At 33.2% G+C, this 288,358-nt stretch overlaps 16 protein-coding genes and 1 long non-coding RNA gene across 38 annotated transcripts; 8 read left to right on the forward strand and 9 right to left on the reverse strand.

Annotated features, from left to right (window-relative positions):
* Positions 1 to 219: 219 nt before the first annotated feature.
* Positions 220 to 5,360, reverse strand: LOC125057878 (RING finger and transmembrane domain-containing protein 2). Its single transcript, XM_047661806.1, has 6 exons — positions 5,000 to 5,360; positions 4,569 to 4,895; positions 4,122 to 4,276; positions 3,666 to 3,936; positions 2,722 to 2,937; positions 220 to 2,452 (listed from the first exon to the last, which is right to left on the reverse strand). The coding sequence occupies exons 1-6, from the start codon at positions 5,183 to 5,185 to the stop codon at positions 2,219 to 2,221; spliced, it is 1,389 nt and encodes a 462-aa protein (XP_047517762.1). The 5' UTR covers positions 5,186 to 5,360; the 3' UTR covers positions 220 to 2,218.
* A 1,655-nt stretch (positions 5,361 to 7,015) lies between these two features.
* On the reverse strand, positions 7,016 to 9,694 carry LOC125057791. The gene is made up of 3 exons (XM_047661688.1): positions 9,337 to 9,694; positions 8,748 to 9,030; positions 7,016 to 8,142 (listed from the first exon to the last, which is right to left on the reverse strand). The coding sequence occupies exons 1-3, from the start codon at positions 9,493 to 9,495 to the stop codon at positions 7,349 to 7,351; spliced, it is 1,236 nt and encodes a 411-aa protein (XP_047517644.1). The 5' UTR covers positions 9,496 to 9,694; the 3' UTR covers positions 7,016 to 7,348.
* A 1,455-nt stretch (positions 9,695 to 11,149) lies between these two features.
* On the forward strand, positions 11,150 to 12,295 carry LOC125057792 (ADP-ribosylation factor-like protein 6-interacting protein 4). Its single transcript, XM_047661689.1, has 3 exons — positions 11,150 to 11,542; positions 11,708 to 11,813; positions 12,041 to 12,295. Exons 1-3 carry the CDS (start codon positions 11,278 to 11,280, stop codon positions 12,174 to 12,176), a joined length of 507 nt encoding a protein of 168 aa, XP_047517645.1. The 5' UTR covers positions 11,150 to 11,277; the 3' UTR covers positions 12,177 to 12,295.
* A 214-nt stretch (positions 12,296 to 12,509) lies between these two features.
* On the reverse strand, positions 12,510 to 15,075 carry LOC125057790 (thioredoxin domain-containing protein 5 homolog). The gene is made up of 8 exons (XM_047661687.1): positions 14,778 to 15,075; positions 14,565 to 14,701; positions 14,280 to 14,398; positions 14,012 to 14,149; positions 13,756 to 13,911; positions 13,426 to 13,619; positions 13,034 to 13,160; positions 12,510 to 12,858 (listed from the first exon to the last, which is right to left on the reverse strand). Exons 1-8 carry the CDS (start codon positions 14,933 to 14,935, stop codon positions 12,553 to 12,555), a joined length of 1,335 nt encoding a protein of 444 aa, XP_047517643.1. The 5' UTR covers positions 14,936 to 15,075; the 3' UTR covers positions 12,510 to 12,552.
* A 432-nt stretch (positions 15,076 to 15,507) lies between these two features.
* Positions 15,508 to 23,821, forward strand: LOC125058026 (serine/threonine-protein kinase Warts). The gene is made up of 5 exons (XM_047662026.1): positions 15,508 to 15,806; positions 16,327 to 16,781; positions 17,722 to 19,801; positions 19,949 to 20,235; positions 21,209 to 23,821. The coding sequence occupies exons 2-5, from the start codon at positions 16,527 to 16,529 to the stop codon at positions 21,629 to 21,631; spliced, it is 3,045 nt and encodes a 1,014-aa protein (XP_047517982.1). The 5' UTR covers positions 15,508 to 15,806; positions 16,327 to 16,526; the 3' UTR covers positions 21,632 to 23,821.
* Positions 23,822 to 24,712: 891 nt separating this feature from the next.
* LOC125058028 (valacyclovir hydrolase) lies at positions 24,713 to 27,150 on the reverse strand. Of its 2 annotated transcripts, none has more exons than XM_047662029.1 (5): positions 26,916 to 27,150; positions 26,323 to 26,580; positions 25,944 to 26,097; positions 25,169 to 25,424; positions 24,713 to 24,868 (listed from the first exon to the last, which is right to left on the reverse strand). In XM_047662029.1, exons 1-5 carry the CDS (start codon positions 27,006 to 27,008, stop codon positions 24,775 to 24,777), a joined length of 855 nt encoding a protein of 284 aa, XP_047517985.1. In that variant the 5' UTR covers positions 27,009 to 27,150; the 3' UTR covers positions 24,713 to 24,774. The 2 variants fall into 2 exon arrangements, with proteins under 2 accessions (XP_047517985.1, XP_047517986.1); XM_047662030.1 differs by lacking the exon at positions 26,916 to 27,150 and adding an exon at positions 26,760 to 26,906.
* Positions 27,151 to 28,532: 1,382 nt separating this feature from the next.
* On the reverse strand, positions 28,533 to 35,906 carry LOC125058027 (T-complex protein 1 subunit alpha). Its single transcript, XM_047662027.1, has 10 exons — positions 35,740 to 35,906; positions 35,106 to 35,229; positions 34,748 to 34,865; positions 34,045 to 34,226; positions 33,345 to 33,609; positions 32,136 to 32,388; positions 31,592 to 31,682; positions 30,346 to 30,538; positions 29,298 to 29,438; positions 28,533 to 28,824 (listed from the first exon to the last, which is right to left on the reverse strand). Exons 1-10 carry the CDS (start codon positions 35,810 to 35,812, stop codon positions 28,597 to 28,599), a joined length of 1,668 nt encoding a protein of 555 aa, XP_047517983.1. The 5' UTR covers positions 35,813 to 35,906; the 3' UTR covers positions 28,533 to 28,596.
* A 4,376-nt stretch (positions 35,907 to 40,282) lies between these two features.
* Positions 40,283 to 97,468, forward strand: LOC125057874 (tolloid-like protein 2). 4 transcript variants are annotated; one of them, XM_047661800.1, is made up of 19 exons: positions 40,283 to 40,431; positions 45,257 to 45,312; positions 46,978 to 47,073; positions 81,095 to 81,166; positions 85,730 to 85,904; positions 86,506 to 86,532; positions 87,065 to 87,276; positions 87,909 to 88,116; positions 88,488 to 88,696; positions 89,323 to 89,458; positions 90,036 to 90,131; positions 90,435 to 90,646; positions 91,649 to 91,877; positions 92,736 to 92,934; positions 93,337 to 93,541; positions 94,061 to 94,190; positions 94,470 to 94,642; positions 96,425 to 96,516; positions 97,254 to 97,468. In XM_047661800.1, exons 3-18 carry the CDS (start codon positions 46,986 to 46,988, stop codon positions 96,499 to 96,501), a joined length of 2,448 nt encoding a protein of 815 aa, XP_047517756.1. In that variant the 5' UTR covers positions 40,283 to 40,431; positions 45,257 to 45,312; positions 46,978 to 46,985; the 3' UTR covers positions 96,502 to 96,516; positions 97,254 to 97,468. The 4 variants fall into 4 exon arrangements, with proteins under 4 accessions (XP_047517756.1, XP_047517754.1, XP_047517755.1 ...); XM_047661798.1 differs by lacking the exon at positions 96,425 to 96,516; XM_047661799.1 differs by lacking the exons at positions 81,095 to 81,166; positions 96,425 to 96,516.
* A 1,429-nt stretch (positions 97,469 to 98,897) lies between these two features.
* Positions 98,898 to 116,589, reverse strand: LOC125057773 (heterogeneous nuclear ribonucleoprotein R). 14 transcript variants are annotated; one of them, XM_047661643.1, is made up of 16 exons: positions 116,271 to 116,589; positions 115,679 to 115,722; positions 115,307 to 115,418; positions 113,244 to 113,437; positions 111,808 to 111,935; positions 110,339 to 110,580; positions 107,911 to 108,046; positions 106,885 to 107,018; positions 106,664 to 106,735; positions 106,083 to 106,232; positions 105,795 to 105,940; positions 105,035 to 105,129; positions 103,014 to 103,156; positions 102,150 to 102,206; positions 101,000 to 101,144; positions 98,898 to 99,870 (listed from the first exon to the last, which is right to left on the reverse strand). In XM_047661643.1, the coding sequence occupies exons 3-16, from the start codon at positions 115,415 to 115,417 to the stop codon at positions 99,743 to 99,745; spliced, it is 1,881 nt and encodes a 626-aa protein (XP_047517599.1). In that variant the 5' UTR covers position 115,418; positions 115,679 to 115,722; positions 116,271 to 116,589; the 3' UTR covers positions 98,898 to 99,742. The 14 variants fall into 14 exon arrangements, with proteins under 14 accessions (XP_047517599.1, XP_047517597.1, XP_047517601.1 ...); XM_047661641.1 differs by lacking the exon at positions 107,911 to 108,046 and adding an exon at positions 107,528 to 107,663 and having other exon boundaries at positions 115,679 to 115,869; XM_047661645.1 differs by having other exon boundaries at positions 105,035 to 105,114; positions 115,679 to 115,869.
* A 20,890-nt stretch (positions 116,590 to 137,479) lies between these two features.
* LOC125057904 (ER membrane protein complex subunit 1) lies at positions 137,480 to 151,140 on the forward strand. Of its 2 annotated transcripts, XM_047661856.1 has the most exons (17): positions 137,480 to 137,636; positions 137,715 to 137,830; positions 137,976 to 138,113; positions 138,988 to 139,186; positions 139,415 to 139,748; positions 140,393 to 140,585; positions 140,668 to 140,784; positions 141,717 to 141,731; positions 142,541 to 142,710; positions 143,644 to 143,790; positions 145,324 to 145,491; positions 145,892 to 145,996; positions 146,433 to 146,628; positions 147,889 to 148,041; positions 148,239 to 148,415; positions 149,277 to 149,510; positions 150,123 to 151,140. In XM_047661856.1, the coding sequence occupies exons 1-17, from the start codon at positions 137,494 to 137,496 to the stop codon at positions 150,281 to 150,283; spliced, it is 2,766 nt and encodes a 921-aa protein (XP_047517812.1). In that variant the 5' UTR covers positions 137,480 to 137,493; the 3' UTR covers positions 150,284 to 151,140. The 2 variants fall into 2 exon arrangements, with proteins under 2 accessions (XP_047517812.1, XP_047517814.1); XM_047661858.1 differs by lacking the exon at positions 141,717 to 141,731.
* Positions 151,141 to 157,081: 5,941 nt separating this feature from the next.
* LOC125057640 (TELO2-interacting protein 1 homolog) lies at positions 157,082 to 172,061 on the reverse strand. 2 transcript variants are annotated; one of them, XM_047661415.1, is made up of 17 exons: positions 171,609 to 172,061; positions 171,197 to 171,339; positions 170,757 to 170,931; positions 170,279 to 170,471; positions 169,641 to 169,776; positions 168,528 to 168,693; positions 167,488 to 167,696; positions 166,636 to 166,824; positions 165,672 to 165,875; positions 164,540 to 164,707; positions 163,025 to 163,246; positions 162,104 to 162,246; positions 161,494 to 161,589; positions 160,575 to 160,869; positions 159,251 to 159,548; positions 157,964 to 158,192; positions 157,082 to 157,303 (listed from the first exon to the last, which is right to left on the reverse strand). In XM_047661415.1, exons 1-17 carry the CDS (start codon positions 171,806 to 171,808, stop codon positions 157,100 to 157,102), a joined length of 3,270 nt encoding a protein of 1,089 aa, XP_047517371.1. In that variant the 5' UTR covers positions 171,809 to 172,061; the 3' UTR covers positions 157,082 to 157,099. The 2 variants fall into 2 exon arrangements, with proteins under 2 accessions (XP_047517371.1, XP_047517372.1); XM_047661416.1 differs by having other exon boundaries at positions 171,618 to 172,060.
* Positions 172,062 to 172,137: 76 nt separating this feature from the next.
* Positions 172,138 to 173,463, forward strand: LOC125057643. The gene has a single exon (XM_047661418.1). The coding sequence runs from the start codon at positions 172,267 to 172,269 to the stop codon at positions 173,374 to 173,376; it is 1,110 nt and encodes a 369-aa protein (XP_047517374.1). The 5' UTR covers positions 172,138 to 172,266; the 3' UTR covers positions 173,377 to 173,463.
* A 1,252-nt stretch (positions 173,464 to 174,715) lies between these two features.
* Positions 174,716 to 176,523, forward strand: LOC125057641. The gene has a single exon (XM_047661417.1). It carries the CDS (start codon positions 174,761 to 174,763, stop codon positions 176,228 to 176,230), a length of 1,470 nt encoding a protein of 489 aa, XP_047517373.1. The 5' UTR covers positions 174,716 to 174,760; the 3' UTR covers positions 176,231 to 176,523.
* A 7,899-nt stretch (positions 176,524 to 184,422) lies between these two features.
* LOC125057934 (rootletin) lies at positions 184,423 to 230,055 on the forward strand. 2 transcript variants are annotated; one of them, XM_047661894.1, is made up of 39 exons: positions 184,423 to 184,446; positions 196,627 to 196,722; positions 196,859 to 197,044; positions 197,791 to 198,005; positions 198,176 to 198,341; positions 198,566 to 198,778; positions 199,364 to 199,522; positions 200,093 to 200,226; positions 200,734 to 200,848; positions 201,259 to 201,364; positions 201,946 to 202,076; positions 203,024 to 203,175; positions 204,414 to 204,559; positions 205,475 to 205,605; positions 206,343 to 206,539; positions 207,418 to 207,583; positions 208,126 to 208,315; positions 208,967 to 209,136; positions 210,742 to 210,934; positions 212,357 to 212,540; positions 213,138 to 213,313; positions 213,675 to 213,860; positions 214,824 to 215,004; positions 216,084 to 216,249; positions 216,841 to 216,954; positions 217,901 to 218,108; positions 219,045 to 219,154; positions 219,774 to 219,837; positions 219,932 to 220,044; positions 221,085 to 221,192; positions 221,333 to 221,417; positions 221,661 to 221,755; positions 222,604 to 222,832; positions 223,329 to 223,473; positions 224,310 to 224,554; positions 225,829 to 225,989; positions 227,054 to 227,218; positions 228,044 to 228,178; positions 229,225 to 230,055. In XM_047661894.1, the coding sequence occupies exons 1-39, from the start codon at positions 184,441 to 184,443 to the stop codon at positions 229,327 to 229,329; spliced, it is 5,847 nt and encodes a 1,948-aa protein (XP_047517850.1). In that variant the 5' UTR covers positions 184,423 to 184,440; the 3' UTR covers positions 229,330 to 230,055. The 2 variants fall into 2 exon arrangements, with proteins under 2 accessions (XP_047517850.1, XP_047517851.1); XM_047661895.1 differs by having other exon boundaries at positions 184,426 to 184,446; positions 196,862 to 197,044.
* Positions 189,727 to 190,200, forward strand: LOC125057935. The gene is made up of 2 exons (XR_007118290.1): positions 189,727 to 189,870; positions 190,026 to 190,200. It is a non-coding gene; the product is annotated as an uncharacterized LOC125057935 (long non-coding RNA).
* Positions 230,056 to 233,080: 3,025 nt separating the features above from the next.
* LOC125057675 (ras-related protein Rap1) lies at positions 233,081 to 235,561 on the reverse strand. The gene has a single exon (XM_047661470.1). The coding sequence runs from the start codon at positions 235,382 to 235,384 to the stop codon at positions 234,827 to 234,829; it is 558 nt and encodes a 185-aa protein (XP_047517426.1). The 5' UTR covers positions 235,385 to 235,561; the 3' UTR covers positions 233,081 to 234,826.
* A 25,251-nt stretch (positions 235,562 to 260,812) lies between these two features.
* On the reverse strand, positions 260,813 to 265,794 carry LOC125058133 (cysteine proteinase B-like). 2 transcript variants are annotated; one of them, XM_047662184.1, is made up of 5 exons: positions 265,523 to 265,620; positions 265,266 to 265,389; positions 263,267 to 263,454; positions 262,351 to 262,488; positions 260,813 to 261,021 (listed from the first exon to the last, which is right to left on the reverse strand). In XM_047662184.1, exons 1-5 carry the CDS (start codon positions 265,590 to 265,592, stop codon positions 260,861 to 260,863), a joined length of 681 nt encoding a protein of 226 aa, XP_047518140.1. In that variant the 5' UTR covers positions 265,593 to 265,620; the 3' UTR covers positions 260,813 to 260,860. The 2 variants fall into 2 exon arrangements, with proteins under 2 accessions (XP_047518140.1, XP_047518139.1); XM_047662183.1 differs by having other exon boundaries at positions 260,814 to 261,021; positions 265,596 to 265,794.
* Positions 265,795 to 288,358: the final 22,564 nt, after the last annotated feature.

The following is a 288,358-nucleotide window of genomic DNA, read 5'->3' on the forward strand; positions in this document are numbered from 1 at the left end:
CTTTCGTCACTCCAGTGAGCTTTCGTCCCAACCTTTAGGCAAGTGTCCAACCCACAAGCCGTAATCCAAGTCTCGCAGACGCCCTTACGCTAGTACCATTTAGAACCCATTTTCAGGCAGAGCTTCGCTCGCTAAGACAGCCCGAGCTGTACTGTCAAGCCCATTCAGGTCAGCGAGATTCTATTAAAAAAACGGGCACAAAAAAATTAAAACAATAAATACTTAAATATCACCGTTTCTTTTTTATTATATCACATCTTTCTTAAATAATCTAAGGTAATTAACACTTACTTTAAATATAACGAATAATACATATATTTAGTGGAATTATAACATTTTTTATTCTTAAATATAATATTTTATATATTTGGCATCTTAATTCGCAAGTGAATTAATGCTTCATAGTTTATTATGAGTTTATCTATCTTACATAGTACATATTATTGTTTACTAGGAGAAAATCTTTATTATTGCAAAGCGAATTAGCGACAGTAGTTATGTTTAGGGATTGTCTTTTATAATATTTAAAATTAACTTAACTATAGAGAGGCCGAAAATTAAATAATACATAACAAAATCAGAAATATTTAGTACGAACGAATTCTTTCGGTTATTGGAAACAATGCTAGAATTTTGAAAAATACACTAAATTAACGCATAAAAAATCTATCAGCGCTTCTGGTGGTGTAAACACGAAAAACTACGTTTCATACAAATATTAAGCAGTGTTTGCCAAACTCATATTAGAGCTATAACAACCGACAACATATTTACACATTAAACCATTCTCTACTGATTTATATGCACATAATTTAACAAAAAAAATATTATGAAATATTTACATATACACATTCTATACTACACAATACATAAGCTTGCAAACGACTACATCATCCAGTGCCACTAACTCGCATTGGATTAATAGTACAACTGGAGAGATACATTTATAAAATTAAATCATATAAGTAATTAAGAATAAAACTCCCAGTTAGAAAAATGCTTAATATCTCTGAAAAGGCTCAGTACCGATTTCGATGTACCTTGGACTGTTCAAGTTGGAATAGACCTGATTCAAATAGATATATGCTCGTGGACTTACATTCAGTAAGTACATCTGCTTACAAATTATCCATTTTTTTTAATACATACAATTCAACTTAAAAACTAGAAGTTGGCAATTAAAAATGATAAACATTGTTTTTTTAAGATGTAAATAAAATATGTAAAATAAAAAATAGTATTTATATAAAAATATAATTAGGTACATCACTAAAAGTTAATGTTAAATGTTAAGTTAATTTACCATCTCATTCGGTTTAAGGTTACAGAAATTTCACCATACACAAAAACTATCACAAATATTAATTTTCTTTCGTGTCTTACTCTCAATACGACTAGGATTTATTTTCTTTTTAATAGAACGGAAAACGTTGCTAAAAAATTATGATTAATAAACGGCCCCTTAAAATTTAGAATATGGACCTCAGATCAAATCTAAACTGGTGAAACCAGTATAAGGATTTTTTGTATTTTATATGAAAATTACGACTAGGGAATTAAAAAGTTTGCCATGTAAATAATTTCGAATTTACGAATAGCGGATGCATTCAAAGCAAGTTTAAACATAAACCTAGACAATTTTCTATAATATTAATAAAAATTTTGAAGTACGTAAACTCTATGAGTGTTTTATCAATAATTTTTATAGCTGCCTTCCACTTTGAAACCATTCGTTTCATAAGGCATCAGCCGCTTTTTATACGCCATGCGTTCGTTGACTTGGCGCCATGGGTACTAAGATTGGTAATAATGTCCTTATATTAGATATAATTAGTTACCATAATATCCATATATGCACAAGGAATTGGGACATCTGATATGCCCGATAAATAAAATCACCAGCTGGAGAGTATCCTAAATAATGATGACTAAATTCTTTACGCATAAGGAACTTTATTAAGCAAACCTTCATTTAAGAGTGACTGTAGTCACATTACGCCGTCTTCTTAATGAATATTTCCTCATATAAGACTATTCTTACTCTTTTGGAACTCGAAGTAATTTTGTTTCTTTTGTATATATAACCCGGTCAAACAACAAAACACACCAACTTCATTTTTATCTTCCAAACAAAAAATAGAATCTGTAAGAAATATTATATGTACCAGTTCTCAGTAATAATGAATTTTATATTGCTATAATGTTACCGAAGAATTCTCTAATACAATTGAAGCTCATATGTAGTGGAGCCATCTCTCCAAGTAGGTTCATCGGCCACCTTGGCCCTGCAGAGTGGACAAGTATGTTCCCTATCCAACCAGGCCGCTATACAAAGCTCACAGAATATGTGACTGCAACCTAATCGCACAGGGGTGGTGTAGTCATCGTGACATATCGGACATGAGTCTCCTGCTGATATTAGCTGCTCCACTGTTGGTTTCGTACCCAGGTTCTACAATATTAAAATAAATTTTACTTCTAAACTAGCAGAGAACAATGTTTCTACGCATCAGCCTCAAATGGATACTTTTCACTAAAAGTCGGCCTTAAGTACTTGCTGTACTTCATTTTGAGTATGCAATACTCCTAAAACAGTGATTACACTATATGTTATAACAATACTACTGTCAGGTATAACATTTAATATAATTCAATGAATAGAATAAACAGTCAAAAATGTTTAAAATAGGCCATTAGATATTAGTTTCTGTTTCAACTCACCACACTTTGCAGCAATGTCCATGTGGCATTCTTAAACAGCCTTAGCCGGACGATTATCTCCACAACTTTAGCGAATACATATGCAGATGTAAGAAACATTCCCACCATCTTCTCTGAGCCTTCATAGGACTGCATTAAGAAGAATATCCATGGCTGAATAGTAATCAAGGCACGGTATAACTGAGACACTGCTTCGGTGAAAAGGTATACCTTACCCTGAAATTTATTTAAATATCTTAATTTTGTAAACATGTGATTCTATATACACTACACCAATTTTAAAATGTTGACTCCTAGCCCCGTTTCGACCTCCTCCGTGGTATGTGAAGCTAAAAAGCATTTCTAGTCCAATCACAAACACGACACTTCCTTGACATTCATTCAAAACGCGCTATTGTTTCACTTTGCACTTTATATTATCACCTACAGTAATCACGGAGTGAGAAGAAATATCGAAAGAGGAAAGGATTGTGCAAAGGGTGCATTGTGGTTGGCCAAAAGCATCTCTAAGAATACTTGACAAAATTATTTTTATTTTCATGAGGGCAAAACCTAGTTTCTTAGAATATACAGACTTTCATTAACATCATAAAAGCGTAAAATAATTTTATAAAATGAACCCATGTGTAATAGATAATGTATTTACGTAGCCAGTTTAGAATAGAATACTAGTCTTATCCAATATGTAACCGCTGTCCATAGCAAAAACATGCCTATTATGAGACATAATTTCTTTTCAGTTTTAATATCACACTTTAATAATATTTTTGTTACATAACTAATTTCTTTCAATATGTGGCTAAATGCTATTGGACAGAAGTCGGGTTAAAAAAAAATCTGTCTACTCCACTTCTTTGGGATTCACTTTCTTACAAGAAAAGTTTTAAAAGTTTTAAAAAAAATAGCCACATATTACATTTAGTTGTGCAACTACTGTTACTCACCCGTTTCTGATAAGGCAATATAAACGATGGCATCATTGTTACAAAAATTTTTGTATTCACAGTTATAATCTTAACAATTAGGTCGGTCAGTACAACCAACCACATAAGTTCCCATACATCTATTGGTTCTGTGTATCCAGGGAACATAATAACATTTGGTAAGAGTCTTCCATGGCCAAAGAGAAAGTGGACTATTACTATACAGCTTGATGAGAAAAGTAATTCACTCAGCAGAGCTAAGAAGCTGCGGTTCATTTGTTTACCATGTTCTCTGAAAGTAGAATTGATAATTTAGTACTAATGAAAAGCCATTGATGGTGGTCAAATATGCATATGATTAAACTAGAACAATATGTTTATACATTAATTAGTTCAATAGCAACTATCAAAACAAAGTTGCATATTGCTTAACCACTTAAGTCGAGTTAACTGATACTCAATTAAGTAAGTACCTACCTTCTAACAAGGCTATCACTATGACAGAACATGAAAAATAATAGTATAAATGTGAAAATAGCTTCTCTACTGTCATATAAATACTTTATGAAGAGAATGAAGTAAAATGGAGCATATCTTATTAAAAGATTTAGTGTTCCACGTACATCCACAACCTGAAATAATTTTTAATATTAATATACAGTTTATAAAATAATAATAAAATTCATTAATAAAGGTTATTATAAACTCCTACTCCTAACCTCTTTAAATAATACTGAAAGCAAAATTAACCTATTTTTTAAAGGATTTTAAAATTATTATTATTATGTATAAAAACACACTAGCAGCTTAATAGGCTGATGCGCATGTATTTTGAGATTTGAAGAAACTATCCAATCTATTTTTAAAGGATAATAAAATAAAAAATTATCATAGTTATAAATATGTTTTGGAAATGACTTATACCTGCTGTGTACCATCATCACTTTGACTATCATCAGCATTATCATTTATATTATTGTTATTGGCGGGATTCACTGAAATATTGATATCCTCTGCTTGTTCAGATATGTTGGAATCATTAGAGACACTTGTATTTAACCCATGACTTGTTTGTGCCCTTGCATTTGAAGGTGGTGTTACTCTGTCAGTAACCACGTATGCTTGAGCAGCAGGTCCCAGATTTACATGCGCTATAGAGCTTTGGGGCCTTTGGGGACCTTCACCCAGTTGATGTGTATTTGGTGGATTCCGAGGTAACCAGGTTGGTAATGATAGTCTAGCATTGTTACCCTAAAATTAATGTTAAAAACATAATCTTATTTAATATACAAAGAACTTATGAGTGATAATTAAAGTAAATAAGTTAAACACTGCAATAAAATTTTGATAAATACCATTCGCGCATGTTCGACCAGCGGCCGTATTTCTCTGAACATAATATTCAGTCTGTCTCCTAGACCCACATTACTCCTATTTGGTGCTACAGGCCTAGCAACGGAGTCCATTCGGTTAATTCGAGGCTGATTCTGATCAACATCCTCATCACCCATATCCAGGTTTACTTGATTAGTTTGAGCCATTGTTTAGATTATTTGTTTAAATGTTGTTTATATAATTAAACTTTATTTTGGTAACACATTTCATAGAATTGTCACTTTATTAATGATTATAATCATAAAACTCGAAGGTCAAGTACATGTACAGTCAAGTAATAAATTGAAATTTGATTAATAATAACATAATTCTCAAGTAAAGTGTTACCTACTATGAAAAATATTTATGTATAATTTTATTATTCATGATTAAATTCAACCTCCAAACATTTATAATAATAAAAATGTACGTCAAAGTGTATGGGTGCTTTTGAAAAATTTATTTAACCCCATTAAGCGGAAACACTTATATAAAAATGTAGTTAAAAATAATTGTAAAATAACGACTACTTCTATTTTGATACTACCATTAATAGTAATAAACTATCTTCGATTGATAAGAAGGATAGAGGGTAATCACGAGATCTATTGTTATAAATAAAATTCTCTAAAATTATCCCATCTTACTTTTAACCTCCTAAATTGGGGGGGGGGAGAACTTTACGTTGGTAACCCTGTACAAAGAATAAATGCAAATCCTTACACAAAACTTGCGCAAAATCACAAAATCAATTTAGAATACATTTGAAGTTGACAAACGATTTGATATTTGACAGATTTACAGATAACGATTCCGATGTATATACATAAGGCGAATCGTACAGAGTCTCCTAGATGTACTATAAGTATGGCTAATGAAAGAAGATAGATTAGTATGATTTATTGTCTTGATACTTCATGCAATTACTCATTTTTATTTCTATTATATATTTTTCCGAATAGTTAACAGGTACAATAGCCTAAACTTTGTTTTATTTGATGGAATATTTCGTTTCTTTCGCAGGCAATCTGGAGGACATAGAAGGAGTCGATGCAACAGTGAGAACTATTGGTAAGCTCACAGATTTAGAGCAGAAAAATAGAATAGAATCCCAGAACCAGTACTTAAAAGAAATCGATGATTATAATATTAATGATTATTCCGAATAAAGTTGTGTTTTATAATAAAAATAGTTTTAGTTTTCCATGCAATGCTAGTCATTTTATGTATCAATAGTAAAAGACTAAATACGTAAAGTATTTAATTTCATAGAAATACAGTTACTATCAATGTAAAAAATAATAAAATAAAATCAAGTAAGTTTAAGCCACAAAATATATCAAACTTTTAGGGATACCATACTAAATTTTTTTGAATTTGCCGCGCTTTTTCGTTATCTTTTTTCATTAGCCAGACTCTTAACTTAGTTCTTATATTATTATATACCTTTTTGGTAGTCAAGAAAATAGTAATATTAAGTAACAAGTATATCTGTGGTATCAAGATGATTACTATACCGAACTAAATGTGCGTTTTCCAATTACAGCACTAGAGCGCATTATGCGGCATAATGCTCAACGTTGAATGTTTAAACTACAGCAACGCTTCGCACAATTGAGCACTCTCAAAACTAAACTAATGACGTAACAGTACAGTCAACATAACAAAAAAGGTAATTTGCTGTGACCTGCAATTTTCAAATACAACGATGGTTATCCACAAAGAGTCTATGGAGGCTCAGAATTAATAACAAACATTACATTCTAAGACCACAGTCAATTAAAAACTTTTGGTAAATTCATATTTATTCGACTTTTTACTCTTTAGACTTTTTGCTTTAGACAAAGAAAAAATGTCTTTATAGTTTAAAGAGCTTCACCACAGATAAGAAATAATATACGGGGAGTCATTTATTATATTTCGCGCAATCTCATATTTTGTAAATCTTACTCTACAACTTCACAACTATATTATGAGGGTTAATAAAGTAGAAAACATAACTTTTACAGTAATATAGATACGTTTAATAAATAAATTCAAAATAATAGCCGAAAAACTGATAGTAATATTATGAGCAATGTTCATCGATAAATATTGCTTTAAATTAAATTGAATACGCAATAGCTGTCTTGTGGTAGTTTCAGTCTTGGTTTAGGCTTGCTATTGCTGTTTGGCAATAGATATTCATTATAAATATCGTTGTCCCTTGACAAGTGTAGTTAAAGTACGCTTATATTTTTAACCCACACACAATTAATTATGACTATACCCAAATAAATACGTACATACAGAATATACATAAAAATTAAAAGCTATTGGCACTTAATCACTCATGATTCTGAGTCCGATTTTAAATCGAGAACTCCCTGAGCATACAGGTCTCTAACTGCTTCTAAAAGTCGCTGTTCAGCCCGAGGCTCTCCCAAAGCCACATCAACACTCCCAGCGCATAGAAGAAGAGCTCTCAACGCCGCGCGGGGCCAGTCTTGTTTCAAACTTCTTCTCACAGTTACTCCAGCTGCTGAAGTTCCTAATCTAGCACATTCTGCCTCTAAACGGTCACCATAATCCTCAATCAATGTATCCCCGACCGACCTTCTCAACTCCGGCGTTAATGAAGAAAGAAGCAACAGGGCTACATCATCCATCGGTCTACCTAGTGATACCATTTGCCAATCTAGTGCTACACATTCGCTTATACCATCTCTCTCTCGAAAGAGAAGATTTCCGCTCCAGAAATCTGCGTGTGCTAAAGGAGCTGGTTCTGCGGGTCTGAGTAGAGTGCCGAGAAGAGAAGGTGCTCGAGCACTTAGGGCGGATACGGCGGCAGCTTCATCTACGCAGTCGGTTCGCCCGCGTAGGAATGCTTCAAGTTGCGGTAAGCCTCTTCGAACTAAACGAAGGTATCCAGCAGCGGCTCTTTCGCAAGGGAAGAGGAAGTCGAACCGCTGATCAAGCGGTCCTTCTCTATCACGTAACGCTAGAGAGAGTGCATGTAATCTTGCTGCGGCGAATAAGGCTGCTCTTGCTCGGTCTACTGTCAAACCTTCGGCGAAATCAGCAGATTCGAAACCTTCCGCCGTCACATCTTCTAATACAAGCTCGCTGTCACCACCAATTTCATCTGAAAAGAAAGAATAGAAAAATAAAAAAAATTCTTTTAAGATACGACTGAACTTTACAAGAGAAATTTATGCACTTGTGTAGGTATACTAAAACTAAGTATATGATAATTTAAGGCTATGATTTTTTGGCATATTTCCGAACGAACAAAGTTAGTGTTACCTATGTAAAATTTGTTACTTTGAATAAGTATATCAAATGAAAGAGAGCAGCAGCAGAGAACAGGGAATCTTAGAGAACTCATAATTTTTTTACATTTTCATTGTTTTATTAAGCGTAATAAAGTATTTCTTTATTGAACAATAAATATATATATATACCTGTTTTATTGCATATTAATGTATAAATTGAGGCATTATGCAAGAAATCACAAAAAATGCACGATAATCCAGCATTATTTACGTCATACCTAATAAATTTTTATATCAAATACGAAATATGTTAAGATTTAGTTCCCTGCGTAACCGAAAGTATTAATAATACTATTGTAAGATTTTTAAGTTGATTTACAAAAATCGCCCAAGCTCTTAGCGATTTATAAATGAATTAGTGACAGTAGAAGCAAGGACGCTGCCTGATATAATATTATAATTGCAAGATTCTCACCTGGTAATCTCGCCTTCACACATCGCGGTATTGGTAAACCCTCATCAGGGCCAATAGCCTCCTGAGCCAATTTATTTAATGCCGGAGCTAATTCCGTGTAAAAAAGTATCTCTCTGGTGTCAAATTGCGCTTCGGCTACAAAGAGGCGGCCGAATGGATCCCGTGGTGGAAGTTTTACGACCAGAGGTAGTGAATGTCTCTCTCCATCGTTTTCATAACGAATTGTTACAGCTAATACTCTGCTTAAAGCTCCAGCCACACCAGCTCTTGATTCTACACGAATCTAGAAAAAATTATAAATGTCTAAAAGTTATATTTTAATACAATTTTGACTGAATCAAAAATAAAAATTATGTACAGTACTAATATTTAGGTATTTTTTAGTTACTTAGTTTTTTTTAAGCAAGATACTATAAACAAAATAATATATTAAAACGGAATATTTTATTCTCACAGAAGTTTTATATTTTGTATGAAAGTATAATTATTTCATTTATTCGGGTTATATAATACCAACAATTAAAAATCCTCGAAGGAATGTTAAAGTGCCTAGATTTCATTGAAATGAAGATATAAATTAACCACCAACCTCTTGTGGTTCGACCACGCCCGAGTCAATAAGAAGCTCTCGCGCCCATTCTTCAGTCAAAGAGGCCTCTTCGGTCTCTGGACCAAATTCACAATCAGAATCCTCGCTCCCACTACTTGGGGCCTCTGAGACCGCGGTGCTATCCGGGCCCGCTTGCATTGTATTTAACGAATCATTATATTTATTGAACAGCTAAGCCGTATTTTTCAGAGACGATTGAGCACGCCAGCTTCGCGCATGCGTGTTCCTCCCTCAATTATTCACAGGGACTCCCGTCGCTCAATGCAACGTACTCATATTATATGTAGAGATATATGTGTGTCGCATACCTCTTGGCGACACTGCAAACCACACTATTACCTATTCATAGGTAAATACTGACTTGCATTGAATTGGTATGAAGCGAAACAAAGCTTTCAATATGAAATTTATGTTGACTTATGACTATGTAGTGATACTTTTTGATTTATTTTATTTATGATTTAGTAAAACTTGGTCGTGTAATTATTATTTTAAAGTTACTTATAAAACAATATCAAGTAAATCAAACTATATAAATATTAAAAAGGTTTTAATTAACCTTAATTTATGAATATTGATGACAAGTATGTAATTTTTTTATATATGAACATATTTTAGTAATTCTTTCTAAAGATAACTTCCGGCGTTTTCTTTACTCTTATTATTTGTGCAATAAAGTTTAAATACCTAAACATACATAATATTATGATGATATGTACAGCATCGTATATTTGCCATTGCTAATTGTATATTTTGCTAGTATTATTTGCGTCTTTGATCTAAAATGACCTGGTACGTTGAATTGCTGCTTCACAAGAGCAATTTACAACTGGCCCAGTTTTTGTGTCAAGTATCTACCTTGAAGTGGAAGAGCACAAAGGGTGGCTTGTACCTATAAAAATGAAGGAAGTATGCATTACTATAATACCTAAGTCAAAAAATTAGAAAACTAAACGTGTAAAATTTAAAATTAGATTTTAACTGGCGTATTTAACATAACTTAATTAAACTAAAGAGTCTCCTCTAACATCCACTTCAATCCTTTTGGAGAGGCATGAGGTACAAGTTATAATAGTCTAAGTAAAAACTTAAGTCAGTGTTTCGTACACAGAAGATAGTGCTGATGCTACACTGTTACAGCATCGCAATGCACCGAGAAAATGGCGCAACATTATGCGTACTTTTTCTGTTTTTTTGTAATTACATATTTCTTTTTATACAAGTTTTTATTATTTAGCTCGGAATTCGTGTAAATGCCAGTAGCAGTACTAGTGAAGCAGGGTAACTCCTACTTAGTAGAATATTAGAGTCCAGACGAGCCACGAGGCCATTAATACATTGTTTAACATTCTAGTTATCATGACGGCATGTCCACTCATGATAATCAAGCAATAAATTTTTAACTTTTTTAAAATAAAATAAAGTTGTGATTTTGGCAGGAGGAGATCTGTTAAAATTAATTTATTACATCATTAGCTAAATTTAATTGACTCCAAAAGTTAACATTTCTATTTCGAATGTGACAAATGACAATGTCAAGATTTTACTTTTCATACCTATATACAGAGACAATATCGAATAATAGCTAAAAAGGTCTAAAGCATTATCAGCTACCAACAAGGTCACACTCGTTATTAGGTTTTAAGATTTGCCACGTTATTTACTAAGTAAACTCGTAGACTCAAGCCTAAATACTGATTAACTATTCAGCATTTACTGAATCTAATGCATACTAGACTCTCAAGAGTTTTGAGAGTCTAGTATAGTATGATATATTTACCTATTTGCAAATTGTCAAAACTAAAGAAAACTTAAAATGTCAAATTGACAAAAATTCATAACTTGCAAATGCATGTAAATAAACGTTTTTTTTCTTGGTAATTCGTTATCGAAATCCAAAACGTACAACTTTTAATAAAAATGGGAAAAGAGAAATCTAAATCTAAAAAGAAACGGAGATCTTCTGATGATAGTTCTGGTAGTACATCTAGCAGCTCGGATTCAAGTCAGGAAAAGAAGAAACTTCGGAAGCTCAAAAAGAAATTAAAGAGAGAAAAAAAGAAAACCGAAAAGGCTTTAAAAAAGAAGTTGAAGGAAGAGATAAAAAAATTAAAGAAAACTCGTCGGAGCTCTAGTCGAAGTATTGATGGCGGTAAAGATGAAGTTTCCAGTGATATTCCTATTGGTAATAATTTTAGTAATCCTACAAACTCCAACAAATTTTGTTTATGAATGACAGCCGAAACTATCATTACATTTTCAATATACACGGGAGAACGATATGCGATTGAAATATTTTCAATAATTTACATGGTGCATTACACCTTAATTTTATTTAAAAATGTTATAGAATTAATGGAGAAATCTAAGGCAATGGCACCAATGACAAAGGAAGAATGGGAGAAGAAACAGAGTGTTGTAAGAAGAGTGCTAGATGAAGAAACTGGACGTTACAGGTTATTCTATCTTTCTTATTTGAATATTCATTCTATTATGATACACATAACTTATTAAATTTATTTTATTAAAAAGAGTAGATACTCTCAGCAACTTTTAATTTTTAAGACTACGTTGTTATATGTTTCTAAATAATTCACTTGTTTATCATATTGATAAATAATTGCATTCTAAATATAAAATCCTGTAATAATTTTGTTATCTCTCAGTTCTGTCTTGCTTTCAGATTAATAAAAGGAGATGGAGAGGTATTAGAAGAAATTGTATCAAGAGATCGGCATAAACAGATAAATCGGGAAGCTACTGCTGCTGATGGAAATTTCTTTCAGAAGCAAACAGTTGATAAACAATTCTTTAAATAGTCTACAATTGAATGCTGTAAATTGTTAAAGAATAAAAATACCCATGTTTTTAAAAGTTAAGTCTACAAATTCTAGATATGTTTTTGTTGCACAAAACATCTATTAAAGAATTGAATTTAGAGCCCTTTTTTTCTTACTCATTTAATTATATGAGTTTTTAATAATAAATGCATTTATTTCAAAATGAGACTCAGTATACTGTGTCTAGTATGAAACTGCTTGTTTTGAATCAAGTCTTAACTCTTTAAACCTTTTTTTTGCTTATTATGGAGCGCAGTCTTAATACTGTATCAATTTATGTTATTAGGTAATTTAAAAACTGAAATACTAACATGGTTAATAAATATTATTTAATTATGTGCTAATATTAATATGCTTATAGTTCATCTTTGGTATTTTCATCTTTTACAATAACTTTATCTTCAGTCAATTCATTTTGTATTATAATTTCATCTGAAACACTTATTTCATTCTCTGAAGAGCTATCTTCTAAATCTGGTTTTGTTTTGTCAGTTACATCTTTTTTCAATGTTCCAACTTCACTTTGCGAGTCTTTCTCATCTTCTTTGACGTCTAAATGTTCATTTACAAGTGTTACAAGGCTTTCAAATGGTCGTCCACCATTTTCCAAACTCACAATTTCCTTATTTTTGTACAATATAAGTGTTGGTAATCCATTTATCTAAAAATAATGTTGATTAAATAATAAAATGAATGAATGTTACTGTATTAATATCTATGCCATATGGTATACAAGATATTAAGATTAATCAAGAAATTAAACAAGACAGCCCTGTCTCCTCATTTATTCATGTAACAGCTCCTTTTGGAGTAGTGCTGATACTACTGCAACTTACCTTTTCCATTTCACAAACTGTTTTTGATCTGGCACAGTCTACATCTGCAATCAGAACTCTAGATTCATTTTGAAATTTCTCTCCTAACTTCAACCAAAGGGGACTTAACTGCATACAATGTGCACACCTAAAAAACAAGTTATATATGTATGGTGAACATGTCAGCTACATATAATGAAACATACAATAATGAACATGTAATGAACATGTCATCAAAAGAAATGGCATCTAACACCGTTATATAAATTTTACAATTAATATTAATTGTCATTGTTTATAATAAAAACTCAAAAAATATTCAATGTTGCTACACTATATAGATCTATCTTGTACATTGTTAAACCTGATTTATAATATATTATATTATTATATAGTATAGGATCTGAACTTACCAAGGTGCAAAATAATTTACAAACACTAGATCCTTTTGCAGAAATGTTTCAAATGTTTCCTCAGTTATCCTAGCTACGGGCAACACTTTCTTTTTCTTCATAAATTTCTGAGGATCATGATTCTCAGCTAACAACATTTTTTGAACATATTCTTTAAGTTCATCTAAAGTGTACATTTCTACTGCTACCCCCATCTGCAAAAATAATATTTGTGAATTATTCAACTTGCAATTTTAAAACTTTTAGTTTATTATTTTATACATTCAATTAATTTATTGATAAGATATATTTCTAGGTATTTGAGTTTCATACACTCATCATTAAACTTACAATTCTTCCATTCACTATCCACAATAAGTAGGGATATTGCTTAATATCAAAATTTTTGCATGTCATTTCACTTAGCATACAATTAACCTGGCCAATTTGAATGTATTCATTCTGTGCATATTGTACAGCTAATTCAGCCCAAATAGGTGCCAATTTCTGAAATAAAATATTGATATGTAAAGCTAAAAGTACAATTTTATTATTGAAGTTACATTTAAAGTTTTAATTAGACTTTTTATAGCGTAAATCTACTAACCTGTGAGGCCCCACACCAAGGAGCATAAAACATAATAAAGTGCTGTCCACTTGATATAAATTTCTCTATGTTATGGTCATTTAAGTGTGCCATTCCACTGTATACTTTTACTTCTTTATCTGGCTTTTCTTGATTGATCTAAAATTAATAAAATAATTCATTCTAAAACTGTAGAATTCAAACTTTAGCTAAACAGCAGATTTCATAATGAAAATATGACAAAAAGTGCCTTTATAGACATGTACAATGATTTGAATATACAATTTACCTCTTCTTTCATTGTGAATACTTCACTTAAAAATAAAGTTAAGGAAGGGAGGTCTCTAGTGCCCTTGTATTCAATTGGAGTAAAAGAGTTCTTGTGGTAGTACAGCAATGTGGGATATCCTTAAAGAGAGAAATCATTTGTATAAGTATATTGAATATGTTTATAGAATGTAACAGTTATGTTTGTAAGTATTTATACCTTCTATCAATATTATAAGATATTATTGGATTAAATTGTATAAATCTAGTATAGCTGCAAAATTAGGGTCACAACTAGATTACAAACCTGTAATATCATTATCATGACATAGTTTGTTATATTTTGTACAATCCACTTGAGCGATAGCAAATTGTGAGTCTTTTGTGTTGATTAACTCTCCTAATTCGATCCAAATAGGCTCAAATTCTGTACAATGTCGGCACCTGCAAATAGCTAAAAAGTGTTAGAGAAAAATATATTTTCAAGTAAATATAATAACATTGCAATATCTTTAATTACCAAGGCGCGTAAAACATTATGAAATTTCCATCTAACTCCTTTATTTGTAATTTAAAAACGTCTGGATCGTATTCATAAGTGGAACCTGCTACAGGAGCGACATTTTCAGGTAGGCTAATGAAAAAGAATGAAACCAATAACAATGTCCAGGACCCCATTATTAGATGGTATTTGTAAAATTTCACGTAAATTAAAACAAATTATCTAAGGTTATCAAGTAAATAGAAGTTTAAAATTTAATTTTTGCTGCGGGTTTGCTGCTGTTTTGATTCAGATTTCTGACTCTCACAGATTATGATATTAATACACAGATCAGAAAAGCAGAGACAAAATAACGGATAAACTATTGAGCGTTGACTGAGTACGTGTGACTTGATTATGTATATTGATTAATTAAATTTTCTCTTTAGGGATAAATTAATATCATCATGATAAATTAAATGTAAGTTTGAAGGACAATAGTATAAAGTGTAACTTATAGTAAATAATCTGTAGTTTATATTTGATCTTTTAACACCGATTATCCAGCAACGCTATATTATATATACAAGGTTCAATTTAAGTAATAAAATAGTTACCCACCCTACCTGGAGTTTTAATGTATATTCAATAATAAATAAATGGACTTTAATAACAATTTAATTATGTAATGATTAGTTTTCTTAAAATATAAAAATCGGTAAAATGGACAATATTTATCGTAAATGTCACTTTGGCGTATCTTTGGCAAGACACTATGGAATGTGGTAATTCTTCAAAATGGTCGCTTTGTATGGTTTGCCAACTTGCATGTCTGTGTTTTAGAGTTCTTTGTTTTCGTAATTGGATTTATTCAAAAGCATAATAAAACGGTTAATTGTTATATTTACCAGTGTAAGATGTACATGTGAACATACTCTAGAATTGTTATTTGGTGGTATAAAAAAGAAGTCATCGGTAATGTGAGAGCACTCTAATATAATTTTTATTTTATGGTATTATGACGTCTAGGATTCCTATTTGGATTCACAGGAACTAAACAAACTAAAGGTATAAAATGCTCATCTTTTATTAGCAAGTTACTGCAAGTCAAATAAGTAAAAGTAAACCGACTTATTTTTGGCATTCCAAAGCATTCTGTCAGTTCGTTTCATACCTAATGAATATTCTAAAAATTGTGCCTGCGCCTGGTAACTAGTCACTGAAGGGTATTTGTAACTTTTGTACCGACTTTTGTTATTAATTATTTGTTTGTAAATAGAGCAAATTACTGTTGGAATATTTGTGTTTGTTAAATGAGAGTTGTAAATCGCGATTTGTAACCAATCAAAACTTCTTGACGATAACCCATTGGACATATTGATAATATTGCTATCTGGTGCCTAATTTGTATAGAAACGAAGTAATTGAGATGGAAGTATAAGTAATGTTTCCATCTTTGAGATGGTATTTATCAGAAGCTACAAGCATGAAAACATAACAAACAAACTTGCCCATTTATTTTGTAAATTTAAATAAGTGAGTGCTAACAATATGCATGTATGTTTTAATTTGTGTTTTTAATTTTCAGATACTTCCGTGATGCACTTTACCATGTTAAACTAGTGTAACATTGGCAAGGAAGTGTAATTGTGTTGGAACTATCTTGTATTGCAGATATCTAAAAAAGACAATTAAAGTTAGAATGCGAACAGTGAATGTTTATGTGCGAGAGGTGTTCATGTGATGGGAGGGGTGGGGTGAGAGGTGAGGCGCTCGGGCGCGGGCGCCATGAACCCGCCGGCGCCCGGCAAGCCGGCTACGCGCACCTCAGGGTACAACCAAAAAGCGCTTGCCGAGATAAGAAACTCATTACTCCCGTTTGCTAATATTGGGAGCTTAGAGCCACCTGGCTCATCCGCAGCTAGCACTGTAAGCTCAGGAGTGAGCTCTGGATTCAGTTCCTCCTCAGGCAATGGGCTAGATAAGGATTTGAATGTATTGCCTCAGTCACTTAATCAGCTCATTGCTTTGGGTTATGATGAGGTATGTTTTCTATTTTATTGACTTTTGTATATGCATAGTTTGGTTCTTGTGTTTTTATGATTTAGCTTATATGTTATATTGTCTAAAAGGGATAATAATTGTATTGGGTTGAAGGTTTGTTGTTACCAATTCTGTGCATTTTGTTTCTATAGCTTTTGAAAAATTTACTTTTTCTTGTTTTTAGTATTAAAAAATTAAATATTTCAGAATAGTTACATAAAGGTATTAATCATAGTGCTAGTTTAAATCCAATTAAAAAATCATCAGGTAATTAGCATTTATTTAATTATTATAAATAAACAAACACATTATATGCAGTTATAAGTAGTTTTAGGTTTAACTAATGTGATTTAGGTACCACAGTAATTACACATTTTAAACTGCTCCATAATTGTTATTTTGTTAATAAAGTATTGTGGACTATGTTTAAGACAACTTAAATATAATATGAGACATTTATATACCTTCCTAATATTTATTAAAATAATTATTTTTTTCACGCAAATGGAATAGATATATTTTGTTTATTATTTAATTATATAATATCCTCATAAGGAGCATAGTAATAACAATTTGCTACTAACTAACTAATTTTAATTTTAAGGCTCACCTTTAAGTATGCTTAAAGGTGAGCCTTAAAATTAAAATTGTGAAAAATAAATGTTGCTTTTTTGCTTATAATTTTCCACTTTTATAATTTTTGTATGGTTGCCAGTTTTAAGAATTAAATCACATGTGAAATAGTAAGAAAACAGATTACGGATTAAACCAGTAGTATTTTATTTAAATTTAAAACGAATAGTTTGTTTTTTTAAATAATATATTACTTTCTGCTAATCCATCCAAATCCAAACCACCAAAATATGAATAAAATATCTGTAGTAAAACTTAGTGTATGTTTTCCTGTTGACTGCCATAATTAATAAATTTTTTTTTTCAGGACCCAGCTGTTAAAGCATTAAAATATGCTGGTGGACGGTTTGATGCAGCCCTTGATTATTTATCAAAAAAGCAGGAACCCCTTAATGGTGTCTTAAAGTCGTCAAACTTAAGTGCTTTAAGTACTAAGCTTATAAGGAAACCTAGTTTGGAGAGAGAAATTAATCTTCATAGAGGCAGTCCTGCATTAGATTCAGGAGCGGGAAGTTCTCGGTCTGATAGTCCAAGACAGTCAGATGGACCGCCTTTGCCTCATGAAAAGTTAAGCAGGCAGTATTCGCCGTCAGGATTCTCAGAACCTCCGCCTCCGCCGCCACCAAGATGTCCGTCGACACCGCCAGTACCGCCGGCGGTACATCAGTACATGAAGCGAATATCACCTGCTCCACCTTTGCCTCCCGCCAGAGGCACAAGCCCTGTAGCCTCAGGGGCACCGACACCCTCTGCGCGGCAGCCAATGATAGTTCAAAATGGTCCACAAGTCCAACAACAGTTGTCCCAACAAATACAAGCTTTAAGTATTTATCAAACTACTACAGAACTGCCACCTCCGTACCCTTTAACGGGCGTTCCCCCGCCGCCTCCCTACTCAGTATCTATGCAAAACAGGCAGAGCCCTACACAATCTCAAGATTACCGAAAGAGTCCGTCGTCAGGAATATATTCAGGAGGTACGTCAGCTGGCTCGCCGAGTCCGATTACGGTCACGCAATCGACCGGTTCAGCGTCGGGCATGACTCGCCCTACGCCTATCCAGGCGTGGACAGCGAGACAAGCCGTCCAACCCCCTATTATAATGCAATCCGTAAAGAGTACGCAAGTACAAAAACCAGTTCTTCAGACTGCCATTGCCCCGGTAGCCCCACCCCCTGTGGCCAGCTCTGTCGTCCAACCCCCGCCGCCGTCATATGCTAGCTCTATACAGCAAAAACAATCGCAAACTCCTCCTAGTTATCCGTTAGCTCCAAAGCCATCTTCACCTGGCTCCACACCTCCAATACCAACCGCTACTACTCCCACTATACCAACGACTGAACCGCCGAGCTACGCTATAACGATGCAAGCCCTAGCCGTACAAAGAGGAATGAACCCAGTTCCGCCACCTCCTTATGGCAACCAAATTGATAATACAGCAACTGTCAATTCCCACCACTCACCATTACACAAGAAATTTTCGAACAATGAGCAAATGGAACTCAAGTGTCCCAATCAAACATGTAATCTATTAAAAGATAGCGCTTGCGGCTCAGATAAAAGCGCAAATGGTTCGACCAACCGTCGATCAAAGGATCCGGAAAAGATTCGTCATCATTCACCTATTCCAGAAAGAAAGAATATCAGCAAAGAAAAGGAAGATGAAAGAAGAGATTGTAAAGTTAGAAATTATTCTCCTCAAGCATTCAAATTCTTTATGGAGCAGCATGTTGAAAACATTCTCAAGTCATATAAACAAAGGACATATCGAAAAATGCAATTGGAAAAGGAAATGACCAAAATAGGTCTCAGTGCTGAAGCTCAGGATCAAATGAGGAAGATGCTATCTCAAAAAGAGTCTAATTACATTCGGTTGAAGCGTGCGAAGATGGATAAGTCCATGTTTACTAAAATAAAGCATATTGGTGTGGGGGCATTTGGTGAAGTGACTTTGGTTAGAAAGATTGATACTAGTCATCTGTATGCCATGAAGACCCTTCGGAAAGCTGATGTCTTGAAAAGAAATCAAGTAGCGCACGTGAAAGCTGAACGTGATATACTGGCTGAGGCAGATAATGAATGGGTTGTGAAGCTTTATTACAGTTTTCAAGATAAGGATAATCTATATTTTGTGATGGATTACATCCCAGGTGGGGATCTAATGTCACTTCTAATAAAATTGGGTATATTTGAAGCAAATCTGGCGAGATTTTATATTGCGGAACTGACTTGTGCAGTAGAGAGTGTACACAAGATGGGATTTATTCATCGAGATATAAAGCCAGACAATATTCTGATTGACCGTGATGGACATATCAAGCTAACAGACTTCGGTTTGTGCACGGGGTTTCGGTGGACGCATAATTCGAAATATTATCAACGAAATGGTAAGTTATTTTTATTGTATATAAAATTGCTAATCTGACAGATCTCGAAAAAGATAAAAGAACTTCCTTAGATTTTTGACGATTGATAATGATTTTTGAATGTTTTCTCTATTATTGTTTGCCTATACTTAGAATTTATTTTGACAGACCACGGCCGACAGGACTCCATGGATCCAGTGGATGGAGAATGGGGTGCAATGGGTGAATGTCGTTGTCATCAGCTTAAGCCATTAGAGAGGCGACGTAAGAGGGAACATCAGCGATGTTTAGCGCACTCTTTAGTGGGGACACCAAATTATATAGCACCCGAGGTGCTACAGAGAACCGGGTATACGCAGCTTTGCGATTGGTGGTCAGTGGGAGTAATCCTGTATGAGATGTTAGTTGGGTCACCACCCTTTCTAGCTGCTACTCCGGCTGAAACACAACTCAAGGTACATTTACTTTTATAGTATTTTTAATATGACTTGTACGGTTCCTGGGTCATCAGGGGTTCGAAATAATAGAATAATTTGAACTTACTCTATATTTATCACTCGCGTTATACAATAGAATATGAGCGGAATAATAACTATTATGTTAATTGCTATATAATAAGTGCAATCTAACAAACAGAGAGAGTGCCTACGTCTGGCTATGCTCCCGGGGTGAAACTCCTATGACTTAGTTAATTACGAATGACTGCATAGTAACAGTCGAAGAGAGTGCCTGCGTCGGGCTATACTCTCGGGGCGTGACTCCGACGATGTAGGAAATCGTCATGCTTATAAGTGATCAAACTGTACAGCCAGGACACGTACTTACATAAGACAAACATCACGCTCGTGGATGATTGGAATGTACGAGCCCTGGCACGTACTTACATAGGAAATCATCACGGTTGTAGATGATCGGAATGTACGAGCCCTGGCACGTACTTACATAGGAAATCATCACGGTTGTAGATGATCGGAATGTACGAGCCCTGGCACGTACTTACATAGGAAATCATCACGGTTGTAGATGATCGGAATGTACGAGCCCTGGCACGTACTTACATAGGAAATCATCACGGTTGTAGATGATCGGAATGTACGAGCCCTGACACGTACTTACATAGGGAATAATTAAGCTTATAAAACTAAGGAAGCCTGAGCGAGTAAAATGTACAGCCTTGGCTCGTACATACTCCCCCAGGCAAAAGAGCAAAATGTACAGCCTTGGCTCGTACATGACTATTAATGAAAAATTATATTGACACAATTTTTTTTAGTCTCATATACAAAATATTATTTATTACAATGCTATAATACATCCCTGTTCAGTTTTTACAAAAGTTGTTTACTTTTCTATATTGACAATAGAAATTAAATAAATTTACGATTTCCAGTTTTCACTGTTGTTATGCTGTTTTAAAATTAATTTCAGGTGATTAATTGGGAAAGTACCCTCCATATACCGGACGCGGCAAATCTTTGTCGCGAAAGCAAGGATTTGATCCTCAAATTATGTTCTGGACAGGAAAAGAGGCTGGGCAAAGATGCCATAGAGGTTAAAAACCATCCCTTTTTAAAGGGAATCGATTTCGACAAGGGATTAAGAAGGCAAGTAGCGCCCTACATCCCTAGAATAGACTATCCCACAGATACGTCAAACTTTGATCCGATTGATCCAGAAAAGTTGCGGAACTCTGGCAGTTCCGACTCCAATAAATCTGACAGTGAACTTTTGGACAATGGTAAGACCTTCCACGGATTCTTCGAGTTTACGTTTAGGAGGTTCTTTGATGATGGATATACGAACAAAATAAATCTCGATGATAACGATAATCAGGGGCCGGTGTATGTTTAGTGAAAGACTTATAACTTGAACTCTAATGCGCGTCTCCAAATGTTTTTTCCCATTGAAGGTTTTGTAATGTTGGAGATGAAGGTAGTGTCAAAAAATTCGACGTTCGTAACGTATTTTGAAGTAATTTTAAACCCGTATTGTTAATAATCCCGGTGATATGTTGTAATATTGTATCGTTATGTATTTGTAAGAGTAGTATTGTAATATATGTAACGGATGGATCACAGTAGTACATAGAGTAACTATGGTGCTGTTAGCGTTCTATGGGATAGACTGAATGCAAATCGGGATAGATTTTAGCTGTAACACAAGTTGACAAAATATTTTTTAATTGATAATTACCATTCAAATTTCGTGAAATTGGCTTATTTATGCCTTGCATAATCAAATCGTGCAAAGATAAATTTGAAAGAATATAAAAAAAATATTAATATATTAGTTTGCTTTAGCTAAGTTATTTTATAATTCTTTAATTGGGCGAATGTTCATGACATAATACACACTTTGCAAATAAATTTACAATAACGTAAAGTTTTCTATTAATAATTTTCATAAATTATCCCGACGTGTAAACAGTTTATTCTTTGTATACTATTTTTGTAACTAGAGAAATTATTTATGAGATAAGAACAAGCTTATGTGAAGATTGTTTCACTATATTTTCTTATGTATTTATCGAAGTAGTTCGCTTGTGTGTTTGTTTATATTATAGTCCAATTAATATAAATGTTAAATAATGTTAATATTTCGGAAAATATGGAACGAAATTTAAGCTTAAAAATTATACCTGAAATATTTAAAATAAAGAAAACTGAACTCTAAATACAAATGTTATTAATGAAAAATACAATTCTTAAACAATACTGAACTTCTTATGGAAAATAAAATATATAACATTACATGTAATACTTAAATTCCTAAAGAGCAAAATGCATACATTATTTCATATTTATATTTGTTGTGACAAACAAAAACATAAGGTGTGCCATTTAGGAAAATGGCATCCCATATATTTTTGTTACTTGTAACATTAACTTATGAAGTCATTAATTTAGCTGTCAATGTTAGGCATACATTTTGTGCTTCCTTTGTCTACAAGACTAGCTCATACTGTGTGCCTTATTGGTGTAGTCCAAGAAACGGGAGATTTAATGGTATTATTAACTTTGTAAAAATAGCATACTTTATGCTCATTAATTATTAGTACTCATTAATGTCGTTGAGAGATTCAAAATGAGGGTACGTAAAATAAGCTACCCTCAAAATATTTTTACTGACCCACCTTTTTCTAATAAACATATCAAACTAATAATATCGCGTTTCTGGGATTACATCTTATTCAGTGTAAACGTTTTTTACTCTTAGGATATTTTCAACGTAGAAGTACTAAAATGTAGATCCGTTTTTAACAGGGCACTACGGCGTGCAATAAATATTTATTAACCCAAAAATGAAACTCATTGTTGCTTAATTTGACGTTGAAATTGACTTTGTTTTGGATTTAATAATACAATTTTGTAGAGGGAGAGGGCAATAGTATTTAAACCTTTTTTTGTCAATTTTTGTTTCGTAATAGAATTTCAATCAGGAAGATTGTCTGCAGAAAAAAAAAATAAAAAAAATTACAGGAGTCTGGTTTAGAAATATACACAGCATCAAGTTATTACAAGTTATAATGATTTTTTTATGTTATGACAACAAAGATTTTAATAGCTTTAGCAAACATAACTGGTTATTATGAGTAATAAATAAGTCGTGACATTTACTTCAAAAATGCAATACATAAAAGTTTGTTATAATTCTACAATTACTAGCTATTACAAACACAACAAATTGGTAGGTTCAATTAAGATCATAAAACATTTAGATTTGAGTCATGATTTATTTCTAAGGTTTTCTCCCTCTATGATGAAGATGAATCTCAAATATCGTTTTTCATATGACTGAACAAGATGGATGTCCTGACTCTAAATTAATATTATGTCGTAAAAATGAGTCAATGTTTTACAACTTTTTTAACTAACAAATTGTAGTTTCAAAGTAATTTTAGAAGAGTGACTTGCAGCAAAACTTCATGGTGTCGATTTGTACAGAAAACGAGTCATTTCAACTTTTAAATTATATGTTTGTACATTGTTTTTATGAAACATGCTTATAAGAAGTAAATGAAAATTAAAATATGGGAATTTTCTTGGTTTTTATCTTACCTACCGAATTTATAGTTTAGTTAATGTTCTCTTTTCGATTTCGAAGACGTCATAGATCATATGACTTGGTTAGCCATTGATAAATATTAAATTAACAAATGCACCAATATTATAGTTTATTTTTTTACATATGTCTTATCCAGATCGTAGACTTAATCATGTCATGAAATTGTTGATAATACAATTAGACCAGTACCTACTGCCTAGTGCAGGTCAAAATAATAAAATATTTCGGGTAAAAATTATTATCCTTTGATTGGATGTATGGTGAACTTTTAATCTTACTAAATTACTAAAGATTAGGGTTTTATTATAAACTATTGTGATATGCAGTACTTATCTAATATATAAAATTCTCGTGTCACAATGTTCGTTCCCATACTCCTCCAAAACGGCTCGACCGATTCTTATGAATTTTTTAATGCATATTCAGTAAGCCTGAGAATCGGCTACTATCTATTTTTCAAACCTCTAAGTGATAAGGGGTGTCCACCCCAAATTTTCATTCCGGAAAACCGAACAGTCTCTGTTCGGTTCTTACCATACCATACCAATACCAACAGGGAACAGTCTGTGGAATGTTCCATGTTGGTATTGTACTAAAAATGTAGGCTAGGCATTAAGGAGAAACGAAGTTCGCGGGGGCAGCTAGTATAAAATAAAAAGTTCCGTTATATTTTTGGATAGTGTCAAAAAAGGTTTTTAACATACCTAATTCAAGAGTTTCTAAATATAAATTATATAATTTTTTTGCGCGTATGCGTTGTTTTCGCGCGTATTGTTTTCTTTACAGTAAACAACTAAACATATACGTTTTAACAAATACCTAATAGAACATAATATTTAAAATCGTTAGAAGAATAAAAAATCCATAAAAAAGAGAAAATTGTATATTTTCATTTGTAAAAAAATATATTTTCCTTAACTATTACAATTTCACTTTAAAAGTAAAAATTCTTGCACCAGTCTATTAAAATCATCTGCATAACGAATGTGTATATTATGCTTTCCTTCTGGATATAAATGTATCCTGAAAAAAAAAAAATTTTACATTCAAAAATACCACTCATGTAGTTGGGTGGTTAACACTCATCACTTTGGATTTGTGACACAGAACACCTCAGAGGTTACTGAACATCGAAAACAGACAAGATCATCATCTTTTTTGTGTCTCCCATGCCTTCTAAGTCTTTTCTTTCAGATTTCTTACGAGGCTTAAAATTACAGTCTTACCACTTTGTTTACTAGAGAAGAGATGATAAACAAATTCTTTCTAAGAGAATAATTATATTGGTTATCAAATTGAATGTATAAAATAATTTAATCTTACCTAGATCCAGTTATATGGGTATGCAAATGAGACACATGTACTCCTTCCACTAATGGGTCTTTTTCACCATGTAAAATGAATGTTGGACATTTGATATCTTTTAGTAGATCAGAGCAAATGTTGCCATCTTTTGCTTTAAACAATGCCTCCATGGTGTCCACCCATTCAGCCCAATATGACTTAAATCTTTCTTCCCCATACAATTCGATCATTGGCTCTCTCATTTTTGTAGACCAGGTGCTGACATCCTTTATCTCTGGATTAGTAAAATACTCTTAAATTACTTTCCTCATAATGCTTATGTAAGTTACTTAACTTCGCCTCTAGTGTTGTGTTTGCTTAACAGGCACAAATAGGATTGAAAAAGGTAATTCTAAGACTTTTTGTTCCTTCTTAAAACATCAATCATGCTTGAGCAACTTTCAAATACCACTTCCTCCTACTTAAGTTGTAGGCTACAAATAATTTTTTGAACAAAAAAAATAAATGCACATAGTTTTTACTATACAACCAATCCTCTTGTGATATCCTACGACCCTACACTGCTTTTTAGAACCTCACATGATTAATGGATGAAACCTCTTGAACACATTATGTATATTTTCAAATGGATTTACTCTCTGTTCAAATATCCTCCATTAATTATTTAAGCAAATGTTTCACTAATTATTATGGTACTAATAAGAATTATGTTGACCTTATCTATGTACACCTTAACAATAAAATGCTGAAATAAATATTCATAGTTCATACTTTCACTTTAATATGTACATACTTTTATATGCTTCTATTTCTTTGGGCAATATAAATGAATTGGCTCCCCAGATAACTAATTTCTGCACAACATCAGGGAATTTAGCAGCTAAAATCATACTAGTAATTCCACCATCACTCCAGCCCAGCAGTGAATATTTAGGAATATTCAATTCCTTGAAAACAAAAATAATGACGACATTATTATTTTTTCTAATATTACATGTATAATTATAATAGTACAGAACATAGTCTTATTTGTAAACATTTCATAAGCCTGTCAAATAAAAACACACAAAACAGGCAGAAGTCAATGCTAATAACCTTTTCCAGGCAACCCAGTTTTAACACAGTAATACAAGGAGTTTATATAGACTAGACCTATTTATTATAAGATAAACCTTCATAAATTGATGAGCAATGTCAGCATCTCTATGGTAAAAGTCGATAGTGAATTCTCTTTCTGGAGGTCTGCTTTTGCCAAAGCCAGGTGGGTCCCATGCAACTACACTAAACTTTTCATAGTCAATGCCATTTACTTGATATCTAAAGTCAGTCCAAATTGAGCCTAAAGCACCAGGAGCACAGAGAATATTGTGAGGTCCATTCCCAACTCTCACATAATTAATAGAATATTTGCCAACTTGTATAATATCTTCCTAAAATAGATTTGAAATCATTACTTTGGAAACATGTTAAAATAATTTTATAAAATACTTGTCATCAGTATGTTTCCTCCTTTTTAGAGATACTTGCTACTGCCGCTGCTTGCTGCTGAACAAATTTTGTTGAATTTTGGCATATTCTACGAAGAGGCCGTGTATTCAAAATGACTTACCACTTCGTAACGTGTAATCAGTTCAGATATACAATTAGGAATATATCTTTATATTATTCTTTCAGTTTTACTTATTCGTATATAAAACGAACCATTTGTGCTAAGATAATCTCTTTTGTTTGTATATTTTAAGGTAAAATCTTAAATGTTGATTACCTTTGGAGCTATTATCGAAGAAAGTAAAGCTCGCGAACCGCGATGTTGTTTATTTTTAATTGATAAAGCAAGTAAATTTCTTAAAGCTAACATTTGTAACCGATTTTAATTTATATAAAATATTAACCTACTTTATATTTTTATTTAAATGAAAGCGTAAACATAGAAATTGCTTTAAACAATATAGTAAGTAATATTTAAAATATTTCTTATCACTAGGTTCAAGTCAAGGTTGTTATCATAACATTTGACAATCGACGCGTCATAAAAATAGTGACGGATTATCAGCTGACTCCTGACAGTGACATTTTTAAGCTGATACCCGATTTGTTGTTGCTTTCTTAAGCTAAAGCTTAGGTTTCCTAGAAAAGCGGTGCCGTTAACTAACGGCCGTCATTTTAGGGTTGTTAATAACGGCCGTCATTAATTTTTAACATAATGCAAAAAACAATCATTTTCGCTCGTCCAAGTCACGTTTCCACTCATTGTATTAATAATTAAATATGGGCACCGCTACACGCGAAAAACGTTGAACTAATGTTTATGACCGCTATCACTGCTATGACGGCCGTCATGCAAATGACAACACCACTATTTGACGTTACGGTGACACTCAACGTTCTCTAGAAAACCTACTCCGATGTTATTTATAGACAACGTATGGGTGACGTCACCAAACGTTAGATTACGGCCGTTAGTTAACGGCACCGCTTTTCTAGGAAACCTAAACTTTAGTTTGACTAGTTAACTCTGGTCAGATTTCAGTTTTGCGCATATATTGTACTAAATGTGTAATTTATATTGCTAAAAGAGGAGTATAAATAAAATGCTATAAAATGGCTTCCATTACAATAGAAAAAAAAACACAGAAAAATAGTAATTTATTTTATTACTGCCAGAAATAGGCCCTAGCGAACTAAGGAAGTTTAAACTAATGTTAAAAGCAAACTTAATCATATTCGGGAATTAAATATTAAGTTTTTAGTATATTAAGAAAATAATAAAGATACCAGTTATATAATAAGATAAGACGCAATAAATTGTTTACAATATTTCGGAACATACAAAATTTCCCAACTATTGGGTTTTAGCGTAAACCAATAATATATTGGTTCTATCACCTTGTGAAATAGGCCTCCAAAAATTTCATGTTCAACCTAGCATATATTGTGCAAATTACATAAAAAAGTTAATAATACTTTAGTTTGTGATATGAAACATGTTCATAATATTTAAACAATATATTCACTGGAAACAACAAATTATTAATTTAATTTGGTATATGAGGAGCAATTTAGCATAAAATAGCAACACAAAATTATTCTTTGTAAAAATTGTAAAAATGCAATGCTGACGCGTACAAATTTAATAAAATAGTTGAAGTCAAAACTTAGGATCAGCATTCCAAGACAGATTTAAGTAACTAATTAACTATTGGTGATATGACTGTACAAGCCATTTGTACCACTGCCTGACTTTCCTTAGGCAGAGAAGAATAGATAAGATTAAATTTAGCTTTACTAATAAATGGACTTTATTTTGTTTACATACAAAGTCACATTGTTAAGAACCAAACATTCAATAGTTTATAATATAATATGACTGATTGTTGTTTTGTTAAGCATATTTATCTGTATGGAATACGATCCTATATCTTGACTAACACTTTAATTTTTATAATCTAGTCCAATTCTCCGGCGTTGCACGCGTCCTCGTACGACTTTCCTTTCTGTTCCGGGTCCAATTTAATCATGTCATCAATACGTAAAATGGTGATCGCTGCTTCTGTGGCGAATTTTAGGGATTTTATTTTTGATATCGCGGGTTCAAGGACTCCAGCCGCTAAGTTATCACGTAAAGTGCCTTCAGTGAGATCTAGACCCACCCATTTCAGGTTTGCATGTTCCACCTAGAAAAATGTTTATTAATAAATATTATCTTTATATTATAAAGAAAATAATGAAACACACCAAAATATATTCAGAGTAAAATTCTATGGGCCCAACATAATAATAAAAACTAAAATAACTTAGCAGCAAATTATAAAAAATTGTACTTCAATATTGCAAATGGCAAAGTTTTTAAAAAGATAATGATGTTCTAATAATGTCTAGTTTCCTATGATTTTTTTAGAAGCAATGTCTTTTTAGTTATAAAAAATTTAACTAAATTTAACAATTGCTAAATTTTAACTATACTTTATATATAGCTTGAGAATTGAATAGCTACTTAAGCTATAGAGCTTAATTAGCTGAGCTCAATTAACATCCTAGCCTTTTAACTAAACGGCCTGAAAGATGTTCAGCCAGTTGATTAAACAGCTAGGCAAATGATTGCGACATGTACCAGCAAAATAAATATTTTCTATATTATAAATTGTACCTTAGTCTGTGAGGAGTTGTGATAGGCCCGCAGTTTAGCAACAAGGTCTGTGGCGTCCCGCGCCGCATTTACTGCTAACGTTTTCGGTATTACCAGCAAGGATTGGGCAAACGCAGCTATCGCTAATTGTTCGCGAGAACTCTAAAAAATAATAAAATAAATATTACATTATTTGTGGTAAAGTTTTGTAAATATTTTGTTTTTTACTTGTTAGGTTTCTTCTAGATACACTTTATGTCATATTGTAATCACAAATTAAACATTATGAAAAAGAAAGGACTGTAGCTAGGGAGGGCTACAGTCCTTTCTTTTTATATACATAAAAAGAAATATACATCGGCCACCAAGTTGTTCTAGCTATAATTAGCTATCGCTACAATGATGTTAACATGATTGCTGCAGAAGAAACATTTATCTTAAATACAATTTAATCAATTGGAATGATTAAACATGTCTTGATTAGAGTATTTTCTTTTAAATGTGTAATCAAGATAAAAACACAATAGAAACATGAGTGCCTTTCTATTGTGACTAATAAAAGATAATGCAATTAATAAATGCAAAACCAATTGAAGGCCCTAAAAATATATTTATTAAAAAATAAATCAATGACGCTACAACCTATTTATGTCTGGGCCTCAGATTTCTGTATCTGTTTCATGATCATTTGTCAATCTAATAGGCAAGTAGGTGATCAACCTCCTGTGTCTGACACACGCCGTTGACTTTTTGGATTTAAGGCAACCGGTTTCCTCACGATTGTTTTCCTTCACCGTTCGAGAGAATGTTAAATGCGCACATAGAAAGTCCAATGGTGCACAGCCGGGGATCGAACCTACGACCTCAGGGATGAAGGTCTCACGCTAAAGCTACTAAGCCAACACTGCTCTTATTATGGACATTATTAAATTTTCTAGATGTGATATAGTTCTTACTGTGTAGGCATTTACTTGTAGACTCACAAAAATACGTTATATAGAAAAATCTCTAAACATAACAAAACTCATTAAAAACGGAGAGAAGCGAAACTGGACCAGTTTATACTAACCAGTGTTGTAGCAAAGTTATCCAAATATATGGACAGGGCTGCCTCTACCGCTCCACCACCAGGTACCAGTTTTCCAGACTCCAAGACACGTCTCACCGCACATAACGCGTCGTGGGCGGAACGCTCCATCTCGTCACAGTAAGCGTCAGTTGGTCCACGGAGGATTATTGAAGCTGCTGTACGAGCTACGGGACTGTAACAAAATCATGTCAAGGATCTAGGCATATTCATGCCGAATATTGGATATATATAACTTACTAGCAGACCGGCCAAGCGTTGCTGTGGCTAAGGTTTTTGTTATATTACATAATAGCAAACTAATCAAGGGAAACGGTAGGAGAACACCAATCATGGGGACCACCATGCTTTATGGTGGTTATGCCATTAAATTGTAGCTTATGTGAAACGTTGGTACTTTCAACACAGCGCCATCTGTTAGAATTGTGACTATCAAATAATAAACAAATATTTTGCAATAAAATAATATTGCGGCTATAAATTGAGATGTAAGCTATCCTATCTTTTAAGTTGGATCAAACTACACACGGTGTGCAAATTTGATTGATATCGGTTCGGTAGTTTAGGAGTCCATCGCGGACAAACAACGTGACACGTAATTTATATTATATATTAAGATATTAAGAATAATTTTAACCAGAGGACAACCTTAAATTGATTTTGACGATAGATTGCATATATTTCTTTGTCGATTTAATTTTATCAACAAGAAGATAATTAGGCACCTGTGCCTGACACGTGTCGATTTTTGCATTCATTTTCTCTGTTCGTACATTCATCAAAACATTTTCTATGTGCTTTGAATAGCAATAAAATCGCAAATTTTTATTGCTATTCCCGTGCTTCACTATTTTTGAATTATATACAAATACAAAGATTTGTTCCCGTAGTGGGTGTGATAAGCCTGTTTTTAAATTATTTTGTTAGCATTTACATATTTAATTACTATTACTAATGTAATCCTGTCGACAATAAAATAAATCATTGATATTTTGTTAGAGTAATTTTTCATTTGATTATTAATTAGTATTTCAACGTAATACGAGTGAAATAAATCTTATTCACATAAATTACACTCCATACCCATGTCTAGAATTTCAAGTCAAAAACACTATCCACGGTTTGTACATAATAAACTAGAATATTTTTCTACAGTTTAAATTACAATATGCAGATATTTTCGCAGGTGCGTCGCCGACCTTCTAAGATATTATAAAAGTAGACATACCCCTTGATTAAGATGAGTTGATCATCACAAATCTGTTCCTGAATAACTTCCGCAGCTTCCCCGATCATACTGGCGTCGAATACTTCCTCACCTTTGGAATTGGTAAATATATATTAATATAATTAAAATGGAGGCTATTACTACGATGCCGGGTACTAAATATATATTTTTTTTTGTATCTATTAGGAAGGCGGTTAAATGTTTTCAAATGATTTTTTTTAGACAAGTTCAAACAAGAAAAACATAGCATAGATTCCTATATCTATAGATGTTAAATTTAATTGCAAAAATGTTGGATCTCTCTTAGAGTGTTATTTTGTTTAAAAGATCTATTAAATTTGATAAATTATCATTACATTTTATTAGGTCATTTAATATCTAAAAAACACAAAAAATTAAGCTTATAAACATATAATAATGCAATAGACGTCAGACGAAATACATCAGACGTCAAGGGGCGGTCGAACGACATATGTAATGGGTTCACTGTCATTGAATGTAAAAATAATAAAATTCAAATATCTTTTTAAATTGTAATAGTTACCATCCATATTCGTCAGCGAAGTCAAATAAGCGGCTCCGGTAGCTTTAGCTATCCTCTTAAGATCCGCCTTCTTGCATCTTCTCACTCCCATTGCTCCAGCTTCAACGAAATACTTGAGGCAAAGGTCATCAATACCACCGCTGCAAAGTATGACATTTACTCCGGTAGACAAGATTTTTTGGAGACGTTCCTTGGTGATATCTAGTTCACGAGCTCGGATAGCTTCAAGTTTTTCTGGGTCTGATACAAGTACCTGAAACGTTTGACTATGTATGAAGTCACTTCGGTCACAAAATAAAAATTAGAAAGTTTTTTACTTTAAACATAGAAAATACTTCAGTGGTTAACAAAACAATATTTTTTTTTTAAATTATAAAGTTCACAAAAAAGAGTGCGACTTTACATGAATTACAATCTAGCTATATATATACTTCGATCGATTGTATTATATATATATGTCACCGTAAAATTGTAAAAACCGTTAGATTGTAATCTATCTCGCGAGATTGTAAACTGTCGAAAGATTGTCAACTCAACATACTGCTTGCAATTTAACGTATTATTATTCGGTAGTTATATGAAATTGTTGGGAAGTAAAATTAATCTGTAATTGACCAAAGAAGTTTGAATGATAACTAAGTTAGTGTAGTACAATCTACCGAATACCGATAACCGATAACCGATAGATTACAATCTAACGGTTTTTACAATTTTACGTTAACATATATATACAATCGATTTAAGATACGAAAACAAACGAATTAACAAACAAATATGGTAGCGCGGGGCATATTCCGTTCAACCAATCAGCGCACGAGGTGAGATCCGTTTCACAATTTTACGGTTTCACTTCGACAGATTACAATCTACTGAATAATAATACGTTAAATTGTAAGCAGTACGATGAGTTCACAATCTCGCGAGATAGATTACAATCTAACGGTGTTTACAATTTTACGGTGACATATACAAATTATGGCTAATAGGTAATATTATGTTGTTACTATACTAATAAATAGCTTAAACTAAGGTAATGTTCATTAACAGCTAATGTTCTATAATGATTAGACACTGTATTTGTATGTCCGGGATACCACTCTTGCACTTTCTCTACACTAGGTTTTTGAACACAAAAGGTTTAGTTCTCTTTAGGCGTTTTATTCTTGTTTTGGTTTCAGTAAAAATTATAAAAAAAAAAAAAAAAATTACCTGAACACCCATTTTCATCTTGGTTTTTTGCAGTGAGAAGTCCAAACAGGCGATTTTGGCATTCAAAATCTTCTTGGGCATGGCTTGAGAGGCCACAGTGCAATTAAGAGCATATCCTTTAACTAGGACACTCTCCCGGGCACTTCGCCCATGGGCCTTTAGGATATTAACAGCTTTGATTGGATACATGGGGTTTCCTTTAGGGTCGAGGGTCTTGACGGCTTGAGCAGCATCAACTACGATTTCTGAGAAGAAATCTGCGTCACTGATAAAGTGTTAAGGTTTCGTTATTTACGTGTAAGAATTATTATAATTTTTTTTGGAAAATATGTATTCATATATGTATAGTTAATGGATGTCCATTAAACTGTAATTTTACAGGTTTTTTTTAAATGGGTGTCCATGACTGCCCTTTTTAGGCGTCCCGTAGCCCAATTTGCCCCATATTATATTATGATTTTGAGGTAGTACTCTTTATTTAAGAATAAAAAATAATTAATATTCTAAAAGTATTGAGAACAAAAAAATTTCATTACTCAACACTAATCGCCCATACGTGAACACAAATAACAGAAAACAAATATGTATCTAAAAATATTTTGAGGAAGGAAACGGAAGCTTCTAGCAAAATACAAATTTTTTTTGGGAGCCGGAGGAAAGTTGTCAAGTTATAATGCACATGTTTTTATTAAAAGGATACGCTCCAATAAGCTTTGACGACATTGTAGTCTTGGCTGCATTAATGAGAGATGGCCGGCCAAGTGACTCGACAGTCACTGTGAGGTTGTCCTGAATGTACTTTACTGCTTCTTTGCAAGCCAGACGGTACCCAGAGATTATGCTTGTGGGATGAATCTTGTTTTTTACAAGTTCATCTGCATTCTGAAAGTATAATTTAAAACATTAATAAATTGAACACAAACTTAAGTTCTATAACCAATGTGTGTGCTTGAATGAATAAAAAGAAATGAAAAGGAAAACTAATATTTAAAGTGCTGACTCTAGTAAGATGTAGATAGAACTTTAATTGTGTTTAAAAAAAATTAATCTATAGATGTTAAAAAACCAATGGAACCATAGAGATAGAAGTCATATCTGATACATAGTGAAGTTCTTCAATTGTCTGGCTATGGAATGTATGGTTAAGTTAACATGGTAGGTTTGTAGTTTTACTTATTCTGTTACGCAACAAAAGGGCTTTTAAATTATTGTGTTGGTCTAACTCTTATCTTTACACTTAGGAGTTAATTTAAAAAGCTCTTTATTAAGTTATTAGGTAAATTTATAAAAAGCAGATACCACTATTAGAAAAAAGGAGGACAGTTTCAGCACTATAAAAAGTAAAATTATTAAAATAGATTTTTGAGGTCAAAATAATAGTAATATTACATATAAAAAATTACCTTTAGTAATTCAGCAGCAATAATAACAACTGAAGTGGTACCATCTCCTACTTCTTCATCTTGCAACTGTGCTAACTCTACTAATACTCTAGCGGCAGGGTGTTCAACTTCTAACATCCTACAAAACAATTAACATATGTACCACAACTTATATGCAGGTTGCTCATTAAATGTACTATTTTAATAAAGTAATATTGATTAACAACTGTGTTTTATAGATATATAAAAGTAATCAGTATATTATAAGTAATCAAAGAATATACTTGAAATTGTTAAGAAAATCACAAATGTGTTTCTTTAACAAAAAGCTTAATATTATAACTTAGTAATAATTTAATTATTTGAGTTATAAACATACTTTAGAATAGTGGCACCATCATTAGTAACTGTCACATCTCCAATGTCATCCACAAGCATTTTGTCTAATCCTACTGGACCAAGAGAGCTTTTTACTATGTTAGCAATTGCTGCTGCCGCCATAACTGGAATTATGTAAAAAATATTAGATTTGTGTATTTTTTTTCATTATATTAAATTACTTTCAAAATTATGTTGTACAATTTCTTGTGTTATATTAGGCACAAGGATACCAATACTTATTTTATGACTCTTTATATCATTTTAAAAGAGCTACTTTATAAGTTAGAAAACATCCTTAGGTATAAAACAAATGTCTGGACTGAGGACATTTGATGAAATAACTTCAATATTAAAAGTCTAATCTAATTATAACACAGGATCCCTAATTGAAATGTTTTAATGTTTGGTTTGAAAAAAAATTATTTAGGTTAACATTTGAGACATAATTAAAAGAAAATTTTTTTACAATTGGAGTATTAAAATATATATTTTTTCACTTTTTATAAGTAGTAATGCTGAAAAAAGGATACATTAAAAAGAGTTTCTAAGATAAATGTTGAAAATCAAAACCATAAGTAAGGATGCATGTGATCCACCGGGTATTGTTTAGAGTAGTGTATACATTCACCTACCATTTTGGGTTCGTACTGGAGCTCCGGAATGTCTCGTTCCAGCAACTGATAAAGGGGCTGCTAATGTCGACATTTCTAACAAATTCTGTAATTCTTCAACAAATAAATCAACCACACTTTATTCTCGAAGCGACAAGAAAATGTTGCTATTTTATATTTGAAAAAAGAAGGCTCATGCCTTTGACGCTCCACAGTTTATATATGTAAAGAGGGTCAGGCATAGATAATAAATTTAAGTACCGTTAGTTATCTTTTTGTCTGCACCGAACTTAGTACGGTGTTTAAATATTAGAATGATCTCTCAAAAAAAATTTCAATCACTTTGATAAAGCTTACTGCTTATCGAAGTGGCCAATGACCACGCAATAGCGTGGTCATTGGTTTCATTCATATACCCTAACTTAATTTTCTTGCTACTGCCAGTTTCCATTGTTTAATGTTTAGCTCTCAGTCCCGCGATTTGCTGCTTTTATTTTTTTTAGATACTAATGTATATAATACGCTCATTCATATCTTAACAATAATTATGTTAACTAAAAGAGTTTTCAGGTTTATAATATAAATTTTAAATAGACAAGTAGGTCATCAGTCTTTGTTCCACTGTGTAAAGCCATGTGATTCTAACAAACGACCTCAAGGTTTAGAGTCGCTAAACTTTGAGGTCGTTATTTTAGATAAAAACTTCGTACCCGCTAAATCAATGTCGTGTTACAGATTAGCTGAACTTAATTTATGATTTTATGAAAGTAATACAATGAAACAAAATAAATATTAAGTTCACTACAGAGTTTTCAGTGTTGACGGGATGAACATATTCATTTTGTATTGGATTTTTCCAATTTTCAAATGTTCCAAATTCAAAATACAAATCAAAAACCATGAAAATCGGTTCTGCCGTTCTCGAGATATTCGAGTTCGTACAAACCCTACTTTGTTTTTGTATATTATAATATAAAAAGGATAATCGACAACAGACTGTCAGTGAGCCGTATCACGAAATTCAAGACGAGGGATTCAAGGAGGGGGCAAACTCTGGGTGTAATTTCGTACTCAGTTGCAAGCGATGGCCCGGAGTAAAGTACCGTCTTGCCTTGCTGAGCACACCAAGCCTTTTGGAAACTAATTTAGCCTTTCCCACCAACTCACCGCGAAACTGAACGTCGTTCTATATGTCAACGCCAAGTATTCCTATGCTAGCTGTGGCTTTAAGAAGAGTCTCTTTGAAAAGTGGAGTAGCGTCAAAGGGTGCTTTTATAGCGGAAATCCCGCAAAATTGTCTCTTCTTGGGGTTACTTTGGGGACTATATTTAGTCGACCCCAGAGCGAGACTATGAAGCAGAGTTTCGACTTCAGGCACAATTTTGTTCCGGTACAGATCGCCAACCGCCCCAGAAATACCTACATGGCCAGTGTAAAGAGTAGTGGAAGCCAGTGTTGTCGTCCGCATAGCAAATAACGTTGCTAAGTTGCATTGATATGCAGAAGAAACAGGGTCGGGGATAGGACATAGCCTTGTGGCGTTCACGGGTTTAAGGTCGGAACATATTCCTGTTCCTAGGAAGTTTCTGTTATAAATGTTCATTCGTATAAATATAACCTTTAAAAACACGCAGCAATTATAGCTTGAAAATAACGGTTTTTGGCTTTTTCTCACACCCTTCTTTGTTCACGTTCGGTGCACGTTATATGCCTGCCTAATCTGAGGTTATTTTAGGTTATTTATTATAGGTTTGTATTAAGGGAAACAGGCACTTTGAGAGGTACCCAACATAGATATAACTATAATCGGGAAATGTATAATTAGGAAATCATTTTCTAAATAGTGCCTTAGTTCAATTGGCGTTACCACCACCATCGCCGTACATTGAACATGGTCAGAACTGGTGTAAAAATGAGGCATTAGTTGGGAGTCTTGGCACCAAAATTTATTTTAATTTTCGATAGTGAAGAACTCTAGGTTTCAAAATCTTTCACTAAATATAAAACATATTTTTCTGAACCGCCACACGTCCTCTACTCGCAAGTACCGTATTACCATTACGTGACATCTGTATATGAAGAATGATAATACATATATGAAGGGTAGAGTTTGTAAAACCACCTTAGGACTAAGACGCCCTGTTAAACCTAAAGGCAAATAAAGTAACAGAAAATGTTCTTAATAAGTTCAATCAAAACCAATAGCAATTTTAAAATAGTTTATTTAAATCGTTTCTTATTTGAAGGCAACTCCAATTACTTAAGGTCGGCAATCTCCTTGTTCACTGCTAATCTAAACAGTTGTAGGTACCACAGACTTAACCCCGTCCACTCTCGGATGTTTTGTAGCCACGTATCTTGTCTACACAGATGCCAATGTTGATAACTACAACTCATGTCTAGAAAACAGCTGTGGGCTTTAAAATATTATGGATTTATATACAGCAGATTCAGAACCTCGAAAGTCAGTCGAAAAACTACGAAACTCGAAAACATATTTGTTTCTTTCACAATTCACGCTCCAAAATCTCAACCCTCTAAAAGTTGAAATAATCAGCGAGTGCCCTAGCCCCTGCAAGCCGTTTTGGTACATAATACATATTTTCCCTCCATAACAAAAACTTAGCAATGTTTTATTTTATTACCTTTACAAGTTAAGACTAGGTTAGTACGTTGAGTTCACAATTTTTCGATAGTTTACAATCTCGTGAGATAGATTACAATCTAACGGTTATTACAATTTTACGTTGACATATATACAGCACCCGTATCGTGTAACTTCGGTGTTACTCTGTTTATCCGTAGCGCTGATGTCGCAACGTTGGGACCGCGCGGAAGAAAATTCTTATTATTGAGATCGGGATTGGTAACGCAATTGGAAGTTATACTTGATGGTTCTAATCGGCAGTTCAAAGTTAAAATATACTATAGTAATACCCAGACGCTACCTCGTTTAACGCGAATTCGGAGATACGCGGATATCTTTTAACTCTGAATCGAAAGAATTTGACATACCGGAATTACTAGTCCAAAAGGTTATAAAATGTAGAAGAATGAAGAAATTTTAAGTGAGAAGAAAAATTTAATCCGTCAGTCGACATTCTTAGAATATAATTATGATTCCTTCTGTTTAAGTTATTTTAATTTGTATTAGTATAGTAAATTTAATTTTTTATTATGTAATACTAGCAGACCGGCCAAGCGTTGCTGTGGCTAAGGTTTTTGTTATATTACATAGTAGCAAACTATTCAAGGGAAACGGTAGAACAAACACCAGTCATGGGGACCGCCATGCTTTTTTGGTGGTTATGCCATTAAATTGTAGCTTATGTGAAACGTTGGTACTTTCAACACAGCGTCATCTGTTAGAATTGTGACTATTAAATAATAAACAAATATTTTGCAATAAAATAATATTGCGGGTATAATTTGAGATGTAAGCTATCCTATCTTTTAAGTTGGATCTAACTACACACGGTGTGCAAATTTGATTGATATCGGTTCGGTACTTTAGGAGTCCATAGCGGACAAACAACGTGACACGTAATTTATATATATTAAGATTTTACTAAACATGTTTCTTGAATCTGGTCGAGAATACACAAACTTTAAACGTGTTTATATGCAAAGTTGTACCCAGACTTACGCGAATTCGACTTACACGGCTATCGCGTATGTCCGAGCTAATACTGTACTTATACAGGGTGGTCAAAAAGACGTGGATCAAACGCAAATAGGGGATAGATGAGGTCATCAGCTGCAAAAAATTGTTCTACGGGAGGTTTCTAAGCTCAACCCCTGCAGAGCTATAATTTATTTTACGTTTTTATAAGAAAATTGACTTTTTTTACTAATTCTTATTAAAATTCAAAAAATGTACATCCTGTATCTTTTCCATAATATCCACTTGATTGGTACTGATAAGTTCTTGCGTTAGACATACTATTTAAAGTTGTTTATTGAGTGTATTGAAGATAATATTAAGTTATACGACATATTGTTTTTTCAAATCGTAACTTTTTGTTTACTTCGGACCCCACTGTGAGAAAAAATTACTCTACCGAAAAGTGACCCTGTATTACAAGTTTAGGCGCATTTAATAGGGATTCTGAAAAGGTATTACACAGGGCCATGAGTCGCTCTAATATGTTAAAAATATTTGTTATGGAATTATCGCGTATGAGATGTTATTGGGGATAGCGCGCCGTAAATTATAAAATAAATTTTTGAAATTCTCAATACAATTTTGACCAAAACAAACCAATCACTAGCAAAAATGGTACAATCGCTCATAAAATGGAATTTACATGTTATAAAAAATACTGTATGAAAATATTTCCAATGTTCACTGTTTATACTTTTTTATTTAAGTAAAACTATGCTATTTATCGAGATTAATAGTCACACGAAATAATTTTATATGATTGATTTGGCACATGTTACAAAGTACACGAATGAAACATGCGTTCATACTGCCTAAACAAACACTACATAACGCTTTGTCGCATTCAGCAGTTAATCTCATTGCTAAAAGTTCGTAGCAAAACAATTCACTTAAACTGCGCATGAACCCAATTGGTACACGCAAGCGCCCAACGGCTCCGTATCCACCATCAGTCGCGCAACGACCACTGCCGGGCCAATACTATATTGCTTTCTTCAAACATACCTTACGCGATAAATGGCGCCCAAATTAGGACTTCGGTACCACGGGTAAGTGAATAAACATAATCTTTAAATTTTCCAATAACCAAAATATATGGTCCATGCAGCATCCTTGTGGGCGTGGCGTTGTGATAAGAAACTGTCAACAAACCCTATCATTGTAGTAAAGCTGAAAATGGAGATTGTCTATTGATTTTCTTTAGGAATTATTAGTCTATGGACGCGCTTTTAAAAGAACGCTTGATATACACTTTATCCAATTACCTTGCTTCCGTCTTTGAGCTATTCTTAGTATCAAGGAGGGGTCCCGATGCGGAAAAGTTGTAGTTGGTTATAAAATTGGCATGCTATTTCTTCAGCTCTCTAGAAGTTGGTAATGTGGTCAATGTGAGACTTTTTTCGTTTTAAAAAGAAATATGTAAATATAGTACATAATTATTTTATCTTAACATTATTTTTTATAAACAAAATATATTCTGATGACCCATGGAGGGTACATCATATTACACTATTTCAGTAGTTCAGTAAGTAGTAAAACAGTTTACCTGAACTAAAATAAACTACCCCCGATAAGTTACATTAACAAGTTAAAAGAAATAATAAGTTAAAAAATTACTGCACGCAACTAGATTCTTGCAAAAGATTCATTCATTTGTACCAACTTTAAAAAATCATTGAATTAATGTATATGTTTACTACTGTTTACCTAAACTATAGGTATATAGTTATCTAAAAAGTATGCATATTGCATATGTCGACTTATGTGATAAGAAAATCGTTAATTGTGAACTCTTTAGATTGGCGTAATTGATAGTTATAAGGCTTTAATCCAATTAAAATTATTGCTGAATACTTTTAATCATAATCACTTACTACTACTAGTACAAGTTGTACAAAGTTAAAGTATCTTACTTCGCGGTGTAAGTTTTTTCAACGGATATTAATATTCCAAAGAAAGGTTTTTAGAACTGGATGTAAACGCGAAGGAGACTCACCTGATGTTAAGTGATACCACTCAATGCCAGAGAGTTCGAGGGTGCGTCTCCGTCCTTTTATGAATTGGTTCTTGAAGAACCCTGAGTCGAATTTGTTCGGAACTACTTCAGACGGTGGCTGGTTCGTGGTCGTGGTGGTGTACGTCGATCTTGTCCCTACTAAAAACACGTATATAAATAATGTAATAAATTGGCGAAATATATGCCAATTGTATTCGGTGACAATGTTATATTTCACTGTGTATTATTTGCCAAACACAATGACTAACTTATTTAAAAACGGTTGTAGGTTGACTAGCAAGTATCAGAAACTCGGCTGAAAGAGAATAAAAGTTGCATATTATGTAACTTCAAGAAACTTAATTACGTTCTTGGATTGACTTATATTTGAAAATATTTTAGTCCAACTATACCTATAACAGTAAATCGTACGATATCTTTATAGAAACTGAATTAATGTTGCAATATTTACTCTCGTCTTTGAGACTTCGTAATTAATTGAATATTCTACAGTAGGCAGCGCAAATGTTTCGTCGTAGTCTATTTTTAAAACGCGTCAATATCTCAACTACATATAGGTATACGTATAATATAGTTAATTTGTATATAACATTATAATATTTAATAAACAGTTTCCGCGGCAAATTTAATTAAATTTGTGCCATTAAAGAACAGTTCCCTAGATCTTAATATCAGAACCTTATCTGATTATTATCTTATTGTTATTTTTATTATGTAGGTTAAGAAAATAAAAATATTTCGGTCCAGGCGTGTAATCGAGGAACATACATAAATAATGGTTTCTTAGAAATATTGAGAACCTATTACCCTATTTTCTTAGAGACGCCTAAAATTAATAATAAAAAGAAGATTTTTGAAAATCCGACTGATAAAAATGTTATAATGCAGACCAATATTATAAAACATTTTTGTTATGTGAAAAATGTTGCAGATGCCTAGAGTAGGTGTATATATTTTTATTTATTTATCATTGATAAATATATATTTATATAAATTAAAAGTACAGAAAACACCAAAAAAACACTAAGGGTTTTAACCTTGGTGCCTGAAGGGCTACACCAGAGTTGTACTCTTCTAATACAAAAAAACGAAACGAAAACATTACAACAAACAGAGAGAAACATATCATTTTTATACCTTACACATAATATAACATCTATCTTAATAAATGTATAGTCAATCATTTACGCAGCGTTGCTCAGGTTCTTTTAATATGTTCCTAGTTGTCAATTTAAAATAAAACAATCGCTACATTTGACCCATTATACATGTATACTGCTAAAATAAATAAGTAAAACACACTTTAGTACTAGGTACATAGGCGATGTCAGGCTGACCGTTACTTTAATATAAATGCTAATATCATGTACGTGGAACCGCAGCGTCTCTACTATCTCTGACATGTAATTTCTAACACCCCAACTATTGAGTTAATCCGAACTCTATAAACGTTCGGGACAATTTGTATTTCGGGAATGTGGTCGATTAAATGTAGGTCAAATGTACGTGAATTTACTGAAGATATGTTTGGTGGGTAGGTATTCGTCTTATCTTCGGTTTTTTAAATCTTTATGAGTGTTTTATTTGTTATTAGAAAAGTGCGTTTTGTATGTATTTATTCCGTACCTAAGCATATATTGTAATAACTATCTAGATCTATACTATTTTTTTACAGTTGCAATTTCTTAGTTAAGGCATGTAGCGTTTAACTAGATTCTTCAATTCTAGAGTTCTACAATTATTGCGGTAGATTGGCATAGAACTCGGAAGGTATTACTTACGCAATAGAGTACAAAATTTGAAACATAATCTAATAAAATAAATCGTACCTCGATTTAAAATTGTTTAAAATTCGTTTTAATGAAAACAAAATTTTAATAATGCACTCGTAGTACAAATATAAAACTGCACTAGTATATTAAAACGACAGGCGACAATGTAGAAAAAATAGACAAATGTATCTCTCAACATTAAAGTACTAAACAAATGCGCGGCGGTGAAAAATTACATTTACGCTCTTATGTACGTACCATATACATAGATATAAGTGTACTTTATCATGCATGTCTAGTGCGGTAGACACGAGTGCCTAATTATACTAGGCTTGTGTTTTTAAAGGCGAAGCGCAGTAACACTAATGACGTATGCATTTCACTTAATGAAATGCAGGCCTTTGAAGTTTTTATGAGGAATTTTAATGTTCCTTATACTAAAATTGCTATCGTATTATGGAAATAATATTGATTATAAAGATGGATTTTTTACCTCTTGATGAACAACTATTTATTTGAAGTACGTAAAGTAAGTTCAGTTAATGAAATGCGTGCCTTTGAAGTTGTTATGAGGAATTTTATTGTTCCTTATACTAAAATTGCTATCGTATTATGGAAATAATTTGATTGTAAAGATGGATTTTTTACCTCTTGATGAACAACTATTTACTTTAAGTACGTAAAGTAAGCTTCAGTTAATGAAATGCGTGCCTTTGAAGTTGTTATGAGGAATTTTAATGTTCCGTACACTAAAATTGCTATCGTATTAATAATAGTGATTGAAAAGATGGATTGTTTACCTCTTGATGAACAACTATTTACTTTAAGTACGTAAAGGAAGCTTCAGTTAATGAAATGCGTGCCTTTGAAGTTGTTATGAGGAATTTTAATGTTCCGTACACTAAAATTGCTATCGTATTAATAATAGTGATTGTAAAGATGGATTGTTTACCTCTTGATGAACAACTATTTACTTTAAGTACGTCAAGTAAGCTTCAGTTAATGAAATGCATGCCTTTGAAGTTGTTATGAGGAATTTTAATGTTACACTAAAATTGCTATCGTATTAATAATATTGATTGTATAGATGGATTTTTTACCTCTTGATGAATAACTATTTACTTTAAGTACGTAAAGTAAGCTTCAGTTAATGAAATGCGTGCCTTTGAAGTTGTTATGAGGAATTTTAATGTTCCTTATACTAAAATTGCTATCGTATTAATAATATTGTTTGTAAAGATGGATTTTTTACCTCTTGATGAACAACTATTTACTTTAAGTAGGTAATGTAAGCTTCAGTTAATGAAATGCGTGCCTTTGAAGTTGTTATGAGGAACTTTAATGTTCCTTACACTAAAATTGCTAGCGTATTAATAATATTGTTTGTAAAGATGGATTTTTTACCTCTTGATGAACAACTATTTACTTTAAGTACGTAAAGTAAGCTTCAGTTAATGAAATGCGTGCCTTTGAAGTTGTTATGAGGAATTTTAATGTTCCTTATACTAAAATTGCTATCGTATTAATAATATTGATTGTAAAGATGGATTGTTTACCTCTTGATGTACAACTATTTACTTTAAGTATGTAAAGTAAGCTTCAGTTAATGAAATGCGTGCATTTGAAGTTGTTATAAGGAATTTTAATGTTCCTTATACTAAAATTGTTATCGCATTAATAATTTTGTTTGCAAAGATGGATTTTTTACCTCTTGATGAACAACTATTTACTTTTAATACGTAAAGTAAGCTTCAGTTAATGAAATGCAAGTTGTTATGAAGAATTTTAATGTTCCTTATACTAAAATTGCTATTGTATTAATAGTATTGATTGTAAAGATGGATTGTTTACAAATTGAAGAGCAATTATTTGTAAGTAGGTACCTACGGTATAAAATAAAGTTACCTAAACGAAACTTTATTTGAAAAAAAATAAAAAACTTTTGCATCTAGGCATGGAACTAATGAAAATCCGAAAAACAATTGTTTGTTCACTTTTCTGGTACTATTAACAAATAAACAAAAACTTAGTGTAATAATCGCGCCTATATCTGATAAAGATTTATTTAAATACTATTATTTTTAGGTAATCTGTGATGGGCAGTCCACAGCCGCGACGCTTTTACACATGCTGACGAAATGGTAAGTAAAATGCAGCTCAGACAACGCCCAAACCAAATTCATCTTTATAGTTTAGGTATGCTCGTAATAGGATACGCATTTCGCGTATTTTAATTTAAATTGTACTATTTCTGTGGTCAATCATATTTCGTACGTTTTGTTATACTTATTCGTGAGGAATTTTTTTCATCTTCCTTAAACATTTTTAACAATAGGAAATGTGTTCGACCCTATTTGCTGAATGACGAATCAAGCCGAGAAACTTTATAATATAGAATAGTTCTGAAATGAATCGCTTTGGAATAGTTGTACTGAAAGCTTTTGCCGTGAGGCGTCTGTGTCTGTGGAATTTAGATTTAGTCTTTACATTTAATAAACGTGAATTTATTCGCGTTACATCCGTTAAAGATTGTTTTATTTAATTTAATATGTATTGAATTTATTAATGACAATATTAAAAAATAACATTGGTGTATCCTTGATAATTTTTCTTTATAGGCCAGTAGTGCCTATGTGCCTGACTCGAGATGTCGATTTTTGGATCTGAGCCACGCGGAATTCCTTAATATGATTTTCTTTTTTATACACTATTTTTATTAACCTGATTATCTATGTGCGAAATGTTCTTCTATATATAGACAAATCCGTTGGTGCACAGCCAGGACTCGAATACACGACCTCGCTAGACGTTTGTGTATTTAGTGTGCGATTTCTTCTCTTAAACTTCTATCAGTCTTCAACAGACTTGGTCGTGGTGTGTATAAACGCATTTAATGGCTGCGGCATATTATATACGCATCGGCCGCAAAAGCTTACAACCGATTTTTACTCGTCGGAGTATTTGTCGCGTTGAAAAATAAATGGCGGGAAAATGCAGGAATAACCTTAAGTTATACTATAAATATATATATCTTTATATTTCTTTTACATACACAGATAAAGAGCCTAATTGTTCTGTAATCTCTCGCTTTTGCCATCTCTATAATAATTGACATATTTAAACATGAACCACAATAATTTCTACAATAAATGCTATATATTATAACAAGACACGTTCGTAAATTTGTTAAAAAACATTTATTTACTTGGAGTAGAATAGAATTCAATATTATGGTATTTGCGGATTACAATGTACAAACTTCGTTTACTTTTTAGGTCAGCGCCCTCTAGTATAGCAAAACGTCTAATATACCGTTGAAAAAGATGGCACTAACACAATATTAATATAGTTTCTAAAATAGAGGTGGCGCTATTTCAAACATAGTTAGCAGTTGTTTTCAGTAGTAAATCTAAGTTAAAGCAATACAATTATACGCTTTGGTTAAATAAACAGGAAACCATTATTATAACAATGATAATACTGTAATTTATTTATATACTGCACATTAAGAAAGTATTGCTACAGTCTTTCACAAGTCTTATTGTGATCTTACTTCAATAAATTGTAAAACATAATTATATAACTCTCCCGGCAACTACGCTACGTTACTTGTCCATCTTATATTATGATTTTATTTATATATGCAACTGTTAATAACTGAAAAAATATTAGGGCGTTTTATATTTTCAGTACCTAAAATCTGGCATCGTTGAAGCTTTTAATCACATAGATGAGATCAAATTGGAGATTATTCATTATAAAGGGTAATTAATTCCTTCCAATTATGTTAATATTCCTTGCTGCAGGATACAGTATGGCCGCGGCACATTGGCTCAACTCGCTCGGTTGTCTCCTGCTGTCGCTGCTATGTCTTCTCGCTACCACCCTTCAAGTCACAAGCGGTAAGTAGAAATAACACATAAAAAGTCACAAATTGAACTACGATGAATTAACAAATATATACCAGCGTTTATCTGCAATTAATCGCAAGAAAATCATTAAGATGTTCATTAATTAAAAATTAGGTCATAACGGAAATTTGTTAAGACGTCGAGCATTCAGAGATTAATTATAATAATAATTGAAGGTGAGTTACACAAAAGTGATATTTTTATATAAACGGAGCTGTTTATAAAGCGAAGTACTGTGCTTAATTTAATATTAAATTAGCCACCTAAACTTCTTCAATAGATAGCACAGAAATGAATAAGTTCTCCTAAGTACACGCAAAACAGTCGTGGGCAGGAATATGTACATATTTATGTATAAAAATCTTCAAATTGGCTATCGATATCCTATCGTAGCTCCTAGGGACCTCACATCCTTCAAATGTCTCTGTCTCTTTCATTCCTACGTCAAGGACTCTCTACTCTCCTTGTGTACGTAGGTTCGATCGATAAGGCTTCAAATTATAAATTCGAAGACGCCGTGATGATTTTATGTAATAGGACTCTAAGGGAAAGTTATAGGTTTAGCATACATTATATTTTTTCGTTTACAACAGTATCTAATGTATAAGATTTGTATGAGTCATTCTTGAAAAGTTGTTTTTTTGACGACTCATTGGTCTAGTGGTTAGTACCCCTGACTGCGAATCCATGGGTCCCGGGTTCGATCCCCGCCTGAGACGAACATCGATGTGATGAGCATTTGGTGTTGTGCTTAGGTCTTGGGTGTTTAAATATGTATTTATATGTCTATCTATCTATAATATGTATGTATATCCGTTGCCTAGTACCCATAACACAAGCTTCACCAGCTTAGCATGGGACTAGGTCAATTGGTGTGAATTGTCTTTAAAAAAAAATGAAAATATATCTTTAAATCAACTGTTATAACAAATTCAAAGTTTTATTGTTCTAAAATTAAAGAGTAAAAAACCTTTTTTCATTGTCCAGCATTCGAATCGTTAACGCGTCACCGTAATGAAATGATTATAATAAAAGATAATATAATTGTCCAAAAAAATTTCATAATTACACTTTATATTCTAGTTTACGACCCTTTCAAAACTTTATAGGTGAAGGTTTGGTGGAACACAAACATTATACATAACATAAACATTATAGCAAAGTTTTTAATTATTTAGGACTGTTATCGAATTATATTGCAATCTTGCCTGAAGCCTTAGGAAACTTAAGACGTGATATTACATGAACAGAAGGGAGTTTCACTTAATTTTATGATGCGGCAATCAAGTTGCAGTGGGGCTGCTATTAAGTTTTCTTGTATGTTGGTTTAAAGATTAAAATACTATCTAAGGGCTGAACTTGACACCTATATAGTATACGTATATTAAAAGAAGACCAAATGTGTTGTTTTTCACAAAAAATAACGCACCTGCGCTGCTATTGAATCGTTTCGTGCTTGTGGTCTAAAATTATAAGTAGTCTTAAAAGTGCAAGCAATATAATTCATTTATTATAATTTTAAGGTTAACAGTATAGATTTTAAGTTAAATTTTAATAAAATTAATAGGAGAAAACTCCAACAATTTATATCTCGTAATCATAGGTGAATATCGCGCGATATTGAAAGTAATCAGTGACACGAATAATGCGCACACGAAATATGTAATTATTTTAGTTGGAATTATTTATATGTAACCACATATAATTCACATTTTTAATATTTTGCTGCAGTGTCAGTACTATCAAATAGGAAGCTGAAGGAAAGTGTTTTAGCAGTTTATTTTATATATTTTAGACTGATGGTAAGATTGTTTAATTGTCAAATTAACAATTACCTTTATCTCACGGTATCACACCTAAGAAGGAAATACTATATCTTAGAACTAAAAAACTACGTATATCATCGGCGAAAGGCTTACAGGTCAGAGTAGCCTTATTTGGACTTTTCGACCTCAGCCGTGTTAATGATAGCAAACATTATTAGAAGAACAAAAATAATATTCTTATTACAAGTATTTAATTTTCTCTGGTGTATGTATCAATAAAGAATAAATTATAAGTAGCGTATACCTGTAAATTGGTAAGCGATATACAAAAATAATATTTTTTTATACTGGCTTATTTAGGATTTTTGGTTTATTTATTTAATTATAAAGACACTCCTGCCCTAACAGGCGACCCTAAATTGACAAGAGTGAATAAAATTTACAGACGAAACAAAAAAGCATAATGTTAATTAATTAAGAAAAACTAAATTACATAATAAAAAATATACAAGAAATTAACTAACTACTATAGGCACTAACAAATAATAGAACTTTTGCCAGTTCACTCAACGGACAATGAAAAAGGTCCGTTAACCTATGTAATTCTAATAGATAATACGTATGTTAATAGCATACGTATTATCTTTATTATTGTATCAACTATTATTTAGACTGTTTAATACAAAATGCCGCAATATGAAATATAAGAAATGTCAAACAATTCGTGTTCATAAAAATGAGTTGTTGACTTGTTGACAATGGTTTGAGGGTTTAATTTGCGACGCTTGCTGTTTTAAAAATTTACACACATTTTCGCGATGAAAATACAAATTTAAATTTCAAATTGTACGCTTCATAGTACATGCTTCAAGGTGAATGTAAATTTTCTAACACATCAGCACTTTTGAGAATGAAGGGGAAAGTTTTAAGCGACACAATTTTAAAGTACGGAAATGCATTGTAAATTGCTGAAAAGATTTTCAGAGAAAGAACTTTCTTTGCGCACAAATATGCTAATTACACTAAGTATTACATTTTTTTCTTAGAGCAAATCCATTCATGAAAGATTTAAATAATGTATTAAACATTTCACGTCTATGGACTATTATCAAGGTATAAGGCAGGTTATTTTAATTTCTTATTATTAACTTGTATCTACGTAAAGCGTATTTAGAAAGATTTTTGCAGCATTGAACTGTCGGTCAAAATTCTTAACCTATACATTAATCATAAGTATTATTAAAATTAAATCAATAGAAAATTAAAACAAATTTAACAAATTGGTCCTGTGATACTTTTTTTTTATTGGACACACCAATTGACCTAGTCCCATGCTAAGCTGTTGAAGGTTGTGTTATGGGTACTAGGCAACGGATATACAAACATATTATAGATAGATAGACATATAAATACATATTTAAACACCCAAGACCTAAGCACAACACCAAATGCTAATCACATCGATGTTTGTCTCAGCCGGGGATCGAACCTGGGACCCATGGATTCGCAGTCAGGGGTACTAACCACTAGACCAATGAGCCGTCCTTATTCGTCTTATTCGTTTAAAGAGGAAAGCACCTGCCCCCACCGTTACTATCTACCAGGTGCCAACTTTATTCTTTAATAACCGCCTGTGCACTTGAACCCCACGGCTCAAGAATCTATACTCCAAAGGGGTACAAAATCATGATCGTATTACTTATATGTAGTTTTATTTTAACAGTAAAGTAAATACTGTATATCTATCTATTTGTATGTTGGAAATACATATTGTACATTCCAATGCGATTTATACATTTGAAATAACTATATGGGTTTTCTAGAATGATTGTGTTTTGTTTTTTATGTCATCTCGAAAATGTCAGTCCACGTACCAAGTCCAGACAATAATTATTGTAATTGCGCTTATAGGTATACTGACCTATACATATATGGTACTAATTTTATATATATATGTATATGTACCATGCGAGTTTCGGTTCGACAAAATAACTCCAAATCTTGTTTGTTGTAAGTCTCGTAAACTCCGACTAAGTGCATTTAAGAGAAACTTCATTGGAACTCGGAAATCGGACGCGTCCGCTTGATCCCAGATTATCCGGAATTGCTCTATTCGGAATTACTCTATTTTATTTACAATAAAAATTTTGTTCAACATTAGCTATGTCCTTTAAATATGACATATTTCCTAGTTATCGAATGTCTGTCGATTTAATTAATATTATATCTCACACTCAACATATATATATAGTTATTTCATAACTCTCATATCTCGTAGTACTCGTAGGATAAATAAAATTAAATAATTTATAATTATATTTTCAAACCTAAGTTTCACGGCAAACATAACACATTTTATTTCTGTAATATATTTGAGTGAAAAAAGCCATGATTAGTCAAAAATTTTAAGGTAATGCAAATTCCAACTTTATTCCAATTTAAACCAAAATTACCTACCATATCTAATATTCATCCACGTGAAGTTAACTGACTGATACCAAACTTATAGTCGCTGCACGCATACCCTATATTATTGTATCATACCGATATCAATGGTCGTGATTAAGCCTCCGCCCGCCCTACAGCCTCCCTGATTCAGTGTTCGCCGTATTCTCCGCGGCGACGCACATCTGCGCGTAAATCTGTGTTACCATTGCTAAATATAAAACATATTATATATGTGTTGCCAGTTGCGTATAGTGCTTTTGTGTATATAGTGTATTGTTTATTAGTGATTAGGTCATGCCAATTAAATTAAAGTAGAAAGTGTTTGGGTACTTTAAGGTATTTAAAAAAAAGTCGGTCTTGGATACTAAATTAACAAATAAAACTCAAATTATATTCTATATATTGTAAATTAAAGACACATCAACGTAAGCTTATATATATAGCTTTGTTTATAGTTCGCACTGTAATTGAAATAAGACGTTTAGGTATATTTAATAATATTTTTAATTCATCCGTTTCCATCATAAAGTAGTATCGGACTATATACTCGTAGAACAGAATTTATTCATACAAAAATAAATAATGATTGATGAAACTGTATTTATAATGATGGTTAATTCTCACGTTCCTCAAAAAAATAACAAAAAACATACAGACCTCATCACATATTTCATTAACAGATATCTTTAGTTTATGCGAGTTCTCCATATTTTAACTTGTCCAACGGATTTAAATAAAAAAAAAACAGTGACGCTACAACCTCTTTAGACTGAGCCTCAGATTTCTGAATCTGTTTCATGATCATTTTTTAATCTAATAGGCAAGTAGGTGATCAGCATACACGCCGTCGACTTTTTGGGTCTAAGACATGTCGGTTTCCTCACGATGTTATCCTTCACCGTTCGAGCGAATGTTCAATGCGCACATAGAAAGAAAGTCCATTGGGGATCGAACTTACGACCTCAGGGATAAGTCGCACGCTGAAGCCACTAGGCCAATACACTTATTTCGCTGCTGTAAAGCTACCGAAATATATAATGCATTAAATTGGCGATTATATAAAAAATAAATAAAAATGTGGCGATTATATATGTAAATTTAATTAAATTAAAATATTTTGTAAATGTCACAATTTTCCTTTAGGTAATATAGCTTTTATTTTTCTCATTCTCTGAAATATTTGTTAAGAAAATTATATAATTTTCCCATTTATAATGTAAATTTGGATATTATTAGCCGATTTACATCTTGATTAGAAGAGGTCAAGTTTGTCGAGCACTTCTATCGACATTGGCGATAAAATGCAGCCTAGATCTAGATCGGAAATAGGCTTTCATTCAGATATTCAGGCTTTCACGTAGACGTAGATTCAAAGTAAGTTTTAGTTACAATGTTTCAAATGTATGAGGCTTTCAAAATATTATATATATGTTTATATATAAACACGTTTTTGCATCTGCTTTATAAGTCATTCAGATTCAGATATTTATAATTTCCTCTTTAGTAGTAGTTAAAATTGGAGGTTAATCGCCTCTTTAAAGCACCTACAATATTATATCCACATGCAAGAAATTTCTAAAAAGTTTCTAAGAACTATACAAATTTAATTTAATTAAGGTTTCATACGACCAAAGTAAAATTAAAATAATTTATATTATCAATTACACAATTTTTAATACCTTACGAAGACAGGACCAAAGAAATAACGATTTCCCGCAATCATATTTCAGGGCTTGACGTACCTGCGAAATCGTGTTATACTTGATCTTATTAGGTTAATAATGTTTTGTCACGTTTATTAATTTGCAAAACGAGACGGGAGCGATAAGGACAAAATATTGATGTGCTAATTGATGCATAACGTAATGAATAACGTTAGCCTTCAAGTTATAGACATTCTTATAAAGCAAATGTAAGTACGGTCAGCTCACGCAGTTTAAAAAAAGAAATGGAAAACAAAATGTCTATTATTCTTATTGCGTGTATTTTGTTTTTCAATTTATTGAAGTAGTGTAGGTACGCTTCCTTTGCTTTCTGTATTATTAGGATTTCCTTCACATGGATTGTTTGGAAAATATAGCTTTGGACTATTTTAGACAGACATTTCTGATATTTCATTATTTTATAAATAACGAGTAAGGATAATAATTATTTAAAGGCCAAAAATGTTTCTCTTCGGGAGTTACAAAACCTTTCGAGTGTGATTCGATTTGATTCTGATTTCGAAGTATTTACGCATTAAAAGTAATCAAAACCGAATGTAATTAATATTACAGCACTGAATGTTTTAATGTATGAAGTATTATTAAGAAATATGAAGGTAATTAGCGGTTGTATGGAAACCAATTAAAACACAATCGAACCAATTTGTTGTTTGATTGCACTTTAAATGCTTCGGAATTGATTTCCACTACTTTGTCTTGATAAATATTTCATCTACTGTACCTGCCAGTAACTTAGGTCAAGCCGTACTTTAATATCCCCTGGGCCTGTATTTCGGTAATCAGTTTGAAAGGGCTATAATAATCCTTCTGGGCCTATCAACCCGAAACAGTTTATCTTCACGCAGTATTATAAGCGTGCGTAATGTTCACCACTTCTTAAAATATACATACAGCAGTGTAGGCCTAGTAGTTTCGTGCGACACCCATCCGTGGGGTCTTAGTTTCGATTCCCGGCTGTGCACCAATTTTACATCTATGTGCGCATTTAACACTCGCTCGTACGGTGATGGAAAACATCGTGAGGAAACCGGCATTCCTTAGACCCAATAAGGCGACGGTATATGTCAGGCACAGAAGGTTTAGCTCTTCTACCTGCCTAGTAGAAATGATCACGGAAAAGATACAAACAACTGAGGTCCAGACCTAAAACATTGTAGGTATATATATAAAATATACCTAGCAATGTACCCGACACACTAACTATAATAATGGTGGATAAGTGGTTACGGGTGGACACTTCGGCTGTCTACAACACGATACTCTGACCTTCGAATTTATTGCTTAGCCAGTCCAATACAGCGTATAACGTATTTTTTTTTAATTTACTTATTTTTGGTCTTTTTAATATCTTAGAATGTCAACGGATAATTAAATCACTCAATATTTAATAAGTCTCTATGCATGTTGCTTTATGTTGTTATTTTATATCCAATGCACCCTAAATGTTACTTGTTGTAAGCACTGAATTAGGTTTGCCATAGGCTAATTAAGCCAAAATAAGTAATAAAAATATCTTAAAACGTAAATAACATAGGTATTTACGTACATCTTTCCAATTTATTTTTTCATACTATAAGAGTATTAAAAGTTTCTTTTTATTAAAGTCAAATAAAAATCCATTTTAAGGTTATATAGTAGTGTCAAAGTAATCGCGTGTAATTAGGATAATGGCACGCCAGTTAATTAATTGAAATAGCTGTTTCCGGTTCGTATAATTTTACTAATTCTCATGTTATATTGTTCAATACAAGCGTATTACGTCTGTGTATGTATAGGATAAGAATTATTTAAAATACGTTAGTAAATAATTTGTTTTTTTTATTCCGTGATTTTACTCTTTGATTTGGTCATTCGTGAACTGAGTACTTAAGTCATGAAGATCAGAAATTACAACTGGAATCTTTTAATTATAACAAGCAATAGCTATATGAACTTTATAAATATTAGTTTACCTTACTGCCTACTTGATGTATTCCAAAATTATTATTATATTATATGTAGGTATTTCTCAAATTTAGCAAGTAAAGTGTTAATTGATTCCGAATTCTAGTCATGCTTTTTGTCTGTATTTGATTGACTGCAGCACGATTTTTTTTCACAATTGACAACTTTTATTTTAAAATTAACCATTAATTAAGGAATAAGGTCAACGTTTGACTTCCGTAATAACCCTTTCGCTAAACCAGCGGTATTCCATGAGAAATTTTACAAAAAAATATTTTAAACGTAAAAGGAATTTTCTTTATCTTCAAGCCTCATATCTCCGACATTAAATAGCGGGTTCACTGGAATGATGTTCTCTAGAATTTCATATCTGATAAAAGCTAAATTTTTCTCGCAAATGTAAATTCGTGTTTTATCTTTAGACATTTCTATAGGCTTGAGACGTTTTGAAACGTAGAAACGTCGTTTAAATTGTACATCCAAGTTATGGACTAGAAGATCAACATACTAACATAAGCATAAGCATAGACAAATGAGAGCATAGACCGTTGAGATTATACGACGAAAACAAATAATACTTTTCACTATTACGTGAAATGTTTAAATGCGCTGTGCTAACCGAAATAATCTTTCCAAAATATGAATGAATAAGGGTTCAATTAAGACATACATACACACATATATATAATAAACCTAACTTTTTATTCGTTTGACGAAATCAGAAAATCGAGGACACTTGGAAGATGTCATTTTGATTTAATTTTCTGCTTGAGAGAGTATGAACCCAAATCAGGACTTCAACGTGTCAACCTACGTCAACTTGGGTCCTCTATGAATATTGCGGTCGCTGCAAAAGTTCAATGAATATTTATTACTATCAAAAGGAAAATCATTTGTATGTCCCTTAAAAAACCAATGGGCAGAAATTTTTAAGTGTGAAAAATCTATTCAATCATTGTTTTACTGAAAACAAAGTACGCAGCGCGCGTTACGGGATGTAAACATGTTTTATTTCAATATTATCTAATGCTCAATGAATTATTAAGTATTAATTAGAATAAACTCAACCTCAAAAGCGCGGGCATCAGTAATTGGATGAAAAATTAATAATTGATTTAGTTACAAAATTGTTTTACTCAGATTTATATTTGTTTTGTATTTTCTTTCTACGAATTCAATTCTCCTCACAAAGTGCGTCACAATCAACAATTGTTTTAAAGACACACAAAATAAACTCTGTCACAAATTAACGCACGATAAGGATTGAAATCCTCTTCCCTCTCTTCTTCCCTTTGAGAATATTAGGATTGGTGGTTTATATTTTGATAATATATCTCTATAATTATATATAATTTTATACGTATGTATTTATATATAAAGACTGTATAATAATTAATCAGTGTAGCTATTGAATAAATCGTACATTAGAGCATACATCAATTACCATGTTATATAACAAAAAGTATCGATTCACATTTGTTTGTGATAAAATACATTTTCGAACAAATAAGTCATTTCACATAAAAAGTTTATTTGCCCATACCTTTTTATTTTCTCACGCGAGTGTCATGAAATATGCAACAGTAACAAATCGTAAATGACATGAGATGATCATGCCTACGCATTTTTATTGCGTGAAACTCTGATAAATGTCTTTTGTTTTATATAGCTAGGCTTCTTCTACTTCATCTGCGTGGTAAGCCTAGAAACATCACTCTGAAGATTGTGGATAAGTCTAAAGGCAATATTCAAAGACAAGTTTAAAAAGTAACACTGTCAGCTGTCAAAATTTGACGGGTGGTAATTATAGTTCGCGCCTAAGCTCTTAGGAAATGAGGCAATAGTGAAGATTTAATATTGTGCGCGATTATGCGTTTTATCTCTACCTAATAGCTATGAGATATTGTGAATTTACTTCACATCTCACACCACACATTAATGAAAATGAATGAAAGGTACCTATACTATATGATATGCCAATAATTTAGCGACACATATATGAATTTCGTGGTAATTTACGCATTCGTTTTCAAGTGTTCATTATCTGTTTTTTTTATAAAATAACGTGTATTTAACATGTAGTAGGTAACATTGAGTACCAAACTTTGTAAAGAAGATATAATTACTCTAGTTTATATTAAAAAACTAGCTTAAATAAGGTAAGCTAGCTGAAATACTAGATAGCTAATCGCTATTTTATAAAGTTGGGCCTAGGCAATACATGCTCTTACTAAAAGATATTGCAAACATGTGTACTGTGAGACACTAAAGTGCTCACATTTTCGTTACAAATTATATGAAAATAAACTTGTGTAATAAAACTATTGTTGAGCAAAATATGAATATTAATTACTAGATGTATGCATGCTTCTAAAGTAATGAATTTCTCCTCTGACTTTTAGATAATATTGTAAAGCGGTGGGCGATGTTTGCGGTTCTGTTTATTTTATGCTCTTTAAAAATATCTTAGTTCGTTAAAAATAGTTTAATTTGATCAGATCTCAGTTCTGTTTGGGTTTGTTTTGGCAGGGCCATGATTTGTTTCTACTGATGGGATATTATACGAGATTTTCGTGGGTAACATTCTTAAAAGAACACCGTAAAACGCCAAACCGATTTTCAGCATATGAAATATCTCATATTCGAATTATGAAATTACATTTAAATGTACTGGTTAATATTACCTGTAAAATCTTGTTTAACAGAAATAAAAAAAAACATTTTAGTAATAATTGTTTATTTCTTACGATTTAATGATATGTGAAATGATTCGTAGATTGTACTTTGATACGGAACAAACCATAGTGCTTGTCATAACAAGCATTGTACACTTATTTAAAAAATATAGCTAAAATATTTTCGGGCCCAATTTGTATGATTATGAAACCCTTTTACGTGACGCACTTAAAAGGATAGCAAATGAGAAATCACTTACTTACATCGAAACTAGAAACTTATGACCTTAAGCGACCTTCAATTAACTGAATTGAATTTGACGTTTTAGTCCATTAGTATAGTAAACATAACCAAACCTTTTAACCGAATACTCTAGTACTATATTATACTGACTTCAGTGCTTATGTTCTTTACCAGGAATAATAATTAATAAATTAGTTTGATGTGCAGTGTTGGCCTAGTGGTTTCAGCGTGCGACTGTCATCCCTGAGGTCGTAGGCTCGATCCCCGGCTGTGCACCAATGGACTTTCTTTCTATGTGCGAATTTAACATTCGCTCGATCGGTGAGGGAAAACATCGTGAGGAAACCGACATGTCTTAGACCCAAAAAGTCGACGGCGTGCGATTCAGAAATCTGAGGCCCAAACCTAAAGAGATTGTAGCGCCACTAATTATTATTATTATAAATTAGTTTCGATAGGGAGAATTTTACAACAATCGTTCGTTTGGCCTTTATGGCGTATTTATAAATGTTCTTTATTAGTAATAATTAAATTTATATCTTCTTTCTCTATTCTTAAAAATACCATACTATAAAAGAAATAACATTACAGACACCTATTCCCTTAATAGGAATTCGAACGGGAAACGAAGACAAAGGGACACTTAAGGTAATGGACAATCAACATTGCCTTTTTATCGCGGAAAGTTCCATGCTTTTTATACATTACTGTTGCCCGCGACTATTTACTTCGGTATTCAAGTGAAAAAATGTAGTAGTGAATAATTTATGACCTATTAGAAATACCTAAGTATATTGGGCTATAATAAGCATATATAATATAATGTTTTATAATCGGAGTTTATTATGTAATATATTATTCAAATATTATAATTCAAAATAAGATATATAATAAATTAATTATATATCCATCACGATTAATGATCATTCATAAAATATGAATAACTAATGCGAAATTTGAGATATAGATAACAAATCTAAGCTAGTCATAGGCAGTGAGTGAGTGAACGTGATCGATGCGAGACGAGTGACGAATGAAGGGATTGTCATTCAATAGCTCACATTAATCACCGTTCTGATGTATAGGTATGATCAAAACTGATTAATTAAATAAATTCTCTCTACTTTATGTGGTAAATTTCATAAGATTTTAATATACCATTGAATTTTTAGGTCATGGAAAGAATTTGCATGTAAAATTGACAAAACATTCTTGAACTACTTCGGTTATAGGACATAATAAGGTAATCACAAAATTATCAGAACAATAGGACCTATCGTCTCTTTATAAAAATCGTACCAGATCTAATAAATCCCTAAATCACCCTCAGTTTTCAATTGATTGAAGATCTGCAAAGCCTATGGAGCCTTCAATTGTGACTTCACAACGGAACCCTCATTGATTTCAATCAGATGAAAATCCACTGCCTCAATTTTCTGTATCGAATTGATTCAATAATAAACGTTTATTAAGATAGAGCTATATGCTTTTGTTAGAGATCAAAGACCCTGTTTTAACCATTAATAAAGTAATATTTGTACAATTATTAAAGGTAATACCCAAAAGAGATTGCTTAGAAGCGATGAAGCCGCCCGTTGGCTCATTTAAATTTTATTTCGTTTGTAATACAATGAAGATAAATTAATAAAATAAAGTATATAACTTTGAGAATAATATTTTTTTTATCGGTGTTCTAAACAAAATATATTAATATAGTAAATAAATCCATTAAAAAACGTATATCTTAACATGGCCTACACATATGATCATATACGTATATGTATATTGGGTTAGCTGGGTTCTGAGAATTTCGTTAATTGTATCGACTTGACTTACTTAACTCATAGATCCTTATAATAAATGGAATTTGCTATACAAAAATATTTTATTAATTCAAAGTACTTCCTGAGATGACGGGATCAACCATACAAACTCTTATAGATAAAACTCTTTCACTATTTCTATTAAGAGTTATTGTTCAGTTCGAAATTCGGAGGTAACATTCCTGTTTGTTGATTGATAAATTTGTGAAAATTTACCGCTTCGCTGAATAATATTATATACATAGATATTGATGCTTTAACCTATGCTATTTAAGATTACTATAATCAATAATAAACGCTAAGAAAGATTAACATAAATCTTTGAAAGAGCATTTTGACTTAGGTCAAACTTCTTCAAGCGTAACTGAGGAAAATGGGGTCTTAGTAATCCGCCCGAGAAACCTCTTATACATTTCTAATTGTACGGCCTTCGCATAAATTGAGATATTTTTCGTTTATTAAGTTAATATTACGGAAGCGTAATGAATGAAAGATTTGAATATTTAGCCAGCCACGTTTTTGGCAATGAAAAAAATTAAAGGTTTTGACTGCTTGAACACGGCGTTGGTGAAATTATATATTACTTAATAATTGATGCCCCATTTGTACCCGTAACAATCTTTGTATTAAAGTCTGGCTAATGAAAGAAGATAACGAAAAAGCGCGGTAAATTCAATTTTTTTTAGTATGGTTCCCGAAAAGTTTGATATATTTTGTGGATTAAACTTACTTCATTTTATTTTATTATTTTTAACATTGATATTAACTGTATTTATATGAAATTAAATACTATACTTATTTAGTCTTTTACTATTAATACTTAAAATGACTAGCATTGCATGGAAAACTAAAACTATATTTATTATAAAACACAACTTTATTCAGAATAATCAAATCCTGCGAAAGAAACGAAATATTCTATGAAATAAAACAATGTTTAGGATATTATACCTGTTAACTATTCGGAAAAAATATATAATAGAAATAAAAATGAGAAATTGCATGAAGTATCAAGACACTAAATCATACTAGCCTAAGAAATTCAATGACATTCTGTGTTGCCATCCGAAAGCTTTCAAATAATTCAATAATCTTCTTTCATTAGCCAGAGTCTAACACCTTAGTTTTATATTAAACACAATTAACCCAAGTCCATCCTCTTCTTGTGTAAGATACATTCATGATCAAAATATATGTATTGATCGACTCGTATAATGATACGGCAGTAACATTTTAGCTTTCAATTATTTTACCATAGATACACCGGATCCTATGGTGAACCTATTTAAATATTTATTAAATTGCTTAAAGAACTTTCTAAAACTATTAATATCGATAAAATTCTCTATTAGTAATTGTAAGTTACATGAGCGTACCCGAAATATTTAAACGTAATATAGATGATAGAAGACAGTAGCAATATTAGTACGACATTGATAAATCGTTTCATCGCGTGCCTACACTACTAAGTCGCGCTACGAGATGATAAGATGTTTTACTTCCTGCGTAGCATTTAGCTACGCAAGTTTCGAGTTAAGCCGACTAACGGCGTAGAAGTATTTTATAGATTAAGGTCTCATGAAGAGAAACTAATTTGTCTTATTACGCCGTTTCAACTTACGGTCAAATTGTTTACTGTGAGAGATAGAAGTTTTTAGTAATCTTTTAAAATTAATTTCTCAAGGCAATGATAAGTTTTCTAGATCTTTTAAATCGAAACCAGTTTGTTTTGCTCTAAATTGAAACCGGGTCTTTTATGCTATGTACGTCAACACTAAACTACCAACGTGGTTAAAAATTATTTTTTAAAGAAAATGGTCTTTGATTATTTGATATATAACAAAATAGGCACATCATAACACAAAATGTTGAAAAATATCTCCGCGAATTGAGAAAAAATCTCAAAGAATATTCAAGCATAACATTTCGCATTATTCTTAGTGTTTTTGTTGGTCTGTTCATTTTAATTGAAGTCGGTCATTGAAAACAGCCTCCGGAAAATAAGTATACGAGTTTTAGGGGGAAATATTTATTTATTTCTGGAAATCGAGGTCACCAGTTATTATGTTTTCCTTGTTTTGTAAATTAGCAGGCGAATAGGATGTATATTTAAGTACTGTAGTACCAAAACGCTTGGTAAATTTATGCGGCTTAGCGACAGTAAACGATTTAATTTCGAAGACTGATCAAACGGTTAAATTTAAATTAAGAAGTAATATAGCGTTTCGGGAGCGTGTGTTGAATCGTAAACAGAACGAAAGAATAGATTTTTCGCTTGTATTAAGCTGGCAACACAATGGTTTTAAAGAACAGAGGGTAATCGTGACGGGGCACTATAAGCGCACGAGTGGTTACTGCGACGAATACTGCGGCGCGTGCGCCGCGCGGAGCGCCGCCAAACTGGGCGAGCACGCGGCGATGCTCGCGGTCGCCATCTGCTGCATTTTAGTGCTGCTTCTTGTCTTCATCATACTGATCATCGTCGTCGGGCAGAACGTCGAAGCTAAGACGGGATCGTAGCAGCAGAGAGGTACTTTTTTATAATATATTGCTTTGAAAAAAACCCGAATTCAAGTAGTATTGATGACAATTTAAATAAATAATGTCGGTAAAAGTCACGTAGGGATTTATGTATACCATACGTTTTGAATTGCGACAGTGTAGCGAACAGAAGGTAGCAAGGCCGGTCCTTTTTGCCGCGCGTCTTAAATTATTAGTTGCCGATTGTCTTTGATTTCCTACACAATCCTGAACTAGGTGACCGTAACATATGCTACACCTAAATTGGTGAACTTAATTGATGGGTATATATATAATTAAAATGACTAGAAACAGTTCCTGTTTAACAGCCTACCTCTATTGCTAGAGTATACAATCTTAAAAAAAAATGGGAAAATTAAATTTACATTCTAAGGTATTTTCATTAACCTAAATAATTAAATGAAACAATCGGTTACATAATGTTTCCCTAGCAACGTTAAAGTATAACCTCAAATCAAGGGCCCGGGCGAGAAGACTTGGCGAGAAACTCTACGATACTCTTTAACCACCAAGTTTTTGTTTTACAAGATGTTTATGAGAAGCTGCACACCATGCTCCACGTGACAATAAACAAAAGCAAAGCTTGCCCAGCACTCAAAAAGCAGAACGTTTCTAATGAAGGAATTAAGGCAACATCTAATATCGGAGTAAGGTGAAGTGTGGCGGAGAATGGCTCTGGAGTGCGTCGAGTGATTATCGGGTACTGGAGCGCCCTCAGGCACTCAGTCATCGAGTGTTTATCGATTTGCTCCCGATTGCTCCCTGTTTGTAGCAGTTTTTAAATCGCCAAAGCGCTCTTCACGCGAGGAATAGCGTGTTGAGGAAAGTCAATACACATGTGCTTGTTTCTTTGATATATTCGCTTTCACAATACTAAACAGTATTGTTGGCAAAGCGAAGTTGTCCCAATTTACTAAGGGATACAATAGCATTTTAGGCCATGTTCCAATGCTTAAAATGTATTTAAAATCCAAACAACTCACAGCTGTAGACATATTTATCTAAATAAAAAAAAGATTTTGTCCGTAATTATTATTTATGACTGATTAAAGAAAGTATGGGGTCCATAAATCTTTAATAGAACAGGAGGCAAACGGGCAGGAGACTCATCTGATGTTGAGTGATAAGCCCATGGACATTCTCAATGCCAGAGCTTTTTAAGAATTGGTATGCTCTTCGATTGATGGACCCTGAATCGAATTGGTTAGGAAATACTCAGTGGGTAGCTGGTTCCACATAGTGGTGGAACGACGGACATCGAAGTGATACTGGTGGAATTTCGTATTCTGCCTCGAACATCTGATGAAACCCTTTATAATAACTGACCTGTTTACAATTAGACGCGTATTTAAGCTTCCAACTGGATCAATCCAAATTACTGAGGAGACCGTTGACCGATTTTTAAGTTCTTAAAGAGTTGACAACTCGTTAACACTTATGTGAAGCTGTACAAGGCAATGTGCATTGAAAATGATTTGTTAAAATGTGTCGAATTATATGTCTGGCCACAAAAGCAGACTTTTGTAAAAAAAAGTCTAGATTTTCCAACAAAGGCTATTAAAGATTGTAAATGAATTCACATTCAAGTGAAATCGTGCATGTAAATTGGAAATGCTACGACAAATTGAAAATACCTGATATTCTTTCCCGTATCATCATCATTGTGAGAGACATTTTTATGTAAAGTATTTGTATTGAAGGCAAGAATTGTGTAAATATTTGCTTCTTACCAATTTGAGCTACAGGGCGTAGTGGTGGTGATGGTAAGTCGTATGTAACTAAACCAAAACATCGGATTAGTCAAATAATAGTTACGCTTTTGTGAAAATATAGTTTGTTTGAAAAAGTCTGCTAGTCTTTCAACAGTAACTTTAAGAAAGACAAGACGAAACCGGGCATATCTTACAAACAGAAGAAGTATTTTTTAAGGCAAAAAGAAGGCTAGAATAAACCTATAATAATGAATCAATGAAAGATATGTAGAAATATATATATCCCATGCCAAATATATAGTTTACAATTAAATAGAAAGGATCAATTCTAAATTAATTTAATTCTTTAAAGAATTCCTTTATAAAATAACAATATATTAGAGAAATTTTATACCTGGTTAGTATCATTTAAAGTGGCTCGTAGATATCGCGCATAAGGGATCACTCCAAGTATCGAGTGCGATGTGAATTCATTTGAATATCGATAAAAGTATTAACTAGTTACCGTGGTATATTTTATAAAACTTTATCTGTTTAATAAAAATCGATAGTAATTTATTTATGTTCACTCAACTCGAAAAAACTTTGTTTTCTTTCAATTTAATGTTATTTTTTCTTTTAGAACTACCAAAACGGTTACGATTTTGGCTATCGCCACAGTGAAGCTTTAAGCTGGAAATCATATAAATTATGTAACAAAGTAAACTTAACGTAACTCTTGGCTTAAAAAATATTATTGAAGTATAGGAATGCCCACATAGGGGTATTACGGGACTAAAATATGATGTGGCCCGAGTAGGGGTAGCATAGTCATCCTTTATATTTCGTTGATTCATCGTTCAATTTCACCATGAAATGAGGTTTTAGTACACATTTATGAAAATAATGAGCGTTCTGTAATACGATTTTATTTTTATACGCACAAGGGGTGAGAATATCAAACAAAAGAGAAAACAATGACGCGTTTGATTCTATAGCTAACAATCCTTAGTCCAACCACAGACGCGCGGCTTTATTTATCTGTCTGTTCGTTTTTTATCGCAAGCAAACGAATCGTGCCATCATGTTATCAATCTAATAATATCTTTCATTCGTGTTAATATTCTCACCTCCAGTACACATTTTGAATGAGCGTATCAAAGATTCTTATAAAATAACACCTTTGGGCTGTTATCATCGTGCGATTAGCAACTGTTGAAAGAAGTTAGAAAGAAAACTTGTAAAGAGAATATTTTTTTAACCGCAAATATGTATAAAAGACAACAGATCCTAGTTCTCTATTAATGAAACCAAATTGTCAAAGTGATAAGCGCTGGATCACGTGGCACGCGATGCCTAATTAGTTAAATTCAAAAGCATTCTTGTGCAGCGCCTTTTTTGGTAACTCGTTTTAGTTAGTGATGAATTTGATATTAAAGTTAAAAACATTCGTAAATCTTCATTAAAATTACGTCAATCTTGAATCTTTAATCTCCGATCACCCACGTTCCTTTGACGACGGCTGCCCTCGTGTCAAGCACTAAACAAAACGAGTTTGCGGTACAATGCCTCTCGACTATAAAGATCTTTTTCATTGACCCACATTCCAGATATACTTTATTACCGATCTAAAATCTAAAATGAAATGCAGATTCTAGCAGCCCTGCGATTCTGTAACTTACTTTTCGAACTCACACAGCGGTTTACGCTGAGCGACCGCCGATGCGAAAACCGCTGTGTGAGTTCGAAAAGTGAGTTACAGAATCGCAGGGCTGGTATTAGTAACTTTTTAAGTTAGGTGAAAGTCTCTATTTTCAATTGATTCAATTGAGAATGGTTGATATGAGATTGTAAATCTATAATGTCATATTTATTTATGTAAAATACCTCAGTGATACTGCTAGCTCACAACTTACGTAGAACCTTTAAAAAACTTAATATGACTTTGTCCAGCCTAAAATTGCACTATGAAATATTTTACTATCTTAACCATGCTATATAAAACAAATTTTATTGGAACAATTCTAATTTGGTGGGAGTTGTATCTCTGGAGCAGCTAGCGTCAGCGTGTGACTCTTATCCCTAACGATCAAACCCCGACTGGATTTATATAAATGTATATATAACATTCGCTTGTATGGTGAAGGAAAACATCGTGAGGAAACCGGCATGCACAGAAGGCTGATCTGTTTGCATATAAGATAAAACAAATGATCACGAAACAGATTCAGAAGTTTGAGGAGGGTTCGTTTTTAATTGTATCTCTATGCACATTTTATGATTAAAATGTATCCAACAAGGAACTCGCCTTTATGAGTTGTAAAATATAGCCTACCCTCAAAGTTTGAACTTGGATGTTCAAAGATATCTTTTAAAATCGATACAAAGAAAACTTCTAGTGTCTGAACCTGACCCAACCTACACGGTTGACCCGTGATCGGCCCCGGCTTCTGAAAAACAAAAGGCAATCGACAATGGACGCCCTTGGCGGCTTACCATTGTGTTGCAGATCAATGTGGCGCTTTAATGATGCATAGCCTACTTAATAGAAAAATTTCTTTTGGCGAAGTGGAAACGGAGCCCAGCGCAACGCCAACGGATCGCCTAAGGGAGCTCTTAAAATTGTCTTTGGTTTTGTGCGACTACCCTCAAACATTGTACATCTGCTATAATGCACTAGAAACGCTGACATTTTTATAATCATTATTTGCTTTATTAACATATTTTTACCATAATTGCAACTTAACACTAATTAAATATAAAGAAAGACAATATTTAACCTGAACATTATTTAAATAAAATAAAAGTATTCTAAACAATAGAAAAACGCACTTTAGTAATTACTGTTCTTGTGTTCTATTATCTAGCACACAAAAACAGTGTGTCTTCCCCTTAATAGAGACTGTAAGTAGTGTTATTAGACACTTTCTTATGTTAAATATCCTTTTTGATACATAAGTTAGACTTAAAATACTTCTTAGTCAAGGCTATATTGTTATGATCCATTATGTCTCAGTGCAGAGACAATTTATTAAAAAACAATATAACTTAGTACCAAATTATATAACCAACTTGGAAATTAAAACTTAGATGTAGCTTCGTTACGTAATTTAATAGTCAATATTCAAAATAAAAAAGGCTTCTTTGACAAAGACAAACTAAAAGAAAACTCGTTTAATAGTTTCAACAATAAAATAGAAACGACTAGCTACGAGATTTACTGAGCTAACTCGAGTTGCAAAAATAGAAACCTAACTGTGAGATAACGTTTTATATTTCATTAAATGATTTAATTTTTTATACAAGAGATTTCAAGCCGTGGTTCCGGGGCCGGCAATTACAAATTGAAAATTCTCACAAAAAATAATTAATTAAGGGTAACGGATGCGCGCCCGTTACACATACACATTTATTTTTATAAATTGTGATTTCACTCAAAATCATTTTAAAGCAAATATACTTTCTTTTGCATAATCAAAAATAGGTCAACTGGGACACTTGGTTACTTTAAGTCATCGTAGATTTGATTTTATGTAAGTATGTGATGCTTGAATTAAAAACAATAAATATGTATTGATTTATGGCTACAATTTCAATGGTTGACTCTTATTAAAACCACAATACAACGTAAATTCCTCGATACAGCAAAACACTAAGTCACCTCTATCTTTTGCTTATTTCGTTTTTATTCAATAATTCCGATATTGTGGAGCAAAAAATAAATGAATTATAGCACATTAGTTTGGCCGAGAGCTGTTACTAGGGAATTCTTTAAATATTGTATATTTTACAAGTTATTTATATGAAAAGTGTTTGAAGTTTACTTCATTTTTGTTTCGTGAAACACTGTACCGTCCATCTCATCTCACGCAAACTTCAGCCATAGGTTTTCACTAGACACTAGAGCGGGCGGATGGAGTCGCGGGGGTGAAATCATGAATTTTGCTAGCCTAATGCGCGATTTTAACTACTATATTAGCGATAATACCATAAACAACCAATAAAATATACTATTGTCTCCTTATGTGGGTCATTACCACATAAAAAAAGGTTTGGTAGGATAAAGCGATAATCATCCCAATCATCACCAATGATCAACCACACCGTACAAAAAGAGTCATAAAACACTAATTAGGCCACATAAACATCCAATAGACTAATTAAATAAGTATACGTTTAATATTTATTTAAACACTGATGACTTCATACTAATCTTATTATTCTGTATGTAACAACAAGCGATTTATAAAGTACCTATTTCGTTAATAGACAGCCATCAACAAGGAGGCTGTTGTTAGAGACCCCTGTTCCACCATAGGCACGTGAGGTGTCGATTATTTCATCGTGAATGTGATTGCCTGGTCCAGTACCAACGCTAGGCGCTAAGGGTCGGAGCAGTAACAGACTACTTTAAATGCATAAAAATTACGATCCTAACAAATTAGACACATAGAAGATGTAAAAATAAAACGTTGTAGTTCCTCTTTCATAACTAAATTTAGATAATACCTTATGTACAAAACAGTAGATGACTAATAGGAAGGCACTGGAATAGATGACAAAAGACATATAAGTTGTCAATAGGCAATTGTAGGATTAACAAAACAATGAAGCAGCTGTCACGTTCCGAGTTACAATTTCAATTCTCATGAACAAACATGATCAGCAACAGACAACATTATGTTGCACTTACGCACTCCTTTTATAAAGTTATATAGCCTATAGGTCCTAGGGACATTTATAAAAAAAATACTTTGAATATGAAATAAATTACCCCAAAATATCGGAAATGTATTGAATTTTAAATGAGCGATATACATTTTTATTTTTAAACATTTTGCTTGATACCATAGTTATAATATTTTTCCATGGAACATTTACGATACAAATACGTTATTATTGTTAATTCGTATTGTTCATATAATTATTCATAAATGTAAGTAAAAGCCTCATATAAAATAATTCAGGGAAAGGGTGAAATAAAAGCGTGGGTTTTAAATGAAAATATGCTTTATTGATAGCGTAGGCTTGGCATAAATTATCATATTTTTACCACAGCCCATAATAACATTCCAAATTCAAATTATGTGTGAAAAAGATTTTATTATAAAAAGATACCGTTAACGTTAACGATTTATAAAAAAAAACTTATCATTTGGTAAGCTTTGAGACGAACTACCGTAAATTATTCGCATTTGATGTTGTAAATGAGATAAGAAATTTAGATTTTAGCATAAGAAATGTCTCTGACTAGACTGAATAGTCAATATCTAGAATTCAATAGTCCCTCAATCTATTCGGACTAAGGCTATCGTCATCACTCGCTTGTTTTTGCCCCACTTGTTAACATTAATTAAACCTAATTAAAGCGATCCTTAAAACCGCACTTCAGAATGCTTTGAAAGCATTTTGCCATCAAAGACATTTTGAGGTTTCATTTGCTTACATTTCTTCTGAGCGGGACTCGACGCTAAAGTTATGAGATTCTCACCGAATATTAAATTAAAGTAGGTACTTGATATGGGTAAAGTTTGACAATTTGCACCTGTGCGTGACTTATTTGTTGTATTCTGATATTTGATAGAACCTCCAATCCTTAACATTTTTTATGTTATAGAGAATTTTAATTCAATCTTTATTATTTAAAATCTCTACAAATGAAACTTGTAGTTAACGAGCAAAGAAAAAAAAAGGGTGCGTGTACTTATCTACACGCGTAAGAATTTATACTTCTTTGGCATTATTAAAAATAGTTTTTGATTGCATGCAAATAATTAATTACAATTAAATAATCAAAGACTGGAAAAGGAGTCATTATTGTCACTAAAGTTCAGTTTACATTTGAAAAATTAAATAAATAAATATTTATTATTATTCTCTTACATTATGTGTAACATAAATCCTATTATTATTCGAATGTTGTTTTTAAATGTCCAATGCCGTAGCATTTTCCGTGGGCAACTTCAATCTGTTAATTTTGCGTCACGGTGCGCGCGCATCGTAAAAATTCACTCTCATCAATTTTTCATAACGCGCCTAAAGAAGTATAACTTCAAAAACGTCCAAAAATCTTTAGTATTAGTTTTGTCAGGACGATACGTCTGGACTATGAGGGTAAGATTCGAAACGAGACTTACCGCTAAGTGCGACTTGTACAAAAAGGTATTCAATGTCATGAGTGGGTAAGTCATGACGCTGAAACATTACCCTAAATGCATATTTATTCTATTGCATTGTTATTTATGTAAATCCCTCGGTTACGTATAATAATGCGTGAATTGGACAAAGCAAAAACGTTTCAAAGAAATCAATACAAGGTTGAAACATGTGTTGATTTTGAAATGCAATAAAACAAATTGCATTCCCGCCCACGGCTTTCCCTTATTCAAAAACAATAAAGGAAATTGAAGCTGTACAAACAGCGATCGTCACGTACTCGATCGGTTTTATTGGTGTTTTAATTGAGGCTCAATGAATTTATTGTCAGCAATTTATTGTAATCAACGGGAGTTAACAATTCTTTATTAGTTTAGGATTAGCACGTGGCTTTTTGTTCTATTTCAAAAAACAAGTCGGATTCTAATAGATTCATATATATATTACTAGGTGCCTCCGCGAACTTCGTTTCTCCTTAATGTGATATTACTTAGCCTACCTTTTCAGTACATACCAATATGGAATATTTTGCTATGCTACCCAAGAGACTGTTCGAAAATACCTTTTCCGAATTAAAAACTTTTTAGGTTGTTCTGTGAATTTTTCTCTATATAAACCACAAAGATCAAGTCCTAATTAACAAATAAAAAATAGGGGTTAATCGTAGAGCGTTGAAAACTAAGGGTTTAAGGGCATATTTTTGAGTGTTGTATCATAAAAAAATAAAAAACAAAATAATTTTATATATTAGAAAGTTAGATTAGATATATCAGTGGCGCTACAGACTTTTAAGATCTGAGCCTCAGGTTTCTGTATCTGTTTCATGATCATATTTTGTCAATCCAATAGGCAAGTAGGTGATCAGATTCCTGTGCATGACACACGCCGTCGACTTTTTGGATCTGAGGCAAGCCGGTTTCCTCATGATGTTTTCCTTCCATGTTCGAGCGAATCATTCATCAATCATCAAAAGTCCATTGGTGCACAGCCGGGGATCAAACCTACGACCTTAAGGGTGAGATTCGCACGCTGAAGCCACTAGGCCAACACCCTCAAAAAATTAAAATAATCTAATATTCATAACATAGTTACTTGTATACCAAGTCAAAATATAAATTCAAAATCGGCTGTGCTTACTTTATAAAAACGTTGATATTATTAGAATTCCAACAAGGGTAAGTTTCAGAGTCGAGATTTAAGTATAACTTCCGTATGCCAAGTTCTATTCGTTTTTGCCATTCAAGAGTGACATTTAGATTTCGAATTTAAGGGTTAAAGCAACTATAGATGAGGTATTTTATATTGAAAACATTCTCATATAGAGTGTATGATTTAATATACGAAACCACTAACATTACGTATATGTACATTCTCAGTTTTCCATTGCATACGCTAAAATATATTACAATTCTCTTCTTCTCTAGCTATGAATGCATAACTTATACACTGTTGATTTTACATCTAAAGATAACTGCTATGCAAATCTATGAATGGAGTTCATTTGATGAAAACGTTTGTTTAAATGGACTTAGTTATCAAGTTATAACTACATATATAAGTTACGGATGCTTACAATTTCGACAAGTTTAATGGTAATGTCGAAAATAAGTTCATTGTATTTACTATTTGGAATATTGTTGATTTTTAGTTGTTTGTGGCTTAGTTGGTCAAGATTTTTTCTAATTACCAACGGGCCTATATAGGAAAGATTATTTAAATGTGAATTTTAAAGTTCAATCCACATTACTTTATGAAACTGTATTTTTTTTTAATTTTACAATAATGTAGGATTTACTTATTTATTTGCCAAGCACCCCACATTAAACCATTTCACATCGCGTTTTAAAACAGTAAAAGTGTATCTTTGATAATACTTCACCGGATTCCACCGGATAAAGCCAGGACAAAAAATATAAAAAATTATATAAATATAAATATATACAGGGTTATTAGTAATTCGAAGTATTTCAGTTAGGAGGTGATAGGAGTGACTATTTGCTATCATTTCAACCCTTTATGCATTAAGTAAAAGTGAACTATTTTTAAGTTACCGTTTTTCAGTTATTTTTTTCAAAATAAGTAAAAACGCAACATCAAAAAGAGTATCAATTTAAATCTCTGTCATAAGTCATTCACGATTATTTAATTAATTCTCGCGTTTAAAACAAAAACTCGCAAATAATGAAGTCTCGAGAAATACGTTTTTTTAAATTGTTTCATTCAATGCTCGAAAAGCTATTGTGTGAGCACAAACAAAGCTTTATCTCGTTTAAAAAGTAGAAAACCTCAGAGTGGGTCAAACTGTACAATAAACTGTTCTGAGGTTATTTGTTTGAACGCATTTTCATGTGCATTATCCATAAAATACATTTTTTGAGTTTGAAATAAGATTAGATAATGTGTTAGATTGACACACCCTATTTTATTATAAAATATTTGTTTCACATAATAGTTAGGCAGGTAGGTCATTAGTCTTCTGTTCGATTTTTGTTTCGGATATTGAACCCGGACTAGCTACTGGGCCTAACCCTATCTTCCTATATGTAGTAGAAACGTGGACTATCTTGGCTCGAAAAATGCAAAGGATCGATGCCTTTGAGATGTGGTGCTGGCGGCGAATGTTCTAAATACCGTTGACTGCGAAACGCAACAATAAATCGATCCTGACCCAACTTCTCATATGGACTCGCCAGTCTACCATATGCTTACAGTGAATTGTATCTGATTTCGGCCATACAATGCGCAGAGGCGATGAGAACTTGGAGAAACTGATCGTGGTTGGTAACATAGAAGGCAAAAGATCACGTGGCCGTTCACCAACCAGATGGATCGATCAAGTGAAAGACTCGTCGTCCTCAAAACTGTACACTGTCATAAGAGAGGCGTTGGACAGAAACCGGTGGAAATAGATAGTCCGATCCAGATGCTTCCTTGCTGACCACGACACTCAGACATGAGCTGTCGATTGAATAGAGAGAGGTACTAGGTTGTGAGGCGAGAGGAGGTCAAACAAGTCAGCAATACAAATTTGTATAACTCTATGCGTAATGAACTTTTGAATGGCTGTATGAAACGAGGTACTTTTACCGTGAACTGGTTTATCTTTGGTATACGCGAGTAATTAAAAATAAAACCTTTTAGGTATTTAGATAACTCAATGTAATCATAATATAACCTTAATATAAAAATATTTGCCACCAAGATCTGGCATCACTGATCACAATCTGAAATGTTCTCGAAACTTCGAGCTATAAATTATTAAAAAAATATGCGTTTTTCTAATATATAAAATTCTCGTGTCACAATGTTCGTTCCCATACTCCTCCGAAACGGCTCGACCGATTCATATGTAATTTTTTATGCATATTCAGTAAATCTGAGAGAGAATCTTTCAAACCCCTAAATGTTAAGGGTGGTCCACCCCTTATTTTATTTTTGTTTTTTTGTTTTTATGATACAGCTAACAAAAATACATACAACCCTTAATTTTCACCCCTCTACGATCAACCCCAATTTTTTTATTATAGCAGATAGTTATTTTTATTCAACTAAAACAATGCTTCTTAGAAATAATATACATGGCAAATCAACGGTGGTCGGGTCAGCTAGTATCTATATAAATCTGTTAGTTTTACTAAGTTAATAGAATTCGCAGTCAAATGTAAGTAGCAAAAACGGTATTCAGTAAAAAAATATTGCGAAAGAAAACTCGCGATCTTATGATGTTTACTGTTAACAGTTACTAGAAAAGCCTCTCACACTCACACTCACTCAACGCGACGTTTGCTGAATTATTCGTACCGGGAAAACATTTTTCACGCAAACACTCGACGTCGGGAAATGTAACATATTTCTATAATCTGAAAAACCGGTCAAGGGGAAACTCGTTTTCCGACATATTTTATTCAATTGTTTACATTCCTATACTACATAACCCTTGTAACGTACGTATTACAAAAGGTATATATGGGAATTTCTGGGCATAAGCCTCTGCACACTCTTTTCAGGTCCAATAGTATTGTGTTTAGCTCTACAGAAAACAATTTTACGATGCTGTTTAAAGGCCGGCAACACATTTGTAACAAATTGTTTTTAAGTGGTGATCACTTCTACAAGATCTCGGCTTCAGTCATTGCGAGAACGATTGCGAGTTGAGGATTCAACTTTTAGGTTGGAGGACCACATTTCCCTCGTCCACACACTTATCAGGGACATTATGTATTATGAGTCCGTGAGCTAAATGATTTCATAAAACTCTGCTACAACTGCTGTCTACAACTTAATGCGCATAGAAATTGGGTCAAAAGGTAAGTTTATCGTTCCTTAAGTTTGACTCAGCTTAACAAGTAACTTTCGTGTTTATAACATACTATGGGTATTTTAAACCAACTAAGTTTGTAGACTTATTCCAATATATTTAGCTTCTAAATGTCAGGGACTCACTTCTCGGGGATAATTGTGTCGGATCGGGAGGCACAGAAGGCTTAAACATATAAATGAAACGGACATACATATATGTGCCCCATGACGCGTAACAATGCGTCATAAACATAAAACACAAAACAAAAGAATGATAAAATATGATGAAAATCTTCACAGCATTATTGTTGCACTTACACACAAAGTGGTTGACAGCTTTTAGCATAATATGTTTTGCGAACGGTTACGTTCATTTGGGTTGTGAAATAATTAATAGAATCAGGTGTTCTCGGGAGATAACGGGGAATTGTTTACTCAGCCTACTTCGGTCTTATTTATTTTAGCAAATATAAAATATATTTTAGGTTATCTCCCCAACTTTGTCTCTTTTCTGATATCAATATTTATACAAATATTCATGTCTACCCAGACAACTTGGAACAATAATTACGTTGATAAATAAAATAAAATTTATTTATTTATAGACAAGTTACACGTGATTAGTTGCATGCGAAACGTGGGGCTCTGTCGTAGCAGAAAAACTTCTGGTTTGAGGAAGCCAGTTCCTTCTTAGATCCATTGAACATTTCATGATTACTATAAAAAAAATTAAACGAATACTTTACTAAATTTGATAACTGATAACTGTTAACCTTAACTTGTAGTTATTGTAAAACTCTTTTATCATAAGCAAAAGGTATATACTTTACACTATTTCAGAAAAATAACATAATGAAACTGTAAAGGCACCTACAATCTTCGGCTACAAATTAGAACGATGACGTCATACCTTGAAACGGGTTAACAAAGTTATTCTGATCACAATATATAGGTACAACTCGATTTTAGCTAGTGGAGCCTTCAGGCCAGTCAGTACCAAAGCAGCACCTTTTTTCCTCCACAAAACGTTTGTATTGTATTTATTGACAAACCCGAAGAATCAAACAAAAGAACAATAATCTAAACCAGTTGTCGTAGAAATTGGTAATCAATACGTTCCTGAAACCGTGGTCATTCATATGCAAATCAATTTTGCGATAAAGGGAGGGTTAGCCAACGAATCACCTGTTCATTGGTTTGTGGTATCTGAGGGGATACAATTACATTGCTATACACAATATGAATGATAATTCAAAACTTTGAGAGAACTAGTATTTATATTGACTTAGTTATTGAAGTATGCAATCAATCCATCACTTAACCAATAAAAATATAATTATATTGAAACAGGTCATTTATTATTCCATATTGTATGATGATAGATAATTTTCAGTAAGGAAGCTTCACTATTTATGAGATAGCGTTAGAATCTGACTTAAATTAAGTTAATAGTGTTAGTAATTATTTTAACCCTTATCGTGGCAAGATTCTTTTTTTGAAGAAAAGCAAAAAATATATATATATGCTGTGAAGCAGTTCCACAGCGCTGGTCATTCTGCCAGAGAGCAAAACCGTTAGTTTGCGCCTCAGACGCAAAAAAAGAAAAATAATGTAATAACAGTAATAATAGTAGAAAAAGTAATAATAGTAAAAATTAACAGTGTAAGTAAGAACTCTTGGAAGATTAGGGCGTAAAAGTATACATAAAAGTAAGATTCTGGTATGCACAATAGTTAATACATTAAACAATATTTTAAATAAAATTATAATATTTAGGTCATGTGGTCGTCATTTGATGGTCTTCATAAGTTAAATATTACCATGGGTACAGAATATGTAAAACGTAAATGTAAGTAAATTAATTACACATTAACAGCCTCATTACATGAAGATAGCCGATATTGATAAACAAACGGAGGCGACACGAGTTCAATCACACGTGCGCACCAATATCCTGTGCACAATCAAGATGGCGGCACTTCCGCCAGCCATGTTGTACTGATTCGATTTGACGCTTGAACATACAAGACTCAATCACATCCTTCTTAAAAAGTTACTTTGTAGATAAAATTATTTATTAGGTTCTTAGTATGCATGGAATTAGGTAAAAGTCCATATCATTTACTATGTAAAATTATTGTTGTCGTGCTTATATTCATCAATTAGGTGTAATTAATATTAAAATATAAATGTTACGCGTGCCTCAGTTTTTTTTATAAAGAACTCACTACGGGACACACACACAAGATTTTTCTTTAATTATCATCCCCAGGGATGGAATTTAAAAAAATATACATTACTGTTGTAATGAATGTTTATTAGAATGTCTCTTTTAAAGTAACCGTATGAAGACATTTGTATATATTTCATAATAACATATTAAATAATAACATTGTTCATGCTATTAAACGTAACAAAAATAAAAATACACACCGAAGCTCCTATTCAAGAAATAAAACGAGAACTTCGATGGGCATTATAATACCTCGGTACAAAGAAACTGCAATATTGCAAAACACCCGAGAGAATTCAAGAGAAATGAAAGCTTTTTTCGTGAAAAGAATCCAGAGCTCATTTCAACTATAAGTAAGATTAATAGTTATTTAATAATTGACGATGAGAGACGAGACGATGCTTCAACCGTTTAGAAATAGTTCACATATCATTTAACCGCTATATCGCACTCAAGTGTCTAAGCTATAACCTACTTTCTCGAGACAGTTGCAGACTCAGAACTTTATTATTAAATTTAGATTCTCTATAATATTTAGAATGCTTATTTTTAGCTGATTTCCTGTAGATCCTACGTAACTTACTTTAATAGTACTTCTAAATAAATGAGAAAATTCAATGTCGACAGAGGCCGTTTTGGTTCATTTTTGGTCATGATGGTACTTAAATAATACGTACGAGGGGTGATCCAAAAGTAATGATAATCAATATGAAATAAGGATATTTTAAGTAAAAAAAAAAATTATTTCTCTACATAGTCTCCTAGCAAGTCAATACATTTAGTCCATCTTTTTTCTAAACCCATAATTCCCTTTGAAAAAAAATTATTTGTCTTTACCCTCGAAAAACACCTCTACAGCAGTCATCACCTCGCTATCGTCGTAAAGAGGTAAAAGACACTGGGATCCAGGTCTGGCGAATAGGGCTGTTCGAGCAATTCGAATCCCGTTTTTTGAATGGCAGCCATCGCAACGGCGGCTTTGTGAGACGGTGCGTTGTCTTGGTGAAACAACACTCCAGCTCTGAGTTTGCCTCGTGTTTTTTGTTTGATGGCCTCCCGCAATCTTCTTATTAGGTCTGCGTAATAAGAGCCTGTAATAGTGGCTCCTTTTTCCAAGTATTCCACCATTATAATTCCTTCGGCGTCCCAAAAAACGGACGCCATAACCTTTCCTGTCGAACTTCACGCCTTGAATTTCTTCGGCGTCGGGAAGAGGCTCGTTTCCAAGTCCTTGACTGTTGTTTAGTTTTCGGATCAAAATGATAGATCCAGGTCTCATCCATGGTCACGAAACGAAACAAAAAAATTTCCTGAAATTCGCTCTCGAAATGTCTACTCGATTTTTCTTTTGCTCGTCGGTTAACATTCTCGGCACCCAACGCGCACAGACCTTTTTCATATGCAGCTCGTTTGCAAGGATTCTTTGAACACTGCCATATGAGATCCCTGTGATCTCAGCTACATGCCTTATGGTCACTCTTCGATCTGCCAATACGACATCTTCGACTTTTGTAACGTTTTCCGCATTGAGGGACGTGGATGGGCGTCCCTCCCGATGTTCATCTTCTGTGGATGTTCTACCCAGCTTGAACTCCTTTGCCTAGCTCGCAACTGTGGAATATGGAGGAGTGAAGTCCCCCAATGTTTCCACTAGGTCACTGTGTATGTCTTTGGTAGACGTTTTTTTTCAAAAAGATGTACTTTATGACAGCTCTGATTTCGTTTTTCTCCATTTTGATGTTTACTTTCCGTCTGTTCGTATTCAAATGAACGTACCTCCCGGAAATCGTGGCCTATTTATATGATTTTGTTATGCTGAACTAGTGGATATATGAGGAAGCTAAAATAATTTTTTTCATATTTTTATATGCTCTACAAATAACCGATTATCATTACTTTTGGATCACCCCTCATAAATACTTAAGCGAGACAGAAATTTGCGGGAGTCTAACGACTAGCGTCGAGATTATATTAAATTGTTTATAATACATAATATAATCTATTATGTTTATCATTACAATAATCTTAAAGAATATTTATGTTAGTGAGGAATAGAGCAAGAAACAAATAAAACGATCTAATATTTTTTGGAAAAATAATTTGTATTCAAAAAATATTACATAAAAACATTTCCACTTTTCCATGTATTAATCAATTATTCGGGCGTTTTTTATTAACTATATTTTGAATAATGTTAAAATTTAATCCGTTATCATTGTTAAATTTAAGTAATCTGTAGATTCGGTTTTATACATATTTGCTTGGACCGTAGCATCAATATTTGCACAGTAGAAAGAACTTTTAATTTAACAGCAAACATTGTTTAAAAACGAAAGACGGTTTATTGAAACTTCAAAGTGAAAAAAGTATTATTTTTAATTATTTAGGAATGTCTAGTAAAATCCAACCTGTCAGTGTTAAAGTTACGCAAAAGATACAGTTTCAATAATTACAGGTGAATAGCCTTTTGGCAAGAAACAAATAATATTTCTAAATTAAATGCATTGAGTCACCCGCTGAGTTATAAATTATGATAAATTCGTCACTCAAAAAAAGAAACACTTAACAAGTATCAGGTACTTATTAAAAACTAGTGGCACTAGAACTCTTAGATCTCTGTATCCTTAAGATAATTTCTCCATAGTAGCAATTAATAAGCTTCTCTGACCGAGCCGAGATACCGTCTATTTTTTTTTGGTCTTAGTGTTAGTGCGGAGTTTTCTTCACTGTATAAGCAAGTTAATTTGAAATAAAACAAACGACAACGATAAATAATTAAAGTATTTATAAAAATACTTTAAAGCTTTAATTTTATGCAAGATCATTACACCAGCCTTGTTAACATGAAATATATTAAATGCAGGTTGAAGTTTCGTTCTCAAACTTTGACTGGAACTTACCGGGGAATATGGCGTGATATTTTAATTAATAGCCAAGAATTTTGAAGGCTATATAGATATTTGAGAAATTTGAATTATGCCATACTAGAAACGTTGTGCAGAAGTATTCAATAGCGGCCTTCACACGTACAGTTCGAACCGTAGGAAACAGCCCGCGCCAATCTGATCTGCCGTCCAATCCGTCCGTGTAGACGCGACAAGCGCGTGGTGGTTTGACAGTTCGATGCGGCACATTGGTGTGTACGAACGTTTGTACAGTTTTATGCGGGTACCTCGTGTGGATGACAATTATTTCAAAATGGCAGTTTGGAGCGTGGAAGCAGTGACAGGTTTTATAAATATCGGGAACATCCATGTTTATGGCAAGTTAAAAATAAGTCGGCTTATACAAACCGTAATTTGCCAGATATCTTAATGTTGCGGAAAGACGTTCTTTTGGTGTTATGCATTTTCTCATAACTGTATCTTGCTTAGTAATTCTGTGACGGATAAGTTCCAATAAGCAATCAAAATTATCGCCGTCCATCCTTAGGTAATTTTTAAAATCTTCAGGATAGTTTTCTCGTATTTCTTTTATGGGTAAATGTCCAAATTTTCGTCTATATTTCTTAATCCCATACACGTCTCCTTTTTAGATTATTAAAACCAAACCAAAACCAACCACTAACGCGATCACTAGACGTGTATCCATTTCTACTGTACCGGTTAAAACTGAAAGAAAACTTTTAAAACTGGTCGACATTCCACGCGCCATTCCATACTGCGATCTAAACTCTCGAAAAGCATTTATACGTACAGTTTTATCTGCAGGAAAGCGAAATAGACAGCTTGAACCGCAGTTCAAACTGTTATTACAATTGAAGCGTAAAGTAGAAGCACAGATCAGCGCGCGGTCTAGTCTGCACAGATTTATCTGCAGATTGGTGCGCAGTTCCAGAAATGCCATTCCGAACTGCACGTGTGAAGGCCGCTAATGGGACCGTTATTCGACAGATATAAATTATTTTGTAATGTAAAAATATTAAGTTACTTTATAGTTTATATATATTTTCAGAGAAGTGATAATTATTTAAATAAAACACTATTTTGACCGGATTGAAGTTATGTATTATTATAAATTTACAACTATTTAACATAATTTTAAATTTATCCGACGTTTCGCGTGCTTTACCGCGTGCGTGGTCACGGTGACTTTAAAATAATACATAGCTTCAATCCGGTCAAAATAGTGTTTTATTTAAATGAATAAAAGTTATGTCAATCGAAGTAATAATTATTTAATCACACTTCTTCTTAGACAGTCCCTAATCTGGAAATTGTAATTTTCTTGGCGTTATAAAATTTAAAGCTAATTATTTTATACCTCCAATATAATATAAAATACATACGATATCAAGGCTATTTAAAGATATAGATTTTTTATCGATACGATATCAAATCATTAAACCTAATTCCTACACATTTTAACGTCTTCAAACCTTAAAATTTATTAAGATTACTTCTATGTCAATATTCGCTTATTATCGACTATACTGGGGTTAAATTTTAATATGATTATTTCTGTGCAGTGCACGCTGGGGAGGCTACGGAGTCTACCGCTGAGGCCTTGCTAGCCGACCCAACGCCTACTAATTTTCCAAGTACGTGCGCATTTATAAGGTTGATTTAATAGTAGTATCAGAGCTTTATTTAATAGATCCTACATATGGGATATATAGGAGCCAAATATTTTAAACAATACATGAAACTCGGTGCTTAGAAATAAAGAAACGATATTACAAATATAATAGCTATAAAACTATTGTTGTTTGTGTTAATCAATGTATGAGCACCTCTTTTCCGAACAAATTTTTGAAAAATGTGAGATACAGGATAATTGAAATAGATCGCCATCTTTTTTTTTATAGAACAGGGCGCAAACAGGCAGGAGGCTCACCTGATTTTAAGTGATACCGCCATGGACACCCATGGACACTCTCAGTGCCAGAGGTTTCGCGAGTTAGTTGCTGGCCTTTTAAGACGATCTTATTATGAATAATTTATTTCATGGTTAGAAAATGTAAATCCTGTTATGTATTATGTTTTAACTAACCAATCGGTAACATAGCACCTACTTCTAAATGTCCATAGATTGTAACATATGTAATAATGTTATTTGTCCTAGGTCTGATTTGTTACTTACCTTTTTAACATCATATTGGACATTTAGTTAAAATATACATTAAATAATAATTACTTTTATAATTCCGAACGAAACAGACTGATATTTTAATTTAATATTATATGGGTATTTTAAAATACACCCCAATAAATTTAATTATAAACTAATAAGCGACATGTTTCCGTAATGTAAATTAATAAATGGCCTTTAATGATGGAGATTCAAAGTTTTACCAACTTAATGAAGCCGCTCTAGTTACGTACTTTGTCACTGTCCGGAAACTTTATTTAAATTATTTATGAATATATAAAACATTCTTATAAAAGTTTCATAATAAATACTCGAATAGCTACTATATTAATTTCTAAAATTCTTTCACCACTAGAATGCTACATTATTCCTGAATAACCAAGACTATGTTTAGTTCTAAAATCTTAAAAACAATCGAGTCAATGGAAGCCGGGGAAGGCCGTTAGATTGAAAAAAAGTGCTTGGTTAGTTTGAAACTGATAGAACTTTAAGATCGGTTAAATGTATACAATACATGTTACTGATACATGTACAAGTTCAGAGACCTTTAGTATGAAGCAATAAGTACTACGATTTTTTTGGAAAAAATATACTTATTGCATAAATCCCTAGTAATGAACGCTTAATCTGCTTGTGGTCGGACGGAAAAGTTATAATGGCGAGGTAACGGACGGAAAAATTAAAGCTGTCGGCTATGATGTAATATTTTTTGCGTAATAATAAGAATAAAAATAATAATAGAAAACAGTACTGCTTTTTAGTAGAATAAGACATTAAAGACAACGTAAAAACATATCATTATTTAGAATTGCAAATTAACAACCGGTGAAGGTACCTCAAGATAAAACATTATAAAGTTTAAGAAAACTTTAACAAATATTTTTACAAAACTCGACAGTTTATGTAATAACGATTACTGAATTTTATTTGTTTTTAAACATCATATGGCAACAGAATAGCCAAGTTAACTTAGATATTATCATCTATATATATACTTTTTACAAATTGTAAAATCAGAATATAGGTTTTAATGAATAAGAGTTTCGAGAAAAGAAACAAAAAATAAAATCGCTTATACCTTTCACAGTTTGGTATGTGTCGGTTACAACACAAAGGCTCAAAGCATCTACATTTTGTCTGCACTGAGGCATTTTTTCTCATTCTCACAAAGTAAGCGACCTGTAAACAAAAGAGCTACTGAGACCTATTTTTGTAGTTTGACGTCTGCATAATAAATATCAGTCTAATCACAGTGGGATTTACATTTTGTGTTCACATATATATTGTGTATATGAAATACATAAATTCACTAGAAAAATTTCAAATATTTTTAGATAGATTTGCCTCTCTAAGTTCGAAAAATAAACTTTATACTCTTGTATGTCAGCTTAAAATTGGTTTATATTGGTTATATATTTTGTAACATCAGAAAAAATTACAAGGAAAGGCACGTTTTAAATTGATACTGGAAGACGAGGATGGCTAGGCAGAATTGTTCATAAGAAGGTTTTGGAGATACTAAGAGTTGGTGATAAGTGGGTCTGCTATCGATCCAGTTTCTTTGCTTTCCACCACCACATATAGTCTAGTGAAGATTCAGGCAGCAGCAGAGGATACCTCAGCCGGCTAGGACGTAAATATGCAAGCGTAAAACACACTAAAGTTTGCGATACATAGTAAAGTAAATGTTTGAATTTCCTAACTTATGTAGATATTCCATTCACAACAGCCGAGTGGAACGGAATTTCCGCATTGAAGTTGAAGTATTATACCCGTTTTCATTTCGAAACAGTCGAGAGAGTCGCGTTTAAAAAATTCTACCGCAATTGAAATAAATATTTCAATGAATCGTCTTAAATGCAATATGAAAAGTAGGGATATTTGTAGGGGTTTGTGGTCACGCCGCTGTATACATTTTTTACGTTCGTGTAATCTAGAACAGTTTTGTTAAGTGTATGGGTTGAATGCTTTTCCAAGCTTTATCCAACGAATACTTAATTATATTAAGTTGGTATACGATAATGAATATAATATATCTAATATATAAAATTCTCGTGTCGCGGTGTTTGTGGTTAAACTCCTCGGAAACGGCTTGACCAATCCTCATGAAATTTTGTGTGCATATTGGGTATGTCTGAGAATCGGACAACCTCTATTTTTCATCCCCCTAAATGTTAAAGACCACCCCTAAATTTTTTTTTTCAATTTTAGATAAAAAATTATTCTTTATTTTTTTATGATATAGCATTGAAAATACATACAATCCCTAATTTTCACCCCTCTACGATCAACCCCTATTTTTTATTATAAATTATATACATGGCAAAACGACGTTTGCCGGATCAGCTAGTGGATATATAACGGTGGAAGTATAAGGCAGTGAAAGCGCTTCGCAAGTAGGTTGTGATTAAATGAATTGAGTTCGGAGTCAAAGCAGCAACTGAGTTACTTAGCCTAACCTAACCAGATTTGGTTTGTATTTGCTAGCAAAGTGATCAAAAAACTTATCCATGCTGTGCTAAACAACATCGGTAATAATGCCTGATACATAGTTTTTTCTCTTAAAAAAAACTGATTAACATCTAATGTTACTCCCATTGTATTGAGGCTGTAGATGACTCGCGTTATTTGACATCCATATACTATAAAATAATAATAATAACCATTTCTAATATATAACTTACCTCATACTTAGCTCATATATTCTGCTGTGTATTTGGTATTGTTATACGAGAACCCGAATTTTATAGAACTGAAAATTTATTGAATAACTATCGCGTTTGGGGTTGAACTGTGACTGACCATAGAATTATAACAATTTCTGTAATGCAAGATCTAAATAGTGTTACTTAATAATCAGCAATAATCCCTTACAGACGGGTAGGTATAATTTTAAATCCGCATATGAAGTCTGCAATGTCTGTATTAAATGTTCATTGTCGGTACCCAGTTTTCGCTTTTCTCTCTCCTCTTATTGTAATACGTGTATGGGTTGAAACGTTGGACAGTTAAACCGTTCAGTGGAGCACATACTTATTTAATTAAAAATGGGAATTTTTTTGTAAGGGACAGGGGCTAACCAATAAGTTATCAATTACGTGCGTACTTAATATAGAATTAATTCGACGTTTTGGAGATCTCTCGCTGGCTGAATTTAAATTAAAAACATGTAAACGCTTATTTTTTTTAATAATTTTAATATCTATGTACACTGTACATTGTACAGTGTAGATAAAATATAATTTCAAGCACCCCACCGCTATGTGGAAGCAACTGCCTGTCGAGGTAATTCCGAATCAATACTTAGGATCCTTCAAAAAAAGAGCGTACCAATTCTTATCAAGCCGGCAAAGTTCTATGGCATTAACAGTGTCCATGGGCGCCGATGGTATAACTTAACATCAGATAAGCCTCCTGCCCGTTCGACCCGTGTTCTTTAAAAATATATATGTAGGTATATTTTATAATACGTGTTATTTATCTTACGGATTCAGTTTGTCGTATTGTCCGTTGAATTATTCGATTGCATTTGATTTAGCGTCAGTAAAATTTCTCTGTCATATAATATACCCCTTTAGATTTTAATTAACCATTGTGAAACCTTACGATTCATTTCCAGCATAATTAAAATGCTAATGAGTTAGATATCAAAAGAATGGAGATTAAGAAAAGCTATCATAATAGACTAATGGCTCTAACAAGGTTTCCATAATCTTGAAGGATCTTTTCAAGCCTTAGAAAGTTTTATTGAAAGGAAAAAGGTTGGGGAGATCGGTCAAAGATAACTTGATTTTTCTTGATTATCCAATACCGGCTTTATTGGGCATTTAAGAGAACATTTTACATTACATTGGAAAACTCCGTAACCCATTATTCATATGGATTTCGATGTTAACTTTGATAAATACAATCAATTATATTTTATCAGAATTGGTAAAGGGCTCATTATTTTCTTAAATAACATTTTAATAAAACACTGATTTACATTATTTTTGGTTCTATTCTGTTTCAGAGTGCGATCGGACCTTCGTGAGCCGCGGGGGCGCCAGCAACGGGACATTCACAGCTCCAGAACTCCACAATCCATACAACCAGAGTCGGCAGTGCCTCTACACATTTCTAGCAGCACCAGGACAGCGAGTGCTCGTGGAGTTTTGGACATTCGACCTGAGAGGGAAGCCGCCAGAGTATGTTTCAATACTTTTATTAAAAATACATTCCAGTCGTGATAAAGTCATAGCTCAATTGTTTATATAACATATAAAAATAACACAACGGAAGGAAAAAAAATCACTTAGAAAATTTTGTGTCAATATTTTTGCTATTTTTATATGCCTATAATATATAGGAGCAGGCATGGCCTAGTGGCTACAGCGTGTGAATCTCATCCCTGAGGTCGTAGGTTCGATCCCCGGCTGTGCACCAATGGACTTTCTTTCTATGTGCGCATTTAACATAGATCGGTGAAGGAAAACATCGTGAGGAAACCGACATGTCTTAGACCCAAAAAGTCGACGGCGTGTGTCAGGCACAGGAGGCTGATCACCTTCTTGCCTATTAGATTTAAAAATGATCATGAAACAGATTCAGTAATCTGAGGCCCAGACCTAGAGAGGTTGTAGCGACTGACTATTTTTTATAATTTTTTTATATGGCTATAAAACAGATATATCGCGTATTAATCTTAAAAATGCACATTTTATATCACTTTTATGTAAATCCCATCATAATACACTTGAAAAGTTTTTGCGACATCATTATGAATATAATAAATTTGTTTGCTTACAGTGGAGCGGCGTTCGGAGAATTACCAGCGTAAGTTTTCTCTTTCATTACTTCCCTAATAGAATGGGATAAATATACTTCTCGAAGGCTATAGAGAGGAATTGGAGCGCACTATTTTTGGGAACTTAACCCAGTTACAATTTGATTGATTAATTCAGAAATATTCACTTTATTTCAACGGTTTTGTTTCAGTTATTCAATCATCGAATTTAAACCACCCATTATCGTTTACCAAATCGTTCAAAATATGCAATTGAGATATTGTTTTATGAAAATTTCGGGTTTTTGATACTTTATAGACAGTAAATATTTTAAGGAAGGTATTTATTTGTTTATTGATTTAACATTTCTATTTCGTAATTCTACTACTTATAATCTTCTATACTAGGTACTGACGCGATGTTGAGTGTGAGATTGTGTTTATTAAACAGATTCCGTATTTTGATTGGTCGAGAGTATCTTCCGTCAAAATCGGTTAGCACATTTATCATTGTAACTTTTTATACATTTAAATTACTAGTGGCCATCACTTAACCCAAATGTTATATTTGATATATTCCAGATGCATGCACGAGTACATGGACATATACTCAGAGATGTCCTCTTTGGAGACCGGCGAGCTCGTCAACTCGGCCTTCGGAGGACGTTACTGCGGCCCTATTCCTCCGCGACGCCGGGTGTCACTTCACCGCGCCGTCGCTCTCGCATTCTTCACCGACCATACATACACGCCATCTACTCTGTTTCACGGGAGCTATCGGTTCATCAACGCAAGTAAGTCCATATATAAAAGATAATTTATAAGTATTTCATTGTGATATTAATCTACATTACCATATCTTCTTCAATATGGTTATTATTATTATTAAAGCTTTATTTAATCCATACAACAATTGGTTAGTTTATATTCCTTAATATTAGTATTAGTTAAGTTAGTAAGTTTTAAACAAAATTTAAGTTAGTTTTATTTTTAACTTTTTATGTCTAGTTTTTGTAAGGCCCCTTTTAGGGTAAACGCCTCCTCCATATTTTTCCATTTCTCTTTGTTTTGAGCAACATTCATCCAGTTTTCCCCCGCTAGTTCTACAATGTCATCTGTCCATCTTTTCCTTTGTCGTCCTATACATCTCTTTCCAGTAGGTCCAGTCCATTTCGTTATTTCTAGTGCCCATCTTTTATCCCGCTCAATATGGTTAACACACATTAAAATATACCCGTTCTCTCGGTTACGTTCTAATTTTACGTTATTATTAATGTTAATATAAGTAAAAAATTAATGTAATTGAGACGTACAGATATATACGTTTAAAATATTGAATTATAATAATTAAAAATAACTTTTGTGTTCATGAACATAGGATTAATTATATGATTAATTAACGTTTTCTACATTTTGTTTGTTCCAGCGGAATTCGAAGTGGGAACGCCCATACCGAACACGTTGTGCTCGTACGTGATCGACGTGGGCAAACGCAAAACGGGGCTGCTGGTGTCTCCCACTTATCCCGGGATATACCCGAAGGACATCACATGCAACTACCAGTTCGTCGGACAACCGGGACAGCGAATACGGCTCGAGTTTCGAGACTTCGATCTGTTTTTCGGCGGGCCACAGTGAGTTGAAGAATTATTTGTTTATGCCAAAGACTATGGTGCATCTTATGTAGTGCTTTCCTAAGGTGGGTTCGCAGTTTATGCACATTTTTTTTATCCGATATTATCGACATCTTTATATTTTCTCAGAGTGAGTAAACAATGGCGATAAACACTTTATTCATTTACAGTTGGATTATGATTACATTTATTAATTATATGTATATGTAACTTATTTCGCGATTTTTTAAGAAAGATTGAGAATAAAACCAAATACAGCAAAACTCAATAACAATTTTATTTCGAATTAAAATATCAATTTAGGTACACAAACTATCTTGACGCCTACATATATACAACTGTTTTAAAATTGCTTTAAATTTACCTTATAGCTGCCCATTCGATTGGGTGCGCGTATACGACGGTCCCGACAACACATCAGCAATCATAGGCACTTATTGCGGCCAGCAACGCAACCTGGTGCTGTACTCCAGCGACGAACGTCTCCTGGTCACTTTCTTTACGCTCCCACGAGCAGCCAACACACAGAACCGCGGGTTTAAGGGCATCTTTGAGTTTTCCGAAAGTTTTGTTAAATTAGGTAACGTATCATAACAAATATCGGCAGATAAGAGTCGTCGAAATATTACATGGACTGTAATATTGTTTACTTAATATTCTTGAAATATTAAAAATAAACTGTAATATGAGATAAACTATGTATGTATAAGAACCTCATCTAAGCGTTATTAGCAGTATTGGCCTAGTGGCTTCAGTGCGTGACTCTGACCCGGCACCAATGGACTATCAGTGTACCTACCTATATGCGCATTTAACACTCGCTCATACGGCGAAGGAAAACATCGTGAGGAATCTAGCGTGCCTTGGACCCGAAAGGTTGACGGTGTGTGTCAGGCACGGGTAAGGCCGATTACCTATTTCCTATTAGAATCACGGAATAGATTCAGAAATTTGAAGCTCAGACCTAAAAGGGTTAGAGCACCACTGGGTCTTTTTTTCTTCTGAATGTCCTATTCAAATTATTCCTTAACACATCCTACTGACATCCTATCTTCTCCCAGCTGGACGATTTTGATGACAATTTGTTTTTGAACTATGGATAACAAAATTAGTTCAATAGTAAAAGAAGTACCGATTCAATAGAATAATTATTATAATAAGTAAAACCTTAACTTATGTAATGTAATAAATTTTCTTGAATTTCAGATTTTATAAGTAAACACGACGCTGAGCACATTAGGGGCTCGGAGTGTGATCAAAAAATTCTTAGTAAAAAGGAATCGTCTGGATTTGTGTACCATCCAAATTATCCATTCCCTTATATACAAAAAGTTGTTTGTAGGTAAGGAATTTTATAATACTAGTATATTACTATTTGATACTAAGTTATTTTAGTATTTAAATTTTCCGTAAACCCACTTGTCAGTGGCGTAACAATAGGGTGGCAGGTCTGGCAAAATGCCATGGATATTATTTTCTATGGATGAATACGAAGTCTCCAATACGCATTGGGCTAGTGTGGGGACTACAGACCATTCCCTCTCGCCTAAAGGCCGATTTACATTATCTTAGTTTTTAGGAGAGTGCTTTAGGATAGTACTTTAATTGAAACATGTAAACGCTACTTGCTTTAGTAAACGCTACGCTAAAGAACTTGCCTTTCAAGTTGTACTAAAGCACTCTCCTAAACACTAAGATAATGTAAATCGGCCATAAGAGAGGAGGCCTATGGCTATTAGTGGGACATATACAACGTGTAATTGAGTACGCTGATAGTCTCGAAGTTTAGATATTAAAATTAAATGCGACGATTTTTATTGATATTCCCATCAAAAGAATTTGCCACGGGCCCCAGATGGTATAGTTACGCCAATGCTTATCTCAAACAGACAGAATTAATAATGATACAAAATTTTCAGATATTTTATATATGGTATGCAAGACTCACAGAATCTCGAGCGAGTGCGGTTGGAATTTCAGAACTTTTCTATACCTAAAAACATCTCAAACCCCGAGTAAGTAATTTACTTCAAAAATCTAGTGTAAACTATTGTTTGACGTCTAAATTATTTTTGAATTATTGTTGTCGTGAATTGTATGGTTTTAGAGGACGGCGTTACTTTGTTTACACAAAGAAGAAACTATTTAAATAGTATTCAAGCACAGACATTTTGTTTTCTCGTTATTGCGCAACACATTTAAAATAAATTTATGTGTTAATAAATGTGTTGGTTAACTTCTAGTCTAGGGTTTTGGTTAATGTGTTATAATGCTTTATGAATAAAATGTGTAATAAATTATTTTACCATTCCTTTTAGCACTTGCTCTGATGGATATCTGAAGGTTTACCTTCGAGGCCAGGAAGCAACTGATTCCTATGACAAGCACGATGCAGAGCTATGTGGAGATGGGGACATAATACCTTCCTTTCCACCTCCGCTCCTTTCTGATGGCCCTCGGCTGGTCCTGGTCTTTAGCTCTGGAGAGCTGCAGGGCCGTGGCTTTAAGGCCAAATATACCTTTGAAACGGGTAAATATTACTTCCGTAACTTAATGGTTGTTGTACCGCACATACCGTTGAACCCGGAATACCTAATTATTATTTTGGATTGGTATGGAGAGATGGCTGATATACTTACATGTAATGTAAAGTATGAAACATTAACTAATTTAATTTCTGATATGTCATCCAATGTACATCGTATTTTCTTCCACTGACGTTTTCTAATAAGAAATTATATGTAAGTTGTATTTAATTAATATTTTCGTTGACCCCGGAATACCTAATTATTATTTCGGATTGGTATGGAGAGATGGCTGGTAAAATCTTACATGTAATGTAAAGTATGAAACATTAGCTAATTTAATTTCGGATATGTCATCCGATGTACATCGTATTTTCTTCCACTGATGTTTTCTAAATCTATATATATAAAAGAAAGTTGTGTTTGTTACAACACTTATAACTCGAGAACGGCTGGACCGATTGCCATGGTTTTTGATTTGTTGGATTTGTTTCCGTCCCGAATAGCAGAATAAGCAATAAAATATCGGATAAGTTATCGAATAACAACAAATAAATTAATTAATTTTACGAATGCAAAAACCATATGGTGCCATCTGTTGACAAAACTACGCATCATTTTACGTCGAATTCGTGTCAGTTCAAGAAATTCCGATCTTGAGGTGAATGAGGAGATGCATAACCATGCTTTGATCCTGATCAAAAGATGTTGGATATCAGAAAGTGCTTAACATGCAGTATCGCCATATTGACGCTAGAGAGAAGATGCCTAATGTGTAAAACTGCCATTCTTCTTTCGCAATGGCAAGCAATAAAACATTTCTATATTTGCAAAAAAGTTGTATTAATGTAATACTTAACATTAATGAAATCCTAAAATAAGTTAAATTAAAGTAACAACGATACAATATAAGGTTGTAGGGCGGAACGAAGTTAGCCAGGTCAGCTAGTAATAAATTAAATGTAAGTTGTATTTCATTTATATTTTCAAATAATTAATCTGTTTAGAATACCGTGTCCCGGGCACCGCAGCGCCAGGTGGATTGTGCGCGTTTACATATCGTTCGGAAGCTAAAAAGAGAGGAGAGTTTAATTCCCCACGTTATCCATCTAACTATCCCTCTTACACCAATTGCACGTATACGCTCGTCGCAACACCAAACGAACAAGTGACTGTTGTCTTCGATCACTTTAAAGTTAGAGCTGATGCTTGGAATGCCACTGCTGGGTTATATGGGTAAGTTTAAAAGAATCCTAATCAGTATGAAAGTAGAAAATGCCTGTACTAGACCTCATTTAAGTTTCGTGATTTTTATGTCAGACTAATTTGTTCGTAGCTCCCAAGATATGACTTAATTGTTTCATGTCAAGTAAAGATAGTACAATAGTTTGGAAAATCCAAAAGCGCACGCCTCATAGCGGTCATTCAAATTTATTTTTTTTTACTTCTTACTACTTACTTAATATAATAAAAATATATATAGTGGCGCCATAACTCTAAGATCAGGAAAAAAAATATACTAAAATAAATGTATATATAGATATACAAATACACAGTCGTATTTTAGTTTTTTACAAATTATAATTAAACGACAGTACTTAGAACGCTAATATTAACTAGGAATAAGCCCAGGGTATAACTTTATATAATAAGAAAAAAAAGTATTCTGGTACGATAACTTCTTCGACCAATTTCTCTGCCGCATACCTGGATCCATAAATACAGACTGACGGACGTCCAAGAATGATTGATTTTAATGTTATTATTTACTATGTTAAACAAAATTATTGTTCATAAAAAATACCATATGTGCTTGATAGATTATTTAACTCGATTTTAGTGCACTCATATTATCCTGTAAGTGTCATATTAGTGAGAAAAAAGTCATTCAAATTTCGAAAGACTGGGTTTTTTGACATGTCGAGAGTAGAGCACTGCGAGGCGTGCAATACAATTAATAAATTAAAATGACTTCATAATAAAGCAATAAGCATACAAAAAAATAGAAATAGAAACACAAGTGTTATACCATTTACAATAAATACGTTAAAGATAGTCTTTGTATACAATTAAATAAAAAAATTCTCTTTTTAGGGGAGCAACTTGCAGCGAAGATTGGGTAGAAGCCTGGTGGACGGGAAGGGAAGGTACAAGAGTGCCTTTAGGGCGATGGTGCGGTCTTGCCACGCCGGGACCTCTGCAATCCCCAAGGGGAGCTCTGGGGCTCCTAATTGCATTGCATACTGACTCGGAGGCTGTTGCATCTGGTTTTAAAGCAAGATATGTTTTTGAGGTGAGGTAAACTAGAAACTTTTTGTTGGATAATGTAATATACAATTTGTCACAATTTACTAAGATTTTTAATGATGAAAAATTATATAAATTTCCTTAAAGTTCTTTGAGAGTTTGAGAAAACCGAGCTACCTTTCCACCCACCATTGCAACCAAAAAACGACGAAAACCTTAAAGCGAACCTTATTCTGAATAAAATACAAATTACAAAATGTTTTTTTCTTAGTTTATTATTTATGCCTTTAGGTTTTAGTTTTGGGTAGCTTGGATTTGAAAAATATATACTTAGTAGGTATTCAAATTTCAATGAAAATTTTGAATTTAACAACCTACCTCATTTTTAAAAGTAAATGAGTAAATAGGTGAGTTTTTTAAATTCTTTTATTAAAAAGAAATCTTACAGCCCGCTAAATCGATATTCGGAGACTGCGGCGGTAACGTATCCGGCTCTCCTTGGGGTGTAGTATCATCACCTCGTTACCCTCTCCCTTATGAAGCACCAGCAAGAGGAGCAGCATCGAGGGTCTGCAACTGGTTCATAACGGCTAAGCCTGGAAGACGTCTGCTGCTTAACTTCGATCACTTTGCCGTTGAAGGCCATCTCACTGGTGAGTTAGCGATCATGATTGAAACCGATATGACTTTAGAGTAAGATTCAAAAACTAAGTCTTGACTCCGGTGCCTCAAAAATGTATAAGATTTTAACATACGGGAGACATTGTTCACGCTAAGTCCCGTTTCTGAATCATACTTTTATATAAACTACCTTTTGTTTTACGCAAGTAACTCTTTAATAGATTCAAATGCGAAATTTATTCATAGTTGGTAGTTGTGTGTGAGGAAATGTTCCTGCTAATTTGCATATAATCGGCTCGTTTCTTGTACCGAAATCTATTAAAGAAAAATTTATTTATTTTTGGAAGGTATTGCTTGATCTTAATAGTAACAACATCGACTGACGTACAAGAAATGCTCAATGAACACACTTTTCACGTGATAATGCCTCTGTCTCGTACAAAAACATTAAATTGAATGCAGTTAGTCAATATCCTAAGCATTACAAAAATAGAATTCATTTACAATATATTTTATAAATGTATAATTGAGAATAACGAACACCGTTTCAGAACGCGGTTGCCCCGCAGCAGTTCTTCGACTCTGGTATGAAAGTCCAGGACCTCCATTGGAGTTGTGTGGTGAAAAGGCACCTGGTGATCGGTGGCAGTATCTCTCTTCTTCCAACTCCATCAGGCTTTCGTATGTTTATCCCTTTACTTTTCTTCAGTACCGAATTCCAAAACATGAATTTACTATCAATCTGATCTGAATTATTAACGACTACAAAATTATTTACAAAAAGTTTACATGAAATATGCAAGACTAGCTTGTATTTTGTTAGTTCTTAGTAGTTATTTTGTAAGCTATCATCAATAACTACCTGAAATTATGTGATGCTTTACGTAGACCGGTAGATAGATAGATAGAGATTTTATTGGATTCAGGTCTATATTAAAAAATACTGAAAATAAATTTCAGGTTTATAATAGCGGACAAGTCGGTAGGAGCTGCGGGTTGGCGGGCTGTATGGACGGAAGTGACAGTAGGTGTAGGTGAAGAGTGTCCCGAAGCGTGTGGCGGCGCGTGTCTCCCTCCTGGAGCTCTGTGCTCTGGTCTCCCACACTGCGCAGGACAGCGCAAGTCTCCACGATGTTAGTATGTTTGCACATTTACACATACACACTAGGCGCGAAGTAGTCGAGAGGGTACATTCATGGGTCTATCGTACACATGGCAGCGTCAATTGCCCGTCGCATAGCATGCAATTAAAACCATTATGGTTTTAATGATTGTAAGACTATTTACTAATAATTTAAAGATTTCATGTTCTTTATGCGATAGTTTATTCACACACTTACAACCTTTAAGATTAAGGATAACCTTTACCTTAACTTTTAATAGAACATCAATTTCATTAACTCTTAGACCAAATCTAAAATTTTGTATAAATTACACAATTTTTTTAAATATATAATTTTTAATTCAACAATTAAAATGGTTGAATTAATACAATTCATACGTTGTAGCTTAGAATTTATATTTTAGATTTCCTAATATGGTATCCATTAAATTCTACTATTTACTCATTGAAACAAAACATTAATTTGTAAAATATTTCCTAAATTTAAGTCAATTTGGACGTTGTTTCATCTTTGAATGGTCACTGAAATTAGGATTATATTGGAATTAAGTTTTTTGCAACACAGGCTTTAGCACAAGTACCTAGCTTGAATAAATGTAAATATTTTTAGCTTACCCGCTAAATTACAAAAAGCTAACTCGTATTAAAGTTAGCTACACTTGCATTATTGGCAAAGTCACTAAGCACAAGTATTATCTAGATTTCACCGCATATAAAGTAAACTACATAATGTATTTTTATGTATAATTTACCTATTATTATTAAACATGATCAGTTTTGTAATTTTCTTAAACATGTTTGAAGTATTTTGGTTAAGTAGACGACATTGAAAATAGAAATGATGTTATTTTAATTGAATACACTCGATTGTTTTAGTTAAAAATCATGATTATGATTGTTTTAAGATATTTTTTACACAAAAACTTCATTGTACTTGTAGATATTTGTAGGTTTTGTTCTCGTACAGTCATGTGTGTAATAAATAATAAATAAATAAAATGGAATAAGTTATAATAAGTAGCTCATAAGGAGTAAGCAGTACATACAAATTCCAAACAGACAATCGAATTGACTTTATTTTTTTTATTTTAACTTACTGCTTACTTCTGTCTTTCTCTTAAATCTTAAGCATATTGTATCTAAATGTAGAACTTAAATAATTGTTTGAATAACACAAAATAACGTTATATTCACAATTTCTTCTCAGTATTGACGGTTCAATGCAATCTTTGTCTCAAAGGATTACAATGTATTTCAAAGTTGTTAGGTATTTAGAACTTTACACAATATTATTAACAATCGTTGTTGGTGAATTAGTACAATATATTGACGTTGTTGCAATAATTATCAACTCTTTTATTTGTTTAAAAACGACCCTTTCGACTTAATGTTTTCATACTATTTCATAATATTACATTCATAATTTTTGCTAAACTTTTCTAGTTTAAATTTTTTATTCTTTTCTTATTTATACTGTGATGACTCAGGATATTAGAACTAGATTGGATACTTTGATGGCGTTAATGTCAAAATTCCGATGGGACGAAGCTTGCATTGAGTCATCGCACTATGGAGCCGGGGGTACGCCGAAGAAATACTTGCAGCTATTCAATTTGATATTACTTTCACAACAATAGAAGCAAGTATTTCAACGAATTTATAAAATTATTTACTAGTTAAAACGATGGAAAGCATGATGTTTGAGTTCTGTCATCTTCCACGAGATATTCGTGCAAGATGGTCAGAGATATACGGTTGGCGTACCCTTGGGCTGACGCGGCGGTGTGCGCAGGCGCTGCGGCGTCGGGCCAGGCCGCGCGCCGCGCCACGCTCGCTGTTCTATTGCTTGTGCTCGCCGCCCCGCACTGACCGGGCGTTGCACACGTGAGTCTATATTTACCACCCCCTTTCGCCGCGCACATCCTCACCTTACCCCCCATTTGCTTAATAGAATATAACTTCAAGCGCGCATACTAGATAGGCTAAACTTTTTCAATGTACTTTTATTCTGGTCCTTCGAGCCGGAATAAAGAACAAAATTGTGCATTGTTTGTATAACTCGGTATTAAAAGCCACGGAAAAGCTTAGCTTCGCTTAACTAGATCGCTTTCTAGGCTGCGAATGACTTCACTGTTCCTTCTTCTGTCTGTCAGCTTCTTCATAACTGAGCCCAAATAAATGTTGCATGTTCTAAACTGGATTCATATAAAACTTTTTTGCTAAATTTAAATAAGCTAAACAATGAAACATTTGCATAACGGTAATAGGTACCTACCCATTGGATTTTTGCTCTGAATTGCATAAATGAATGTCTTAAATTATTTAATTCAAAGAGAAGCTAAATTCGTTTTCGTATTGATTCTGAATTGCTAGTAGATTTTTCTAGTGAACGATAACAAAGAAATATATATACAATTGAAAAATCGCGATCTACTTACATAATTATTGGCAGTCCGTTATGCAATAAAAAAGCAATGTAAAACAACCTACAAACACAGTTCAAATTTGACAAAAGATTAGATATTATTCTTTGTCAATGTTGTGATAATTCATTGATAAAAGACCATTGTTGGCAAGTCGGTATTGATATGAGCAAGGGCCAAGAAAGAATATATATACAGGCGAAGATGCGCATCCGGCGGACAGCGACGGCAGCACAGTATGGTGGGTTGCGGGGTGCGCGGGTGGAGGGTTCGTTACGTTGGGCGTGTGTTGGCGTCGCAGGCGCAGGGTCCCTAGAGGTCCACCGCCACCACCACGCCCGCCCCCGAGACCCCTTGCTGCGAGGCTGGCAGCCCCCACGGATACAGTGTGACCGAATACAATACTTTAATTATATTTTTGTTTTATTTTACCTATAGATAGGATGAGGCGAGAAATTATTGTTTCCTAAAGCAGATACCGCAGCTTCAATGCTACTGAGTCTGCTACTAGGCTAATAATAGAACCAATTTAATGCTCAAATGTGATACCTTATGGCGCGTCTAAACGGGCCATGTTTTGCTGCAATTGATGGCTGCAACACTGTGGCCGGCAACATTGCAAACAATAGCAGCCACACTATGCAATATTGCAGTAATGTCCCGGCCATATAGCCAAACATGTTTTGTATAGCCACATATGGCCGATGTTGCCCCGATGGGTGGCCGGACGATCGCTAGGCTATCGAATTCAACTGCAATATTGCACAGCCAGTTCTCGTGTTGTTTCAGTCACTCTCTTTGTTATGGCACAGTGTATCCTTTTCTACGCGACATGACGTTTGCTATGAGTGAAGTGTGCCTGTTGCTATATTCTGTGTTTTGCGATCAGCTGTAGTAATCTAACGTCAAATAGACGTTAGATTACTACGTAAAAATTACTGGTTTTTACATTCTAGTTTTTGAATAATTTATTATCCAGACTTATTTCTAGACTCAAATTGTCTACAGATTCACGCCTATTCAAGTAAGGTCGAATCCACAATTTCTTCTTTTTCTGTTTCTTTTTTAAAACAATATAAGCTGCTGCGACAAGTGTGATTTCGTCAGCCATTGTTACCGGTTTGTGTGGCCCGTTTAGGAGTCTGCATCATGGGCCATACTATTGCAGACATATTGCAACACATTGCCCAGCCATAGATTGTTCGGCCATCAGCTGCATTAAAATATTTTTCAAATGGCCGGACAATTAGTTGCCAACAGTGCAGCCATCAATTGCAGCAAAACATGGCCCGTTTAGACGCGCCATTAAAATAATTATTTTTTATTTTAAGTTAAGTTGTTTCTCTTTCTTTTACCTATCTAAAATTATTTTTAAAGAGCCTGGGAGAGTATTCAGACCATAAGTTATGTCAACAATTATAAATAACTTAACCATTATTATTATGACATTTGCATGCCTATTTATGTACGGCTGATTGTGTGGTTTGTTTTTTATAATAATTCAATCTGAATCTATCATTTTCATTTCAAATAAACGATTTATTATTTATAATACGGCTGTGAAGTATATGCGACGCAGGTGCGTGCGAGCTTTCAATATCTCATTTGCGCTTTGTTAGGTTACATCTGTCCCGAACTTACACTTAAAAACGACAAAGATTCGTTCTTATATAGTAATTTGAGGGAATTATAGGTACCTACTTCTACTGTAAAACTAAGATCATGGCGTCTATGGCAGGCAATGGTTGTAACTACTTCAAAATTCTAATACATAGCAAATATCTTAGCTCTTAAAAGGTCATTTAATTTAATGTACAATGTAAACGTGAAAGGAAACAAAGATTAATAAGGCAAACACAGTTTTGCAAATTTATTCCACATATTAAACTGATACAAGGTTGATACAAGACAGAGCTCTAACAGTATGGACATGCTATGCGGTCGAAATACAAAAAATAAACGTCTAGTTACAGTACATCGATAATAAACATTGCAGAATCCTGAACTTTACAATAACTACTTCACACTAATGTATTTTAAAGGAAAATATGTAATAAAATAAAGCAAAAAACTAAAGCAGGAACACAGTTGGGAAATGTTATCGATTACAAGGTGTTACTATTTTAGCCGTAATTGAGTCGTCGGGTGCAATTCATTCGTCTCCGATTCATCCTCGTGTACCCTAAGTTGTAAGTTTGTCAAAAAACAACAGTCAAACTCCTTATAATATAATAATTACTGCTAAAATACACATCACATCGCAAAATGCGTTCGCAGGAATAAAATATATCGAATAACATGTATTAAAAAAAACAGACAGTCGACGGGTCCGCGACCCGACGCACGGCCGCAAACAGGCAACCGCGGCCGCGCGCCCTCACAAAAAATAAGTATATATTAAATATATACGGCTAATACGACGAAAACGTAAGCATAACGGGAAACTTACATTCGAAACATTTCATAACGTCCTACTTTAAGATTTTTACGGAATCGTCGCGACACAAATCGAAAACGTGAAAATCAAATAAAAAACACGATACATAGAAAAAGTGGATCGGCCCTGCGTGCGTTTAGAGTCGGCGGCCGGCGCCCGCGGGGGCTCCCCTGCGCAGCTTGTTGTGTCTCCGGGACAGGGGCCCGCGGCGCGCGGCGGGGCGTGGGCCGGGCGGCGCCGGGCGCGGGCGCTAGCTGCTGCCGCTCACCGAATCGCCCGACACGCCCGACCCGCCCGACCCGCCCGCTCCCCACGCGCACACCCGACGCTTGCTTTCCCCCCCATTGTTCTGATGTCCCCCATCCAGTTTACGTTTACCTGCACAGGGACCAACACTGAGTTAATAAATTCCCAGTATCTTCTCAAATGTAATGGATAAGTAAAAAAGTAATCTTCAGAAGCATTCTTAAGGATTTAGGTAAAGATTTATGGAGGATAAGCTACATGGTGTGTAATTTAGAATACATCTTCAACGATACTAAATGTGTTCTATATGAAGATTATATTCAATGGATCTAATGTTGGTTTAGGAAAGGGTGAGGAAGGAAAGGAAGGGTAGTTACCAATAAAAAACAAAGTCCAGATTACACGCAAACCATCAGACACGCTGCAATATAAAAACATTAGAACCTTCTTTTTCATTTCTAAAGGTAAAAGATATGTGACGCTTTAAGAATAAAAAGAATAGGCATATTAGTAAAAGTATACTCATAAGATTAATCTAGTTAGAATAATTTTAATTAAAGTTAAAAGTCATGAGTAGGTACAAAATGTTATACTAATTTATTACTTTTTTGTTATTTTGAACCCTTCCCTACATAAAGGTTTATATAAAATTTTAGTAAATCAAAGATGGGACCAAGTTAATCATGTCATGAATAACGCAAAAGTAGTTATGAGTAACCCAGATTTAAATGCTTTATTGTTTAATACGATTTACTGTACCTGGTTCGAGTTACAGTAATGATTACACCACAATAACTAAGATTACCAGAATAAGTAACGAAGAAATTAATTATAAACCAGTTACTATACTTCTTTTTAAGCATTTGTCTATTGCAAACTGAAGAATGGACCATAACGCTGATGACAATTAAAACTTAAGTAGAAAAATATTTTTTAAGAATTATATCAGTTTATAGTTCTGTAAAAACAACACATTGATTACAAAAAAGATAAGGATACAAGTGCGCGTATGTTCAAAATGTGTGTAAGAGAACTTTGGGACGTCATTACTCGTAGGTTAGAAGTAGTGTAGAGGCCGATTTACATTATCTTAGTGTTTAGGAGAGTGGTTTAGGATAGTACGTTAGTTGAAACATGTAAACGCTATTAGCTTTAGTAAACGCTACGCTAAAGAACTTGCCTTTCAAGTTGTACTAAAGCACTCTCCTAAACACTAGATAATGTAAATCGGCCTTAAGAGCGATTATGTGGCTTCACTTACCTGGTAAACTTGGCTTGGCGCGCTGGTTGCCACGCATGGCGCTGGGCGTGCGGCGGCCACGAGCGGCGCGACGCGCACCACCACGGGCCCCAGCCGCGGCCCCGCGCCGCGCCCAACGCGCGCCCGTCCCACATGACCCAGCCCCCTGTATACGGACACATAGTCACTTCCGCGCCCAAAATCGCCCCGACTCACGGTAAACACGCGCAACTTTAACCCGAATGCACCGACACGTGTTCAACCCTCATTAGCTTTCCGTGTGTTAAAGAACCCGAAAGCTTAAGTAACAATTTTTTGTATTATTATAGACCTGAGGTACAATATAATAATTTTTAACAAAACGCGACAAAATAATTTCATTGTAGGTACGCTACGGGACAGTTTGGTATAAAATTATTTTGTTATTTTTGGAGTTCGACGGTGTGTTCTAAAGTGCCAGTAAATTTATTATTATGTAGTTTTCTTTAGATTGATTTAGTAAATATTTTTTACTTTCCTACTTTATAATACAAAATATATATTCGAATCTTCATTTAAATACTTATCAGAATTTTTTTATATAATAACATATGTATAATTTTAGCTAGTCTATTGATAATATTATCAAGAAAACGTGTCAATATTTAACAGTTTATTATCGTGTCTAGTGATAGGGGCGTTGCGCAAGTTACGAAGATAACAAACGTGAGTAGGGCGTGGACGTTGAGCGACAAGCTAACATCCTCAGTTACCATAAATAACAACTAACTACTTTTACATAGTAACATAAATATTGCTACCGCGGTAACTGTGAATGTGTAAACTAAAATATACGCCATGCAGCGTAATTTCTAGAATAGAGAATCCTATATCTAAGTATGCCGCTATATAAGAAGACTTTTCACTAACTACATTGTATCGCAACATTCCTAACTCAAAAGAAAATGAGCATTACTCGTCATGCATTCAAACTTGAGCAAAAGACAAATCAGGTACAAGCTCTACCACTAACTACCCGTGTGAATAAACAACTCAAAACCTGTTCTGTTGCTGTTCGATTGAACAAAGCCCAAACAATGGGTTAGGACAGGTTTTTGGCAGAGAGAGAATCCGGACAGCATCAAAACAGCCGAGAGAGTTTAATCAAACATCGATATGAGTCACATGGTACCTGAATGTCTCCGGCTATATCGTAGTAAAGCGTGTTGTGGCCGATAGCATCGTCGTCCTGAGGTTACCAAGCGTGTCATTATCTTCGATAAATTCGTCTACTCGAGCATTTCGATCTCGACATTCAGGGGATGCGGGGGGCCAAGCTCCGAGCGTGTTAACGGGTTAGTAACAAAGCGGGGCGAAGCGCTAATGGGGGATAAAGCGCTGGATGATGTTAAGCGGGGCGAAATAACTGTAACTGTCGGCTCGAGACGGGCGAAACGCTAACGCATTGCCAAAACCAGTAAAGTAAGATTGTCGGCACAATTATAGTAATACATCATTTATATCGAGGTGCGTTTCCCCAGTAACTAGAGCTTCTAACGGCTATAACTTTTTCTATGGGTATATCTAAACGAATAACTAAGGTATAACGCAACCCGGATATAATAATGCGTAAGCGTTAGTCGGAGTGGCCTCAGCCGTGCAGACCTGATGGTGCGATCGGCCGTTGCCACTCCGGCAAACTACTTGCCCGGTTTATATTACGATCGCGTTGGACTTTGCTTGACGTTAAATCGAAACGCACCCATCCAGAGCGGTTAGACGAAGGTAACTAATCGTGTAACCGCGCGAAAGGATGTGCTCAAATCGCCACGAGAGTCCAGTGAGCGTGAGGCGGTCCACCGTCGCCATCGATCACCACCGTCAGGCCTACACACTACCGTCTTTACCGAGTCACTGACTCCATTCTAGGATGGGTTCAACAAAAAAAAAAAACAAAAGTGAAGATGAAAAAAAAAATTTTGCAAATCAAAACCGAAACGGATGAGTACAGCGTCTAGTGACTAGTATAATATTAGTTAGTGTGTGTGGGACCCACCGGTTGCGCTCTGTTGGGAGGCTGGCGAACGGCGGACGGTTGCGGTGGCCCCGCGTAATCAAAATAGAACTCATCGTACCGGTAAAATGGCTCATTGTAGCCACCTCGGTAATCCCCGTACCCGTAATAGTCGTAATCATAATCTATAAACACACAACACAAGGCCTTTTAGAGGCTAAGCTAAACTAACGCTAACTTACAAGCTACGGCGGCAGCGCCGCTCGCTCGGTACATACGACTCTCCGGCTCCATAGCGACACACCTTTACGCTTCAAGCGTATTGGACACACGAAAAAAACATGCATCGTCAATCTATTTAGTTATTGTGACGAAAAATTAATGGAGATTGTATCCATGTTTGTCGAAGCCACCACCAATACCTAGACTGAAAGCGATGTAAACATAATGATCGATTAGATTCATTGACATCAGCCTGGGTGAACAATGAGCATGCGTTGTTAAAATGTTATTACATTGGACAATATGGCGCCCTTCCCTGATTTAACCTCATTTACTAAACTCCGAAACCATGCAAGAACCTAATCCTAGCTTCTTATTACTAGCCTATTTAGCGACGTTGTTAATTTTGACTATATAGCCTAGTGCGAGTTTAATAACAATACAAATACTCAAGGCTATACCGTCAAAACAGATTTGTTAGTAGGGGATAAGTAGCAGCCTGCATGAGTGCGCGTAACCACACTGTGAACGTATTGTTACTGTGTGTGAAGGATTTTGCCTCCTTTCACCAGAGTGCTTGAATTGTGCTTAGTAAAGAGTAGGTTGATATTTTGTTAGATGTAATAAAATTAAAAAAAAAACTGTACATATAAAATATCGTCTAATATTTCTTCAAGAGTTTCTTCATTATTAGGTACCTAGTCCTGTTGTATATCTAGAATATAATGTGCAATTGATTTAGTTTTTTTATCCTTATTGCAATAATGGTATGCAAGAATATTCGAATTCAAAACAACTTTCGAAACGAGTTTGAAGGTAATTAAAATATTCTTCAATGAAATGGGTCACAGCTGCTCGCTGATTCGCGTCGTTATTGACTATTTCACACCTGTCAGGTGTTTCCTGTACATGTTATTCCCACCAGCTGTTTTCGCGTCGTGAATTTGGTAAAAACAACAACACTAATAAAATTAACTGTAAATATAAAAAACATCAACCTACTCTCCAATTGTAGGACAGCACTTTTTCTAGATTTAAAATAGAAAGAGCTCTGTCCTGTACGTGTATTTGTATAGTTTATTGACGCCTTCTAAATCCAATAAAAATTATTCAAGTTCTTAATGTCGGTCGTTATGTATTCTGTAATAAAGTATACTACGGCAATGCACTCTGTAGTAAAGAAAGTGTCAAGACTATAACATGTATTTGCCAACCTTATGGTGATAGAAATAAGGTCGAGTTAAATGCAGCGCCCCGCCCGTAACTGGGATTGCATAATGCATTGGTGATGACTTTCTATTGGTCGTATCTTTTTTTAGGTTTAAATAAGAGAGTGGGAGTTATGTATCTAATATGATGCGTTGATTGGTGTTTTTGTATGGTAGCCATTATGCATGACTTAACGTTGTTAATAGATAAACCCATGAATTCTTTACTATTATATAATGTAAGATAGAACGGGTTTGATATATATGAATAAGACATTTTTAGTGTTTTTTTTTTTTAATATTATACTAAGTGTGTATTTTAATTTACTGGAAAATACGTAGACAGCTGATTGTAAATAGAAAAACGCGTAGTGACTAACTTATATAGATAAACTTGTATTGTACTTTTAAAAAATTACTGAAATAAAGTTTAATATAGGCATTATTGTTAACGCATATAGGGCCTAAAGTTTGATTTGGTTTAATTTGCTTTTATTCTTCCGGTTAGTTTTGAAGCCAAAAGTGCAGACGTTATTTGAAAAATAAGGCCGTGTCATTTAACTCGGCCTTCACGCGTGTGTGTGAGTGTGTGTGTGTATTTGTGTGCATGTGCGTGTGCATGTATCCACTAACCGTAGTCCCCGCGGGCCTGGGGCGGGCGCGGCGTGGGCTGCGGCGTGCGTCCACGCAGCGCGCCGTGCACGGGTGAGCAGCTGCACCAATCAAATCTGACATTATACAGCGACACGTTACACAACGCTACTCTATACAGAGTGCGTGTCGCCGATCGTTTATTATTAATCATTTTATGGATTACATATATTTACAATTGTTGTGTAGGCAAAAAAACTATATATATTATAAGGTTACTAAATACTTTATAAGTCGATTGCAATGCTATCAATTACATCAGATCAAATCAAATCTTAATAACCATACACAACAAAACATTTAGAACATAATTTTTCTTTTTCTCTTTGATAATAATAAAATATTATTTTTCATTTATATCTCTTACACGTTCCAGAGGTCATTTTGATGGGATTTCTGTGTACCTACATACATAGACACAACGGATAAATAACTAGATAATTTTGCAAATGATATAAAAAAATTAAAATAGAGGAAAACCCAAGCAATACCATCTACAATCCTAATCGAGTTTTTATTTATTAACACCGGCGACACACAACTTAAAATAAGAACAAAGTTTACTTCAAAAAAAATCATATAAAGCATAAGTATATTTTTTTCAAAGTCCGGGCCGAAGGACCAAAACATTAAAATTATTTTAAATCGATATAACAATTGATAACTACATTAAATGAAGTAATGTAAATGTAATGTTAACTTAATGCTAGTTTAATGTCTACTTATAATAAACGGTACCGACCCGCCACGTCCGTATATCATCTGAGTCATGCGACGTTCTCGAGCACGGAGTATTTCTTCTTTCTTCTTCTTGTCCGAAGGTGGCTTCGCTAGGGATACTTCCAGTCTGGCTCCACCGAGTTCTTTGCCGTCTAGCTCTTGCATTGCCTGTAATATGATAAATATTAAACATAGAAAAGATAAATTTGTGATAATACAGGAAAATAAATAAATGACATTTGACACGAGAATGGCTCGCTACAACGTAATTGAAATAATGTTGTGTATGTAAACGAGATATTCAATTCACCTTTACAGCACAGTCTCGATTCTCGAAGTGAACAAATGCGTAGTCCTTAATCTTCTTAACTCGTTCAACGGTACCATATTGTTCGAATTCCTCCTTCAGCGCCTCTTCTGTGATGTCTTGAGTTAGGTTCCTTACATATAACACCTTCACCTAAGACATTAACAGAATTTGTCAATGAAAACGATTTATTAAGCTTTTTCATTTTTAATTTCCATAACATACTTATGCTATCCAAAATTTTACTAGTAGGTATGTGAATATAAGTTGATAAATTTTAAGGTTATTTAATAAAATAACGAAAAATATAGTATTGTCTTTGATTGACATAACTTTTATACATTTAAATAAAAAACTGTTTTGACCGGATTGAAGTTATGTATATTATAAATTTACAACTATTTAACATAATTTTTTTTTTCTTTGCGGATTTATGCGTCGGATAAATTTAAAATTATGTTAAATAGTTGTAAATTTATAATAATACATAACTTCAATCCGGTCAAAACAGTTTTTTATTTAAACGAAAAATATGTTTATTTTTGACATATATTATGCAAACTTCATTAATAGAGTACACTTACTTTACTCATTGTCTGCTCATCCGGTTCTTCTTGTGGGTCGGCCCAGTCCACTATTATATCACAGCCCCATACCTATTAAGATAATATAATTAATATACAATAATGATGTTGGCAATTAAACTCTTATGGTACTTAGCTGCGGCCTGCGAATTAATAAAATATAAATATGTATATATAATACGCAAGTTTTCGTTTAAAGTTATTTTTAGGTAAACGCTTACCTTTATTCTACCGGTTCCAAGTCGACGCTTAGCTAAGGACGCGGCCTTGTGAGACTCGTATTCCAAAAAACAAAATCCTCTATTTTTCTTCTTATCATCGGGCGAACTATAAATTATTACTTCTACCAGTCCAGCTGCAATCATACAACGCAAATAAACGGCGAGGAAGGGACAGCAAGCGTCAAATTAAAAGTACAAGCCCCCTCCAACCCTTCGCTTAATTCAAACATCAAAGGCTACAAAATATGAAGCAAATCAAACGATATTTTAGGAGAACATATACTGAAGAAGTCTAGAGAACAACAGCGAGATCCTCCAGTCATTACCAGTGAGCTTTCTCGAGGTTGAGGCCAATTGTTGAGGTGTGACAAACCGTGGCCGCCGGAAGCGAGGCCCGGCCTCGGCAAACGAACGACTCGGACGCCGTCACTTGCAATTATGGAAACAATACCCGCAAGTCATTCACTTAACGACGCCCGACTCACCGATCGCTGCCGGCAGCGCCACTTTTTGTAACACCGTCCATTTAATTTATTGCAAATCTACTAATGGAACGGCCGAGGCATCGCAGCGCGAAGGCCGCTTCGCGCCGAGATGCGCCCGTCCGTTCGTTAGCGCTTATTATGAATTCGACAGGACTTACGTGCGTGCCTAGTAAGCTCCTCAAACAAATCGTCCCGACCTCGATTCTTAGGGATATTTCCCACGAATAAACGATGATTGTTAAAGGAAACCGTAACGCCAATCTTTTTCCCCTTTCGAATTTCATAATCATTCAGCTGTAAGAACAATTCGAGGGAGAATAGCCAATGGCCGGGGCCGGCGTCGCTCGGCCGGGCCCCGCGACTGGAGAGGCACAGCGGGGCGCAGCGGGCACGGCGGGCGGGAGCGGGCGGAGCGGAGGGAGCGGAAGGAACGGAGCGGGGGGACAAGCGGGACGCAAGCGGGGCACCTTCAGCGGTCCACACCAAGCCCCACGCACTCAACCCAACAATAACTCTTTAATTCATTCGAGTGACACTTTACCTGTTAATTTACCAAACTCTTCCAGTATCTCCTCTTTGCCTTTAGACTTGGGAATGTTGCCGACGAAAAGTCGAAGGTTCGGTACGCTAATCTTAAGTCTCAGAGTCTTCCCTGGTTTTATTTCGTGATTATCGAGCTGTGGGAAAATAATAAGGGCAAAATTTTGAAAAATGGATATCAATTTGGACGCGTTCGGGACGAACGTCGATCGCGGCGGCCGAGGCGAATACGTCGATGGACCTTTCTTTGAGATGTGTCGAGTGACCACAGAATGGAGCATGAATTTTGCGAGAACGCGAGCGCGAGGCGTGAAATGAGTCGGTTAGAGCCAATCGTGATGAGTTAACTGTATTTTTGATGGTTAAAGCCGAAAGTGTAACGGAGCAAAGAGGAGAGCCTGAGTCATATTAAACTCTCAGCCGGAGAGAACTTTTGAAGCCAATTGAAAGTTAACCCTGTAAGTGGACCGTTTGATGAAGTGAAAATAAAAAGAAGCGAGTAAAAGTGTGATGGTAACAAAAAAATAAAATGAAAGCAACATAAAATTGAACGAGGTGCAACAGTAAGAACGGGATGATATCTCGGGAGAAGCGAGGCTAGATCAGTTGACAAGTGTTATCATTGCTCATTTACACGTGATTATACAGTACTAACAACGACCACATGGATCATACATTATAGGAATAAGAATAGTTCTTAAATTTTCAATCTCCAGAAATACTAACAAATTATATAAATACATGTGATCGTTCAAGAGGGATTATTCATGCTCAAATGATAAGCTTAATTCTATCTCCCAATGAGACGAACACATTTGCTAGGCATATGTGCCTTGCAAGACTACCACACTACAATGATAGTTTTGCAAGTGACAACATTTTGGGAATTCGTGGTACAATCACTTATGGAATAATCAGCAAACCATGTTTTATAGCTTTCTAGTAATTTAAAACAAATACAAAAGTAAAGTTATGGTGATGATTCCATGACTGAAAATCAAAGATATTGCCAGTTAAAACTTAGGATACTTGAGAAAACATTCAAAAAAATATTCCAGTAATATTAATTTTATATTAGTCATATTTTTCAACGAATTTCGATGGAAAAATCGGTCCGAAAGTGATTTTTTTTTTAATTTTTAGCTCAAGATTCTGTTAAAAATCTTTAGGAGTTTGGAAGTTGGTTTGTTAAACTGACAACGTCTTTGGTAGGAAACAAATATACAATGGGGCAAAATTCCCAAAATGCGGCCAACTATAGTGCTGTGATAAAGGGATATAGTTATACAAACATTCGGCGAGTAACCTGCAAAGTAGATGTCAAATTAGAATTTTGTATCAAATTATACCAATCAAACAAATATATTAGACACAATTTAGTTACCAATTCAATGGGTTTTTGTAGACATGTGTGTGCTTTAACATCAATATTAAAAGCGAAAAGTGACATATTTGATTATATGATTTTGTTAAATAAGGTATTTTAATAATTAAAATAGTTCAATAACAAATTCCAGAGTTACGCTTTGTTTCCAAATTTGGAACAGATTTAATATTTATAACTTCTACGAAAAACGATTTTAGACTTAATTTAAGTATATTTGTCCTGCTCACTCTATAAACCAAATTATGTTCTGCTTCATTCGCACTACACGTGTCGACCTTGGGAATAGTTTAGAAAAATGGCGCGCGTTTACGATGTCTATTGGAGGCAAAGATTACTTATTGTAATATGATTGACCATAGAACTATTAAGAAAAGCTACAAATTATCTTCTATATAAAAACGAGAGTTAATAACACATTGATCAAAGTCGAAATAGGAAATAATCGTTTATGAAGTATGAACAGAGAAGCAATAAGAATTTAAGTATTTTTAATTTTTCAGTTATATAAAAAATACCAGTGTTAAATAGGAAAAAGAGCAAATGTATCACTTAACGCATAACTTTAGGACATCAAGTTTCTAAACAGTAGCGCGATAAATTTATTACTTGAAGCTGTAAGGTATCAGATTTATTGCGCTTTTGCTGGGAATACCGAGGGCTTGTGCGAATTATTGCTGAAAATTGATTGATGCAAAATTTAAACAAATTAAACAATATATTGACGATGGTAATTTTCAAAATTAACAATTACAAGGCAGTTTAAAGAAATTCGCACACGCACTGGCGACATCAAGAGCAATGTTTGTGGTTCATGATACAGAAGAATTATATGCCAATTGTCGTGGTGCGAGTTGAGCTCAAAGAAATAGTGCCACAAACTAATTTGATCCAACCAGAATCTAAGAACAATATTGTAACTGACCGATTATGCTATTCAATTAATGTTAAAGCAAAGGGTAAGATAAGAAGTAGCATTATACTGTGACATCATCTTTCACCAGACAGGACAACCCCTCATTTCGATACACCTAGTTAGACCAACCTCTTGCACCGCGCGCTGAGTGGCTTCGCGCGTCGTAAAGGTCACGAACGCGTAACCCCTATTTGTCCCCGTCATGGGGTCCATCATGAGGCGAAGGTCCCAAATATTGCCGCATCTTTCGAATAGTGGAATCAACTCATCTTCGTACATATCCTTGGGGATCTTGCCGCAGAAAACTTCGCATCCGGCCCCTGGCGTGCCCCCTTCCCACCCGGGCGGAGGCCCACCGTACTTACGCTGCCCTGGAATTATTGGAATATCGTTAAGGCACTTAATGTGTCTAGAAATAATGGATTTGAAAGTAAAGCCCACAGATATTGTACCGTTTTTGTTAACATGTAAAAAGGATCACTGTATAATCATCTACTACCTATGAGCGTGTAGGTATGATTAATATCAAGCGTGGACGAAGCTATGTGTATTGCAAACTAAAGAACCAGTTCAATTACAATGTAAGGAATGCATTGCTAGAATGATTAAATTACTTTGTAGGCCATTGGACATAATATTAAGATCTAATTAAATGCCGATGCTGATAATTTACTATGTGTCGTCCGAAGACTGCTGACACAAATTTATTTTATAGAATACGTTAGTATAAATCTGAAAGAGCACTCTAACTATAAAAACCTAAAAGATAGAACACTGAATATTTATTTATATATATATATCATCACGCTTTTTCCCGAAGGGGTAGACACTGAATATACAGGCATACCTAAAAGTGCAAGCTGGATGGAATTTAAACTGAATATATATTTTTATTGTCTCTTGATGCAAAACTAAACATTTAAAATCCAGCCTATCATTACTGTGAGATCTCGTGATCCTTGTCAGTTTTAAGCTATAAATTGTCAAAGAAAACCGCAAATAAATGCCAGTTAGTGGTATTCCAGTCTAGGCGATGTGCATTAGTGCAAGGCGAGTGCAACAAACTGGTCCAACAATCGGGTTATCGAGTATTGCGTTAACTGCGTGTCACATTTCAATCTTCCGCAGTTCTTAAGTCGTTGTGGGCCGACAATTATTATATTTCTGCTATCTGCTCTTATTAAAATTATCATGTTTGACTCAGTTTCGCTGTAGGTATATGAATTTTTAAAATATTACTTTCAATTTTATTTAATTTTACCCCATCATTTTGTGTAAGAATATACCCATAAAGTTTTAATATAATGATTTAAGTTGTGGTCCTTGAGGATTTATAAAGTTTCAAAATTTGCTTTACGAGTCCTTTTACATATTTAAATACAAACGACTTATCTTTTGAAGTTCTAACAAGAGAAGAGAAGAAAATAATCATTTTGATTTCTATAAATTTTTTGTAACGTGACTAATAATTATTTGGTCTACGATCCAATAGGTATTATTAAATACCATCGCCGCGTGATGTGAAACTCTTGTGAGTATCCAATTAATTTCACATAGTACTACTATACAAATATGTATGTGTTTGTGTGTATACATACCCGTGGTAACGTCTAACGTGTACCCGGTGCGCGCGAGGATTTGTTTGATCTTGTTCTCGTCCGGGCCTTTGACCTGCGCACTGGCCGCCAGAGCGGGAGCGCCCTGCACGCCCGCCCGGCTTTTCTGTCTGAAATTAGTAAATGTAACTTATTAATATAAAAAAACAGGTATTATAGTTATATATATATATGTACATATTATAGTTGTATATATAGCTAGAGCGTCTCAATCGCGCAAACATTTTGTCTTGCTTTTTACTCTTCTCTTGCTCAATCATAGTGCAGCCGACACTGTAACGCCTATTTTGACTTCTTTTGTACAAATAATATGGTACGACTAATGGCTAAATATGTTTTCATAGATTAAAGACACACATAAGAACGTTTGTTCAAGCCGTTTTTCACACAAATTAAGCTAAAATAAAACAAGAATACCTATTGCATGAAACGGATGGTGATAAAAAACAAGATGTAGTGTAAAATTTCCTTTAGTGTTTCGGTTGATATGTCACCACCTTCTGCTAATTTGGCCAAATTCAATTGTTCACGGATAATTTAAATATTTATAGTGTAGACTTTCGTGACGAAAATTTATCATTTATCAAGTTTACTCTTCCACAAACTATGCGTCATATTACAATGCATAATACTTGGTTGTCTTGACGATACCTAAAGATAATTCCTTGAAATACCGGCTACAAAATATATGTCTATGTTACTTATACTCTAAAACTTTGGAATCAATATGATTTTAACCTTAGAAAAAGGTTTTCATATCGTTCAATTTTAAATAAATCCGAGGTGGACATTTAAACTGAGCTAAAAAAATACTCGTTGATTATGTTAACTTTGAAAACGAAAGTATAATGCAAATTCCAAACACATTAAATATTCATAAGATTGTTCAGACTGACTCACATCATTACAATTTTTAATGAAGTTTATCCCCGCGGTTTTGCTCGCGTTTATACATATTTAGTAGTTCAGACGCCCATTTAAGAAATTTAAGGAATTTAAGCCTCTCATTAGTGTTTAGATTAGAAAGTTTCTTATAAGTTTATATTGAATTTGGTAAAATAAATTAGAGTGTGTAAACTATAAGGGTGGCTTTTCCGTTAAGTGAACGGGCAAACTTATTGCAAACAGGAATTTGTGTAGAAGTTATAGTTGAATAATTAATCGCCAATTATTACGGATTTTGCAGCTTCAAAGTGATTAAGTAAAGGCAAACTAGATGGCAGCAGATTCGGCATAAATTGCCGCATAACAAGATTCAAGTGTCAAATCAATTTTTCAAGATGACCTCGATACTAACGATTTGGCGATCATCCAATACGGTGTTGCCGCGTGAAAAAATTACCTTCAACTACACTGTTTTATCGGATGGTAACACATTTTAAGTAATTTTAAATTAACCAGAATAAATCAGTACTCACCTATAAGTTTTCATAACTCCACATAAATAAGCACTTTTATTTGATACATGCTCAAGATTTGAATCTAAAAATTGTCCAAGAACACTTAAAGCACCGTCGGATGGAAATTCTTTTAAGGCATCTAACGCACGCTCGTCCAACTCAGCGTGCGCTAGCTTTCCAGTCTTATAAATATCATCGAGCTTGGCCGCTACCTGAAATCACACCAAAATCATGTAAAAAACAAACTTGTACATAGCTGGTCTATTACAGTGAGTATTAGAGAATTTAGTTAGCTCAAAAACCTACTTTATTACGCTGCGTCTCTCATGATTTGTATGCTGAAATATCGACTTTATCTGGTTAAAAATCTTCTTTTAAGACAAAGTTATAGAACCAATCTAATTTGTTGGGTATTAATTATATAAACCTCCTTATTTTGTTACAGTGTATTATCATTTTTATGTGAGCCCTAGGAGTGACGCTTCTGTTTATTGAATTAAAATTATTTTCTATTAATAAGCGTTACTTAAACTGTGAAGCGAACATGTTTCATTTATTTTACAAAATGTTGCTTTCAGTAGGCTCAAGACTGCCCAACAGCCTGTTTAAGTAAATTACATTAAGCAACCTACTTCAGTTTTAAAGATATTGATCTCATGAATTACGTGACGCGTTATAGCAATTTGTAAATATAAAATATGCCTCAAAAAACAAGTCAAGCATTGTGAAAAGGTCTGATCACGTGACCGGCGACGTCACGTAAGGTTCGCGGGTTTCATCAAAGACTATGATTATCTACAATCTAGTCCTTCATCTTCAACTTAACATAAAGGGCTTAAAGTAAAAATCCACTTGAAGTAAATTCTTGATACCATGTTTCTCTTCATAAGCGTTTCTTAACCTCAAATGCAGTTAGAATATTTAACGCGCAAACAATGCAAATTCTTAAGGAAAATCACGCATTCTTAAGTCGCCTACACATTTTCGAAGCCATACCTAAAGCTGTAGGGCTTCACTGGCGGGTAATTTGAATTTGTGTACTTCAATACAAAGCTTAAAGGTCAGTAAACCAGTTTCCAGTCATTACAGCTTGTTTCAAGAATCAAATTCAATTGCTAATACTCAAATAATGCACATTATTTTTCGCTCGCTCGTTTAATGTTTTAAATTCGTTTAAGTACTTAATGTTGGAAATAGTTGGGACCCAGAATGATTTTACCTACCCTCATATTTGACAAAATAAAATTTGATAAGAACATTGTATGAAACACAAAGATGTGATAAAAAATTGATGAAATATCTATCAATATGATAAATTTTTTGAATATATTATTTTTTTATAAATTAACCTTGGGATTGATAATTCTAGATTTTTACCTATTTATATATTATAAAGGTCATTTAAGAGAAAGTTAATTATCTATTGTTTAAGGTTAAAAAACAATAATATTTTTATAGCTTATCAAGAAGTACATTGGCTAGGTGCAACTTTGTTTACATAGGAATTAAAATGATAACAGTTTATATGGCAACTAGAAAGTCACTAGTTAGCCACTTCTTTAATTTTAAATATGAATTATATTTAGAACATACCTAATTCTAAATAGAATAAAATTGGTTCAATGAGATTCTAATAAGTTAGTTATATTATGTATTTTTTTAAACAACCAAATCATGATGGGCTAGATGGGATTCCAATTTTAATATAAGAATATTTTTATAAAATTATTATTTTGGGCTCATAATTTACAAAGCTGGTGAAAATATATATAGATTAAAAAGAGTTATGTTTAAATCATAAGAGAAGCCAGTGTCAGAAGATATTATAATAAATATGTATATATTTATTCAAAAACAATAAACTAAGATAAAGTCAAAATTAAGGTTTTGATTGAGAATTTCTTATTTTGTAGCTCAATTATTAAGTAAAAGTAGAATTTAAGTTTTACTCCGTTGACATGGAAGTGTAAACGGTTTCACCGAAGCCTTCAATTTTATGTAGTGTAGTGATTTGGTACTTAATTATTTCTTTATTCTTAACTATTCTTATATATTATATTTATAATAAATAAAAAACTCACCTTTGAATCTAAACCATACTCTATGAGTTTGCGGTAATCTGGTGTTCGGTAAACATCAGAATCCCTTCCAGGGACCTCTTCCATAGATATTTCTCCATTGCCTTCCGCCATTCTGCACAGTTATTATACTTTCAACACTCTCACTACACTTAGTCCTGTGCAATCTAATCTAACTTTTCAACTATACACTTATTTAAAACTTTTTGATAACTGAATAAACCAAGCTAGTGTTATGTCCTCTCACTTCTTGGCAACAGATGATGTCATACATCAAGAGAGCCACGCTTTTATATTTCTTAGAACTTTTATATATTATGTTCTGTCAATAATTTAAATTTAAAATGGAAATGGGTGAAAATACATAATATTTACCTTATTTTGTAATTTTTGCAATTTTGGAAGAAAATGAAATCTCTCTAACCGTCCGAAAAACAAAAAAACAAATGATACTCAAACATATGAAACTGAGAAACAATGTGATTGTGCACTCCTCATTCCATCCAAAATTTAAAAAGGGAACGCGCGGGTTTGCATTCTTTTAGTGATGTAAAAGTAAATTTTACCTAAAAAAAAAATCGGTATTAAAAAATAACCCTAACAATGACACTTGAAGATGCGAAACTCCGCGGTCAATGACCGAAATAGCACAGTATATTACAAGTCCCTCAATTTAATAACACACAGCACTAGCAAATAATCACATAGGACCACTTTTCATATCCTCCAGTGTCGAATAACATACACCAGTAACTTTCCGCGCATAAAACTTTGGCAAATGTGAAACTGCAATAAGTTGAGAGTGCAACTGCATTGCACTCGATAAGAACCGGCCGGCGCGCGCCTTTATTTCCAACAAGATTCCAGTTGGATAATCACAGGATTTGCAAAATAATAAATTGCACTGTAACACTTTATCTTTTTACGTACAAAACTAACACCAAACACTGTATGCGAAAATAATTACCTATTAATTTTGCTAGTTGGTGACCGAGACAGATATGGCGGCACCGCGCGACGTCAACGTGACCGCGACTACGGGGTTCTCATAACGACGCGCGCGGGACATGCAACGAGGAGTGCATTCAAACTTTTTAAAGGCACTTAATTTTTTATAAGACTTAGAGAAACTCTCTGTTTTCAAAATTATTGTAACCGAGTATATAGAACGGAATTTTATATTGCACAGAGAGTTTTTGCAATGTTGCGAATAATTTTGAATGTGAATAGCGCGGCGCGTCGCGCAATGCTGCCGGCCGCGAGGTGAGACAGGCTAGCGGCAAGGCGCGGCGAGCGAGAAGCCGAGAGCGAAGGGGGGAGGGTGTTGCAACTGGCGGTGCAGGCGTGCAGCAGCGTCGTCGCACCGAGCTCGCTTGCATACTTGCATACACACTCACACTCGCAAACGATGTGACCTTCATTACTTTAAATCAATTCATTGCAAAATTTTGTCCTTATCATAAAATTGCAAACACGATAAAATAATATTATCAATATTTAATTATTTATCGTTATTTTAATTCGTACATAGCACAAAGTTACAGAGTTACATTATGTGAAATAATGAAATATGTAGTTTAAAAACAATCGTTAGGTCCATTCCTCTAGAAATTATCTATCGTACTACGAATAGATAATTAGGAATTGGAAATGTTATAAAATATTTTTTATTTGAATACCACCTACCTACCAAATGAAAATACGATAAATTCTTAACAACTTTTCAGTAAATCGAACTGGTCATTTAATACAATCAGATAAATTACTGACTGTGCAAACACGGAGTTTATTCAGCCAAAAAGATCACACGGTTACTGATCGACAACGTCCAATAGTAGAACAAGGTTCATTACTCTTTGATATGGAAACGAAGGGATAAAAGAGTTAATCGCAATAACCCCTTGCTTTAGTTCGCTTCACCTGCAGATTATTGAAGCCGTATGTATTTGCGACACATACACAAAACTGGCCTCCGTACTTCGTTTGTATGTGTAAGAGACTTGGATCTGTATCCGCCGCATAATGCATAGGTATTTAGGTAGATAGGTATAGCGGCTACTGCGGGTGTCTTTCTTTGTGTGGACGAACTTCCATAGAGACCCTTTCACCGCGAATATGAATCTTACTGGCAGTAAGTTTCACGTTTAATTTTGTTCAATACTCAGAAGGAATATTACAAAGACGTGTACGTATGTAATGTGCATCGGTACGACAGACATACTTCCTTTCTCACATTTTCTTGTTATCAATAGCGTTAAAATACGTCTCTTAAACTCCATAAGCTTCCGGCTGTCACGACCCGCAATTGCATTATGTGTTTAATTTTTAAAAGTAAAACTCCAGTATTTCAAACTTTTGAAACCTTTTCAAATAAACTTAGAAAAATTATATCTTAAACTAAATACCTCAATAACGGTTTTATTAGAACATCACTATATTTGGTAAAAAAATGAATTTGTCTTTTCTGACATTACTGTTTCCCATTAAAAACATCAAATTAAACGGCCAGTAGCATCAGTCTTCAATCATAAAATAAAAAGATTCTATTACTACTTATCCAAACTCTGTAGTCAAATTAAGATGAAAAAACTAAAGCGATTGAAGTTCTCTACTAGCAGCATCTCATTCGGTTTTAACAAGGACCTTAGAAATAGCGCGAATCATCCGTCACGGACACTCACATCTATAAATATCCGTTTTGCAAACATATAATATGATAGCATAGCATACCCGTTTCGCTGCGGCCGTGCCGCGTATGACATTCGCGATAAGGCACTTAGTGCGTATTTTAAATACGTCAAAAGTTCATTGACCCCCGCGATTCGCACACATTGTCGAATTTATTGTGTCTGTAGATTTGTAGGTCGCCGTACCTGACGTCAAAATCGAGGGCTCTACTGGTGACGTCATCTTAAAATTCAAAGCTATTCCGGTGTTTCTAGTTCTAGCTAACCGGCAAAGCACGGTCCTATGAATTATAATACTCTCCCTAATATCACCTGTTGGCTTGAATAGTAAAATCTAATCGCGAACAATGTGTGTCGAGGTCGACGGTACTTTTTATGATGATTTAGTTCAAGGGCACAAGTATTTACGTATCTAGATTTCAATCAAATTCGCCAAATTTTAGTACGATGAGTATGACGTTCGATTGAACTAAATTATTTTGTATGAAAAATAATATATACTTTTTACGGAAACAAAAAAATAATAATGACCAAATAATTAAACATGCCCAAATTGTTTTGCACATTCTTTTCCGTTCTTCTCTGATTATTTTGCGTTGCTGGACATACCAAACGTTTAAATGGCATTCACTAACGATTTAAAAAAATATCATTCATTTGATGAACTTTTGATTCATATAGTTATTACTCACCCCAGATACAGCTTGCTACTAATATCACGTTCTTTGTTTGAGGCCGTTACATCTTAACTTTGTTTCACGCAAGAAGGCATGTTGTAAGATGACTAATGGTTTCCCAGGTAGAATGTAACTATTGTTTCACAAAGAGTAAACTAATTTTATGAAATTAAAATACTATACTGTAGCTTATTTTATATCTAACAGTTGTTGAATAAGCGCTGGTAAACGATAAAGGTGTACTTACCTTTATCCTACCAGCCTTATATCTACGTGAAACTGAAAATCGTGAAAATTTATATCATTGAATAATAATAATTTTTAATGAAAAGGAATCATTTTTTAAATGCCATCTATATTTTATTTACATTAAATTCTCGCGTAAATCGTTTTTTATTATAGTTCTTTCTCTTTAAATTTTTAACTGATCGAGTGACTTATTATGTATATATATCTACTCTTTGGACATGACATTGTCAACTGACATTCGCGATAGCGTTGCAAATTTATTTTGTTTAAAATTTACAGTGCTTACTACTAGGAAATCTATTGAAAAACATATAATTATTATTCATTATATAGGTTTTTTAATAGAGGACCGCTGGCAGTTTGGTTTTACAATAATTAAACATGATCCAGACAAAATAGACATCAGTTTACATTAACCTCAATTGAAGAGTGTAAATTAACGAATGCATACCGAAGATACAGACAAATACACAAATTATGTTGGGGGGTTAATAACACATGAAAACAATGACTTAAATATATTATGTCCGTGATGACAATGGAGGTCTTTCACCCCTAATTTGATTTGATCGAGACGTTACTGCATGTTTAGAGTGAGGTCATTGTTATTTGTGTTGTAATTTTGGTGCAATTTTGTTTTTACCAGTTATTTTGTATTCAAAATTAAATTTATGTTAACCTATATGTTTTTAGTAATGATCTATAGTTTGTTTAGGAATACGGATCTTACATATATCTTAAAATGTTTTTTACGCTAGTATAATATATTTTAATAAATAAACGAATAATAAAATAAACTTTATAAACGTATAACTTTTTTTATGGATAATCATTTTTATTACAACATTTGCATAACTTGACGTCGAATTAACAAGTCTTTAGTCTTTAGTCAAGAGTTAACTAAGTACTGTTTTACATTTCACCAATAACAAACTGCTATTGGTGAAATGCACTCGAAATTTAAAAGTAATTTATTAATTAAACCATATTCTATTGTTGTATTATTTTAGAGACGCTGGTAAAATAATGCAACTATAAATAATAACACTAGGACATTCCTGTGTTGTGGGTGACCACTCTTCCAAAGTTATATTAAATAAAAATAACTTATGTAAAAAACGTATTCAATTCGTGTTTATATGTATTATTAAAAGTATTTTAATAATAATATGTTCATGCCGTATACAAGGCGTTGTTGAATATTTCTACAGTAAATCCTCGGACATAGCATAAATACGTTTTGCTTAAGAATCTACTTTTATGCCAACCATATTCAATTCTAATGTTTTAGTTGAAGTTAAAATAGATTTTATGATTTTTATTTTTTTATTAGTTATTATTTATGCCGAACAATTAGCTAAATATAAGATATGTCAACTTTAGTTCCGACTTTATTCATACAACGCTTTGTTTGTGAGTTATTTTAAATCAAATATGACTAGTAAATAGGTGCTATGTAATACCTGAACATAATATACAATATGAATAAAGTTGTAAAGCCAACATCTGCTACATTGATTTAAGAAGTTACGTCTAGGGTTAAATAGCTACCCCTATTCTAGTACTTGCACAATGCCTATAAACCTAACAATTAAATAAATTGAATTCACCGTTATATGTTCTCACAACTAGGCATTCAGCTAGACTATAGTCTAGACTTTAGACTAGTGTGAAATCTGTTTCAGTAACTAAAACCGGTCGATTTGTGCCTTAATTCAGATTCAAGTATTATTCGTTGGTTAAGAATTGAATGGACATAAAGAGGGTGAATCAAGTTGCACTGTACAGATGCATATTTTATACAGAGCGCATCTTTTTGAGATGATTTCGGTAAATTCCAGGTTTTTTTTATCTTATTTTCTTAGGATTCAAGTTGATGTTAGTTAAGTGTTATATAAATAACACTTTATTAACGGGTAGGTACTGCACACGTTTCCTACCCGCGTGAAGCAAAGAAGAAAGCATTTTGGAAGTTTAAATAACACACATTATTTTTGAGATAGTACCTATAAATTATTAAATGAACATGCAAAAAATAATTTTTACCTTCCGTTGCTTATCCAAAAAATTAATCTAATATGGTACGTTTCTGCAAACCCGTCCGCCTTCGCACAAGATGGCGTGTTATCTAAGTTCACACGGCGCTATGACATACATATTTCGATAATTTGTATATCTACATCAAAAATATTACCGTAAGTTTAGCTTTATTTGTTAAATTTTACTTTCAAACCTAATGAATTGACTAAGCAACATAATTGCGTAACAAAATTAAAAAAATACGCAGAAAGACAAGATGTTCATCTCACGAGATGTATTGAAGCGTCAGCCGGCCGGGTCGAGACCGGATTCTCGACCCTAAAATAAAAACTTGTACGTAAGAATAATACCCACCAGCCACCAAGAACAAGTACCAAGCGTTGACCCCCCCGTAAATTCCCATACCGACTGGATCTCTATAATACTAGGGTGTACCACCAAGTGAATAGACCCATTCAATGTTATTAGCTTTTATTTCTTTCATGGGACTCCGGTCAATCGGTCATCGAAAATTGATGGATCGTTTTCTAACACGCCTATAGCGGGTCAATGGGGTGATGTTACAGAGTACGCAATTTTTTTTAAAAGTAAACTTTTCTATTATCTATTATCATATTAACTAGTTTTTAAATTGTGTTCTTTGCTGTGTAAGGTAGTTTCTGACCGCCTATATTAGGCTTATTTAAATAGAAAACACGATTGATATCGGTAAACGTGCGTTTGAGGTGGGTATAGAAGAAGTTAAACTGTTCGTAAATAGTAGTTTATGCAACTGTCATATAATAGAGGGTATTAAAACATGAGTGTAGTTTTTTGAAACGAGCCGTAGGCGAGTGTTCTAATACCTAATTATATGCAGTTGCATACACTACTTTATTTAATCTCATGGCTATAGGTTTCCAAGTCATAAAGTCTTGGTATCATTTGTCGTACGCTTTTCTTGATTTTTCTAGCAAAAGACTATTCGTCAGTTTCGTAGCTGTTTCTAATATCAGGTGGAATTAAATTTTCATCGGTATCGTCGGTGTTGCTAGACATTTTTGCTACTAAAGTTTTATCCAACAAAATATTACTCAAATTCGTATGTACAAAATGGAAAAAGTCTGTTATTGGTCTATTGGCGCGAAACCAGCGCGCTCACCACAGATTATGTGTACTTAAATTGAATTGAAACCTCCTTGGTCGGGACACTTTTTTTTTTAATTTTCTTAAAGAAGTATGTAAATAAAATATGGCAATAAAAGTCTGTATTTCACTTCATAATTAGAATATTACCGAATGAGATTATATAAAAGTATAAAATATCGTAATTTAATTTGTAAGTTTGTAAGCAAAAATCGCTTTTTACACGATTAGTCCTGATTCATCCAAAATGATTAAGTAAATATTAATCGACAATTAATTTGAATCACCGGATCGTGATAATTGAAAATCAGTTAAAACGCGCCCGAGAGAAACAAGAAACTCAGCCGGATTAAATGAAGCCTATTTTTCTTCCTCACCCCATCTTACATCATAGGAAAGTTTTAAATTACATTCTTGATATTGTTAGTGCATACTTTTACAATCTGCTAGTGTTTTCTAAAAATATTCTGGTATTACAATAACGCATAAATATAGGTATTTAATCGTCTTACAGGCTAAAATGATTAATTAAATAGAACGTTATTCCAAAGCCTGTTGTACAAGAAGTGCAATGGAATGCGGTAGACTCTCAAAGGCGGATACGATATAAGTTTGAACTTATTGTCGCTTATGGACTTGTCAGCCCAATTATTAATAATACTTTTCACCGATTACTAGGTAGTAACATTTTTATATAAGTTTTGTTTAACAATCTTTAGTATAATACTTTTCTAATTTGTGAGAAATGTTTGTTATAACTATTGGAAGGGTATACATACCCAAAATTATACAAAACGATTTTTATGATTCGATTTTCAAAATTAATTGATATAATACTATATTTAAAAAACACATTGCAAATAACGTTTTAATTGAAATTGCACCACGATCTACTTTTGATAAGAACAGTTATGAATGCATTATATTGTGCAAATATCAATAAAGGTCTAATGCCATCAATTATCTGCTGACCTTACCATGGTTTCACCTTTCTTCGTCTATACAAATACTCGTCTTTTGAAAACCATTTCTTTCAACCCTTTGTGCAAGGGCAGACAAACTGGCCGGTTTTTTTAAGAAAAAAATATTAATGGCCCTCTTAACAAAGCGTTGAAATTATGATAGGTGAGAGTAATCTTTAATTCTTTAGAGTAATTTCTGAACTCGTTGAGGTCAGTAAGGGTCGAATCTAGTTAACAGATTCCATTTTTGAATTGTATCACTTAATTTTATAATGAGATTATTGGTCTATGAAAAGAGTTTTTATTGTCATTTAAAATGTTGTCTATGCATTGTCGAGGTGTTATCTATGCATTATGATGTGCACGCTTAACCCCTATTGAATCTGTGGTGCACGTTGAATTCTTTTGTTTAGGGCGTTGTGTAGTTAATAATAGACGAATTAATAATCAAATCAACTTTTGGTTTATACTTTAAGAAAAATATACACTTCGTAGTGAAATACTTGTTTAAATATTCATAAAACGCGATTTATATTCAAACGCAAAGGAGCTATTACGCCCAGTTTAGCCTATGACATAGCCAGTAGCCAGACGGCCACGGCAGACACGCGCAAAAAATCCTACAACTAATGCATGGAAGAAATACATCGGCGTTGGTTAAATAGTTTTTGAAGTTTCTCACATGTTTGTGAGGCGCTATTAAAAAGAAACTTTTCAATATCAATTCTCACAATGTAATTTTGAAACAAATTGTACAATAATGTAAAACTTATGTTATTAATATTATTGACGAATCATTATGATTTACCCCTTAATTTACCCTTTTCCATTAGTCAAAAAACTACGTGTAGCGTAAAGTGATATGTGATATAAAATCACTTGAAATTATGAAAGATATAAATATGTTATCTTATAAGTCATATTAGACGTATGTGTTGTTATAAATGGCCTAAAGCCGAATTTACATACAGAAAATTTTATTGCAACACGAAAGTAGATAATTGATATTTTATAGTTCGTTTTTGGAAAATGTGAAATAGTTTCATTAATTACATCATACCATAAACGGTTATTCCATGGAGTATTGCGTCGCTGAGGTCTACAACCTCCCGACAATGGGATGCGCTACAGCCTAGCTGTAGGCTCTAACGCTTTAATTGCGCTGTCAAATGAAAAAAGGTAACATAAAAGACAGGACACGCAAAAGGAATACGAAATGTTCGGCTAATGATGAACTAAATTCATACATTCTACATTTTTGACATACTGTTCAACATTTTTGCTTTTTGACCTGCGAAGTATGGTAGGCTGTAAGAGTGTGCAAAGATTGTTGAAATTATGTTTTCGTACTTGATGATTGCATTCCCATACTATTTAATCACCTACACAGTGGTTACAAAGGACTGTAGTGTAATGCTTTCAAGGGGTTGGTGATTAGATTTTAAAGGCACGTTGCTTCTATATCATAGCTACTTTCACAGCGTTATGTCGTACGGTATTTTACTGTGGGGTGCTGCTGCAGAGGTTCAATCCATATTTGTGGCGGAAAGTTTCTTGCCAGTTCTTCTTACCCGCTCTACGCCCTTGACTTGCGAACTGGTAGTAAATGTAAATTTACGATTAATTTAACTTGACGATTCAAAAGTGTACTTGGTTACCCACTTGAATAAAGATATTTTGAGTTTGAGTTATAATTTAAGGGAGTTCTTGGAGTATAAGTCTTGAGATATTAACATACTCCTGTGTCACACGCCATCGACTTTTTGGGTCTAAAACATGTCGGCTTCCTCACGATGTTTTCCTTCACCGTTCGAGAGAATTCTAAATGCGCACATAGACAGTCCATTGGTACACAGCCAGGATCGAAAATAAAAAAAATATTTAATTGATTTTAATTACAATTTGGCATTTGCTTAGTTTAATACGGCTGTATAATAAAGTATGGTTTTCCACAAAACCTTCAAGAAGCTTCCAGAAGATATTCAAGAAAACCAGTGGCGCTGAATCTTGTATTTGTTTCGTGATTGCTTTTTCTAATATGCAAGTACGTGATCAGCCTTCTGTGCCTGACACACGCTGTCGACTTTTTATGACATCCCGGTTTCCTGACGATGTTTTCTCCCACCGCACGTGTTAAATACGCACATAGAAAATCCAGAGGATCCAGATAGCAGAGGAACGAACCTACGACCTTAGTCCTATACTGAAGCCACTAGGTCAACACACTCAAGGAGCTATACAAAAAAAATTCGTGCGTACAAAGTACACATGTCAGAAGTGAAACTTCTTTGGCAAACTAATTTTTAAGTCTTGTTCATATTTATACAAATGTAATACATTAGATTTCCGAGACTTAGAGCGAGGGAAAATGGAAGATATGTTAGGAATTTAATTGTCATTAAAATATTAAGTGTCTAAAATTAATACAAATTATAAATTTATTTCTTCGATAATTAAAACACGTGGCATTTGAATTTACAATTCGTCATTTGAGATTTCAATAAATTTTGCATACAATATAAAATACTAATTAAATGCTGTGGAATATTTTCTTAAAGTAAGCTAAATAGGCCTCTTAATCCAGCAAGTAGCAATACTCCTGTGTCAGTTTTATAGCTATTTTTTATATAGGCAGCTGGTGTGTTTACCAAAAGGCCTTTGTCTTCCGACTCGAGCTTATATGGGCAGTACAGCTCTGGTATAAGTAGTGAAAACGCTTTAACATATTTCATATAATTTAAATATTAATTATTGTAACCTTTTATTTGTTTTTGGTTGTACTAAATGAGGTGGTCTCATGTTACACAACATTTTATGGTCCTTGCACTGGTCGACCTTAGACTTTTTTGGCGTTACAAAGTAAACAGGCTGAGTTATTGCTTAATATCAGAACCAAAACATATTTTGGTGATAATTTGTACACCTCTGTGAAAAAACTTAACAGAAACAAATGACAACTTAAAACAATATAATCCTATTGATGGCTCTGTTCGGATAAAATCGGCTACTTCCATAAATTTGGAAGATTAATCTTTGTCTACCAAATCAGCCTTAAATATTTTTTATTCATTCAAAACAATTATATTGACAAGAGTGCACAACAAATGTATAAAATTTACACACGAAACAAAAAACAATCATTAATTCGTAAAACAAAATTACATAAGAATAAAAATACAAAAAATTAACTACCAACTATAGGCACTAACAGATAATAGAAATTTTGTCAGTTCACAGAACGAACAATAAAAAAGGTCCGTTAACCAATTCAATTCGTTAACTAAAGTTATACTCCGAATCATATGTGTCCGTTTCACAAGGTTAGTCCTAGCTGTGGCCACATGAATTAACGGCAGACGAGGTCGCCTTCCGACGTATCCATCAGGCACATTGAAGCTAGTCCTTGCCATACAACAATTTTATCAAGTACATCACAACCAAGAATAAATAAGGTCAAATACATGCTTGGTTAAAAGGGGGTATAATAAAATAGTAATTTAATTCACTAGTCCACCCCTTACTGTATTTTGTGGTGATACCTGTGCGGCTACCATGAAGACGCGATTCCCTTCGGTGATTGTTCACGCAAACGAAGTGTTAGCCGACCGCACCTTATATACTTCTTCTCGACCTTATGACCGCCACCTTAGAGCTGTTAGTTAGTTGTTAGACTAATTGAGGATCCTCCCGTTAGGTCAGAGGAAAAGCCCAACAGCCTTCCTCCAGAGAATCCTTAGACGCTGGTTGCGTACGTTTCACATGTTTATCAACGAGTACAGGTATTCAACATCTTGACTAAATCTATCTTCGTCAACTTTATTTTAAATTAAACAGTTTGTTTTCGTTTCTATGATGGCGGGAGTTTGTTATGACATGGTACTTATTATAAGACATAAGTTCCATGCTAATGTAATCATAAACTTGTTAAAGAATTGAGGCATTATTTGTGTATGTGTACGTCAGTGGCATTTCGCGAGCTGATACTTGGACAACTAAAAAAATACGTGTCCATACTAAGACGGAAACAATCGTCTTTCGACACTTTGTTACCAACGGTGGCAAATGTAACACGCAAAGGATCAGGAAATTTAGAAAATCTTTTCGCGACTGGCAGAGTGGAGGGTACCAGACCTGGAGGCAGATTTCTCACTAGACAAGTAAAGGCTTGCCGAAGACAGGAAGAGTCAAACAAGTTGTGCGGCGCCACCAACAAGACCTTCAGAAATGAAGAGCGGTACTGAAGAAGAAGATGTCCTTAACCAGTAACTGCACACAAAATTCTCTTATACTAACTGATAGTAGGTAAAATTTATGAAAATCAATGTGACCACAAAACCGATTGTAATATTATGTTCATGATAGCAATAAGTAATCGATTCTATTACCGCAATAAGAAACATTTTATTCGTGGCTAGACTCACACTTACCTACTTATGTACTTTGCCAGTTTGAGAATATCTTTGTAGCGAAAAACATTTATTTTCTAGAAATAAAAAGAAAAAAAAAAATTGTATCGCTGGCAGTATCTTTGGAACCTTGCCTAAAGGGACTCCTTTTAATAATATATTTTAGTAATTATATTTTAAGTTTAGTTATTGATGTTCTGTTATTACACACATTTTTTTCTCAAATAACTCGACTTTAAACTTAGGGTCCTTTGTCCTCCATATGACGGTATTTGTATAACTCATGCCTGTTCGGTCTTGGGCAGCGCTTTTAACATCATTCCCTCCTCATTCGCCGTTTTGCTTCATTGCAGAACTGTTTTGGGAAATTGGAAGAGGACGCTTCTTTAATATAGATAAAAACAAAAAAACTCTGAGAGCTGTATAAGAAAAAATAGAATGTACCTATAGAAACATTCAAAAGTAAATTGGTTGACAAGCGTGACCATTTCTGATCCAAAAAACTCTTTGCAAACACTTAAGCGGAAAATACTGAGATAAGACTTTGTTTCGCACTTATAACCTTATAATTAATAACATTGACATTCGTACTATAAAAATATAAGAGTATAACGGTCTTACTAATAAAGATTTATGCACATCATATAAGCCTGTTATAAGAAAAATGTTACTAATAATTCCTGAATTGACAAGGTTGATGTATACTGCTGTTATATCAAGTGTCTGGTTTGTATGAAGACTTGTACAATGCTTATAAAACGCAGAGGCCTAGTTTAACGGGTGTATAAGACAAAAATTGCGTAATTTTATCTGATTTCGCGTTTCACAGCATTTTTTGACTGTTTAGTTCAAGGAAAGATTTAAGTTAGTAGGTATTTGTGTTTGTTGAAAATAGATTTTATAGATCAATTGGAAGATTTAGATAATATTGATATGCAGCTAATACATACGATTGAAGATTTGCCGCCTCCAAGGAAAGTCTAAACATACCAAACTCGGTGCAATCCGTTATTACTTTCGCATGGCGATTTCAAAACAAAATACCGCTTTTCAAAAAAGTATGTTATGAAGATCTGTGACATAGTGCGAGCTGATGTCGAAAAGAGTAATAGAGGTGGAGGGTTTTCGATTTAGGTGTCTTCTTCATGGCTTCTCAGTGTCATTAGAAAATGCCAAATTATATATAGTAGCACTGGCAATCCTCCACAATATTGCTATTGATATCAAAGAAGACCTGGATGTTACGTATGATGACACTGAGAATGCTCCAGAAGAACCAAGGCCAACCTAGACGCCCCCAAGCAATCTGGCTGGACAAGCTGCTAGAGCTGATTTTATTGAAACATATTTTTAAGGCTGTTATATTTACATAGGTATGGGTAGTTAAGGACTTGAAATAAATAAAAAGTTATATTTCATTTAAAACAGGGGTTTTATTTTTTTATAAGTATATAATTATTTATTTAATTGCTGCTGTAACAATTTGAGCCTTAGAAGATACTCCTGTCAAGCCCTTTCGTGAGCTTCGGCAAGTTGCTTCTGTTTGAGCTCATGTGTTTCAGCCATCTGCCTTTGTTTTGTTTCGTGCTCTTCCTGGAAACACTGGAACACTACCGTGTTGCGGAGTTTGGCACTTACCACTATTTGAGATACCTAAAAAATTTAAGTATGATCGTTGAGGGGTTTTGAATGAAATAGTCCTTTCTCTATCACATTGATACTAACCTCTTCTAACTATTGTACTGCAGAACGCGGCTTTTTATGTAAAATTCTAGTCCTCTTTGTCTGAGGTTTTGGAGTTTCTATTAGCTGCAAATAATAAAATGTTATTAGTATATTAAGTAAATGTGTATATAATTGCTTTGGTTGATAAAATAAATACAACTTACATTAAAATTATGAGTTGTAACAGAATTATTAAATCAAACGTCAATCAAACACGGTGGGTTGCCAGGGTAACAATAAATAAGGGTCGTTTTGTTATTCAACCAATACACATCGATTATTGGTCAAAGAGGTGTTTATGCCCTGTACAAGCTCTATTCACTGAATTACTATCACCTTGTTACAACGCATGTATAGTGATTTTTTATTAGTAAGACCGTATATGTATAGCGCTGTTTTGATGTCATTATGGTTCGTAGCCGAAGGATATGTTATTTACCTACTAGCTGTATCAGTAAAACTTTAAAATCGCCTACGAACTACGATTCTTCTTGATGCACGTAAGCGTGGACTGACGATAACTTTCCTAGGTTTTACACCGTAATCTTATTTCGATAAAGCCCCTAACACGGTAAATTGTATATAATTCCATTCGGTACTTTTGGTCATTGCGTTACTTGTATTAAAGTTTTTAAAGCTAAAGTTGTAGTAAGTACATATACTATTCAGACAGTAATTTATGGTTTTGTCGGGAAACGAATCCATCGGGTAAAACATCTAACCAATTAAACTCAGGGACTTGAGCTAAACCTGGCGAGACGACTGTCGAAAAGGTACTTACCACATACGCCAAACGAATTTGTATGAAAATGGTCACGTGATAAGTTGTAAGCTAACGTCATTCCCATACAAATTCGTGTAGTTCGTTATTTAGTGGGTCACGACTGTCGAAGAAAGAATTAAAAAAAATGTGTTCTCTATGTTTTGTTTTATCGTTCCTTGTCTTGTTTAGTTTACTTAATGTTCTAAATTAATCGCATTTTTAGTTCATCGCTTATATGCTCGCGAGAATAGTGTTTTATTAACACTGATAGTGACACTTTAAATTATAAAATAAAAAACCCTATTTATTCCTTAACATCTATTACATAATATATGTACAATCTAAAAATTTGAACTAAATGTGATATTATAAGAAAACCATAAAATAAAAGAACTTAATCCTGGTCAATCCTTAGTTGTTTGGACTTCATCATGAGTAGGTAAAGACCACTCCTTTTTTCTCTATCCTCAGTCCTCCATTTCCCCAGTGCCTGTTCCTATCTTTCTTTTCCAGGTAGACCAGACCGAACCGTTATTTTATTCCAAGTGGCATCTTTGCGTCGAATTGTGTATCCTGTCCATTTCCATTTTATTTTTTACAGTGATAATATAGATGAGATAGATAGAACTACATATATATTTTATTCTTATATAAGTATAGTTAAGTATTACCACATCATACGCAGCTCCTGGGCAACCGCCAATGTTCCAGCAATTTCGGAGCCAACAGGCAACGCTAAACACGATGCAGCTGGATAGAACAAGCATAAAAAGCGCAGAGCATAATAACAATAATAAACCGCTCTTCGCCTCTCTTAGTCTTTCCTCCAGCTTTGCATTTTATTCCCTTTAATAAAAAAAGAAAAAAATTTGTAAATACTGTATTTGTGTGTTGAAAATAAATCATTTTACTGTAAGTATTGTATTTCTTATCTATTAACCTTACATTAAGACTTGATTACTAAAAATCTAGTGAAAACCGTATTTGAAATTCACTGAAAATGCGTATTTAAGCGAAGTCTTCAATTAGTTAGTCCAAATTAAGCGTTTGTGACAAAGCATGACCAATAAAGAACCCAATGGAACAAATTCATTAGATAATATGACACCGGTTCATCGTGACACACGCGAAATATACTGTATAGATTTTTAATTTAATATAATATATTCACTGAAAATGCGTATTTAAGCGAAGTCTTCAATTAGTTAGTCCAAATTAAGCGTTTGTGACAAAGCATGACCAATAAAGAACCCAATGGAACAAATTCATTAGATAATATGACACCGGTTCATCGTGACACACGCGAAATATACTGTATAGATTTTTAATTTAATATAATATATTCACTGAAAATGCGTATTTAAGCGAAGTCTTCAATTAGTTAGTCCAAATTAAGCGTTTGTGACAAAGCATGACCAATAAAGAACCCAATGGAACAAATTCATTAGATAATATGACACCGGTTCATCGTGACACACGCGAAATATACTGTATAGATTTTTAATTTAATATAATATAATTTCTTTATAAAGACGACGTAAAGTGCGCTGCAAACGAATATTATACGAATATAATGTAGGTATAGTGGAAATTTATTTCTTAAATACCTTTACAAAGAAGTCCATGACAGCTTATATCTCTATGTCTTATGAGTATCGCTCAAAAGTGTAAAAAAAATCTTATACAAAAATAGGCTACTTGAAGTACCAATCTTGCACATACGAAGTCGCGGCTAGAAGCTAGGTATTATCATAAAAACAATATTGCTATTTAGGTCTAAGGTCTTATTAAGCATACCTACAACTAAACATTAGCAGGAAAGCGTGTGGTGTTTCAGCAAAATAGAAGCCTTTAAAGTGAGTTCCGGTGCAACACATGCAACAATACATGTGTGACCGCGCCATATGCAATGCCGGCTTATGGAGTAAGTACTCGGGGAATGGATTTTACCGGACATAACGTATAAGGCCCCGACAGAGGCCCTTAATATAGAGGCCCAGATGAGGCCAAGTAAGCTCGTTACGGAGCGACTTTAAATTCCTTAACCCATTCTAAACTTCGACAGTGACTGCGACAGTATCTTAAATGTACATATGTGCTGTAAAAAAGAATTCTTTCGACACCTAGCGGAGCCTTTATAGGAGACTAGTTACTTTCAATCGTTTTGGCAGATTGCGTCATACATTATGTTATATTTTATATTTCAATTCAATGACCTATAACTTTGGGTCTCAGAACTGCTTAATCGTGGAATACGTATCTGTACGCCGTCTGCGGTTATGTTCTTATTGCACCCCTTCACTAGCCGACATCGCCGAACGAGTACTATAGATTAATCAACATACAACGTTATTGTAAAATAATACGTCACGCAACTTAGCGCGGTTAAAAAATAAACCCTTAAATCCCTGCTTAGTACTTGCTTTATGTTATATGATAGTTTTAAATATAGACGTGGGTTTAATAAGAAATCTAGTGATGTTTTTTCGTAGATACAAAAGTTCACGTACGCGCTTTTGCAATAACTTTAATAGATCCTGTACCGATAATGCACCGGCATTATCGGTAAAGAGGATGATTATATGCAAAGCTAAATTATTGACACTTCGAACAGTGTCAATAATTTAGTTTTGTAATACACCAACAATCAAAAAATAAGATCAAAGCTTTTATGCCCTTGTAAAAAAAAAATTTAATTAAAATTTTGAGTAGACTAAAAATCATTATACTACTTTTAAATATTTATTTACAGTTTATTGCACATACAAAAATGAGAAAGATTTTAATGGTGCAATTAAGCGATAAGGTAAGAGCAAGAGTATGAATATTATAATACAAAACAAGTTATTAATAATAATTAATCTTAACATATTATTAATAAAGACAACCAAGAACATACAGTAAAACCAGTAGAAAATAAGAGCCAAATATTACTAGACTAATATGTTATGACGGATAAGAAATTTAAAAGACTGCTATGGCTGGACTGCTTTCTAAACCTTACATTATGCTATAGTCGCTCTTATGACACTTAATAACTATACCCCTTTTATTATTATTAAACTTACTAATAAAATTCCGTAGTTTTAAACGTGCGGTGGGGGGAAACAGAGCAATTGAAATGAACCTTGTCTTAGGGAAGATTCGGAATCAAGACTTAGCACTCCCTTATGTCAAAATCGTTTTTTGACATACTGGAGTTCTACTTAGTGCTAAGCTCGTCAGAATATTTTAATCTCGACTCTAAATAGTAGGGTGAATCCTAAATCCACAACTATCTAAAGTCCGACGGCGTGTTCTAATCTAAGAACGAATGTATTTATTAGTAACAACTTTATTGAATCAACTAAAACTCAACAGCTACATGTTGTGTCCTCAGTAAATAAACGTAAAAAAACATTATCGACTTATAAACGTATGTATTTAAGCTTTTTTTATTCGCTTCTCTCTCAGACAGATATTTTATCAATAATTCATAACATGTTGTTTTCTCGAAAAAACGTTGATCATTACCGTTTCTATTAGCTTCTTTTTTTTGCTGAATATTTTTAAATGGTAAATAAAATAAAATATTGCCTTATAGGAAGAAACAATAACATATATAACAGATTAACAAATAAACACTTAATATTTAAAATCATATTTGACACAATATGACTATTATTATGTTTGGAAACTGTTTTCTCAGCTCAGAATCGTGTGAGCGCAGATTTTTTTATCTTTAAGGAATTTGTGCGTTTTTTTTCGATGTTTTTAATATTATTGCTTATTGGAGAATGATATAAATGAATTTCCGGAGGTGAAACTTTAGTACATTTGTGCAACTGTTTTGATATAATTCCGGTGGTTGAAAAAATTATAGGGACTATTATTTATAAATTTTTTGATTATATATGGATAGAATTATTCTTTAATTTAAATTACAAAAGTAAAATACGGATGGAATAGTGTACATTTCGTCCCATACTCCACGCCCTCGGAAACGTGTCTCCATTACACTTTACCCCACGTAAAAAACACTTTTGAGGGAAAACGCACCCCAACTTTTATTTTCCACCCCGTCTGTTCTGAATATTGCAGTTCAGCTCAAAATTTTAGATTTTTAAAAACCAATTAAGTCTGCCAATGTGTGTATAGACTCCGTAGCTAAAATGTAGTATTTATATGTAGGACCTACAGTATAATATAATTAGATAAACAAAATTTGAAGAAAAGTAATTTGGTAAAATTAAACTGACTTAACACAAGTGTTAAATAATTATACTTAATGATATCTGTACTAAAAAAATTTTTTATTAAACAAATAAATTTAAATGTAAATATATATCTTATTATACGTTGTATTATATGATTAAATAAATTTTTATTTGATTTGTATATTATTTGTAAGTAAGGTAAGCCTTTTATGCGAACCAATATAGTTTAATTATAATTTTACGAGAAACGAGCTGAATTTGATGAATAGAATTTCTTTACTAACTTATATCAAAGCTTTGAAATCTTAAAAACGCACAAAGTAAAAGCTTTACAAGTTAAAGAAAATTCTAATTCACATAACGAAAGTCCGCAGTGACTATTAAAAATTTAGTTCAAGCCTTACTAACAAGGTGAAAGAGATGAAAGGTGCACTCTTCAATTACCAGCATTGCAGTGTTTCAATGCAGTTTGCAGATGCTGTGGTCAGTACTCACTGCGTATTTATTGCATTTTGTTGAACGTATTTTTCGTATTTCGTTTGTAGTTTATGCTTTTAAAGAATATCGCACATTGTCTGTGGGCTTTGTGAGGCATAAAAGTGATTTACTAAATCAAAAATCTAATTATATATATAAATGAGGATTCGTTTTACTACACTAAGCTTAAATACATAACCTACAAATTACTTTATACTATTCAAATGTAATATATTTACAATATATTAATTTTACATAATATAATATTATTTAATAGGTCCTTAAGAAGATATAAATAGGTTCTTAAAAATTCCTTTAATAAAAAACTGTTTAATAAAAGGCAAAACCTTATCTTTCGATGGCGCAGGACAAAAAAGGTTAAGTTTTAAATACAAATAATGTTATCAACACTTTTGCGTAACGAAACAATTTTTTGTCTTAAATTAAATATGTGACTAACTTCATGATATATTAATGTTAACGTGAACCGAAAATTACCAGTGAACCAAAGCGGACAAAAATCCAATTTACACATTTTTATTTTAGTACAAAACTAGTTTAGACATTTCGCAAGAGTCTAGAAAATTTTCTCACAGTCTTTATTATATTCGATGTTGCACGTAGTCCGAATATCAATGCATTATTTTTAAGTTCCGTTTATTTGTCTCGAGAGCAGTGAATTGAAAGCGGCTGTGAAATTGTGTTATAAAACCTGATATGTGCATTGCACTGAGGACAAGACCGGCCTGTTATTAATAAAATCCACTTTTATTACACTCTAGCTGGTCGTGGCTGCGTCTGAACATTTAAATAATACCCGAACTTATGCATATTTTATCGCTTACGGCCATATTGATATGCTTTTTTATTTGCCACACTACCCAAAGTGTGAATGTAATATTAGAAGTACTTGATACGTGAGAGGGTCTAATGGGAATACAAATATCTAATTACATTCGTCCGATTATTATGATATACATTTCCATAAAAGTACTACTCATTAAATTCAAAGCGTCATGCTGAAAATAAGCTAAGAAAAATTACTATACCTACCGACTGTAAAAACGTGAGAGTAATAAAATTATTTTATTAAATTTAAAATTTAAAAATCATTCTAGACGCTTCGCCTACAGCAAGTGTGGTCACGTGTGGACAAACGAATAATTGAACATTTTGAGATGTTTGGGAAAACATACAGTATTTTTTTTTAAATCCCTGATTCTCACGAAAAAATAGACAATATTAGGTAGAAAATTGGTTTTAAAAAATATATTCCTTAATCTTTTTTTCATTTCGTAGATCTACTATTTTTTTACTTAATTCACATGATCCCCAGCGATGGCCGTAAGCCCTTAAGCTATTACGTTAAATAATAATATCATTAAGTACCTAGTCACGATACGCGTGGGGTCCCCTAGCAACAATGAGCTAGTATTCACTATGCAGTCGAGAGGTACCTATTATATTTTTATAGAGGGCTAGGCTAGGCTAGACTGCTTTCTCTGGCCAGCTGCGTAGATCGAGTAGGTACCTACGTAATAACGCACATTTTAATTCATTTACTTTTTAAATCTACACAACGACAGCGTTGTATATTAGTTTTATGGTCTTAACAAATAATTCATTTGAATTGTTAATAATATCATATTTTAATAGCTTGATGTTTATTTCTCTGACATTGCTAATGATAACATTTTTATCTAAAAACAAAAGGCATTGACGGTGAACGTGCTTGTTTTAAATATTGATGAGAAAACCTTTTTGTTTTCAAAATAATATTATTTTATTTTAGGTATAACTCACGTCAGGTTGAAAGTATAAATAATAATTTTACATTATTATTTTAGACTGTTTTGTAATTATTTACAATTTACATATCTTTTAATTTAATATTTGTTCCTATTAGATCTAGAATTATCGAATAGGAATCCACTTGACTAACAATAATACTCTTTAATCAAGTAAAATCTAGGTACTAATTACAAATGCTTTCAATGCAGATATTACAATGTATCTTCTAGTTTTATTTTTCTTAGTTAAAACAACTTGGCGAAATGAAAATCTTTGTTGTCTTTTAGTTCACGTTATTTTCTTTAAAGCTTGCTGTCTAGAGTCTGGACTCTGGCTAATCAAAGAAGATAACGAAAAAGCGCGGCAAATTAAAAAAAAAATAGTATGGTATCCTTGAAAGTTTGATATATTTTGTGGATTAAACTTACTTGATACTTGATTTTATTTTATAATTTTTTACATTGATAGTAACTGAATTTCTATGAAATTAAATACCATACGTAATTAGTATTTTACTATTGATACTTAAAATGACTAGTATTGCATGGAAAACTAAAACTATATTTATTATAAAACTCAACTTTATTCGGAATAACCAAATCCTGCGAAAGAAACGATTATTCTATCAAATAAAACAAAGTTCAGGCCTGAATAGCTGTTAACTTTTCGGAAAAAATATATACTAGAAATAAAAATGAGTAATTGCATGAAGTATCAAGACAATAAATCATACTAACCTAAGAAATTCAATGACATTATGTGTTGCCATCCAAATGTTTTCAAATAATTCAATTCTCTTCTTTCATTAGCCAGACTCTAAGCCATTTCAAGCGCTTTATTTTATTTGAATGAATGTTTTACGCTGTTAATGTTTGTATTATATAATATGACTAGCTTATTGAAATATTAAACATAAGGAAACCTCTCTTCTATCTTTTACCGCATATAAAAAAATATTAATCTTAAAAAAATGAATCTGAACTTAATTTCTGAACGTATATTGAGTTGACAATTTACATAATTTCCTAAACCGTCACAATGACAACCCAATATTAAATTTTGGCAATTTACATTTTTAATGAATACTTAAAAATGGGGATGTTGTCTATCCGATTGAAGCGAAATTTTTTGGGTTTATTGAAATTTTTAAACAGTATGAATTGGTTAATCATCTTTTTTAGTTTAATTAATTTGTCAATGTGTATTTATGAAGACCAAATTGGAAAATTTGATTGGTAAATAATTAATGTTGAGGTTATAAGTTGTATGACTTAATTTGTATTATTTCTTAATTAATATTTAATTAATTTCAGGCGGCAGACGTACGTAGGTCGTATAAAATTTTCACATTTCGATACAGTATCAACTGCAAAGAAAATAATAGTAGCCACTGAAGAAAATGTACTAGCTGCCCTTAATTTGAAGACAGGTAAATTATTTTTTGTTCAATTCATTAATGTTCTGGACCGTAGGTTGATTTTGTACAAGTATTATTATGCACATTTAGTCATTGTTATTTTAAGTTTATATTTATAAATTTGAAGAATTATGGAGCTATTAAAAATATTCTACAGGTCAGGTGGTGTGGCGTCATGTATTCGAAAATGCTAGTCCTGGAGACATTCAATTATTACATTATAGTGATGGCGAAAAGGTGACCACAGTTACAGGATCCAATCCATACCTAGTAAGAGGTTGGGATCCTGCTACAGGTATGTTAGTTAAGGCTTTAAAATTGTTATATATTTATTCAACAGTAATACTCCTATGACCTGCTGATTTGTAATTAAGAATTATGTAATGGAACAATAATTGTTTTCTTTATACAACTAAGTATAAATTTAAGAAAAAAGAAAAGAGAATTTGTAAGTTACAATACAAACAATCACTTTATTAACAAAGTGAGCCAAACTCAGCTTTATGTTGCTGTCACTAGCATTCAGTGAATGCTACTATCATGGAGTGATAGCTATACATTGTACAAACAAACAAATATTTTAAATTAAAGTAAAATTTTAAATATAATAAAAAAATCTAATAACTCAAATACAAATTTCATAACAAATATAGAACATAAAATATCAGACAGTGAAACTAAATTCCCCTACCAGCTGACTGACATTCCAAAAGATAAAAGCAATGAGGAATGACATTACTCCTCCATTGCTCTGTAATAAACACTACCCCATTACAGTATCTCACAACATTGCTGTGCCAAACCAAGGTCCTTATTGTAATAAATTATAACGTAAAATATGAAAGGAAAGGAATTGCATAAGGAATGCAATAAAGGTTTGAGTATCTGCATAATTTTGTTAGTATCAGCACTTCACAAAGGTTTTCTTGGACTTCCTTTATTTTCTGAAGATATACAATTCTAATGTGGTGTTAGTTTTAGCCATATAGAAACAAATAGAAATCATTGTATTCATGTCTTCATTTTACTATATTCATAAACATTTTAATACAAAATGTTCAGTATAATTTTAATAACTTATCAGGAAAAACAAGCAGATACATCACTTTAATAGAATAAAAAGAAGACAAATAAAAATACAAATATAAATATGGAACTGTTAATTTTAGGTGTATTACTATGGGAGTGGCCAATATCTATCATAGATAATGAGAGAGCCCATTTATCAGAATGGTGGGTGCAAGATGGTATGCTTGTACACTTGCTACCAGCATTTGGCTCGCATCTAGAGGTTACTATGTATAATTTGATGACTGGTGCCAACAGAGGAGTTACATCAAAGTTACCAGCTGTTTGGACTAATGATGGGTGAGAATGCTTACAATGCTAGGGTAGTGTTAAATTATTTTTTTGTTGTTTAAAAATATAAAATGATAATATATATGATATTGTTTTGACCAAGTTAGTGTGTGCATTGTTGTTACTCTGCTCTATAATGAGAATGCAAAATTAATTTGATCCCTTACTGAATTTTTTGTTGTTAGGACACATTATGCAGTTACAATTAATTTCATACATTCCATATATTATTTTCAGGTGTATATTAACTCCACCATACTATACTTGTATATCAGGTAGTATGGGCAACTACATGATTTTATCATTAGATGTTACATCCAATGCGGTACAAATAATTAGCAAACCACTATCTAATTACTTTGGTGAAAAAGAAGTAATTGAAGGTAATCTACGCTCACTAGATGGAAAAAATGTGCTACCTGGCTTTATTATTGACGATAAAAAAGTATTATTGATCAAGAATAATGAATTTGAGCAATTATATATAAAGTTAGCAGAAGACAGCACAGTAACACTTGTAGATGCAATGAATGAGCTGACTTTGATACAAGCTTCAAGCGACGAACACAAGGTGAGTTTAGAATTATTTGTATAACTTTTAGAATCAATCCAAAGGAAAAAATATATATAAACCTATTTGTGCTATGATAAAGAAGCCTCTATAGAAAATGATGACATAATTCCCATCTTATCTAGAAGGTTACCAAAATGTTGTGTAGGCTATGAAGTAAATCTTAATATAAATAAATTACGTGTCACGTTGTTTGTCTGCTATGGACTCCTAAACTACTGAACCGATTTCAATCAAATTTGCACACCGTGTGCGGTTTGATCTAACTTAAAAGATAGGATCGTTACATCTCAATTTATGCCCGCAATATTATTTTATTGCAAAATATTTGTTTATTATTTGATAGTCACAATGCCAATAGATGGCTCTGTGTTGAAAGTACCAACGTTTCACATAAGCTACAATTTAATGGCATTTATTATTATTATAGCTTTTTTATTCCAAACTCATTAAGGTACAAAAAATATACAATACAATTTAATGGCATATCCACCAAAAAAGCATGGTGGTACCCATAACTGGTGTTCTCCTACCGTTTCCCTTGAATTGTTTACTTTGTAATATATCAAAAATCTTAGCCACAGCAACGCTTGGCCAAGTCTGCTAGTTATTTTATAAAAATGAGCAATTATTGGTATTTCTAGGGCTTTGCATTGTCAGCATACAATATAGCAACTGGCAAGGAGATTATGGATCTCCGTATAACTGAACCATCACTTCATATTCCTGAACCAGAAATACTAGAAGTAGTTTGTATAAATACAGCAAGGGAACAGCCGGCTTGCAGGATACTTATAAATGGAGCTGATGATGCACTACATCTTATGCAACAAGGAGGTATGATATTCATTTTTATTCATTATTGTTTGATACTACACATCTTGGATACTTGAAGTATGAAATTTTTTATTATTTTCAGGCCGCATAATTTGGTCTCGGGAGGAAGCACTGGCCAACATAGTGGCTGTTGAATTTGTCGATCTACCCGTCTCAGAAACCGATGCTGCACTGGAGTCGGAATTTGATCAAAAAGAAGGTATGTATGTGACTGACTATATGAGAGTAAAAGCTTATTTATAACATTATACTGAACTTTTATATTTTTTTAAATATATATTATACTAGCAGACTAGGCCAAGCGTTGCTGTGGCTAAGGTTTTTGTTATATTATATAGAAGTAAACTATTCAAGGGAAACGGTAGGAGAACACCAGTCATGGGGACCACCATGCTTTATGGTGGTTATGCCATTGAATTGTAGCTTATGTGAAACGTTGGTACTTTCAACACAGCGCCATCTGTTAGAATTGTGACTGTCAAATAATAAACATAATTTTTAATATAACAATATTGCGGGTTTAAATGAAGATGTGAGCTATCCTATCTTTTAAGTTAAATCAAATTGCACATGGTGTGCAAAATTTGATAGAAAAATAGGTTAAGTAGTTGTTGTTTGTCTGATATTGACTCCTAAAGAGTCAATATCGGACAAACAACATGACGCGTAATTTATATATAAGATTATTTTTGAAACCATTGCTGTTAAAGTGAAATTTATTGAAAAACTAGGTTTTTGTTCCCTAAAAGCTTATACTTTATAAGTGTGGAATATTAAATAAATTTCTAGTATGTATTCAGTTATCTATATTCCAACCATGGCAATTGCTATTTTGAGTACTTAGGCATGGCTGGTACAACAAATTATTGTTCATTGTAAAATACGCATTACTAGAGCGAAAACATGCTTTTACTAGATAATGAGAAGGAATATTACAATATTTTAGAATACTTTTGAATCAAGTTCCTAATAATTATAGTATTTCAATAGATGATTTACGGCTACGGTTTTCCCCACTCTGAATACAAGCTCAAAGTAATTCTATGTATTTATACGCTTTTAAAACCATAACTTATACAATGAAAAACCATATTATTGTAAAACTAATACAATTTAAATTTTGCTTTCTAGCCATCAAGGTGTACAGTGAGTATTATTTAATCGACTCTGCGTGTGTACTCTGACCTATTTATTTCCCTTTTTTTGTGTTGCTTGGTCTGAAAGGCTGGTACCATCTGTATACTCTTAAATGTTTTGACCTTTCTATTGCATATGTGATTATAGCATTTAGTGATATATTATACTGTATTCTAAATATGTTGTAAATAATTAAGCTTATAGGGATTCCTCCAACTAAATATATATAGTAGATAAAGAAAACTTTGCTATAGTACTGAGACCATATCATCTGTCATTTGTAATTTTGACAATTGACTATATCACAAAAAAATACTTTACAACGTTTTTACCTTTCGAAAATAAACAAATTTACATGAATTCTGAAACTAACAATAATCAAGTATATTATATACATACAAATAGTTACTAATTATATTATTATAGTGCATTTTTATCGCCATGTAAATAAATATTCTGTATTCATGTTTTCCTTCTATGCTTCTAATTAAAATGCTGCTTTCTATACCACATTTTATTTAAAACATACAAAAATTGAGAATTCATTCTCAATCTATTCTCAACATAATCTGTGTATGTATTTTTTCTTGATATTAAGTTTATTATGCATGTGTTTACGAAATATGTAATCAACTTATATAAAACTTTTTAGCGTATATAAAATTACTAATAAACAAAGGTAAATAAACTGTTTGGAATGCAAATAGTTAAGGAAATCCTTTTAACTTCTGCAAATCAAGTTTGAATTTAAAATAAAACAGTATACCCTAATGCAAAGTAAAATGTACCTTATGTTAATACAGTATGGTTTAATTTAGGTTCAGTATGGGCAGCATTCGTTCGTCGTCTATACACGCAGTACCAGCAGTTGCAAACGCTGCTACAGAACTGGCAAGGCGAAGGCCTAGAGGCGGATTCCCCGACGGCACTCGTTAGAGATTACTTCAACTTGCATAAGATTATTGTTCTCATTACTGATGTTGGAAAGGTAAAACTATTTAGACTTATTGATAGAAATAAATATCTAATTAAACCGTTTATCTATTATTTGTGAGTAAGGTTTATTTTATAAAATATTACATTACAAAATACAAAGAAAGCAAAATAGTTATTCCAAAAATAATTTAAAAAATTATTACATATTCTAGTCACTATAGTAAATAAACTCTTGCAAAATATCGGACACCTATGGAAATTTATAATAGTCTGTATACTCTTGAGGAAGATTCCCATTTCTATGGAGGACAATGCTCGTCTCCAACGTTCTGGCGAGGTAGAAGCGTAAATGCAAAAGAGATTAAATTGAAGTCCTAACCTCAATCCAATTGAGCATGTCTAGGATGTTCTAAAGACGAGTAATATGATTGCAACCTGCTTCACAAAACATCAGGGAGCTAAAAAGAGTAATTGCAGAAAAGTGGGAACGTACTCCTCAAAACGTTCTTAAAAACATAGTAGAAAGCATGCCAAGAAGGTTTCAAGTTGTGATTTTGGCAAGCAGCGGTCACATTCGTTATTAGGTTTAACTGTAACTGTATTTAATTTATAAAAGTAAAAATCTTCTTGTCTTTATTGCGGACTTCTTATTTTGAAACATCAGTTTCAAAGAATTCATCAAAATTGGCAGAATTCACTTCACGCGTATTAATTTACACGATTATAAGTATACAGACTACGTCAGACAATTATATTTCATTAAATTAACTGAAATCGACCTAAGAACGTAAATTTCCTTAGGTATTTACTCTAAAATACTTAACACCATATCAAAATACTTTCAGCAAGTCCAAGAGTGATTGTACTCATGTCTCTTTTCATCACAGCGTTAACACAATTCGACAGAAGGAGACAAAAGTTCTACCAACTCCACTAGCATTTGGCTACAAATATTAATAATAATAAATATATCTTTTCACCGTAGATATACGGCATGGACAATCTATCTGGTGAAATACTCTGGCATCGCTACGATGGTAACCTTAACACGGAATCCGTGGTGATGTTTACGCGGCGTACGGCGAGGCATCCACCGCATGACGCGTACATCACCATTATTGGGAAACACGAGGTATATTTTTATTTGAAAGTAATGTGGAACCAATATGAGTGAGGGTGAAGAAAAGAGCGTACCGACTCTTAAAAGGCCAGTAACATACTTTAGGTAGCAAGCTGGCTAATGAAAGAAGATAACGAAAAAGCGCGGCATTTTTTTTTTTTTTGGTATGGTATCCCTAAAACTTTGATATATTTTGTAGATTAAACTTACTTAATACTTGATTTTATTTTACTATTTTTTACATTGATAGTATACGTATTTAGTCTTTTACTATTTATACTTAAAATGACTAGCATTGCATGGAAAACTAAAACTATTTTATAAATATTTATTATAAAACACAGCTTTATTCGGAATAATCAAATCCTGCGAAAGAAACGAAATATTCTATCAAATAAAACAAAGTTTAGGCTATTATACCTGTATAAAATAGAAATAAAAATGAGTAATTGCATGAAGTATCAAGACAATAGCGCATACTAACCTAAGAAATTCAATGACATTCTGTGTTGCCATCGGAAAGTTTTCAAATAATTCAATTATCATCTTTCATTAGCCAGACTCTAGCATTGTGAGAGCGACTGATATTAACATAAGGCTACCACCAGCCCGTTAAGATTTTTATAAAATCTCAAACGTCGTTAAAATTGATTTAAAACGTCAAATTATAATAACAGTTGTACGCGAGTGTACACATTTAAACACAAGTTTAACGTTAATTTTCTAATTCGTATCTCAAGTCAAAATCTCGTATTGAGCGCTGTCAAATATGTCAAACTTCATACAGAAGAAATAGTTTGACAGCATTTGAAATTAGATTTAAGTTTGATTGACGTTCTAGAATACGGTCTAAAATACTCAGATATAAACCTGAATTTATGATATATAGATTTCACTAAGTACTTTTTATGATTTCCATAAAACCTCTTTTTAATTCCAATTTATAAAATTGTCACTTAAAAAATATTATTCTTACAATACCGTCGAGGAAGTGTTGTGGTTACATATAAAATAAATCATAGAGTTAGTCGGAGTTTAAACTCTTAACAACTACTTAGCTACTATACGCAAAATGTTAATACTCGGAACAAACGCAGGCTGCAATTTCCCCGTACTAGACTATCTAAAGTTAGTAATTCTTTTGTGGGAAAAGGGATAATCTTCTTTTATAAAATCCCAGAGGCTCTTTTATCTCTGCCTTTTAATAAATTTAAGAAATATATTAATATAAAGCTGTGTAAAAAGGCTTACTATAAAGTTAACGATTATCTAGTTGATAAAAGGGCCTGGGACTAGTGCTAGACAGGCTACTTCTAATTAATTTGCGATATTTGTTTTAAAATAAGTGTTGTTTGATGATTTGCTATTTTAAAAGAGTACCGAGAGTTTTTTACGCCGGCTTTTTCTCTCATCATACACTCTGTCTTCTTTGCCGATGAGTAGGGATTCCTACAGATTCAAATTTAATGACGTGGAATAAGTGATACCTGTCTCTTTTATTCAATAATAAACATATTTTATTTTATTTTTTATTATATTGCACAGGAAACAGGTAATGGTTATATAATAAGCCTAAACCCGATCCGCGGTACATTAGTGGGCGAAAGGGCGTTACAACTCGACGTGAGGTTGCAGCAAGTTGCCTTACTTCACGTCGCTGACTCGGAGAAACTTTACGCTCTTGTATTGTTGGACGAAGATGAAAGTGTACAGGTAATTTGTTTTAAATTATCGCTTTCTTTTATTTTCGTTAGTTGTTAGCGGTAATTGTTAATGGAATAGGGTTTCAACAGTTTTTCTTTTTTAAATTGTTTTTCAAAAGTATCTTATTGTTTTATTTACGCTTGTATCTTTTAAATGTTTTAATACTTTCACATATGTTTATTTACATTACTTAAATGTTTTACTGTGACGTATTTTTAATTCCATATTATAAAATGTCACGGTTTAAAGGTCATACTTACCTTAAATTAATTTTTAATTAATATTTTCTTCATAATAGATAAAAGTGAAAAAACATTACCTATTATCTGGTAATTTTATTAGGTAATAGTATGTTTATAATACCTATTTACGGTTTTAATTAATAACTTAAACGTAAAAAATGTTTCAGGTATTCCCAGTCTCTGCAGCGCCGTTAGTTCGAGATCTCTATATGTATGTCGCCGACAGAGATACAGGCAAAATGCAGGGATACACACTCAGATATAATGGCAAGGTAATATTATTTCAGTTTACTCTATACACATTGAAACTTATAATAAATAGTCTGGCTTTCCCTGTAAGATTGTAAATTATTTGTTCCATTAAAGTTTCTAGACATGCGATAAATGACTTTGCAAATACGTCAATGTTATATTAATAGTGATTGGATCCAATAATGTTTCAATTGTTAGTGTAAAGTCTATGTGCCTATCAGCCGTTTTGTTGAGCTCATCTCAGTGCGTTGTTATAAAACGTGAATTAAAATTAGTACCGTGTTTGTTTCCATGGTTACAGTAGTATAACCATATAAAAATGGTAACCATAGCTAGGAATACTTTAAACCACGTTTAATAACACCGTCAAAGTTGTCAAATAGAATATTTGAACCTTATAATATTTAAAATTAAAAAAACGATATTAAATTTGCTTTATTTGTATCTATTTTTCAGCAAGTTATAGCCCAACGTACGTGGTCGTTGAACTTGGGCGGGTCTGGTGCACGCATAGTAACGATCGCGGGCAAGAGTCGCAACGAACGCGTGCACTCGGCGGGGAAACCTTTGGCTGATCGGAGTGTATTGTATAAGTACTCCAACCCTAATCTAGTGCTTGTACTGTTGGAGAGGCCTGATCCAATACATAAAGGTACTGTGTGTGTGTGTAATTCTATTAATATTATAGACACTGGTTGTATTTTGTATGTGTGTAATAAATATACCTAAAACTACTAGAGCGATTTACAAATCAATAACTAAATGCTACATTATTCTTGAGTAACATAAGCTAATTATTTCCAAAATATTTGCTATACTTGCGAAGCTAGGACATGCTGGTACTTATAAAAAAACTATTGATACTCTTAATCGTTTCAACTTTAGTTTCTTGCAAAATTATACGATTTCACTTAAAGCGCTAATCTCTGGAACTGAGACTGTAAATTATATAATATCTTGCTACGACCAAATAAACGCGAATGAAACTACCAGTGACATCTGGTAGAAGTGGAATATTTTATTACAATAAGTGGTATGTCTTATTTTACGCTTCGTTATTTTTCTTATAGATGAGTTATCGGTCCATAAAGCTACGATTTCCTAGAAAAGCGGTTTACATTTTACGGTTGCTAATAACGGCCGCCTTTACGGTGGCCAAACTGTGGTTTCCTAGAAAGTAGTGCGACCGTATTTTTTAAGTGTTATTCCAATTTCGTTTCACAAATTTTGCTTCATCTGAGCTTGTCTGTACTCTTTGGACTTGATATTGTACAAAGCTTCATGATTTTTAAGAAAATCAATTAATTGTTCATCGTTTTTGCTCGTCCAAGTTATTGTATTAATTAAATATGCGCAACGCTACACGTGAAAAACGTTGAACTACTGTTTATCACCGGTATGACGGCCGTCATGCAAATGACAGCACTGCTATTTGATGTTACGGTGACACTCAACGTTCTCTAGAAAACCTACTCCGATGTTATTTATAGACAACGTATGGGTGACGTCACCCAACGTTGCTTTATGGCCGTTATATAACGGCACCGCTTTTCTAGGAAACCGTAGCTTTACAGGTTGCAATGTAGCGTCGGAAAATTCCCGCAATGTTTTTAAATTTTACGAGTTAAACAACTGATAGTTTTAATTGTTTGCATTCAAATGATATGTTATGATATGATATGATACGTCCAGTGTTCGGAGGCCTAAAAAGATGTTTTTGACCTTGCTCGAACTGTTTTCAACTTGATGACTGCAAGATATGATAAAATTAAATTCTCCATTTTAAACTCTTGAACATTTGATTTCAACGATAATTGCATTTTGTATGAATTGAAAACCGATAATAAATTTATTTGCATGTGGCGAACAAGAACATCACTCCTCTTTTTCCATTAAACAATTTTTTTTTCAGATGTAGTAACAGCGGTAGCTGTAGATGGGGCATGTGGTGCAGTAGTAGCGGCGTCTACGCACCGACGGGCGCGTGCGTTGCCTCTCGCCGTACACGCGGACAACACGATCGCTTATTTATATAGAAGCGATAAACATCGACGATTGGAGATTGGTAAGTGTCATATTTATATAGTCTTTGATTTTATAAAATGTAAGAAATGTTTTTTTAATTTAAGCGCTTAGAAGTGAAAACATCAATTAAATTAGATATTAGAGATTTAATAAATACATATCGATACTAATTCTAAAATATATTTATTTCAGACAAATTATTTCACATTTATTAACATTCATAAAACCTTTTTTCAGCCACAATGGAATTATATGAAGGCAAAGAGCGTTGGCTATCAGCAGGCACGCACTTTAGTTCGTTTGCCTGCGCGCGCGCACCGAGCGTAGAAAGACAAGCGTATATCTTACCAGGTGCCCTCACTGCGTTGGCTTTTACAACTACGGAACGAGCTATTACGGATACGCATCTATTACGTAAGGATTTTTTTTAAAATCTTAAAGTTATTTTGAGATCTTTTGCTATCAGTTAACGCCCGAACCCAATAACCTATATCAATCCATAATCCACCATCTGAGATAGTAATCTTAAGCCAAATGTTGTAACAAGTGTGCCAATACCCAATCGACGGATTGTAATAGCCATCTGTCGATACAAGCTATCCATCGGAGGTGGTATCGGTGTCTGTGGATAGACCTTTGTATGAAAATGACAGTTGAGGAAAGCTCGATTTCAACAGTTAATTATTTTAACAGATTTTAACTTACACCAGTTTTTTAACTAATTAAAAAAAACTGTTTGTTATGTTTTAAACGTAACATGTATATTTTAATGTTTATTTGTACGGTTTTATTTACTTTATTTGGTTTACATTGATTATCAAATATGAGTGAAAACTCAGTAAAATGGAGCGACAAAGAGCATTTTATCCGTCGCCAAAAATGGATTGTCTTCGTAGGGTTTGGTTATTGGGATGCAGATAGGAGATCGATCGACTGTCTCGGTCTGATCTAAGATTGTTTTTAATCTAAGTTTGTGGATTGATTATTGGGCGTAAGTGGCTTGCCCTTCAAAAACGTAAAGCGGCGTCACCTTGGGTGCTACTAAAATTATTAAAATCCATCAATATTTCTGCTTATGCAAACATTATCAGTAAAAAGCTGCTCATGACGGGAAAGATAATGTAATGAATGTAATAAACTAAATTATTTTAAGTTATTTTCTTATTATTCTTTTAATTAAATTATTTGTTCAAAAGCGCAATCAATCAATCAATGCTATTCACAGTATTTATTTATGATACATAAAATAATGACTCACAATTCCTGTATCTTCAGTCGCCCTATCGACGGGGAAAATATTGGAGCTTCCCTGGTCGTTTGTGGAGCCCCGTCGACCTCTATCCCCTACAGGAGAGCATCGGGAAGAGGGATTGATCCCCTATGCACCCGAAGTGCCCCTGCCCTCTGAAGCCTCATTGAACTATAACCAGACAACTCACCGAGTCAGAGCTATATACGCGGCCCCATCGGGGTTGGAGTCTACCAGTTTGGTGCTTGCAACTGGATTAGGTATTTATCCACGACCTAAAAACACAATAAAAAAATCAATGGCGCTACAACCTTTTTAGGTCTGGGCCTCAGATTTTGTATCAGAATAATGATCATTAGTCAATCTATTAGGTGATCAGCCTCATGTGTCTGACACACGACTTCGACTTTTGGGTTTAAGGCATGCTGGTTTCCTCACGATGTTTTCCTTCACGGTTCGAGCGAATATAAATTGCGCACATAGAAAGAAAGTCCATTGGTACACGGCCGGGGATCGAACCTCAGGACCTCAGGGATGAGAGTCGAACACTGAAGCCACTAGGCCAACACTGCTCGTAATACACAATCACTCATAGTAATATATATGTTATATTTATATTTATCGTAGAACTTCATTCAAAACTAATAACGTTCGCGTCTATGATCATAAAAGCACTTTTATACTAATTTCAAATTTTACCAGTTGAAAGTAAATTTTTTGCTTACAGATTATATTATATATCATTATATGTTTAGTTTGTATTTTTTTCGAGGAATATATGTTATCCACGCAAACGGATTCAATAATTAATTATTAAAGATTTGGTACAGTTGTATTGTTTTTATTTTTTTTTATTTTTTTTTTGTTTTCAGATATATTCTACACACGAGTGGCCCCTTCGAAGACATTCGATCTCCTCAAGGATGACTTTGACTATCACCTAATAACAATAGTGTTGGGTGCGCTCATAGTAGCATCGTACAGTACTAAATATTTCGCTTCTAGGAAAATGCTTAAACAGGCGTGGAAGTGATACTTTCGCTCTACGAGGAATTTGAACTGTTTTAATATAGGTTTCTTAAATAATTCAAATCCTTTGGTCGAAATTTCTAGATCTTATCGCTTCTGCTGTAATAAAAAAAAATCGATACATCTTTTAAAGTGCCGTGAACTTAACTGGTTAACAGTAACTACAAAACATTGTCTTATTATTAAGGATAGCTAAGTATTAAAAGCAATATTAAACTATACGGTTAATATATTATATATGATAAACCTCCACTGCCAAGCTTTCAGTTCAAATTCCTTTGTGTGTGTGTGTGTGTGTGCATAGATTAAGTTAATATCGGCCATAGACAAAATGGTGCTAATTCCACAAGACCTTTGTATGAAACTCTTAACATCTCTAAGGATTCCTAAAACTTGCTTAACACCAATAAATAAGCTGAAAACTCTCATATTAATCTTAAAATGATGAAAATAGTTTAGAAAAATAAATGTTTTAATTTAATAAAAAACTATAGAAAATCAGAATTAGCACCAAACGTAAGTATTACTTGTCTCGAGTTAATACGACGTGAATGAAACAGAATGATCGTGCATCTCTTTCTTGTCTATGGCCTCGGCTGACTCTGCCAAAGAATAGTACTGAAGAATTAATAACGGTGAATTTGGAAACAGTTAACCATAAGGTTATGTAATAACTAAAACCTTCCGCACATTAACTGAAAAATTATACTATTACATACCTATTTATATAAACAATCAGTTATCGGGATTTTAACCAATTACTATTTTTGACATGAGTAAGCCGGAAGATCTAGTTAGCTGGAAAATCTTGGTTACCATAGCAACGCTGTCATATCGTTGTTATGGTAACAAAATGTAACTTATTGTAAAGACTTTTAAGGCTACGGCTCCATAAAAGGTATTTTTATATTAAAGACTAATAATATAACTTATAAATTCAGTTTAGATTATAACTAGCAAAACTGATAGAAGGTAGTAGTTATAGGTCGGTTATCGAAAGCTGGCGCGTTCACAGTACTAACACTAATGCAATTTCACTATACAGTATGTTTAAAAATATTACTTTTTTGCCAAGCTATATATTTTAGTCTACTCTGGTTTTAGTAACCCACCCAGGGTTGTAAATAAATAAAAATGTGTCAAATGCATATAAATATTATGTGCATACGTGGATCCAAAAGTTCTAAGCCCGACCAAGAACGTATAAGAGTAGTTTGTGTAAATAATTTTTCATTTTTCGACATAAACTCCATCTAGCTCAACACACTTCACTTTTACTTCACTAACTATTTTTTCAATACACCTCTTAGAAACCCCAGTCGCATCTGATGTCAAATTAAATATAAAAAAATTTCATTAAACTGTTTTTATTAAGATGCTTAATAATTAAAAACATTGTGCACCATTTCACGAGATTGCCCTGGTAATGTTTGAAAGAAGATCAACATGTATAAAATAATAATAATATAATACAGTAAAGATCAACATAAACAGTAGCAAGAGAAAAACAATAACTGTCTCATTTATACTCATAAGCTTGACCGAGCGCGAGAGAGACGGACAGTCTTTTCATGATGTATTTGTGATTGTATTTCAGTTTGACATCACGTCTCGCGCTTATTCACAGACACTACACAAGCACAAAGTGTAAATGTGTTGAAGCCGCCAGCTTTACATAACATACCTATAGTAGTTACGCATTTATAACAAACATTTTTTATCTAGTCCTTGGCCAAATGGCGCCGTAGCTTTAAAGTTAACTTTGTAGTGAACGCTTAAATCGAACAGATTTTAAGTTTAAGTAAATAAGTTCATGATGAACTAGAAATTTTACATATACTATATACTAAAATAAGGAAGTATCACCAAATAGGTTAAATTTTAACAAGTGCGAGTTAATATAAATAAATATTTAACTATCATTTATAAGGTAATGGAATTGTTTAGTCTCGAACTCTCGGATCGGAATGTCGTAAATTAATTTTAACACGAAACATTAATCCGTAGACAATAAATGAATTCAAGATGGCGTAATGACAATGTACAAATGTGTTGCGTATATTCTTTTCATTGGTCACGCCTTATATCAGAATAAATAGGATTTATTATACCGTATTATAATAGCTAGTGCAATTTAATTAATAGGGTGGTATGTAATTGTTAAGACCATTCCAAACGGAATTTATTTGAATATTTAATTATGGTTTTTGTAGATTTAATTAAGTATAATTCCTGGGTTTGTGCTTGTGCATCGAATCTATACATTGGGGTCCGTGTACCGTTAACAAATAAAAAGCAAGCCAGTTATGATCACGTAACTTATACACGATAAATCGTCATGATGATGTATTAAAAAAAGGGTGCGTGTACTTATGTACGCACGTAAGAAGTTATACTTCTTTGGCATTATTAAAATTATTTTTTGATTGCATGCAAATAATTAATTACAATTAAATAATCAAAGACTGGAAAAGGAGTCATTATAGTCAATAAAGTTCAGTTTATATTTGAAAATTGTAATTTAATAAATACATATTTATTATTATTCTCTTACGTTATGTGTAACATAAATTATATTATTATTCGAATGTTGTTTTTAAATTATGTCCAATTCCGTAGCATCTTCCGTGGGCAACTTCATTCTGTTAATTTTGTGTCACGGTGCGCGCGCATCGTAAAATTTCACTCTCATCAATTTTTCGTAACGCACCTAAAGAAGTATAACTTCAAAAACCGGTATTTTTTGTATCGTATGAAGTCATGAAGGCCAGAGAGACGATGAGATCCCGATAACAAGTCAGCAGGGATGGCATGGGAAATTATGAATATAGGCAGGTTTGAAATGTTCATAAGGTTCTTGAAAAGTGAAATTAGTAATTAAACGCCATCTAGGTGCAGTCGTATGAAGTTTTATATGAATACAGCGCCATCTATGTACAGCAACTTTAATTAGGTGTTTGGTTTTTGTTTGTTGGTCTATTGCTAGATATCTTTTAGGGTGCAGCTAATCATTTAAGATAAAAAGAATAAATTCGGAATATATTAAAAGTTTTATACTGTAGGTAGTATTATGTAGATCTATTTTATATAACATAACACCAATGGTAAACTAAATTTTCAGCGTAAAAATAAAGTTGCGTCTAAGTATAGCAATTTTAGTAGAATTTATCTTGGTAAATTTGCATTCTCTAATAAGTAATACTATTACCCCCTATTCATATAAATTTAATATATTCAAGCGTCTCTTTTAATTAAATATTATTAACGTTTTAATGGCAAGATCCCCCAGTCAGTGATTTATCATAATTTGTTTTAAAAATAAAGTTAATCTCCTTTTCTTCTACTTTTCCATATACCATTAGTTTCTATGCTCCTTACATGCCTATTAAAAAAAACAGAAACAATACAGGAATATGAGGCCCTGACCTAAAAAGCGCCCCTTTTGTTATTATTTGTTATATTCTTTGTGTTCATTGATTTGCGGTGAGGTATTCTATGTTGATAGCTATAACGCCGATACTTAGTAAGTTCTAATAGCGATCCCGACATTTTAGTTTGCAATTTCGATGTACTGGATATTCGTAGCGCTGGTGTTGCAAACTTGGGATTGGTAAAACACTCAAAATTGAAATCGGGATCGCTATTGGGAGTTTTAGAGTACCGATGCTGCAGTTTCATTCTAAATTGTCTAAGTCGAATGGTAATAATTATAATTTCATATACAGTTGCTCACAACATTGTGGTTATTACAACTATTAACACGATATTGTTAATAGGTAATTCTTACCCCTATTCATGAACATACTATAAGTCTCATTGGCTATTTAACGTATTTATTGTGACATTACAAATATGATTTCCGAACGAAAACTAATTTAATGGTCTTCGTATTATTCCTGATTGTAAAAATCACAACTTTTTTTTCATTTATTTTTATTACATAAAAAATGGTTATTGTGACAAGTCTACAACTAATAGAATATATAAAAAAGACTTGTATGATTTGATTATTGTATGTTTGTGACATTTGAAACGACATTAATACAAAAAATGGCTTACATAGTTTTAGCTACTATAACGCTCCGATCACTTTAATATTAATTCCATTAAGAAGTTTTATACCCTAAATATATAATCCCTGTAAACTAGTAATATTTGGTAGACGCCATTAGCATTTAGTGTGCAAAGAACAATTATTATTTTAATGCTAAGGTTTTTTTTTTTTAATTTTAAGAGTATTTCTGGTGGATTGTGATTTATGTCTGACTGTACCATCTTCCGCGTAAGTAATTTTAATTCTGGTATACCCAAAACACACTTCGTAGTTCGTTATTCAAAACTACCAACGTTGTTAAAAATATAACTTGTACGTTGTTAAAAAGAGAATTGTCTTAAAAACTTTGCCAGATAATTTCTTATCAATTTAGCAAGACCAAATTCGCTATAATTGAACAATTGACCTCTGATTGAAAACTCACTTAGTGCATGCTGTAAAAACCAATATTTAAGAAAAGTATTTTCCCAAAATCGACCTAAAACGACTATACATATAGTAAGGGTGTGACTCGGAAATAGTGTTTATTGTTAGTTCATACCCGCGTACATTAAAGTCACTATTACATTTTTTTAATAGGAATAGAAAATAATACTTATTTATAATTGTGGAATGGATGGTACAGTCTCGTAAATTCATTAAACGGTAGCCTTATAAACCTGCATCAATGTACAAAACTTGTTGCAAAGATATAGCGTATATGATATTGTTTTCAGAGACACTGTTGGTATAATAAATCTGAATTACCTACCGTATTGTGTTTTTTTACCTTTTCATGTTGAAGAAAAATCTCAGTAGTAAGTTTTTGCTTAGAAACAAATGCGTTTTTGAGATAAAACTAATCCTGCGAGAAAAATCGCGTTGGAAGTTGGCGCGTTGGTGTTTTCGTAAGAATCATTTAGTTATTTATTTCCTATTTTTACAGTAACTTAATACTAATACAATAGAAACTTATTGATATAACAATTAAAATAAATACGTGATTTAAATAAAACAAGAATACATAATATCTAAACCTTTTTAAAACTAATCATAAATTATGTAATTCTTGTGAATTCAGCCAGTGTGCAACTAAATATATCCGTCTCACAAGAAATAATATATTTTAGGGTGCGCAAGACACGCGTAAATGGTGTTTCTCTGAGAAAATTTGGCACACGCAGCCCCAGTTTCTCCAAGATTTCCGCATTATATATACTACCTGATACCTCCAGCCTGTATATATTGATAACGTCAAAGTGCCGTTCCAAAATTCAGCTAAGTACCTAGGTATGACGCTGGATACCAAACTCCGATGGAAGGTCCATGTTAAAAAGAAGCGTGAAGAGTTGGATCTCCGTTACGCTAAATTGTACTGGTTGCTCGGAAGGCATTCCGCGTTATCAGTTCAAAATAAATTGTTGATTTACCAACAAGTCCTGACACCTGTATGGACATATGGTTGCCAGCTGTGGGGCTGTACCAATAATAGTAACATCCAAGTAAGCCAATGATTTCAAAACAAAATGCTCAGGGGAATAGTCAATGCTCCCTGGTATATTCGCAATAACGACCTTATCGGGACCTTAATGTAGAGGTCGCCACAATAATAAAAAAGACTGCTGGAGCCCACGAACATAGGCTCCACCATCACGTGAATGTCGAGGCTATTCAACTCCTTGACACCACGGGCCTACTGAGAAGACTTAAAAGGACAAAACCATTTGAACTAGTGAATTAGTGTTAGTGCACGTCAGTAGGTATTAAATACACAGTGAGTGAAAAAAAAAATAACACAAGAACAGAGTGTCTTCCCTTTAATAGAGACTGTAAGTAGTGTTATTGGACACTTTCTTATGTAAAAATCGTTATTAGTAAATTAGGTTAGACTTAAATTACTTATTAGTCTTAAGTTAAGATGTAATGTTCCATGATGTCTTAGTAAAGACACATGTATAAAAATATATATCTATATACTACTCCTACCTTAAAAAAATATAATGTGATAGCTAAGTACCTCCTTACCTCTTACTTGTTGTATCCTACCATACACAAGACAAACAAAGTTGGATACATAACTGGGTAAAATGGGTACACTCCATACAACCTTTTAGGCCGGGAGATAGTGACACAAAATAGTCGGTCATTTGTATGGTGGTTCTTCAGGGGTCTCATTACGAAATGAAAAAAGGCTAGTTTTTGCACAGTCATCGTTGTGGAGCCATTTACGAAAATCACCGTGCCATACTTTTCGGACGTTCCGTCATCCGTTATGCGCCATCTTGTAGGGACAAAAGATGGCTTTTTCGATGGATGATTCGAAGAGATTCGAAGTCATTAATAACAAATTTATATAATAACGATAACAATGATAGTAATAATTCTATTACAATTAATGAAATTCTGTAAAATCTTAATTTAATGGTTGAAAGATTATTATTTATCTAATAAAATTAATCTCGTATACACAGTGCAATGACACTTGCGGGGGGGCAATTCTGCGCTCAACAAAAACAGTTATCGTTCTTGGGGCGAACGGAGCAATTCAACTCGCCTGCGGCTTGTTTCAAAAAAACTACACTCGTGTTTTAATACACTCTTATTATATGACAGTTGCATGAACTACTATAATGGAATCGAATTGTATTCACACAGGTTATATTATCCAGATTCGAGTGCACGTGTTTTGTGGTCATCTCAACTTTGGCAAAGGTGATATATGAATAAGTTTAGATTTATGTAATTTTCAAACGTAAAAATAAGAGTAAATCCATTAGACCAAAACATTTAATCGAATATTATAGCTTTTACATTTTTATCATAATCCTTATTATCACATTCATATGGAGTTCCAATAATTTCAGCGAGCTTTATGAATTTGTTGTTAGGGGGTTCGATTATATTTGAGTTGTTACAAAATCCTCGTAAATAAAGCCACGCTGCGCCGAAGTTGTATGACAGGATCGTTTTAAAGAACTGTATGGCGAGGGCCTGAAATTGGAAATAACAAATGCTAATGAAACATTCCTGAGCAGTGTTGGCCTAGTGGCTTCAGCGTGCGACTCTCATCCCTGAGGTCGTAGGTTCGATCCCCGACTGTGCACCAATGGACTTTCTTTTTATGTGCGCATTTAACATTCGCTCGAACGGTGAAGGAAATCATCGTGAGGATACCGACATGTCTTAGACCCAAAAAGTCGACGGCGTGTGTCAGGCACCTGCTAATCACCTACTTGCCTATTAGATTTAAAAATGATCATGAAACAGATTCAGAAATCTGAGGCCAAGACCTATAGAGGTTGTAGCGCCACTGATTATTATTATTAATGAAACATTCCGGGATTTAATCCAGGATATTTAAATATGTACGGTGCTGTGTGAGGGGAATGTCAACTTATAAATATTTACGTGAATTAATTTTTTGCACAAAAATTTACTAACGACATAGTCATTGCTACACGGTAATCAATCGAAAAAAATCTAGTTCTACATATTTGACAGCGCTCAAGACGATATTGTGAATTAAAATACAAATTAAAATATGCACTTTAGAGTTAAATCAATACAAAAAATAAAATTAAAATATGGTTGGTTGTGTTTCAACATTTTAAAATAAATGTCAAAAAATCAGAGCTGTTGTTATTCTATTACCTGCAGCGGTTTTGGCTGTTTCCTAGACAAATATATGGAAACACACTTCATAGCTTCTTCTAAATCATCTTCGGACAGGCGTAACTCAGTAGCGAGCGGCGCAAGCGCAGTCAGAGCAGCTATTTGGAGGTGAAAAGGGGGGGAAAGTCTGTAACTTGAGCCTGTGTCTTTCAAATGACTTTCTATTGACAGCGTGTGAAGCTGTTTGTATAGTTTTGGTAGAACTTCCCTAGAATAATACAGGAAAAGATTATACTATTTTTCAAAACCTAGGCTACATAAAATTCAAAATTCAAAAATCATTTATTCACGTAGGTAACACAATGTACACTTGTGATTCGTCATTAAAGAAATATTAATGCTTCTAATTTTACATTTACTGCCAGTTCTCAAATCAAGGGCGTAGAACGGAAGGAAGAACTGGCAATAAACTCTCCGTCACTCTTTTTAATCGCCATGTTTTTTTTTACACAACGTTTGTAAGGAGCTGCAACCATTACTCCATGTTCCACATGACATCTTAAGTAATTAATAATAATAACATAAATTAAAAACAAAGACTCACCATGCCTCCTGCTGATAGGGGATCAGCAGGAGGCATGGTGAAATAGGAGCACGCACTTACATTCTCGTGGGAACAACACGCAAACACATAGTCGAAATAATTAACATCACCGCATACACGAATTCAAGTACGACCAGTCACCACAAGTAGCACCCGTTCACGAGTATGACGCATGGCCAGCCATCGGCCCCCTCGCCATATTTTAGGGAGAGAGACAACCCGACGCATGGACGCCGCCACAAGCAATGACATTTAAGCGAGCATGACGATCCTTGAAATGTGGACTTGGCTACATAAGAAAATAATAATAATACTGAAATAATTGGATACCACATGGATCACGGTTTATTGTTCCCACTTTACATTAAAACAGTCGTGGATGTTGACGATCGCCATATAATGTCTATTGTGATTGTATAAGTCTTATGTGGCGGCAACGCACTTGCGAGCTCTTGGGTATTGAGAGTGTCCATGGGCGCCTGTATCACTTAACATTGTTATACTTAACAGTGATACTCTATTTTACATATACTACTTTTATATTAGGGGTAGGTATTTACAAAAAGTTGTCTATGGTCTGGAATCTAATTGAAGATGGGCAAGCAATTCTCTAGCTTTATCCCTTACTATAAGTAATTAAAAATATTACTTAATGTTACAAGAAAGATTTATAAAAACTCATACTTGACTTGTAAATGTTAAATACGGAAAATTCAACTCACTTCAAAGTACGATGCCGAATGAAATCCTTGGAGAGCATTGCCAATGTGACCAGAACATCTAGAGCTCTTCTTAGAACCGCTGTGTCAGCGTCTTCGAATCTTGTCACTAACGGACCCCAAGTTTGATGAACCAAAGGCAACAACTCGTCCTCATAATCCTTTATAACAGGCAACCCCAGGGTCAAAATTTGTAAGGTCAAGATGGCGTCGTCCCGGTTTTTCGCTGGCACAAAGTTGATGCATCGTTTGAGGATTGTAATTGTTACTTCTATGTGTTTCGGTAGTGGAGGCTTTTCTTCTAAAAATGTGCAAATATATGATTGAATATATATATTTTTTATCTATTTCTAGTACCGGGTCTAATCAAAATTTATATATTAATATCTGTTTTTTGAAGATAGTTCATATAGACTTTACAAACATAACATCAGCCGGTGTATATTGATAATGTCATAGTGCTTCGATAGAAGAAAGAAAAATTGTACTGGTTGCTCGGAATGCATCAACGTTATCAGTACAAAATAAATTATTTATTTATAAACAAGCCCTAATGCTTGTATCGACTTATGGTTGCCAGCTGTGGGACTGTAGCTGAGCTCTACATAATCCAAAGATTCCAAAACAAGGTGCACAGGGGAATAGTCAATGCTGCCTGATACATTCCAGTGACGACCTCCATCAGGACCTTAAAGTAGAGGAGGTCACCAGAATAATAAAAAAAGATTGCTAGAGCCCACGAACAAAAACTCCACCAACACGTGAATGTCGAGGTTATTTAACTTTTTGTATCAATCAGAAGATTGAAAAGGACAAAACCGCGAATTAGTGTGTGTGCATGTTAGTATTATGTGCTAAACAGTGGTAAGTATAAAAATACTAGACAAGAACAGAGTTTTCAGAGTTATTGGACGTTCTTATCGTCATTGTAGAATGATAACCTCGTATGTCAAAAAACCATTTATTTTTTATTCTTAGACTCTTATGTCATTTAACTGGTATAATCTAATGAAGGACTTATGTATGTTATTAATAAATAAGACCTTTTCACCATATTATAATAATATTTTAGCAAACATTGATGAAATGAAAAAAAAATCGTTTCCTGTAATGTTTGGTTCTCTAGACATACTTTTTATCTTTGTTAACAAATAGATTATAATAGGGGGAAAAAACTCTCGAGGTCAAAACGTAAAAAAATATACACCCGTATAAAATAAAAACTTAAACGTGAACAGCGTTAAAAATAAAGGGTGTTCAGACCTCAAGGAAGCATTGCAGCTGTGGTTTGTATAAACTTATAAAGTATTAAAAAAATATTACTCACTTGTCACCGTATCATCATAATCCAATGCGTCATTCTCCGTCCTTTCCAAATCCTCATTAAACATTTCCTCCACGCTCCTGCCATCCTTTTCACTCTCATTTATCGCCCTCTGTGCCTCCTCCTCACTCTTTATATACTCTATAACGTCATCGAGTACATCTTTCGTATCTGTGTGTTCGTCTTCTGTACGTTTGTGTGGGAACCATTTGTATATACACGAGACAAATGTGTGAAAAACTTGTAGGTATGAGTAGAGATTCTTTTGGTAGTATTTATCGCAGCTTTGGAGTAGTACCTAATAGAATAAATACAATTTCATTTGATTATAAGTAAAATTATACTTTAACTAAAAATTGGTAACCGGCAACACTGATTTTCTGTGGGTACAACAATTTCTTTTCTGTTTGCCTATATTTTTGCTTCTTGCTTTTATGTGTTTTCCTTGCTTGATTGTAATTCCTATGATCTAATATGATGTAGCAATGTGTATATGATTTGTGACGCTTTATTTCCTTGTATTCTTAATTTAAAAAAAAAGTAATATACGAGTAAAGTTTTATTTGCTTTTCGTGATTTATTTTATTTATTTACAAATGTGACAAAACAGAACAATAGTTGGAATATCAACATAAGGTATTATTTTAATTAGGGTCCCAAAGGTGTCACATGGGGCAGACTAATTTCTAGAGAGATGTTTTTAAAAAAAAAATGTAGGTTAGTAACGAATTCCTACTCATAATTAATAATTAAAACCCCAAAACAATAATTCTTTCACGGAAATTGAACCTATTAATGCATTGGATTAACCACATTTTTACTTTAGTAATTATTATTACTAATACTACCTATTATTATTATTTAAATTTTTCTCTCGAGTAATTTGAACTGCATTATTTCAAATACATATAAAAATACATACATCTTCCACAATCCCATACATATATTCCAGTATTGTGCTATCGCTGTATTCCATTACGACAGACAAAATCTCAAGGGCTGACTGTGTGTTCCAGGCCTTAAAGTAATTTAAAATTATTAATTTTTTTTATACAATTTTATCCTATCAAAAATAACGCAAGCAGTGTTGGCTTCAGGCTTGAGTGTGCGCCTCTTAAAGGCTTAATTCCCTAAAATATGGTTGAGCATGACATCGAAACTGTAAAACTTTTAAAGCCTATTCGACTGGAATAGGCTTCCGGAAAGTATAGTCAGTGCACCATCTCTTTAAAAATAGATTGGATAGTTTCTCCGAATCAAAAAATATACGCGCATCAGCTTATTAAAAGCTGCCAGTGTGTTAAGATACATAATAATAATAATAATGAGTTATTATAACACACAAATACAATGTTGTCACATTCAAAAGCGTTTATCACATTTTTTTAACAAGTTTAGTTGTAATATTAGTTGCTTTAAACTGGTGAAAGTGTTGTCGTTTTTAAATGTGTGTTGCTCTTACATGGTTGTAAAAATATTATTAATTGTACAAATTTCAAGTTAATTTTAGATAATATACAATTATTCATTACCTTTTTTAGCCGCCTCGTGATCTGGTGGGTGAAATAATCCGCATTATGCGCAATCAATTCCCCAACAGTGGTATTCCCACACGCAGATTTTATCTCATTAATCGCTTTCACACCAGACAGATGCAACATCTCATATCTGCTGCCTGAAATTTATTTATTTACTCTTTTCATATTACGCATTTTCATATTACGCGATTTTAGTCTCTCGTATAACACGGGTATTCCCCCATTTAACGTGGGGATTTTACACGTTATATTTCTGTCCTGGGAAATTAATAATGATTTGTACGTACATAACATAGTTTTATCATAATACCCTTTAAACGAGAAAAATTAAACGAGAATCATTTTTACTGTATAACGGGTTATATGGGTTCGAATAACCGCGATGTGCGAGAACGCGTTTCGGACGCGGAACCAATCTACCGTGTTATAGGGGATTACGTATATGTTTACTCTCTATCAATTGATAATATATTACTTGTAGAAAGCATTTCTGATCCTACATTGTGTGGTCTTATTAGTGTGCTTAAAAATATATATATATATAAATTAATTGACTAATTCATTGCTTCACGTCAAGCAATAGCCTATCAACCACGTAATCGGGCAGATCGGTAGCTGAGAAGCAGCACTGGGGTGTCAAATCTCCCCTTACCTAAAATTGTAAAATAAAGGGAAATTTAGGGTCACATGTTTGACTGATTGAGATTTTGTAAATAAATAAAATGAAAGAAATTCATTTCAAAATTAATTTTCGACATAAAATATTAATTTTCGGGATAACATAAGTATCTATAAATGCATTTTGGGTTGTTTTCATATATTTTTTTTCTTGCAAGGCTAAGCAAGGTCTGTATTGAATGTTTACAGGTTCAATTTTTTAACATATAAACAGTTATATTCAACTATTTTTCTTACCAACTCTCTCAAGCACCAAGCACAAAGTCTTCAATAAGTAGGGCTGGAAGTCTTTTCCTAATCGCCGGGCCATCAACCCGAGACCTTCAGTGAGGAGGCAGCACTGCACCATGTTGTGCTGAGCCTGGCGTAGGGTTCGACATCCGGTTGGAACCATTTGAGTACGGGGGGTCAAATAGCTTATGTCTGTATAACGGGTCTCTGTGGCGCCTTCGAAGAGACCTATTGTAGTTAAACTCGTTAAATTTTTAGTTATTTTTTAAATTACGTAGTGGGGAAGTACCATAAATACTGTGTAAAACCTTACTTAACATAAAAAAGTGCGTGCGTACAAAGTACACATGTCAGAAGTGAAACTTCTTTGGCAAACCAATTTTTAAGTCTTGTTCATATTTATACAAATCTAAAACTTTACATTTTCGAGACTTAGAGGGAGGAAAAAAGGAAGATATGTTAGAAATTGAATGAATTTAGTATTGTCTTTTATTGACATAACTTTTAGACATAGAAAAACAATTTTTTAACGGATTTGAAGTTATGTTTTATTATAAATTTACAATTAATTTACATAATTTTAAATTTAACCGACGTTTCGCGTGCTTTACAGCGTGCGTGGTCACGGTGACTGAAGACAAAAGGTGTTGAATGTCAAAAAGTATCACAGCTGTGTAAAATAATTGTAAATTTATAATAAAACATAACTTCAAATCCGTTAAAAAAGTGATTTCTAAATGAATTTAATTGTCGTTAAAATATTAAGTGTCGAAAATTAATACAAATTATAAATTTCATTTGTTAAATTAATTTTTTCGATAGTAAAAACACGTGGCATTTTAATTTACAATTCGTCATTTGAGATTTCAATAAATTATTTTGCATAAAATGTAAAATACTAATGTTTCATAAATTCTCTGTACAAAATTTTAATTTTAAAAATAGAATCTCACTCTCTCTCAATCGCTTTTCTTCGAAAAAAACCCTGCACATATTTTCTTGACGCTAATATTAGGGTTATTGCGTTTCATCCGTAAAATTTTTACCCTCATGCGCCTAAAGAAGTTTCACTTCAAAAATACATAAATCGAATAATTAACGTAACATAACACTTTTGTATGGAAATTTGAACAGCGCTCCGTGGCCGTAATTGGAACTAAACAAAGAAACAGATCGAATATAATTCGAGGGGCCTCATAGCCTAGCGGTCTTATTAAGTGGCAGCTAGGTGAGGGGTACCGGGTTCGATTCCCGGTTCGAGGGCAAGTTTTAATTTAATTTAAATTTGTTCTCGGCCTTTGGGACGGTTGTGCGGTACCGGGCGAGTGCCTAAACCGTACATGGAGGACACGGTCGAATTTCTAAGGCAAAAAGCAAGAATGATAAAAATCTCATACTTGACGCTGGCTAATGCACAAACCGTGCCAGAGCCATATAAAAAAAAAATATAATTCGACTCGTACTAATTATATGGGAAATCAATTCGCGCGAACTGACAAACTAGTTAGCAAGTATACTTACCAGGTACATTATCCTTATCCCAGGCCCGAGGGTTGTAAACAGATATATCTAGGGTCTCTTCATCTGTGATTGGTGCTTCACTAGCGACCTCTAGCGGTAAATACCAAATATCCTCCTCAATGTACGCGTCTATCACGCGTTTGGCTAACGAGTCGGTCGATTTGGGAGCTGAAACAGATACTTTAGTTAGAAAAGTAGAATGTTTGGTTTAGATACACATTTAAATAAAATTTCCTATAGTTAATATTATAATAATACATAATAAATTCGTGTTATTCAAAGAAAAAACTTTTTAACCGGATTGAACTTATGTATTATTATAAATTTACAACTATTTAATATAATTTTAAATTTATCCGACGTTTCGCGTGCTTTAAAGCGTGCGTGGTCACGGTGACTGAAGACAAAAGATGTTGGATGTCAAAAAGTATCACAGCTGTAGAGAAAGTTGCCTTATCTGTATTTATTTCCCCGGAGTTGGTATCGACTAAAAGATGGAGGGTTTTGGCAAAAATGGCTCACGGTGTCCTCTATTTTCGCGGATTGTAAATTTATAATAATACATAACTTCAATCCGGTTAAAAAGTTTTTTCTTTAAATGTGTAAGGGTTATGTAAATCAAAGACAATACTTCGTGTTATTCATTAAAGTTTTATTTAGAGGAAGTTAGTGTTATCATTGTGTGAATTTGGTGGATTACTAACACCATTATAAAGATCTGTAGTTTAAAAATAGTCAGATGATTTTTTTAATGATTGGAGGGGCGAGTTTACAGAAAAGCCATAAAAGGCAGCCACCGTAGCTGATGGACAAACATATTAGTGGGTGCGTTGCCGGGCTTTAAGAGAAGAGTATGCTCTTTTTCGAAGTCCTATCTCCCATTAAAGACCACTACTGGAAGCCGATTCCACAGCTCGTTATTCGCAAAAGAAAATGCATAAAGAAGCGGACTGTGGAAGATTTCCAGCCATTGAGGTGGTGCAATTAAACCTGGAATTATTTCTGGATATTCCAAAACGGCAGCAGGGATCAGCATAAAGTTCTTCAGACGATTTTGTAAAATTATTTTTATTAAGGGTACCTTTATCGCATATCTTTATAAAAAACAAAGAATAACATAAAATTCTCTTACCCGAAGCCATTAAATTCATTAGGAACAGAAGCTCACAGTCCCTTCTCTCCCTGAAGGTGTCCAGGAGTGTATCCAGGATGAGCTGTCCACATTCAGTCTCACCGAGGAGAAGGCAGATCCTTTGGAACTTGGTGATACATTCTTTGCTGTCCAGGTGACGAAATTTGCACCAGGGGGAGTCTATTGGAGGCGTAGCTGTCACATCTGTAAATTCACAAATACAATTTTATCTGGTTAAAGCGCGTTAAACTTTACATCTTTCTTTATCTAAATAAATCCCATCCCATGTTATGACATGGGAAGAAAGGAGGAGTTATGAGTCCTCCTTTCTTGGCGAGTCCTTTAAGGTCTCTGCAGTTAGGCTTTGGAATCCACTTCCAGTCCCTATTCTCTTAGCTCCTTCTCTATCTTCCTTTAATTTTCTTCTGTACAAACATTACCTGTGCACATCGTATCCCTAACTTTCGTAATAACTACTAAATGACGTGAGACTGGTCGTAAATTATCGTGATTCATATGCACTTTTTACTTTTTATTATTTATTTATTTCATGTATTTAATATTTTTTATTATTTGTTTAGTTTGTTTTTTGTTCCCGTTTAGTTTTTTTTTCTTTTTTTCTAAATAATTATATGTAATATATGTATTTTTTCACTTTTATACCTATCCTGTTATCGATATGCACCTCTACAATTCTTACGCACACTTACACATCTCCATAAGACCTGTAAGTGCGAGCGAGACAGACAGATAAATATAATTTATGACCCGAAGCCTAAGTTCATAATGCGACTACTATAGTATCTTCCAATGATGCGTCATCAAGTAATGAATTCTATATAAAATAAACTTTATCAACAAAATCTGATGATCAATGAAGATAGTTTCAGTTTAAATATGGCTTGAAGATTGTTCGTAAGTGTGACGTTTAGAGCTGTCTCTGCTATGCTTAAAAATCTCTTACCCCTAGCAGCATGACGATTCAGTAGTGCCAAGTCTGTTTGTATAGCCGAAGCAGAGGCGAGAGAGTCACAGAGTTTGCTGTAGCCCTCATTCGAAGACAGAATACTGGTTAGGCGTTGAGGGCTACCTTCACTTAGCAATTCTATATAACCTTCCAAGAGGTTTAAAGAGGCCAGTTTACGGGCTGAGTCTGAAAAGAAAAATTAAGAATATTGTTTTCGCTGAGGTCAAACCTATAACCCAACTTTTTATAAGTAGGAAATTGCACACATTGAGCTGTTAGGCAACTGAAGTCCTAAAAATGGCGGAATATTTTAATTCTCTCCAAGGATGGCACTCTACCTTTTATTCTATTAGAATATGATATTTTTAAATGAAAAAAATAAAAAAGGCGCTGTTGACCAATCACAATCAAGTGGTGCGAATATTATAATGTAATTTCTGTTGAAATTTTTCCTGAATTTTCTCACGGAGCCCGAGACCTTTCCAACGAATGCAAAACCGTGGAAATCGGTTCATGCGTTCTTGAGTTATAGCGTCAGGAAGGAAAACCCGACTTATTTTTATATAGTAGATTAAGATAAAGGAACAACTTCCATTATCTTATATTTAAATTCGAACTATTAAGAGAAATAATACATTTCGCGCGTTTTTATTTTTATACTTGGCAATATTTTTGGTTTGTGGATATTTTTTTGTCAGCCAGTAATATTTTTATACAATGATCGTAAATAATCTTTTTGGTTATGGAAACATTCCAAATTTAAATCACTTTTAATATCTATGGATCAGAAAGCCCTTTTTACTAGAAACCAATGAGCGTTTTTTGAAAAGGCGTAAAAAAATGACTTACCAATATTATTAAGTATCCTGGGCAAAGATCCGAGCACCATAAACAGATTCCTTGTGAGGCTGTCCATAACATTAAGCATAGAGTTCGGTGATGCGTTGCGGAAATACTGCGCACGTGCATGTGAACAGTAATTCGCCACTTGAGTATATGAATCACTCGATAGAGAGATCAAAATATCGAGACACATTGATATTGATGGTTGCATTGTGCTGAAATTATTTTATTTTTATTAATTCATTAAATGTATTAAAGCAATGTAAACATGGAAATTTGACTTTGATGAAAAATAATAATAATTACAATATAATAAAAATAGGTTCAATATGTAAAAAAAATCCAACAGTTTTGAAAGTAGTAACAACAGTACCTAAGAAGTTTCAAGTGCCAGTTCTGTTAATACGTCTTAATATAATGCAACAATGGTAAAACACTATTTTACGTATTTGTTTTATTTATTAACAATTTGTTGCATATTCAGATAAAATAAATTAAGGAGGTAACAGGCAGCATTATCTAACTTTATATATAACAAGCTATCTCTTCCAGGCAACCCAAGTAAGGAAAAAGAAATACTAAGGCTAAGGTACAACAAATGCATAACTAAATTGAACTTTACATTTTTTTTTAAACAGGGGCCCCTACATCCTAGCCTATCAGCCACGCAATCAGGCAGATTTGTGACCGAGTGGCCAAGCAGCAGGGGAGTGTCAAAATCTCCCCTTTCTTAAAAAGGGACATTATTGCCTTAAAGGGTTGGCGTCTCCCGCCGGGCCCGGGCGACAACTACTCCGAAAATATCGTCATAATATTTATAGGCGAGTCGGGGCCCGCTGCCCGGCGCGAGCTTTACAATTAGAAAACCAAAAATAAAAAGTAAAAGCTTATCTTTAGTCATGAATCACAAAAAAAATACATAAAAATATATGTACAATTACAAAAAAAAAAATTGACACATTTATAACTGATTAAAAATTAAAAAAGCTATTAATTTTTAGTAAATTTTTTTATTTAATTAAAATAAACGACCTGTATAAACATACCTATTGCACTCAGAGAGCACCCTGTAGCACAATACAGAGAGCTCTTTTCTGACTTTGTAATGCTCGTGTGCGCCCAATCGCACCAAACTGCGCATAACAGCCTCCAACTTCTCACCCGCCATTTCGAACCATTCCTTGCTAAGTTTTGTAAGCTGTGATGTTTTAGCTATAAAGGAATTTAATAATTATTGTTACTTCTAATAGAATAGGGAAGGAATTATTTGAAAGGCATGTTTACTGGATATTATGATTTACTTTTTCATAGAAAAGGGTAGATTTACTAATCTCATTATTGTATTTAGTACACAACTCTGTTGTAAATACTAATTTAAAACTACTTTTTGAAGTTATACTTCTTTAGACGCGTTTTGAAAAATTGATGAGAGTGAAATTTTACGATGCGCGCGCACCTTGACTCAAAATTATCAGTATGAAGTTGCCCACTAACGATTTCTTTTTAAACCAGCCGGGCGCCAAACGTGCGCGAGCGAGATGGGAATAAGACAATCTACAAGTAAAAAGAAATAGAATATGCGTGAAGTTAGCAGCTATGCAAGAATATATAGCAAGAATTTTGAATGACCATAATGACCTTTGTAGTACCTTTTAAACAAATAAAGGAGTTTTAATTATTTTTTCAAAGAAATTTAGCAATGCTTTTTCACAAAGACCTATTGTTACTTAGTTAAAAGGTTATGAAACATACCTAGTTATTAAATTGAATGAATAATATAATAAAATAATAATAATTATTCATATTAATTAATAATTGAATAATATACTAAATATACTAAATATTAAGTATTATTAACGTTAAATATTTCTTATTTAATATTTTGAAAATAAAGAAATCCAAAGAAGTGTAACTTCTTACTCGCGTACATATAAGTACACGCACCCTTTTTTTTATATGTAGTTATAACAGTTATTGCCACCATAAAAAAAAACAAATTCAACAAATTTTAGGAAATAACTTTAAATAAATATATATTAGGTTTCATAAAAGACCAAACGTGCTATTCAGAAGATAAGTTGAAAAGTTTAAGGAAGATAAATTTTTATTTCTATACAACACATCCATGCAACACCTATAATATGATATACCTCAATTACCCTTGCTTACATAATTAGCATTTTCCTTCTCCTTGATCACTTTTATGATATCGGCAACTGATACCGTTGACCTGGCTTTCAAATGCTTGTCATTCATTGTCATACACATTATCCGGTGTGTAGCATTTAAAGCCATCTGAAATATTTATAAATATCCTTATAAAAATACAAAATTTGTGGCCAATTGTGCAACTCTCAAAACTGAGTTTGTGCATTCCAACTCTAGCTCATAAAACGAAAATAAGTTGAGGAAAGCGGCATGTCTTGACTAAAAAATCAATAGCTTATCACCTGCTTTAAAACATACAGAGTAATAAATCTAATATATAAAATTCTCGTGTCACAATGTTCGTTCCAATACTCCTCAAAAACGGCTCAACCGATTCTTATGAAATTTTTTATGCATATTCTAGGCTCAGCTAGGCCTTAAGGAGAAACGAAGTTCGCGGGGGCAGCTAGTTATACAATATAAATCACTAAGAGTGTGTTAGTTTTAGAAGAGAATGGCTGTGAAATAGATTCTGAAAAATTATGAATTTTAACTTTTTAATTGCTATGTCCAGTTATAATTGGTATTTAAAACTAAGTAAGTGTAAGTACAACTTAGATGTCAGAGATCCACAAAAAAATTACCTTACCACAATTACTGCATGGCCAGGATTATTAGGACACATTGCCACATCTTGTAAAGTTGCCAGAACACCAGGCAAAATACAACATAGCATTTGTACTACGGCTTCTTCAAGTACTGGGTCAGTAATCATGCAGGTTGCATCTGTGAGTTTTGAGTGCATACTTGTGTGTGCTAAAAGGCTTTCTAAAGCAGCAAGCCTGAAAGTCACATTTTATAGATTGTAGTTGTATATATTGGTTATAATATTTTCCAAAGACTAAAAAAAATTTCAAGTTTAACAATACACTAGCCTTCATCTGTGGCCTTATTCATAAACATACAAAAGTCCTAAAACACCTAATTAATAATTAATTTAATTTAACAAATATTTTTATATAGAAGATTGAACAAATTATATCTAAACACACACTAGTTGATACACTAAAATGAAATTTAGAATTCTGATAAGGAGGAAATCTATGAAATTTGTTATTAAAACTTACCTAAGTATTCTGAACTTTTCTAGTTTGGCCATGTGCACGGATACAAATATCGCTTGAGCTAACAACGGGGCATGACTTTTGATCAATCTCAATCTTAGTGGTGTTTCTATATTCAACATGAGAGAGGTCATACACTGTATTGCAGTTAGTTTCATTTCTTCAGGAATTTCAGCAACTATAAGAAATAAAATGTAACAATTAAAATATATTGATGAATAAGCGAGTCAGATTATTTAATGATTCATGGCATTGGCATTATTAATTTGATTTTTGTATTTGCTAACACAACATGTATTTGACTTAATATTTCGGAAAATATTATTTTTGATTTACTTTAATCTTTTTTACATGTTTTCTTACAAACATAAAAATGCATAGCATCGCATGTCACAATATTTGATTAGAAAGACTAGGACTAGACTATCTAGACTAATACTCACTCATGCCTGGTTTATTTTTATCAAATGCTAAAACAGCTAAAGTCATCTCAATCTTAATGCACAGTTCAAAGCTCACAACATTTATTTTATCTAAAATCACCTTCATGGCAATAAGCAAAAATCTGTGAACTTCATGTCGTCCTCTGTAATAGACCATGTATAAATATATAATATATTGTATGTATATCTTAGAAAAAATCCCATAAAATTTTATAAATGAATATTTATGTATTAAGATGTATGCAATATCAAGATGATGATTATGTATCTAAGTAACTTTTTTGATTACACTCTTATGATAATATAAGATTCTTATTTTAAGATCATTTTATTAACAGAAAATCTACAACAAACAAGAAAATCAAAACCATTACAATGGAGGTCTTTTTGTGTGTTTTTATTTGATACCAACAATACATACTCCATTTCCTTTGACTGTAAATGTGAAATTATGGGGAACAGCAAATACTGTTGTAAATCTTGCAAGTACTCCCTTTTCAGGTCATTTATCAGTTCTAAGTAATCTTTGATGTTCTCTGGTGTAGGATTTATCATCAACTTATCGCATACTGGTTTCATCTGAGTAAAAGCTGCTTTTAACTTTGGATTCATCGTAATGGGTAGGTAATTCAACTGATTGAACTGATAAAATAATTTCTCGCATTAATGTGGTTTTCGCAAGGTACCAAAAAGAACTTGCATTATTAATTCCTTTTTTTATAATTACTGTGAACCCAAGATTCAAGTTCCAACTTCGATCACTATTCCGAAACTTGTTTATTTACTTGCTTACTATTTCATTTTAAACTACAATACCCATAAATTTATTTCTCACACAAAAGCGAAAACAAATTATTGTACTCCGCCAGACCGCGCCTGCGCACTTTTGAGTTTAACGTGATGTTAATTGTCAGTTATCGATTTGACTATTAATAAACCGTCCAAATCAGCTGCTTGGAATTTGATTTACGAAAATGAAATGTCGGAGATTTACCAATTGTGATGGTGAAAAACAATTGTTGTGAAGTAATGATGTAATAATTACAGTTACAATATTAAAATATGTATTTATGTATACTCTTCTAAAGAGAAAGTCTGCAAGAATGTTTTCCGTAGGAAGGCTCCGTGTTCTTCACAAATGTCTCAAGATATTGAGGTTATCTTGTAAAGATTATAGTAGCCTCCCAGACTTGAAAAATTTGAATGTCGTTAGGACGGTGGAAAAGGTTATTGATACGAATACAAGTATATTTATTGATAGTCCAATACACGTCAAAGTTCTTCCTATAGATGTCAACGACTTAAAAGCTCACAATAAGTTAACTATGACTTTGTATAGTAAGGGTCAGGATACTAATGATTTCCAAGTTAAACAAACTTCGAAAAGGCTAGAGCTACTTAATAAAAATAAGACACCAGACCGAAATGATGTTTGCCTTGTGCATGTTCCTTATAAGCTGAAAGTTCAAGTTTCGACCAGTGAAGAAGCCTCAGTGCATTTAAGTAAATTAGAGGCTGAAGAATTTATTGTGAAGACACAGAAAGGTACAATTAACATTGCAGACTTAAAGGCGGACAATATAAAAGTTGAAAGTGCTTCTGGTAATATTGAGGCAGAGGGAAGATTACAATCTTCAAATATTGAAATGACCTCAGGATTGAATGGATCAATTAAATGTAATAGCATAATGGCTAACGCTTTTCATGTTACAACACATGCTGGTCCAATATCTGTTAACTCATGTTACAGTGACAATTCCCACTTCATAACTCTAATGGGAAATATAAGTTTGAAACACTTGCACAGAACAGTCAAGATAGAAATAATACAAAAGGGAAACCTACATATACAAGGATTTTCTGGAAATCTTGAAGCTACCCTTAAGAGTGGTGATGTTTTCATGCATGCTACAGAGTTTACTCACAAAAGTAGTATATTTATTCACGAGAAAGGCAAAGTTGAACTATTAGTACATGAAATTGAGAAAAATTTGCCAAAAACCAATCTAATAGCAGACAAAATAAAAGTTGATGAAAAGATATTGAAGAAAGGAAGATTTATGGATGACTCTCATCCCATGAGATTTAGGTATGAAAAGGATCGTAAAAATGAGCTTCATATAGTGTGCAAGAATGGCTCAATAGACCTAAAAGAAACAAACTTACCATTCATTGTGTAACTGCATTTTTCTCTGTCTTAATTGTACATTTTTATTTATTTTTAGTGTAATGTATACAATTTATTGATTAAATATGTATATAATTTGCATGAAACTTTCATTGTAAAATGCTGCCAATTTTTTAACATAGCCATAATTATTCTAACAAGTGGTAAGAGGCTACTACTATTTTATACTTTTTAATACTGCATTTTTATTTAGGTATTAGTAACATTGTCTTCCATGAAGATTTTGACAAAGGCGGATTGACGGCTGTGTTATTCCTGCATATTATTTTAATTTATTTAAGATTTGTATAACTAGATTCAGTATATTACTGGTAGAAAAATAAGTCAAGTAGTTCATGATAAAGTTATTATTTGTTGTAGTTGAAAACTAGGTGTATTACGTAGAATCTATTTTACATAATAAAAATTATATGATACCTGTTGACTGAGGCTTTGCTTATTTGTTAGTTATAAAATCCTATGTTTAGTAGTAGTACCTAAAATTTACATAAGTACCTAATGGAAAATTTTAAAATTTTTGTCCCAATAATTATTATTTTCATTTTTTTAATTTACTTAATTACTTAGGACATGTAGTATTACAAATAGATGATAATATGGAAACAATACCTCTGTATTGCTTCGATTCATAAATTACTTTTCCGTTTTTTTTACATTTCATATAGCATATGAACTAGCAAAAAAGAACAGCCTTTATAAAAACTTCTGATAGGTAGGACTCTAATGAAGGATAGCAGGCCATAATCTACCACACTGGTGTACCTTTTACTAAATCAGTGATACTGGCCTGAATGACACTTTTTTTTTTACTATAATATGCCGGTAAACTGCTCAAATGAGTGAATGCCAGATGTTCGAAATAGCGACTATGACTTATTTGTGACGAATTTTTTTTTATTGAATTTAAAAGAAAATCTGATAAAAAATTAAAATCAGTTCAGTTTTTCAGTTCACGGTTTTGCGTTACAAGCTGGAACCGTATAAACCAACCCTTAGGGTTGAAAGTAACTTATACTTAAGTTATTTTTCCTGATACAATTGTAAAATATAAAAATCGATATATTTAAATCTTGTAAACTTAAAAAGCCTAAACTTTAATTAATTCAATTAGTTAAATTTAAGCAAATAAGTTTTTTATTTGAATAAGTTTATGATCATAATACTTAAGTGATAAAGAGTTAAAAAACTAATAATAATAATTTTCTAATGGTCCACTATCCATATTAACTAATTGCGGCAAATTTTTTATTTATTTTTAAGTAGGTAACAGTTAATTGGGTACAAAGATGATTCCAGCAGGCATAGTATAAAGATAACGACGCCGTTTATATGCAGTGAGCGATAAAGCGCGCGTCAGTTAGTACCCGTCGTTCGCCATGCCGGCCTGTGCGCCTGAGTACCGCTTTGTACGTTCTAATACTGATCTTCTTTTTTCGCCAAGACCTAAGCGATGTCCCCACCAACCACCTTACACTCTACGGCGATCCTTCTCTTCTTCATTCTCTCTTATACCTGAGGAACAAGCTGTGCCGCCGGAACACCCATCGCCATTATGGAAATTCATACGGATCCTCACATGGTTACCACGTCAATTTCTTCGACCGCTGTTTGCGATACTTAACATTATCGCACATCCAGCTTGGAAGCAAATACTCTTGGTGCTACCGACTCTGTGGATTGCCGCATCGTTGTTCATATTTTGGAAGTGTATCCAGTGCCCACTTGGATTATTGAAGATGGTCGGGAGTGCCTTATCAAGCAGCCCCAACAAGCAGAAAACAGTATTAATTAGTGGTGGAAGTTCTATTCAAGCATTACATCTCGCACGGAACTTTCACTCCGCCGGTGCCAAAGTGATAGCCTTTGAAATTGAGGGCCAGTTCCCTTTGCTAAAATATTCGGCTGCTGTTAGTAAGTTTTATACTGTACCTCGACCAAATTCTGGTGATCCCTTGGCGTACACCCGAGCCTTAAAGGAAATTGTTCAGAAAGAGTCGATTGTATTTTATGTACCTGTCAGTTCTTCGACGCCTGCTTACTTTGATGCTTTAGCGAAACCTCATCTTGAAGTGATTGGGTGTCAGTGTTTTGTGCCGTGTGCTCGTGACGTTGTCGCTTTAGATGATCCACTGGAACTTATCCGAGTGTGTCGCGTAGCAGGTTTACCAACACCGCAATTTTGGGTTGTTGCCAGCGAGGATGATGTCAGATCTTGGTATGAGACTCGTGCCATAAAGGGCAAAAAATATTATATTGTAAGTGCCGGTGCAAGAGGGGCGAGAGACCGTATGAGATTTGTATTGCCGGAAAGTGTAACGCATTTTAGATTCCATCGTGAAATCAGTGCAGAAAAGCCTTGGGTCATCATAAGAGAACCAAAGGGAGAAAAGCTAATGACCTGTACTACATTGAAAGAATCGCGGGCAGTTAATAATGTTACTTGCCGATTAGAGTCTGATAGAAAGGGTTTAATACCACAAAAGGATGAAGATACAGATGCATGGGTACAGAAATTCGTTTCGTGTCTTACCGCCGCGCGCCCAATGACTGGTCACATATCCTTCAGGTTGGTGAAAGATGAAAATCCTGAAAACGGTAAAAAGAAAATAGTGGCAATCGGTGCACGCGTTGGTGTGTCTTTACCTTATTTGTGCCAAGGATCCAAAGGATGTGCTCATGGTGCAACTGTAGGAAAGCTTTTGAATACTGTGCTTGACACACGCGAAGCTCTTTTTGCGTATTGGGATCCTCTGCCATACTGCGCGTACTTCCAGTCCCGTTCACCGGACGATCGCCGCCCGCCAACGCCGGAGCCCTGCAAGACTCCACCACAGGCACCCAACTGAGTATTGAAAAGGCTGGTGTAATACACTTTGTACCTGAGGAGCGTGTGAATGCACTGATTAATATAGTACACGCCTTTTAATAACACGCTCTCTGTTTCTCGTTGGCCTCTTGTCCGGACGAATATATATCAATGGTTCCGCGAACTGAGGACGACGCCATTGTAGCTACTACGTAGATGAATATTATTGTTAAAGTCCTTTAAGAACTTGCCATTTTAATATTAAGTTTAGATGTTAAGACTTCGAATATTATTATAAATGTTTATTTAAATGTACCTACTAAGGTAAACTTCGAAAAATATATAATTTATTAAATAAAATATTTGTTTTACTCCTTGAAAAATACTGACCCTAACATCTCAACGTTAAATTATTGATACATTTATTTGTAACCAAGTTGTGTGTTAGTAATTTAATAATAATTAATACCTATAAAGCTTATCTGAGTTGGTCGGTAGGTAGGTACTTATTTACTTAATCGATAATATTGATTAAAGCTTAAGAAAACAAGTCAAGAGTTAACGATAATATTTGCATGACTAGTCCAAAAGTCAATCGGGCATTATTACCTTATAATACTTAAACACTACTTCTGATTCTTTGAGACAAATAATTGATGTGCATTGCACATATAGTGAAATTGATAATTTATGTTATTTCTTGCATTGATCCCTAGATAATATTATATTTAATCAAATTGTACTTATGATAATTCTAAAATGATTTGATATAATACTGATAAATTAAACATAATTATTTTTTTCATTTCTTTTCCTGACCACACCTTTGAGTCAGGTCCTTGACGAATAGACACCATTCGAAACCTATATATATATAGGTTTTGAATGTTGCAACACCAAAAAAGCGACTGCATTACAGATGTAAATAAAATGCATAAATGAAGTGGTGCAGGTAATAAATAAACGCTAAATCAACACATGGTATCGCGTTTAATGTAACTCACGGCCGTAATAACTGGCTTCATTAAAAGTTAACGATTACTTAAACCATTTAGTTAAATAAGTTTATCACTATCCAAGTAATCATAAATTTCTTAATATTATAATGCATTAAATTATGTAGACATATCCTTTACATATATATTTAAATCTACAATTAGAGATTACTTAATGGACAACTATGGGAACAGCTGTAATCTTAAAGACGTTAACGAATTTGAGTATCTCGAAACGAAATGAATAATGGTGGAGTTCAAACTATGTATTCAATAATCATAATTAGTAAAACCAATTTATTACTATTGAAATAGAAAGTGGTGTGCAGTTGATTTTAATATGTTAAGTGTTGTTAATGTATGAGCTATCAATAGCGAGGGACATTAACGTTTATCAAGGTTCAGGTCACGGGACAAAGATCGACTTTCTGTTTGTGATTTAAATTCTAGAAAAATTCTATGCTGAAATGATTTATACATATGGATAAATCATAATCAATCAATCATCAGAATAGATAGTACGTAACTATAGCTAGTATCGCTGCACTTTCAATAATGACAGGTCAAAGACCATAACCGACGAGGGCGTATGGAATATTTTAAAAGTGCACGAAGTATTGAGACTTTGAGAATGTTGATATCTTAGTAAGTGGAGGCGGGATCTCTGTCTGTCTTTGGGAAAGAACAGATTAATCATTATTTTATTTATATAGTATTTATATATATTTAATTCTAAAATTAAATTTATATCTGAAGGGTGTGGCTAGCTTTCAGGTCAGGCTTGAATTTACCTTCTAACGTCAATTTTCAAAGGAGCTGGAAAATTCGAATTCGACAACTTATTAGGTCACATATCAATTACAAACCACGCAAGGCTGGTAGCAGTAACGCGGGTCATTGACTTCATGCTCAACCATCGCAAAACACTGGCACTCTTTTGGACATTGAATCTCTTAGCATTGCCATCAACCTTCACTCTGCAGTGCCCATATGTTCTCCAAGTGCGGCATTAAAGTAAGTAGCCTTGGGCACCATGGACATTTCCAAAAGAGTGCAAGTCGCTTTTCTCGCCACGCCGCGCTCAACGTCATCATACACCGCTCCCTTGTCTTCGTCAATATTCCAGCCATTTTAAAGCCGACAGGTATCGCTAGGGACGATGACAAGCGCATGAAATATCTAGGATCCCTTGAAGGACAGGACAGGGTTTAATACGGATTGCCACTTGTGTGGACATATTAGCCCCGTCCCCTTATAAAAATATAAGAGGATTTCATCCAACTTTGATTTTGTTCCTTTTACTCAAGGGCCGTGGGGTTCAAGTGCACAGGCACGAATTAAAGATTTTAGTTGGGGCATGGTAGATAGTACCTACCGGTGACACCAGAGCTGCCTTCATCGCTCAATTAATAATTATCGCAATACAGAATTAGCTGCCACAGACGTTTTAAATTAGCTTTCGATTTCGATTAGTGTAGATTGTGTAAGATACATTGGTGTCTTTTATGAATATAAATGAAATACATTAGGTATATCTGTTCTTTAAAAGGTTTGCCACCTACGTTATGGTAGTTTATGCAACTGTCATATAATAGAGGCTATTAAAAAACAAGTGTTTTAATACCGAATTATATGCAGTTGCATACACTACTTTATTTAATCTCATGGCAATAGGAAGCTACATTAACAAAAATGCAATATAAAAGAAACAAAAGTCTATTATTGGTCTATTGGCTCGGAATCAGCGCTCACCACAGACAACTTTTTAAATTTGTTTTTACTATTTATTAATTTTTAATTGTAAATAATTATACATTTTGAATAATTATATTATGTAGGTTAAGAATATTGTAAATACTGTATATTTGTGTGTTGAAAATAATTATGTTTAGTTGAAAAAAATAAAGAGCTTATTTTTAATTCATTATTAAATAGCTTTTTTATTATCCTAAACATGCTATCTAAAATATGCGAAAGCCTATTAGGATTTCACGAGTTCACCAATTTCTATTGATTTCGATTACTACTAATATTACAAGGCGGAAGAGTTTGTTAGGTTGCGCCAACCCTCCCTAGGTTTAAACATAAAAATTATTATTGTGTTTTTTGTCCAATAAATCAAGGAAGGCGAGGCAAGGAAGCGACTCTCATCCCTGGTATTTATTTCTATGTGCGCATTTAACATTAGCTCGAACGGTGAAGAAAAACATCGTGAGGAAACCGACATATCTTAGACCCAAAAACTCGACGGTGTGTGTCAGGCACAGGAGGCTCATCACCTACTTGCCTATTAGGATTAAAAATGATCATGAAACAGATTCAGAAATCTGAGTCCCAGACCTAAAGAGGCGCCACTGATTTATTTTTTTAATCAAGGAAGGCCTTAGGTTAGTTGAAACGACGATATTCTATAAAAACAGAACTTTATTCCACTAACCTCGGCCACCAGCGCGTTATGCATAGGCTTCCTTACGATAAACAAACCGTTTACCTATAAACAAAATTATGTAGATAGGTTTTCATATCGAAAGGATAATATGTGCATCCTTTGATATCGATTTAACAGACACGCACAATGTTTATGAAGCTCGCTCACGAAATCGAAACACGGAAGCTTTTTGCAAGTTTTATATTTAAGCTCGTAAATTCGACTTTGCGTTTTATACACGTTGGTATATTAAGCATACTATTACTATTAATAATAATTTATTTGAAATCATATACATTGAAATAAATAACTAAACTTAACATAAACTAAAATATATCATTAAAAGGAGTCCCTTTAGGCAAGGTTCCGAAGATACTGGCAGCGTTCCCCCTTTGAATAGCTTGACTAATTCTTTGTCCGAGGTAGCTGCCAGATCTTCGGTCTCCTGTGATGTCGACTAACCTTTTTGATATTTCTTTAAAAAGCCTTAAAGCGCTAGGACCCCACGGACCAAGGGTCTCGACACCGAATGGGACAAAATCATATTCTGATATTAATTATTATTATAATCTATTACTATTACATTGGTATATTAGCTACGTCCTGTTGCTGTTATATTATGTATCACTATATCAATGCATAGTAACAATAAAAGGAAAAACATTTTTCTTAACAAAACTTGATAAGGAAGAAAGGCAAAATGAAACTAAAAACTAAGTTTATTCGTCATAAACTTTTACTGACCCCAATAATCCTCTAAATAGAGCAGACATTTCGTGGAAATTCAGTATACTGAAGCTAGACCACACCCCGTCTTTGACAATGTTAAATAACCAATTTATTAGTATCTCATTCAATAACAATGTATGTTACGTATATATACTTTATATTATTTAATTGGTTATGGCTGATATCACTGTCTGGGAACGTGATACAAGTTGCGTTCAGACATATAATGTTGTAAATGATTTTCTTGGTTAATTAGATTTTCCTACGTCCGGTTTTTATCTTTAACTTTTGACCCCAGCATTGGTTAAATAGACACAGATAAACAAAAATATGACAACAAGTTAGTAAGTTTATGTAAGTTATACTTATTATGGATTTTTTTTTCGATTTGCCTCCGTTGAAATAAGTCAAATTAATTGTACATCAAAATTATAGTTCAACTCTACCAGATCCTGTATTCTGTTGCGCAAAGTACCTTCCTTCTACTAATCAGTAGTTGGATGAAGTGAGTTTGATTCGAAATCAGTCTGATTTTACTAACAGATTTTTCCAACGACTCTTGCCTTGATTAGGTTTAATTATAGACTATATTTCTGTATTCTCTGTAATTATCAACTTTATTTTACATGATAAGTTTGGCACTTCTTGCTCTTCCCTATAGATACTTCAATATATTTTTAATAATCAATTTTTGGCCGACCTTTCTTGTTAAAGATAAGGTTGCCGTGCTATATTAAAGGACATTTTCGTTATAATAATACTTAGTTAAACCTAAACTTTTGTAAGTATTTCCAGCGTAGTACAAAGGCCTTATTTGGTATATATTATTCACATTATTATATAAATTAAGATAAAAGTACCAAATATAAATATTTACTTCATTTAAAAAAATACTACGCATTACCCTAATAGATTAATTGATAATGTTTTTATATCAAAGTCCATCGTCCAAAGCTGGCGCTCCGGTAGGTCAGACGGGATGTAGACAAACAATCTTATCTTTGACATTTTGTTCTGTGGGTTTTACAGTATTCATATTGTAAATACTTATTCCGAGTACTTATCCTTTTAATAAGTATTTTATATATCAAATTACTATTAGTAGAAATTAGTAAAAGATCTTATGCGTGTACATAACACACATGAAATTAAATATCAAATATGTAAAAGTGTTCCAAATTTGTAACCACGCGATTCGGATTCTTTATTCAAAATGATTAAAGTATCCGCTAAATACAACTAAAAAAACTGAAATGGGTCTAATAAAATGTAAATCTAATTTTAAAGGTTATCATTCACGTGTCGTTTTTTATCGATTATAATCGCCTAAACCTATTTATCGCGTGTATAACGCGCTATCTAAGAAGAACAATTAATTGCATTGCTAGACAATTGTAGTATCTATATCCATAATTTAATATGTCTATAACCTCAGTCTCGTGATAGAGAGGTGAATTACACAGATGTTCAAAGTCCGTCCCACTAGACGACACGACCCACATTCGTGACATTTTATATGTACATATTTAGTTAATAAATCCACTTTAACCAAAAATTTACTAATGACTCCATTATTCAAATAATTACCTAAACATAGTTTATTGTCAATAAGAAATATTCTGTGGAATATTCTTAATGATGTCTATTTTAATATTTACTTTAAATTAGTAGGTTTAAAGTTGTTTCTGTTTATCTATTCCTAGAGTTGTAATTTGTACTGAACGCCTACCAGTTTACAAGCGTTGTTGATATTCACAGAAATGATTACATTTTGTTAATTTTGGGGCAGAGACTCTTGGGACTTATGGTAGAAGAGCAAAGCCTCTTTTGTAAGACCTAAGCGTTTTCGAAAGTACTTGGGATAACATAACTGGCATTGTATTGTAACTCATTACTTTGTAAGGCAGAATTTTTTATTTTTTTCGATGGGTTTTATTTATTTATTTCTAATATTCTAGGAAGACACACGGGCTAATTAAATAAATAAATTCTTTTGGAGGAAAAAAAATTATATCGGTTTGATTAGATAAAACATGTTATATAAGTTATATATTTATATAATACGATTTTAGCGTGGTTAAATAAGCCGGTGCTACGCCGTAGTATTATGCTACGAGGGCATATTATGGCGTAGTAATACTAATACTAAATCTAAATCTATGATAATTATTTTTTGTATTCATTTAGTCTACTCCATTCTAGTAGTTTATAGAATGAAGGTTATCATGGAGCATGGTAAGGCGACGAAGCAGGGATACTTCTTTGTCTGTTTATTTGATTTATATTAATATATGTCTCTACTCTTCCGTTGAAATTTAAAGACAAAGTGAAATACGAAAATAACAGAAGTGGCAACACACTAAAAAAAATAAAGTGTAACTATGCCGGTTACATTGCCCGCGTTTGTTATAGCAGATGGGTCAGTCCGGGAGGTAGCGTTGCATTTTAGCTAGTGTTTTTACTCCGAAAAACAATTGTCAACTGCATCGTTGGCTATACGTCAGCTGCTCGCATGAACTTACAAAAAAAAATACGTAAAATAAATTCATAGTACGCCGTTTGAAACTAGACCACGTGATTGTTTGAAAGACCGTCACCTAATGCTGTACAGATTATTCGAGCAGTGCGAATTTCATGTTAGTACATATAGACACATTTAGGTGTAAAAATAAATCCAGTACATACCAGTTGTAAATTGTATGCTATATCGCGCCCAGACATCGTAGGCCATCATATTATTGATAAATCGTAATTAGATCCGGTTGACATTAATTAGGGAAATAATTCTGTTACAATTAGTGTAATCATTATTCAATTTGAACTTATGATTTTAAGTTTTTAAATAATAGATTATAAGTTTAAGTGAAGAAGACAGATTCGTGCTTTGGTTAAAACAATCTAATATGACTAATATAGATTTTTTTTACAAAGAAGAAATTGAAAAACGTATACACGAACTGAGTTTAATACTTTTTCGTATGTTATTTTAGTTTAGCTCTAGCTAAAATTGGCAAAAATCATAAACATTTCTATCCTTATGAAATAAACTTTACGATCTTTCCTCATACTTATTAAATGTATATATAGAACTTTTGGAGGCATGTGACCACAAACACCGCGACACTATAGAAAAACTGTTAGTTTAAAGTTTTAAAATAGATCTAGAGAAAATTTCAAAAATATATATTAATGTTTCCGGTAGGATAGTTATACCCAATGACCTACTTATAGTCAATGATTTCGCGTGTAACGGTAAAGGGGATTTTAGGATAATAACCAGGACAGCACTATTGTGGTGAAATTACCATTGCTGTCCCTATTTCTCTCTACAGTGATGATAGTGACAAATATATAGCGCATTTTCATATGTGAAAATTTATAGATATTGATGACTTGCAATTTAATTTGTAACACCTCGATTGGTTTAATCGGATATTTGGAGGCTTTGGAAAGACATGCTCCTTATTTTGCTGCAATACGTTCCAAAGAAATAATAAAGTGAACACAATTTAAATTAAATAAATGACGTCATTGTTATCGGCTCGATCTAGGAAACCAATAGATGAGGCGGCCATAACTTGGTGGAATCTTAATGAAAATTCAGAAAATGCAAGTCCTAAAAGAGTTGAAACGGCAACGAAATCAACAAATACAGAAAGTGAATTTATTACAAAAACAAAAGCTAATCCAAAAGAAATAGTTCTTCAAAAATGGAGGGAAAGACATTCAAAAGCAAATCACGAACTCGTAAGAAAGGCAGTTATTAATTCGATAAAAGAAAAATTTCAAAATACAAAGCATAGAACTATCGCTTCTAATTTAAGTTACATTAAAGAAGATAATGCAAAAACAGTGCCTACTATTATAATAACGAATGCGGATGTCGAGGAGACATCAAATTTGAATATGGACAAAAAGCAGCGAAGGAATTTGGACTCTGTTTTCGATGGCTTGAGGGTTGAAGGTTTCGAGGGTGATGGGTTAGACGTCGGTCACGCGAGCAGGTTTCAGATGGAGCTAGGTAGTGAGGTGGCACAGTATAGGCCTTTGGCTCGAGACGCTAGGGCGGGCGCGGCGGAAATACGCGGGCTTCTAGACATGCCGGTAAGTTTTGTTAACTTTGTAACGTTATAATTGGCAGTTTTGTCAGCCATCTATAATTAGCAAATATATGAGAATATTAAAGTAGTAATTATATATCAACGGGAACGTATACCAAAAGAGATAATCAGAGAAAACCAATAAACGGTTAAATTGATACTTAGTGTCCTTGTTATTGAAAGAATTCGAAGAATGTTTATACTTAAAATTAGTTTTTATAATTGCATTTCAATCAAGCCAAAATCCTTGCAATAACTAAATATACATATATAAATAATATGTATAGTTAAAGGCTAGAAACAGGTGCTTATTTATAAACCTATCGGTATTGGTAACACAAATATATAAACAATATAAATAAATCCACGTCCTAATTACCTATTAATAACTATAACAGTGATCATGTTCTCAAAGAGTGCTATTCATAGATCCACTAAACATTTCCTATTGTTCTAATTAACACGTAATAATATTTATCTATGGCCGTGAATGATAGCGAAGGGACTACATGATTCGTCAAACGTATTTTAAAATAATGATGTCAGAATTGTTTATTTACAATTGACAGAAAGTCCAAGTCAGAGTCGAGGGAGTAATTCCGGTTTCAGATAAAATATTGTGTAAATAAGGAAAATTTGTTTCTTAGTACTTATGATTATTTCTTAACATTAGGTTCGGTACAAGGTACAGGATAAGTTTGACAAATACTTACGTGGCGGCGTAAAATAATAGAATAATCAAACTTAAATCAACCCTTGGCAGTACAAGAATAATAACGTTCATATAAATGTTTCTCCCTCTGTTTAATTCTGCATCAAACTCATGAAGTACCTATTATAAACGAGAGCTCCACTCTGGACTTCTAAACTGTGTTGCGCTGTGTCGTCGGCAAAATCACACTCGTGAGATGGGAGACGTCTCTCTTCTGGCGACCAGTGAAGGTATCTCCCGAAGTCATGGTCCATGAATACCTGAACGAATCGATAAGAGAGCGCCCCCATCTTACCCACAAGTTGAACACTGGAAATCTAGATGTAATTGACCAGACTCCGGCTCTCAGATCTTGCAACTCGTCCATTCATTTCTGAAATTGGTTTACTTTTTCATCAAAAGCTTACATTTTCATCAAATTTCTAAGTCTTCAAAATCAATTTATCAATTTAATTTTGCTTTTAATAATTTTTTTATATTTTTTTAAGTAGGTACAATTGGTATTCATAGCATTTATAATCCTAGATTTACGCATTAGTTAGAATTTTTAATCCTCTCTGTGTCTTGTCACTATGAGATATAGTGCTTAAATAAATAAAATTATCTTAATAATAAAATGACTAAAGAAGTGTATTCTCATTTCTCACCTAAATTTGTATAGAGAATCTGACAACGCCCCGAGTTACGCGCAAAAGTAATACATAGTTATTTCTATATTTTAGGCATACAAACTTGTCTTGTTTTAAAGCACCTTGTCTTGTTTGCAATTGTTTCAGAACTACAATTGGATTTGAAAACCATATGTTTTATGTATTATTATATAATATGTTCTATATTTAAGTTAACCTCTTACTTACAAATCATTAAAACAATATAGTACAATTTTAGGGATTGTAAGATTTTAGTAAACCTACAATAACTTCCGGCAGATCAAAAATTAATAATTTATAAAACATTGTGTAATTGCACTATTTTAAATAAGCACTACAAATTGACAGAAAGAGACGAATTTAACGCTCTGCGACGTAAAATGTCTGTCCTATCTATCCGAAATCCCTCTCCAATGTTACTTTCCGCCAATTGCAGGCTTTCAACTGCACATGATCCTCCTCCACTCTGCTGATCTAGCGGTACCTTGGCCTGCCTACTGGCACTAGGCTTATGGATTCTTCACTGATCTTGGTATAGTAATCTTGGTCTTCTGATAAAGAATTTTTGATAGAGGAAATTCACACTTTTGTAACAAGGTAGCACACCTTAAGGACCTAATATCTGTATAATATAAAGGAAAACAATCCTGTATGTAATTTGAGTTATATTTTTTATACATTACATCACAATAGGCCTAAAGCGGATAACGAAAATGTGTAATTAATTCCAAAGTCCAATTATCACTTGGTCACACCGCTTAGCCGTGTGCCAGTTATCTTCGAGCAACCTTCGGTCCGCAACACGGAACTGACCTATGATAACGAAAATCATCGCTGAAATGGGTTCTTCAGCACAATTAATATTTTTAGTTTTAACACGTTCCTTGGCCAGCTTTAATTGAAGGAATTAATTGCGCGTGTTCTTTTAGTAGAAAAATACCTGCTTATGCGCATCTTACGGGCCAAGTTATTTGCCAGAAAATATGGTCGTACGTATTAACCTAGAAGCATCTTCACCACCGTGACGCTTAGCTTTTGCTCTAATTATATTAGAAGCTCAGAATAAATCATTACGGTTATTTTTTAACTCTAACCGTAAAAATTAAAATAATATTTTTTTTTATGAATGCGGTATTTTTTTAAGCGTCAGTATTGCGCTTGGTACGACCTAAAACAAAATTATTGCAATGGAAATGGAATTCGGATGATACGCAGGTATATTAATCTCCAAACCACTGCTACAGATGTTAGACTCAATAAACAAACAATAAAATGCGATACTCAATAAGATATAGGGTACGCCATTCACTACATTTTTCTGTAATCATCGTAATCTAAACTTTTGATAATGCTAAGTACTAATATAAAGCAATGCGACAAAATGCATTGGTTTATATTTTTTTCTTTTTGATTTTCGTTAAAGTAATTTATATATAAATAGGTTATTGTAAGGATATTACTAAATATATAAATAGATCATATGTTTAGTAATATCCTTATAATTTCGAATAATAAACTTCTTAATGTTATAGAATACGGAGAATAAGGACCTGAAAATTTGTTTACTTACGATGTTATACGGCAGTGGTGACTACAATTATTACAAAAGCTATTTGAGCGTTATAATGCGTTTAATAATCCCTTATACATATCCCTTATACTCGTAAATATTGAGATGTGTACGATGACACACGTTAACTTTCACTCCACATTTTTCATACACATTTAGTGAGGTAACATGCATACATTCATTTCTTGTCTAGCTAAATCGATTACTACGGAGAGGTAATGAAGACTATACAAATGGTAAGCAATTGTTTCCCAATATCAACAATCGTTATATGTATTTAAAATGCCATTGATTAAATAATACGTCGCTAGAACCCTAATTATATTTAAAACACGATGTTTGATATCTTTGTCAGTGCATCGACTTTTTAGTATGGGAATCACGAACGAGTCATGCAACAGCCATGCAGCGTGCGGAAAGCTACATATCCGCTTTATAATAGGGGCAGCTGATATGTAACCGTGTTATTTTGCGAATTATTTAGTATACTACAAATTCAGCTAGTAGTAATTTTGTAAAATTTGATTAAAATATTTTTCTATAGAACATAGGGCAAACGGGCAAGAGGCTCACCTGATGTTAAGGTATACAATTGTTTAATCGTTGCCGTCTAAGGTTCGTAACATTAGCGTGATTGATCAGTTCAAAAGGGCATTAAAGATACACATCAGAATGGGACCATTAGACTAAAATTGGGCTAGCTGATGGCGACGTGTATCTCGTTCGTATATACTTAATATTAAATTTCTCATGTAAATAAAAAATAATTTTTGTAATGAGAAATAAAGTTCTTTAAACATTAAACATTATACCGCCGCCCATGGACAATCTCAACGCCGGAGGGCTCGCGGGTGCGTCGCCGGCCTTTTAAGAATTGGTACGCTCTTTTCTTGAAGGACCCTAAGTCGAATTGGTTCGGAAATACTGCAGGTGGTTCCACATAGTGGTAGTGCGCAGTGCCTTAAAAAACGCTTGAACGAAAAAGTGAGGTGATATCCGAGGTGATACAGGTGGAATTTCGTATGACGTTACGACTTTAGTTAAATAGCACTATTTACGCGTGAACCCTCAAAAACATTGCATCTGAGACTAATCTAGTTCATTTCACACTTTCTAAATTTACAAGGGGAAAGGTTTAAGTTTTCTATTGCATTATCATCAAATTGCTGTGTAAGAAAATAAATTATGCCTATCTTTCGATTCGGATGATGCCGCTATCGGCGGGTGTAGGTTCAGAGATTTCAAAGCATTGACGTGTAACTAAAGTAACGTGCGTTAGTACCTAGTAGTATTTCAATCTTTTAAAGCTACAATAATGTAAACAAGGTTATAAATAGTTATGTGACTGGGGCAGCTAGAACTATACTAATGATAAAAAGTGATAATGAGTACGACGCAATTATCTTTTATTAATAGTTATTTTATTTTCCAACATATCACCTTTCAAGCCATTTACACTTTGTATATACTCTTTCTAAAGCCAAAATCTTAAAAAAAAAGGTTAAAACAAAAGATTTTTCTGTTGTATTAAAAAAAATTGTCTTGGCGAAACAAAAAAATTTTTAGTGAGTTTGCCACGCCGTTACTTGCGTATTTAATGTAGTATTGTTTTATTTTTATTATATCTAATGTCTGGACTATGCCTCATAGTACTTTTCCAAGGAGAATGTATCGCATAATCAATATTTATTTAACACCCCTAGTAGATATAATTACATCTCCTATTTATGGTTTTATGGAAGCGGCTATCTAATAATAACTGGACTTTGAATTGTTTATGTACGTACAAGTTTCACATATTTAATCACACGTAACATTATAATAAATAAATGAGTTTCAATAGAATTACAACTATTATTAATTTTGATTTATATCGACGGCAATATCGAACCCAAAGCTTTTATATGTAATTTCGATGTAGTCTCAGTGTCCGTAGCGGCTAGCGCTAATGTCGCCATCTTGGGATCCTGCGAAACAAAATCTCATTATTGAGATCAGGATCGCTGTCAGCTATTGGAAGTTACAGAGTATGGGTCCAGGTCATAAGCGATTGTTATCAAGCTTCAAGTCGCTAAGGCGGCCAAGCAGATCTCGTACACACTACACAGTGTCCGTCGTACTTAACGGGCTCAATGAGATAATGTCTTCTGTTAATTGGTCTCTGTGTTTTTGCGATAGCACTAAGAATAGGTACATCTTAATACAATAGCCTTGGAGTTTATGGATTACTTAAAATAATAAACCTGTGTCATAGATTATTGATTTCAATCATATTTTGTAGATACTTAGATAATGCTTATTTTATGATTGTATTTTATGTCCGTAATGTATTGAAACTGGTTTTGACACTAACCCTGGAAAGATAGTCTGCGTAAAATTTACGCATGCGTTTTCGAATAATTGCTCTATCTTTCTAATTGGCGCGAATCCATAGCTGTGCGTTTAGGACTTTTCATTCGTGGTTGGGAGCTGCCGCGTGACGTAAGTGTCAATAAGGTAAGTGCCACCGATTTTGAAATATAACGACCGCGTGAGTCAAAATTACGCATGATTATCTTTATCGTGACTTTTATGATTTTGGCTTATATGACAGTTTTAGTACTGTTTTAATACTTTATATTATAACTAATATTATAATTTCATTTTTAAAGATATTGAGGCAAATATATATCACAATGGGGAGTATCAATTGAAACCAACACGAAATCCTGGCCGCTCTTATGCAAAGTGATGACGAGCTTCCGTGTGAGGACACCGACAGTGAAGTAGCGGACCACGTTTAAAGTTTTCTTTTTTTTTAAGTAAAAATAAAGGAGTTTAAAAAATTATCTGCAGTATTAATTATTCTAATATATGTGTATATATAATAACATACAGTTCATTAAAATAAACTATTAAACCTAGACCTACAACTAATTCAAATTCTTGCGTAAATTTTACGCATGATTATCTTTTCCGTATTACAAAATATGATTATCTTTCTAGGGTTAAATAAATAATAATAAGATTTATTTCGCGATTAGATAAGATTGTATTATGGAACATTGTGTTATCTATGTAAATCGAAATGTGATTTGGTCAGTAAAATGTTGGTAAAGAAAAATTTTGTAACCCACTTTCTATTATAACAATAATGATCTTCTTTACTTGACGGCCTCTTTTCCTTCTCTGGGATACCATTCTTTGACGTCTATCGTCCATTTTTCTTTTTTCGACCTAAGGTAGGTAAGATAGGTACTTATTAATTTGTTACAATGTTTCTAATATTTCTGTTGTGTCATATATATATGTGTTTTATTCCAGACTTAATTGGTTGACATTAAGTTGATCAGTCACTTTCAATTCGCTACGATAACACTTGCAAACAAAAAGTAAACATCAAACAAAACAACATAGTAACAAATCATTTGATATCGAGAACTTGATTATACGATCGCAGACGAATCCGGAGCTAAGCACAAGTTGGCACAATCGATACGACTCGTAATTTTTATAAAAGTATACGCGAAATATAATTTGTTCAAAAGATTTTCGACTTTACCTCAACGACGTAACGCATGATTTGACGATTGACAATTTCGGATACAAGATGGCTGCTTTGACACATAAACGTTGTTTACTGCCGCGAGTTCGCAACATGCAAGAACGATACAACCGTGGAAGTACATTTTAATAAACAATTTCTATTCATGCTTGTTTTATGTTAAGATTTTGGGTATTATGTATTCAAATAATTGCAATGAGGAAGAACCTTATCTAGTCACGTTCATCTTTATTCGACAGAGTCCATAATATTATAAAAAGTAATGGTTGTTTTTGGACAAGAGGTTCACGCTCAATGTTAAATGACTCTGCCGTCCAAGAAAAATAATGAAAGACGGCTTGCCGTAGCATGTTTTATTAAAGGAAGAATTTGAGAAACATACCAAAATGGAAATAGTTAGAAAATACTTCGCTATTGGATCCACTTAAATTTGTTTCTAATGGTTATGATTATATTAACATACCTATTGAAAGGAGCAATGATTGATGGATGTATTGGACAGTGATTTTATTGATTTAATGTAGAAATTATTTAAATGTTCACTGTCGCCCAAGATCTTCCTAACGACCGACTCTGTATAACCAGATAGATGTTTGGAGACCTTAAAGAATGTGGTGGAAACACATTTGTAAGCCGACGCAATATAAATCTCACTTTCTTAATGACGCACACTGCTTTCAAACCCTGCTTTTGAAATACTTAATGTTTATTTTTATTACGTTGTATGTAGATACTCTTTTAATTGCTGTATTTATATTTTAACGTGTCATCTATTATTATCTGTTATAAGCATATTTCTGTTTACTTTAGTTGTGTTTTCTACCCTTACATTTTTTCTTATCTGTAAAGCGCGCAAAGAATTTAAGGACACATCTCTAATATTATAACTTGTATTTCTTTTCATATATTTACTCTGCACCTATTTGTGTCTGTTATGTTTTCTTCTTGAATAAATAAATAAACAAATCTACTTAGGTAACAGGCCTAAGTCAGTCAAGGGCTCAATGTTAATAAATACACGCCATACAAGAAATCAATCTATGCAATCAAATCTAAGTTCCTCGTCAATTTTATATAAGTTATGAAAATATTTATTATCTATTGTATTACATAGCGTGACTTATCCTGAATTTCTAAACTAGGTCATCCGAACCCGACATCATTTACCAAAATGATAGAACGAAGAAATTACGAAAAGTTTTCGATGGAATTAGGAAACCACGATTTATTAGTTACAATCAGATTTTATAATATGATTTACACTTGGTATAGTTTCCGGATGTAAAACCAAATGAGCTCATGATTATAACCTACAATATCGGTTACTAGACTACGCAGGCCGGGTAAAATAGATTTGTTTATTACACTTTAGAAAATACTAGCAAAACAATTATGATTAAAGCTTCATATGTAACTCATTTGCCATTTAAAATCAATAACAATGATAAGATATAAATGTCAACGACCGCTGTTGTTTTTTTAATTCGATTGGAATAAATTAATACCTAATCAATTACCAACAGGATATCGATATTTTTACCAATATCGACGTGGGCAGAAAATATCGATTAAGTATTATCAGAGAACGATTTTGAATAAGCCTAGAATTATATCAATGTAGAATTATATAAAAATGTTTTTGCCGCGCAACACCGGTACTGGAACCAGCTGCTCGCTGAAGTATCCGAATTCCGAACTAACTCGACATAGAGTCTTTCCGCCGAGCGTACCAATTCTTAAAAGGCTAGGGACATGCAAGCCTTCTGGCAGTGTACCTAAGGGTCGGTGGTATTACATAATACAGATGTGCCTCCTAATTGTTCACCCCTTGTTCTATATAAAACTCTATTACCCTTATACGGGCGGTCATGTTGACTCCTTAGTTTTAACCCTTGTAACCTTTGGTGGTGTGGATGATACTTGATTTCATAGAAATTCGTATCGGATATTAAACAAATACCTAAGCACATGTAACAGAACGTAGTAACCAATAGTAAACTGGCAAGTTGCAACCAGTTTGTATTTTGTTTTTATCCACAAAAATAGATTTGGACCGACTAAAAAATTTCGCTTTAATAACATTTCTGTACCGTATACTTTTTACAAGGTGGTATTATTGTGTGTGGATACAGATGAAGTATCGATTAAAATGTGTCGTAATACATACATAATAATATAGTACCTGAATGAAATTGATGTTATAAGTACCCGGTCATTATACAACTGAAGCTGAATGCACTTATTTTTGATAAACAGCTTTTATCGGAGGCAGTGACCTTTGAAGAAATTTATTTTGATAAAACTACGCAATCGCGGCTTGTTGTTAGCAACAACTTTTAAAATTATAAACTGACACAACTATTTGTTGAATTATCTATGTTGTACATAAATTCTACTCGATTAAGATAAATAATAAAATAATATAGTGAAATTAAATGCTTATGAAATTATTATCTAAATAAATGTTTTTCTTTTTATTTGGACAACACATCAACACATCATACAACAAACAAATTGTCATATTATATACAACGATATGAAAAGCGGTACCGTCCCTGCAACATTCTGACACGATCAGTTGTCATCAAACGAAATGTTACCAGGATCGAGTTGACAGAATTACTGACGCATAAATAATAAATTGAACTGTTATACTTGAAGCTTCACGTTATGTTTTATGTGCCCATAAATGTTGAATACGTCTTCGTTGATATGTAAATCTCAAAACCTATAGATGAAGGAATTTCTTTAATATATTAGTATACGAATAATATCTCTTTAATCGGCAGCTTATGTCTGAGCGTCGTGGTCAGCAAGGAAGCATCTGGAGCGGACTATCAGTTTCAACCGATTTCGGTCCAGCGCGTCTCTTATGATGATGTACAGTTTTGAGGACGATGAATCTTCATCTGTATAGTGAATGGTCACGTGATCTTTTTCCTACTGTGTTACCAAAAACGATCAGTTTCTCCAAGTTCTCATCGCCTCTGCGCATAGTATAGCCGAAATAAGTTACGATTCGCTGGAGGGATATGATAGACAGGCGAATCGGTTGAGCCGTTTCGGAGGAGTATGGGAACGAACATTGTGACTCGAGAATATAATATATTAGATATTAGGTAGTAATAGCCATAATAATTGTATGGCATCTGTATTAGGTAGGTTACTTCCAAATATTAAGAAAAAGCGACTATAAATGTTATAATAAGATTTTAAATATTTGCCAGATACGCTAAGTCCTTTTTGGGTGTTTTGTTCAGAGTAGGTACATCACCTGAAAAATATCCAACTACGTTAACATTTTGTTACGTAGTTACGTGCTGAGATCGTCTTTATTTAAAAAAAATAACGTTTGACGATCTACAATATACCCAGTAGTAATTTTACGTATTATTTTTATATTAGAAAAATGATTTCTTATAATGTACTGGGCTATTCTAACTACTATTGATTAGCTTATCATGCGAATCGTATCGGTCGTTGACCTGACAGCCCCGCCTTAAGCATTTGACGTTGTTTCTATGATAGAATTTTGCGCATAAGTTTTTTGGTCTTTTTTAAGTTAATATATAGATAACTTTAATTAAAATACGATTTTGGAACTCCTAGTCCTTATTTAGTTACGCGTACCTACCCAGTTTTCGTGAATGTAATTGCTTGAAGATAAAATAGATTTTTAATGTTAAAGGTCTGTTTCACAATGTATGGATAAGTAACAAATAGCTATGTGTTGCATAAATTATTTGGAAGATAAATTGTGCTATCTGTCACTTCATCGGACTCATAGCTTATGATGGACTTTATGTGACAAATAGCGCTATTTGACAGTCGTGAAACGCAACAATAGTGTTTATCCTACCAATAAGTAATAAATAGCTAATTTGGAACTTATGTAGAACTTATCCGTACATTGTGAAACAGACCCTAAGTAAAGTATGTGCAAAATAGTGTTATAATAACAGACTGATTATATGAACACCTAAAATAAATTAAAGGAGAAAACAATTATTATTAAAAGCGGACGTGCACAATGTATTTACTCTTAAAACTTTCACTATGGTTCTATATTTGAGTTATATTTTGAAATATTATGACCGTTCTCCATAACAACATGTTATCCTGAATATTCTTTTAATGTGGTACAATCGTTTGATAACATGACATTTATAACCTCCCCCAATTGAAAGGGTGATTATTGAAACGGAACCTAACCCTTATACAAAAAAATACTATCAGTTACCTGACGTCACTCCATAAAGCACCATGTGATTCACAAAGTCTGCTGTGTTAATTTATATTGATTAAAAGTATAAATGATCCATTCTGCAATATTCGGCAGGCGTTATCCGAGGCAAGAATGAAGATGGTTTAGGTAATGTTTATATTAGCTAGTGGAAAATAATTTTACAGTCTAATATAATGTTTTTACATATGTTTTGGAGTAAGGATGGTGAAACCTCTAACCTAACGGAAGGAACCTCGAACAGTCTAACCACTGACTGGCCGGCCTGAAGGTGGGTAAGGTCGAGAGGTTGTAGATATCCTTAGAGGTCGGAATAACTTCGATAGCGCGTTCAGGGTATGACATAATCGCAGTGATTTGTAGCCGTAGAATGTAGGTATCGCTACAATGTCATCTCTTAATGTTACAATGAATAATTTCCATGATTAATAATTTATTTAAGGCACAAAGGAACGACTAACTAGTCTAGACGTTGTTTATTATATACAGTGCATTTTCATTGATGTTTGTCTGACCATGTTGCTAATACGAGATAATGTTCAGTAATATAGAGCTTATTTGGTACTAATTTCTATGTGATCATTATATGCCGTCGTTTTGGTAAATTTCTAAACGTAGCCTGTTTTCATATCAAACAGACGGATGTTTAGTTACTCAAGAGTAGCGAATTATGATTAACGATCCGTTATAGTCGATTCTATGCACGGCTGTGGTTGCGATGTCATGCTCGTTGCTTAGCAACGCGCGTGTTGTTTACCAATATAGTTATTTACCTTAGGAAAAAAACATTAGCATAGTTTATGGTTTGTCATATTTTTTAATATGGATAAAGGATAACAGTTAAATTAAGTATACATGTTAGTAACAGTAATATTTAATTTGTACATTAATGTAATATTTTATAGCATAGTTTTGAGTTACATTAATAAGAATATTAGATTAGTTATAATCTAATTAGTTAATCAAGAATAAGACAGTAAGTACATAGAATTTAATAGAATTGATTTTTTTAATCCAAAACGTGTAGGTTACATTATAGTGTCCGCTATTACCTGTTTTAGTTAATGATTTTCGAAAAGAGACAGGCTGAGGCCGCTACTATTTTAACCCAAACAATATTAATTATAAATGCAACGGGGTGGTAATTAGATGCTTAACCGAGATAGTATTTCCACGCCATGGAAACCAACAGTTTGCGGCTTATTTCAGTGTATTTTGCACAAGGAAAACCTATTTTCTTTTGCTTAGTTTTTGTTACATTTACCAAGTTAGCAGATAAATATAACGATAACATCGCATTTATGTGCATAATTTATAATGGAGTTAGAATTTAAATCAGTCCGACATGTTTACTTCGAAGTTAAACGCAAAAAAAAAGTTGGAAAGAGAAAAGTTGGTTTTCAAATGAAAGAAACGAGTCGTTTTATCGTTACATAATACTTAAATAAGTTTTTTTTTCTTTTAGTTGCCTGCGCGAGAAGGTTTAACAACTCCGAGGAGCGCTAGAGCTCCAATAGGCCGGAGACCACCTAGTAGCCTCCCTCATACACGTAAAAAGGAGGTAATGTATAGTAAATTTATACTAGATCAAACTTAACTGCCTAAGTAATTTAAAATTAAGTAAGTGCTGGTTTTCTCATTGTCTTGACTTCTGAATAACCATAAAACTTGTGCGTAAATAAACAAATTCGTTTTAGAAGACGCCTGAGAGTCCACCGGATATGGATTCACCAGTGGGAAGTGTTGGCAGCGATTTGCGACGGCAAAATGAGGAACTTCGTGCTCGTCTTGCTGGAGAAAGCGCAGATCATAAGCGAAGACTGGATGCTTATCGACGTGCTCAGCAAGGTCAGGCAGCACTGGTTTCTCGTCTACAAGCAAAGGTAAGTTAATAGACACTTTATACTATGCATAATTTTTTGTTATTAGGTATAGGTACCTAATAACAAAAATTTGAGAACAGTATTTCATATATGTAGTATGTAAAAAGAATATGTTATTTTGCATTATTCTGAAAAACACATGTGCTTGAGTATTACATGTGTTCGATTGATATTTTGCAGCTTTTCTTAAGAAGTAGAAGTATGTTCGGAGGTTTTCAAAATGTTTTTAGGATATAGATAAATCAGGGAAAAGAGTTGCACGCAAAACCCTCATAATAGGCCAACACTACTACATACTAATTTATATAAACGAATATAAATAAGTTTTTAATAATTATATAAAAAGTCTTATGTCTATTTATAGGGTAGTTAAAATATTACCATAATCTAACATTTTCCGTTGTCACAGTGACAATATCACTTTACCGTTATAAAGCGTCAGATATCAATTGTAATTTTGACATTGTTTTTGTCGCTATAATATCAATAACAACAACATTTAGAAATTCAAATTTAGTTTCTTTCAAAACAAATTAAATAATCGCTTACGACCGCAAAATATATTAACATAGTAGATACAAGGAGTATATTCTTAATTGTTGTGCATAATTATACACAACATAAAGTGCCTTGATATTTATTATATATTATACTTAATTTATAAAAATTACTTAGTTTATTTAACTTGATCATTACTTATATTGCCACTTTTGAATAGAAAAATAAATGTCTATTTACTGTAAAAGGTTCTCCAATACAAACAAAGATGTAATGATCTGGAGAACCAAATGGTGGAAACCACACCACGCAGTGACACGAGCTACCGTCCAGCCACTTCCTCTGGAAAAGTTATTGCCCTGCCGTCCTCGACCCAGCCAACGCCATCACCAGATTTTCGAAGAGAAGAACGCATTACTGACTTGGAAACCGCCTTAAGAAGACTAGATGAGGAGAAACGCAAGTAAGGAATATAATCGAGAAAAAGTAATTGTAGATATGTTAGCTGTTGCTTGTAATAAAAAATCACTATTTCTAAATTCATACAAATTTATTATTAATAATAATTAAATTAAATTAAGAACAAACATGAAACATAACCAGCACTTTTTAGAATACCATACAATGTTTCAGATGTGAAAAGCTTGTGTCTCAGAACACTTTACTCCGTGATCAACTGGAGGAATCGCACCAGTTGAATGAAGCTTTGACAAATGATCTGCAAAAGTTAACTAATGACTGGGAGGCACTGCGAGATGAAATGTCAATCAAGGAAGATGAGTGGAAAGATGAAGAACAGGTGCATTTTCTAACATTTCTGTAACAAAAGCATTAATAAAGCTATTCATAAGGATTTTTAAAGCTGTATTAAGGCAATAATTAAAATTCTGGTACTTCTGGGACACCTTAGATTCCCTAACAGATACATATTTATTTTAGTAAAATTTTATTTTAAAATTTAGTATTTTTAGTGAACTTATAAATAACAGTAAATTTGTTGAACATTAATTGTATATTCCACAGGCTTTTAATGATTACTACTCAAATGAACACAACCGTCTTCTCAACTTGTGGCGCGAAGTGGTCTCTGTTAAGAGGTTCTTCTCAGATCTGCAAACCAACACTGAGCGTGATTTGTACAAAGTCAAAAATGATATTGACTCAGCTGCTAGGGATTTGGTGGGGACCCTGAGTGGTTATGCTATTACAGCATATGCCAGTCATGATAATTCTAAGGTAAAGGCTTCTTTGTTTAATATCATATTATAATTTAGAGTGTCTAAAACAACATTGTTTTGTCTGTTAACACCACCATCTCTGTATCACCTTATATTAATATTTTTTTTTAAAAGGCACTCTAACAAAATACATACAAACACTTACAGAGAACACATGGCATAGAAAACAAGATACATGCATGTGCAATGTGCATCAATAACAAGTGTGCACAACATAATAATATATTGGTTTATAACATACTACATACTATAGTTTTCCTATAGCAAAGTAGGAAACTACAATTTACATTGGACTATTTTAGATTATACTAGTAGACTCGGCCAAGTGTTGCTGTGGCTAAGGTTTTTGTTACATTACATAGTAAACTATTCAAGTGAAACAGTAGGAGATCACCAGTCATGGGGATCACCGTGCTTTTCGGTTCGGCAGTTTAAAAGTCCATACAAAAGTCCAAACAACGTGACACGTAATTTATATATATTAAGATTTATCTAAAACTCTCAAAAACTAACAAATATTATCATACTGATGCACATGGTTTTTGTGAATATTATTTTCTTATAAAAATTTTATGTATTTCAGCCTGATCTTCAAACATCTCAAACACCAAATCCAGGTACGGCAATTGAAAGCCTCCGTTCTGATTTACACTCAATTACCACTCAAAGAGACAATGCTCTGTCTGATCTGAAGGAGAGAGACACGCGTATACAACGCTTGCTACAAGAGCTACAGGGATTGGTGAGTTATATAAAGAGAAATATATTGGTTTTTGTATAGATATAGTATTGTAAATAGATGCTTAGTACCCTCACTCTGAAGTCACTTTCTGTTGAATTCGATTGCATTATGATGAATAAAGATAGAACAATGCTTTAGCCAAGATGGTGTAAATGATGTATGGAAATGGGATATATATATTTTTTCATACTAAAATATGGCTCTGAGGAAATTTATATTAATAGTTTCATAGTTAACTATAGTTAATTTGTCTTTGTCTAATTGTGTTAATTTTGTAATAAAGAGACAAAACAATATTTGAGGTGAAACTGTATCATAGTTAGATCGGTTTAATTATTTGAACAATGTTTTGAATGACCTAAGAACTTATTGTCAATGTTAATTATGGAGCTCTGGGTAATAAAACTTGTTAAGTAATGTTGTTTTTGTTTTTTATAATATGTCAGCTTCATAAACTATTACTACTAGCAACATATAACAAAAACTTAATTAGCTGCGATCTTAAATCTCAAGAAGATGATCTTTTCGCAACGTCGTCCCTTATTTTATAGTGTTGTCGTTTAACTTTAGGAAGAGCGATGCGAGTGTGCCGAAGCAATTTGTTCTGAGGCGGGAATAATGCGCTCAGCGCTTGAGGAAGTTGCGCGTGCACTTATTCAGGATTCCGAAACTGACGCTCAGCCTATACATATGCATCTAGACAGGTGGGTTAAGGGCATTTATGACTTAGAATCTATTATTTTAGAATCCAATGAGTTTTTGATATATGGGAGTCATACTTATACTTAGTTCATAAATTCATTAACTGTTAGAATGTTTAGTTTTTTTTTATTAATCATATAATCAGTCTTTGCGACTATAAGTAGATACGTTGAGTGCTTCAAGGTATTTAGGTTATTAATTTTTTTAAATGAATCTGGTGAGTTTAGGCAATTCTTTTATAGCAGCGCCGGTATTGTGTTATCAGCGATCCTACTTTAATATTCAGTTTTTAAAATTTTGGACGTGAGTGCTATAATAATTGGGAGAATTATATCTAAAGGGTCAAATAAAATTAGTGATAATTGGGAGAATTATATCTAAAAGGTCCAAATCCAAAATTTAAAAATTACAATTTCCGATAGCTATAGATTTGTTAAAACTTAGCGCTTAGTATGATTCTTATCTTAAAAATCTAATTGATGTATTAGTTGTATATTTAATAATTGTAGGTCACCCAAACGTGGTATAGCTCTGTCGGCAAATCCGACAGCGTTCGCCGAAAGTACGATATCTGCACTACAGGCCGCCTTACACAAGTATCAAATACAGATACACGAATTGCAGGTGAATATGTCAAACCTTTTACACAAACAGATAACACAGTAACGTCACATTTAAAGTCTTATTTAATCTAATATATAAAATTCTCATGTCACAATGTTCGTTCCCATACTCCTCCAAAACGGCTCGACCGATTCTTATGAAATTTTTTATGCATATTCAGTAAGTTTGAGAATCGGCTACTATCTATCTTTCAATCCCCTCATCAAACCACTAAGTTATAAGGGGTGTCCACCCCAAAAATTTTATTTTTATTTTTAGACAATGTTTTTTATTTTTTATTTTTATGATAGCCCACTACGATCAACCCCTATCTTTTGATAATAATAATAATAATTATTTTATTAATTTAATGATAATAATATTTATAATAACCATTTACAAAATTAACAATTTATTTTTGACTTTTGCAGGTAAAACTTCAAAATACAAGAGAACAATTGATGACTTGCCGAAAACATTCCGAAACTGCGGATTCACATGTGGCGTCGTTAGAGAACAAAGTAGAAGATCTACAAGGTAATATTTAGTATAACATCGACTAAAATTAAAAGTAATAAAAAAAATGAAACCAATTTTATATAGGGGTCTACTATAGAGGTCTAAATAACGATATAATTTATTATTTATCGTATATATAATTATACGTGTCCCCTGCAAAAATGCCTTTATACATAATTTTTTTTATTAAAGTGCACCTCATCATATATAATGCTATATCTACTGTATATGTTACAAGCTATATTTTCTAACATACATGACAATTATGGTAAACATAGTTAAACAATATTCAAAAGTAATATATTATATGAAAATATTACACTTCCAATTTTAGATTTAAAATTACTTGTAAAATAGTGGTTTAGGTATCAGATAGGCAATATATATATATATATATATTTAGTTATATACATACTTATACTTATAAACTAAGTATATAAATATATACTTAGTTTATTTCGAAGTTACATCTATGTCAAAAACGGCTTGAATATGAATCTAAATGATTTTATTATTTACAAAAACATCCGAAAATATGGTAAATCTATTTTTGAAGCTGTTATATTTCTAAGACTGAAATTAGTATGTATTAATTATAGGAAAATTGGATCAAACGAATGCAGATTTAAACCAAGTTGTGCAAGAGCGGGAATCACTTCAGAAGACTGTGGAAGCGCTGAGAATTGATAAGAATAATCTTGAAAGGAATCGTGTTGAAATTAATGCTATGGTATGTTTAAATTCACATTAGGCTGAAAAATTATTGACGTATTTAACTATAATAAGTTTAACAAAAAAGGTGCGTGTACTTATGTACTCGCGTAAGAAGTTATACTTCTTTGGCTTTCTTTATTTTTTTTAATATTAAATAATTAATAATAAATATTTAACGTTAATAATTTAATAATATTTAGTATATTATTCAATTATTAATTAATATTAATAATAATTATTATTATTTATTATTTTATTATATCATTAATTAAATTTAATAACTAGGTATGTTTCATAATCTTTTAACTAAGTAACAATAGGTCTTTGTGAAAAAGCATTGCTAAATTTCTTTGAAAAAATAATTAAAACTCCTTTATTTGTTTAAAAGGTACTACAAATGTCATTATAGTCATTCAAAATTCTTGGCATAGCTGCTAACTTCACGCATAATTTATTTCTTTTAACTTGTAGATTGTCTTATTCCCATCTCGCTCGCGCACGCTCGGCGCCCATACTGAAAATTTCACTCTCATCAATTTTTCATACCTCGCCTAAAGAAGTAAAATTTCAAAAACTTGCCCTCTTTATCTATAAAAAATATATCTGTATTGTTTTATCTATCTCTTTTCATCGCAGCATAAACACCATTTGACAAAAAGAGACGAAATACTTAAAGGAGTGCGATAGGACTAATATAGTTTTTATTCAACGTAGGCTGGGTACCCTTAATGCCTTAAAATACGACAGTTAATATATAAAAAAACTTATCGCAAGGAATGGGTTAAAGAGGCTAAAGGCATGTTAATGTTCTAGAAATCTAGAATAAACTATGTCAAACAAGTAAATTTGATAAAAAACATATATTATAACAGGTTTTAATATTACTATGATTATTCCCTAAAATGGTCATTTGAATTCCTGTTTACGTTTCTTTAAATGATTTAATGTAAAAATACTGTGTAGGTGGAATCACTAACATCGGACTATGAAAAACTTCAAAAAGTAAACAATCGTCTAGAAAAGACAATTGAAGGGCTAGAGAATGAAAAAAGATCACTCAACTCGGAAGTCGATCATTTGCACCGAGAACTTACTAGCAGGGACTCCGTTTTACGGTAAGTACTTATAAATAATATAATGTTATTTAATTAAATGTTATTTTATCTAGAATTAATAGTTATAGTGTTCAATTTAGATCAAATTTAATTTGACAAGTAATATTTTTTACCTTTTGACAGTGCTTTCAACTTTATATTATTGACTTATTTGTATGTAAATATATAAAACAAAGTCGAGTTAGTTACACCACTTATAACTCAAGATCGGCTGGTTAACTAACCGATGTTGGTTATTTGTTTTGGTGGATTCTTCTCCACTCCGAATATCAGAATAAGTAATTAATTAATTCATTAATTTTACGAATGCAAACAGCATGTGGTGCCATCTGTTGATAAAATAAAAAAGGCAAAGTCCATCAAATATATCTGCAAATTTGTCACGAAAGGGAGCGATATGGCGGTTTTTGGCATCCAAACCAGTAATACCAACGAAATAAAACATTTCTGTATTTGCAAAAGATGTTATTTATTACCTTAATGAAATCCTAAATTAAGTTTAACTAAAATTAACACGATATTACTAGACTTTTAGACGGACCGAAGTCCGCTGGGTCCGCTAGTATTAATATATTAAATAAAGTCGGTTTGGTCGAACACTTATAACTCGAAAATGGATGGACCAATTTTCTTAGTTTTTGATTTTTGAAATTTATCTCCGTCCCGAATAGCAGAATAACTACAAACATTGGCAAATTTACGAAAAAAATTACTTTTCCCTCAAATTAAAGAGCGTATATAAATAAAGGTTTAGAATATATAAAATATATCCACAATATTCGGATGTCAGTAATAAAAAAGGATTGACAAATATATATATATTGGTTGTCAAATATTTATGCGTTCAAAATGTTTTATTTTTTTATTCTCTTTATGTTATTATTTAATCAGCTAATCTGTAACAAGACGTTCATTGACTGTTAGGTGGTACGAAGTTCGCCGGGTTAGAGGTTATACATTTCATAGGCAAATATGATTTTGTTTGTACGTAGTATCACTGATCTTTATGTAGTTTATTTTGTTATTCTTTTGTTATCTAGTGTATGATAAGGAAAATTGAGGAAAAATATAGACAAATCAGTCAAGTTTTGGAAAGTCGAGTCTCAATCTTTTTGAATTTATTTTACATAGTAAATTAATGTAATAGATTTTGTGCTTTTAATTGATACCATATATTTTAATTTGTCGCTGTTTATTTACTATTTTGGGTTGCTAGGCTTAAATTTAGTTTTTTTCAGAACGGAAGAAGAACGTTCATCCCGTCTCCGTAGCGAGCTTGTCAGTGTACGAGAAGAGTTGAATAAGACCGCCTTAGCTCGAGATCTACTGGACCAGCAGAAGATAGAGGCAGATGCCATACTGTCACAGATGGAGAAGAATAGAAGTGGGTTTGTTTTGTCATAGTTGTTAGTTAGATAGAATTACTAACAATTAGTATATAATGGTGTACTAACAATTTTCTTTTGTCTTTCTTATATTATATACGTTGATACAGTTAAGGTTTTCATCATTTTCCATCAAATAACTTTTGAAAACTTTAAATACATTTTATGAACAACTAAGATACAGACACAAACAAGAACAAACCATAGAATTGGTTTAAATATAATTAAAGCCGTAAAAAGATAAATTAGTTTTATTATGTCATCACTAACTAACCAATTTCATCTAATTTATCTAAAAAAAATCTCTACTCGATTTTATAGTTTATATGAAAACGTCAAAATCACCCCCTTTCCCCCACCCCCTCGAAATAGAAGACTATGAATGAAAAGTGTTAAATCCAGCTTGAAGAAATATTCCAGATAAATGAAACAAATAAAATAAAATTTTATCGAAATACTTATTTACAAAGCATTTTTTATCGAATTTTTAACTGCCTAAGGTTTTATATATATAAATAAATATGGAATAATTACTTTAATTGCTATCTCATAGTTGTAACATGCAAGTGAACTTACATTTGTTTAAAAAAAATCGTTGTTATCTCAAAAAAAATCCTAGAATCTTTTCTAGGAATTTCTAGAGAATTATTAAGAATTAGTACGCTCTTGCGTACTAATTCTTAATAAGCCGGCAACGCACGCAACGGGTAATGTGAGTGCACATGGGCAATAACTTAACATCAGATGAGCCTCCTGCCCCTAAACCGCCTGTTACATAAAACATACCTAACAATATGGAGACATAGCAAACACGTTATAAGCGTATGAAATTTTATTGACGCCTAAAATGTTCCTTATAATAATAATCTAAATAACTTTGAATCATGGTGGTAGTAAAATGGCTTATACTTCAGGTGAGTTGGAAATCGAGTTGGAACGGAGTCTCTTAGAACGTGGTGATCTTCAAGACTTGGTGGAGAAATTACAGTCGCTGGTACGCAACCTTGAGAGTGATAAGAAGAAACTCATTGAAGATATTAAACTTGTAAGTTTAGTATTACTTTGTTATCTTAAAATTATAAATATTTAAAGCCGTTCCTAGACCAAGTAAAATCAATTCAATTTTCTTGTTCCTAAAATTATAAGTTAGAATGTATGACGAAACGATAGCGCGGTCCGTTTGAGAGTGATTGGTCAGTAGTAGTCGTTTGTCAAACAAATCAAGTAACAATTCATTTAATTGACAACGGCCTTGCGATTCTGTAACTCACTTTTAAGGAGAGAGCTTGTAGTTTATTGTTTATCACAATGCCAAATCGTAAAATGACAGCTTCACGACTGATTTGAGCGCGACCGCCGCTGCGAAAACCGCTGTGCGAGTTCGAAAGGTGAGTTACAGAATCGCAAGGCTGATATGATACGTCATGATATTACGTCAGTGTTTCAATCACAGGTACGGTATCGTCTTTTGTTTATCACCCTCACCCCATACCTACTCATATAGGAGGCACAGAACAAAGTAATATAAATAAAAAGTATATTATATAACAATGATTCGATGTTGCTTATAAGTTGAACAGAGTTGACATAAAAAAAAAACTATTTCGATAAATATATGTTTACTTTTGATTTAAATGAAATTTTCTGCATATACACATACAGGGAATATATTGTGTGTGTGTGTTAGATTGGTTTTCAAATATAAAAAAATTGTCAAATCACGTGACCAATATCTTAGTAAGTTTTTATTTTATTTACTATTATTATTTAATTATATTCTAGTTGGAAGATGAGAAATCTTCGCTCTCCAACCAGTCATCAGACCTTCAAGGAGATCTGAACTCTCTCCGAAAAGAATTGTTAGCAGCTGAACAGCACCGGATGGAGTTGGAGGCAGATAAATCGACATTACACGAGAAGATTAAGTTCTTGGAGGGAGAAAGAGAGAAGGTTGAGATGGAGTTGAGACAAGTTGCCAGGTAGGACCTTCAAATATTTATTTTCCAATACTAATTTATTACATATAAACTCTTTTGCAAAAAAACGTACACCTTAAGAAATTTACATTCTAAGGTCGATTTAAGTTAATAAAATGAAATATAATTGTCTGACGTAGTCTGTTTACTTAAAATCGTGTAAATTAATTTATTAAAATAAATTAATTAACGCGTGAAGGTAATTCTGGCATTTTGTTTTATTTTATAATTGGCATAAACAACGAATTATTTTATAAAATAGCCGAAATAAGAAGATGTTAAAAGCGTTTTTGTTAATAATTGCCAAATTGCTACGCAATTTTCGTTAGAAAAGTGCTTTTCAAAGAGTAGGTAATTGATGTTTTGAAAAATATTAAGATTACCAAGTTTTGCCTGGAAGAAGGAAATGTAGAGCCGCTTGTAGTTATTGATTTTGCGTGTTTCGGCTTTTTTATTATTTTTTGTTTATGAAACACCACCTGCCCCCCTTTGCCCCCCGTTTCATAATTAAAAAACGTTTAGTTCAAAAAATGGGCAGGAGGCTCACCTGTTAAGTGATATCACCGCCTAGAGACATTCACATTGCCAGAGGGCTCGCAAGTGCGTTGCCGGCCTTTTAAGAATTGGTGTACTCTTTTATTGAAGAACCTTAAGTGGAATTGGTACATAAATACTTCAGTGGGCATCTGGTTCCATATAGTTGTGGTTCGCTCGAAACAAGAACGACGGACGTCGAGGTGATACGGATGGAATTTCGTATTCTGCCTCGACGTCCGATGGTGTAACTCAGCTGCACGTATTAATCCTAAAAACTCATCTGAACATCATCTGTTTCGGTTTAAAATACAAAACTTTGACTATATTATATTATATTATTATAGGGAAAGAGGAGAATTAAGTTCGCAATTGACCGCGATGGCCCGTAAGAAAGACACATTGAACGAAGAAATAATTCGACTCCAACAAAGATTGGAGCAAGCTAACGAAACCATTGGTCGTCTGAACAGATCTATTGACGATCATGTTAAGGAAGGTGAAGAAAAACAGGTAAGTTTCATTACGATATAATAACTTAAGTAAAACACAAAAATTTTCAGAGTTTTTTATATGCATTACTAAAATTATTTATGACCTGCAAAGTATGAATGATAATGAAACAATTTTATACAAAAACTAGCGGCCCGTCCCGGCTTTGCACGGTCGGACATTTATTTTTTATAAATTTTTCGTAGATATATTTAAAAAAACATTGTCCAGCGGACAAAATTGTGAATCTAAACCATTCCCAGATCCCCTTGAACACTCACAAAAAATTTCATCAAAATCGGTCCAGTCGTTTGAGAGAAGTTCAGTGACATACACACTCACAGAAGAATTATATATATAAAGATACGTCTTCAATAAAGTAGAATTAAAATGCCATTTACATACCTAGAAGTTTATTTGATGATTTAGAAATTAAGTCCTAAAAGATTAGATTCTTAATACATACAAACATATTTAAAAAAATGTGACCACTAATAAATATTATACATAAGTATTCATGCTAATTTGACTTGCACTTGATTTGTATTTTTTTACGTTTCTAGATATTAATAGACAGTCTCGACAAAGATAAACAGCATCTCCAAGAGCAATTAGCAAGTGTTCGCTCTGAGAAAGATGCGTTGGAGGCTGTTTTGTTCGATACGGCCAATATGTTGGAGGATGCTGATAGCAAACGAAGCAAACTCGAGCACGACTTGCAGAATACATTAGTCCAACAGGAAAATCTTAAAGGTATACGCGACTTTTGTAAATATTTTTCAGTTACCAAAATCTTAATCTATTGAGACTATAATTATCATAATGTTTAAGATATCACACATGTTTGTACAGAAAATCAACTAATACAAATATTTCTTTTTTAAAGACAATTCACACCAATGGACCTAGTCCCATGCTAAGCTGGTAAAGCTTGTGTTATGGGTACTAGGCAACGGATATACATACATATTATAGATAGATAGACATATAAATACATATTTAAACACCCAAGACCTAAGCACAACACGAAAATGCTCATCACATCGATGTTCGTCTCAGCCGGGAATCGAACCCGGGACCCATAGATTCGCAGTCAGGGGTACTAACCACTAGACCAATGAGTCGTCAAATCCATTCATTTCCAATTTCACACAAAGACTGAAGAAGAATAATAGCAATCTTATAAAAGCCCTTTACCAAATTCAGAGTTAATAACAAACACGCTATTTTTTTATTAATCATTGATTAAACACCACTTTAAATAAATAAGATATAGTATATTATATTGAAGTAGTCAGAATTTTAAGAAACCCTCAAAACTTTGTCAAATAGACTATTTGCTGTACAATGCTTACAATAACTATTTTTGTTCTAATAACCAGTGAGTTAATAAATTGTTTTCAGGTCAAATAGCACGTCTAACAAAAGATTTAGAATGCAGCGAGAAGAAACTGCGTGAAACGAAAAATAGTATGCAACATCAGAGTGGAAAGAAAGAGGCAGAATATCAGCAGGTTATCACTAACCTAAATCGCACTACAACTGAGAATATAACTAAACTTAAAGAAGAAAAGGTAAGTTTTATTATCCAGCAGCATTATCTAAAAGTAATTCTACAACACAAGTGACTACCATGTTTCAAATCTAAATAGTGTGGTAATATCAGATAAAAGTTACTTAATAACGACTGTGTCAAACAAAATGTCCGATATTTTGTTATGAGAAAACATTGAAGATCTTTATTTATTTCTTAATCCTACAGCTAACATAAATTATATATAATAACAAACAGTTACACTGAAAATATAGCCAGAGATGGAATACATATTACATTTTACTACAAAAAGGTTCAAGAATTTACAAAATCAAACAAACAAAAAATAAAAATGTGTGCGTGTACTAGGTGTACACACGTAAGAAGTGAAACTTCTTTATGACCTTATTTTTCGAAAAATGATCTACTATAATATGCAACTTTACAGAAATTGGTTAAATAAAGTTAAATTAGATAAAGTTTAACAAAAGGCTTTTATTATCATAGACATGAATACAAATACAATTATTTCATTTTAACTTATTACTGTACTACTATGTAGTACTAAGATTATTACAGAATTACATTAATGGTAATAGAATTATTAGTATTACTATCATTGCTATCGTTATTATATATTTTTGTTACTAATGGCTTCGAATCTCTTCGGATCAACCGTGGTAGGGACAAGAAAAAGATGGCGCGTAACCGAAAAATGTGACAAATGTGTGTAAATTTTTTTCCAACGCCGATAAAGAAGTTTGACTTCAAAAAGCAACATGGCGCGTAACCTGCTACAAAATTTCTCCCATACGTCGATGAAGAAGTTTCACTTCAAAAGATGGCGCGTAACGGAAAAATGTGACGCGTAACGAAAAAATGTTACACTAAATTTTTTTCCAACCCCGATAAAGAAGTTTCACTTCAAAAATTATTCAATACATTCAACTAAATAATATAATAATACCTAATTTGGCTGAGTTGTGTGATGGTGTAATAGTGAGAATATAGAATCTTTACTAACTCCAAGCTGGCTCTGCCAATGTGGGGATGGGAAATTCCAATTTCAATTAAAATTCAACACTTCTTTGCATAATTATACAAAAATAGAAACTACAATTATAAAAGATACAAAAACAATTTAAAAAAAAAACAATGGCGCTACTGTTTGGGCTTCAAGTTTCTGTATATGTTTCGTGTCCATTTGTTTTTTCTTAATAGTCAAGTGTGTCAGTCTTCTGTACCTGCACACGCCATCGGATTTTTTGGGTCTAACACATGCCGGTTTCCTCACGATGTTTTCCGTCACAGTACGAGCGAGCGTTAAATGCGCACTTAGACAGACAGTCCATTGGTCGAACCGGGTTCGAACCTACGACCTTAGGGATAAAAGTTGCACGTGAAGCTACTAAGACAATACTGCTTTCCAAAGTACAATTGTCTATGTAAATATTGTGGTCACCACTACGCGCACTACATATTGTAAACCAAAGCCCTCCAAGCTATCTATCCGTCTACCTGTTCATGATAATCAAATACTACTTAATGGATTTTCATGTGGTTTTCACATATTTTATGAGAATTTACGTATACGTCAGCCGACCCGTGGTGGGCTAGAATGTTAATATTATATAACTTATTAAAGGAACAACTCCGTCAAGTGCTCGAACAGAAGCTAAATCAAACTATAGCAATGCTGTCGAGTGAGAAGGAAGTATTGGAAGCCAGTGCGAGGGAAAGGGAGAAGAAATTACTGGCGTCTCGCGATCAGTTGATGTTACAACATGATGAAGCTATGCTTAGAGCTGAGAATGATAAGCAGCAGGCCTTGCTTATGGGTATGTTTTTTATATCTGAAACGAAAAAACGTGTAGCGGACAAGTGATATAAACAAAGTAACAGTGGTATTTTCTACGACGCAAACATATTTCTACAAATAACTTTCTATAGAAAATCTGCAACTCCTTTGATTTTGGCCTCAACACATTTACACTTTGTGCTTGTGTAGTGTCTGTGAATAAGCAGGAGGCGTGACGTCACAATGAATATGGATCATGAAAAGACTGTCCGTCTCTCTCGCTCTCGGTCAAGCTTATGAGTATAAAACAGACAGTTATTGTTTTGCTTTTTCTACTGTTTATAAATACATGTTGATCTTTTTTCTCATTATTATTTTGTCTGTGATTGTTTACTTATTTGGTTGGAGGTTAGAATACTTAGAAAAAAATGTCTTATGAAATAATTGATTCCGGCGAAATATTAACAGGTCAATCTCGTGAAATAGTGTACAATGTTTTTAATTATTTTAAGCATCTCATAAAAACAGTTTAATGAATTCCTTCATATCAATAGAGATATAGTTTCATATTGTACGATAAAACAAACAATAAACAAACTGTATACTGAATTTTTGATTTAGAAATCAGACGTTATTTAATAAAGCTTTTTTGTGTATAGAAGATTTTTTGTGTCTAGGACATTGATAATAATTATTTGTGTAATGGACAAGCTCTAATCCTTCCAAATTTAAACAATAACTATCAGTATAAGATCCCGCTATACAACGACCTTCACCGAGATGCTTATTTAATGAAACTTATTTTATATTTAATTTAATATGTCAATAAATATAATCCATATGGGTTGCCTAGCAAATTTCAGTCCAGAGTATGTTTAATTAATATTTAAAAAAAAATTTTTTTTTATAATTTGCATGTAGTAAATTTTTTGAACTTTTTTCAATCAATATTTTTAATCAGGGTAGTATTATATATGTATCACTATAACCTTCTTTTATACTAAAGATGTATATATACTTTAGTATCACATAAAAAATATACACATAAATAATTAATTGATTAAAAACAACCTAACGTTTGCATATTCTATGGGCTTCATACTTTCGATTGGTATAGAATTTATCTAATAATCATACCGGTGAAATGTTTAAAAAAATATATTTTTTTAAAATTAATTAAACATACTCTGGACTGAAATTTGCTAGGCAACCCATATGGATTATATTTATTGACATATTAAATTATATATAAAATAAGTTTCATTAAATAAGCATCTCAGTGAAGGTCGTTGTATAGCGGGATCTTAGACCATATGATAAAACCTAGGTCCTAGATTAGTTTGTTGTTTGTTGCCATGGTTACCATTATTTCTACATCGAAATAACATTGTTCTCACGGAAACAAATACGGTACTAATTTCAACCTATGTTCGTATGTAATAAGTGTAATTTCATTCCTCAGCTCATCAAGAACAACAAGCCCTAATAGAACGCTTGGAAGAAGCAAAACGTATATTGGACTGTGAGCAGAACAAACTGGAACGTGTCAAAAGAGACGCTCAAGCCAGGTCAGACCAGGACAGGGGATTCATCAACCAGCTCAAGGATGACCTGTCTGCCTTGAAGACTCGGCTTGAAGAAGCGAAGTTAGTGGATTTCTAACTACTTTATAGATGGCACAGTTGTACACAAAATTGAAATGAATTTAATCCTTATGTTATAAATGATAAAGCTTACAATTCAGTGTATGGAGATTTAAAACTAAATAAGTAAATGTAGTTACTCTGCATAAATTGTTTGAATAAAATAAAATGTACTGGTTTTCCCGTAGTATATTATTAAAAGTATAACAAAAGTTATATGTATTAAAATTGGTAATTTATTTGAACGTTAAACTATTTTCAAACCACTTAATGTTTGGTATTCTAGTAATTTTTGTTATGGAAAAGTTGGTAAGGACGGCAAGGGACCCAATAAATTGGGTGTTCATAAGCTGCGATGGGTGCCCTTTTTGGGCGTACCGTAGGCTCATTTGCCCCTATACTATAAAAAAATAATTAGCTTATGATATTATTTAATTAGTAGTAATTATTTTGTAATTTATTTTTTCGTTTGTCTTATTGTTTCAAAGAAATTTTCATCTTTGTTTCAAAACATTTCTTCAATATGGAGTATATTGTTTGTAATATATAATATGATATGTTTTAAAACATATTTACGAACTTGTATTTCTGAATATTTAGGGCGGCAGCTGAAGACGATTGTGCGAGATTCGAGAATCGTATAAAAGAATTACACTTAGAGAAGGAAGCGCTGAATCGCGAGTGTCAAGAGACGCGTGCGCATCTCTCATTGGCTGAGGACAAATATGACGCCACTTACGTACAGTTACAGGATACTATACGAAAACTGAAGGAATGTTAGTAATAATTATATTTTTTCGTTATGTGTGTTTTGTTTGTGGAATATTTTGCGCATTGGTACCAAAAACATATTCGTTTAGTACTTACTATTTGCTTTATTATAATTATTAATATTGGCATTGAAAGGAGTTAATATAAGAGATATAATATTATTAGTTAACACAAAAGATTAGAACGTGTAGGTACTTTACACTTTTAAAATTTAATAAGGGGAGGGTAAGTAACACGTCCGTTCCGCACGAAGTCTCGAAATAAAAGTGAGTCAACGCCGGTTTTGCCTCGCCTTATATAAGTTTCGGCTCCAAGATGACGTCAGTCTGCTAACAATATCTCCAATTTATGTTTTGTGAATTTCAGTGGAAAACGAATCAGAAAGTCTTCGCAAAGAATTGACAGATACTCGACGCCAGCTAAGCAACTGTTCGGCGGAGAGAGATAAATATAACAGTGCCTGCAAAGAATTAAGAGAACACGTAAAGAGATCGGAGCATGAGAGAAGAGAAGCTGCAAGAGATAGAGATGAGGCCTACCATAAGATTGCTGGTGAGTTTTTATTACAATTTTAAAGCTTTATATAAAATCTTAAAAATCTGTATTTATAAGACGAAACAAATTCTATGTTTATTTCATAAAGTCTACTTTTGGTTGTTGCGAATTTATCGGGTACCGTTATAATCTACAAAAACAACGCTCAGATTTTATAAACATATTAATTAACAAGTAGTTACAAGATTAACCGTGACAGCGATACAAATTGAAATTTGGTACGGTTATCGGTCTGTAACTGAAAAAACTGCAGTAACATTATACATTGTACTGTACCATTATATTATACAACTTTAAACCATTGGCTCGGTCGACTAGACTATGACAACACGGAATCACTGTTGAATCCTACATTATACGTTTTTCCTTAATCTTTTTCGTGTACACTTTCACTTGGATTTGTTTCGCCTTTCACACACACACAATTACACATTCATATCATCATCACACAGTCATCATATATTCATATATTTATTTATTTTATTTTTTCTTTTATTACAGTACCCACCTTTTAAAACCAATTGTGTTGGTTATTTTGTTGAAACTTTGTTAATTTAAAGAAGAGCGAGGCTTCCCAGTTCAGGTCTCAGGACTTACTAGGGAGGCCTCAATCTGAATTCTATTATACATAGCTAAACAAATAAAGAATTTTGTTTTTTTTTTAATTATACTGTAACCATTTGACTTGTTATACATAGTTTTCAAACTTCAAAATTTTTTGCTCGAAATTTTTTTGGGCCGCGGTGTTAAGAACTTGGTTGCTTGCCTTAAAAAGGAAATCTGAACAGATGTTGCCAAAGAGACCTCAACCATATTAAATCTTGTCCTTTTGTTTTTCGTACAATCAAAAAATATTTTTTCATTTAACCTGACATTTGAAACTTTAATTTCGTATAAATAGTATTTTAAATTTTATTTGGCCAAACAAGTTCTATTTCGTAAAATGTAATATTTTTATAGGATTAGAAGAAACTCGAACATCATTAGAACTAGAGCTATCTCGCGTACAAACGCTACTAAAAGAGTCTGAAACTAGTGGACAGCACGTTGATCGTTCTTTACGGACAACAGAAGCACAATTGAAGCGAGAAAGAGCAGCATTGGAACAGGCGCAACATGATATCAAGGAGTTGCAATCTAGGTGATGTATATTTCTAAAGATATATATACTAGCGACCAAGCGTTGCTGTGGCTAAGGTTTTTGTTATATTACATAGTAGCAAACTATTCAAAGGAAACGGTAGGAGAACACCAGTCATGGGGACCACCATGCTTTTTTGGTGGTTATGCCATTAAATTGTAGCTTATGTGAAACGTTGGTACTTTCAACACAGCGCCATCTGTTAGAATTGTGACTGTCAAATAATAAACAAATAATTTGTAATAAAATAATATTGCAGGTATAAATTAAGATGTAAGCTATTCTATCTTTTAAGTTAAACTGCACACGGTGTGCAAATTTGATTGTTATCGGTACTGTAGTTTAGGAGTCCATAGCGGACAAACAACGTGACACTTAATTTATATATATTAAGATATATTGTGAACACAAGAAAATAAGATAATTAAGAAAGTAGTATATATATTTGATTTTTGATGATTTGCTTAGATTGATTAGTAATTACGTTCTATACTTAGGTGAGTGTGGGTGTGTAATACAATAAAATTACTATTACTACTAAAGTGACGATCCTTTCTTCGTACTAATTAAAAGCTGAGGTAGGCCATAACATTTCTAAATTAAAGCAAGCTTAGTAAGAAGACACACTACAGAATTGAAATTAAGTAATAAATGCCTCGGTCTGTAATCTAAACCCAATAAAATTAATTTAATAGATTGCTATAGAAAAATTTACACTTGGAATCGATAGGACAGTGTTGCTTACATAAAAAAAAGAAATACAATAACACAAAACGTTTTAATTGTCACCAGCGACACTGATTTTCAGTGGCCCAGTACCGTTCTAAGTAAGGAGTAAGTTGCTTAAAGACGAACAATTGTTGTTCTAAAAAAAAAAATCAAGACAACCGATAACAGCAGACAACAAATTCAAATCAACATTTACTTAGACACCTAATATTGATGGGTATTTTAAAATTATTCCACAAGTGCCTACTGCAATATAGTTTTGTCTGGGACTCCAAGCACTGTTATATAATATTTTATATCCTCCGAAAGTAATATAGAAATACTTTATCGAATTAACAAAATATTTATAGACTCCAAAACGAGAGTGAAGAACGGGAGCGTATATCAAACGAAGCGTGCACGGCTAAGCGTCACGGGGCAGAACTGGACGCCATGTTGGGAGCTGCGCGCGCAGATATTGCCGCTTTGAGACAGCGAGGGGCTGAACTGGAAGAAGCCTGTCGGGCTAGGGATCAAGTAAATATGAAATTATAGTGTAGTTTCAGCTTTAAATAACGATTTATTCTTTTGTTTTTATAGTTTTTGGGTCACTCTCCAATGACACATAAGAGTCAAAGTTTATTTGATATATTAAAACCAAACTAACATTAATTCATATAGGAAACACAATGTACACTTATGAACGTCAGTAAAAAAATGTTTCTAAAAATACAGTTCTTGAATAAAGAGCGGACGAGAAGAATAAACTTCTCTGTCACTCTTTTTCCAATTTTTATTTTACTTGTTGTATTGTATGTGTAGTAAAAGTCCCTAGCTGTTCGACTTATTCGAAATTTTCCGCTATATACCCGCAGGTACCATATTAACCTTTCCTTGTGCCACAACGTTCCTTAATGAAATCAAAATACATTAAGGAACATTTGTTAGATATCAACGCTAATATAAAAAATATTAGTGAATTTAATCGTGTTTTCGTTAAAAAAAGATTTTGTTTTTAAATGAATAAGAGTATACGTTTTAGAAAGTAACGAGTCGATTTTATAACAGAAAACATATATTTTAATAATTTGATGTGATTATCTTAATGTGTTGTAATGCGATTCTTAGGAATTGGTACTCCGTTTAGAAGATTGTCGATCAAAGGAGCGGCGTTTGGAGGAACTAAAACATAATTTGGAAGTCTGCCTTGCTGACGCTACACAGCAGATTCAGGAGCTTAAGGTAAAAAAATTATGACAGTGAAAACTTATACGCTAAAAATGAGAATTAAAATCCCGCAGGAACGGTTTACAATATATAAACGTTTGTACTTTACAATTATACATTTTATAAAAAAAATCATCTATGCTGGCACTAGTACTTCAGTAACCTTAAAAAGTCATTATAAACCTACTCGTTAACCAGACTTTTAAGTCATCCTGAAATTGGTAAACAATATAAGAATAAAATCTTAATTCCATATATATTACTCAAATAAATAATCGCTATCAATTATACATTCTATACGCAAGGATCAATATTATTTGAAGCTTTTAGATTAAAAAGGGTAATATAATTTTAATGCTAAACTTAAAACTACTAAAATCTCTGTGTTTTGCTTCGTTGACTGATTTTATGTCTACCCACATTTTTGGTGCTGTTTTGTTTTGTTATTTTATATATGTACCTACATCTGTGCGCTCTAATTTATAATTTTTAATCTTAGTTTTAAATTTCTCAGTAAGTGAATTATGTATGCAATTCTTATGAGACATAAAGTTATTCTTAAACAAATTTATCAGTCCACCATTTTTCCATCATCATATCGATTTCAAACGTTATGTAATAAGTTCTAATAGCAGTTAGGATGCTAATTTGTTAATTTTATTCTCAATTTTTTATTACTAGTATGATACCATGAGTACTACGTAAACAATAAACTTAAAACAGACAATAAGATAAATCCAATGTTTAAAAAGGTTATTTATGGGAAATTTCGTAGAGAATGTAAAGAATAACTGGCTTGGTATGATTAAAGCAAGAAAAGTCGACTTTTCTTCTCATCTCATTTCTTTTCTCACCACTATATGTATTAAGAGAAATATTTAATAAAAAAAAAAGATTTTTTTTAGTTTAGGTAGAGTTATTGTTAGCTACTGAAGTCTTATATAACTTTTCAATGTCACAGACTCGACTTGGAGCTTCCGAAGGCCGATGCCGCGCTGTTGAAGCAGCTTTAACCCAAAGTGAGGCGGGTCGTCGTGATGCTGAAGCAAGATTATCATCAGTTGCGCACTCGTTACGACGCGTGTGTGGAATACAACCTGATGGCTCCGTGCAACAGGCTGCTAGGAGGCGTTTAGCGAGTCCAGCCAGGAGATACAGTCCACATAGGGGTGAGTTTAAGTAAGACGTTATTAGACAGACAGGCACAGTACACAGTTGTTTTAGTAAATATCGAGTTAGTACTAATGATTAAAACAAATATAATTATATAAATCGTCATGATCGTAGAACAATGTCGGATTTAAAAAAATCCAAAATCCACTTTTTACCATATTTGGACACTACATTGCCTAAATATTACGTCTACATGAAAATAAAAATTCTATGTGTTTTAAATTTCAAATTAATCAGTCGGTAAAGTGACGGCTTTGATAGAAACATGTGATTTTTATAGAAAACTAAGTAATTTAATCTTATTATTTTTATTTTGTTTCATAAAAAACCCTTTTGTTTGCTTGTATGCCAATTTTCATAATAACAGAATATGAATTAAAATTGCTATGACAAAAACTAAAATGGTTATAGTATTTTGAAATGGCTGCTCTACAAAGTTTACTATTTGTCAGATCCGTCACTATTCTACGACTATGACGAAATGTTCGATATACCCTTCAAATGCAGCCCCAAGTAAAGCAAGGGCTGGTATACATTTATCCTTATAAACAAGTTTAAACGATCTTAAAAAAAGTGCGTACGTACAAAGTACACATGACAAAAGGGAAACTTCTTTGGCAAACTAATTTTTAACTCTTAGAAGGAAGATATGTTAGGCATTTAATTGTCATTATAATATTAAAAGTGTCGAAAATTAATAAATTTATTTCTTCGATAACAAAAACACGTGGCATTTTAATTTACATCTCCGTGACGTATTTTAAAAATTTTACCCTCATGCGCCTAAAGAAGTTTCACTTCAAAAAAATAATTGATTGTTTTAATCCGTTGAACCAATTAACTAGTTAAAGACATCCTTTTACTTTAACTTAGGAATTCTACAATAATTACGGCTTTAATAAATTCTCATAGTATTATATGCAAATCACTAGGTCGTGAACATTCAGAGGACCGCAATGAGATCATCGACGTAGACCCAGAGATGATTAAGAAAGGTGTACGGAATCTCATGCACGAAGTATGCCAGATTGAAAGGGAAAAAGTGAGTATCTAATGTGGGCATGGGGCAAATAATTTACGAGTAGAAGATCACTTTTATAGCAAGTAGTGTTTACTTATTGGCTACAGCGTGCGACTCCCATCCCTGAGGTCGTAGGTTCGATCCCCGGCTAAGCACCTGTGGACTTTCTCTCTATATAGGCAAATTAACATTCGATCGAACGTTGAAGGAAAACATCGTGAGGAAACCGGCTTGCCTCAGACCGAAAAAATCGACGGCGTGTGTCAGGCACAAGAGGCTGACACCTACTTGTCTATTAGATAGACAAATGATTTTGAAACATATCAGTAATCTGATCCCAGACCCTAAAAAGGTTGTAATTAGTTTTTTTAATAGCCAAATAGAAGAGCATCCTTCAGTGTATTCCAACCTGAGAATTTTTTTTTTGTTGAAATGTTTTTTTTAGAATGCAAGTGATATATAGGAGGAAAAATTATGGCTTGATTGATTTGAGTACAGTTTTCTAAACTTTATGAAATTATTCTGTAGATTTTAAATTATTTTTTTGTTGTTCATTCCTTTAGTAGGTATAATCAACTGCGATTATTTATTTATATAATATGTTGAGATAGTAATACTTAACATTGTATAACAATTTCAGGATGATTACAAAACTCAAATGAACGTATTCAAAAAGCAACTTAAAGAAGCGACAGAACAACAAGGTATAGAAATTTTATATTTCTTCTGTTAAGTTCAATTGTCAAAAAAACTTGTAACGATTTATGTTATATTAATTTAATTATTGCATTTCTTTAGGTAAAGGTGAAGGTAAATTGCAGTCGGTGAGCAGTAATCTTCGTGGAGTGCAGGAAGAAAAGGCTAAATTGCAATCTGCTTTGGGACAGAGGGACGCTCAGCTCAATGCATTGGTGAGTAATATTATGATATTGATATTATATTTCGCAGATTTTTTACTATTATCGTTTCGAAAGCAAATACACTTTAAAATTTTCTGTAACGCTTGCAATAATAGTAATTATAATATTAACTAGCTGACCCTGTAAACTTGTTTTGCCATGTATATTATTTCTAGGAAACATTTTTTTAGTTCAATAAAAATAACTATAGTTATAATAAAAAATAGGGGTCGATCGTAGAGGGGTGACAATTAAAAGTTGTATGTATGTATTTTTGTATGCTGTATCGTAAAAAAATAAAAACTAAAAGTATTGTCTAAAAAATGAAAACATTTTAAAATAAAAACATCACATTTAGGGGTGGTCCCACCCACATGAAAAATAGATGTTGTCCGATTCTCAGACTTACTGAATATGCATAAAAAAATTCATAAGAATCGGTCGAGTCGTTTACGGTATGGGAACGAACATTGTGAGACGATAATTTTATACATAATATTAATTTTGCTGTAAAATTTCAGCTGTAAAGCACATAAATTAATCTGTTAACCGGGGAATTCCCTTTTCAATTACGCAGCATTTAACGGGCGCGCGCTCTTTCACTGCGACGTGTCAGTACGTCACGGCCGAAAAACATAATTTCATACCATTCTCAATAGCGAAATGATACTGATTTACTCCGCGTCTTGAATTCACGTTGAAACAATTATCTAATACCTCTGTTGCACGAAACCATGCATCCCATCCGTTCCAGGGCGCATATATTTTTCAAGGAAGTTTTCATATGCGCCCCTACCCGTACACGCTATTGTTTAAGGTTCACGTATTTATGTCCCGCTCGGTTAACAGGTTAATAAATTGATCCCAATTGTCCAATACCAAATGTTAACGGTATTATACCGAGACAGGTTAGATTCCCAGCAAAACAATAGTTTAATGTTTATAGTTTGTTAGCATTTTGGTAACTTTCCTGATAAAATAATGAAACACGCAGACATATGCCTGTCAAGGACTTTGATGTTTAAGATCGTCTTATTGAATTTTTGTTTCAGAATGAGTCAGTACAAACAAAGACAGTTGAAATAAGCAACTTGCGTGACAAAATCACCAGTTTGGAGGCAGCACTCAGTTCTGTCACCGAAGAAAAGTCTCAAAATGAGGTTGGTATAATCTTTACAATATATATTTAAATATTACTTAAAAGCTGTGGTAGAAATCAATTATGTTCATGCCAGAATCTTACGTGACTGGTCGATAAACATACTCATTTTATTTTTATGAGTGTCCCCAAACATTCTAGAACAAGTCGGACAATCTTCGTGGTCAACTGGCTGAACGGGTGCAAGAGGTGGCTCAACTGAGGGAAGCTTTGGCAGCAGCTGAGGGTAACATTATTATATTTTTTCTTTGGATATACCCTTCATTTCTTCCATCCAGAAATTTCACTTTCAGCCATTGCTTATTTTGGTCTACCCACTTTATTCTCTTATTTAAAACTAGGGTTGCCTGGAAGAGATCGCTTATTAGCGATAAGGCCGCCCGTTGCATCCCTTATAATTTTTAGGTATTGTGTTTCTTTTATTTGCAACGAAGTATAAATAAATTAAATAAATAAATAAATCTCGCAGGACGTGCGGCTCGTCTGGATGTGCGTCGCGCTCAATTGGAGGGTGATATTCAACGTAGTGCCGTCGCTGCTAGAGATAGGGATCAAGCACTCAAGGTATCGGTTTTAATATTTTTAGGTAAAGGTTTTATAAGTTATCGTTATTTACTGTCAAAACAATGCAAGACTACTTTAAAAAAATCTATTTTAAAATTTCATAATTTTTTGATGATTGACAATTTTGTGTGAACATAAAAACTTATTTATGAAATATTTGTATTTATTATACCTATTATAACAGTTTATAATAATAAAGAGATATAAATTACTAGCTCATGGACTAAGATTTTGGCTCGCTCGCCATTCTGTATCCGTTCTTTGTCTGTCATCTGTTTTTTAATGAAATTAATTTTTAATGAATAATTAGGGTAGAATACGATGGAGATTGCCTATAAACAATCTCCACCATTGCCTGCAGTTATTTTTTTTGCTGATATAAATTGCCTTTATTTGTTTTTTTAATCAATTTTAATATCAGTATTAGATTTTTAGATTAAACACATAGCGAGTACACATTAAAATGAACGTCTGATGATAAAAGGCATTTAGTAATAAGAGATTTACTTAAGTATTGAATAACTTTATTTTATAATCCGATTCTGTTGATAATGAAATGTTTGAAAATATTTCATCATTTTCAACTACGTTAATTATCACTCAAACAATATTTACAAGGTTCGACTCATATGTGAGCGTTTTGTGTCACGTGACTAAAGTATATTCTGTGTATGTTTTCGTTATCGATTTTATGATAAGTTAAATATAATTTACGAGTTATTTTACTCCATAACACTTTTTAAAACCATGTTTTATATAGATTTCTCTCATATCACTTTATTTTCACACTGTTACATGTTAAATATCATAATTGCAAAAATTAACTAAGTATTAAAACTTATTTCCAGAAACTTCAAGAGCGCTGTGACGGGTTCATTCGTACAATAGCATCACTTGAAGACAGGTGTACCTCGCTCAAAGGAACTGTTGAGCAATTGTCGACTGCCCTACAAAAGGCGGCAGCGGCCGAAACCGAGTTGAGGGCGGAGTTAAGCAAGACTCAAAGACTACTCAATGAGGCGAAGAATAATGAGAACAATGCAATGGACAAGTTGAGGCAGATGCAGAAGAATATTGGTAAGGATTCAATTGTTTATTTTACGGACTGAAATCGACGAGTAAAACGTTGATGGTCGTCCATAGATAATAATAATAATAAAGCTGCTTTAATTCCATAGTATTACAAATCAAATGGTGTTAGTTTTGTTACTATAAACTTAGTCTACGTTAGTTATTGTTATTTCCATTACTTCGTGTTCTACAGTATGGACCCCTTTTGGGTAAGGGAGCTTTCAAGTATTATTAACCCAAGTCGAAAATAATGTTAACAATAACGCGTAATTCAATCCCCGCTCGCGCATCGTAACATTTTACAAAAGGATAATCCAAAATTTGTTGAATATTTCCATAAATATTACCTTCTGGTCCTTTCTTCTCTTTACCTTAAAAAAAATTATAGGCATTTATCGTAAATAATATTCAGTATCTATACAAATATCGGTAAATTTGTTTCGTTTCCACTTACAAATTTCTATTAATATTTAATAAATTTCAATACAATTTTGTTTTCTAGCAAATTGTGAGAACGAACGCAGAGTTCTTACGGAAAAGTTGGAAAGTGCTAAAGCGGTTGCGGGTGAATTCAAACGACTTAACTGTCAGTTGGAAGATCAAGTACACCGTCTTACAAATCAGCTGGCAAATCTTGAAGCGCAGAGGTATGGGGCAAGGATATTTCTATAAGAGTATTATCATCAGCCTTTTGCCATATGTAATTTTTAGGTTTTAAAAATATTTTTTTCTTATATATTAATTTTAACCGTTTAGCTTATCTATACAACTTTATTTGCATCAACAAATTATATTATACTAATCATTTTTTTAATACCCGGATTTTTTTTGCAAACTATTACCAACACATAGTTATACAAATTAAAACCAATGTGTGGCAGGCGTGTTATACGCTTATAATTAATAAGCTTACGAAGATAAATATTACAAAAGATAACAAAAAAAACCGGCAAAAGTGAAAACTTGAATATTAACGTTGTGCATTTTTGATATTTTGGAATAGTTAGGCAATAATTTTGCACGAATTGCTTTAATTATCAGTATAAAAGTACTATCATTTATGTGGTAGAATACAATAATTATTTATTGCGCTATCGTACACAAACATGACAATTTATATTACATTAAATACGCCGCGGCAGCTGTCTTCTCTCCATCCGTCTTACGAATTTTCGATCAGGTCACGTGTCCTGACGCGAGTTAAACATTTTTTACCCATTCCAAAAAAAGTGTACAACGCCGCTAAAGAAATTTTCACTTCAGAAAACCTTAGGTTAAATTAGACTTAATCGTTCGGGCTCGCAGTCGATTGCATATTCTAGCCATTCTGTTTAGTGGAGCCCAAATTAGAGTGCTTATGTTTTACTACACATCATTCATATATATTTATATATATATATATATATATTGTTTCCGTGTTGCTATATATTTAGCATTTATTTATCTTATTTATTAAGTATTAAAATATCTGAAAAAAATTCAGAGCTGATCTCGAGTCCCAGCTCCGCATGACCACATGGGATGGAAAAGAGAGTGATAGCAGTGAGTTGGAGAGAGAGCTCCACGGCCTTCAACGGGAGAGATCAGAGCTTAAGGCGAAGAATGACGCCCTTCAAGATACAGTGAGGAAGATGGAAGCTGAGAGGAGAATGACCAGACCCTCAGTACTGAGGAGCAAAAGTCATGATAGAACTGATAAGGGAGTTTATTATTCGGATTTGGATTCTGGTAAGTTAATATAACCTGGGACGTGGGATAGAGATATTTCTGCGTCCGAGTGTTTGAAGTTATACTTCTTTTAGCGCGTTAGAGAAAAACACACCGTCACAAAAAACTGAGACCCGCACACCGTCACTAAAAACCGACACCCTCAAGTTAGCATAGTCAACATTTTAAAATAAAAAATGTCAATTTCTTTAATTATGTAGAATTTTTTTTTTGGGATATTTAAATAACTTTATTTAACTAGATAATGCGTTATAATAAAACTTTGCAAAGTATTAAATACTATTTTCTATTGATAGTGTCGTTTTTTCTACAAACGTAGAATAAGGCGAAAGATAAAAAATTTAAAAAGATTTTTATCTTGTCAAAGAAGTATAACTTCTAACGCGTGTACATAAGTAAACACACATGTTTTTTTATTGTGGAATGTTTTTTCATGCATTTGTGAAATTTGTGATTTCAAGTCGTATCTCAAATCTCAATCTCGTATTAAACTTTGTGAAATATGATAAACTTCACGGAAGTTTCTTCAGGCAATTTTTGCCGCGCACCACTATGTGAAACCAGCCGCCCACTGAAATATTTCTGAACCAATTTGAAAGGACTAAGAGTCCTTCAAGATACCGTACGTAAGAGCGTATCATTTCTTAAAAGGCCGGCAACGCACTTGTGAGCCTCCTGACAATGTAAGTGTCCATGTGCGGTATCATTTAACATCAATGAGCGTCCTGTTACATTAAGAAAATACCAAAATGGTTTGACAGCTCATAAAACTAAGTTTCATATATAAAGTAACTATCGTAAGTTACACAAAACGGTCAGGATGTCGAATCAACTATGACGTAACATGCTTGTGTTAAAGAAATTCTAACAAAATTATGTTTTGGCCTGTCGAATTCTAATAATTTTGTCAGAGACTGTTTTTGATCCAAATATACGTCATGTTTGTGTATAATAATTAATAACATAAATCTCAGAATGATAGCTCGTAGAAAAACTTTTTACGTGTTTACAAGCATGGTACGTCACAGATTAGTCGTGAGACGCCATCTTGCCGAAAGAAGCGTTTTGGCGAATTCTTAACATTACGAATGCTTTTTTAATCTCAAAGTCAAACAGTCTATTATCGCTAAGGACTGTCAAAAACCTATTGGATTCTCATATATACGGGAATCATAACTCGTCATAACACGCGTGCGTGATTCAAGTTTCTGATACCGAACTCTGACTGTCGTCGGCCTTATAATAATTAATTGAATATTTTATATTAATTTTAGGAGCAGATTCATCAAAAGAGTCACATTTGTACAAAAGCTACAAAGAAGTACCGTGTAAGGACAAAGGTCCTTCCTACAGCACTGAATTAAGTCTCATGGAATTGGAGAACAGGGAACTGCGAATGAAGATACGGAGACTGGAAAAGGAACTCGCTGATAAGGTATGGTAGGGACTTCCTAGACTTTGCCTGTACCAGGACCGTGTCAAATAAAGTATAAGATTGCTTACTAGATTCCTTCTCCTACCAACACCGTCACGTGACTATATACTGGCCCGCGCTTGTAGCAGCACTGGGCATATTGTAGAAGTTTTCTGTCAACGAATTTTCATGCGTTGGAACTACGTATACGTATACGACACGCGTGTAATACGCAGGATAAGTTTAGAAAGGCTAAAATTGGGGCACGGCACACAAAAGCTTTTGAAACACTGGTCTAGTAAGCAGACATCTTGAAATTAAGGAGCGTTCAAGTATTACGTAACGAATTTTGGGGAGGGGGGGTCCTTTTGTAAGACGTTACGATGCGGGGCGGGGGTTGAATTACGCGTTATTGTTAATATTATTTTCGACTTTCCAGTACTTTACACCACATAATGGTAACTTTTAGGTATAAAGAGTCACTAGGTGGTCACGACACGTTTTACTATACTTGGGTACAGAAAAACGTTACGGCGCGTTACATGGGGGGGGGGTCAATAATCTCCAAAAATTGCGTGACGTAATACTTGAACGCTCCCTTAGTCGTTTTGTAAAATATTTCTTATTAAACATTATTATATATATAAAATCTGATTGTATTTTTTGTAATGCTGTTTGTTAAAAAAATTAAGATAAAAAATTGTTTTAAATTTTTGAAGTGAAACTTCTTTATCGGGGTTGGAAAAATTTAGTGTAACATTTTTTCGTTTACGCGTCACATTTTTCCGTTACGCGCCATCTTTTTGAAGTGAAACTTCTTTATAGACGTATGGGAGAATTTTGTAGCAAATCGTCACGTTTTTCGGTTACGCGCCATGTTTCACTTCTTACGTGTGTACAACTAGTACACGCACAATTTTTTTTTATATCAACTTTGTTATGGAAGACGGAACTGGAACCAGCAACCCTGGTACTTTTAACTTAAAAGGATTTCCATATTACACATTGTAATTTTAAAAAAAATTTTAAGGAGAACCTTTGCAATATCATATGCCGCTGTATTTATATTGACAAATATTTTATAGGAATCGGAGTTATCCATCTCTCGTAACCGTTTCCTATCCGATTTGTCTACGGGTGGTAGCAGGCAAGACATCGATCAGTACAAGCAGGCTGCGTTGCAGGCAGAAAGGCTTTTGGAGGCAAGAGAAGCCAGCCATAGACAGCAGATCATCAGATTGGAGAATCAAGTAAGCATTTTATTATAAACTTTCCATTAAAAAGTGCTATCAAAAAGTGTTCATTCTTTATTAAAGTACACAATTTGGGAATTTATTTCTTAAAAATAATACCGTCCAAATGTAGACGTTCGCGACACTCATTTAATCGAACAATAATGTGATGACTGCCATTTCGTGACGGATATTTTCTTTCAATTGCGCCAGAGAAGTCGGTTTATTGGCGTAGACTATAGATTTAAGATAACCCCATAAGAAAAAATCCATAGGGGTTAAATCAAGACTGCGTGGTGACCAATTTATGTCACCTCTCCTGGAGATCAATTTGCCTGAAAAAATTTCACGAACTCGTGGCAGAGGCGTATTGGACGTTTGTGACGTTGTTTCGTCCTGCTGGAACCATGTCCTTTGGTTATAGCCAGGAAAGTTTTGAAGTTCAGGCACCAAGCAGACGTCTAACATTTTCACGCTAAATAAATATGCTAAAAAATGGGTTATTTTGTGTTTTTTTTTTTTTTTGTTAATAATTTTTCCAATTTTTGTACTCTACCCTCTGTAGGTGTTTGTTTTTCATTGTTCCACATTAGGGTTACCTGGAAGAAATCGCTTGTTAGCGATAAGGCCGCCCGTTGCCTTATAACTTTTGTAACATGTTTTTTTTGTATTTTTGTTACTTATGTGTGTTTGTGTATAAGGTAATAAAGCATAAATAAATAAATGTACACTTTCCACCCTAGTTTTTTTTATCTTCTAAAAATACAAACTCATGACACAACCTCTTACTTATTTCTATAGCATGCCCTATTTCTAACTCCAATGGTTTATTTCGTTAACCAGATAAGCCAGCTCCGTACGCAGCTGTCTGCCGAGATCCGTCGTCGGCAGTCGTACGTGGCCCGAAGCGGGCGAGCGGCTCGCGACATGCAACGGCTGCGGTCGGCTTTAGGAGACTCTTTGCGGACTGTGGCACAGGTAGGACATATATTTTAATTATAGTTTTAATTTAGTTATGGCACCACATAGTGAGGAGATTGAGAAAGACAAAACTGTGAGTTAGTGCGAGTGCACGTCAGTCTTAAGTGCTAAACAGTGGTATGTGGAAAATAGTAAACAAGAACAGTGTCTTCCCCTTAATAGATTTACGTTAGTACGAGGGTAACGTTATTGGACTTTCTTATGTTATATATCCTTTTCAGGAAATTAGGTTACTTAAATTACTTATAAGTTAGACTAGATCGTAATGTTATATGACGTAACATCTTATTTAAAAAAACTTTTATTTTATTAATGCTCTCAAACATGACATATTGTCATGTTAATCCAATACTTATAGTACATAATATGTTAGAAAATGCATATATTAAGTATTTTATTAAGAGTGGCTGTAAGCAAGATATATACCATAACTTAATCATGTAAAGCATACAACAGTTTTGGAAAGTTTTATAGGTAATCTTAGTTGGTGATCTATCAATAAAAGCGTTTTTATAATTTTATAAGCGGAAAGAGAACTGTCTTTGCATTTGTGTCTGGTGGCAAAGCTAAAAAACAACAGTGGCGCTACAACCTTTAAGATCCTGGGCCTCAGATTTTTTAATCTATTTATTTATTTTAATAGGCAAATAGATCAGCCTTGTAAGCTTGAACACGCCGTCGACTTTTTTGATCTAAGGCATGCTTCCTCACAGTGTTTTCCTGCATTGTACAAGTGTTCAATGTGCACATAGACAGAACGGGTTCGAACTTACGACCTTAGGGAGCTGAGGGCACTGCACACTGCTCACTACGTTATATACGTACGTACGTTATTACGTATAGGTCGGCAATAATAATCTAGATATATGAATAAATTAAAAGTATAGAATTTTTGTGAATAAATGAAATGATGCGAAGCAAATAAGATTTATATGAATAATAATCGACACGACATTCTCTGTACAAACAAATTCTATACTTTTCAAATTTTTGTTTGTTGTTGCGTAATGACTATTTCCTCTAAAAACCTTTACTTTTTTCAGGATCCAGCCCTGGATTCATACACTCTAGAGCATGAAGCTCGTAAATTGGACAACACACTCGCTCACAGTCTGCCGCCGCTCAACGATAGCTTTGATTCCAAATAGGTTTTGAAGAACTCTTAATTCTAGCAGGGCTACTTTCATATGAAAAAGGGTAAAATACCAATTTACTACAATACCCTTCGATGTCCTTTATGTATGTTAGAGACAACATTACCTCTAAATAGATGGGCCGTTGCAATTCAGCAGATACATCGTACAAATTTTAAACCAGACCAGCGCTGCCACTATGTAACTTCCAGCGATATCGATTCTGTTTGATATAGTTTTTTCTAACTATACTTATTGTAGTCGGAGAGCTATAAGGAGTTACAAGGTAATGGCACTGAGGCGGTACTTTAAGCCCCAATAGCGATAACGAACCACGCGATCACAGGTTGAGGCGTAACAACAGAGCTAGGATATTGAGTACACAAGTTTTGCAGTGGGTATCGCTATCACTATTGAAAGTTACAAGTACCGTTACGCTGTTGACTATAAGTTTATCTGCTTGGAATTTTTTAAACAAAATTTAGCAAAAACTTTGTTTTGTCAAGTTTTCGTAGATACAAGAATATCAAAGTCTACTTAAAATAGTTCTCCCATTCTCTTAGTCTCTTTTCTATTAACAAATATTTCCAGCAGTAAAATCGCCATCAGTGATTCGTAACATTACTTCGGCACTCTACCTTTTCTTGCCCATTCTTCTCCACACGAAACTACCTTTTGGAAGGGGCAACTAGAATCTTCTTTGTATTTTTTTTGACGTTCAAAAATGCCATTTTAGATGGTCTAAGGGTCTGTTTCACAATGTATAGATAAAGTACCAAATAGCTATGCAACACATAAATTATTTGTAAGATGAATTGTGCTATTTGACATTCATCGGACTCATAACTTATGATGGACTTTATGTGACGAATAGCGCTATCTGACTCTCGTGAAATGCAACAATAGTGTTTATCCTACCAATAAGTAATAAATAGCTAATTTGGAACTTATGTAGAACTTATCCGTACATTGTGAAACAGGTCCTAATTGAAATAAAAGATATGATTTTGAAAAAAATAGTATTCTTAGAGTGGATTTGAACATTACAGTTTTTAATTCATAAAGGTGAATCTACGCTGTTAAAATAATAAAAAATTTTACTATATCAGTGTAAGGTTGATATTAATTATAGCCTTGTAGAACTGATTGATGATATATTGTCTTCTAATCTCAATTATCAAATACTTCCAATAATGACCTAAACCTTCGTAGAACAAGGTCATAACTCTATTAACCTAACAATGATTAATAACTACGTATTTCGCATTTACAAATGACAAATCTTACCGTTATCGAATGACTCACGTAAGGTCATACGGAAACACTACGGAAGTGTTTTTTTATGAATGACTCAGCTGAGCAAACGAGTCTAGTTTTTATGTTTGTGTGTTAATATACCTGTTTGTATTTATTTGTAGTTGGCTTAGATGTAGCGATTGAATAGAAAAGATTCAGGAAGCTCCTACTTATGAATGAGGATGTCTTGACCTACTGTACTCTTTAATATATGTGAATGTTTGCTTTGCGATTTAAATATTGAATAGATAAATAATGTTAGGGTAATGTAGGGTATCCCTTTAAGGTAAGGGAGCGTTCAAGTATTACGTCACGGAATTTTTGGAGATTATTGACCCACACCCGTAACGTTTTCTGTAACACTAGTAAAACCTAAAAGTTACCATTATGTGGTGTAAAGTACTGGAAAGTCGAAAATAATATTAACAATAACGCTTACAATTAATCCCGCATCGTTACATTTTACAAAAGCCCCCCCCACGTACTCCCGTACGTCAAAAATGTATGAATGAAATGTGAAATTAAACATGAAATAAAATTGTGAGTCAAAGCAACAAATCTTCTAATAGTAAATTCGACTCTCGCGTAGCAATTCCTACTATCAATTCAGTGATTATATGTCAGGATATTGCCACTTTGTACCGATACATATAAAATTTAGAAAAATTCTAAAATAATTTTGGTTTTCCCACTAATTCAGCGATTGACATAATTATACAGATGTTTTTTAATTTGCTAAATCAAAATACAAGGTGAGGGCAGACGGGTCACTGTACGTGCTGTTTAACAAATGCCTTTTTGTACCGGCATATATCATGTTGGGTATCACTTCCCGTCATATCATACGCGTACCGGAAATAGTAATCCACGATTTTTATAGTTAAATCAAAGACTATTCGATTCATTTAAATATTGTTCCAGCCAAGAAATTAAAGAAAGTTTTACACCACTCCGATTTTAACGTGCGAATAGTAACGGTGTTGTGAGAAAGAGTTCGTTTATCGAACTGTTAATTTTAAATGTCTCGCCCGCATCATACCCTCATAGATCTTAAGTATCTATTTAATATAATACTGCCGATAGCTTTTATCTAACATTAGCTACTGACTAAAATATAATGGTGGGCGTAACATTATCTTCATCCAACGCATTATCTTCAACTTTGATATTTCGGCAACAAGTGGATTTGTATGTGGGATGACACTTTGACATGATAATCTAATGTATTCGAATTAAACCGCCTCTTCATACATACTTAGCAGTTTCGAATTGAAATAAATATTTGTGTTTCGACTAAAGAGTTGGCGCGTATAGTGCATAATTTTCGGTTGATAACAAAATGATACCAAGTGTGTTTGACCTTCGCTGACCCCAGGAGAATCATTCCTGCACTCGTTAATAATGTAAATTGAATGTAACGTGGGTCGAATTGAGGTGCCGCGACTAGACAACTCCCATTATTTTAGTCATCGCCCTGTTACCAATTTTCCCTATATTGATCTAGTCACTTACTAGTCGTAGTGTTAAGGTTTATTTTAAAATAAATTTACGGATGAATTTGAATTATTTAGTTTCCTCAACCTTTATTCGTTCAGATCAAAATATTACTATAATATTAATCATATATACTAATATGGTTTATCCCACAATGTTGTAATACATATTTAAAGGAATAACACGTAGTCAGCACATAATTACTAGAATTACGAATATGCCCGACCTTGTGATTAATTATAATAAAGGAAAATCATCAGAAATTGATCTGTATGGTACAATAAGAACAAATATTTGTAGAATTTGTGAAGATACACACGATATTTAAGGATTTTGTAATTTTGTTTCACCAGAAATTTTAATATATTTTTACCTTATCTATGTTAAATTTATCATCGAGTAAATAGGGCTGATACGTAAAATTGATAATGTGTTGCAGGTTCCTAAATTTTGAACATTCAATAACGTTTTATACATTTTACAACTTTGTAGTTGAATTGTCACTTAGAACATAATAACACAATTTTTTGATTGTTTAATGATTGAAATTTTCTATACGCGTTTCGTGGTGAGCTCGATCTATGTACGAGACCTTGTTTCATCATAAGAAATGTTGTATTTAAGAACATATGTTTGTATTTTATAAATTAGATCGCTTAATTTATAGGTCATAGTTAATAAGGCGTATTGTGTTCATTTCCATTGGACTGTGTCAATTCTTATGTTACTAGAATATCGACATACGCCCGCCACATTACACTGCCATTTTTTTATCATTGTAATTGTAGCTTAGTTATCACATTTTATGATACCCTTTTTACACACGGCAAGTTAATAAATAGATATAGAACAGCTGTTGTTTTATTTAATTAATTCATTTAAATTCCGAGGCAATTGTTTATTAGCACCGAGACCTCCACGCGACGCATGAGTCATCAATGTGTTGTGACTTAAGATCAGCCCAGAAAAAGCCAACTTGAATATTTAAAATTGGTTTTATTGATAAATTTGCAAAACAAAAGTGAAATTAATTGTACATGTCGATTATTGATTGAAAAGATAAAAATATACAAGTTATAATATAAATTTGCACATATATAAAAATATAATTCAACTCAGATCAAGTTATTTACCAATATCCTTGTGCAGTTACTCTTACATTAACAGAAATTAGAACGGAGGAAACATCTAATCCCATAACAATATTTGAACACCTATTTATAATTATTACTTTAACAAAGTTATAGTAGTAGCAACACGTCATGTCAGTAATTTACATTTAAATGAGCCAGTAATCATAAAAATTTATCCAATTTACAATAACGATATTTTTTAGATTTTTTACTTTTTATAAAGGAATACAGTCTGGCAAGTGCCTATGGAAACAATAGACACTGGTCACACTACACGGGGTGCAATCACCTAAGGCTCACTAATCTTTGTTCAATATACAGGGTTATTCTTATTAAGTAGGTGTATCAGGCCACATTCCTGAAATTATATTTACAAAAAAATAATATGAAACTTGTAAGTAGAATAATCTATGATTAATTTAGATAATTGTTCTAATATGGTTGGTGAAATGGAAGGATTAAAAATGGACATAGGTTAAACTTTCACAAGATATACCCCTGTATAGAGATCCAAATGGTGTTGCATCAACTTTCTATCGATACACTCGTAGAATATAACAAGACAATAATATATCTGAAAAATTTTAATGTATTCTTAATCATAAACATTTTACATAGAATCAGGCCCAACGGCATGAGTTAGGCATCCTTAGAGCCTGTTTAACCTTTTATCTGAAGTTCAGAAGCTTTGAACATGCAACTGTTTCATAGCAAATGATTATAGATGTTATATTCTTTATACGCAATGTAAACTTATATCAATTAGTAAAACATCTGAATTGATAGGAATTTATTATAATTATTAATATCCTAAGGTTTGAAAAAGCTGGTAAGTTTTAAAAGTGGAGAAAAGATTTACAACAAGCCAATATGGTATAACTATAACCCATTGCATCTGATATATAACATACATCTTTTAGTATTGTGTACAAGATAATTATTGGTGTAATTCAATGGAAGAACTGTAATTAAACATTTTCAAACTATCTTGGTATATAATCAATTTAGATTGCCCTAAAATAAAGTCCCAATTTGTTATAAGGTGATCCATATATAGCAATACACTGCTAAATAGAAAATACCTACTAAAGGAAGTATAACTAAATTCTTCTATTCATATACATTGTTAAATTTTCCTGTTCAATGCCTGTGAACATTGACATCTAATGAAGCAATTGTACCTTAATTGTGATTATGAAGTTGGCTTCATATATGCTTTACCTAACATGATATTTAATCAACAATTACAATAGATCAGAGGTGATAAAAACTTCTGAACTTAGTATTTATTCACATGGAACTAAATTTAAGGGTGAAATGTACACATAATTTTATAACATATTGAGGAAACTTAGAAACATTTGCCGAAGTACAGAAAACATATGTTACTTCAGTGTACATTTCACCCTAAAGCACTGGATCACAATACATCAGTTTTAAAAATGCACATTCTAGAAATGCAAGGTATAAATAACCATGCTCACCCGACGTAGTATATTTTGGAGTAATCAAGAGCCAAATCCGGGTAATAGAAGTCTTTCAAATTATTAAATATTTAATACATATGCGAGCCGGACACGCCACGAACCTTACAGCAGACGACATATGTGCTTTCTGCTTCTTGGTTTGTTTACCTCTTTGGGAGACTTTTTATTGATTTGTCGCACTAGATCGTAGAACACTTCATTCACACTGATTTTAGCCTTGGCAGAGGTCTCCATGAAGACGCAATTGAAATGATTTGCGAGGTTGGCACCCTGCTGCTTACCAACCACGCGCTCCGCATCCAGGTCACACTTGTTGCCCACCAGAACCATGGGGACATCGTTCGTGTCCTTCACCCGCAATATCTGCTCCCTTAAATCTTGTAGATCGTTGAATGTCGATTGTGCGGTTATAGAATACACTAACACGAAACCTTGTCCGTTCTTCATATACAAGTCTCTCATTGCAGTAAATTGTTCAGTGCCGGCAGTGTCAAGGATTTCGAGCATACATTGTTGTCCATCAACTTCCACTTGTTTTCGATAGCTGTCCTCGATGGTGGGGTCGTATTTCTCCACAAAGATGCCTTGTACAAATTGTACTGTCAGGGCGGACTTTCCCACGCCCCCGCTACCTAACACGACTATTTTGTATTCACGCATTATTAACTATTTTGTGTTGGATAATTTTATGCACAGAAATTAAAGTTTAAACAAAATAAAAGCGCATTAACTTGCAAGTTATTGCAAAAACCTTCAACAAGTCAAACCGCCATGACACCGTTAACAGGGCGATGGCTCACTTTTTGGGTTTGCCAGATTAAATAAATTGGAACCTGTTTTCATCACACTCGTTAGTCGTTGTAGAAGACACAGTGCTGCCAACGTTATAAAAATATATATCCCTAAAGGTAAAAGTCAAAAGACTGATACTGTATTTCACTACTTATTCTTCCGTTATAAAAGGCCTTCAGAAAAACTAAATAGATTTAAATGGTTACAGATAAAATCTTATATGTATCTACGAGCTTGTAGTCGTGCATTAATGAAGGGCTAGAACCTTAACGTATTTATGATTATGAATAAACTAGAGAAAATTATAACATAAGTCATAACTATTTACGTACTCGGGATGTAATAATAAATCGGTCAATTTGTTAGATCTACAAAAAACAAAAATCTTCGTGTCTCTACCACGAAATTGATGTACCACGAATATGTATGTATTACTTTATTAACTAAAAAGTTGAAAAAAATACACAGCTCGAAACGAGGACGCTGGTCACACCTATGTAAACACAATGGCGGCCAGGCTAGCAATTTGCGTATTGAAGGGGAGAATAAAAATCCGACATTAAAAGGCAACAATATCAATATATTTATTTATAACACTAACTTTTATTACCTTCTAACTTTTATACATGTACAAGAATAATAAATGGCAACTCATCAATTATCAGTTATTATAATAAAATTAGTTAAGATTTGCAGAATGCAGAACCAGTTTTATGGTTACAGAAGTTCCTTAAGTCTTAGCTAGATGGCGTGCTATTCACTAATGTTTATTGATTAGACAGCTGATGTAAAATGTGTTATTAGTTAATTCATATTAAAGTGGAATTTTTAAATTTCCCAAATTGTTTTGGCTTCAGACATATAAAAACTGAAGGTTAAAGAGCCTGATACCCAGAGAGTGATATAACTTGGGCCTCTTCGTAAATATTTTCTTTCAAAATTATTAGAGTACGTAGCATTTATCGTTATAATTAATATTGTTTTTTATTAGATAATATTGATAGAAATAATCTATGATAACCATTTGTAGTGTACCTATGTTTACAATTTTTTTATCACCCTAACGCGTTACTTACCACGACTATTTTCAATGCCTAAGCTGCCATTTTAAATCAAGGGTAGTAATCAAAGTCGAGACTATAATATCATATTACTCCCGTTTGACAAAATCCAACACATTTTTGTTCAGTTTACTATGTACCTAATTATTAATTATATCCAAAAATATTATCGACATTATGGTATCTCTTTAAAAAGATTTTATTAATTAGCATATTAATTGCGTGTACGTGTCCTGATTTACGTGCACACGAGTGAGACCCGCCTTAATGTAATTTACTTTATTTCCTCCAAAAATATGGAAAATGTTGCATATTAACATGACACGCGAGTCCTTTTAGCCTGATTAAAATATGTTAACTATGAACGGATTTTACAATTAAATGGGTTAATTGACTAAGTTTTCATGATACTGAAATATTTTAATTATTTTGTGCCTGATAATTGTGGAAGTAGGAAGGTGCCGCTCTTTCTTCTATAACCTGGATTCTTGACCAGTCTAACCACTGACTAGCTAGAAGGCCGCAATGAGATCGAGTTGTATATGTCACCGTAAAATTGTAAAAACCGTTAGATTGTAATCTATCTCGCGAGATTGTAAACTGTCGAAAGATTGTGAACCTCAACGAACTGCTTGCAAATTAACGTATTATTATTCGGTAGTTATATGAAATTGTTGAGAAGTAAAATTAATCTGTTATTGAACAAAGAAGTTTGAATGTTAACTAAGTTAGTGTAGTACAATCTACCGAACAATAATACGTTAAATTGTAAGCAGTACGCTGAGGTTCACAATCTTTCGACAGTTTATAATCTCGCGAGATAGATTACAATCTAACGGTGTTTACAATTTTACGTTAATATATATACGTACAAGTATATATATCATTAGCTGTAGGAATAACTTTGCTTTTCAGGGTATGACATCCTCGTCGTAATTGTACCCGTAGATAGGAAGTTACATAGTTACCAATAAGTCTTACTAGCGTTATTGTATTAAAACATCCAATTCAGTAAAATTGTATAGCTCTGATGATCATAAAATACAACCGATTCTTATGAATTTTTTAATGCATATTCTGTAAGTCTGAGAATCGACTACTATCTATGTTTTTAACCCCTAAATGATTAGGAGTGTCCATCCCAAATTTTTTAGACAATTTTTTTTTGTTTTTGTTCTTTACATAGCATACAAAAAACATGCAACACTTAATTTTCATCTACCTTCTACGATCAACCCCTATTTTTAATTTGCTATTTAAGAACTTATAACTTGAACTCTGAGGTTTATTTAGAGAAAGATCACAGAAAAACCTAAAAAGTTTTCATTCCGGAAAACCGAACAGTCTCTGGGGTAGCATAGCAAAATGTTCCATGTTGGTATCTACTAAAAAGGTAGGCTAAGCATTAAGGAGAAACGAAATTCGCGGGCGGCAAGTATATATAAAAGCATTTAAATGAATTAATTTCCGGCTTGATTAATATGTATTAATTCATAGCCAGTATTTTTAATTATATAACGATAAGAGCGTACCCATAAGCCGGCTACGCTTTTGCGAGCCTTCTCGTAGTGTCCATAGGCAGCCGTAACATCAGGCGAGCCTTCTGCCCAATTTGTACCCGTCCTGAAAAAAAAAAGTTTGCTTATGTTAAATCAAAGGAGCATTCTCTGACTTTTAGTAAGTTTCTAGAACTTTACACGCATTTCGACATTCTTGATTGGCCGTGACGAGAACTAAGGACTTATTGGAGTATATACCAACACAGCCTTTCACATATTAAAATTAAAAACATAGCAAAGTGATTTGAATGAAGGATTAAGCTTTAAAGCATTGTGAAAATGAATTCATAATCTCAAGATGAGCAATTTAAACTCAACAAGAACAATTGAGATCAAATACAAAGTTGAAAACAAGCGAATCGCGTCGTTACGGCTTTTGTATGGTAGTTTCGAGTTTCTAAGCAGATGATATCTTTTGGAGGTATATTTTTATTTAAATTACTCAATATTATACTTATAATAATTCAATATTATAGTAAAGGCCATTCAAAGTTCTGTAATATTAGGTCCTTACATAATATGAAATTGGCGTTTTGTCGTTCTGGCCACTTTGACCTCAAATATCTCCTCTTTGGTTAGGTTAGTTCCAAATTCAATTTTTTACAACTATTTACGTGTGCATTTGTTTTTCGAAAACCATGATCACTCTTTATATAAAATGGAAAACATGAAATATCGCGTTATTTACGAGTACGGGTTCCACCGTATTACCAGTGCTGCAGAAACGGCTCGAAGGATTAATGATGTGTATTGCGGCGGTGTAACTCGCGTTTTCGATCTGGAAATTTCGACCTGCAGAACAAGCGCCGTGGATGGCCGGAGATCAACGTTGATAAAGAAGAATTGAAGGCTGTTGTGGAAGCGGATGTATCGCAAACTACGTCCAAGTTAGCTGGAGGCTGTGGTGTTAGTGATAAAACTGTATTAATCCACTTGAAGCAAAATGGAAAAATGAATGGCTTGAAAAGTGGGTGAAGCAAATTGAGTGAAGCAAATCGACAAACGCGCGTCGACTGCTGCGTTACATTACTCAACCGGCGCAATAATGAAGGGGTTTTAAATCTAATCAAACCTGTGATGAAAAGTGGATCTATCCAAATGTTTCATATGTATAAATACCACCTACATAGCTACTAAAAACGTTGGTTAAGTAAAGAAACATTACGGCAAAAAAAATTCGCGGGGGCATTTAGTGCATAATAAATATTAAACTTAGTGGAGAAAAACGTACCGTGTGTAATTAGTAATATTAAGTCTACGGCCTTACATACACATACATTTAATTGATATAATGTGCCAACATCGAAACAATTTTCGTATATTAATAATTAGTACAGAGAATACCGTATATTTTATTGCTACGTATAATTTACGTGGTTAAAGCTGAGAGTGCAAAACAGAGCCTTACTGCAGCACCTGCGTAGTCTTGCATATAATTTTGTCATTAAGTAACGAGCGAACTATTAGTAAAATTATTTACTTTAAATTTTTGAACAATTATTATTTTAGTCACATTTATTATAAACATTATATGACTGCAATGATTGTTTTGAAATTTCTTATTTAAATGTGAATGGAATAGAATTATTAATTAATGACGTCCTGTCATTGGTGAACGGCTACTGACTGTACCCTTTTTTATTGTTGGGGAATCAATTTACAAACTTTTAAAGCGACGAGGGGAGTGTGGGTTTAGCTCCGTGAGGTGCAAGGGCACCCTATCCACTAAAACACAACAGCCCCAAATGCTCGCTATGGACGGAAGGCACGGTAACAGAAGAGACTGAACCCTGCATCAACATTATGATCTAAAACTATTAAAACTTGTAGTATTCAATTAATTAGTACATAAGTGTTAGCTGTTATTTTTAAATATAGCAGAATAAATGTGTACAATACTGACAAGGTTTTTCGTTGTTTATAAAATTTGTATAAAAAATTCCGCAGTATTCCCGATGACCTAAACATGCTATGTCACACACCTAGATGAGCTGTAGGATATTAAATAGTTACACAATTTTTTTATTATAAATATTGTCACAGTTGTACGTAAATGGGCGTGCCTTCAAACGTTTAAAACTAACTTGAAATGAATGAACATGATATATATTTAATGTTAGATAAAACGTGTTTACAGTAGGTTAGGTTACGTTTAGGTTATAAGGACGTGAAAAGAAGCATCAAGAAACAGTTTTAAAAATAAAATGAAGTTAAAAAAATCCACAAAATTTTATAGCATAGAATATGGTGTATGTGTTAGCTGTAATGCTGGGTTTGCGTAGTAATTAGTAGGAAAATCTATTCTACCTTCAATATCAATAATATCAGAAAAAATATTTATTCACGACTTGTAAGTAACACTAAAAAATTAAATTAAATTAGGTCAAAGCTCAGAACTACCAATAACATGCGATGTCCCACAAGGATCTATATTAGGTCCATTGTTATTTTTAATCTATGTTAACAACATTCAGGAAGTCGGTTTACACGGCTGAATCACTCTCTAGGCTGATGTCACCTTATTTTACTTTGGTTCAAATATCCAGACTATAGATTCTAAAAATGCTCTTCTTTCTTGGTTATAAACAAAATCTGCTAAAATTACTAAAACGACAACGCATCTAACGCAATTGAAAAGCTTTTTTCAAACTCATAAATAAAAATGTAAAGGTCTATTTAAATCGCAGCGAAACGCCGATTGTTTAGACCATACTTGAATTTCCAGACGAGAGAACTTGTCTCCTGTTATAGTTCTTACATGTTATCGTATCGACGGAAACTGTTATGTTAATTACTTGCGTAATAACTTACAGGTTTTTCCGTTGGTAAAATATAACGTACATAATTACGATATTTAGATCACAACTAGCTGATTATCCTTCGAGCGTTAAGGGTTTACCAAAAACTTATTAAACTACTAAGAAAATCTTAAACGTTCGTCAAAAATATATTGGATTTTGACATACTCGTTTCGTCATATACTAATCTACAAATCTTACTGATAATTCTACTCGAGATAATCCACTATCTACTTGGGGATGTTAACAACGATGGATCGAAACTCCAGCGTGCTTCTGAACAAGCGGTGTTTAAGTAGTAAGAAAGTTGTAAAGGTATGACGGAATCAGGTATTTAGTTCCAAAGAGTATTCTCCGATGTGAAATCTATAGAAGATTGAAATGCAGGCAACCTAAATATAATAGAATAAATTAATTTTTTATTATAGATACCAATAAATAATATATTTTATTTATTTGTGTCTAGCGGTATCAAGTACGTTAATTCATTGCTTCAATTTGAAAAAAAATAGAGAAGAAAATAGAATTTTAAAAATGATTGTTGATATCATAAAATATAACTACTTTACTTCCAAATCTACCTATGTAAAAAATTCATATAGCGAGCAGTTTCGGTGGATTGCGATCATGACACGAGATTCATTTGTATATAATTATCACTATTATATGCATGAAATAAGTTATTTATTAGCCGAATACACAGAAAAAAAATAGCCTGAAAGAGACGACGAAACAAGAGCGCGTTTTCACCTCGCCTAAAGTGGGGTTTCTCATTTTTAATAATTATCCATATGTGACACTATTTTTTTTATTCAAACGCATCATATAAAATGTTAATTAAAATCCCAAGTTCATAGTTGAAAACTTATAATATAAGCGTCTAAAGTTAAAAGCACGTCTACTTAACTGATTAATGTACTCACTTTGATGAGTTTTTCAATTACTCTTTGTTAGTTTTGTTTTAAATGGGTTTTTCGAGATTGCACTAAAGTTATTGGACTTAAATGTTCACATATATTACTGCATACTAATTAACCCGCCAAATTATATCAGACACTACTTTTTCCTCTGATTTCTGTACTGATCTTCTTCTTTCTGATTTGATTTTTGGACAGGTAGATGATCAGATTTTTATGACACAAATTTTCGGGCTTTAGGAAGAGTCACACACTAAGTACGCGACTGATATGATTAAAATCTCTCCGACTCGACTCAGATTGTGGGTAAAGTTCGAAAGTCGACACTATGCGCTAATTAGTAGAACTAACGTATGTAACTTTGACAAACGAGACATTTATTAAGTCGCTTTGTCTTGACGTTGAGGATGAGGAAGTCATAAAACCTTAAATTAATAGTTAGAAAAGTCCATAATTGGTCCATAATTCACAGGCCATAAGCCACAGTTTACACGACACCAGAAAGGGCTACGCCCCTAGCCGGCTTACTTAGAGAATTATCACTAAATAAATTCAAAGCCCTCGTTAAACGAAAATTAATCAACAAAGCTTTTTATAAATTTGAGGACTACTTAAATGATCCTAATCCTTGGGATTGATTTGCTCCAGTTCAAACAATTTGTATGACAATACTTGGCGATTAAAAAGAGTGGCGGAAAGTTTCTTGCCAGTTCTTCTTACCCGCTCTACGCCCTTGACTTGCGAACTGGTAGTAAATGTAAATTTACGATTAATTTAACTTGACGATTCAAAAGTGTACTTGGTTACCCACTTGAATAAAGATATTTTGAGTTTGAGTTTGAGTTTACACTGAACCAGAATTTTGTACTTTATGTAGACAACAGTCAGCGAAGAGAAGTGTTGGCTTAGTGGCTTCAGCGTGCGACCTTCATACCTGAGATCGTAGGTTCGATCCTCGGCTGTGCACTAAATACTAATGGACTTTCTTTCTATGTGCGCATTCAACATTTGCTCGAACGGTGAAGGAAAACATCGTGAGGAAAGCGACTTGTCTTAGACCCAAAAAGTCGACGGCGTGTTGCACTGGAGGCTGATCACCTACTTGCCTATTAGATTTAAAAAATGACCATGAAACAGATTCAGAAATCTAAGGCCAAGACCTAAAGAGGTTGACACTGATTTATTTTTTACACAACAATCGTATAAAGTTTCTAGAAATTTTTGATTGCTAATGAGTATGAAACATTTCCATAATTATTATTCCATATTGGAAATACAGTAAAGATCCTAAGTCCTATGATTACTGAGGCGTCCGCTATAAAATGAGTACTTAAATTCTTCAATTTTATTATTGGAATTAGGTAATCCCAAAAGCGTTACCAAATTGAAACTGTTCCGATCGACGCCTGCTTTATTTGAGAACTTTTTGCATTAATTTAAAAGTTTAGGACCATTTTACCGCTCATTTTCTTATGTTTTTATGGCAAATTTAATGGAAAATAATTAATTTCAATTAATTATATTCAATTTAGGCTACAGCGCTGGTACTACTCTTTAACTTCCGATAGCGAAGTCAAGATCGGGTAAGGGATCTTGACTTCAATATTGAGTTTTTGATGGGTTTAAAAAAAATTGTCTTTATGTGAGTTAAGTTTGGTGGCGGTTAATGTAGATATGTTCAAATATATGTTAAATGAAACACTTTGTTTGAAGCTGGGTGTCAACTGGCTTTAATTGTTTAAAACTTCAGCTTATAAAAACTAATTATTAACTTAAATATATATATATATATATGTAACTTAACTGATGTTAAGTTACATAATTTGTGTTTAGAACTTTTTTAATTACATCAATAATTTTAATTGTAATATATATCAATGAATATTTTATCGATAATTAGGTATCTCTAATAAGGTAAAATTTTAAATAATTGGCAATGGGAAAGTGTCTAAAACCGAAGTCTATGTAAATATAAGGAAATACAAATCGTATAATTGCTACCCAACAACGTTTTTATTAATTTCAAGTGAAAGAAACGAGAATATTGTTCACTCTAAGGCTGCTGACTGCTGAGTTCGAGTTCCACGTTTAGACGAATATCTAAATAATGTCGCGTAACTTAGAAATGTAAGTGTAGTTTTATTTAAAGATCTACTTGCGTAAACGATCTCATTCAACTAATAAGCTTCTTTCGTTCAAAAAACATCGGATTTTCACAAAATATAGGTTTCGTAGTGAATTTAGTGTCTATTTTCCGCTAAGCCGACCCGGTCGTTCAGTAAACACGCCGATACAAAAGGCGCAATTGAGCGTAGACACCGCAAAATGAAGTGATCTCTTTTTGTTTTAGTTTGTTATCGAATTCGAATATAGACTAGAATTGTGGCCGAGGTCTAATCTAAACAAACAACAATAAACGAAGCGTTTTGATTAATTTTAAGATTAAGGTTAATATAGCAAAATGTAGGCTTAATTCATATAAAGGCGAAACGAAGTTCGCGGGGGCATATAGTTACATTATATATACATTATACACTGTTAAATAAAACAGGCCATGCTTTTACAATTTGATCCTAACTTGGATATCCAATACCAATTATTGCCAATATGTGAAAATTGATTGAAATAAAACACCGAAAGAGGCAACGAAAACAAAAACACGTATTTGTAAATAACGTGAACGGAACGAGACAATACGTATATTTACGTTGGAAAATTTATTCGTTGCGTATCTGCGAAACGGTTGTTTCACTTGCTTTATTATAAATATTGACCTCCATAAATTTAGACCTTAAATACTAGTACTTAACAACTATATTCATTTGTGAATGGCTGCTTTTCAAACGGAATATATTAATAACTGTGGTCAAAAGTCAGATACAAAACCTGTCAAAACAATATTCCATCTTCCATCCCTCAGCGTTTGCTATGTCACCACTGCCATAATATAATGGTTGTGATGGCGTCATTCACTCACTCCGCTGGATCTGCGATTTAGTGTCTTGGCCTCTGAAACAAAACTCCTGCGCCACCCCCCAGCAATTGCTGGCTTTCACCTGTATCAAGGTCCTACTCGACTCTGTCAATCCAGCGGTACTTACTGGTCTCCGACCACTAGGCTCTGATGACATGGGTCCCAAAATTAAAAGGTTTAATTATTACGTGTTCATTTTATTCATAATTGATTTTAAAACTTAAAACAAGGCAAGACAGCTATTGGGTCAATATTGTAACAGTACGGATAAAATATAGAATTCAAAATCATATTTATTTTAATTTTGGGCCTCTAGTTTCTACATATATTTCGTGATCATTTGTTTATTTCTAAGTTCAGACTTCTGTGCCTGACACATGCCGTTGACTTCTGGTCTAAGGTATACCGGTTTCCTCACGATCTTTTCCTTAACCGCATGAGCGAGTGTTAAATGCGCATTTAGACTGTCAATTGTTGCACAGTTGGAGTTCGAACCTGCGACATCAGAGATGAGAGTCGCACGCTAATCCCGCTAGACCAACATACATTAAAACTAAGATTAGCACAACACAAACACAAAGTAATTACTAATTAATACTTACAATATTTTTGAAGTTATACTTCTTTAGGCGCGTTATGAAAAATTGATGAGAGTGAAATTTTACGATGCGCGCGCACCGTGACACAAAATTAACAGAATGAAGTTGCCCACGGAAGATGCTACGGCATTGGACATAATTTAAAAACAACATTCGAATAATAATAGAATTTATGTTACATTTAATGTAAGAGAATAATAATGAATATTTATTTATTTAATTTTTCAAATGTAAACTGAACTATTATTTATTGACTATAATTACTCCTTTTCCAGTCTTTGAGTATATAATTGTAATTAATTATTTGCATGCAATCAAAAACTATATTTATTAATGCCAAAGAAGTATAACTTCTTACGCGCGTACATAAGTACACGCACCCTTTTTTATTTATATTTTAAACCTGTTTGGATTTATTTACCATAAACCTATCAAAATGTTAATGCCTGAGTATTGCAGAAATCCCGTCTAATGCAGGTATCACTAATCAAATAATTCTACAGAGCCATTCATTATGAGCCGTCACGAACAAGAGCGACTCTGTTTGCACAAATTCCGACTATTTACATTTACATGTGAGCTGGATAGTGGATATCCTATTTTAAGCTTAATCTATAAAGATAAGCCAGCAGGGTTTATAGAAGTGAAGCTGTGATGCCATACAAATTCTAATAAGTTATTTATATTAGTTGTTTTCCCGTTTAACCATGGAAACATACTGGTAGTTTAAGTAGTTACTGTTAATATAGATGATTACTGTTAATATAGCCTTTTTCTTCGTAGATGCATCTGACATTTTAAATTGAGTTGCCATTTTAATGTTAGAAACCCTTTTTTGTATAACAGGGGTATGTATAACGGGCTCGGCTCGTAAGTGCGTTGACGGCCTTTTAACCTATAAGACCCAAACTTTCTTCTACTACAATATCTAGTTAAGTGTCAAAAAATAGTCAGTTAGTTATAATAACACAATAATTGTACGTAGAAACTTTTATAAGACCTTTCATCATTTAGATTTATTTAGGACTCAAGTAATTACTATTTATTTGGAACTTAAATAAAGTCACATAAAAATAACCTTATGAAATATTTTTATATTTACACAGTTTCATAAAATAATTACATAACCCTTCACTCTCTTTCTATTAAATTGTGATGAAACAAGACGTAGAGGTGAGTATTTAATTTAAAACGATTCAATTAGACTAATTTAGTTTTTCTGAATAAAGGGTAATCTTGATCACTACAATGATCTTATTGAAATTCATTTATTATTTTCTGTTTTCACGCACACTTTTAAACTATTTGACAGTAAAAAAGGATTATATAAAAAAGGACGATAATCAGTATACAATCCTTAAGCATTATGGAAAAAATAATTTGTGAATAAAAATCATTGATTTATCAAAAAAATAAAGTAAAAACAAAATTATACGTCAAACACGTGACTCAAAACGGTCACAGAAAAGTCGAATTAACAATAACGTAGCATCTTGTCTAGAGATGCGCTTAGTTGAATCGACGATGTCGTAGCATTCTGTATATAATATTTATAGGACTGTTTTAATATAATACAGTCTTGGAGTTTAATTCGGAGAAAGTTTTTGATGAAACAAGTAAAAAAATGTGTTTACGTGGTTACTAGAGGAATGGTACGTCATAGGCACTTATACGACGCCATCTTGTCTAGAGATGCGCTTAGTTGAATCGACGATGTCGTAGCATTCTGTATATAATATTTATAGGACTGTTTTAATATAATACAGTCTTGGAGTTTCATTCGGAGACCGTTTTTGATGAAACAAGTAAAAACATGTGTTTACGTGGTTACTAGAGGAATGGTACGTCATAGGCACTGATGCGACGCCATCTTGTCTAGAGAAGATTTTTAGCGGTTTTATGAAATTATGTATTTTGAAAGGTTAACAGAAATAAATATATTTTGTGTAGTTTCTATGGTCACTAATGAATAATCTGAAATGGTTTTCAAATTCCTGTCAAATAGCCAATTACATTTATTTTATGTTAACCGCTTTTAACTTCATGTTGTGTTATACCATTAATATATTATAAGTGCACTCCACAGATAGTTAACGATAATTTTAATTAAAATATTTCGCAAATAAATTCTAGGAAAATAGGTTGTGAATTATTGGCACGACTTGACCTTGATTTGAACGACCCTCAGAGAAATCATTACTCAAACGGATGTAGGCCATATGTACAGATTAATCTCCAAGTTTTTGAAATATTTTTTTACATTTACAAATGTTACTTATATACATCAACATTTCAAGCAGCGTCTAAAAAAACGTAGATATCAGCCAACTATTGGGTAAAACTTTTCATCACTCAGTACTGATGACAGAGCGAGGAGGGAGGAGATAGTGATTTTTGTGAACCTGATGATAGTTTGGAAAGCGCGGTGTATGTATGCTACAAACGCAACGCCCAGTGCCCAATGTATATTATAGTAACGATCTTAAAATCGGTCCCCCGAATCTGATGATACTGATTATGCTGGGCACCTTGATTGGAAAAAAAATTTTAAAGTTTTGTTAAATGTATTGAAATTTGTTAACAATCCGCCATTTTCTACTTTTCTATTGGTTATAAGAGATTATTTTTATTCATCGATTTTTCATGCTAAAAAACAATCGATTAATTTACCGAGAATGTCACATCTCTAATTTTTTTTCTCAATTGACATCATATATGTGTTCTTTATATTGTTAATCCTGCTATAGATGCATCAACAAGAAATACATGTGGCCAGAATAAATAATTTAGGTTTTACAAGGCAAGTTTAATTATATTCCGATGGAGACGGTCAACTTGCATAATAACCTTCTCATAAAAAAACTTGGCATTTTCTTAGAATAAATAGAGTTATTTAAAAATTAGCTCGATCAATAAAAACTACTGATTTACCTATTATATATTAGTTACGTAAAATAGAGTAAAATACAGTGGAAGTTTAATTCTACTAGATATGCATATCCGACTAATATTACAAACGCCAAAGTTTCTAAGTATGGATGGATGTTTGTTACTCTTTCACGGAAAAACTACTGAATGTATTTTAATGCAACTTTACAATAATATAGCTTATACATCATAAAAACACATAGGCTACAAGTTATATAAATATTGTGTGAAATATCCAAAATATCAAGTAAGTAGGAAAAAATCTACCATCTGCGAGCTATTCTGGCATACGCTGCCAAAAGCGCTAGAGTTACACATAGGTATGTAATGTATGATGGAAATGTTTATCTTAAATAGTCAATATCTTTAGTAGTTTTTATCTACACCACGCTAACGTAAGCTACTCGAATAACTAATCTTGCGCATAATCTATACAAATAAAAATGAATCGAAAAACATGTAGATATTAGAGACATTAGAGATATTTTTTATTTATTCCTTGAACTCGGAGGAAGGTTTTTATAAAGAGAAAAATTGGGAAATACAAAAAATAATTTAAAAAAGTAGTTTAATTTAGTACATAGGTTTTTATTTCGGAAAAGCGAACAGTCAGTCCAGTTCCGGAGAAGCATAGCATTGTAAACAAGTTGAACTTCACGATTTGCTAAAAAAATTATGAACGAATTTTATTTAAATTTGAAGTGGAACTAGAAGATATGTACAGTATCAATAATATATTAAATACAAACAAATACAATAAACACAGGAAATAAAGTATGATCTTTTTATAAATAAAATAATTTAAAAAGTAAAAACAATAGAACTCTTAATACTTCGTATAAGTGATATGACTTGCTGCTAGATACTAACTTAGGTGCTAAATTACAGTGCCTAATACACATTTTGTATACCTGTAATTCTAGCTGCAACAAATTAATTTACAGAGTTCAGCTTAATGTTAGTGCATAGTTGAACATCGTTAACCACTAATGACCGATGTAGAGGGAAAAGCTCTATTGGTATAACTGGTTTATTCTTTGGGTGATTAGGAAATATGCTTAAAACTATTTCAAGCTTCTATAAAGTTCTATATTTCTCCATGACGCGCTTAAGATTTTCATATCTTTTTTTTGTTACATGTTTAAAAAGAAGATTTTTTTAGTTCATTTGGCCCCTACATGACGAATGAATTATGATGAATTTTGGTATGGATTACTTACTTCAATATTCCTAGATAGCAATTTACAGTTAATATATCAGATCAGTCGAATGATTAGGCGTTAAATATCCCAAGAAAGTTATGAGAAAACCAGCATGTGTTAGACAATGTGTGTGAAAGAAAACCCAACGAAATGCCCCAATAATTATTGGTGTTTAATTTGAATTTGGAATTTCTTTTCTGAGAAGGATGAAGAAGAGGTTACATGGAATATGAAATTAAAAAAAATATATGAACGAATTTCATTTAAGTTTAGAACTTGTATAGTACGCATTAATATGCCCCAATTATTATAATTACATTTAGGTTGTAATATTACATACACGTTAATGAAAGAAAGTCGCATAATATTGTCTTCTACATTTGAACTTTCAAATTATTTTGAAGCGTTATTATCATTTTAACAAACTACGGTTCTTTAATAAGCTTTAGGAAACTTTAGTTTAATTTAAGCTTCGATAAATCGCTAAAGATAGCTCTCGCATCTCGCTAGGGAGTTGTTTATACATTTGCTATGAAAGGAATTAATTATAATGACATCATGAAACGTAAACAAACTTGACATAGATATTTATAATTTACGATTGTAAGGGAATTCTATAAATATGAAAAATGAGTCAACGCGTCAGATATGAACTCACATTGAAGTGAGATCATGTGTGAGTTACGTTACCGAGATTTTAACAGTACCTATAAATAATTGTAAACCTTTTATGCTTTTATGAACTAATACTTTATTATAATAAATATCGTTATTAAAAGGGGTTTTACGTGTTACACCTGCCTTGCGATTCTGTAACTCACTTTTCGAACTCTCACAGCGGTTTTCACAGCGGCGGTCACGCTCAAATCAGTGAAGCAGTTATTTTACGATTTGGCATTCTGATAAGGAGGGAGCTTGTAGTTTATTGTTTGGTACTTCTATATGTACCAGAGGCAACTGCGTTTTTGGCCATGAAGTTCCAAATCCAAATTTAATTGATTTTCGATATTTAACTAATATCTGATTCTATATTTAAAACACTAGTTTGTACAGAGAGCAGTATCGTTCTAGTGACTCCGTGAACAGATATCTGAGGCCAAGACATAAAAGGTTGTAGCGCTACTGGTAAAGTAAGTCGTACCTTTTTCTACCTTTAGTATAGAACGAGTTTTAAAATCCACATTCTTTATAAACATACTAATTCTGTTTTGAATATAGAATCCCAATATTATGTTCGTTAACGGAACAATTACATTTGAATTTGGAACTTCTTGGCCTATAACATCCGTTCAATCATAAAATTAAATTTAGAACCTCGAATCTTGAAACGCGGCTCCATTGAGTATTTACTGTCACAGATAAACTAAATATAAAATCTTGAGGTAAACATACTTTGAATTTCAAAAGGTAATTTTGTTATGGTTCGCTAATGCTTCCGTAACAGTATTCAATCTCCACGAAGTTTTGGCACCCGCCGTAATTCCACCTGTCTTCAGCCTAAACAGAGTTTAATGACTGGCCGGAAGCGGAAATACCGATAGATGCTCAACTTTAAGTAAAATTATACGGTAGGTTATTCTAACAAGCAAATTGTTGAGCATGATTGAGATTGATTTTTTTCGGCAATATTGTTTTACGAAATTAATTACTGAAAAATTCTTAGAGTTTTAAAAATAGAATTTGACATTAAGTGATAAAATTACATTATGGAAAAACCCCCAATTTTTTTAGGGGTTTTTCCATAAGAATAGTTTAAAATGTATTATGTTTACTTACATATAAACAAAGCATGATACAAATGTACAGATAAGGCAAGCTGTAAGACGATTAAAAATCGAATTCAAGACTTTTGAAAGGAATTTAAAAACTTTAATTACAATATAATATCGGCGCGTCATCGTCATTTGATGATGATGGAGCAATAGCTTTCCCTCTTCAAGGAACAGATATGCATATTTCGCCCCCGTGGAATAAATGTTTTATTTGTCTGTTTGTTAAATATTAAGTAAAAAGTAGTGTTAATTCATGTAGCATACATACAGTACTAGTATTAAACTGGTAAAAAGTGATACAGACATTGTATGACACATTTCCGCACCGTCTATTTTCTTTAAAATCTTGACGCTAAGATTTTAATATTTTTGCGTTTTCTAAGTTTTCTGATTAATTGATGTTGAGCTTTTCTTACGAAGCTGTGGCATAAACACTTCCTATTACGAGGGTAAAGTTAGGTAACTTGTTGGTTCTTAGTTACCTTATATTAGAGTGTAATAAGAAATGATGGGTACTTGTTTATAGCACGGTTTTGACGTTCGGTGCTATAGTGAGCACAGTCTACAGTTTACCTCTGAGTATGTTAAAATAACTATATTTTCATGACCTCAAACGGCCAAAACCCTGGCACATTTATGCGTATATTCGATTTTACTTTGTATGGAAAATTGTATGTATTAATAAATTTTGGGTCTAAGATATGCCGGTTTCCAAGCGATATTTTTTCAACCACAACAAGCGTTCAATTAGAAATATTATACCTATTGGTGTGTACACCTGGCTGTAGCCAGGCTTGGAACACACTAACCCAGCCTTCAGTAGCGTAGCATTAATAATAACTCACAGATTACTATCAAGAACAAATCGTACATCCAAAGTAAACGAACGAGAAAATATACAATAAATATAGTACGAGAATATCTAACGAAGCAGATAGGGCCAATCTTCGATGATCCACATTATCTGCCTCGGCGCACACAATTACGGACCCACAATAATTGGACTTGAAATGGTAATGAGCCGTGTTTTATCATTGCATTTGTTCTCGTAAAATCTTTAGCTGGCTTTTATATAATGTGGGGTTTATCGGAAGTATATTATTATCGAATCTTCATTTAGTGTATCTATTTTAAGTGGGAAGAGCAGAGTTTGTCGCGTGTTAAATGTGCATCCCATCCCAATACCAATGGAATTTTCTTTCTATGTGCGAAATTAACACTTGTTGTTGAAGGTGGAAATCGTAAGGAATCCGGCATGCCTTAAACCCAGGAATCGACGGGTTACCTACCTTATCTATGAAACAAATCTGAGGCCAAGTTAGGATATAGGGTTGTAGAGTCACTGGATTGTTATTATTTATCTTAAATCACACTCAAGTACATACACGTTCAATGTTAGTCGGTAAAGCAATAAAAAACAAAATTTTTGGTCCACCTGTATATATGTAGGGTCAGAGCAGTGTTGGCCTAGTGGCTTCAGCGTGCGACTCTCATCCCTGAGGTCGTAGGTTCGATCCCCGGCTGTACACCATTGGACTTTATTTTTATGTGCGCATTTAACATTTGATCGAACGGTTAAGAAAAACATCGTGAAACCGGCTTGTCTTAGACCGAAAAAGTCGACGGCATGTCAGGCACAGGAGGCTGATCACGTACTTGCCTATTAGATTGGTAAATGATCCTGTAACAGATACAGAAATCTGAGGCCTAGACCTAAATGGTTTGTAGCGCCACTGTTTTATTTTTATTAATATATTCATTCATTTAAATGATTTTAGAGGTCAAAATAGTTTGCATAAAATTCCCATACCGAAGTGCCATCCGAAAAGGGAATTCTTCATCTGTTCTACTAAATACTTTAAATATATTTTTCTAGAATAATTATTTCACCTGAAAGGGAACGCTGGTTAAATGGTTAATGCTATTAAATAATAAAAAATAAACAACAAATTCTGCTTAAATATCAAAACTTTCTACAACTATTTCTATTTTTATATTGAATTCCCCCATATCTCATTATAAATAAGATTCCGATACAAATATAGGGAAACAAAAGGAACAACATAAAGATTGGAGCAGTGCCTACGGAGTCAATTTGTGAGGATTAACGAGAGGTCGGTTATCATATTCCCTAAGGACTGGAAGACAAATTACTCTATAATTACACAATATTTAAGAGGATTATATTCTGTTCCATTATTTAATTTATAAGGTATTGGGAATTTGGGTATTAAAATAATGTAACTAATAAATTGGCTTGTCAATTGTTTGGATTCACATTGATAACGATAATATGGCTAGGCTTTTAAATGCACGCTAGAAGCGCCTGAAGAAGATGAAGAATGAAGAAGAAGAAACTGGATTTGATAACCTTTTAGTAGATAATGAAGTTCTAAATGTGGCTGCGCATGCTCTATTGGGTCGCAGGTCGTATTAAAAATAAATAAATCATTGGCGCTAAAACCTTTTTAGTCCTGGGCCTCAGATTTCTGTATTTATTTCATGCTCATTTGTCAATCTAATAGGCAAGTAGGTGATCACACACGCCGTCGCTTTTTCGGGATTATCACTGGTTTCTCACAATGTTGTCGTTCACCGATCGAGTTAAATAGTCAGGGGTGAGATTCGCACGCTGAAACCTCTAGGCCAACACTGCTCTTCGGGCAGGTAGTAATACAGTATGCAAATACCCATAATGACTATGTATGGATTAGTATAGTTTTTTCCAACTACTAAAACATGTGAAAAAAAACATAAACATAAACATTTTTTACATGTGATGTTAAAATAAACTTGAATATGTACATGTTACAAATACAGTAAATTACTATTAAGATTGTCCTACAGTAAAAAGTGTGTACGTGTTAGGGTTATTAAAATATAATTAGTTTAGCATGTATTATTATATAATATAATATATAAATTTGCCTAGATCTGTGTTATCAGTCAATAGCATTACGATACCAAGCACGGTTGTACAGCTTGCCAGCCAGTGAACCGTGAATTGTGTATTTACATTTATATGTAATAAATATCTGGAGTATATGTAGTGTATGTATTATCGAGATGTACTAGATATCTAAATATATGAGAGGGTGAGACATAAGGATCCCTTAGACCTACAGATGTACCCCAACACATATATAATGAATATATAAATAAGTGCGGGATGTCTGCACCAAGGATTTTCTCAAAGCTATCAGGCAGGCTCTCCACGATAATTAGGGGCTTGAAGGAGGCTTCGCCATTTTGAGAGGAAGCAAGAAATCAATAAGACACACACACAACATATTAAATACTAATTACACTTATTGACATATAGATAAAATGACTCTCGTGAGCTACCAGTATATCAGATCTTTAGCTATTAAAATTTAAAACAGCCATGTGAACCGTGTCAGCAGGTGGTCAATGTTCAAATGAAATCTGAGCAACGGTACAGCAACGCAATCAATTGCTTGACTGAGCAGAGTTGACTTCATCTCTGAGGTCGTAAATCCCCGGCTGAGCACGAATAGGCTTATTATTTATGTGCGACGGCATATGTCTTGCACAGACGTTAGAAAAACAAATGATCACGAAACATACAGAAATCTGATATCCAGACATAGAAAGTTCTAGCGCCACTGGTATTTTATCTTATGAAATTCCTAGTCGCGAATAGTACTAGAAACATTCAAGTAATTCTAATACCTCTTCTATTCCAATGTAATATTATGTCGCTTAAGTGTAAGTTATTTAATAATTGTTAGAACATTTAGAGTTTTACATTATAAGGTACTAGGTTTATGACGCGTTTTTTATAGAACCCGCTGCTGGTACTATATCGAATATAGAGGTAGTATCCGACAAAGTGTGCATTAAAAGATGATTAGGGTCGAATTTCGTCTTTGTCTTATTCACGTTCTTATATTAAGCTACAGAAATTAATTGGAAAAAATCCTACAAACACGCTCGGATACAATAATTGTAACTAGTATTACATCCTTTACACATTTAAAGAAAAAACTTTTTACTTTTTACTTAACTTTTTAACACGGTGACCGTGACCACGCACGCTGTAAAGCACGCGAAACGTCGGATAAATTTAAAATTATGTTAAATAGTTGTAAATTTATAATAATACATAACTTCCATCCGGTTAAAAAGTTTTTTCTTTAGTATTACATTGTCGCTATTTTTAACTGTTATGTGCTCGAACGTAAAACATAATAATGATAGAAAATGGAACTCGAAAATGTCGCTATTTTTTCAGATCAAATGCAGCTTATTTTCTGTTATTAATAGGCGGAGATTTGGTTGTGACGGAAGGGCGGTCGCCGCAAGCCACGGCATTAGTTACCCGTCCGTGCTTAGTTTGACGAATAAGGCTCTCCCGCGAACTAATTGTTGGCTTCAGAATATTGTTATTACGCGGTCACTACTGCCAGCACTTGAGTCCAGATTTATAACTTAGGGTACTTCTATAACGTGGATAAATCTAGTCGCGCTCGTATCTAATGATACAGCCCTGCGATTCTGTAACTCACTTTTCGAACTCACACAGCGGTTTTCGCATCGGCGGTCACTCTCAAATCAGTCGTGAAGCAGACATTTTATGATTTGGCATTCTGAAAAGGTGGGAGCTTGTAGTTTATTGTTTATCGCGACCGCCGATACGAAAACCGCTGTGTGAGTTCGAAAAGTGAGTTACAGAATCGCAGGGCTGAACTGAGATGATTTATTGCTTTTTTGATCTAGATACAGGAGCAAACACCTAACCACTATCGTGGTAACACGAGTATCGAACTATTGTTCCCGGCAAAATAACTATTTTTGAAAAGTAACCATAAAATCATAAATTTTAGACTTTTATAAGACTAATATATTTTGACGACTAGGTGACACAACACTTGATATGAGGATTATAAAAAGAAGTATTGAAGCATTTATTTATTTAACAAAATATGTTACCCTTACAAAGCAATATGCCGATTAATTACATTTTTATTGCATAAACCAACACGTAGAAAAAAACATAATACGACATTTAACTGTAAAATATTTACAAAATGCCTATTTCTATCATTATAGCGACTGACAAACTTTTGCCAGTTCACTCAACGGACAATTAAAAACGTCTATTTAATTTTTGAAGTTCATTAGTTACTTCCATGCATTGTGTCATGAGTGCCCTTTTGTGTGGAGCACTGCCGGTTGCTTTTCTTTTCAGGTATTAATTTTAAATGATACATGGTAAGGGCAAATTTTCGGCGCACTCGAGCTCGTTCTACCTATTATGAATAAGGTCAGATACTTGAGTGGGTACACACGGTATATTTTAGTTGTTTGTTAGTTGAGTTAACGGGATCAGCCGAATTAATACCTGCAGCTGAATTTCATCATCGGACGTCGAGACAGAATATAAAATTCCACCCGTATCACCTTGACGTCCGCCGTTCCACAACTGAGCGTTTTTCAAGGCAGTTTTTGCCGCGCACCACCACTATGTGGAACCAGCTGCCCACTGAAGTATTTCCGAACCAATTCGACATAGGGTCCTTCAAGAAAAGAGCGTACCAATTCTTAAAAAGAGAGTGTCCATGGGCGGCGGTATCACTTAACATCAGGTGAGCATCCTGCCCGTTTGCCCCCCGTTCTATAAAAAAAAAAGAAATCGGTTGAATCAGTCGCCGTTACGCATACCTTGTATTTTTTTAATTTATAGGGGCAGACTACAAATACTATATTCCTGATAGTGATACTGATATCGAAAGCCTTGCACGGTTTCCTTGCTCCAGATTGATGTTGCTTAGTGGACTGGAATTAGTCATCTTTCCAACCTTCACGCAGGAGTGCAAAGAGGACAGTTATGTAAAAACAGCAGCGCAAGATATTTTAACCGTCAAATGCAATTATTCAAATAGTAAAGCACTTCAAAAACTACTAAACTGATTTAAAGTCATATTATATAAAAAAAATCTTTCCAAACTAAGCGAGCAAATCAAACGGAAAATGCTACATTTCTCCAAAGTTCCTGCATATTTTAATCCACTTTCCTTAGATCGGAAGTGGAAAGAAGCGGAAAATTCCTTTCCATTTCTATCGAGTTTTTTTATTGCTAAAGTTTAGGATTCCCAATACTTTAATGACTTACTTTTCAATATTGAATTGGGACAAGTATTAGGAGATATTAAGGTTAACGTTTATTCGTAGCCAAGTGCTACGAGATGTTGTTAGGAGCCGCATGTCGTAGCCATATATTCCCCTGTTTAATAATAATATTGGTTTACCGCCAATGGTTCTACCGCCCTATATGATTTTTGCCCTCAGATTGCATCCGTTTCTTTAATCATTGATTTTTTTAGTAGATGATTAGCCTTCTCCGCCTGACACATATCGGAAACTTTTCAGTTTACATGTCGAATTCTTCATGATGTTTACTTTCACGAGTACACAGCCGTGATTTGATCACTGGACTATGCAATAAATGAGCCTTGTCTAATAGTTCTTATTTATTGCATTTATTGACTTCTGTAGGCTAGATTACAGTTTTAACTGACTACAAAAATTGGTGTTAATTTTTATTGGTGTTACCGTATAAGTTAATTTTAAAGCGATGATTAGGTCCCCACCTAATCTTAATTTAAAATGAAGGCTTACCAAAATACTGAGATGTAGAAAGGGCTTTAAAATATGTAATTTCTCCTTAAATATATGTAGATTGTAATTCCTTAAGAAGACTACTTGAAGCCGATTCCAAAGTTTGCAAGTATGTATATTGAAGATAAATAAAAATTTAGAAATATTTAACATCTATAATATATAGTGAGTAATTCAGACGTTCCCTAGTTTCATACTTTTGCGATATATATATCAAAGGTATATAATAATGGGTGTAAATGGGCAGTGTTAGCCTAGTGGCTTCAGTGTGCAACTCTCATCCCTGAGGTTCGTAGGTTCGATCGCCGGCTGTGCACCAATATACTTTCTTTCTATGTGCGCATTTAACATTCGCTCGAACGGTGAAGGAAAACATCGTGAGGAAACCGACATGTCATAGACCCAAAAAGTCGACGGCGTGTCTCAGGCACTGAAGGCCGATTACCCACTTGCCTATTATCGTGAAACAGGCCCAGGCCTCAGATTTCTGAATCTATATAGGTCTGGACCTATAGAGGTTGTAGCGCCAATAATTTTATGTAATAAAGGCTGTTGTTAAAATTTGTTTATGTTCCATAACAGTGGCCTCATTATCTTACTATATCTTACAATATAGCATTACGTAAAGTCTGTTTTCTTGGTAATGTAGTTTCTATATGGTGACGCTGAAGAGTCTTCATGTTTTCTGACAGTTTAGATTTTTTTTGAAAACTAGAGCGCTACAACTTCTTCAGATATTCTGTGCCAGATACGGATACCGGACGCCATCGACTATAATTATGTTCTTCGCGATGTTTCACATAGACAGAAGGTCTACTCAAACCTCAGGATGAGTCGCACGCTGAAGCCCCTAAGCCAACACTGTTTTCTTTTAAAAATCGGCTATGGACAGCATTTTAAGCGAACGTTATACTTGAATCTTTTTTTTAAACTGAGCAACAAAATATCCCTTTATAAATTACATTAATTCTTCGGAATAATCCAGTTCTGGACAACGATTTATTAGTTATACTGTCAGTGAATTATCGGTCAAATAGCTATTTAAGAATTCTTTTGGAGATCACAATAGACTGACGCCTCAGCATTACAAAGCCAAAAACTTTTGTATTTGATTTGATTTCAATGCTAAGTTTATTGGATTGTGTCCAAATATCAGTGAGCTATGCAAACAGGCTGATGGACAAAGTTTTTAAGTTAGGACCTGCTTTAGTGGTTTTTTATTCGGTCATTTAGGTATTTATTGAGGTTTATATAACCTAAGTATTCTCGACGAAGGCATAAAAAGTTATTATACCAACCGTTTTAATTAAGTTTAACTAAACATAAATCAATACTATTTATTAATAACATAATACAAAAATACACAAATAAGATTCTAAATTTAAATTGACTGCCTATCCGCATATCAAGGGTCGATGCAAAATAACTCTTCGCTTTTTTTACCGTTAAGTTTTTTTTGTAATTATTGTATTATACATTTTTAAAATGAAATTAATATTTTTTTTACTTTAGATGAGTTTCGGCAAACGAGGAGTCTTTAAACAATCCTCAATATGTAGTCAAAAAGTAAGTTTATAATCACCTCGTGCAATATTTTTTTCTATTACAGGTGGCAAACCGGCAGGAGGCTCATCAGATGCTAAGTGATGGACCCATGGACACTCACATGCCATGCTCGCAAGTGCGTTGCCGGCCCTTAAAGAGTTTTTTCGACCAATGTTTGTTCCAATTCCAGGCGTGATTTAGGCTTAAGGTTTAACCTTTACCCCAAATGCATTTTACACCTAAGTACTAAGACATTAGTTAAAAGTTTTTATCATAATTTATTTATTCACCACTTTCTGAAAACATCAAATGCTGTTGAGCGATGATGGAATGTTCCCTACATTTAATTTAATTTAATAAAATATTATACGGTTTTAAATGACTTTACAATGGGGAATTTAAGGGCCTTTCAATGGTCGTTAAAATATAATCATAAAAACTAATTCCTGAATGATGTCTGCATTTTTATTTTATCCTTTTTAATGTCTGACATTTAAATAGCGAAGCAATTAATAGGAGTAACTGGCATTTCATTAGTTGAAAATACTATAAAAAGCTGTTCCTCGTGTACGGGGACTTTTTAATTTTATATTACTACTAGCTGACCGGGCAAACGTCGTTTTGCCATGTATATCATTTATAATAAAAAAATAGGGGTTGATCGTAGAGGGGTGAAAGTTAGGGGTTGTACGTATTTTTTAATGCTGTATCTGTATATATGAAAAAATAAAAACAGAAAAAAATATTTAAAAATAAAAGAAAAATATTTAGGGGTGGACCCTTAACATTTAGGGGAATGAAAAATAGATGTTGTCCAATTCTCAGACATACCCAATATGCACACAAAATTTCATGAGAATCGGTCGAGACGTTTCGGAGGAGTTTAACCACAAACACCGCGACACGAGAATTTTATATATAAGATACAGCTAGCCATTGCTTTATATAGGATCTCGTATAAAGTTTTCGGGATCTCAGTCTGGTTTACTAAAAAAAGACGGTTTCTTTGAACTTGCCATTAATGGAACATTTCTTTTAATTTCATTGACTACGTGTTTGTGTTTTGTTTTCACTGTTTTTCTCGCTAATGCTAAGCGTTTGTTGCTTTACTATTATGACATTACGTTTCAATATCTGACGCATGTCGTAATCGTTGTTCAAATTTTCTTGTATAGCAATACTTGGTGATTAAAAAGAGAGAGATCGCCTTGCCAGTTCTTATCTATAGAGAGTTATTAAATGAAAACACAAAGTGAGGTAATTAATAAAAAAATTATTTATTTTCAAAAACCTTATTAGTAAACTTGAACCTTACAGTACTATTTAGAGCTGTAATATTTTTTTTTTTCAAATTACACATGATCTTTGGTTAACGAAGCTAAATGACACGTCTTTAGAAATACCACACGCGTTGCGCCCGCGCACAAGATAGTAATACCCTCTATCTCCCCATTCACTTCCCCATGAGTTCTTGATTATCCAGTACGGAGTTATCCGGCCGTTATACTCTGGAAAACACGATGACAATATTTTAAAGTTGATTTATATAAAATATCTTATATGTAAAAATAGTCCATTTGTTGACTAGTTTTTGTTCTTTTTATAAACACGATATTAATATTTATACAGAAAACAACAACATTCATCACAGATATTTAACTGTGAACTAAATTTCCCCTTTCATTTATGATAACTTAGATGATATAGTTATAAAAAAACAGTAGTTATAGTTGTAAAAAAGTCGGATCTCAAATTAACAAGAGTAGAACTATATAAAAATACTCAGAGATTCGCGCAATATTAAGTTTTTAATACACAAATTGTATGGATTATATAAGCGTACTAATAATCTATATATATATAAAAGAAAAATGGTCTTCGTTTGAGGCTCCTTCACGCCTAAACCACTGATCGTATCGACATGAAACTACTGCCATTCTATGCGAATTTTTTCCTAGATGGTTAATGGCAAAATTCCAACGTTCCTTCATTTTTTTATTGCTGTTTTACTTTTATGAAAATTTATACATACGGACTTCACCGCGGAAACATTCGGGGAGGCTTCCTAGAACCTCGAAGCGTCAACATCTGTTAAAAACTAGATTTTCGAAAATTTTCAATTTTCTTAGCGGCAAGTTAAAATGAAGAATAATAAAAATATGAAACATAATTTTTTTTTATTTCCTATTTTAATTCGCCCAGCAAAGCGGGCAGGAAACGGCTAGTAGTTTTATATATACTTTTTCAAACTCACGAAGTAGCGGGTGCTTTGTAGAAGATGTGACAGTAAGCTTTTGTAATTCAAGGTACTTTTTGTAATACTTATCTATGTTCACTTATTAATTACAAAATAACCATATTGTTTGTCCATGGCGTCCGCAGTTATTATCGAGAACACAGTTCTAATTTGTTTATATTATATCTGGCCTGGTAATAAATAAATTAATAATAAACGCTGACTTTTTGTATGCAAAACGCGCTCATGCCGCAAAATGAACATAGCATAGTTCATACATTAAAGTCAGGATTGCTATTGGGAGTTAAAAATCCATACAAAGGCATGTGTTAGACCATTTTAGAAACCTGTTTTTACTATTGAATTTGAACCAGAGACCTTGAATATGCTAGCTAAAATAGCTATAAGTGTTGTCTGATGATTTGCTATTTTAAAAGAGTACCGAGAGTTTTTTACGCCGGGTTTCTCTCGGCCTACACCCTCTGTCTTCTTTGCCGATGAGTAGGGATGTCTACCGATTCAAATTTAATGATGTGGAATAAGTGATACCTGTATCTTATATTATATAAATTATTTTTTTATAGTTTCAAAGAACACATACCATACGCACTATATCCAACAATCAAAACAGCATGGTTGAGGTCCTCAGGTTTTGAAGAGCAGTCATCTTCAGTTGGCTCGTCGATAGGTATCAATCCGTCTTTAGGTTTGTAGTTGTACATTGATGCTGAATTAATTGCTATAAAAATTTTGTCACAGTTTAGGAAAAATTATCGTATTTAATATTTTTCAGCAAGTGGTGAAGGAATAACTTGAAGTATGATAAAAAGGATTGGATCATCAATTATAAGACCTGTCACAGGCAAGCGATACGACGTGTTACTTAGGTTCTTTCAATAAAAAGAGAAAAATGGGCAGGAGGCTCACCCGATGTTAAGTGAAACCGCCGTCCATCGACACTCACATTGCCTGGCTTGCAAGTGCGTCACCGGCCTTCTAAAAATTGGTACGCTCTTTTCTTAAAGGGCCCTAAGTCTAATTGGTTCGGAAATACTTCAGTGGGCAGCTGGTTCACATAAAAGTGGTAGGGTTTAAAAACTGCCTTAAAAAACGCTCAGTTGTGGAACGACGGACGTCAAGGTGATACGGGTGGAATTTCGTATTCTGCCTCGACGTCCGATGATGTTACTCAGCTGCAGGTATTAATCCGAACAACTCTGAACACTCTCCATGGTAAATGCGGTAGAATATGCTATATAGATGGTTCTATTCCCTTAATTCAAAATCATCTAATTTGATAATAAAAATATTCTTTCAATTTATATAGGATCGCTATGATGTACTGTTTTATTATGTTATTAAAATTAGAGCATTTTTATAGGAATTTTGGGTGTTCGTGGTTAGCACCACTGGTTTTTTTATCATGTTACTTATGCCTCGCATTTTAAAACCTAATATTTTTATGTTATATAATCAATTCACTTTTTAATTATCTATTTACGCTGCAAAATTATTACCAGCTGAAAGCGGTCCACATTTGCTCAAATATTCCGCCATGACTGCTTCGTCAGACGACACTCTTTGGAAACCTATAACTGGGATTGGTTTTGGGTTTTCTCTATTCCATCTGCATTCCTCAGGACGGTCCGAGTAAGGATAGTAATCTTTTTCTTTTAGAACTCCACCAAACGTTGACACGATTTCACTGAAAAACACATTTTTACGTCCTACCCGCCTCAGTCATCGCTTGTTCCTTGCGCTAGACACTACGCAAAGTTTTTTTGACGATATTTTCTACGATGATATAAATAAATAACTGCCGCAACTTCTTCAACGTCCATCATGTGCAATATTTCAAGAAGCACTGACGAGTGACGATTGCGGCAGACCGCAATAGGACCGCAACAGGGACGGTTAGCCGGAATACGGCATGCCGCTACGGCAGACCGTATATACCGCGGCCTACCGCAGCGGCACACCGCATTGCGGCCAGCCGCTAGTGCGTTGTAGGCCTAAAAGTCCGCTTGATTTTTTTAAAACATTTATTCGTTGTTTCAAAAGTTTTTTTTTATATATTTACCAATATATGTCAGTAAATTGCAAGTAAGGCCAAATATAGTGTCTCCATAATAAAGGTTGAGCAATTATTTATTAGATTACCATCAAAACCATATTCGATAAAATTTGTAAGGCATTAAAGCAATCTGAGCTTAGAAGACTAAATATAAATAATAAAACTCTGAACTCTGCCGCCAATTTACACCGAACCTAACCTGTGCGAAAAACAAGATTGCTTTTTAGAGCTGCTTTTTGCTGCGGTGGCATTAGTACGTATTAGTATAAGATCCCGATATACAACGACCTTCACCGAGATGCTTATTTAATGAAACGTATTTTATATTTAATTTAATATGTCAATAAATATAATCCATATGGGTTGCCTAGCAAATTTCAGTCCAGCCCTGCGATTCTGTAACTCACTTCACGAACTCACACAGCGGTTTTCGCATCGGCGGTCTCTCTCAAATCAGTCGTGAAGCAGTCATTTTATGATTTGGCATTCTGATAAACAATAAAGTACAAGCTCCCACCTTTTCAGAATGCCAAATCATAAAATGACTGCTTCACGACTGATTTGAGAGCGACCGCCGATGCGAAAACCGCTGTGTGAGTTCGTGAAGTGAGTTACAGAATCGCAGGGCAGAGTATGTTTAATTAATATTTAAAAAAAATATATTTTTTTATAATTTGCATGTAGTAATTTTTTTAATTTTTTTCAATCAATATTTTTAACCAGGGTAGTATTATATATGGATCACTATAACTTTCTCTTTTACTAAAGATGTATATATACTTTAGTGTCATATAAAAAATATACACATAAATAATTAATTGATTAAAAACAACCTAACGTTTGCATATTCTATGGGCTTCATACTTTCGATTGGTATAGAATTTATCTAATAATCATACCGGTGAAATGTTTAAATTTTTTTTTATATTAATTAAAATACTCTGGACTGAAATTTGCTAGGCCACCCATATGGATTATATTTATTGACATATTAAATTAAATATAAAATACGTTTCATTAAATAAGCATCTCGGTGAAGGTCGTTGTATATCGGGATCTTAGACCATATGTAAATAAATAAATCAGTGGCGCTAAATCCTTTTTATTTCTGGGGCTCCGATTTGTTTCATGATAATTTGTCAATCCTATAGGCAAGTAGGTGATCCTGTACACGCCGTCAACTTTTTGGGTCTGGCAAGGCCAGCCGCTTTCCTCACGATATTTTCCTTCAGCGAGCGAATATTAAATGCGCCGGTAGAAAGAAAGTTCTTTGGTGCACAGCCTAGGATGGAACCTATGATCTCAGGGATGAGAGGCACACCTGGCACACGCTGAAGCCACTAGGCCAACACTGCTCTAATAAGTAAGTACCAAAAATATTTACCCTGTTTATTATGTATTAGTACACTAGATAGTAGTATGTTCTAGTGTTTGCAACTTACGCAAATGTTTTCAAGACAGTAGTGCTGCTGCAGCCCGTTCTCTCCACATCACAGTCAATTAAAAACTGCTCGGACAATATGATTTCCGTTCCGAGGTATATTTTGATGTGACTCTCGATATTCGCTGAAAACAAAGGTTTTTTATTTAGAAGACTTTTTTTTCTGAAGATCAAAGGTACGACATTGACGAGGACGCCAGCTATTATAAAAACTAGCTTATTTAAATGCGAGCCAAAAGATACTTCTAATTTCCTTACAGTCTTTCCTTCGACGGTTACGGAATACTGTAACTATTTGGCGTAACGCCAGAGGAAATTTAAAGAACATTACCGACGGCACTGAATGCCCAACATGCTCCACAGCTCTTCTGATCTTTTACAGCAGTCACGCCATTTCTTTCCCTCCAATCGACATAATCAGGAAAGAAATGTATTGGCTTCAGATAACTTGAATTTCTACTAAAACAATGCACATAATGAAACAGATAAACGACTATCAACTCGCGAAAACGCATTTTAAACAAATAATTTCCGTAGTGAATTCGTTTTTAAAAGCATCGCGGAATCCGAACCACGTCGATGTTATTGCATTTTTATTGCAGTTTTTAAGTGTCGCTGTCTGGCGATTTTGACATAGCTCTTGTAATAAATGGTCATTTTTTAAGTGGAACGCAGTACACGATAAATGCATGTTTTGATTATGATATAAATAAATCCAGATACGATTGGCTGCTTTTGAAAAACTATCTGCAGTTTCAACGAATTTCCGTGCAATCAAATTAATAGGGCTGATAAATAATTTGTGTAAAACGTTTCGATTGAATTGTTTTTCACAGGAATATCAAATGAATAAAAATACATTGCAAAACGATATACTAATTACTCACTACCCCAATATCATGCTGCGACTTCGTCTATGAGAAATAAATTGCATATTTGTTATTTTTAACCAACACTTACCTATCCTAACCTTACAAAGCCGGCTACCGTAATTCAAACTCAAGGAGTATATCTAAAACACGCAACATTATTATTTATGAAACAACTTTAAGGAATGCATTTCACATTTCTATAAGACTTGGATACCATAGGCATGACTCGCCAACTGAAATTGTGTGGGAATTTCGTAAGCGTGAGCTAATGTTACTACTATACAAGTTATCCTTCAGGCCAATGGAAACTGTTATTGTATGTAGATAGTTCAAATATTTTTTTGACGTGACAACGTCTTATAATTCGATGGAGCCGGCTGCACGCACGAAAAAACATGACTCATGCGGCGTTACCTCGCTCCGAGGCGTTCCATTTAAGGCTTGAAGTGCAAGCGAGAGCGCGAAGCGACAGAGAGGCACAATCGGACTCCGCGCTCTTCAGCGTTCGACATCTGTCTCTCTCCTACTCTCTCTCCGATTCGTGACGTTGTCACGTTCAACTATCGTCAGTAAACCGACTTTACAGACAACCGATTTTTTTTAAAGATTTATCCTCTTAAAAATGCCTTAATAGAAACTTGCTGGCTTTTGAATAAGAACGTAGTTATAAGGACAAATAAAATGTGTTTTTACTTATTTATATATAAGTTACGAATTTCGATACATTTGTGATGTTATATTTACTTAAACCAAAATATATATTTCGTACATCACCATAAACTCAATAGCACGTTAATGGTAAGTCAGTAAGTGAGTATCACTCTGCGGCTATCTTACGAATGGCCAAGTTTTAATTGATCAATTTAACTTCAACTACTCTCATTTGCACTACCCCCAGGGCTTTCACAAATAATTTTAACTTGATACACTGTCTGGTATCTTGATTTTAATAGATCCATGATGTTTTAGGGTTACGAAAAAGTAATTGATATTAATTGACGTTCAAATAATCTATGACAATTATTTATTTCGAAATTCGAATAATAATTGTCTTGAAATTTGCGTTACCGGACGCTTGGTTAGTTGACTGTCAAACAGTACTGAATCTATAACCATTCTATAATAATAATAAGGTAATATTATAGGCCCAGTAAGGGCCGTGAATCTCTGCCGTGAATCTGTATTCGACATGTTCCTGTCTTAAATAAAGAACGTGAGTGTAAGACAACGTGTGTTATAAAAGTGTCAAAAGTAATTACTAAGTTTTAAAAGTAATTCTACTACAGATATAACCTAAACTAAAAAATAATGTTATGTTAACCATGAAATAAAAAGCAGAGTTCCTGACATATAAAACCGTTGCCATGGTAACCATCGTTATATTTTGTAAAAAGAACTTTGCGAGCTGGCTAGTTAGATCTAGAAAATAGTAGGAATAAAAACCTCAAAGGGAAAGTATACACAGAGACTTGCTGATGCCAAAATATGAAACCTGGGTTACCTAGCACCTAGTCAATATCACAACTCCATTTAATTTTATCCTCGTCCGTGTTTTTTAAAAAAAACGTATTAGAAATAAGAACTAATTTATTAAAAAGTACTAGTGGGGATTTTTTTTTCATGTGAGACGGATATATTTAGTTGCACACTGAGTGAATTCACAAGAATTGCATTATTTATTATTAGTTATAAGAAGGTTTAGGTTTTATGTTTTCTTGTTTTGTTTATATCATGATTTTAGTTTAGTTTAGTTTTAAGTTAGGCACTGTAAAAATAGGAAATAAATAAATGTATTACCTTAAAAAAAATTAAGTATGTGTATTGAGTATGTTCTTTTATAAAACAGTAGAATAACAAGACATTAAATCGATGATAATATATTTACGTATTCTATTGTTTCTGCAAACTAATGAGCAATTGTTCATAGGTAGATATTTTTATTCCTTTTAGTACTCCTGTAGTTTGTTCTATCTTATTCTTTAGATGGCGGCAGTTTATACTGTTTTATTGCATTATTCTTATGACTTGTAACTTTTTTTTGTGTAATCCCAAATAATTGTATTTCAATAAATATTTGTAACCGGCAATTAATATCACTTTTGCCCACTTAATAATCGATGGGAAGGAAACATTAGGGGTAATATCTCATTATTGGAGAAGATTAATTTCCGACACATATTGCTCTGACGTGTTGCCTAATTAAGAACTTTGTTTGATATATTTCCAATAACTTTTAATGCAGTATGAAGAACTTGGCAAATACTTAAAGTTTTTATTAGAACGGTATTTATTTAATATTTATATTAAACTCGCTGCTACGACACTCATAGATAATTACCTGATAAAGGCAGTAGTATAATTTATAACTGAGTAGTTTTGGTCTAGGGTACAGCGTGCTCGCACTCCTCAGGTCGTAGGTTCGAACCATGGCGGTACAAAGAACTTTCTAGTGTCAATGTCAGGTGCAGAAGGCTGTTCACCTACTTGCGTAGCTTAAAAGGTTATAGTGCCACTGGTTTTTATAGTTACTAATATAGCTTAAGAGTATACATCCTAGTAAATTAATAAAGACAATTCTAAGAAATTGAAGATTTTATACGATGTAATCTTAAGGAATGTATTGATAATGTTCCTTAGTATATATAAATGAAGGCGTAAAATTGTCTAAAAGTAAAACAATTCTTACTGCGCTGGTATTCAGGAACTTCAATACAATTTATAAATGTCTGTAGTGCTGATCGCAACCTTGGATCGCAATCCCTAAGACAGGACTAAAAGTTAAATTTGGTGGAAGTTTGGAGTAAAAAAATAGAAATTGTCCGTTTACAATAGTTCAAAGCGACAACCCTAACTGCATACGTTCAATGGGGACAGGGATGAAAGCTCTGGAGACTACCTGTTATTATTGCCATCAACTTAATCCTCCGGCAAACGTCTTTGTAATTGTAATCCATGCGCTTCACCACTCCCAATGGACCTCATTTACTATTACGACCTTTAACCAACTATCTATATAGGTAATTTAAAAGTTTAATAATACGTGGGTAACGTAATTATATAATGCTAATAGTTTTATTCTCGGTAAAATAATATTTGTTTTGTACCTACTTGTTAAACGAAATAGTTTATTTTCATACCCACCACTAGATGTCGGTTGTTGCATTTAAAAACGGAATTATTTCTTCAATACTATGAAAAATAAATAAATCAGTGGTGCTACTACCATTTTAGGTCTTGGCCTCAGATTTCTGAATCTGTTTCATGATCATTTTTAAATCTAATAGGCATGTAGGTGATCAGCCTCCAGTGCCTGACACACGCCGTCGACGTTTGGGTCTAAGACATGTCGGTTTCCTCACGATGTTTTCCTTCACCGTTTAGGCAAATGTTAAATGCGCACATAGAAAGAAAGTCTATTAGTGCACAGCTGGGGATCGAACCTACGACCTCAGGTATGAGAGTTGCACGCTGAAGCCACTAGACTAAAGTCGGAAACACACTTACGTGTCGTGACGTGTCGTGACGCGCCAGAAGCATATTGGTTTCATACATTTAATATGATTAGACAGAACGTGTTGCGACACGACACAACATGCAAATATGTTTCTACTTAACACTGCTTTTTCACTACTAAGTATTAATAATGGTAATACTTGTCTGTGGTAATACTTTCTCCTGAATAAAAGAAGTCAGATCTTCGTTGGATACAAGGAGACGACGTAATAGGCCTGTATCCGCCCACGCCCGAGCTGGGCTGTAAAGGCACTTCACGCTAACAGCGAAAAAAGAATGTTGAGCTGTCTATTATTATTTCTCTTCTCGGACTCAGACTCCTAAGGGAGCTTGCTAAGTAATTTCCTAATCTAACTAATCAAATAAATGAGTGATCCGTTGTAAGACTTCATACAGTAATAATAATACAATACTTCATACGTCTAAATTTTTACTATTTGTAATTTGTAGGAACAAATGCTTAATCAGTTTATATTGTACTGTACATATCTAATATACATATCTTAAGAGAGATCGCATTAAACTATATAACAAACTATTTTTTAATTTTATCTTACAGACCCCCAACCCAAGAGGGCTCCTCCCCAAGAGATATTATGTTCTATGGATGAATGTGAAGTCTCCAATACGCATTGGGCCAGCCGGGGGACTACAGACCATTCCCTCTCGCCTAAGAGAGGAGCCTATGGCCATTAGTGGGACATACACAACGCTGAAAATCTCGAAGTTTATTAAAATTAAACTGAGTACAACGTGAGGATTTTTACTGATAGGGCCCCATCAAAAGAATTTACCACGGGCCCCAGATGGTATTGTTACGCCACTGCTAACAGATAATTTGGTGTACAAGGGCTTTAAAAAATAATAAAATATTTACGCGCAAAGTATTTGAAGTAGGTAATAGTAAAATGTCAGGATTGGTATCGGTATTGGAAGATACAGTACAGACGCTTTATCTGGAGCCTATTTTCCGTAATGCTCTCAGCATTAGTCTATAGTAGTCATTAGAGTCACAAAAGTGATAGCCTAGTGGCTATAGCGTGCGTCTCTCATTCCAGAGGTTCGGTCCTCGGCTGTACAACTAAAACCTATTTGTAGTTGACAGAAGGCTGACTGACTTGTCTATGAAATAAAAATGAATGAAACGTTGTAGTGCCTCTGGATTATTATTATTAGTCTTTAAATACATAAATAAACCAACAGTTTCCACGTACTTATAACGAGCACGTTTAAATTGTAGTCTAAAGTAAAACGGTAGAAAATTCCGTGCTCAGAATGAAACATTAAGCGTATGAAGCTAATATTTCCGTGAGACTAAATTAATTATAAACCATTTTAGAGCAACACACGACCTACTATGTCTATATGTGCATCCTGTGTGAGGCGACCATAGTTCGTGAACATTGAACAAATATAAAAAAAGTATTACATAAGGCAAAATTTATCCAAATTTTAAACTATTTAAAATTATTTGTTAGTGACAAATGAACCTATTAAATTTTTTATTTTTAAATGTATAAGCTTTGAAAACTCAAATTTAACATTCGATATTTCAAGAAACCGCCAAAACACCTCTCTAGACAAGATGGCGTCTAATCTCTAATCAACGCGTAAAAAATTGCCAAACTTTTTGCATGTTAATTATCATTCACAATTTAGGCATATTTTAAAATTCAATTAAAACTGTCTTCGACGAAATTAAACTCCAAGACTGTATTAGATATAAACAGACCAATACATATTATGTACAGAATGCCACGTTATAGTCAATTAGACTAATCTGTGACCGCTTTGTGCCACGTGATTGACGTAAAATCAATATTTCTGACTATGAACTTTTTGATAGATCATTGATTATTTACAAGTTATTTTACTCAATAACGCTTTATGACATATTTTATAATTTTTCATGCTTTCAAGTAGTTTTATTTATGTTAATTCTTTTTGAAGCAGGTTTCTAGATATATATTTTTGAAAAAGACAAACATTGATTTTGTATAGATTTATCAAGGGGAAAAAAAATAAAAGTCTATTTTTCTAGTTAGCGCCTGCATTCTGTATCAATATTTATTATGTGGTTTATTATTTAGATTATACTTTAATTAAATTATTGGGAAGTTTATTAAATTTCTATATGGGATAAATTGAGCCAACACCCACTACTATCTAGCATGGTTTCCGAAAAGTACGCATTGAATTAGATAGAAAAATCATACCATATATTCCTGTTAGCATTATTTGTAACACAATTCTTAATTTGCACATCTAAAAAATCAGACTTTATCATTTCTTCTCATTTACTACAGTGAGACATTTAGATTGAAGAATAAAAACGTGTAACTACAAACCTCTAAATAGAACGTAGAAATGGCGCCAGAATCCAGCGTATCTCGGCGCATACCGCACTGCCATAGATAATAATAATTGGTATAGACTAAGTTTGCCATAGACATGACGGGCTCTATAAAACAAAATATTACTCAAAAATGTGTTTCTAGTGGAAAAAACCTTTTTATATTAGAATTTTACACTTGGAGAGAATAATAAAGAAATAATAAATTATATAATCAAATTGATTGCTATTGCTCATAGCAAGAAAAAATATTAAAATATTTATGATCAAATCGGAAATTTAACGTTTAAATGAAGTACTAAATTTTCATTCTGGTGAAATATTCCCTCATAAAAACCTTCTCAATTTCATACATTGTTATAAATCCTATCTTTAATCTAATATGTGGTCACAATACCACCTCAAATGAAGTACAAGCGCTGAAATAAAATGGGTCAGCTGGCTATTGTTTGTGTTAATAACGCGATTGGAGTTGCATTGAGACCCTCGTATGCTATTCACGAGATCTTCATAATGGGTGTGACCTTACTATATAAATTATATGCACCTATGAACTCAGAGTTAGTATTGTTAATCATAAACTAAATCTTTCAAATACATAATATAAGGAACGGGAATTGTAAGCAGAACTGAAATTTTCGAATTTCGAATTTTAAAATATACTACGCTCCTAAATTTGTTATTTGTGTGATCCATTTTCTTATGTATATTTTGTTATGTATCGATATAATAAATGAAATTTTTGATTTCTTTCTTTAAATTCTAATAATAGTTTCGAAGCAAGCAGCATATGTGTTTGTTTTTTTAGATTCGTCTCAAAATTTCTACATAGTTGAAAATATAACTAATAAATCACTTAAAAAAAAATGGGACTTCAGAATGCACCAATTAAATATTTTTATTTAATTAATTCAAATAATAAAATATATAACTGTACATTATTGACTCATTTATTACAATAATATTGAGAAATATGCGGAGGCATATATTGTTAAAACAAATTGACAAACTTGATTTGACAATATTATTGCGTGTGTGCGGCTAGCCTATGGGTCTGTATTTATTGATTGAGGACTTTCCGTATTAGACCAGTGCCGATAATTTTTGAAACCAAAAAAAATTACAGTAGGATGAAACCCATTAGAAAAGCAGGGAAATATGATCAAAATGAAAGGAAAAATAAATTACGGTCGATCTGAGGTCGGGAAGGGGAAGGGGGGGGGAGTTTTAAGGGTAAAAAACGGTTTATCTCGATTTCCGGCAAAACTAAAAGTCCTATCGAAGAAAATTAAATGGAAAAGTTGTAGGTCATAAAAAGATCTACAACTTTTGTATTCACACATTTTTCACATAACCTCAAAATTTATGTGAAAAATTCAAAAAACCAACTTTTGGGTTTTTTATTTCTATTTTTTACAAAAATTTATTTTTTTAAACGAAATTTGGTGAAAACTTACCTTATTATGTCCCAAATATACTGTAATTTATTTGATTAAAAATATTTATTTTTTCACCTTATTTTGAATTAATATCGAAAAAACACCCTAATTTTCAATCGAAAATTCTGACGTCAAAATTTCAGCTTTTTTCAAAAAGTTGATGTGCTTTCAGTGCGTTGAAATCTCTACTTTCCTATGGTAAAAAAAATATATATATTACCATAGTAAACCTTCTCGGAAAATGCAAAAAATCGTATGCAGTAACGCCCAGACCCGTCATCCCCTTCCCTACTTCTCTATGAATCTTCTTTAAATTATAATTAGATGCCTATTTATTACTATTTTACGATAACTTATATATACCTGAGTGACCTAAAAAAAATTTTTAGCCTTTAGATGGGCTAAAATTTTCGTATTTCATAGAGAAGTAGGGAAGGGGATGACGGGTCTGGGCGTTACTGCATACGATTTTTTGCATTTTCTGAGAAGATTTACTATGATAATATATATATATTTTTTTACCATAGGAAAGTAGAGATTTCAACGCACTGAAAGCATATCAACTTTTTGAAAAAAGCTGAAATTTTGACGTCAGAATTTTCGATTGAAAATTAGGGTGTTTTTTCGATATTAATTCAAAATATGGTGAAAAAATAAATATTTTTAATCAAATAAATTACAGTATATTTGGGACATAATAAGGTAAGTTTTCACCAAATTTCGTTTAAAAAAATAAATTTTTGTAAAAGATAGAAATAAAAAACCAAAAAGTTGGTTTTTTGAATTTTTCACAAAAATTTTGAGGTTATGTGAAAAATGTGTGAATACAAAAGTTGTAGATCTTTTTATGACCTACAACTTTGCCATTTAGTTTTCTTCGATAGGACTTTTAGTTTTGCCGGAAATCGAGATAAACCGTTTTTTACCCTTAAAACTCCCCCCCCCCCCTAGCCCTTCCCGACCTCAGATCGACCGTAATTTATTTTTCCTTTCATTTTGATCATATTCCCCTCCTTTTCTAATGGGTTTCATCCTACTGTCATTTTTTTCACTTTTTATTTATTTTAAAGGCTATCTGCACTGGTCTATATGTCAAAAAGCGAAATGATTTTTGACATAAACACTGTTCGAGATAAAAAATTATATCAAATGAATTAACGTTATTTCCGTTAAAAATTTAAATACACAATTAAAATTCTCTTTCTTTATTTTAATTAAACTGGAACCTCTTTGAGGGCTAATGAATGAAATAGCGTTGTACAAAGCGTTATCTTGTCTTAATTTTTTAACGCGATGTAACTCTCGTTATCCTAAGACGCTTAGATAATTGTTTATAATTAGTTTTCTAACATATGTCATGACTGCTGAGATAATACAACGTTTATATATACATATACTTAAATGAAATCTATGTCATAGTAAAAATAACAGTGTTAAAAGCGTAAAATGGTGTTCCAGGTTCCTGATCACAGCAGAGGATTTCCTTTAGATTTCTAAAAATAAGTTCTCATTAAAATAACACATACAAATTAAATCAGTTCATAAAAAAAGTTTCCTACAATTTCTATGAATAAACAATAAATAAAGAAGACAGAATAAAATAATGAGCACTTTTCTGTCTTTATACTAAATGTCCAGAACTCTTTCTAAAACCTATCAGGAACTATTATGCGTGCAACAAGAACTTTATTGTTACTGTGCTCTGCTAATAAGTGCTCTGGTAACTTCACATACACATGTACGGTACAGAAAAAAGGAGACTCGGTCAACGGCCCAGTGCGAGTGAAAAATCTCAGCCTTAATTACTGTAATTAGTGTTATTGGCTTTCTCGTGTTTAGAATGATTACCGCTAGATTGTAATGTTCAATGAACGCTCAAGATACAGAAAAATAAATAATAGTTTAAAAAAACTAAAAAACACGTTTTTAAAGCACATCAAACTACGTGGGTTGCTCGATAGACGAATGGCACAGAGCGCCCCACGCTTTTTCAAAATAATACCAGTATTTTTTGTTCATACCATTTTCAGCCTAAAGTAGGAATTATTTTTCACTTTTTAGTTTGATGTGCTTTAAAAGCGTGTTTTTTAGTTTTTTTTAAACTATTATTTATTTTTTATTTTTTAGTTAAATTTTTTTCATTTTTTTTTCGGATTATTGCATTGTCATCGATCTTTGACAGGTGCGCAAAGTTTGAATTAAATCTGTCCGTTAAAAGTGGGTCAAAATCGAGTCCGAAGGAGTCGGTTACATACATACATACATACATACAGGTGAAGCTAATATAAAGCGTGTAAAAACGTAATTTTGGAAATTAATCAAAACACTGTAATGTACTACACAATACACGTGCAGGTACTTTCAGAGAAAAGAGAAAATTATTTGACTATTTACTTTCCTTTACAAAGTGTTGTTAAGAAAACTAACGAGGAACCGAGTAAAATAAAACACGGTTTATGTGGCGGACAATGTATTAGCCGAGTTTTATCTCCGTCCACAGGCTGCATGCGTGAGTAAAGGCTTTTACTTAAGGTAACATGAGATTGTTGACGGGGTGTATTGGATATTTTTTTCACATTTTCGGCTATTTTCTTCACATCTTTAAGTAGACTTCTGGACAGATTTAAGGACAAATAATTGGCATTCTCGGTTTAACAGATTTTTCGTGGCTTTTAGTAGAAATAACCTAAACATTACGGCGCATCTAATGACAAATTTGATGAAGAAATCCAATAGGAATGATCGTAATGTCACTAATATAAGTAAGTAACCTATAAATGTTATCTTAGAACCTTAGATTTTTCATCCCAGCCCTCCGCTGACAAATGCGAGGATTTCGGTCTATGGAGAGAACTTATCACAATTTTTTTATATATATTTGTGTATTGTATAATTTGCTAGCCCATATGAACAGTACTGTGCAATATGTTTGTGTAATCTTATAATATATATTTTTAATTGGCCTTCCTTCCATAGCAGTTTTCGCTCCAGGGTCCTACCGCGATATTTGACTAAAGTAGGTCATCCATCTCTTTCAATCAAATTTTATTTAAGCTGTGAAGAAGAGATAGTATATCAATTTTAATTAAAATATTATAAGTATGAGTAAGACTGAACTATAGAGATTATAGTGAGAACTGTGTTGACTTGGTAGATTGAACGTACCTCGCAGGTTCGAGCCCCGTTTCGACACCAATGGACTTTTGAATCTGTGTCTCCATTTAACACGTTGAAGGAAAAAATCACAAGGAAAACGATAGTGATCATGAACTAGCGAACTGTGGAATTAACTCCCGGTGGGGGGTTTCCCTGAGAGATACGACCTCCAACTTTTCAAAGTTGAGTGGACTCCTCACTCAAAGGCCGGCGACGCACCCACTATAAATGGGTGTCCATGAGCTGCAACGACTGCCCTTTTTAGGCGTCCTATAGGCTTGTCTGCCCTCCTATAGTATATAAAAAAGTATATATATAGATAAAACTGAATCCCACAAGTTGTAGCGCTGCTGTTTTTTTAATCAAATACTTTCATATAGAAAGTAAGACGTATATTTAAACAGTATAAGTTGTAAGTAAAGTACATCGAATCGTTTCTCTAGATCATAGATCATTAACTAGTATGTCACAATTGGAAGATAATGCAACTGCAGTTAGTGCTTAAAAATGCTTTTGCTACAACTGTAGCTTTACGAACTGAATAAATTTGGTAAATTATATTTGAATACAACCTATTTTATATTCTATAAAAAGTCTATGACTGATCTGTTACTGTATAAATAATTAAATTATAATCTTCTACCTACGGCTATGTTCAATATCGTAACCATGGCAACAGAGACGTCTTAAGTCCGCAGTGTGAAGGAAAAGAATTCCATATTTGAAATAAAACAATTTAACGTGTTTTATTTCAAATATGGAATTATTTTTCGTCATAACAATATCGAGTGTTAAAGAACAGCAAACTTGCTAAACTTATCTTTATTTTATGAAAACCATTGTTTTTCTTTAAACTTCACCGTGGCTGTTCCCACAAGTTTCTTTTTCATTAGAACGAGCGTCGAAGGTAATTACTCCATCTACTTCGAGATGAACACTCGACTCCTGAGAGTTCTTCGGATTATGTTGGATGGCATTATTTTGCTGAGGAAACTTTGCTATTCATTTTGTGACATTCGCTGAACTATTGTTCAGCTTTTAACATTTTTATTTTGAACACAGTCATTATGTGTAGTATAAAAGATAGCGAATTATACCATGAGCGGTTTCTTGGATATTATTTTAAGTGATAACTCTTCCGTGTTAGATAAAGCAGTTTTCTTTTTCTTCCCCCGTACGAACCAGTATATGAAAAATAATCCATAAATTTATGACGTGGATATTGAATAAAAAAAGCTTAGTGCTTGTATATGAAATCGCGGATAGTAAGATAATAGCTATTTATAAATAAGTATAAATATATATACACAAAATAAACTGAATAAAGAATTTTCCCAAAAGTCTCAAGTTATAATAAGACGAATCAATTCTACAAATATGATTAACAAAATATAAAGAAGGGAAAATTACAATTTGTTTAGAAGAGCCAACAATAACATGCGAAACATATTACATAAATTTATCTGATCGAAATCTCAAGGAAACAAGTGGGAAGAGAAAAACAAAAATAGCTTGAAATAAAATGCTGTTCCACAGTGAGCTAATGATGTACAAAATATTTTATAGTAATCGATAAATTATATACATACTACGTTTTAAGTTGTAATAGCTAGTTAACAATCAAACGACGATTTTATGAATATGTTTCAACTGTAATATGGTGGAAAAATATTACAATCATAACCACGGTAGTAGGTAACTAAAAACTTAATGTATACTGTTGGGTTTTATTATGTTGGTCAGTTGGTTGCGTGAAGCAGTCTACTTAATAAGTGTTATTTAATGTAGAAAAAATCATAGTAAAATTAATTTTGAATAACGAATCATGTATCATAAAATAAAATATGTTTATTAAGGAACATAAGATACATGTATCACTTATTCCACATCATTAAATTTGAATTTGTAGGCATCCCTACTCATCGGCAAAGAAGACAGAGGGTGTAGGCCGAGAGGAAAAGCCGGCGTAAAAAACTCTCGGTACTCTTTTAAAATAGCAAATCATCAAACAACACTTATTTTAAAACAAATATCGCAAATTAATTAGAAGTAGCCTGTCTAGCTCTAGTCCCAGGCCCTTTTATCAAATAGATAATCGTTAACTTTATAGTAAGCCTTTTTACACAGCTTTTCTTTAATACATTTCTTAAATTTATTAAAAGGTAGAAGGCAAAAAATTTATTATCGCCAAAGAGTTTTCTCTTATGCTTATAACAACCTAACATACACTTAACATTGAAACAGCGGCCGTGTTTCTGTCTAAAATTTTGTAGGCGCGAATGACAATTCCGCCATATTGTGGGCTCCCCTTTTTTTCATGGGGTAATGCGATAAGGCATAACCTCCCGCGGCACTACTTCTTTATATCATCACTAGCTGACCGGGCAAACGTCGTTTTGCCATGTATATCATTTATAATAAAAAAATAGGGGTTGATCGTAGAGGGGTGAAAGTTAGGGGTTGTATGTATTTTTTAATGCTGTATCATAAAAAAATAGAAATTAAAAATTTTGTCTAAAAAATAAAAATAAAATTTAGGGGTGGACTACCCCTTACATTTAGGGGGATAAAAAATAGATGTTGGCTGATTCTCATAGATACCGGATAAGCACAAAAAATTTCATCAAAATCGGTCAAGCCGTTTCGGAGGAGTATGGCAACGAAAACTGTGACACGAGAATTTTATATATTAGATATACTTAAATCTGAGAAAGTTTATATACCTTAAACTATAGAAACCGATATCGTAAAGCCCATCACTAGACCTAAATTATTCTTAGTAACTAAAATCGTAACAAAAGTAAATAAACTAAAACTCGTAATTCAACGTGCGGAAACCAGCAGCATGTCTACGTTATTTGAAATTACAAAAAGGCATCGTATTTCATTCACTTGAATGGAAACTTCTGACCTACTGAAAATTTAGTATTTTTTCAACTGCTATTATTAAAAAAAGTCGGTAATTTGAATTTATATTTTCGGAAATGATCAAACTTAATCTACATTTAAATATGTAATTAATCTTGTAAAAGCTAAACGAAATATGTAAATTTAAAAGATTCTTAGATATTTTTTGAAGCACGTACCAATTTAATATTACCAAAAAGTTGTTAATACTTTATTTTTATATTAAGTTACTAATTTATTTCCTAATTTTTTTTTCTGTAGTGTTACTTATTATTTCGACATAACAAGAATCTAGCTCAAAGTATTGAACATTTGAACCTACATATGTGCCATGTACTAGCAAGACTGTACATTACTTCGGTACATTATTAAGATAAAAAATTTTAAATACCGTAACATCTCTGATTGTATAATCTTAATTTTTTTTAAATTTGTAATTGTGTTTCTATGTAATAAGTCTTCTGTTTCTTTCTTGCCTACTGGTGTTCATTTTAATTTTTTTAGTGTAATACACAATTAGTTTATAAGCCAGCCTAATGTATTATTGCAATTATAGTTAATATATTTTGTAATATTCCTAATGAAATAAATATCTTAAACCTCATTAAAACTCTCGTTTGGCTCCGTTAAATCCTCTAAATTGTATATTGTATAGATATTTATCGGTTTTCTCTAGTAGGTACAATAGTAGTAGTGCCCACTTCTAAATATGTTCAATGAATATCAAAATTTAAATGACTATAACGTTGTTAGACCAATGCCGATAATTTTTGAAACCAAAAAAAATTACAGTAGGATGAAACCCATTAGAAAAGCAGGGGAATATGATCAAAATGAAAGGAAAAATAAATTACGGTCGATCTGAGGTCGGGAAGGGGTAGGGGGGGGAGTTTTAAGGGTAAAAAACGGTTTATCTCGATTTCCGGCAAAACTATAAGTCCTATCGAAGAAAACCAAATGGCAAAGTTGTAGGTCATAAAAAGATCTACAACTTTTGTATTTGCAGATTTTTCACATAACCTCAAAATTTATGTGAAAAATTCAAAAAACCAACTTTTTGGTTTTTTATTTCTATCTTTTACCAAAATATTTTTTTTAAACGAAATTTGGTGAAAACTTACCTTATTATGTCCCAAATATACTGTAATTTATTTGATTAAAAATATTTATTTTTTCACCTTATTTTGAATTAATATCGAAAAAACACCCTAATTTTCAATCGAAAATTCTGACGTCAAAATTTCAGCTTTTTTCAAAAAGTTGATGTGCTTTCAGTGCGTTGAAATCTCTACTTTCCTATGGTAAAAATATATATATATATATTACCATAGTAAATCTTCTCGGAAAATGCAAAAAATCGTATGCAGTAACGCCCAGACCCGTCATCCCCTTCCCTACTTCTCTATCGGTCGACTTTTAGTTTTGCCGGAAATCGAGATAAACCGTTTTTTACCCTTAAAACTCCCCCCCCTACCCCTTCCCGACCTCAGATCGACCGTAATTTATTTTTCCTTTCATTTTGATCATATTCCCCTCCTTTTCTAATGGGTTTCATCCTACTGTAATTTTTTTCACTTTTTATTTATTTTAAAGGCTATCTGAACTGGTCTATGTATCAAAGATTGTCACACAAGTGTGGAATTCAGTGAACCTATTGTTCACGTAATAGTTATTATTTTCGAATGAATGAAGTTTAATAAATGTTCTTTGTTATCCATTACTATTATGACATTACGATGAATTTTAAACTATAAAATAAATTATTCCTTTATTGAATATGTAGGTTTAATTTGATATCGGTTTTGTGCGCGTTCTGTAATTTAATATTGTCATATTGGTAACGAAATAAAATAACTCTTATTTCGCCGATAAGAAGTATATGTGTTGCTAATTTTAACCAATAATTGTTGTTTTATTTTAATATTTAACTTATAATAAAAAGAACTAATAAAAACTACTACAACTACTAAAATAATAAAAATGTGTGCGTGTACTAGGTGTACACACGTAAGAAGTGAAACTTCTTTATGACCTTATTTTTCGAAAATTGATCTACTATATGCAACTTTACAGAAATTGGTTAAATAAAGTTAAATTAGATAAAGTTTAACAAAAGGCTTTTATTTCATAGACATGAATACAAATACAATTATTTCATTTTAACTTATTACTGTACTACTATGTAGTATTAAGATTATTACAGAATTTCATTAATTGTAATAGAATTATTAGTATTACTATCATTGTTATCGTTATTATATATTTTTGTTACTAATGGCTTCGAATCTCTTCGGATCAACCGTGGTAGGGACAAGAAAAAGATGTCGCGTAACCGAAAAATGTGACAAATGTGTGTAAATTTTTTTCCAACGCCGATAAAGAAGTTTGACTTCAAAAAGCAACATGGTGCGTAACCTGCTACAAAATTTCTCCCATACGTCGATAAAGAAGTTTCACTTCAAAAGATGGCGCGTAACGGAAAAATGTGACGCGTAACGCAAAAATGTTACACTAAATTTTTTTCCAACCCCGATAAAGAAGTTTCACTTCAATAAATACTTTATTTATGACGAATTTCATATATCGCTTGTGGGGACTAGCGACATCACACTAGGGAGTCCCTGTGTTGTGGGTAAATGTCCTTTTAAAAAATCACAAGATAAAATGCGATTTAAATTGAAACTATTTTAAAATTTGATGTTGATTGTTTTAGTTATAATGAAAAAAGCTTAAAATATGATAACTCTAAATATATTCACTTTTGGATAGTGCATATAGGGGTAAAAATTATTCCCAATATTAATATTACTCCTATCAACCTCCTAACGAGAATATTTCGAATTACCAATAACCCAGTATATGCTTTGGTACGTGACTAATAGTTGTATCCCTGCATAGTTACATAAAGTATACGTTACTTTTCGTAACGTAACGTACGTAAGTATTCAGTTTTAATAAATATCTAAACCAAAATTTGTTAGGTATACGTGACAAATTTTAATATTTTCTCTCACTAATTGTGAGATATAAACGCTAAGCAATTGATTTAGCCCTTATACCCGTGGCACATTAAAAATGATAAATCATTCCCTAACTGTATCGGCCGTTTTGGGTGAGATGGCTAAAATTTAGGCTCATTTTTATAAAACCAACATCCAAAGTGTTATAGAACGGCACTCAGTCGATTTGGAAGTGGGCCAAGAATTGAAGGCATGATTTAAAACATAAACAAGCATGTTTTTGTTTTGTAGAGCTTGTAGCCATTCGAGGGCGCTTGCGAAATCCCTGTGGGAGCATAAGATATGATGAATAATTGGAAAGTATATTGATTGGAGATACATATATACTTTTACCTTAAACATTTAATACGAGCAGTGTTGTTCACATCCAAGGTCGTAGTTCGATAACTGGCTGTGCACCAATGGACTTCTATATGGTATGATGAAGGAATATGAGGACACCGGCATACATTAGGCACGACTGACCTAGTTGAAAAATAAATGATCGCGAAACATAGAAAGATATGATAGACAGCTAGGTGAGGGGTACCGGGTTCGATTCCCGGTCCGAGGGCAAGTTTTAATTTTATTTAAATTTGTTCTCGGCCTTTGGGAGGGTTGTGACTTGTGCGGTACCGGGCGAGTGCCTAAACCGTACATGGAGGACATGGTCGAATTTCTAAGGCAAAAGCACGAATTATAAAAATCTTATACTTGACGCTGGCTAATGCACAAACCGTGCCAGAGCCATAAAAAAAAAAGATTTGATAGAAATCTGAGGCCCACACTTAAAAGGTTGTAGAATTACGGCTTCTTTTCAACGTTTAATAAAGAAGGAAATATATATTGTATTTAGAGGGTGTTATTTTATATTATAAATGTCAAATATATTTTACTAATATTAGAACACATAACTGATATAATACATATGTATAATGTTCTAAATATTACTTGTGTATGTATTTTAAGCTACTATTTCTGTTACGCCTATAACTATTTATATGTTGGGTTAGGTTAGTATACACTCAGTTGGGTGATCCACAAAACTTCTTTAATGGGTGATATTTTTATATTTCTTTGGCTAGAATATTAAAGTCTGTTGGATCTTTACACGTTATTTATTTATATATTACGTTGGTATTTTTGGAATGCCCATGAAGTTGTTTGATTCGTAAATTGCAATTTTGTAATTAAACTATTGATTTTTTATTATTTTTCTTAGTCTGTGTAGGTCGTGGCAGTACTTATTACTATTATATTTGATTTAAACTCCAATTAAATTGCCAAGGTATCGATGTCTTAAGGATCTCGTGTATGCGGTGATGTTAATTATTTCGACTATGTGTTTGCGTGTTGTTCCCACGAGAATGTAAGTGCGTGCTCCTATTTCACCATGCCTCCTGCTGATAGGGGACAAGTCTTTGTTTTTATTTATGTTCTTATTATTAATTACTTAAAATGTCATGTGGAACATGGTGTAATGGTTGCAGCTCCTTACAACCGTTGTGTAAAAAAAAAAAAAAAAAACATGGCGATTAAAAAGAGTGGCGGAGAGTTTATTGCCAGTTCTTCTCTTCCGTTCTACGCCCTTGATTTGAGAACTGGCAGTAAATGTAAAATTAGAAGCATTAATATTTATATCTTTAATGACGAATCACAAGTGTACATTGTGTTACCTACGTGAATAAATGATTTTTGAATTTGAATTTGAATATAAAGGTAAACGGGCAAATTGCATTGCAATTATCTCTAGCCCTTACAATGGAATAGAACCTGTTTTACCTAATGGCGGAACGGAACAGGCGATCAAATTATCTATATGATTTGCTCATGTGGCAGAATTTTTAAATAGCGATAACTATAGGTACTAAAACGAATATTAAGGACCACGTCTGCCACCATGGTAGATACAATGGCGCTACATTATCACTAAACCCCCTTAAAAATGCAAAAACAAACAGGTATGCTATATCATTTGCTCATGTCTGGCTTTAAGAAACCTTGTCAGATTGAAAAAAAAAAACAAAACGGCAGACAGCTAGGGCTTGTTACGTAGCCCTATACCATGGAGTCTGCATTTCGCAATATATAAAGAATCACATGTCCCTCACGTTACATGGAGACAGCGGAACCTGTATGGCGCAACTTACAAGAACTCATTCGTTGCCTCTTGGAGCCTCATTGTTTCGATATTTAATGTGCATTCAATTTCCTAACTTCGGGTTGTCGTAATTTAAATTTGTAAAAATTAGTTTAAAACATTTAGTTTTTTTTTTGAAACATTCGGCTCGAACCTCGGACTTTTCAAGTAATGAATTTTTAAAGATTTTTTTATTAAAAATATAAAATATATGAAATGCACGCTTGGCAAACCTGCAGTGTTCGTTTAAAAACCCTGTGAACGACTGCAGAAAAATAGTCTGCCACCATCGTAGGTAGCTGCGTTTTCTATTAGAGCGTTTGTCAGTGTCGACAAAAAAAGTGTGCTACGAGTATATCATTTGCTCGTAATTACCTCTTTGATTGTTGTTTATATATTGCTTACAAAAAAACATAAATGAGGCACCCAGACCACTGATATTCCGAAAGCAGATCATTTGAGTTTTTCGAATGTTGTTTATACAGTCGACTCTCGATAATTTGAAACTCAAGGGACCAGAGATAAATTTCAAATTATCAAGAGTTCAAAATAACAAGTGTTTGAATAAGCACGAGGGGGAGGGGCAACTGAAGGAAATAAGAATTTGATCAAAATTTGTTACTTATTATTTCCATATTCTTATTATGTATTAACAATTATTATTACATATAACCATTATTCACAAATTTTTATTTCAAAAAGAAGTCTGTAATCTTCTTTTGAGTGAGTGACTTCAGTTTATCATTGTCCAAAGAAATTTTGATAGTGGTGAGAGCTGCAAAGTAATCGTCACTTGTGTTGGCAACAATTGACAAGTCTGTGCATGTATGCAAACAAACGACAGGTACATGCATGATAAACGCTTCAAATTATAGAGAGTAGGGAAGAGTGGATTTCAAATTATAGAGAGTAGGAAAGACTGGATTTCATATTATCGCATGTTGGCGAGCAAGATAATACTTTTTTTAACTTCAAATTACCGAAGGGACCAATTTCTATTGATGTTATTCAAATTATCGAGTGTTTTTCAAGGGACCGGATTTTTTTTTCAAATTATCGAGAGATTCAAATAAACGAGTGTCAAATTATCGAGAGTCGACTGTATATTTTTTTTGCATTTTCATGTTTTTTCTGAAACAAAATTCATATTGTATTCGCAGGTCAATCAAAAAATCAAAACAACAAAAAATGTAGTCAAATTACGACTAATCGCATTAATTAGCCATAATACTTTTCCTCAGATTCGCGGACTTCAACAAACTGTAATGGTTAAAGTCAGTAAGTAACATTTCTGCCATTTTTTGTATTGTATACGAGCTAATGACATCTACCTCCTGTGATAATGCAGAGACCTGGATGTCTGCCTTATAGATTTTCTTTGTTATCTAAATTGTATTGGCCATTTACCCCAGAGGCAGACACGAGCAAATGTTTAGTATCAATTTTTTTACGTACGACCTTAATTCATTAACATATTTTGGCGCATCGCATTGGTACAAACCTTAATTCCTATCATTACGAAATACGAGCAAATCACATACTTTAATGCTCGCCAGCTCCCTAGTTATTTGAATTAAGCCCGGAGGCAGACTTTACTATTTAAAGCCAGTATAATCAATTTATTAACAGACTTCAAAAAGGAGGTGTGATGATATAAATATTTTATGATGTAAATTGTCCACGAATTTCTCAGAAACTAAAAGTCATATCGAGATGATTTTAGACAGATTGAGATTTGATTTTAATGATTGGGTGTCAATTGATTAAGTTGCGAAAGGCATACACATAGAATTATGTAAATATGTACCCAGGGCACAGTTTAAGTTAACTGAAACATCTCATAAAAGCTCCAAATTTCACATTGCCGCGCTTTATTTACACTTGTACACGACTGCAACATAACTTGGGATATGGATTGAAAATTAAATGGTTTGTTAACCAGATGAATTTCAAATTGCTTTATTACTTTGTACTGTATATGGACTATTGTCATTAGCTTAAGATGCTAAGTCTTTAGCACATAGGTAAGTCCATCCAAACTTTTAATCATTTGAACAAGACTTCGTTAACGCGAACATTATTTTATGTAATTAAGAAATATCGACAAACGATACCTGTCATTAAAGTTTTTAATGTCATACGAGTGATAAACCCAAGTTTAAAATAAATTTGTTAAAATATTTGTAACCGTAAACACAACTGGGTATTCTATAGAATATTGAAATTATGAAAAAGTTTAATAAAATCCTGATTTTCCGAATTTTCGAAGACAATGAACAGTTCTTCAAATTAAAAATCTACCGTTATTACTCTTTTCATAAATTTCGGACGATTAAAAATATCTTACGTAATGAAAATTCGACAGTTCAGTGAAACAATTAACATTTTTGATGGAAGTATTTTCCTAAACTACCGTTTAAATATGACAACTGCGGTAATGGTTAACTAACCATGAGTAAATTCCTGTTTCAATGTGTCGTGAAACAATGTATGGTTATTTAAAAATAGATTAATTAATTTTATTTGGGTCTGTGTTTAAACCACTGAGAAAATGAAACGACGGAGACGCTAATATTCTAATGGTCTAATTAGAATATTACAGGAATATAATTGGAATATTTTTTTTAATATGGTTAAAATAAAAAGAAATTGTATAGTAATAAATAAATCTATCCTGTATCTAGAATACGTGAGAACATAGGTCTTATTAAAAACGAACTATGTATTAGTTTTAATTATGATTCCCTTTCTTGCAGTAAAAATATACATTTTTTATATATTGCAGTCCATGTTTTTTTAAGGAAAATATTCCTTTGTATTTTTTCGTATAAAAGGCTGATAACTTTTACTGGCGAAACAAATCCTCGCGATTGTTTTGCGCGATTTTATTTTATCGCTCAAAAGGGTGTAATTGTATTGAATGGGAATTGTAACTGGGCGTTGCGATAAAGGGAACGTTTTATTATTAAAGTAAAGTTGACAAGAGCCGGTAATCTTGAGTGTTTATAGAATCGTATAGGCAGTTTTTACCGCACACATTGTCAGAAATAGTGTGTAAATGATTTTAGCACTATGTACAAAGGACACATCGTGTACCGGCATTAAGACCCAATAATTAAAAGGTGACCACAGAAGTTTCATTACCTTTCGTTTATAAAAAAATATTAAGAGACAGGTACAAAAATTTGAGGCCTAGAGGCCAAGGGCTGTAACCAATGGATACTTCTGATTAACCTTACTCATATGGTTCGTAACCTAACTAATGTTACCTAGCTCGTATGTTTCTTTCACAAATAATTTTCAAACATTTATTTTAATTCATTTCACAGAAATATAGAATACTAGCTGATCCGGCAAACGTTATTTTGCCATGTATAATAAAAAATAGGGGTTGATCGTAGAGGGGTGATAATTAGGGGTTGTATGTATTTTTTAATCCTGTATCATAAAAAATAGAAATTAAAAATTTTGTCTAAAAAATAAAAAATAAAATTTAGGGGTGGACTACCCCTAACATTTAGGGGGATGAAAAATAGATGTTGGCCGATTCTCATAGATACCGGATAAGCACAAAAAATTTCATCAAAATCGGTTGAGCCGTTTCGGAGGAGTATAGCAACAAAACTGTGACACGAGAATTTTATATATTAGATATACAGCATGCAAGACCTACATAGTATAATAATCATAATAAAAAATTGATAAATAGAAAACA

Source organism: Pieris napi, chromosome 17, assembly GCF_905475465.1.
Source record: "Pieris napi chromosome 17, ilPieNapi1.2, whole genome shotgun sequence".
NCBI lineage: Eukaryota > Metazoa > Arthropoda > Insecta > Lepidoptera > Pieridae > Pieris > Pieris napi.

Bases quoted from the DNA above. Each gene is read 5' to 3' on its own strand.
- LOC125058027 (XM_047662027.1), bottom strand. From the start codon at position 35,812: ATGTCGACATTAGCAGCCCCTTTATCAGTTGCTGGAACGAGACATTCC. The intron at 33,610-34,044 runs GTATCCTTTTAA...ACACTTTATCAG, and splicing joins TCGTCAAAGCTTATTGGAGC to TGACGCAGATTTCTTCTCAG. The intron at 30,539-31,591 runs GTATGTCTACTT...ATTTTGTTACAG, and splicing joins CAACTCATCTTAATCAAGGG to TCCCGTAGCTCGTACAGCAG.
- LOC125057675 (XM_047661470.1), bottom strand. From the start codon at position 235,384: ATGCGTGAATACAAAATAGTCGTGTTAGGTAGCGGGGGCGTGGGAAAG.
- LOC125057790 (XM_047661687.1), bottom strand. From the start codon at position 14,935: ATGGGGTCCTGGACATTGTTATTGGTTTCATTCTTTTTCATTAGCCTA. The intron at 14,150-14,279 runs GTAAATTGTATA...TATTAATTTTAG, and splicing joins TATTCACAATGAAAGAAGAG to ATCAATCAAGAAAAGCCAGA. The intron at 13,161-13,425 runs GTAAGTTCAGAT...CTTGTTTTTTAG, and splicing joins GTAAATTATTTTGCACCTTG to GTGTGCACATTGTATGCAGT.
- LOC125058133 (XM_047662183.1), bottom strand. From the start codon at position 265,779: ATGCGTTTTCGCGAGTTGATAGTCGTTTATCTGTTTCATTATGTGCAT. The intron at 265,390-265,595 runs GTAATGTTCTTT...CTTTGTTTTCAG, and splicing joins TTGGGCATTCAGTGCCGTCG to CGAATATCGAGAGTCACATC. The intron at 262,489-263,266 runs GTAATAATTTTG...AAATTTTTATAG, and splicing joins ATGTGGACCGCTTTCAGCTG to CAATTAATTCAGCATCAATG.
- LOC125057792 (XM_047661689.1), top strand. From the start codon at position 11,278: ATGGGAAAAGAGAAATCTAAATCTAAAAAGAAACGGAGATCTTCTGAT. The intron at 11,543-11,707 runs GTAATAATTTTA...AAAATGTTATAG, and splicing joins TTCCAGTGATATTCCTATTG to AATTAATGGAGAAATCTAAG. The intron at 11,814-12,040 runs GTTATTCTATCT...TCTTGCTTTCAG, and splicing joins GAAGAAACTGGACGTTACAG to ATTAATAAAAGGAGATGGAG.
- LOC125057643 (XM_047661418.1), top strand. From the start codon at position 172,267: ATGTATACTCTTCTAAAGAGAAAGTCTGCAAGAATGTTTTCCGTAGGA.
- LOC125057878 (XM_047661806.1), bottom strand. From the start codon at position 5,185: ATGGCTCAAACTAATCAAGTAAACCTGGATATGGGTGATGAGGATGTT. The intron at 4,277-4,568 runs GTATAAGTCATT...AAATTATTTCAG, and splicing joins GTGATGATGGTACACAGCAG to GTTGTGGATGTACGTGGAAC. The intron at 2,938-3,665 runs GTGAGTAACAGT...AATAAATTTCAG, and splicing joins TATTGCCTTATCAGAAACGG to GGTAAGGTATACCTTTTCAC.
- LOC125057640 (XM_047661415.1), bottom strand. From the start codon at position 171,808: ATGAATCCAAAGTTAAAAGCAGCTTTTACTCAGATGAAACCAGTATGC. The intron at 160,870-161,493 runs GTATGTATTTTT...TTATTCTATTAG, and splicing joins TGTATGGGATTGTGGAAGAT to GTACTACTCCAAAGCTGCGA. The intron at 159,549-160,574 runs GTGAGTAATATT...GCACATTTTTAG, and splicing joins TTATGATGATACGGTGACAA to AAGAAAAGCCTCCACTACCG.
- LOC125057874 (XM_047661798.1), top strand. From the start codon at position 46,986: ATGGCCGCGGCACATTGGCTCAACTCGCTCGGTTGTCTCCTGCTGTCG. The intron at 85,905-86,505 runs GTATGTTTCAAT...GTTTGCTTACAG, and splicing joins CTGAGAGGGAAGCCGCCAGA to TGGAGCGGCGTTCGGAGAAT. The intron at 89,459-90,035 runs GTAAGGAATTTT...CAAAATTTTCAG, and splicing joins ATACAAAAAGTTGTTTGTAG to ATATTTTATATATGGTATGC.
- LOC125058028 (XM_047662029.1), bottom strand. From the start codon at position 27,008: ATGTTAGCTTTAAGAAATTTACTTGCTTTATCAATTAAAAATAAACAA. The intron at 26,098-26,322 runs GTTTATCTTATA...TTTGTTTTCAAG, and splicing joins TTGCTCATCAATTTATGAAG to GAATTGAATATTCCTAAATA. The intron at 25,425-25,943 runs GTATGTACATAT...TTACTAATCCAG, and splicing joins AGAAATAGAAGCATATAAAA to AGATAAAGGATGTCAGCACC.
- LOC125057934 (XM_047661894.1), top strand. The intron at 216,250-216,840 runs GTAAATATGAAA...TGCGATTCTTAG, and splicing joins CCTGTCGGGCTAGGGATCAA to GAATTGGTACTCCGTTTAGA. The intron at 219,838-219,931 runs GTATAGAAATTT...GCATTTCTTTAG, and splicing joins AGAAGCGACAGAACAACAAG to GTAAAGGTGAAGGTAAATTG.
- LOC125057791 (XM_047661688.1), bottom strand. From the start codon at position 9,495: ATGCAAGCGGGCCCGGATAGCACCGCGGTCTCAGAGGCCCCAAGTAGT. The intron at 9,031-9,336 runs GTTGGTGGTTAA...AATTTTTTCTAG, and splicing joins GCGTGGTCGAACCACAAGAG to ATTCGTGTAGAATCAAGAGC. The intron at 8,143-8,747 runs GTGAGAATCTTG...CTTTCTTTTCAG, and splicing joins TGTGAAGGCGAGATTACCAG to ATGAAATTGGTGGTGACAGC.
- LOC125057641 (XM_047661417.1), top strand. From the start codon at position 174,761: ATGCCGGCCTGTGCGCCTGAGTACCGCTTTGTACGTTCTAATACTGAT.
- LOC125057904 (XM_047661856.1), top strand. From the start codon at position 137,494: ATGGGGATGTTGTCTATCCGATTGAAGCGAAATTTTTTGGGTTTATTG. The intron at 138,114-138,987 runs GTATGTTAGTTA...TGTTAATTTTAG, and splicing joins AGGTTGGGATCCTGCTACAG to GTGTATTACTATGGGAGTGG. The intron at 145,492-145,891 runs GTAATTTGTTTT...AAAATGTTTCAG, and splicing joins ACGAAGATGAAAGTGTACAG to GTATTCCCAGTCTCTGCAGC.
- LOC125058026 (XM_047662026.1), top strand. From the start codon at position 16,527: ATGAACCCGCCGGCGCCCGGCAAGCCGGCTACGCGCACCTCAGGGTAC. The intron at 16,782-17,721 runs GTATGTTTTCTA...TTTTTTTTTCAG, and splicing joins TTGCTTTGGGTTATGATGAG to GACCCAGCTGTTAAAGCATT. The intron at 19,802-19,948 runs GTAAGTTATTTT...TTATTTTGACAG, and splicing joins GAAATATTATCAACGAAATG to ACCACGGCCGACAGGACTCC.
- LOC125057773 (XM_047661644.1), bottom strand. From the start codon at position 115,417: ATGGCGGAAGGCAATGGAGAAATATCTATGGAAGAGGTCCCTGGAAGG. The intron at 111,936-113,243 runs GTGAGTACTGAT...TACTAATTTCAG, and splicing joins GGAGTTATGAAAACTTATAG to ACAGAAAAGCCGGGCGGGCG. The intron at 99,871-100,999 runs GTAAGTGAAGCC...GTCCCTGTGCAG, and splicing joins CGCCAAGCCAAGTTTACCAG to GTAAACGTAAACTGGATGGG.